The following is a 257,905-nucleotide window of genomic DNA, read 5'->3' on the forward strand; positions in this document are numbered from 1 at the left end:
CACTCACTCACACTACACACCCTGAACTCGCACAAACATTCCATTCACTCTGCACTCACTCAAGTTCTCTACCTACCCTCAACTCGAACAAATTAATCTCTCATTCTATACTCTATAGATAACCTCTCTGACACCCACGCAGGTACACTGCTTATCCTGTGCTCGCACAGATACACTGCTTACTCAAACTGTACTCCCACAGACCCCATCCCTGGGCGGTCCGTAATGATGTACATTTTTTCTTGCACATTTTTTCTTTATATTTTGAATTTCTCAGTAAGTCACGTTGAGCCGTTTTTAGGTCAAGCATGGGCAGCGCATGCACTGCTCTGCGAGCCATGCTGTATTGGAGTATGCACTTGAAGCCCCGCCCACTCTCCGTCCATATTTGTCATTGGCTTATATCATTGTCCTATATAAATGCTGGCTTCTGGTTCTTTAATAGGCCTGTTAGTCTCTCTAGTATTTGTCTTCATTTGTAACCTCCCATGAGGACTGGCCCTTTTTACTTCGTTTGTAACACAGTACATGTTCTTTAGTCTGTAAGCACTATATTCTTTAACAAGTTTCTCTTACTGCATGTGGGTCTCTTGTGCACAGTCGTGACCACCGGCTTGTTAACTCCTAGCAAACGGAGAGCTTTTCCGGGTCCATAGGAGACAGAAGGGGGCAACTCACCGATGCCTTCAAGCATTTGGAATGCAATAGGTCTCACATTTGTGAGAGTTTAAGCTATTGGCATTGTAAATAACAATGCCTTTTATTTATGTTTTAAAAACCAAAATCTAAATAAATGGCATTGTCATTTACAGTAGCTCAAACTCATGTAAATGCGAGTCCTATTGCATTGCAGATTGTTGTTAATTTTACGGAATGTGAGGTGACGCCTACCATTATCAAACCCTCCTTTAATGTGAGCACTCCAGTTAACTGTGGACCCATTTCCCTCAACATGTCTAAGGTTTTATTTTCTGGTTTATTTTGTAGTGTTATTGCGTACGCCCTGTTGCCTTTTAAGTACTTCGGAGCACCTCAGGTGAGTTAGATTCTGGGCTGTTACGTTCATAGAGGTAGCTATGGTCCACTGCAGGGGCCTCTGTCCGTTGTTCTTCAGGTGTTTCCCCCTGTTTTTGAAAGACTTGAGTTCAGTGTTCAGGTCTTATCTGAACCACTTGTCATGACTGTGCTTTCAAGCTTGAAATTCCCCAGCTTGGGGTCCTGAACTCGAAGCGATTTTCCCCCAAGTTTCCTCTTCAGGAAGTGACGTTGGGTGATGAATGTGCTTAAATTGGTTTTTAGAGACCAGCACTTATTTTTCCCTACTGAGACTTCGAATCAGAATAAAAGAGGGAACTAAAACCTAGGGGGGAGAAGGGAGTAATAAAAAGTCAGAAAACCATGACAAAGGATGAAAGCAGAAGCCTACATAAATGAGATAATGAGCAGGGAGTGTTGGGTAGGGGATTAAAGAGGCATGAGGTGGAATCTAGACTGAACAACCGTGGTACTCGACTGGCATATATTCAGTAGTGCAGGCCGTAGGTTTCTGAGCAAATCTTCGGGCCCGGCTCTTTTTGTTTTACAAATGGAGCACTGGGCGATGAGTGCAGTTATTCTGTAATGCATAACACGGGGATGTTTCTGGTGATGCCCTTTCACCATCAGTGCTTATTACTCATTCTTCAGAGCTTTGCATGTGCCCGTGGTCCCGCCCTCTGCCTACCCGTTAGGCAGTGTGGCATGTAATGTATCTTCATGCCACTATACATTAATTTCAGGGCACAAGTCCTAAAAAAAGAAGTGGGGCACGCTGACGTCACGACAGGATGTGACGTCACGACAGGTGGCTTGCACCATCAGACTCATTGCCTCCCCTCGCTCACCCCTTAGATGCGATTGCATCAGAGAAGCCAGAGCGTGAGCAGCGTTCTGAATGAGTTCCGATCTCGCCCCAGAGAGGCCAAAGAGTGAATGTGTGGCTCCATTTGCTCCAGTTATCGAGCTGCCAGTAAAATAAGTGGGGGGACGCCGTCCACCTGTGTGGTATCCCGACTCGAGCCCTGATGAATTTCATGAGAAGTTCTGGTTTAGGGTCTCACTAGGACTGAACATTGGCCTTTTAAATAGTATCGGTACTGTTCCACAGCGTTTTTGTTATGTTTGATATCCTGCGATATCCAAGAATTCAGATATTATTTTGCTACAGTGACAGGCGGATCTGACACTGTTCCCTATCGTCATATTTTCAAGTGCCATTTTTCCTGCTCTCAATTGCTGATTATGGGAATACACAGTACCCTTGGAATGTTTTTTAAATGAAGAAGTAGTGAATGTCGGAAACGGTATTCTCTCAGCTGTGATGGAAATAAATAAGTGAATACATGACTTTAAATGGGTCCAAGACATTCCCAAGGAAGCAACAGTAAAGGCCAGGCAAGGGTAAACAGTGCAGGACTTTTCTGTCTAGTTGACATAGCAAAGGTCACATCGGATATCTCTTGATCTTTGTCTCTTGCAAAGGTCTGTGTGCTTTAGAACTGGTTTGGTAGCAGAGTCTGTGCATGGGGCTCAAGTCAAGACCAGGCGAGAGGAACCCTCTGTGGTGCTTTCATGGGCAGCAGGATATTCAATGTAGGTGTACTGTGTGTTAGTAACACTTGTAACTCTTGTCTTTCAGCAACTTCACTCCAGTGTTCGGACAGGGAGTCTGGAAACCTGCCTTCGGCTGCTGTCCCTGGGTGCTCAGGCTAACTTCTTCCATCCGGTATTATAACATTTGTTATTAATATCCTTAATAATCGAGGTAACTGATTAATGAAAATTGTTAGTATGTTGCTCCCCTGGCTGACTCGTTTTGGAAGTGTGATTGGAATGAAATGTCTCCTTGACCATAGAAGACTTTGGGTGCCACCAAAAAGGTGGCTTTATAGTTGTAACCTCTGACATTGCATGCTCCAAGCTAGGGCGAGGATGATGTACATTCGAATTGTTCACCTCTTATTGGTACTGACCCAGCCGGATCCAGTCCTTAAACTGTTTGAGAAGGACACTGGTGTATCAATGCCACCAAACCAGGGCAGTGGATCAAGACTGAAATATACTGCATGCGTTGCAGAGATTTGCCTTGAACTTCTGGGCCACAGGTTTGAAACCTCAGCAGGCTAATTACACTTTCATTCTTTAAAAGTCTGTAAATGGTTGGTTGAGTTTGCAATAAGGGTGTCTATTGCTTCTGGGGCATATAATTAGTGTTGTGTTTGGGGAAATACTAAAATCATGATAAAATGCTTCACAGTACCCTCCTTCCCATTCACGTTCAGTGTTTAAAGGCGTCTGGTTGGGTGGTTTATTGCTTTTGTTTATGTTGCTCCGCCGCAAGATGCATACCATAGTTTTGTCGGTTACTCTTAACCTATTTTGTGTTGTTGTGACTTCCAGGAAAAAGGAACCACTCCTCTGCATGTGGCTGCCAAGGCAGGGCAGATACTCCAGGCCGAGCTGCTGGTTGTCTACGGAGCGGACCCAGGAGCTCCCGATGTCAATGGTAGGAGCCCCATCGACTATGCAAGGTGAGCACAGAATCTCACTGCCAGCAGAGCTGTAGAAAAGGTGTGGTGTGATTTAATGCGAGTCAGAAACATGGATCAGAAGTGGAGTCTGCCTACAGAGACCTTCTGTACTGATGGTTGAGGTGGCATCTGACTGTGTGAGGTTCCTATCTTGGTAATGAACTGTATCTCTGGTTTCCTGTATTTACTGTTAAGACACTCATCTGTGTCCTTTGCAAATCGATTCTCGGTGTCCAGTCTGACCGTCTATTTGTTTTGGTGTTTGTACAGCTCTCACTCATTCAGTAGGGTCTAGTCATCCACACATCCATTGCCCCGCAACCACTGGTTCATTATCACCCCCTCACTTATTCCCACCCATTCACGGGCAACATCACGATTTTTTCCCCAGTTTTGAAAGGCACCTGTTCCTAAAGCTAGCCCACAGAGTTAATACAACTGCAACCAAGGCAGTTTGCTCATCTAAGTTGGAGCTGTAGAGTAAATTGAGACCAATGGAACTGTATTTTCAAAAATATTTTGTAATTTGTTTGTTTCGAAATAACTAGATTAATGTACTGCCCAACAAGAAGTCAGAGGCCCTTTTCGTTGCGTTGGATATCGAAATGCCTGGTTTGGCCCAGTCTGGATATAATGTACAGCAGCAGCAGGTCTTTGGATGGCATTTACACTGCCAGTCCATGTGCTTCCTTATACTGAAAAGCCGTTTGCAAACTAGAACTCGACACGTACGGGGGGAAGCCTATGAGGTGGCCGTAGTGGAGACGTACTTGTACCTGTTGTGTTCCTGTGAGGAAGCTTGCAGTTCTGCCACAGGCTCTGTAACTGTTCTGTGTGTTAGCGATCCCAGCGCTGTTGCAGCTTATGCTACACATGTGGTGTGTGATAGGGAAGCTTGATCAAAAGTTTCCATTGCGCAAGAGCCAAAACGCTTTTAACTATCAAGTAGGGGAGCATATGGCGCGAGAGGAGCACAGTGTGCGAACGCTCTGTACTGGAGGGGAGCACATGCCTTACGCATACAGAACATTACAGTGCAAGCCGTACTTCAAGACGCACCCACACACAGCGAAGAGGTAGTACAGTGGCATCAACTATAAAAGCTTCCCTTGCACACTCTGAGCAGGTGTATTGCAGCCTTCAGCTGGGTAATGTACACTCCCACAGAGAACAGATATATTGGTGGTGAGTATGGAGCTAAGCACGCCAACCCGGCGGCTCTTCTTGTTAGGGCCGAGTCAAACTCGAAGCAGTGTTGAGCAGTGTTGAGCAGCAGTGTAGACCCAAGATGGAGGCTCTAAGGTGGAAGCAAGAGCCACGGGGTGCATCTAAGCTGCACGCCCCGGGGGCGCTGCAGTGTTGTGCCCAAACCTGGGAGGTACTGCATGTTAGAAGGGCTCCTGGAGGCGATACGTTCATGAGGCAGAAGCAGTCGCTGGGAATGTCTCAGTAGCTGTTTTTTCTTACTCGCAGTAAGATTTTTCTATTCTTCAGTAGCTGTTACACCATGTAACCTGGTCGGCTGATGGGTTGTCCAACCTGCAGCGAATGTCTGCACCTCTGCTTTATCTGAATGGCACGACCAGAAGCAGAGAAAGCTGAAATCTGCCTTGGCACAGTGAGGTATGGAGTCATGGTAGCACACTTTGATGGCGTTTGCCGAGAGTTCTTAATGTAATTCTTAGGCAAATGAAAATCTGAGTGTGAACACTGTTGGTGCAAATGTCTGCAGATGTACATTCTTCATTCCTTTAAATCTTGTGGCGGTCCTGAAAATACAGGGCTTCTATAGGCAGGGATTTGTAGTGTACTTCACAGGTGACTTCTTGTGTTGTGGCGGGCGGGAAGTTATCCAAGACAAGTGTACCTCATTTAGCTGTCAGCGGTATTGTGAAGCAGGGCCATATATGGGTGTTTATTTCTCCTTGGAACTCTCTCTACAGGAACCGTAGCATCAGTTCATATAGGACAGGGAAGGCAAAATCTTTATTTATCCCTCCGATCTCCTCCACTCAAATACATTGAGCCCCCTGGCACCCGCGACTCGAGGATTCCTCACAGACTCCGGGTACAATATTCCTCCCAGATTCTCCTGCTTGTCCACTCAGTCACTCAATGAATAATCTGTGTGCTTTTGCTCCTCTGCACATAAGGACTCACTGACATGCTCATCTTTCTGTAGGCAGCACTTTCGACTTCTAATCATGTGTTCTTTTTCTGCAGGCAAGCAGGGCACAACGAGCTAGCCGACCGGTTGGTGGAGGGTCAGTACGAGTTGACGGACAGACTGGCATTCTATCTGTGTGGGCGTAAACCAGGTGAGTGGCTCAAAAGCCATGGCTTCTTCCCTTAAAGTGTGTGATCCGGGGACAGTCACATGCTAACACTAAGCGTCATGCATGATAATTGCAGTGGGTGCACCTATGAGAGGACGCTATTAGCATATTAACTGAGAGCATTTCTTGCGCCTATCAAAAGAACTGCGTTTCATAGATACAATATCTACTCGCACTATCAACCCCCTCTCTCTCTCCCTTGTACACTCCTTATTAAAAGTACTTGAAGGCCCCCTTAGGACACCTTAAATGTAATCACTTGCAAATATGTTGGGGGTATAACCAGGTGTACTGTGGAGGTCAAATTAACATTGTTTAGGTATAAACATAAAATATCAGAACAGACTTGGACCCGCCATTTATTTTAGGAGTGTAGCTCTAACAGCCAAATATGAGGAAAATCGTAAGCACGCTTACAAATTCAGTAGATTCCAGCAATGTTTTAGGATTAGGTCACCTGTTGCACGTTAACTTTCTGAATATTGCAGGTTGTGCTCAAACAATATGAATAGCATTTGCTTCAACCACAATCCACTGAGAAGCGACTGCCTAGACGATATCTGCACTAAAAGAACAAAACTGAGGATTTTGAAAACTTATTTAGAAAATGTTGCTAACAAATTTGGAATGTATTTTAATGGACAGAACAAATTGACTGATCCCATCAGAAGTGAAACTTAAACTAGTGGTTTTACATTTTGGATCTATTTGTGAGATGCTCTCGGTGCTGACAATGTGCTCCATATGTGTACAATATTGTAACCTCTGTAATGAGGATATGTTTTATATCCGTTATTTCTTTTATGGACTTTATTGGTATTTTTGCGCACACTGTATTGTTGATAAAATTGGATGTTTGACTTTGATGCATTCTAGAGACTTCCTCAGAACATGATCCATATTGAGGTTTGTTCCCTAATCACAGAACATTTTTTGTCCCACTTATATTTGAACCTTTGAGAAGGGATGCTTGTTTCTTCTACAGTGCTACCTCGTCCCTTTTCTCAGAATTAGGATATCTCCCTCCTTTTTTAGACATCTTTTCCACTGTGCCTTCTACGCCACAGTTATACAGTGTAAAGCCTTTTGTTTTCCCTGTCCTATGATGATGAAGATGTGCTTTGTAAAATGATGATTTGGTGACATCTTTGGAAATAGCAGAAATTATTTCCACCTGACTAATTGGAGCATTTTCAAATAGCTCTTATCACCCTAGCTACTGCCTTCAATAAATCAAAGACCACCATGAAATCATTGGATCCCCCTGACTTCACTCTGAGCTTCTGTCCAGGACTGTCCATTCCCTCCTCTGTCCTCCCACCCATCCCCTTGTACTGCCATTACATCGTCTAACTGTCCGGCCAATGACTTTTGCAAATTCTTTAACATCACCTTTCTCAAGTTCAAATCTTTTAAAGTTACAATTTCCTGCTTCCAGAGACGTTTGATGTGCTATTAGACTCGCACAAGCTGCTGGACTCTTTTAGCGTCTCCACACCAGTCCGATATGTAGTGAACATTAGACTGACCCACCTACACCCCTTATTTAATGCTGCAAAGTCCATCATTACTTCTCTAGTCATGAGCAGTTGGGCTACTACTCCTGTCTTTATGCTATATAGAGTCAACAACTTAGCAATGTGCGTACTTTTCTTTCTCCACTGTGGTCACTCCACCTCCTTTCCCTGTTGGTGAGCTTGCTTCTAGGAGTAGGCGCCAGTGTAAACTCTCTGTGCTGTTCAAGGCTATCCATGTCTCCCCATCTAGTCAATGGTTTTTTCAGATGCTCTTCCACGTGTGCTCTTCGATGGCTTTACATCCATATTTTTACAGAACCGTAAACCCCTTCTGCACATTTAATGTGCTCTGCCCTCATCCTTGGAACTCGCGTCATCTCAGCCACAGGCCTAAACTCGTAACAGAATTCGAATCCACTCCGAGGGCCAACTCCTTGGTGTGGAGTCTGCAGGTGACGTAGGAGCTCTGCTCCATCTTCGGCTTCAGTTAAGTCTCCCTTTTCATTCCTTGCGAATGTACCATCGACCGAGCTGCTGCTTTAGTGTGCCTGTTCTCATCCCAACACACTCTCCCTGTGTATTATGTATACTTGCTACAACTCTTCAAATTAGCTAAACCGAATGCAAAAACATTTCTGCTTGAAAAGCACACGGTCTTTCACTGTATTGAATAATGTTAATAAATGAAAAGATAATGCAATATATGAGTCTATCTGGCTAAAACATGATCCTCCCTTTGCTTGTCTGTTGCAGATCACAAGAATGGACATTACATCATCCCACAGATGGCTGACAGGTGAGGCAGACTTCCCTGTCATCGGGCACTTCTCTCTGGTCTATTTTGTTCACTTTACAGATAGTGAGAACACATGCAGCTATGCTATGCTTGCTATCAGAGGCTTCCTGCCCCATGTTATGCTATCTGGTACTACCATAGTGTGAAGCTGTCACTAGTGTAGCATTGCAGCACTTTCAGGTATAAATGCGCTCAGAGAAGTCTGTGGTTGTAGTATAACCTATGTCGCAAGAATTGGGTGACATTCTTGATGGCCTGAAGTCGTCAGGTCGTGTTGCAGTCAGTGGAATATGGGTAATGTGTGTGCCTTGTCTTATAGAGGTTTCTGAAAGGCTGTAAAGCCATTTATTCTACATCTCTGATCGCAGGACAAGAGCATGGTCCGAGATCTTTCACATATGGTGGTCCAGTTGAAAGGGAGTAAAGAAGTGCAGTGTTATATCTATGTATGGAGTTACTCCAGAAGCACAACCCTAAGGAAATTACATACTCCTGAGCTCTGCAGGATAGCCCCACAAGATGGTGGTTCTTGCAGCACTTATAGGTGCCAAAACCACTAGTATAGAGCAAATATTATTATTGACTTTATAATTAGGATTCATTTTGTTTTGCTATATATATTTTCAGTACAGTAGAGCCGGGTTTTCGTATCATTGGTTATTGCAGCAGTTAGAACCTAAATATTCTCATTTCATTTCTCTATAAAAAAAATTGTAATAGAACATTGTGTTATAGGCATATGAGCTGCAGATCTCGCACTGTGGATTAGATCGCCACCTGGTGTTGGGCTCGGATGATTGCATGTTGTTGTCTTCTTGGAAGAAGTCTTTGTAGTCACGAATAGGTGACTCCTCCCTTGGACGATAGTGCGCATGGGCATCGACTCCATCCTTAGATTGTTTATTACCGCCACGGGGTTCGGATGTAACTTTTCCGCTCCGGTTCGAAATCTACTTTTCCAGTAGTTCTACGCGTAAAAACTTTACCAAACAACTTTCTATATCAGTAACTATCGACTCGACATCTTCCCATCGATTCCGGCGTCGACGTGGGCCGTTGGGCCTATCCACGCCGTGAGGCCCACAACACATGGAAAGGACGCTGTTCAAGAGATGCCCCGTGTGTGAAGCAAAATTTCCACACAGCGACCATCACGAGGTGTGTAATCTGTACTTATCGCCAGAACATGACGAGTCGAGCTGTACAGCTACGGCATCCTTTCGATCCAAGAAGACCATTCGAGATCGGAGGGCCCGTCGACACGATATGCAGAGATCGGCTGCCGAACCGGTGGATTTCTTCGACGAAGGTCCATGCGTCCCAGAGGAAGATTCCGATGATCTCCAAATTGTATCTGAGGCAGACGACTCCGATGACTCCGTACCTTCGGGTCAACATGTGAGTACTTCTGCCCCTGCCTCAGTACCTACACCTAAATCGAAGGCAAAGGTCAAAACTCCGCCTTCGGGCCCAGTCGCGACCGAAACACTGCTTCGAAAGCCCCGCCATCAAGCCCGGCTCCGAAGAGAATATTAAAGCCTTCCGGTAGCTTAGGACCGAGCAAACCGCAAGTGCCGATACCACCAGCTCCCTCGGCACCAAAACCGAAAGAAGTCCCGGTTCCGAAGCACACTCTGAAACCGTCGCCTCCTCAAGACAAGACTGCTCCGAAAATAATGAAGCCTGTTTCCGACGCTTCCAATCTGACCAAAACAACTTCCAACCCGAATTCTTCGGTGCCGAAACCCACAAAGCCTGGTTCAGATGCTTTAAAGCCCACAAAACAAGCCTCGACTCCAAAGACAATATCTTCAGTGCCAAAAACGATGCCAAAGGACCCTATACTAGCTCCTAAGGCTAAAGACAAGCTACAACCATGCCAGGAACCGAACCGAAAAAATTGGCTCTGAAAGTGGTTCCTCAAGAAGAGGAGCTTTTTCAGCCTGATCTTTTGCAAAAAAGGATCTACATTGATCCACAAACAGGACATGTCTCTACTATGCCACACAGGAAGAGGAAATTAGATACAGCACCTACACCTCCAGTGCCTGTCAAGAAGAAGTATTCTGCCTCATCACCAATGCACCCTTCTCCTCCTGTACCCTCTCCTTCACCTCCTCTTCCTTCAAACCTTTCACCTCAAAATTCTCCTCCTCATTCTTCACCTCCACATACACCACCTCAGAATGATGATGAGTATACCATAGGGGAGGGGGGAGCCCAGGATGAGCCTTTTCCCTACCCAAGTGATACACCAGACTGGGAGTACCCAAATCCACAGGATGTGCCAGATATCCCAGATCCACATCCGTACCCATCCAAACTATCTTCTCCAGAAGACAATATAGGTTTTGAACATTTACTCAATAGGGCTGCCATCTATCATAATGTCACAATGCACTCGGATGAGGCAGAAGATTTTTTGCTAGACACTTTTGAACATTCCCAAAAGTCAGTTCAAATGCTACCTATGATTAAAGGGGTCATCAAGCATGCCCCAGAAGTGTTTAAAGATCCTGTACGAGCTAGGATCATAAATCCAAGAATAGAGAAAAAGTACAGGCCTGCTCCTGGGGATCCCGCATACATTAAGGGACAGCTACCCTTAGACTCCATAGTCGTTTCAAATGCTAGAAAACGAGCAAACTCAGACATCAGGAGAAGCACCACCTCCTGAAAAGTAGTCCAAGATAATAGACGCTTCAGGCAAGAGAATAGCTGCCCAAACTAGCAATACATGGAGCATAGCTAACACACAAGCCCTGCTCGCAAGATACGACAGGGCTCACTATGATCAGTTAGAAACACTTTCACAACATCTACCTGACCAATATAAAGCACAGGCAAATGACCTTATACAGGAAGGGAAGCTAATCTCAAATGCCTCCATCAAGTGCGCACTAGATGTAGTAGACACAGCATCTAGAGCAATAAACACTAGTATCCTACTTAGACGACATGTATGGCTACGAATTTCAGGATTTAAGCAGGAAGTGCAAACATCTATCTTGAATCAGCCATTCAACCAACAACAATTGTTTTCCAGAGGTAGACACAGCACTTGAGAAAATGAAGAAAGACACTGATACAGCCAAATCTATGGGAGCTCTGCAGTCCACCCAAGCAAGAGGCTACTTTCGCCGCTCCTTTTACAGAGGAGGCTCCAAACAAGCTGGAGCAGATAATTCAGCTTCCTTTAAAACCAACACACAAACATCCTCCAATAGAGGATATTTTCAGAGGAGGCTATAGGGGCAACAACAACAACAAGGGAAGAGGTCGAGGAAATAACAATAATCGAACCTCCCCTAACACAAAACAGTGACTACCTTTTGCTTCCCCAAACAGCATTCCACTCCTGTAGGGGGCAGACTAACACAGTTCCTACCTGTCTGGAATTCCATCACAACAGACAAGTGGGTAAGACAAATTATCCAATATGGCTACTGCCTAGAACTTACAGCTACCCCTCCACATTTACCACCCAGACAGCGTCCAATGTCTACAGAACATCTAACGCTGCACCAACAAGAGGTTCTCTCATTGCTTCTAAAAAACGCAAAAGAAATAGTTCCATTACAACATCAAGGAACAGGGGTTTACTCGCTGTATTTCCTAATACCCAAGAAAGACAGGACATTGAGACCAATTCTCGACCTCAAGCCCCTCAATCTATATATACACTCAGATAATTTTCATATTATCACTTTACAACAAGCGCTCCCATTGTTGCAACAAGGCGATTTCCTTACTACACTAGATCTCAAGGACGCCTACTTCCACATTCCCATACATGCTTCTCACAGTAAGTATCTAAGGTTTGTGCTAGGACAACACTATCAGTTCAAAGTCCTTCCATTCAGAGTCACAACTGCACCAAGAGTGTTTACAAAGTGCCTAGCAGTAGTAGCAGCACATCTCAGAAGACAACACATCTATGCCTTCCTATGCCTAGACGATTGGCTCATAAAAGCCAATTCATTCTATCAGTGTGTCCAACACACATCTCAAACCATTCAAACATTGCACAACTTAGGGTTCACATTCAACTACACCGTCACATCTTCAGCCCTCTCATGTACATCAATACCTAGGGGCTACAAAAAACACAGCTACAGCTCTAGCTTATCCCAGTCCTGCCAGGATACAGAGCATTCAAGCCTTAGTCACAAAGTTTAAACACAACACTCTCTCTCAGCCAGAGTGTTCATGCAACTAATCGGCATGATGGCATCATGCATTTTTATTGTTCCATATGCAAGAGTGCAAATGCGCCCATTGCAAGAATGTCTAGCACATCAGTGGAACCAGGCTCGAGGACAACTTACAGACCTGGTGTTGGTAAACAGCTGCACATATCGCTCTCTGTAGTGGTGGAACACCAAAAACTTGTCCAGTACTTACAACAGACGCATCCCTAACAGGATGGGGAGCCCGTCTCCTACATCATACAACTCAAGGGAAATGGACCACTCAACAAAAAGTGCTCCACATCAATCACTTAGAGCTGCTAGCAATATTCCTAGCACTCAAGTCCTTCCAAGTAGATGTACAGAACAAAGCTGTCCTGATCCGGATGGACAACATGACAGCCATGTACTACTTTCAAAAACAGGAGGGGATACACTCTCTGCAACTGTCCCGGCTTGCACAGAACATTTGGAGATGGGCCGTTCCACAAAAAAATATATCTGCTAGTAGAACACCTTCCAGGAGTTCACAATCAGATAGCAAATCTGTTAAGTCGGCAGACACAACAGATTCACAAATGGGAACTACATCAGCAAGTTCCCCTACCATTCTCTCACAAGTGGGGTCATCCAAACATCGATCTGTTCAGCACACACGAAAACGCAAAATGCCCAACCTTCGCCGCCAGGTTTCCACACCTGTTGTCCAAAGGCAATGCGATATGGATAAACTGGTCAGGCAGATATGCGTATGCTTTTCTGCCACTCCCACTAATACCACTAGTAGTGCGCAAGCTAAGACCACAGTCTCTCAAAATGATCCTAGTAGCTCCCACATGGGCACGCCAACCAGGGTTCACAATGCTACTAGAACTCTTGATAGTTCCACACCAAAAGCTGTGTCTGTGAACCATGGAGACATCAGACATCCAGATCCAAATCAACTGAATCTAGCGATCTGACTCCTGAAGTCTTAGAGTTTGGTTACCTTAACCTACCACCAGACTGTATGAATATCATTTAAGAAGCCAGAAGACCTACTACTAGAGCTTGCTATGCAGCAAAATGGAAGAGGTTTGCCGTTTACTGCAACAATGTTCAAATGATCCACTGGATGCTTCTATCCAGAATATTATCTGCTACCTTGTACACTTACAAAAATGTAATCTAGCATATTCATCTATAGGGCTTCATCTTGCAGCCATTGCTGCGTACCTACAAAATAGACATCTGTCATTGTTTAGAGTACCTGCAATTAAAGCATTTATGGAAGGATTGAAATGAATCATTCCTCCTAGGCTACCACCCTCTCCAGTGTGGAACCTTGTTCTTACCAGGCTCATGGTACCCCCTTTTGAACCTCTACACAAATGTGAACTGCAATTCCTCACATGGAAAACAGCTTTCCTTATTGCTATTACCTCTCTCAGGAGAGTAAGTGCAATTCAAGCTACTATACAAGAACCATTTTTACAGCTGCACCGTAACACAGTGGTCCTAAGAACAAATCCAAAATTCCTTCCTAGTCATTACTTAATTTCATCTAAACCAATCAGTAGAGATGCCAGTGTTTTTTCAAAACCCAGACTCTGTAGCAGAAAGAGCTCTACATACCCTAAGTCAATGTAATAGAGAGCCCTTCTCTATTACATTGACCGGACCAAAACCTTTTGAAAACCAAAACAATTGTTTGTAGCTTTCTCACCACCACATAAAGGCAACCACATCTCTAAAGCTGGAATTGCTAGGTGGATTGTAAAATGCATATAAATATGCTATCAAAAGGCAAAACAGACATTAAAAGTTCCTCCTAGAGCGCACTCCACACGCAAACTAGGAGCCTTCATGGCTTTCTTAAGGCACATTCCCCTAGAAGACATCTGAAAGGCAGCAACATGGTCTACAACACATACCTTCACGAAACACTATTGAGTTGATGTGCAAGCCAAGCAGGAAGATGCTGTAGGCCAAGCTGTCCGCAAAACTCTTTCAAACTACTCTTTCAACAGATACAGGTGACCTCCGCTAGGGGAGACACTGCTGTACAATCGATGCACAGTGTGAGATCTGCAGCTCATATGCCTCAAACGAAAAATGCTACTTACCAGTATGCATCTTTTCTTGGCATATTGAGCTGCAGACTCTCACACGCCCACCCGCCTCCCCGGGACCTGTATCTGTTCCAGTTCCATCTTAATTAGATATTACACACATCGACATCCCTACTTTATTTCTTCTAACTCCATCATTTCCCATCATAGCGAAAAACAATTTAAGGATGGAGTCGATGCCCATACGCACTATCGTCCAAGGGAGGAGTCACCTAACTCGTGACTACAAAGACTTCTTCCAAGACGACAACAACATGCAATCATCCGAGCCCAACACCAGGTGGCGATCTAATGCACAGTGTGAGACTGCAGCTGTACATTACCAACAGATGCATACTGGTAAGTAGCATTTTCCTTTTCTACAATTAGGAACAAAAAAAGCAAAACAGATAGTATTTTTCGTCTTCATTTAGTTTAGAGGTTGTTGATCAAGATGGCAGTGTATTTCCATCATTATAATTGTTAAATGAAAATATGCAACCTTTCATTTTTACTAGTCAAAGATACAATGTGCATTAGGGATGGGATAAAAATGAAAGAAATGCATAGGAGCACCCTTCAGATAGATCTTGCCAAGTAATCTTGGCCAAATAAAATAGTTTTTCCTGTAAACATAACTTCCCTCACACTAAAATGATCAGTATACCTATCCCCCTCAGATGGGTATTGTGGCAGTAACTATGTGCCTGATCTGCCAGGCTTTGTGCCAGAAGTCAACAACGAACCAATGGCAAGTTCAGGCAGACAGAGAGGATCTTCTTTCCACGAGGGAGTCTACTTATTACAGCCTGACTTGCCCTGCTTTTCGTCATTGGATCCTGGTAGCAGGACTTACATCCCAGATGTCACCCACTTGTATTGGGGGATGTACAAGTCTTTTTTGGTGCATTTGAGGAATTTAGTAAGATATAGTTAATGTAATTTGTTGAATTTCGTATGTGGAGGGATGTCACTCTCCTCCCTCATTCTCAATGATTGTATCTGGCAATTGAAGCAGTTTCAGGCATTTTTCTGCGGATTTAAAGTTCTTCAGACTAAAACATTTCTCTCCTTTTTAAACTTGGTGTACGCTATACACGAGTGTGTTGGCATGCCTCTTGTAGCATTTTGATGAGGAATTCCTACATTTTTCCATATTTATGTTTAGAAGTTATTTATTTGTATAAACGTTAGTGACTACAGAGATATAATACAATTGACTTTATGGAAAATAGTTCTTAGAAAATAAATGATTTGTAATTTGAAAGACTTTTCATACTTTAAATTCTTGGTTGCATAATTTACTTGAAAACTCTTTTAAGGCTAAGCTAGTGTGTTGTTTTTTGGGACCATGCCTAACCGCTCTCTCTGCTCTCCCTAACTTTTCAAAATGCATTTGCTAGTTTGTCCACCTCTGTTCTGGATCCGGCTTACTGAGAACTTAATTTGATCTTCAGGCTGTGCTGACCAGGCAGCAAGGCTTGTGGAACTCTGCTGCTCCCAAAGTCAGATGTCATTCGTTTATTGTTTACTACGCTCAGCTGTTCTTGTTTCCCCACCAAATTATTCTAACATGAATTTGTAACCGAGTCCCTCCCTGGGTCCGTCTTTTTACGCATCCAAAGAAGTAACCAATCAGAGAATGGTTATGGAAGGATATTTAAAATCAGACTTTTTCAGCCTACGTGTTCCGTTTACCTTTTGACCTGGAAAGGGGGGAGGCGGGGAGGGAGGGGGGTCGTCATGTTCAATTCGTATTTGCTCTTCGCTTATTTTGTTAGCAGTGCAAATGCACCTTTGTCTGTGTCTATGAACTTGCTCCATGAAGAGCAACTGTCTGTTGCATTGCTTTCACCTTTGTGTGTGTTAATGTTCTTATAGGGTTGTGCCTCTTTGACTATGTCAGTTTTATTTTCATACTCCTGTTTTTAAAATTATTTTAAAGCCTGTGCATTATTTAGCATCCTCGTATGCTTGTGATTGTGCACTAGGTTGTGCACCAATGAACTTGCGTTACTCTCACTGTTTTGTGCTTGTGTTGTACTGTGAAGTTTGTTTCTAATGGGTATGGGTGTTTTTGTGATTGAATATGTGGTGCCTATGTGTGTTTGGTACCGCTAAGTTGTGAATCAAACGAACATTTGAATGTTCAAAATAGAAGACCAAATCTGAACATAGATAAGTACTTTAGTGATTCAGAAAGGTTCACGTGGGATCACTAAGCTTGGAAATATGCATAATGTTAAAATTATTTTCATCAGTGTATAACAGTGTGATGGTACACTGAAACTCCAGTACTGGCAGTGACAGATAAAGGTGGCAGCAGTGATGTATAATTAGCCTCCATAGTTACTTTAGCAGGGCCCACTGAAAGAACTCCATGAAAGTAGTGGCCAGGTAACGATTGGTGTAGTATGCTGGAGTAGTCGCTAAGATCACCGCTGATATCAGTAGGAGGCATTCATAGCCGCAAGGTATTACATGCACCGGAAATGCCCAGCAATGGCTGTCTGTGTGGTCTTCTAGTCTGAATTAGGTATATACGAAGGTTCCAGGGTCTCTCGAAGAAGCACAACAAAGTGGAACCCAGTTCTGGAGAAGCATCTCTCTTGAACCAGTTTCCACAATTTTTTTCTAAATGGGCAGTTGTTGAAACCACCCTGCCTAATGGTGTTTGTGTCAAAATGTCCCTTCTCATTCTGAACTGCACCCCCTCCCTCCCGATTCTCACACTCCTACTCTTCCTCCTTTCAAATTTGTTTTTTTTGCCTGTATGATTAAGATCTATTTCTCCAATTCTCAACCCCTCCTTTATAGCTCTTTTCTATTCTTATTTTAATCTGGTATGGCTGGTTAAGACAGTTGTCGGACTTTTGCAATCAAGAAAGTTTGAATAATAAATTGTAAATATACATACAGAGACTGACTTTGCAGACCTTTAAACTTACTGACCCACCCGATAGCCACTCCGTTTATGCAAACGCCTGGTGCAGAGCCGACCTCACACGCTGTGTGCACAGTTTATTGGAAATCCTTGCAGAGTGCAGGTTTTCAGCTAAATTGTTTGCAGGTTCCGCGAGGTCAATGTCTTTTAGGAACCTCACTAGGACATCAGCAGCATCCTCAGTACCTTTTGGTTTTGTTTCGTCTTTTTTTTGGTGTTGGAGATGTAAGGTGATTATGTTTAAGTGCTTTAGGATGTGCTCAGTACAAAACCCCATCCCATAGTAGGCTTTGCCTAATCCTCCCAAGGTGACCATTTTTCAAAAGTTGATAGATCAGGCTTTTGGTCAGCCCTCTGCAGCCATTGGTTTGCTCATCATTCACATTTTGCTTCCACCCACTGCAGCATACAACATGTGGCAAGAAATCCATCAACTTCAGCCAAAGGCTGTACTGCCCTTTGAGTAGTTGACATTTTGCTTGATCACCAGGTATGTCAAATCTTATGAGGCTGAGGTCAACAAACTAAAATAGGACCCTTCATAGGATGAGAGCCTCTTTCAAAGTTTAATAAAATGTCCTACAGAGAAAACACAGAAGATCCATTACCTTGTGCCATTTAATGGTAATAGCTGTTGGCTGCCTTTTACATTAACAAACTTAGCAGCTTTGCTTTAGAATTTATTAATAAATGCTGGAGCTCAAGCGGAAGTACCTCAGAAAGCATGGGACCTAGAGAAAAATGAATCCTTTAAGCATCCCCCCAACCCTTCTGACGGGCCTGCGATCACACGCACATCCACATAAAACTGTGTGCTTCATTGCCTGGCCTAATTGCCCACACCTTTAGTTGTCAGTTTTTTCTTTACTCATTTCATAGGTTCTCTTTTATTTGTTTACATTCACCTTTTTTATTTAAAAAAGAAATTCTGGCAACTCTCCAGACACCACGTTCACGGTTTTCATGAGTTTAAAAAAATATATATACATATATATTGCAATCACACAGCTGCCACATTTACATAGCAGCATTTTTTTACTTTTATTATTTTAATTTGTCGTGCATATGCTTTAAAAATGCAATCATTAAAACATTTTGTACCACAAAAACAGCTTAAAAAACAGCAACTTTTATAGCTTTGGAAATGCTTTTTTCATTTGTGGTAATGCAAAAACATTGCAGCCACCCAAATCCCGTTGCCTCCATACAGGGTCCCTCCATGTTCATTCACTCCTTTTCTGGCGTTTATCCAGTACATGGCGTAACCTAACTTGTAATTTTGTGCCATATACAAGAATAATTTTGTCCATGTATACGGGATACTGATACTCCTCGGTATCTCGTCCTCTTCCTCCTCCCTCGCTCTTTCGTTTACTCTCCATTTTTTATCACTTAAATAAGATGTCTTATTCACCCTTGCCCCCCAATGTCCACATTAAGCCATACCTTTTTTTCTTTTTCTGGTCTCCTCTTTATTCCCTTATGTCACCCGGTGTCCCCTTCGCTCTGGTAGAAGCAGATAGACGGCCACAGCAGCTTATTCTTTGTGAGCCAAGCAAGCTCCACGCCTGCATCTCTGGCCAGATGGCTGTCTCAGACCCGTCCTTGGTCTCTTGGGAATAGCAAACCAAAGTAGAGCCAGGCTCAGCAACACAGGTCCTGCCCTTTCCTTCCCTTTTAAATGACAAAACCTGATAAACACAGAACAGCTTTGTCCATGAAATCTAAAAGAGTGTTTTTTCTTTGCAACCAATGTACAATTCTGCATCTCATTGAAGACCTGCAAGCAATCTCTGTCAACATTTATTGGGTGTCCAAATCCTCTTTGTTTTGCTAAGCTTCTTCACTACAGTCATTGTTATTGCATAGGCTCCTAATCCTAGGGGCTTTGTACTGGACATTGTAGATTATTTTAAAGTTTTCATGTTGTATGGATTATTTTAAGTTGCACCATCGCACATTTATGAAATGTGAGTGTATTTGGATCCTTGCTTGCATTTTAATTCCTATAAAGCACTTAACTTACTATTTTGCACATTATATTGAGGGTTTATTGAATTTATAAAGCAGGATTATATTGTATGATCTTGAAGCTTTTTTGTTTGCAGTTTGAGTTCATTTCTCTAAGGGTCTTTTTTTTTTAGTTAAAAACTCTTTTTGGAATTTACACTGTGTTCAGAAAGGGTGGTGTGCTGATTTATGAGTTAATACGAAAAAATAGTAACTATAAGACAACAATGTGGCGTTTGGGTAATGTTCATCAAAGTTGTGCATGATTTTATCAGGTTTACATGTACTATTAGAAATATCTATGGTTTTAATGTTTGTGTCTTACTGGCATGGGATCAAGCATCAACTAAATAAATACAATCATTAAGTAGCTGACCCCCTCTTTACGCCAAACCGTTTGTGAAATCAGGGAAGGTAGTGATATTAACAGAAAAATATACTCCTAAATTCCCTTACAGTTAACGTTTACTTTTCTCTAAAAAGGGATTTTACATTTTCATGATGTCAAACTAATTTAACATGTCATACGTGTTTATTAAATGCAGTATGCTAATTTTATTAATATTCTATAAATCAATCAAGCTTTATTTGGCCATAAAAGCACAATAGATAGTACAAACAGGTTAAAAAAATAAGCCATGCAAGTAGTGTATTAACAGTAATCTGTACAATTGTGTTTCAGAAAACATATTTATCATTTGCACACCACCACGTAAAATCTTCTGATTTGTTTTTCATGCTATTAAAATATTTTTTTATTCTCACTGGGCTTTCACAACTACTGAAATCTATGTTGAAATGTTTGTACAGTTGACTTATTAGCTACTTTAATGCTTTTTAGGAAAAACAGCCTTAATTTCACACTTTGTACTGCCGGTCAGACTGTCCACGTTACAAAATCCTGAAACTCTGCAGTCAGAGAACGAATAGTAATTGCAAACTGATTTCTGATCTCTGTCTCTGAACACAAAGCAGCAAATGTGACAATATAAAAACAAGATTTTAAGGCATCTTTATTGCTACTTCACTTCCTGACGGAATGGAGCTCCTGTTCTTTGTCAACTTGCCAGAACGGGCGAGTGGACAAGTAGGTTTTTCGAGGCCGGGTATTTTATGACCATAGGCACAGTTCAAACAGTCCTCAATATTATCCCTATTGAGACTGGCTTTCTCCTTGGTCCAGATCAAAAGCCAGAGGCTTAGTGAAGCCAACCTAACATCATCCTTGGTGTAATTGAGCCCCAGCTCTTCATCTATAATAAAGTGGGAACTACATGGCGGTAACCCCAGGAGTTTCCTACAGAACCCATCGTTTTTGACCTGTGGGCAATTGATTACCTCATATAGGTGCACTATAGGTCTAAACGGGCAGACACTTACATTTATATATGTTCATCTTTACTGGTATAGGCTTAGAGGGTCCTGGAAGAAAGGCTGCCAGGAGGTGCTTAGTATGTGAAAGCAGTAACCGGAGGGTTATTGTGAAGCACAGGAAACGTTCATTACCCTAACAAAATGCAACTTTTGAACTAAAAATTTAAAATGAATTGTTCATCTGTCGTTATTTTGAATGTACCGTAAGGATTCGTGTAGGCTAATGTATGACTGTGCCAGACCCGATAAATCGCACTGTAACCAGTGAAGACCCGATAACAAACAGTGGCAGGGAGGATGAGCCGGAACGCCCTGCACGGAGTGGGTTTCCAGCCCGCTTTGCAGGCTATAGGCAGCGAGTGTCCATTAAGAAATGTGAAAACATCCCAGGACTTTGGCGGCAGCCTCAGTGAGCTTTGGTGGTTTTGTTTTTGAGGGGGTGGGGGCTCAGTCCCTGCCTTCTAATGGCTGCTGCTGCTTCAGTCTCAGAGCTCAACAAGCATTTGCAATGCAATAGTTCTCACATTTGCGATAGTTTGAGCTATTGACATTGTAAATGATAATGCCTTTTATTTGTGTTTTGAAAATCTGCAAGCGTGCGTAAACACACACTTTGTACTTCTAGTCGTTGCTTAAAAGCAGCAAGGTTGGCAGTAACTGTGCCCTTTTTAGGTCTCGCCTGGACATCGCATCCGAAGGATGCGTCCAGGCTGGAGACTTAAAGCTGTCTGACACGGGGGAATGAGGGACAAGAAACTGTGACGAGCTTATCCTTGGCTGGATTCAGCTCCGTGCACGCGCACCAACATTCACGCATGCGCACATCACAGCCACACGCATACACAGCACTCACGCATGCGCACATACACACGCATACACAGGCACACCCCGTCACCTACACGCATACACAGAGACCCCTCCACACACACCAGCCCCTCTCCTCTCGGCTCCACACACACGCACACGCATTTACACTTACACAGACACGCAGGCACCCAGACAGGCAACCCCTCCCCCCCCCCCGTCACACACACGCATACACACAGACTCCAGGACACATACACATACACATGCACGCTCACACACATACACAGTCCGCCGCCGCGCGCGCACAGATGCCCCCCCCCCAACAAGGCGACGCCCCACTCACCGGCATCCTCAGTGCAGCGGCTCCCACCGGCAGCAAGACTCTTCTTCCCTTCTTCGGCACCGGGGCGCAGGGTAGGCTCCTGCCTGCTCCGGTGCGCCAAACAATCGCGGCTCTTCCGTGGAAGGCGGGGTAGGCTCCCGCCCTCCTACTTCCGGTTGTCCCGCCCGGCCTGCCTGACTTCCTGGTCGCAGGCCGGCGCAAAACGCTGCATAAAAAATGCTTAGAACAGTGGTTCCCAAACTGTGCGCCGCGGCGCCCCGGTGCGCCGTCATGAGCAGCCAGGGGCGCCGCGCTCACGTTGGGAAAATTGACCTTATTGCAGCTGCAGCGCAAAAAACTTGCTGCCTGCATAATCCGGGAAAATTATTTGGCCCAAGAGCGCACGTACGTACGAGTCGTGCTTTCACAGGCGTAGTAGTCGCCATTACTGGCATATGCAGCTCGCCTCTGACCGTTTGAGGCACGTTATTGCTGCCCACCGTGGGATCCTCTTCGCAAGTAAGGTAAGGAACTGGCATGGGAGGGATTCCTGTTCAGTAGAACAGGAGAACAGGAGTACGGCAGTGATACACAAGCCAAGAAGCCAGACTGTAAAAAAGCGGGCTCCACGGAGCTTGTTAAAGCAGCCAGAGAGAAGGCTTTGCCTTGTCTTTTTATGTCTGATTTCTTTAACGAGCTCCGTGGACCCACCTTCTTACACTAAAACTAACGCAGGTGATACAGGTGTAAAACGGAAGTTGGGCAGAAGATCGGCATGGCATTTGATTATCATCAATTATTAATTAAATGACATGCCGATCTTCTGCCCAACCTCCGTTTTGCACCTGTATCACCTGCATTATTTTTAGTGTAAAAAGGTGGGCTCCACGGAGCTCGTTAAAGACTCAGAATGCGGGCATGATGTTCCCCCCAGATCCAAACAGCGTACAGATGAACATTTGGCTCCCCTCGGAAATGACATGGTAGAAGTAGTTTTGGCTGTCATGGTTGAGCAGCACATATTGGGAACATATTACTACGTGACAAACAGCACATTCAGGCCTAAAATTGGTATTTCCTTAGTATTCCCCCTCAGCGAAAAAGTTGCAAACCTTTGGTAATGTTTGGTGTAATGGATACGGTTTTCTTTCTGCAGACTCTTTTTGCGTTTCCTGACAGTCCTCAATTTAGGTTACTCTGCAAGATAATTTTAGGAACTAAAATAATTAGATGTTGCTTTGCCTTTTAAACACTCCAAATCCTAGATGGCTGGTGTCGAAAGAGGTAACATGAGACAGAGCTCTGGGAATGCATGTACAAAGTGTTCTGAGATCCCAAGTTTTTTGACGGATACATTTTAAAGGTAAAGGAGGTGCAGATTGGGAAAAGTGTCTCCTCAGCACCAGTGTTACCAAAAGGATGCAACTATGCTACTATGAATCAAATGCCATGCTGATCTTCTGCCCTACCTCCGTTTTTTACTTGAACTAGATTTTATATACTGACAATATCATGTAAAACACGGCTGTAAAATGTAGTTCAAGTAAAAAACAGGTTGGGCAGAAGATTGGCATGGCATTTGATTGGGATTGCTTGGTGCCTAACTGCGTATCGCCAGTGGTATGCCTGGAAACCAGTGGTTAATTTGTAAAATAAAAAGTGCTGGGGCTCTCCTCAGGAGGAAGCACTAACAGGAGAAATAAGAAGGTGCAAACTGCCTCCTGAACAAAGCCCTGGCACTTATCCTTCTGGAGAGGACTGGGCCTAATAGCTAGAGCTGATGATTTCGTAGCTGGGAAACCAGGTTCGAGTCTTAGCGTGGTTCAAAATCCTGTGATTATGGGGGAAATTGCCTGCCTTCCAAATGAATGGGTCCTTAATTGGTGCTAAAAGCACTGGTGCTGAGCACCTGAAAGCCCCTGCTCAAATTAAGCACTGCTGGAAACTTTCCACTGCCGCAGCTTTGCATGCCATCTACTTGGAATGTTGGTGAATATGAAATCAGCCTAAAAATACCTTCAGTCGGAGAAGTAAATCTCTGCCCATGTTTTTATGTTTTCTTTCATGAATGGGACTCCATGTTTTCTTTCCAGCAATAGCAGCCTCTCTACTTGCACTTGGTTTGTACGTAGCCGTAGTTTCAAAGCGTGTGTGCGCTATTAATCTTGCAATGTTTGTCACTTAACAAGATTTTATTAAAAAACTGTTATATTTTTATTTTGTTACAAATATGAGTATAATACCTTCAATTCTTCATTGCATCCCAATTAATTTACGGAAGACAACAAAGGTCGGGCTTACAAACCTCCCCCCAACCCGCCCACCGGTAAAAAAAAATGGTGGAACCCGCCCACCGGTAAAAAAAAATGGTGGGGAGCCACGGCCAACTGCCAATTAGGTCAAGGGAGCCACAGGTCAAAAAAGTTTGGGAACCACTGGCTTAGAACAAAGGCTGCTTCTCAGTTTCCGCGACCGCGCTCCGGTTACCGGCGTCTTGTGTTTTTTCTTTTTTAATTGCGACGCAGCCTGTATTATTATTATTATACATGAATCAAGATTCGTTTATTTATGCTAACCTTCTATAACTGAAGTTTTTGTAAGGCACAGATCCACTATTGAATTAATTCAATGTGTTCTCAAACGGGATGGCTAAGGAAAAGTGAAGTGAAGCTATGGGCCGTGGAGAGTGCGTGCAGAGTGAGTGCAGAGTGACAGTGAGTGCAGAGTGACAGTGAGTGCAGAGTGACAGTGAGTGCAGAGTGACAGTGAGTGCAGAGTGACAGTGAGTGCAGAGTGAGTGCAGAGTGACAGTGAGTGCAGAGTGACAGTGAGTGCAGAGTGACAGTGAGTGCAGAGTGCGTGCAGAGTGACAGTGAGTGCAGAGTGAGTGCAGAGTGACAGTGAGTGCAGAGTGACAGTGAGTGCGGAGTGACAGTGAGTGCAGAGTGCGTGCAGAAACAGTGAGTGCAGAGTGCGTGCAGAGTGACAGTGAGTGCAGAGTGACAGTGAGTGCGGAGTGACAGTGAGTGCGGAGTGACAGTGAGTGCGGAGTGACAGTGAGTGCGGAGTGACAGTGAGTGCGGAGTGACAGTGAGTGCGGAGTGACAGTGAGTGCGGAGTGACAGTGAGTGCGGAGTGACAGTGAGTGCAGAGTGACAGTGAGTGCAGAGTGACAGTGAGTGCAGAGTGACAGTGAGTGCAGAGTGCGTGCAGAGTGACAGTGAGTGCAGAGTGACAGTGAGTGCAGAGTGACAGTGAGTGCAGAGTGACTGAGTGCAGAGTGACAGTGAGTGCAGAGTGAGTGCAGAGTGACAGTGAGTGCAGAGTGACAGTGAGTGCAGAGTGCGTGCAGAGTGACAGTGAGTGCAGAGTGACAGTGAGTGCAGAGTGACAGTGAGGGCAGAGTGCGTGCAGAGTGACAGTGAGTGCAGAGTGACAGTGAGTGCAGAGTGACAGTGAGTGCAGAGTGACAGTGAGTGCAGAGTGACAGTGAGTGCAGAGTGAGTGCAGAGTGAGTGCAGAGTGACAGTGAGTGCAGAGTGACAGTGAGTGCAGAGTGACAGTGAGTGCAGAGTGACAGTGAGTGCAGAGTGACAGTGAGTGCAGAGTGACAGTGAGTGCAGAGTGACAGTGAGTGCAGAGTGACAGTGAGTGCAGAGTGACAGTGAGTGCAGAGTGCGTGCAGAGTGACAGTGAGTGCAGAGTGCGTGCAGAGTGACAGTGAGTGCAGAGTGCGTGCAGAGTGACAGTGAGTGCAGAGTGCGTGCAGAGTGACAGTGAGTGCAGAGTGAGTGCAGAGTGACAGTGAGTGCAGAGTGACAGTGAGTGCAGAGTGCGTGCAGAGTGACAGTGAGTGCAGAGTGACAGTGAGGGCAGAGTGACAGTGAGGGCAGAGTGCGTGCAGAGTGACAGTGAGTGCAGAGTGACAGTGAGGGCAGAGTGCGTGCAGAGTGACAGTGAGTGCAGAGTGACAGTGAGGGCAGAGTGCGTGCAGAGTGACAGTGAGTGCGGAGTGACAGTGAGTGCGGAGTGACAGTGAGTGCGGAGTGACAGTGAGTGCAGAGTGACAGTGAGTGCAGAGTGCGTGCAGAGTGCGTGCAGAGTGACAGTGAGTGCAGAGTGACAGTGAGTGCAGAGTGACAGTGAGTGCAGAGTGACAGTGAGTGCAGAGTGACAGTGAGTGCAGAGTGACAGTGAGTGCAGAGTGACAGTGAGTGCAGAGTGACAGTGAGTGCAGAGTGACAGTGAGTGCGGAGTGACAGTGAGTGCAGAGTGACAGTGAGTGCAGAGTGCGTGCAGAGTGCGTGCAGAGTGACAGTGAGTGCAGAGTGACAGTGAGTGCAGAGTGACAGTGAGTGCAGAGTGACAGTGAGTGCAGAGTGACAGTGAGTGCAGAGTGACAGTGAGTGCAGAGTGCGTGCAGAGTGACAGTGCGTGCAGAGTGACAGTGCGTGCAGAGTGACAGTGCGTGCAGAGTGACAGTGCGTGCAGAGTGACAGTGCGTGCAGAGTGACAGTGCGTGCAGAGTGACAGTGCGTGCAGAGTGACAGTGAGTGCAGAGTGAGTGCAGAGTGACAGTGAGTGCAGAGTGCGTGCAGAGTGACAGTGCGTGCAGAGTGACAGTGAGTGCAGAGTGCGTGCAGAGTGCGTGCAGAGTGACAGTGCGTGCAGAGTGACAGTGAGTGCAGAGTGAGTGCAGAGTGACAGTGAGTGCAGAGTGAGTGCAGAGTGCGTGCAGAGTGCGTGCAGAGTGACAGTGAGTGCAGAGTGACAGTGAGTGCAGAGTGACAGTGCGTGCAGAGTGACAGTGAGTGCAGAGTGACAGTGAGTGCAGAGTGACAGTGAGTGCAGAGTGACAGTGAGTGCAGAGTGACAGTGAGTGCAGAGTGAGTGCAGAGTGAGTGCAGAGTGACAGTGAGTGCAGAGTGACAGTGAGTGCAGAGTGAGTGCAGAGTGACAGTGAGTGCAGAGTGACAGTGAGTGCAGAGTGACAGTGAGTGCAGAGTGACAGTGAGTGCAGAGTGACAGTGAGTGCAGAGTGACAGTGAGTGCAGAGTGACAGTGAGTGCAGAGTGACAGTGAGTGCAGAGTGACAGTGAGTGCAGAGTGACAGTGAGTGCAGAGTGACAGTGAGTGCAGAGTGACAGTGAGTGCAGAGTGACAGTGAGTGCAGAGTGACAGTGAGTGCAGAGTGACAGTGAGTGCAGAGTGACAGTGAGTGCAGAGTGACAGTGAGTGCAGAGTGACAGTGAGTGCAGAGTGCGTGCAGAGTGACAGTGAGTGCAGAGTGAGTGCAGAGTGACAGTGAGTGCAGAGTGAGTGCAGAGTGACAGTGAGTGCAGAGTGACAGTGAGTGCAGAGTGACAGTGAGTGCAGAGTGACAGTGAGTGCAGAGTGACAGTGAGTGCAGAGTGACAGTGAGTGCAGAGTGACAGTGAGTGCAGAGTGCGTGCAGAGTGACAGTGAGTGCAGAGTGCGTGCAGAGTGACAGTGAGTGCAGAGTGCGTGCAGAGTGACAGTGAGTGCAGAGTGCGTGCAGAGTGACAGTGAGTGCAGAGTGCGTGCAGAGTGACAGTGAGTGCAGAGTGACAGTGAGTGCAGAGTGACAGTGAGTGCAGAGTGACAGTGAGTGCAGAGTGAGTGCAGAGTGAGTGCAGAGTGACAGTGAGTGCAGAGTGACAGTGAGTGCAGAGTGAGTGCAGAGTGAGTGCAGAGTGACAGTGAGTGCAGAGTGACAGTGAGTGCAGAGTGACAGTGAGTGCAGAGTGACAGTGAGTGCAGAGTGACAGTGAGTGCAGAGTGACAGTGAGTGCAGAGTGACAGTGAGTGCAGAGTGCGTGCAGAGTGACAGTGAGTGCAGAGTGCGTGCAGAGTGACAGTGAGTGCAGAGTGCGTGCAGAGTGACAGTGAGTGCAGAGTGACAGTGAGTGCAGAGTGACAGTGAGTGCAGAGTGACAGTGAGTGCACAGTGAGTGCAGAGTGACAGTGAGTGCAGAGTGACAGTGAGTGCAGAGTGACAGTGAGTGCAGAGTGACAGTGAGTGCAGAGTGAGTGCAGAGTGAGTGCAGAGTGAGTGCAGAGTGAGTGCAGAGTGAGTGCAGAGTGAGTGCAGAGTGAGTGCAGAGTGAGTGCAGAGTGAGTGCAGAGTGACAGTGAGTGCAGAGTGCGTGCAGAGTGACAGTGCGTGCAGAGTGACAGTGCGTGCAGAGTGACAGTGCGTGCAGAGTGACAGTGCGTGCAGAGTGACAGTGCGTGCAGAGTGACAGTGCGTGCAGAGTGACAGTGCGTGCAGAGTGACAGTGCGTGCAGAGTGACAGTGCGTGCAGAGTGACAGTGCGTGCAGAGTGACAGTGCGTGCAGAGTGACAGTGCGTGCAGAGTGACAGTGCGTGCAGAGTGACAGTGCGTGCAGAGTGACAGTGCGTGCAGAGTGACAGTGCGTGCAGAGTGACAGTGCGTGCAGAGTGACAGTGCGTGCAGAGTGACAGTGAGTGCAGAGTGACAGTGAGTGCAGAGTGACAGTGCGTGCAGAGTGACAGTGCGTGCAGAGTGACAGTGCGTGCAGAGTGACAGTGAGTGCAGAGTGCGTGCAGAGTGACAGTGAGTGCAGAGTGCGTGCAGAGTGACAGTGAGTGCAGGGTGACAGTGAGTGCAGAGTGACAGTGAGTGCAGAGTGACAGTGAGTGCAGAGTGACAGTGAGTGCAGAGTGACAGTGAGTGCAGAGTGACAGTGAGTGCAGAGTGACAGTGAGTGCAGAGTGACAGTGAGTGCAGAGTGACAGTGAGTGCAGAGTGACAGTGAGTGCAGAGTGACAGTGAGTGCAGAGTGACAGTGAGTGCAGAGTGCGTGCAGAGTGACAGTGAGTACAGTCACTCAGCACCACCACATTATCAGTCAGAACCACCACAGCATCACTCAGAACCACCACAGCACCACTCAGCACCACCACAGCATCACTCAGCACCACCACAGCACCACCATAGCACCACTCAGCACCACCACTGCATCACTCAGCATCACCACAGCCCCATTCAGCACCACCACAGCATCACTCAGCACCACCACAGCACAAATATGTTCTCTCAATGTTTCAAGCTTTATTACAAATGTCACAAAAATATGTTAATATTTCACTTCTGTTCTTGGATTTTGTTACAATAAAATACACTGAACATAATCTTCACAAAAGTTATTTACAAAAGTTTAAGCTATTGCCATTATAAATTACAATCACTTTTATTAAGTATTAAAAAAAATTAAAAGCCATTGTTATTTGTAATATCAATACATCTAAGTCACGTAAATACAAATGTTGCATTACAAATGCTATAGGTGTCACATTTGCGAAAGTTATAACTATTGGCATTGTAAATGACAAAGCTATTAATTTAGCTATTTTCAAAACCAACACATAAATGAACATTTGGTGAATTTCCATTAAAATATTTGACTTTTTTACTAAGATATTATTATACTGTTTTATGCAAACAAAATTTAGATACTGCATAAATAACTTTAATAAAACATATTTTATATGAAGCTTTTTATGTAAAAAAAAACTATAGCATAAAGCAAAAAACAATTGCCATTTACAATGCTAATAGCTCAAACTTAAATAATGCGAGACCTATTGCATTGCAAATGCTTGTTTACTGCCAGCCTTACTTCCCGTAAACAAGGACTAAAAGTACAAAATGTGTGTTTAAGCACCACGTGCAGGTTTTCAAAATACATAAATAAAAGGCATTGTCATTTACAATGCCAATAGCTCAAACTCTCGCAAATGCGAGACCTATTGCATTGCAAATACTTGTTTGTTTTAAGTTGGCAGGTCTACTGTGCCATTAGCTCACTCCAGTGTTTGATTGACGGAGAGAGGGGAAGAGTTGAGAGAGTGTGTGCCCTTAGTTTACTGCTGGATAGCTTCTGCTTTTATTGCGAGAGTGTCTATAGACCTGCCTGTGTTTGAGATCATGTTCTAATGCTTTCTAACACCTGCCTTTATCCTGTTCTTTCCTCACTGCTTACTCTTGGAGATAGAGTTCGCCAGAAGGGCTTGCCCCAGAGGTACTGTCTAATCATCTCTTGCATTGTGCCCCAGCTGTGCTTTGATTGTCGTCCGTGAATGAGCAGGAGTGCCCAACAATCACCAATTCACATTTCACTGGGGCTTGTATTACTCTATGGGATGGAAGAGGAAGCGCCCATTGTCGGGAACCCTTATGAGGGGGACAGTACCCGTCTCGAAAGTTGGGATTGGGAACACATTTGTGTGGAAATAATCACATTGCCAATCATTAAGAAAATGCTGTCAAACTTCGAAGACCACGAGGAGCGAGGTAGCACACAAGGCTGTCAGAGTAAAGTGGTTATGATAATCAAGGGGGGCGGGATATGTGCAGAGATTCCAGATGCCCTAACATTGCGAAGAGGTTTGAGCCATGAGACCCCCCGCATGGGTTTAAATCCCCACCCCTTTATATTCAGAATTGCAGCACTGGGGACACTTTTATTAGGATTTCTTCTTTTCCCCATTGTCAGTGATAAACTTAAGTTGATGTTTACCACAATTATGACCGATAACTGAACAGAATAAAACTAGAAGGGTATGCCCTTTCCTCTTTTATTGAAATTCTGCACCTGTAAGCAAGGGGACCCATTTATTTCTCACCAAGACCCCAGGCTTAGTTTGCTTTCCAGTTGGGCCTTGAGATAGGTGCACTCATTCTTATCCTTGTCTACATTGTGCTCAAAATACATATTCTGCTGCGCCAAATAGTGATTAATGATTTGTGGTGTTATTTTATTGCATTGTAGAGGTAGAACAGAAATTCTGAAACATTGTCTTTTTGCACAGCTTGGATCTATCAGAACTTGCAAAAGCTGCCAAAAAGAAGCTGCAAGCGGTAAGCACTGATGTTATTAGTCTTTCTTTTCTCGGACTGACTCATTTATTCAAAACAAGATTCCACTGTGCTTTGCCGGTCTGTCTCGTTTGGTCATAGGGATGCTGCAAAGTCAGGGTTGCTTCCTTCCATCATTCTTGACTTGAGAACACATTAACCAGATTATTTTATTTTCTTGCGGGTTAAGGACACCTTAGTTAGTTACTTGGATCATAATTAGTATGAGACACTCTTACTTGGTACTATATGGTCACAGCACATTTCATTCTTCTTTTGACTTTCACCCCAGACGCCCTTTCTAACTTCTGGAACAGTATAAGGGCCACTTATTTGGACAGAAGATACTTTGTTCCCAGTTGGAGGAACAAACCTGGATTCTAGTTTAACCAACTGTTTGTATATCCAGGGAGGTAGGCGGCTCTTATATGGACATACTACACAATGGTTTCTGTTGAGCAGGCGGTGTTTTTTTGGTCTCTGGTGGATAGCCCACACTATGCAATGGACAGCCCGCATTGTTAGGAAGCATGCCAAATGAAACTAATAGGACACAGCAATATTGGATCACAGAAAGACTCACCACCCTTTAATCCCAGTCCACGCTTTGTTCCCATTTGTACAGACCACTGTTTGTTCCCATTTGGGTCTCCGTCACTGTCTTTTCAGTTGCATGGCTTACACTTTGTACTCAATGAGCAAACAGCACTAAGTACCCACATGGACACACCACCCTGTGGTCTGTGTTTGACAGATCAAATGTTAACTGTGTTCTCCTTCCTCCTCTTGCAGCTGAGCAACCATCTATTTGAAGAGTTGGCAATGGATGTCTATGACGAAGTTGACCGGCGGGAAAATGATGCAGGTAAGAAGCAGGACTGTAACTTATAAAGAGTGAATTGGCCCTATAGAAGAATGAAGAAAGGTTGGCGACCGCCTTTGACAGCTAATCTTTAGTATTTAATAACACAGAAAGCCGTAATAGCTCATATTATCTGAGGGGAAACGCATTGCAAAATTAGTATTTGAAAACTATGTGCATAACAATTTTTTCTGATCTATTTAGAAAACTTATTTCTGCTGCATGAACGTGAACACCACTTTATCTTTTACCACAATATAGGAACTCTGAGATATAAAGTAATAAATTCAGATGAGAACTTTCCTCTTTAGGGAAGGTGGGGATTCAGTATGAGAAAACAAGATTCCAATCCATATTAGGAGTACATGTTTATGCCTGGCGGGAGATATATGGCCACAAGGGCATTCCCAAATCGTTATTTTGATTATTTATTGTGAAGTAGCCAGTTTCCACCTCTATCTCTGAAGCAAAAATTCTGATGGTAATAGTAATATTTTTTACTCTGGCTCACAATTTGACATTCACCTTATTGGCAATGAAGACCACATGTATGCCCTTATTAAGTCATTAGTAATGTATAGCTTTTTCCCACTGCTACCACATTTTTGTGCGGCAAGCAAGCCTGGAGTAGTAGATGTTCTATGAAAGTTGTTTTTGAATCGAGGCAAGAAAAGTTAAATATATTGTATTTTCATTGGATTTATATAGCACTTACTACCTGAAGTCTGCATCAAAGTGGTTTAAATTTACTGTACTCTTAATAATCATAAATTAAGGATTGCAGTGTATTCCAAACATTTTGCCAAATTTGATAGAGGAATGTCTCCTTAGTGGCACCTGTTCAAAATGGACTCTTTGGTTTATACATGCATAAGTGAACAAGGACTTCGACCGAAATCCGACAATATAAAACTCACATACATTAAAAAAGAAAAAAACATAACACAGTGTAAAGATACCAGTTACACAGCAAAGTTGAATACAAAGATGATTAAGAAAATAAATTATTAAAACATATAGTCTGTTTGAGGCAATAACTGTACTTCTTAAGTAGATACATTGTTGGCATTATCATAGTGCATAAAATTGTCGTCTTTGGGGGTAATAAATGATTCAGTGAGGGTCCTTCGATTCCAGTAATTGTTAAGTGGGGCCCACAGAAGTCAAAAGGTTAATAATAATAACCTTGAATTTGTAAAGCACACAGCTACCGCCGAAGTGGTTTCCCGGCACTGGGGACCCTCGGGAAGATTAAGCGAGCTATTGCCCAGAGTTACATGGTGCTGGGCTGACCTGGCGCCGGGGATCAAACCGTGAACCCTGTGGTCCGGAGTCAGGCACCTTGGCCGCTGCGCCACACCTCTTCCACAAAAGGTTAAGAACCATTGTTCTATAGGAAAAGATCTAGCAGGAACTTCTTTTGCTCTAAGATCTCACTAAAAAGGAGTCCTCTTAAAGTGTACTCCTGAGTGTGAATTAACGGGAAACCCCAACAAAGCACTGCTAGGAGCCCTAAAACATAAGCACTAATAAGACCAAACTAAATTTTCACAGCTTGAGCTGAGAATAGAGTTTATTAATTCCAACTGGCATAATGTCCTCACTTCAGTACGATTAAGTAAACTTCAGTGTGTTTATGGAATAGTTTCAAACGCATAAATCAATGTGGGAGCGATTATTCATTTGTAAATAGAAATCAAACATTTAAAATGTTGATGTCGAGCTACACTAAAAAAATGACCAGACCTTTTTTGAGCACTTGTCCCTTTAATCTCCCTTTACTCTTGTCTGAATGATATTGGGTTTATTACTGAGATGTGAACCAAATATTCTTCCAAGGTATGGATACGTCCTACACAGTTTTGAGTTTCTCCGCACCAGATATCCAAACATAGTTAGCAAACTGTATATGCCTCTCCCCTCTAAAATTCAATGCTTTACTTTTTACACTAATTTTTTTAATTCATAAGTATTTTCAATAATTGAACCACACAAAATGCAGACACATATATACAAATTATAAAATATTTAATGAATTCATAAACTCATCATCCATATTATATTCTGTTTGATGTGCTTGCACTACTCCCATTATGCAATTTGAGGATACAAACTTAATTTTTAGCATCTGATTTCAAAAGTCTTCACATTTACAGAATGGTTTAAAATGTTCAATTATACATGTTGCCTCTTTATTTAAAAAAACATTTGATTGATCTCCTAATTTTATTTCATTTTCTAAGCACTTGCTAAGCCAGGATTTTCCCAGTAACATGGCAATGCGAGTGCAGGAAGAACAGACATTTTGCCTGTAGTGGTGCTTACCACCAATCTAGGCAAAAAATCGGGTTCCATAGCTCCAGAGTACCTAGCTCCATATATATATTTAATTGTATTTACATTAGGAGAATTGTATCTAACATTTCTTACTTGCCTTCCAGGTTACTCAAGTCAAGCGATTTGCAGATCATTTAAGCTATAGGGCTATGTCAGATAATCATTACTGATTAGAAAATGTGTGAGGTAGTCTTGGTTCCAGTATTTCAGGCAATTATGGACCAAAATGGTCTTAAATTCAAGATACTAAATCCGTGTGTAAATTAGTTCACTCTGGTCTTTTTGCAATTCTTTTCGAATGCAGCTCAGCACCTAAAATCTTCTCTGCGCCATGCCCCTAATCTTTCCTGAGTCTCAGAATAGTGCAAATATTGACTGTGTATTAGGCTATTAAGTTCTGCAAACATGTATTCATCTATATTATCAATTGTCTTGATCTTTTGAAAATTATATTTGTTTTGTTGAGACGGGTGAGTTTTAAAAATCAATTTCATGAAAGATCCATATTCTTCTATAATATTACTCTTAAGAAATGTGTTTAACTGCATTAAATAGGTGGATTTGTAGAGCAGGTATATATGTCTAGGATTCTAACTTATTTGGCTAAGAGACTTCTCAATCAGAGCTTAACCATCTTTTACATTTTAACAGTCAATGTTTTCCAGAACAAGGGTTACGTTGCAGGAGAGAATATGATCACTCAATTCATTAACTGTGAATATCCAAGAGAAATTGTAAACCCTTATGAGAAGTAATGATGTAATTGATTATAGCCCTTGGAAGATATATTGATCATGCTTGCTGGAACGTAGTTTTCTAAACAACTGTTTACAACTAAGCAGCCCGATTCCCTTAGTTCTCCCAAAAGAGGTTTCTCTTGCTTGTCAGCTTTAACTTGCATCAGGAACTGTGCCTCTGGGATGTTCCAGGACTCTTCCCTTTCTTAAGCCCATTAGATTTCCAAGGCCTGATTAGAGTTTTGGCATTCAGATCTCCCATGATTAATATATAGCTGGTTTGTTCCCTTTCAATAACTTGTATGATGAACTCCTGTTGACTGCAAAAGATTCTCCAACGAGTAGCTTGTGAGCTACTGGTAGCTCTCCACCTACCTGTGAGTAGCTCTCCTGTGTGCCGCTCAGCCTATCAAATTAGAAGCTTTGATTTGGTTGATTTAATATTTGTATACCAAAATTGAAACGTGTATTTGATATGAACATTTGTATTTTTAGAACCCGTAATTCCCAAAATATAATTATAACTGATATTTAAATGACAAATCATATAACATTAGGAGACTTATTCCTAATATTTTACCTTGGTGTCATGGAGTATTGCAGCTGTGGCTGTTATGTATTACCCTTGTAGAGGCATTCCAAATGGGCTAAGCCTTTTTAACAGTACTGCTGGCAATCTTACACTGAGGTGATCATGATTGGGAATGCATAGGGTGGACACTAATGTAATCTTGTCTGATATGTACAACACTAATAATATAAGTAGCTCACAATGATTTTCATTGAAAGTAAGTAGCTCTTTATAGTGAGATGGTTGGAGAACCCTAATCTATATATTGTGGCCTTTGTAGTAAATATAGACTGACAAATAGCCAAGGTTGGTGTTAAAGATACAAATTAAGTTTGATATTTGTGATTTATTGCTTGGATTATTGAATATTGTATAAGACCACTTGTAGTCAGTAGACAATAATATCTCAATTGTACCTCAAGCATTACCTTTCCTTGCACTCTTTGCTGGGGGACTAATCGTATAATATTTATCCAGACGAATATCCGCAATAGCAGACTTTTCTCGAGCTAAACTTATTCCTGCATTAGTATTAATCAACAGTAACTTTGTGGGTGGGTCAGAGAGGAGCCCTGCTGCATTCAGGAGAATATTGCCAATTTTCTGTTAAAATTATTGAGGAGAATGGCGTTGAGGTAACTTATTTAACACTCCTGCCACCCACGACCAAGCCACTATAGTCATCCCTCAGGAGCATATTATGAACCTGAGGTTACTTTTGAAGGATTGAAACCTTGCTACAATTTGGGCCCAAGTTTACTGCAGTTGAAGCAAATAAACAAACAAACCATTTCCATAGTTTTTGCTCCTTTAATCCATCCATTCAGATATCTCTGTAATACAATCACAACAGTGGTGTTCCAGTTGGCTGGTAAATGTATGGTTAGGGCATTTTGACCCCCTATATGCTCCTCTCAGTGGATTAAGGTAACTACTTTAGCTGAGATTGAGAGTAGAATTTTTGTCAGGTAATGGGTATTGTTTGCATAAGCAGACATCAGTTTGCTTATTCTTTAGAATTAAAATGCTGAAAATTGGAATGGGACCCAACAGTAATTCATATATGCCCATTGCCCTCAACCCTTCCTACTGGTGATTAATAAAAAAAAAGAATAACACTCATCCGTGTCTAACGTCCAAGTTCAATCTTTGTATATTTTATATGTTGTGGCTGATATGAGAGGCAAAGATAGAGGCCAAGAAGGCACATTTTTAGAGGGAATCCATAAATAATATGCAATCCTATTGTAAATGTACATATCTGTTTCAGTAATAGATGTTTTGGTGAGTGCACGTCTACACTTAAATTGATGCAGTTATGATAAATGTAGTAGTGACGAGTAGAGCATACTGACAGAGCAGAGGATGTGATGCTGAAAGAGAGCAACTTTTTAGCTTCCACTATCCAACTCTGGAAACATGCTTTATATCTGGTGAATGCATTTGTTTTTGCTCTGAAGGAACACATCTTACTTGCAACTCAGTCTCAAAAATAAGAATTGTATTTCAGTTTTGAGGTAAAGCTGGGTAATGTTATAACAGATGAGGCTGTTGAAAGATCCACGTATGTTGTAAATTCACGATCAGTATTTAAATTAATTGAGGATAGAAGACTAATCTATATTCCATGCAGTCTCAAAATGCTGTATAGGAGTGTTCTTAGTGCTGCACAATAATTTATGGAGATTATAATGCTATATTATTCCTTCATATTCCTTATCAATCAATATCAATTATGTTTATTGTGGTATGGGTGTTTAAACTAGATGTGAAAATAAACGATGAACAAGTTAATTTTAGGTTGCCTGTTATTGAAAAAAAGGCAATGCTTTGCAACATGATTCCAACAGAGATTTACCCCGTGGCTCATCACCACCAATTTTCTTTAGTGGAGAACATTCCTATTTTTAGAGTTCATACTTTCTATGACTAACAGTATTGATTTTTCAGTCGATTCTTTGATTATCTCTGGTATCCAAAGCTTCCACTTTGAAGCATACAGTGTCTGAACTTGTATCTAAACTACCATGATAATACAAAAACCATACAGCCCTGCGTTAAGGTTGATAATTGTTCTTGCATAAACAGGTGTTTTCTGAGATTCTGCTGCAAGTCTTTGACATCTTGGGGAAGAAGGGTGTCTTCACAGTCCATTGATTGCATTTGTGTTTCAGTAGAGATCTGAGATTAATGTAAAGATTATGAAACTGTCTCGTGCTCAGTCTCTATTCACAAGTGGTGAAACTAGAAGTATCACCTTAGAAATAGAAAAAATTAAGAGTGAGGGTTTAGAAATTAGGAGTGGCGGAATTGCTGAAAGGTCAGATGAATTATTATGGAGAAGATATGTTGAAATAGCGTTATGAAGCAGCCTACTAAGAAATCATGACATTTCCTTTGGGGCCCCCTATTTTCCTCACACCCCTACACCCCTCCCTCCAAGAGAAGTAGACAGGTGGGAGCACAGTCATTCTAATGCATAGGCTCGTTCATGGTAGTAGACTTTACCTGAGGGAAATCATTGGAAAAAAATGTTGCATTTTATCTTCCTTTGCCTGAAATTTCATGCTAAAAAAAGAAGGTTTTGTGCTGTTTTAAGCTGTATATTAAAACAATGGACAATGCCAATAGGTCTGGCATAAGAATAAAAGTGCATTTTGTGTTATTAATTGGTTTAAGCCCTTAGTAATTCATCCTATATGCACTCCGTCACTCATCTTTGCACTAATGCATCCATTTACCTTCCCACAAACTCATTGTTGCATTCACAATCGGACAAAATCATACTAAAACATACACAAACTCAACGATATATGCAAGAAAAATTAAAATTATTCAAGTAGAAAAAAAGAAAAGATGTTGCATATGGTTGCTATAGCAAAACTAAACCTCGCATCAGGTTTCAGTCTTGCATTAATATTCTACATAGTCTATCTATTTTTTAAGGTTCCAGTATGGCCACCACTGTGAGATTCTTTTGGCCATCTAAGAATGGTAAAATAATGATATACTGTGGACAACAGCATTCCATAATGGTTGCCTGGTTTAGAGGAATTGGTCTTACAGGAAGTGGCGCCCTGCAGATTAAATGAGTGACAAGCAAGTGCCCCATTAACACTGCCTAAAGTATCCTCTTTAAAAACAAGCATTTGCAATGTAATAGATCTCGCATTTGCGAGAGTTTAAGCTATTGGCATTGTAAATGGCAATGCCTTTTATTTATCCGTTTTGATAATTAACACATACATAAAGGGCATTATCATTTACAACGCCAATAGCTGAAACTCTTGTAAATGCGAACCCTATTTGACTTCAAAGAAGCGGCTGCTATTGTCCTGGGCTGCTCGGAAAGTGAAAGCGTGCATGGCGTGCTTAATGTTGCAGGAAAGAATGTTGTACCTGCAGTAGGAGAAACTCATGAAAGAAAATAGTGCTTACAGATTAAATATGATATACCGTGTAACAGTAGTAAAAGGGCTTGTCCTCATGGGAGGTTACAAATGAAGATAAGGCAGTACTAAGGAGGAACTAACAAGCCTATTTATGCATCAGAAGCCAGCATTTACAAAAGGACTATGACACAAGCCTATAATACATATTAGGCGGAGAGTGGGCAGAGCGAATACAGCATGCCCAGCAGAGCAGTGCATGAGCATTTTTTCTATTTTTTTCCCTATTTTGCTCCCCACCCGTGCATTCTTTTTTTGCGATATTTGTGTTTTTTTGTGAGGTTCATTGTTTCCCACCCTGAGGAAGCCTCCCTTCTTCTTTTGGGGCGGTATTCTACGCCCTATTCGAGCTCGTTGCTTCGCCTAGAAATTATGGTATTCATCTTGCTTGAGATTCTGATTCAGCTCGTAGTTGATCTTTTATTTGCTCAATAAAGGTTTCTACCTCTCTGGGGTCTCTAATGTTGTGCATTTTATTTTTCCACATGATCCTTAATGCGGCGGGGAATTTCATCTGGACATTGGCTCCAAGAGATTTTAGTTCTTGCATATATTGTCCTAACTCCCATTGTCTGTCTTGGGTAGTCTTGGACATGTCTGAGCGAATCCTGAAGGACCAGTTGTCCTCTTTCAAAGTACCATGTTTTAAACCTTCACTTAGTAGTCTTTCTTTCAGTGTATATGTTTTAAAATTTATCAGGATCTTTCTCGGTGTCTTCCTGTCTTTGTTTTTCCTGAAAGGGTCACGATGTACCCTCTGTATGTCATCAGTAAGATTGACTTCCTTGACCCATAAGAAGTGTTTTTCAAAAAGAGAAACAATACATTTTTTGATGTCCGTACCCTCCAGGTTCTCCGGTACATTAAGGACCCTTAAATTATTCCTTCTCGCCTGGCGGCCGGATAGGAGTCCCCGGCTGTGAGCTCCGCGCTCGCCGCGCACAAGACAATGATCATGGACAGCTAGACGAACAGGAAAAAACGTAGTAGATCACTTCTCAAATACCTCTCTATAAGGGGATGGGTGCACGAGATCCTGAGACTTTTCATGCAGCATACGGCGGTCCCTGGGCAGCAGCATCGGACGCCAACAGAGGTTGCCGGAGCATAGTTGCAAGATTGTCCTTCCGCTTCCGGGGCATAAGCGGCAGCGACAGCCACAGCAACGGCAGTAACGCGGACGAGGCACTCTTCCCGGCCCTGAAACAAACACAGTCCCGGGTGAGGAGCAGAGGCAGAGGCACTGCTGAGCTGATACTGAACCGGATAAACTCGGCAAAATCGGAGACAAAGATCACACGCTGCAAAGAAGGAGACTACGAGATCGTAGAAGGGAGAAGGCTGCTCACCAGGGCTTGGGTGCAACAGGAATCCATGAGAAAGGTACAGGGGAGGGTCGGAGGTGAGGGAGTGACTGTACTTGATTTACTTGTGGGCTGTGGGGGAAATAGGGTCACAAAGAGCAACAGTGGAGAATCGTATGATTTGTACTAATTCATTTGCTGGCTGAGGTATTATCAACCGCAACAGGCAATGCAGTTTGCCATCTCATTCTCCTACTCACTGACCTTGTTAGCAGGAAGGAAAGGCCATACCTCACCTGGCTTCAGCTCAGGTACATAGAGCACCGCTCTGGCGAAGGGAATAAAAAAGCTCTTTACACTATGGAAATTACAATCCATCAAACTGCATTGCCTGTTGCGGTTGATAATACCTCAGCCAGCAAATGAATTAGTACAAATCATACGATTCTTGCACATGGTAATTAATATACTAATAGTGCCTTGTCTGTTTTTTCTTTTGTATGTATCTGGTGTCTCACATTGGACTTTTGCATTATGAAGCCAGGAAGATGGTAACAGATCACGTTTAAGGTGATATTACTTCTTTTTATCATTAGCAGTAGCATTAATGGTCCTGAAGAAGCAGCAGGAGACCACCTGGCTCCGTTTGTCTGCAGAAACATGTCGACCTAAGATACTTCCTAGTAGTTATTTGTTACACTACTACCTGCACTGTTTTTATTGACTTTGGGATTGAATGGGGTACAGAATAAATGTTTTTTCCCCTGTCACTACCCAATCTTAACATAATCTTGCTTTACTGTTCACTGATTCACTTTCACACCTTCTTTCTTTGCACTGCTATTCAGTCATCTACAGACATTCTTACCTTCCCTCACAATACGTGTGGTATAGAGTAGGCTTATAACATCTGTCAATCTATTGTAGACACTCGACCTTTTAAATATGAGGGTCCCCAGATGATGAAGGGCAGTCTCGTTAGTTGACTGATGGGAACTTGCATATTTGGATGAGTTTCCACAGTTAAGATTTTCTTTGATTCACACAGATACATGCTTTAGTTAGTTGGTTGACTTACTGCTATTTTTTGTTGGTGTTACGTAATTAGGGGTCATAGCAGTTTAGGTCGGTAAACCTTCCCCTAGGACCCTCAACCCCCAGTGTTTTTGTTGCTCTCCACTTCTTAGCCAGGCGCAAGGCGGGGGAAGGCCCAGCTGTTTCACATCCAGCTGTGTGTCCCGGCGACCCCGCCCAGCAGAGGAATACATAAGCAGGACTGGCTTTGGTGTTTTGGAATCCCGGGCAGCCACGGGAAAAACAGTGCATTCGTGGAAGGCCTTATCCCTTGCGAGGCACTACGCCGCTCGCCTGCCTGGCGTGAAATGTCAAAGTGGGCCACAGTGTGAGGATGCCGCCATATGGCGAGGCCCTGAAAGACAAGTGAGGAGCAATTTGCCAGTGGGGGCCCTCAGTAATATGGAGGAGACCGTAGAAACTGGGACAACGTACATTTGGCAGCATGCCAGAAAAGCGACACCGCTGACTCCTGCACTAAACAAAAATCTAATTGGCAAATCGCTCAACAGAGACTATAGGAGCAGGAAGCTGACTGTCTGCATCCTGATCGGCCCCCAGCAGCAGCGCGTTTCTCTTGTTTACTCTGGGCGCGTGAAGAACCTGTAACTAATATACAAACAAATGAAAGTGAAAGGCACGCCGTGAGCATGCACATTGGCGTGCCCTGCGGCTCGTGCCCAGTGGTGGCGCATGCGGGGTTCGTCTCTGTGCTTGAGGAGTGCTGCGCGGCTCGCGAGGTTGTGGGAGGGGGCCGCCAAAGCAACAAAAAAGCAGCCCCTGCATACCATGCTGCGCGCCCAAGGAGCCTGCCTGCCCGAGAAGAGCTACCGGAGACGACCAAGGCGGGGGAGTGACGACACTGCCGTGCCTGCGAGCGCCGAGCTGCTGCGACAAAGTGCACTGAAGCAAAGAGCCTCACCAGCCTGTGATAACTTTTTAGCCGCAGTGCAAGCTTAACTGTAACGTACAATTGCGTGCGGCTTGCAGGGAGGGGCGCCAGCTGAACATGTTAAACAATAAAAGTGAACGTTAATGAACGCACACATTTCTCGTGTGCTTGTTACTGAAGCTCTGGCGGAAGGACGGCACCACTTATTTCCTCTCATGAAAGTACATGGCGTAAATCTTGCAGATAGCAAGCGCCAGCTCAACATGATTAAGAATGAAACTGAAAGTTAATGAACGGCAGACTGCAACAGCTCACAGTCACAGTGGATGCTAGCGCCTGTTCACGCACGCGTCTACATTTCCAATCTGGCCTGCAGCCTGTGTGCCCCCATCTCTTGTCTCCCTTGAGAGGCAAGTGGACAACAATAGAGCTCGCTGGCGACAGCGATTTTGCGCTGCAGCGCCAGGCGAGATTTGAAAATTAAATAAAAAGAGGTTAAGTAAAGAAGTGAAAGTGAAACTACAAAAGTAGAAAATTGAAAACTGGTCGCTTGCGACTTCATCTATATTTCCCACATGCAATGTGCTCAAACTCTGAATCTAGCAGGTTTATGAGGAGTGATTTCAGCTGTTGCAGCGGTCTCACTGGACTATAAGTCAGTGCCTTATGACAATGTGCAGTACAGTACACAGCTTCCCAAAATGAAAATGAACCCTTTCAGAGTTTCACCTTATCCAGATCCGGTTTAGTGTGGCTTCATAGCAAGTGTTGTGTTACGCTCCTGTATCTGTGCAAAACAGCAGCTTTATATACATGTGAAGGACAACCCCCAGGCACCCCCCAACCTTCTAACAAGTCTGTCTCTATTTTCAAGCTATATGGAGCAGAAACTGAACCCTTTTAGGATATACAATAAATCTGCAAAAGTTGCCAAGGTTTATTGAAAGAGTTCCATAGCTGTATCAGATTTGTAATTCCGTTGAGATAGCTTTGCTGCTGCTACTGTCCATTAACAAGCAACACACAACCCACTAGGAGCTTCACCAGCTTCTAGACAACACCCAGTGAGGATTAAAAAAGAATCAAAGCACCGACACAGCACTTTTTGCACCACCGATAACATTCGAACCATCCTGGACCGAGGAGAAACAGCTGCCCTCATCCTGCTTGACCTCACTGCGCCCTTCAAGAGTCTCCCACAGCAACCTCATTAGAAGACTCCACAAGTTTGTCATACAAGGATCCACTCCTTCTTCACACGAAGAACCCAGAGGGGTCAGGCTGCCACCCTTCACACCAAAGACTGAGAACCTGGTATGTGGAGTCCCACAGGGTTTCTACCTCAGTCCCATCCTTTTCAACATATACATGCCACCGCTTGCCAACATCATACAATCACAATTCATCACGACATCTCCCATGCCAAAGACACCCAACTCATCCTCTCTCTGATGGACAAGACAGCCATCACCAGACCAACTGCATGACCATGGTAGCAGACTGATTGCGCTCCAGCTGCCTGAAGCTCAACTCTGACAAGACGGAAGTACTGGTCTTCAGCAACAAGACCTCCCTAAGGGACTCCACATTTTAACCGTCGGAGGTAGGATCAACACCCACAAACCACCATATAAAGGTGTTCAAATTGACCAATCCTTTGTTTCTGTTAGCACCCTGCCTGGCGCACAGAGGTGTTCATTGCTGGTGATCGTGGATAAGGTGGCCTCTGTAATCCTGCATTATGTTGTCACTATTACAGCTTTAATAATATTAATAGCTCAGGACAATTGTCATTAGTTATAAATAGCTGCTATTCCAGAAAGTGCTGGAGGCCTTTTGATCTAATGTGTAATCTTGGTAGAGAATCTCAAAAGAACGCCTTAATGTTTTTACGGAGCATGAAAATCCTTTCAACTTTGCAGCAGTCCTTGAATGTGGAGGATCATGGTCAGAAGTGCAGCATTGAGATTAGTACAGCATGTTATGTCCCTAGATTTTTGTAACATGCATGTCATAAGGTCTAATTCTTTGAAACCTAGCATAGTGAGTTATTTTCAGTTTAAGAAATTTTTATTTTTTTGTTTTGAGAACATACAAGATAATAATACAAGTCATACATGTCAGTCAAATAGATTAATACAGATGATATAGAATGACTATGAATATTAAATCAATTAGGAGGGAGGAGAGAAAGGAAACTAGAAAAGAAAGCTAGAAAAGAAGGATAGAAATGGGAAAAGAAGAGAAGAGAAAGGAAGAGAAACAGAGAAGAAGAGAAGAGGGTATAATAATTAGATGGAGGAATGAGAAGATAAAAAGTTAGATAGGGGAAGCCAGAGAAGATCAGATTTAATTTTCAAGGGTATAGAAGAGGAAGAGGTAGCAATGGCAATACGATGTTCATCACATATGAAATTCCACCAAGTGTGAACAGACAGTTTGGAGTTATCTTTCCAACAAGACAGAATAACTTTGAAAGCAAGAGCAATAAACAAGTCAAGTAATTTTGCACTTGATAAAGCATAGTGAGTTATGAACTGGCATTAAGAATCTGCATGCAAACTGCAAGCCTCAAATTTACATTCTTGCTGTTTTTGACTCAGTTTCTAAAAATGAGTCATGTGAATAGTAAGAAACACGGATTGTAAGTGGTAAATAAATGGTTATTGGTATAACTACTTATATAAACAGATATGCATATAACATTCTTACAAACCATACATATCACTTTAATATAAAGCTTGGAAAAGTTTACCCCCAAAAAAAGCATTGCAAATCCAATAGGTTTCCCCTAAGTGAGAGCTATTGACTTTTGTCAAGTTGTTTTAGCCACGTGTTCAGCAGTGCTGCTGTGCTTCACAGCTAAAAGGAAAGGGGAAAAAGCGCTATGACGCTGTCCAACGTTGGCTTTATCATAGCACCTTTTTCTTTTACTTTTAGCCATGGGACACAGCAGCCGCACTGCTGTACATCATGCAAAAAAATTATTGACAAAGCCAATAGCTTATGTATGTATGTATATGTATGTATAAACCGTTTTGTAACGCGCTCCGTTACTTGGGAGTATCCTGGCGCAAATTGACAGAGGCAGAGAAAAGAACAGCAAGAAAACAACTTAGGTTACACTCCTGAACAGATGGGTTTTCAGGTTTTTCTTGATTGAGCAACAGATTGCATGGAGCGCAGGTGAAGAGGGAGAGCACGAGTTCCAGGCACGAGCCGCGACCACAGCAATCGACTGACCGCCAAGTCTGGCTTGCTTAAAGCGGGGAAGAGACAATTTAAACAGAGTAGATGATCTGAGGGTTCGGGCGGGGGCATAGAGGGCAAATCTCTTTCTCAAATATGCAGGGCCTTGATCGTGGGTTGCTCTAAACGCAAGCACCAAGGATTTAAACAGGATGCGCTGTGATACGGGGAGCCAATGAAGAGTGCGCAAATCAGAGCGCACGCTCTTCCATCTTGGGACGCTGAATAAGAGACGGACAGCAGCATTCTGAATTATTTGCAGGCGTTTAACCAGGTAAGCCGGAATGCCATTAAACAGGGCATTCGCGTAGTCCAGCCTTGCCAGTATGAGAGCCCGAGCAACAGTCTCCTTGGCATCCCTAGGGAGCAATGGGAAGAATTTGCGAAGCATTCTCAACGTGGCAAAGCAGGTACCCGAGAGCTTCTTTATATGGTCCTCGAATCTTAGGTCCTCCCCAAACCAGATGCCAAGGTTTTTCGCGGGCCCCCCATCTCTTTGGGGCTGGGAATGTTCGGGGGCCACAGCGTATTCCTGAACAAGGGGGGGAAGGAACCATAAAAGAGCACCTCAGATTTGTCCTCATTGCATTTCAGCTGGGCCAAGGTTAACCAGCGAAAAACTGAGGACAAACACAAATGGACTGCTGAAGTATCCAGATTGTCGTCTGGCCAGGTGAACAGCAGCTGAGTGTCATCTGCATACCCTATAATCTTAGCCCCATACTGTTCCGCTAAATAAGCCAAGGGGGTGATGTAAATGTTGAACAGTAGGGGACTAAGATTAGATCCCTGAGGGACCCCCGTGAGGAGTGGTTTAGGCTCTGAGGCATGGGGCGGCATCCAGACCTGCTGTGTCCTATCCGATAGAAATGAGGACAACCAGGCCAGAACACCACCACCAATACCAATAGCAGACAGCCTGGCGAGGAGGAGCTCGTAAGGGACGGTATCGAACGCAGCAGAGAGGTCCAATAAAATCAGGACCGCTCTGCCGCCTCCGTCCAGACATTCCCGGATAGACTCCGTCATCTCCACCAGCGCAGTCTCAGTGCTATAGGTCGCCCTGAAACCAGATTGGGCTGGATGAAGAGCATTGGAGGTTTCAACAAAACTCTCCAGTTGCTGATGAACCACTTTCTCACAGATTTTAGCGAGTGCTGGCAAAAGGGATATGGGACGATAGTTCAGAGGGACCGTAGCTTCCAGTCCCGTTTTTTTCAGAAGCGGCAGAAGTTTGGCTCGTTTCCAACCAAGAGGAACCACACCTGAAGCCAGGGAAAGATTCACTATCTGAGTGGTCTCACTACAGACAATTTCTGCCACCTCCGAGAGCACCCGGGCTGGGCACGGGTCAGCGGGAGAGCCGGATTTCAGAGACTGAAGGAGAGGCAGTACATCACACTCAGCAACTTGCGCAAAGTTCGTAAGCTGTTGCCCAGAGCACGGGCATTGTGTGGAACAGGAGTCAGCCGCTGAACAGTCCACGGGCAGCGCCGAGAGTAGGTCCTGTTGAATCCTAGCTATTTTGCTGATGAAAAAGGTGGACAAATACTCGCACCATTGCCCAGAGGAAGGGAGAATAGCAGCATCAGCAACAGGGGATACAAAACTTTTGACAATAGAGAAAATCTCTCTGCTATTATTTTCTGCTTTGGCGATACGCCCTGCATAATAATTCCCTTTAGCTACCTTAATTGCGGCATAATAATCTTTTTGGGCTGTGCGCAGGACAGACTTGGCCTCAGAGCTATACCCACATCTCCACGCTTGTTCCAGTTTTTTGCAGCCTAGTTTCAGCTCCCTCAGCTCAGGGGAGAACCAGGGTTGGGAGGGAGAGCGTCGGAGTCTAGACACGGTAGTGTGTTTAGTGGATACAGTAGCCGCCTGCAGCACCCACTCATTAAACCCGCTGACCGCTTCATCCAAAACCACCGTGGGTTTCGGGCGGGCTCCAGATAGGGCCTTTCTGAACGCGGGCAGGTTGACCTTTTGGGTGTGGCTCGTGGGGGGTGCTCGACCAGTTTCCACCATCTCCCACGCGAACCTGACCAGGTCATGATCAGACCACGTTACTTTTTCTACACTCACAGTCTTAATGGGGAAGTTTGAGCAGACCAAGAAGGTGACCTCCCACATGCGTCGGAGAAGTCACCCATTGCTTGAGCTGTGCAAGGTCGAGAACTTCGCCAAGCCTTCGGGCTTCAGGTGAGTCAAGAGCGTCAGCATGAATATTTAGGTCGCCGACCAAAAGAAATTTTGGAAAACTTAAGGCCCGCAGCACTATATATTCCTCTAGAGAGTCAATAAAATGACTGGCCTGGCCCGGGGGCCTGTAAATCAAAGACCCTCCTAAGGTGAAATGAGGGGAAATTATAAGGGAAAAGTGGAGAACCTCGCCCCCGGCATCCGCAACAGGCAGCTCAGAGGCGAAGCGCCACCCCTCCTTAAAAATAACGGCTAGTCCACCCCCTCTGCCCAAAGGCCTATCAACCCTAGCAATCTTGAAACCTCTGGGGACGGCAAGTTCCACACTTGGGGCGGATGTGCTGGTCATCCACGTCTCCGTGATGAACAGCACCTCCAACTGGCCATCCACCAGTAGTTCAAAAAATCGGCGGCATGTCTCACCACGGATCTAGCATTAATCAGCCCAGCCCTAATGGTTGCAAAGCCGGTGTCACTGACTAAACGTGGGGGTAAGGATGGCTGGGGAAGAAAACCGCAACTGGGGCACTTCACCATAGCGCAGTCCAGACCCGCGCTCAAGCAAGTCCTTCTTCCGACGGGGAGAGCATGTCTCAGGAGGTCATGACGAGAATACCTGAGCTTCTCTGAGCTGGCCGGACCCGGAGGTAGTCGGGCAGAGTGGCTGGCCCTGGGCCCGTCCGGGGCACGGACGGGCACAGACGGGCCCTCCTTTGGCGCTCCTTCGGCGCGTCCGATGAGACATCGCTATTTGAGGCCCAAGCCCCTCCCCGAGCTGGACCGCTAACTCGAGACCAGCCGGGGACCGGGACTCACCAAAGATGGCGTCCGACCTGGCCCTCCACAGCAATCGGCACTGGTAAGCCGCGGTGGAACGGGGCACAGGGAGACCGGGAGGCAGCGCGCAGGGAGTATAAAAGGTACAGTTTAAAGTACAACACACAACACAATTATCGAATCAATTGGATGTAAAATGAAGTATTAAAAATTATCAGTGGATATGGATAGGCGAGACCTATTGGCTATGCCAGTGCTTGTATTCGTCTACTCTTCCTCCTATGGTATTGAAGCCCTTTACTTTGTTTCATAATAACGTTTATGGGCTGTCTGTGTAACTATGGTGCCCTCCAGTGGCTATTTTTGTAACCTGTACTAATTAATTTTTACATGTCCCTCAGAAAGTCTAACTAAAAGGAAAACTTAACAAAATATCCTGTCGGGCAGTGTGGTGCCCGTCAAAGGACGACCTGACTTGAATACGAGTTAACTACTAAATTAATGCCTGTTGTATTCTGAAAAGGCATTTGTTAATGTAAATTAAAAAAATAATAAATACACTGACAGTGTTCTGTCTCCCGAAATGAATGAGCCATTTTTTTTTTGGTAAAACAATTTTTATTAGGTGCAATAGAATCACAGTACGTATTTTCAGGACAACTTGCAGGCAAAAAGTGAAATATCACAAAATTATACATTTTTGGTACATGTAGTTCAATAGCATGCATCACACCCCTTCTTTGTTCAGAAGTCCTCGTGTTATGGATACACTCCTCTTTATAATTCTCTTTCCGAACCCCTGCCCTCTCTATAATGTGGTGGTTCGCATATTCCAGGCCCCCCAAATTTTGCCCCACTTCCGGGGACACCCACGATTAATGAATACTGTTCTTTCGGCTATCATGGCAGTGTCCATGTCTCTGCACCATGAAGTGAGTGTAGGCCCATCTACCGACCCCCGTTTTTGTGCAATGTTGCGCTTTGCGACCATAATTCCTAATGTGGCCCAGTCCTGTGCCTGGTGGGTCAAGTCATTGGGCTCCCATACATTCAATAGACATTTTCTAGGCTCTGGTGTCAGTGATAATCGTTCTCATTACCTTTGCCCAGTATTCCATAATTTTGGGAGATTGCCATATGGTGTGGAAAAATGTACCTTCATCCCCACAACGGTGCAAGCAGTAAGGGTGTGAGGCGTTGCCTATCTTGTGCATGGTGTTTCTGGTGTAGTATGATCGGTGTAGAATTTTTAGTTGCACCAGCCTTAGCCGCGAGGGTATACCCACCTCCCGTGGTGAGGCCAACGCCTTCTGCTATTCAGTGTCGTCAAAGTTGCCCACGTCATGAGACAATTTTTCCCTGAGAGATCCTGTGGGGTCCGGCAGGTTAACCAGTTTCCGGTAAGTAAATGAAGTCGCCTTCTTCTGCATGTATTCCGTCAATAATCTGTCCTCCAGAGGACATGCCTCCGGGACATATGTACCGGATGGTAACACCGATGTCAGTGCGTGCTTGATCAGTACGTATCTAAAAAATTCTGAAGGTGTCAGTGCATATTGCTGCTGAAGACTCTCAGATGTGACCACTTCTCCATTATTCCACACATCCCCTACCATGGATATACCTATCGTGTCCCACCGGTCAAAGCCCTTACTGTTCCTGAGCTTACCCAGCCGTTTTGTGTCCCAGAGAGGAGTTAATTTGGTTATGACCCCCTGCCATCCTAGTTTTGCTTGAGCTTTGTGCCATATGGCAACAGTGTGCTTTACAGGCCCAATTAAGTTGTTACTAGTGTCCGATTATACAGAGCAGACAGCATACCGTTTGTACCCAATGCTGATCTATCTGCCCTGAACGCGGGTTCTGTCTGGGGCGCATGTATCCATTGGTTAATCACCTTCAACTGCGCCGCCCAATAATATAACTATGTTCGGGAGTGCTATCCCACCGTCGTCCCACCCCCGGACCAGTTTGAACTGTGCTATATTACCCCATAGTAGGTTGGAGAACTGAGCTGCTATCGCTGTAAAATAGCTCGGTGGAACTGGGAACGGCGTGTTTCCCAGCAAATATAGGAATCGAGGGAGCGCCATCTTTTTAAAGAGTGCTGCTTTTCCCAGCAATGTTAATGGCAGGGTCACGCAGTGCGTGGTGTCTCGTTTGAGGCGATCTAAGGGGGGGTTGTAACATATATACCCAAATATTTAAATGCACCGTCCGAGAGCCGGAGCGGACAAGTCGATGGGAGTTCAGGTGGGGGACCGTGTAGTACGTACAGGACAGATTTAGAGCAGTTTATGGTGTATCTAGAGGCCCGGCCGAAGAGTTCTCAGACGTTTGAGAGAGTCCATATAGAGCGCCTAGGGGAGGTCATGTATAATAGAACATCATCCGCATAGCGGGAGATGCTGTCTTCCCACCCTGCGGTCCATTGGAGTCCCCGTATTGTTGGCTACCACCGAATCCACGCCTCTAGTGGCTCTAACACCAGGGCGAAAAGTAGCGGTGACAGAGGACAACCCTGGCACCTCCCACACGCCAGGGGGAAGTCATCGGAAATATGCCCATTAGCGGTAACGTGAGCCATCGGTTTAGTGTAAAGGAGACGGACCCAGGCACAAAATTTTGGCCCAAAGCCCAGATGCTGGAGCACAGCGAACAGAAAGCGCCATTCCACCATGTTGAATGCCATTCGCGCATCAAGAGACAATATGACATCCGGTTCCTGAATGTATGCAGCACTGGCCAACACACTGTGCAGGTGCCTCGGGTTGAGGGCCGTATTCCTGCCTGGCATGAAACCAGACTGGTCTGGATGTATTAGGGTCGCTAGTTGTGGTGTTAACCTGAACGCCAACAGTTTTGCAAGGATCTTAGCCTCTGCGTTAATCAGCGATATAGGGCGGTAAGAGGTGCATTCCTCCTCTGGTTTTCCTGGCTTCGGTATTGCCACTATTGTGGCCATTCTTTGGTCTGGGGGGCGTTCTCCCGTCTCGAGGCTGTCAGTAAAGATGCGTAATAAATGCGGTGTAGTGGTCCCTGTGGACTTTTTATAGAATTCAATGGATATCCCATTTGGTCCCACCGCTTTACCAGATTGCAGTGACCCAATCGCCACTTGTAATTCTTCCACTGAGCGATCTGCCTCGAGTGCAAGCGTCGCCTCCGGGGCGTGCTTGGGCTCATTGCCTCCTCCTGTGACATCTCAGAGGCTGACGTGTACACCCTCTGAAAATGCTGCGCTAGTGTGTTTACTATCGTCCGTGAGTCCGTTGTTTTCTCTTCCTCCCCTATCTGGATCTGCGCTATCCATCTGGCACCCCGCCTCTTTTTGTCATGCCACACCAGGAGTTTTCCGGCCTTGTCACCAGCCTCGTATACCCTGTGTTGCACGGCCGTAACTTGCTGTGTGGTCAGTTCTCAAAGGTATCATCTATGCTGTTGCTGTTTCAGACGTAAGTTCTGAGAGGTATCAGGGTTGGGGTTGTCATTGTGTTGGGTCCCCGCGTCACACAATTCTAGTTCCAAATTGTGTAATTCTTGCTTATGCCCCGTGATTGAAGCAATGTACGGTCCCCTCATGACAAATTTGAACGCCTCCCATAAGATGGTAGGGGAGCTAACTGACATGGAATTCTCTCGAAAGTAGTGGTCTGTCGCCTTCATGACGGCCTTTTTAATCTTGGGGACTTGCAAGTAGCCTGGGTATATTGGATAAATACGTTGTCTTGTCTTGTAAAAGTACGTGTATTGTAGCAACATTGGGGAATGGTCAGAGATACCCCTGGGTCTGATCTCTATATTTGTAATTTTGTTGAGAGTACTCGCCGAGGCTAAGAAGTAATCTATTCTGGTCAGGCTATAATGTACCAGAGTGGAATGTAAATTGTCGTGCCGTTGGGTGGTGTCGTCGCCACACATCAGTGAGCCCTAGCGCCTCCATAAAGTTCCTAAGGAAAGACACGCCTGAGTCCCCAGTCTTCGCAGGGCTTCGATCAATAGTCCCATCAATGATGGCGATAAAGTCCCCTCCAATAAATAGTTCCCCCGTCGGGAGGTCGAGCAAAAATTTACTGAGAGCGGTAGTGTTATGGCATGTAGAGCAGGGGGGATGTAGACTGAGACTATATTAATAGATCGTCCCTCCCATTGGCCTGCTATGGCTGCAAATCGCCCATGACCGTTGGTTTTAGTGTCGGTATTATCAGTGGGGACTGCTTTCTGACCAGAATGCCCACCCACCGAGATCCTGATGAGAATTCAGAGTGTGTTACCATCTGATATCCCCATCTGTCCATCGCTTTACATGTGGTGCCAGTGAGGTGTGTTTCCTGTAACAATACCACTGCTGGAGAGCTACGTTTAATACACTGCAGTACCAGGCCTATCTTAATTTTGTCTCCAAGTCCGTGGACATTCCACGTGAGCACGGAAAGGGGTGCTACTTGAGTCAATGGGTACAATGCTGGCTCAAGGGCCTGTGGGTTATGTGATGCCATAGCCGGTGGAGTGTGTATAAGAGAATGTGGAGTTATAGGTGCAATGCATGTGCTGTGTACCCATCATGAAGAAAACTGGTCCGAATATCGTACCTGAAGCTAGAACAGTAAAATAGATCAAAACAGTAAAAGATCTCTTCCCCTCCACCCTGCCTCCCTGCCAGATGGACTCAAAACTGCCCGCCACCCCAATCCAGCAGAGTGCTTATTCGCAAGTCCCATGAACGTTACTTGCATGTAAGGGGTAGGAAGTCCAAAGAAGATCACAGCCTTCCCCCATCCCAAAGGCAATCTTTACGTCTAGTTCTATTACGGTCTCTCAGCATTAGTGAGTCCAGTCGTGCGTTGCTGAATAGCATCCAACATAGTTCAGAACTGCCATACGGTATCTCACTCTTCGGTCTCCTCCTCCTGCTGCAGGTGTTCTCCCTCCACCTCCTGCACCCGGTCGCTATGGTCTTCCCCTGTCCTCTGATGTCGCTGGCATCTATCCGACCTTCTGGACCCCTCCACTCGCCTCCATCCCTCGAGCAAGTCATGTACCTCCTCAGGTATATCGAAAAACAACGTTTTTCCGTCTGCCACAATACGCAGCTTTGCTGGGAACAGCATCGAGTAGGGCAGTGCTCATGCTCTCAGTTCTTTTTTAACCTCCAGGAAGCTCCTGCGACACGCTGAGACATCCGCCGTGTAGTCCAGGAAGAAGGACACCGTTGTATTTTAGATCCGTATGGTGGGGCCACTTGTGCCGTCTGTAGTATTGCGTCCCTGTCCCGAAAGTTGAAGATGCGGGTGAGATCCGGTCGAGGAGGTCCCCCCGGATTGGGCTGTCCTTCCGGCACCCTGTGTGCACGTTCTACAGAGAAGAAAGCGGAGAGCCCTCTGGGCTGCAATCTGGTTTTTATAAGGTCCTCCACATACATGTCCATGGCGGGCCCCCTTCGCTTTCTGTATTACCTGTAATTCTGACGTTGTTGCGACGGGCACGTCCTTCCTGGTCATCCAGTTTTGTCGCCATGCGTTTGTTTTCTGCCTCTAGGTATGTCATTTTTTTAAGCAGAGTGGTAGTGTCTTTCGTCAATGATTTGGTTACTTGTGACCCTGGCGGTCATCTTTTGAAAGTCTGCCCGCAGGAATGTAATGTCTGCAGAGATCGATCCCACTGGCGATTGGACATTAGTTAGGGCTGGCATTATGTCTTCCAACGTCACTTTAGTAGCTCCTTCCGCTTCTGGGGCCTTGTCCGTGGGGTCCTTGCGTTGAAGCAACGGGGGAAAGTCTTTACCGTATCCAAATGTGTCCAGTTTACCCTGGGAGGTTGTACGTGGGCCCGTGCCCCCCATCTCTGATCGGGCGGCGCAACACCAACCAGGAATCATCTCCGCCTGCCACGAGGCCGTTCCGCCGTCTATCCCTCCGCACTGTGATCCATCTCGATGGGTATCGTTATTCGTGGGGGGGCGGCAGCAAGGTCCGATTCCACGTGTTATGATGTATTTGTGGGCACCACGTTCCCCGTTGTTCAGTGCAGTTCTGGTCCCTGGGGAGGGGGGGAGGGGAGGGGCGTTCTGCAGAGGTGCGCAAATTTTTCACCAGACGGGGCCCTTAGTGCGGTCCACAATGACTGATGGGGCCCAGACCCCGGCTACTGTCAGTATAGTGTAGGGATGCGGAGAGGCTGCAGACCCGAAGTTTCAGCAGGGCCTTTGGAGTGCAAGCAGATGTAGTGAAAGCCCCTCTCGTCCCCCAAGCAGGCCGCAGCACCACCTCTTCGCGCCCCTGTCTTAGTGGGTGTCCCCACACTTCTTGCTGCTGATGTTCAGGCGGGCCTCTACCCGCTCGATATCCAGGCCTTATTCGGGCCACAGTCTCAGTAGTGGCCCTTCAGGCACTCTCCACAGCGTTGGCAGCCCAGGGCGGGGTCTCGTGGTAGTGCCGGCCAGGGGCTCTCCAGGCACCTACCCTGCCGTTGGGCGCTCAGGGCAGAACCGCAGGAAGAGTCCGGGTGAGGCCCGGCCGCGTTTTCAGAATGGCCGCACTGCCGTCTGCACTCGCGTAGGTCTTCTGCCAGTCCCAGTCCTCATGTGGTGGTCTGCTATCCGTAGAGGGGGGGGCGGCGCCTTATCCTGGGTCCACCTCACAGGCAGGAGCAGATCATGATCAGCCCAGGTTGCCGCCAGCTCCCACGCATCCGCGGCTCGCAGGATCTACAGGCCGCCCTGCTCGTCGGGCGGGATGCACTGACCGCGGCTCTCTGTTGACGTATTTGTGTCACAGGTTAGTCCCCGGCGTGAGCCGTTGCTACAGGCCGCGTCCGTCTTCACACTCTCCACGGCGTTCAGGACATCGGAAAAACACCGGAGTCGGACCGGCGGATACCGCTCACTCTTTGCTGTTTACTGGTGCCGTTGGGGTAAGATTAACATACGGATTAATGGACGGATCTACAGGGGAGTCTGTTTCCTCCTCGGAGCCTCGCTAAGTTGCGGCCATCTTGCCCGACAGCAGGCCACACCCCCGAACCATTTGTTTTGTAACACACTTCATGGATCATACCATGCCGAAATCTGCAAACACATGACCAATGTGGGAGGAAACCAACCAATGAGGTGCACAGGCTACTATGCGCCATATAAAAAAAAAGTTGCCTCAATATCCTGTGATACTGGGAAAATAACTTAATCTCCCATCCCTAAAAGAAAAAGCACTGTGAACTTGTGTAGTGTAATGTGTACTAATTTGTAAAGCGCCCCTGTACCTTCCGGTCATGTCGTGGTCACGCTATATGAAAACGGCAAAAAAAAGAAGAAACAGTACCTCAATCACAGCACAAGCAGTGAACAGACACTATTTAAGTTTAATCAATCTGTAGTTGGTCCATACTCCACACAAAGAACAGAAAATGAGGCAGGAAATGCTGTGTCAGACGATGCCTAGTTAGAAGGCAGCAAGGAAGAGTGATATTGATGCCAACGAATGGTAAGTAATGGGTTGGCTAAAAGCCCCTTTTTAGAGTAAAAAAAAAAGAAATCTAGACAATGGGTTGCCAAGTCATAGCGCATGAGCACTGCCTATAGGCTCAACCTAAAAAGCAAAGCTCCAAATACTAGTTTATAAGCCCTTGTGAATTGACTAGCTGATTTTCTTTGTTTTACTCAGTGGCTTTGAAATCAAGGTGTTAGACTTTAGTCCAGATGAGACTGGCACAAACGAATTGCTGATGGACCTTTAAGCGAGGTGTTTGTTGTGCTCGGTGGGAACAGAAGATATATATATATCCTCATCCCCTGCAAATTGCTGCTTTGAACACACAGTATTAATTGACAGATGCTTAAGTCCGAGTTAGCTAAAAATGCCTTTTATTACTTAGCACTAAAGACCGACACTAAAAAATAAGGCACCTTGACGCACTTGGGCTAAGTTTGCGCTCTATAAATCCAATATTCATTAATTCATTCATCTATATGTATGTGCTCATTGGGCACAGCTCTTCTGCTGAAGCTTAATTTCTTTGCCTGTGGCATAGGATGAAGGTTTCCTGTCCTAGGACCCACCCTCTGGATCACTGTGCTGCCCTCTCTCAGACCAATCCCATTAGATACTGCTTCTATAAGTCTCTCAAAACCAGCCTACTCACTTCATACAGCCCGTCTACACCTTTTATGGGGACTTTGCCATTGCCACCCTCTATTGCCTCTTTGCAAGACATGTGGCTGCTTTACAAATAATTAACATCATCTCATCAACCATATCCCTTATTACACGCCCTCCCTTATTTTGGGGATCTCATAATGTTATCATTTTACTCCCAAACTTCTTGCACTACACTTGCTCCCCTTTCCAAAATTATTTTCAGTTGTGCTGCATTATGTTCAGGATACTTATCCTGGATGAACCTATATTTCCAGCTGAAAAATTGAATAATTGTGGATGATCCAGGAGATCAGGAGTTTGGAAACTGTACTACTTGGAGTACCTACATCCTACCTTTTGGGTACTTGAACTTTCTGCTTAAGCTTCTTCCTCAATCTCTCTGCAGATTTTGGAAATTCTAACTCATTGAAAATTGGTCGTAAACTTCTCTTCTATTTTGGCGAGCTCTTAAAACGACCCTCTGAAAGTTAAACTATTCTGCTCTGTGCTAATACTGTCTGCTTTCTAATATTTGTAAAGTTATTTTCTAAGTTACTGGCTTTGAATTGTGCACACGTTGTGCACGGCTTACAATGGTAGGCTGTGGAAGAGAGCTCTACGCTCCAGTGAGTCGTTAAAAAGAGAGGAGAACAGAAATGATGGTCCGTGATGCACTGATAAAAAAGAATCTCAGCCTTTGTATACATTCTACCTCATTGTAAACAATACTGAATCATATGTCAGGGTTCCTTGTCATGTTCATAGCTACTTTGCTCTCTGGCTAGCTTTGTGCTGTATTAAAGAGATACATATATACATACATACATACATGAATAGATGCATTGGAATTCTGAATCCCCTTCTTTCCCTAAAATGTTGCCTTAGTACAAACTCTAGCAGATCATAATGGGTAATGATATTCATTATGCGCATGTCATCAGCGGATCTAGTTTAAGGCCCTATGTATTGTATTTAAGGTAATTCATGGTCAGGGCCCATTGCAATTGTCTCAACTTTTCAAGCCCTACATCCCAGGTAGAACGCTTAGATCATCCTACGGTGGCAATCTAGCCATCCCCAAGTTTTATAGAGTAAAATGGGGAGGCAAAAGATTCACCTTTACCATTGTCAAACTCTGGAACTCTTTGCCCACGGCTCTCAAAAATGAACAGAACCTACTTCAGTGCAGGAAATTTCTTAAAACATGGCTTTATTAATGGTCCTTCTCCAACTAATACTGTGTAGTGTATTTAGTGCCTAGATACCTTTTGGGTCCTGTCGCGCTTTATAAATATATCATTTCATTTCATTATAAGTATTTTTTTATCAGACATGCCTAGGACAGATGCCAGCGATGCTTTGAAGTTGGTCCTTGGACATGGCACAGAATGCTCCATTGGTTCGTTGTGTTCACTACCTTGCTCTCCTCAGTCCCTGAAGGATTATTGCTGTGTATGGGCGTTGATTCACCAATGCATGGTGTAGCGACAGTGACTTCACAAACCCTTTCACCCTGAAGCCATGACAGTGTTCCTACCCTTAGTCCTTCCACAACTTCCTCTTTGATGCTTAGGAAGACCAGACGTCCCTGATGGTCCCTGTTTTCAGAACCCTGTCTCGGCGTTCTGATGCTTTTCTTAATTTTCAACACTTGTCCTAGTTTTTGGGACAATGGTCAAGTCATTCAGCTAAAAAGAATTGAAACAATGCTCTCCTATCAACAGAGCCTCTGAAGTGATATAAGTTCTTATCTGTTTTTTTCAGGCAGCACAGAAGGATATCTGCTGCATGCTCGTGGGGAGGAAGGTAGGGCCTTATGGTGGAGGTCCTGCCACAGCTAATGTTATTTCAAGTAGGGGGAGGTGTGTGTGTGTGTCTGTGTGTGTGTGTGTATATATATATATATATATATCTATCCCGGAAGCGATCTGGTGAAAAACCGGCAACGGAAAAGCGGAACCCCTGCTGATGCGGAGTATCTGCCTGGGAAGAGGTGACGGGCGTGGAGCTAGCTCTGAGGAGTGGTGCTCAGCGAGGAGGCGGCGACGCAACAGTCTGCTCAGAACCAGGCACGAAGTTACTGGCAAACAGAGCAGCAGGTGGGGAGGTGTGCACCCAAGGAGCCTACCTCTAAGGAGATTAGAAAGTGGGTAAGGCGTCCTGACGGGGACTTATTGTAACATTATTATTGCTTTTGAAAATGTCCGCCGCAGCGTTACGCAATCGAGAATCGGCTGCAGGGGAGATGTTTTCTGACTCTCCGACAACGCAGATTGCTGATAATAGAGGTGCCAACAAGTGGAGGAGAACCAAGTTTAAAGGGAAAATATCGTGCCTTGGAAAAGTTCATGCGTCAAGAGCAAGCAAAGTGGTGGGAGTCAAAGTCATTACAGCGGGACGTGGGCAGGATACCTAGGGGGTTATGTATAATGATTGCCCCAAGTTATGACACCCAAACCCCCAGATGATGGCTGAATGGGCTGAAACGAATCTTGACTCATCGCGAAGACTGGTCCAGATATTAGTAAAATACGCAGAAAGCGATCGTGGGGAACTGCAAGTAAAAATAGATGCTCTCGATGCAGAAATAAAGGCAATGGGTGATTCCCAACAGAAAAACAAACTACATGAGGACATGGTGATAAGGCTCAGTAAAGAAGAAGAAAAAATGAAGCAAAGAAAAGCTTTTAAATTTCGAAGAGGTTAGGATGACTATTCAAGCGGGCAAATCTTTACCTTTGCCCTCAAATTTGACGCATACAGATCTGCAGCGGCAAACAAAATCAAACGATTAGGAATCAGCAACACGAAGAGACCCCATCTGTGTCCGATTTAAGCTCCACAGTGGAGAGCGAGTCAGAGACAGAAGGGCGAGCAGAACGTGCCAAACAGTGTGCCATTAAAACTACTTTGGGGGGATAATTAGATTTTTTAGGAAGGAGCTGAAGAGTGACATTGCGTCCTAGAAATTGACTGGCAAAAATCGACGAACAGCGGCCAGACGGACGAGGCCGGGATGGGGGTGGGGGGGGAGGAGAGGGGGTAAGAAGAGCAAACCGAGAGCACATTGCAGATTCCACCTACACCTTCGAAGGCCAAAACAATAATTAATCTGGCAAACATTGACTTGACACTGGCCGAAGAGCAACTACTTTCTCTGGGGGGACGGTCATACTGCCCTGAGTCTAATTTTGACTATCCACAGACTCGGGCAGATATTTACAAATTTATCCGCAAATTGAAATTGAAAAAGTTTCATGAATTACGGTCTCAATCGTCAAAAGCAGAAATGGGTGTAGCTACCAGCAATGATTTAGATGTCCCAGACCTGTTGGTGGCGAATTTGGAGACATTAAGAGACTTGCATGAATTGGCACATGACGCGGCTGGGAATACAGGCATGTCTAACCTTAGTACAAAGAAAGAATTCCAAGGAACAGAACTAGATAAACAAGGCACGAAGGTCAAAAAAACAATAAAAAGATTCACTAATGTAAAAAGAATTCTTAACAATTTATTGAAAATACAAATGTTAAAAAAGTGGACATACAAGAACCACTGTAGCAAAATTTTAAAAAACAATAAAACTGTTTGACATTCAATATTGACCAGCATGATTGAAACATAAAGACAGAACACAGTGAGACATGAAGCTTGTACAGTACTAAATGTATATTCCAACTTTGTTTCCAACACCTATGTTGTGCACACCACAGAATAGCATATCAACAAAGGTGTATGAGTCATGAATTATACTGTTATGGTGCGTCGACGTGTTTCGGTGGGTTTCCACGTTTTTATCCACCTTTGTCAAGACAACATTTATCTGTCGTAGTGAGTGGGTCAATATGATTTGCCTTGAGATTCTCTTTTGAATGTGGTCCGATTTTCGTTATTAATCACACCGGAGCGTGTTTTAGTAAAGATTTGGGCTTTGTATATTCCCCTCTTTGGTTAAAAAAGTCATATGCAATAGGCCCCTGATACTGGAACTTGAAGGCGTTGACTTTAGCTGTTGTCTATTATTTAGGCATTGTGGTACGTTTTCATTTATTTATTAAAAGACCAGAGGCGCTTCAGTCGTGTCCTTGCGTCGTGAACTAATGTTTCACACTATGGCGCAGAGGGACTGCTTGCTTCCCTGGATCTAGGGTTTTTTTTCTAAAAAAGGTACCAGAGGCGCTTTCGTCATGTCCCTGTGGCGCTTGGGCGTATATCACTGCTGTTCCGTCAGGGACTGCCTGCCTCTCTGGTTCAGCAAGACCAGATATCTGCTCAAAACCGGATACGCCATTTAAGGTAAAATCAAAATTCACCCCCATTATGCCAAGAGACTTTTTAGATGTTTTTAATGAGCAAGTTGTGGCGCCGGTGAAAAAACTAAATTTGAGTATTAACCAAGACAAAAGGAAAATGACGAATCATGAAAGAAAATATAACCAACTGATAATGATACTGAAAAAGGAGAAGAATGTACTAATCAGAAATTCTGATAAAGGTGGGAGCATTGTTCTGTGGCCGTTAAAGGATTATCTGGAGGTGGCCTACTCTCAGCTTAATGATTTCAAATGTTATTGCAGAAGTTCCCCATTAAAATACAAGGTCGTTCAGAATCTCTTTTTTCTAAACTACTGGCATGGAAGAGTATGGGCCTATTGAACCTTGAGGAATATAAATACTTAAAGAAGGAGCACCCAACTACACCATCGATGTATTTTATTCCCAAGGTACGTAAAAACATTGTTAGGCCGCCAAGAAGACCCATAATAGCGGTATGCAAGAGAATATGTCATGCTACATTGACTTCTTTTTACAAGAGCATGTCCAAAATCTCAAGTCGTATGTACAGGATACTGGTGATTTTATTAGAAAAATTGTGGATATACAATGGCAAAAAGGGTGGTATTTAATAGCACTCGATGTATCCTCATTGTACACTTGCATAAGAAATCAAGATGGGCTTAAAGCTGTGGAACATTTTTTAGCAAATAGGCCACTTAAATATGCACGACATAACGAAATGCTGATCGACATGCTGGTATCTGAAAGAAACACGTGAGTGTTAGATTCCTTACCTTAGAATATCCCCAGGCGTCAGTCTGGATCCGGAAACTTTTGCGTAGCAGTACCCCTGCGCGTCGGTAGGCGTCGTCTGCAGGCGTCCCCGCGTCCGTCGTTGGCGTCGTGCGCCGTGATGACGTCGCTGGAGTATATAGACGCCGCCTCCGCGCGCTGACGTCAGTTCTTCTTTTTTCCGCGCCAGTGGACGCAGATCTGAAGAGCAGTACTCCGGTCTTTGACCAAGTTTTTTCGAGTTGTTATCACTTTGTGCCTGTTAGGATGCCTGGGTTCAAGCACTGTGATGACTGTGAGCGCACGATGTCGGTCACAGACCATCACCGCCTCTGTCTCCGGTGTCTGGGCCCCGACCACGACGTGGACTCCTGCGTCGACTGCCGGGCCCTCACCAGCAAAGCTAGACGGGAGCGGTCCCGCAAGCTACTGGTGCTCCGGGTGTCGGCCCCACGTCGGGACCGGGAGTGGTCCCGGTCCGGCCGGAGGTCGAGAGAGCGTTCGAGGGAGCGGTCGCGGGGCCGCGCCGAGCGTTCCGGAAGTCGACACCACTCGTCATCCTCGTCAGGTAAGAAACACAAGAAGTCGGGGCGTCGTCATCGTACCCCCGACGCTCGCGCGATGCGGCCGGGGGTTCGGGTGACCCCAACCCCGCGGCTCCGCGAGAGTCGCCGGCGCGGCCTGCCCCATACCCTCAGGTCCCTGGGCACGGTGCGACGCCTGAGGAGATAGAGGCGTTCCTCATGGCCATGAGGGCCCTGTCTCCTCCGGCGGGTTCCACGGCGCCTACGGGCCCAGTGAACCCGTCCGGGGGCCCTAGCGGTTCTGCTGACCCTACCTCGACGCCGTCGGATGCTCCGATTCCGGCGCCGCCGGCGGCGCCGATCCCGGCGCCGCTAGGGCCTTCGGGGTCGACGCCGGATGGACGCCCATCCAACCCGGCGCCGATTCCATCGGGGTTGCCCGCGGCTCCGCCTCCGCGCGACGCCGGTTCCTCGGTGCCGGCTTCGGGTGGCACTGGGGCTCCGGCTCCGGCTCCGGCTCCGGCTCCGGCTCCGGCGCCGGCTCCGGGCGGCGCCGTCCCCTTACCTTCACCGACGCCGGACGCGGGGCCGGACGGGCGTCGCTCGACGCCGGTCCCGGCGCCGATGGGGCCCATGAACCCCGAGGAGCCGGTCTACATCGTTGACTCCGAATACGGAGAAGATGAAGAGTTCGGTGAAGGTTGGGAGGGGTCCGAGGACCCTCTGTCACGCGAGTGCCAGTATGACCCGGACTGGACAGGTGACTTGGGGGATGCCAGTGGTCTGGACGACTCTCCTAACCCTGGTTTGATCTCTCCTCCTTCCGTGGCATCGGTGGAGGGAGCTGCATATTCTGTGGTGCTGATGAGGGCTGCCAAGGCCTTACACCTTGAGCTCCCCGTCGCGGCCGTGAGGCCTAACATCCTCACCGAGGTCTTCAAACCGCAGTCATGCCCACAGGAGCCACTGCTGCCGTTTAATGAAGCCTTGTCGGACGTTCTGTTGGGCACGTGGTCCAGGCACGCTTCAGGTGCGCCTGTCGATCGGAACGTGGCCAGGCGCCACCGTCCTTGTCCGGACGACCCCAAGTTCCTGTCTACCCACCCCACTCCTGAGAGTCTGGTGATCCAGGCCTCGACCTCCCAGTCCGCATTCCCGTCGGCCCCACCCGACCGGGAATCCAAGAGGTATGACCAATTTGGCAAGAAGGTCTTCTCGTCCATTAGTTTGGGCCTGCGGTCTTGCAACACCGCCTGCCTCTTGGGCCGCTACACCCACTCTGTGTGGGATACGGTCGCGGAACTGCTGCCAGAATGCCCCATGGAGGTGCGGGCAAAACTCGGTCAGGCTGTGGCTGAGGGCCGAGATGCAGCGAAATATTCAATACGGTGTGGTCTTGATACGACCGACTCGCTAGGCAGAGCTATGTCAACGACGGTGGCGATTCGTCGCCACGCCTGGCTGAGATCCGCCAATTTTTCGGCAGATGTCCAGAGTACATTGATGGACATGCCGTTTGATGGCTGTCACCTGTTCGGTGACAAGGCGGACCACGCGCTGGAACGCTTCAAGGACTCCAGGGTCACGGCCAAGTCCTTGGGTCTCTCGACCCAGCGTCAGCAACCGGGTTCGTTTCGCCCCTTTCGTGGCCAAGGAAGGGGCGCCCCCACACGTGCTGCCAGCCACGCGCCGCAACAATCCTTTCAACGCGGTGGCGGCCGTGGAAACCGCCGTGGTGGCGGTCGGGGACAACGGCGGGGTCAGACCACACCCTCCCCCGCAGCATCTACCCCAAAATCCTCCTAGTCCGTGCTTTCGGCCCCATGTGACGCCAGTGGGTGGCAGGGTTCGCCATCACCACGCTCACTGGCGCACGATAACTTCGGACAGGTGGGTGCTGCAAATTGTCCGAAGGGGCTACTCCCTCCCCTTCGAGACCTCTCCTCCAGCCATGCCACCGCAGAACCACCGTGTGTCGGGGGACCACTTGACACTTCTGCAGGAGGAAGTTACGGCCCTCTTGGCCAAGGGGGCCATCGAGCGCGTTCCTGGGCCAGAAGTAGGGCGTGGTTGTTATTCCCACTACTTTCTGGTGCCCAAGAAGGACAAGGGGGGCCTACGTCCTATCTTGGATCTAAGGAACGTCAACGGCTTCCTCCGGAAGGAGAAGTTCAAGATGTTGACGTTAGCTCAGGTCTTGGCTGCTCTAGACCCGCAAGACTGGATGGTAGCGTTGGACTTGCAGGACGCCTATTTTCACATCCCCGTCCTGCCGGCCCACCGGCGTTACCTGCGGTTCACGGTAGGCCTGGAGCACTTTCAGTTTATCGTGCTCCCTTTCGGCCTTACCAGCGCCCCACGGGTGTTCACAAAGGTGATGGCGGTGGTCGCAGCCCATCTGCGCAGGTTAGGGGTTTTAGTCTTCCCCTACCTAGACGACTGGTTGTTGAAGGCGGGCTCGCCCCAGACAGTCGTCCACCACCTTCAGATGACGGCAGACCTCTTGCACGACCTGGGGTTCTCCATCAATGTGCCGAAATCACACCTGTGTCCCTCTCAAAAGCTCCTTTTCATCGGAGCGGTTCTGGACTCGGCGCAGTTTCGGGTTTATCCTCCGGAACGGCGGGTTCGGGATATTCAGGCTTTGATTCCCATCTTTCAGCCGCTATCCCGAGTTTCAGTCAGGTTGACGCTGCGGCTGCTGGGACTGATGGCTTCCTGCATCCTTCTGGTGCATCACGCCCGGTGGCGGATGCGGGCTCTGCAGTGGGACCTGAAGTTTCAGTGGGCCCAGCATCAGGGCAACTTGTCCGACCACGTCTTGATCTCGGAGGGCACTGCGAGACAACTGCAGTGGTGGCTTACGGACCGCGATTGGGTCAGGGGCAAGTCCCTCTCCCTTCCCCAACCGGAGCACGTTGTCGTGACGGACGCGTCCCTCCAGGGCTGGGGTGGCCACTTGGGAGAGGCAGAGATCAGAGGCATCTGGTCTCCGGCGGAGTCCCGGCTCCATATCAACCTGTTGGAGCTGCGGGCGATTCGTCTGGCACTGAAGGCATTCCTCCCCTTTGTCAACGGGAGTGTAGTGCAGGTGTTCACCGACAACACCACCGCCATGTGGTACTGCAACAAACAGGGCGGAGTGGGGTCGTGGACCCTTTGCCAGGAGGCTCTGCGCCTCTGGCAATGGCTGGAACGTCAGGGCGTGACTCTGACGGTTCAACACCTGGCAGGTTCTCTGAACGCCAGGGCGGACGAACTCAGCCGTCGGTGCTCGATGGATCACGAATGGCGTCTGAACTCGGACGTGGCGCGAGGCATCTTTCTGCAATGGGGAGAGCCTTGGTTAGATCTATTCGCCACAGAAGAGAACGCGCAATGTCATCAGTTCTGCGCGTTGGAGTTTCCAAGACGGCACTCGCACGGCGACGCCTTTCGGCGCGAGTGGAGTTGCGGTCTGTTATACGCCTTTCCGCCTATACCACTTCTGCCCAGAGTGCTGAAGAAGATCAGGCGCGACCGGGCCCAAGTTATCCTTGTGGCTCCGGACTGGGCTCGAAGGTATTGGTATCCCGAGCTACTCAGCATGTCAGTCGGTCCCCCGATCCGCCTGCCCCTTCAGGAGGACCTTCTGTCGCAGCAGCAGGGGACGGTCCTCCACCCGAACCTGTCCAGTCTCCACCTCCATGCTTGGAGATTGAGCGGCGGCAGTTGACGCCATTTGACTTGCCTCCTGAAGTCTGTGATGTTGTTCTGGCAGCCAGGCTTCCCTCCACTAAGTCGGTATACGCCTGTCGGTGGAACAGATTTGTGGCATGGTGCACAGCAAAGGCTGTGGATCCTCTTTCTGCTCCTCTTTCGGACGTTCTTCTGTTTCTTCTTTCTCTTGCCCAGCAGGGCTCTGCTCTGGGCACTATCAAGGGCTACCTTTCTGCCCTTTCAGCCTTTTTGAGGCTTCCTGATCAGCCTTCTTTGTTTAAATCCCCGATTGTAACTCGATTCTTGAAAGGCATCACTCACATGTTTCCACCTGTTCCGTTTGTGATGCCTCAGTGGGATTTGAATCTGGTTCTGACCTTTCTAATGTGTGCTCCCTTTGAGCCCCTTCATTCTTGTCCTCTCCGTCTCCTGACCTTAAAGACTGCTTTCCTGGTTGCCATCACCTCTGCCAGGAGAGTGAGTGAGCTCCAGGCTCTTTCTGTCCAACCTCCTTTCCTGTCCATTCATCCTGATAAGGTGGTTCTGAGGACTAGACCTTCTTTCCTGCCCAAGGTTGTTTCGGCCTTTCACATCGGGCAGTCCATCACCCTCCCTTCCTTCTTCCCGCCTCCGCATCCTTCAAAGGATGAAGAGCGGCTCCATCGTCTGGACCCAAAACGTGCACTTTCATTTTACATGGATCGCACACGCCAGTTCCGGGTGGATGACCAACTGTTTGTTGGCTACGTGGGTGCGAAGAAGGGACGGGCGGTCTGTAAACGAACCATCTCTCGATGGGTCGTCCTCTGCATCAAAGCGTGCTACTCTTTGGCTCGGAAGGAGCCTCCTGTTGGGCTGAGGGCCCATTCCACTCGGGCCACGGCGGCTACCACTGCCCTGGGTCGGGGAGTCCCCTTGCAGGACATTTGCCAAGCGGCTACGTGGGCCTCGCTGCACACGTTTGCGAGGCACTACTGCCTGGACAGTCAAGTCCGGAGGGATGGCTTCTTTGGCCGTTCTGTCCTCCAGGACTTTCTGGTGTAGTATTGTATTGGTTCGCAGACCCACCACCGGGGTTGGTATTGCTGGGGTATGTATTCTAAGGTAAGGAATCTAACACTAGCGTGTTTCTTTCAGATGAACAAGTTACTTACCTTCGGTAACGATATATCTGTAAGAAACATTAGTTAGTGTTAGATTCCTTACCGAACCCACCCATCCTCCCCGTTCTGCGAACTGATACCTAGGGTTAAGGACATCCCTTTCAGGGCCCTAGTTTTTACATGGCACCAGTGTTGGTTCTCTCATGGCTCTGCGTCTCCTGGCGCGGAAAAGCTGTGTGCAAAGAACTGACGTCAGCGCGCGGAGGCGGCGTCTATATACTCCAGCGACGTCATCACGGCGCACGACGCCAACGACGGACGCGGAGCCGCAGGGGACGCCTGCAGACGACGCCTACCGACGCGCAGGGGTACTGCTACGCAAAAGTTTCCGGATCCAGACTGACGCCTGGGGATATTCTAAGGTAAGGAATCTAACACTAACTAATGTTTCTTACAGATATATCGTTACCGAAGGTAAGTAACTTGTTCATTCTGTCTGGAGAACAATTTGCTTATGTTCAAAAACCAAATGTTTCAACAAATACAGGGTGTTGCTATGGGGGTCAGCTTCTTCCCCAGCTATGCATGTTTGTTTATGGGCTGGTGGGAGGAGCTGGTCCTCAGGAGACAATTTGAACAGATATATAGGAATAACGTTGTATGTTGGCTCAGATTTATTGATTTGTTCATTATATGGCATGGAACGGAGTATGAAGCCCATAAATTTGTTGCACTTTTCAATAATAATGTCAATCTGCACTTCACTTCTAACATTAGTGACAAAGGTATAACCTTTTTAGATGTACAGATTAATATAGTCAATAACAAACTGACCACATCATTATATCGTAAAGACACGGCAGGCAACACTGTTACATGCGTCGACCGCACATCCTCCGCATTTGATACAAAGCATCCCATATGGGGAGATGCTTCGTATTCGCAGGATATGTAGTGAGGGACCGGATTTGAAAAAGAAACAGCTGGAAAATAAAGGGCGGTTCTTAGATAGATGATATAACAGCACAACTATTGAAACCGCCATAGCTAAATCCAGGAGACGTACCAGGTAAGATCTTTTGCAGGATAACAAAACGTCGCAGAAAGCATGTGCTGTTAAAGGTGGGCAATTTAAGGAGCCTACTAGACTCATCTTAACATATTCGAGACAAGAACAAAGGTTGAGAGCCATCATAAGACGCAATTGGCCAATAGTTTGTGATGATCCAGTAATTGGGGCCTTGCTCCCCAAACATCCGGCTATAACTTCTAGGAAAGCTGCATCAATGGCCAATGCATTAGTCAAGAGAAACCCGGAAGAGCAAGAACAGTTTGGGTGGCTAGTAGCAAGGAAGGGCTTCTTTAAATGCTCCAGCTGCAAAGCATGTCATTACGGCTCTAACAGAACTACATATACTGCTTTCAGTGACCAGGCTCTAGACATAAAACACTTGACATGCCGGACAGATTATGCTATTTATGTTTTGCAGTGTAGCTGTAAATTGTTATACATAGTTAGCACCAAATTATCTGTCCATAAGTGCATATTACAACACATAAGGGCTATCAACAACAATGACCCTAGTTATCCAGTAGCAAAGCATTTCAAGACACATCATGACAGTAGTCTGCAACATTTAAAATACTTTGTCATTGATGCTATCCCACCCCAAAGAAGAGATGGGGATTGTGAATTAAAATTGAGGCGCCTTGAGACAAGATATATTCTTGAGCTTGACACAAACCATCCTGGGGGTCTCAATACCAGTGAAGATTTATATACTTATCTGGAGTAGTTGTGTGTCAGACCAGTTAGTTGAAGGTATCAAACACACATGTATTGCTGCATTACACTGTCCAAGAGACCTTTTATTGAAACTGAAACTTTAAACAATATGACTTCTTCTTTTTTTTGACACTATTAGAGTTTATTGTTAAACTCAATATGTATTGTGTATTGCCTCATGGTGATCAAGATAATTTTAACAGGATATTTATAATAGATTGTTTTATGGTGCATTTTAGGAATTGAATTGTATTTATTGATGTATTGTGTATTTAATATTTATATACATATTTATATTGAATTTTAGTACAATAGTGGGAATCAATTACCTATGAAATGTAGCCTATAGATATGAAAACAATCCTAATTTTCCATTTTTTCTTGACCCTACCACCGTATGTGTAAAATAACCCTTCTTGTTTCCAAGATCGTATTGAATATGAAATTGGTTAGGAAAATGAGGTCCTGGACAAGTAAACCATGATATTACTTTGATTTATCTCTGCACAAGCACTTTATACTTTAGCACTTTAGGGGTTTAATTTAATTCTTATGTTTATGGTTAGGGCACGTTAGACCGTGCTCAATCGACGTTAGAGACATTGGTCAAATGCCGTTTTTTTGTATTTAAGCAATGAAATTTTTAGGATCACAACAAAATATGAGTAACCGTCATTAGGTGTTTACATGTACAAGAGGAAACAAAGCTATTTATAAGAGTGTGATCAACTTGATTTATATTATGCGCTTATGTGAGGATAGAGTATATGGAGTTTTATTTGGTCATAATGAAATTTATTCACATGAACAATAATATTTTAAAACTATCTTATCATGCATTTATGCAACCATTGTACAAGTTTTAACTATTTATAGTTTAAATTGTATTTTTTCTATGTCTACTAAACGTGATTGGACACTAGCACTTTAAAAAATCACAATAGTAATCCTGTCATGTGATCTAGGCAGAGGAGCTGCCGAAACGCTTCATGGCAGAGCTATTTTTCATGCAATAAACAAAAAATAGCACTTACTTTGGGTCCACTCTCGTTTTTTCTCCTGTGAATGAGCGCTTTGAAGAGCGAGGCTTCTTCATACATACATATATATGTGTGTGTGTATATGTATGTATATACTCACACACACACAGTGTACACACACATTTACAAGGCTATGCAAAAACCAGGACAGGACAGACACAAAAGAACAAAAAGCTTTAGTTCTACTTTTGTTTGACCTGTTCCTGTTTTTGCTTCTGTCAATCTGATCACCCTATTTAGGTATTAGGGGAAGTAGGTCTTTAAGTGCGCCGGGTCCTCAGCCCTGGCAGTTCTTAAAAGCAGGTACAGAGACCGGTCCCTATCAGGCTCTTCTTTTTTACTTTCAGGGTGGAGGAAAAATAAAGCTTAACTCTGCAATAGTACCATCCAATACTGCTTTTCATGTTAAATCAAAGAAACTAATCCTTCAGTTTTATATAGCACACGAGTTACACTACACAAGGACATATTCATGTTTTGAATCACAGGATATTGAGCCCTCGTGAGGCTCGAACCTGCTTCCTAAGCTCCAAAGTCGGCAGCTCTAACCTTACACTACAGCCTTGTCCACAAGTTTGGAAGCATTTTAAATGTTATATACAACGAAGTCATAGTTGTTGCTTATTTATCTTATGCAATTTACAACCATTGACCAAGCCAGTAGCCCTGGATTGTTGCAGGTGTAATGTTACTGGTTGTAATACATATCTGGATGAATGGACAGAAGCAGCAAAATACCAGTTGTGCGGCACACTATTCTAAGTACAGATTTTTATCTTAATTGTTTTAAGCCACACCCGTAATTACATTGACAACGCCCATATGAGACCCACCCCCCAGTTTTTTCATCCCACTTAAAGCCCTGAAGGGATGGTCAAGGAGGGGAAACTATAGAAAGTAAATAGAACTTCCACTGTGCTCCCTTCACAACTCCCTGTGATCTAGAGTAGCCAAGGCGGTGCGATTGGTGCCACCGGACCGGGCGCACACTTGGGGTGGGGGCGTAATTTTTACAAGTATATTATAATTTTAAAAGCACCTGCTGGCAAGTTCCTGGCCTCCAGACATTTTCAGGCATCAATTAAAATGTCAAGATAACTGGTGATTAATCATCTTCCTGGAAAGAGACCAGAGGTTGGTCTAGTGGAAGTTTTGATGCATCCTTAGGTAGCACAGAGGGTTAAAATGCCTGCTGCTTAGAACCGTGTACTATGCAGATAACAAAGTGCATATAATGTAAATGGATCCGTAGGTTACTGCTTCTGTAAGAGAGCTCTTTTTAGGTCGAGCAGACCTACTCTCAATGCGTGAGCATTGAGAGTGTCTGCTTCAGACCTTTTGTGGCCCGTATTTAGGAATGAGGACAGCTACCAGACGCGCGCTTTGACGAGGTCAGATTTCACCTCGGGAGCGAGCGTCTGGTAGCTGCGCATGCGCGAATCAAATCCCTTGCTCACACACACACACAGGCAGCCCCCACCCCTCTGCATGCACGCACACACACACACACAGGCGCGCGCATGCACACGCAGGCATACGACACACATACAGGCACACATACAGGCACACTATCCCCTACCTCGCATTCTCTCTCAATCACACAGTCACGCATGCGCACACACATTCCCACACGCGCGCACACACTCCCCCTCCCCCACCCCTCCCAGGCATACACACAGGCACGCACGCACTTCACTTCAGCCCTGGGCCCCACTCACCGACTGCGCTCTTCCGGCGGGCTCCTCTCGCGCTCCGCGCCTCACGGCGCGTCTCGTCTCCTCTTCACAATCGGGGCTCCCTCAGGTCCGAGGAGCCCCGCAACAGGCGCCACACTCCTCCTTCTCCCCGGCCCCCTCCTGGGGACCCGGGCTGATTCGGACAGGCAGGGCGCTCCATGCGCCGGCAGCTCTCGGACCTCGGGAGGCTGGACTTCCGGTCGGCCGCGACCGGATTGGCCGGCCGGCCAAGAGCTTCCGGATCGCCGCGGGACTTGTTCTACAGTTGCCAGGAGCACACTGTTCATTTGGCAATAGCCGAGATTTTACAACACGTCTGATTGAACGCATCTGCTCTTATAGCGCATGCTCTTAACCCCGTAACCTCTTGGCACTCGAATATTTGTTGGATGAGGCACCTCGGGTCACAAGGAGCCGAAACGAACTGTGCAGGATCACAATGTTTAGTCGAGCTCGGAAGCTGGGACCCGAATTTTGCCACTGGCTCTCATCTCCTCCTGACTTTATAACCCGGCTCCACAAAGGTGCTCTGAGTTATCGAAAGACGAGCCTGCTCCTGTGTTTGACCTCCCCGCTGCAGGGTAAGGACCAGCCCAGCCCCACGTCAGTCCTCAGCTTAGCCCCCACGTCAGTCCTCAGGTGTGCTCCCAAGCGAGTTCAGCTGAGCTCAAAAGTACAGTAACCATGTTTGCACTGATCTCTGCTCTCCACCCAACCGATGACGATTTCCTAAGATCAACAACACATCACATTTTTTTTGATGCAGAAAAGTAGCCACAAAGAGCCTGCACACAGTTAAGCAATCCCTCTCTGACGCGGTCATCTGCTAAGCCTTACGTCTGGCTCACCCAGACACAAAGACCTGCACACGCGAGCACAGTGTGAGCTACCTCAGTGGGGGGCAGGGTGGTCTCATTGAAGCAACAGGGATTGACGCTAAGCACTACATGCCCCAGGCCCCTCCTTACACTGACCCGACACAATGCCACCTGCCCCCCACGACTCCAGCCGCAGAGAAATCCCAGACCCGTGCGGACGTCTGCAGTGAAGTCATGCATACCTCAGCCATTAACTATACAAATGATTATAAAATAACAGCACACATAGCATTTACACCCCACATTTAATCTGGTTCTAAGCGCTACAAATTGTGGTAAATATAGAAAGTTCGGACGAAAGATAACACACGTTTGCATGGAAACACACACATGGCAAAGTGTCAAAGCATCAAAGCACAGATGAGTTCACAGGTCTTTTGGTCCCACAACCAACCACTCCATGTCCTTGCAAGACCACATCTATGTCTGAATTACACGTGTATGGTCGCAAGAAGGGCTGGTACATGTTGGAGAACATGAGACTGGTCCGTAGCTTGTATTCTGGGGTGTTGGAGGATGTGAGGCAGCCAGGAGCAGATTGGGACCTGAAGGGAAGGTAGAGGGTCAGGGGCAGATTCTGCAGAGAAGCACAGTGTGGGTGCAGCTAAATAAGAACTTTGTGCATGAAAATCCCAACCCTGACCTGCATCAGGCTTGACGGACATCCTTACTCTCAAAGTGCATGTGTGGACATTCTGCCAGTGTGGAGGACTCTCTGTAATGATGCATTCAGAACTAGGAGAGGGTTTGTGGGTGTTCCTGTCTCAGTCCAGCTACAGAGATCAACAACCGCAAACCCATACACTGAACATAATCTTCACAAAAGTTATTTACAAAAGTTTAAGGTATTGCCATTAAAAATTACAATAACTTTTATTTAAGTATTGATTATAAAAAAATAAATAAAAGCCATTGTTATTTGTAATATCAATACATCTAAGTCACGTAAATACAAAACATGTTGCATTACAAATGCTATAGGTGTCACATTTGCAAAAGATATAACTATTGGAATTGTAAATGACAAAGCTATTAATTTTGCTATTTTCAAAACCAACACATAAATAAAAAATGTGTCATTTACAATACCAATAGCTCAAACTTTCCTAATGCGAGACCTATTGCATTGCAAATGCTTGTTTGTAACTTGTTGTTTATAAGTCAAAATCCTCATATAGAGCATTGAGCTATTAACTGTCATTACAGAGCTGCATGCAAACTGCAAGGTATATGGTAGAGCTGTATGTTTTTTGCCCAGTCTTTCATTATCCTAATCTTTTGAAAAGGGTTCATTTTGGGTAAAAAACAATTCTTATTATTAAAGAGAACCCTTAACGATGTTGTGTTTAAAATTCTGAATTTGTGCTTTTCCAGAACAAGGACTCTTAAACTGTATTGCCTACGAGTATCGATGACATGTCACTCCTGCACATTGTAGTCCATTTCCTATACACTGATTTACACGTGTGTGTGTGTGTGAGTGAGTGTGATATAAAGTGCTGTGACATCTTACACTGGTATGAGCAGGGCTATAAAACTAAATTAATCTGAGACAGTGGTTATGGACACTTGACGGGCACTCTTAAAGGGTACTAGTGAGGGAATCCTTGGCAGAAGTGCTCTTTGGGGGGCGGCAACAGGCATTGCCGCACAGGGAGCCACCATTGTTAAAGCTGGGCCTGTCAGGGCTGAAGGACTGCTTGCCCCCTGTGTAAGGGAGATCTACATGACGAGATTAGCAGCTCCCATTTGTTCGGGAAAGGTCAGTATTTAGACCTATTCACGCAAACGTCCAGTGTTTGCACTCTTGTTGGTACCTTCATTCAAAGGGGCCAGGCACTCCCACCCGGACTCTTTCCCACGCGGACTCGTCTCCCCCGCTCCCCTCCCACGCGCAGATCTCTCACTCCCACGCGCAGACCCGCTGATGCCTGCCCAGGTCCTGGGCTTGGTCCTGCCCGTGGAGGGGGTTAGGTAAGTGAAGGGTGGTGCCGTTCGAAGGCCCGAGGGATTCAGCAGGTGTTTCGGCCGCTGGCGGGAAAGGTTTCTCCGCTTGGAGCTGGCCGTATGACGCACGTCTAACGCTGCTGTGAGGGGAGCGGGCCCGTGGACGGACGGCTGTCAGAGCCGCCTGGATTCCCCGTGCCACAGGTGACCTGGAGACTTGTGCCGGGCGGCTGTTCCATCACTGGTTAGTCGTAGTCTACGTTACTTACTAGGTGCGCCTGCGCATTCCACTTGTATGCGCCGAGCACAGCGTGCTGTGGTTGTTTGCGTTTTACATGAAGTGCTAGTCTGCATACTACTTGGCTATGTGCTGAGATGCTCAGTGCAGTTAGTACATCCACGACCTATAACGTATATAGCCGTGGGTGTACTAACTGCACTGTGCATCCTGCTTTTTGCAGTTCTACACACTGGATATAATGTATACTAACTTTCTCCATTCGTTTATTACATGTGTTCTATGTAATCTGCATAACACGCTGCAGGTCGTTAATACATAGTTCCCGGATGTGAGGTGCGTTACTGCTGTCTACATCTGTTACCTTCTTGTTAATCGGCTGGCCTACGCGAGGCGCTTAATGCATTATGGTAGTGTATGTATGTATTGGCATTTATATAGCGCACTACTTACCCGTAGGGTCCCAAGGCGCTTCGACCGCTGCGAAACCCTTCCTGGCTTCCCTGAGAGATGGTCCCTTAATGGGTATCTCCAGGGTGAGACCAGGCATCCCCGGCGGTCTGGTGGGGCCGTTAGTGAAGATGAGGCAAGCTAATGCCCAGAGTTGCCGAGTGTGATCGCTGATCAGAGTGGGCACCGAGGCGAGAGAATTATCGAGTCCGCTGACCCTGGTCCAGAAACCTGCCGCGCCGGGAATCGAACCCTGGTCCCGGGCCGTCCTCTGCTCTCGGGTCTGCCGCCTCTAACCAGTGAGCCACACTACTTCACAGTGTAATATGTGCATAGCTTGTTCCGTACGTACATATCCATTTCTATACACGGATGGGCATCGGGCAGGGTTTATGTCATAGTTCTATGCTAACAAACACTGGACTTATTACACATGTAGTTAATGCTAACTCTTGTTGTGCGGTTAATGCGTGCTCCATGCAGTTCATATATCCGTGGTGATTTACTATCTTATTACACCATAGCTGTATGCCCACTTGCAGTTCTTAATGTCATGGGAATGCGAGTGCCTACTCTGAACATTTATTATATCAAAGTTTTATGATTACATTATCTATGCGGTTACTACACCAATTGTCGTATGCTAACCACATGAATGCAAGTCATTTTGCTGGCATGACTCGTGTAGTCCTTACATCCAGGCTTGCATGTAGACCTGCTTTAAGCATGTCTGACTTCCGTAGTTCTGTGCTGGTGTGTTTGATGCAGTTATTATATACATGGTTGTTACATGTTCCGTGGTGGTGCATTCATGGTGATTTGCTAACATTTTCTGTGAATTTAGTGCGTAGTAGTTATGTGCTTAATTACATAGTGCCGTTTTTACACCGGTGGTAATTTGCTGGAAAGTTCTGTACATTTATCCGTGCTAATCAAATGGAGACCTCCTCGGCACAGTTATTTTGCCCATGTTTCTGTACGTACACGATTCGTACACTTATGCTTTTTTTTGCTGACTTTGCACCCTGTTCTTGCCTTCTGGCTCCTCTGGATCTGGTTAAGAAAATCCAAACAAGACCTTGTAAGGAATTTTCCTGACATCGCTTTCCATGTTGTGCTCGAGGCATGCCAGGAAGCTTAAACTACACGATGGGAACATGACTGCTGAAAAGCTGTCTGCTGGGTCTGGGCAGAGTCACTGTCTTGGGCAAGGAGGGAGTTCTGGAAGGGTGTTCATTCTTCTTGGTGATCTCTCACAGCTGTCTATATGAAATTAATCAGTTGTCCATATTTTTGCTTTGTCTCGCCTGTTTCAGCTTAGCTTGATTGTCGCTTTATTAAGCCCTCTTGTCCAGCAGACCCGTTCCTACTCAAGTTGATGGTTGGCTGTGGTTTTGTCTGCTGTAAAGAGATCTGTCTGCTGTAGCCTGTGTGGATGCTCAATTTGGATGAACCTACACAGTACTACTGATATTGGCTCTTGGGAGCATAATGCTCTGTGTAAAAGGCTGACATCAGCATCGGGGCCAGTTGACAAGTGAGCTGTGCCTGTGCGACTACAACTGCGGTGGGAAAGGTTGCACTTATGTTGTAGTGTTTTGCAGGGTTTATGGGAAAAGTGGCCAGCCCCCAAGTGCTTACCAGGCCATCAGTTGGATTGTTCCAACTTCTGAAATGCATGGATTTGGAGAAGAGTTTTGGAAAAAGGTGTCATTTAATAGTGTTAAGTAATGGTGTTGGTGTGAGGCCTGGAGTCCGTGTTCCAGACTTGACGTGGGGTTAAGCGAGGAGTAGGAGGATGGGCTCGCAGGCTGCACATACACAACAGGAAGAGGTGAGGCCTTGAGTCTTCTTTTTTGAAAGTGAAAATATGTTGTTATTTTGAATTCTTGATGGTTGTTAATGGTCCTTATTTTCCCTAGGTGTCTCTCCCATAACTTGCACGTTTGTTCTGAGGTGCGGCTGCTTCTTGTGCTGTTCTTTGAGGCAGTATTAGGAGCGGGCCATTCTTGATCTGAGGCTACTTCTTTGTTTCTAAAATGATGAGTTTAGATTGAGCAAAAGTTGGACCAATCCTGTGAATCGCCCAGTCTGCAGTGAAGAGAATTATGAAGTAAGTTCTTCCTGCTACTATCCAGTGTTGCGCTGTTAGAGTGGGGCTTTGTAGTTGCGCCAATTTAGGACTTACAACTCTCAAACCAGCAAAATTAAGCCTTGTTGGGAGATACCCCCTCTCCAAGGACATACTGATCAGTTAGAGTAGGCTGGGGAAGTCAGTAAGCCGTAACCCGGTGTTAAGAAGTAGGACATCATAGAAATAAGTACATTTTGAGATGCTTGGGAAAAATTTGGGTAAGACTGACAAAAACTGAGATCTTTCAGTACCTCCAGATAAGACATGTGCTGACTACACCATCCCTGAGGTCACACTTCCCGAAAACGCGAGCTCTCTATAAGATAGAATTGTATCTAAACCCCTACCGAAAAAGCAACATCGCATATATAAAAAAAATATATAACCAGTAACTCCCCAGATCCTCTAGTAAAACAGAAGGAAAGATGGGGAAAACACTTGTGCAACTGAGGCTCCTCCTCAAAAGTTATTACACCGAGATACACATTCAGGCAGCGTTTCTTAAGCTTTTGAAATCTGTGGACCCCCACTGAAGCAATACTGCAAGCCGGGGTCCTCCACCTGAGCAACTTCTATAATTTGAACCTCCAAGTAATACACAAAATACATAAACCCGTATGTAACAAACCGATATACACGTTATGAAATATTTAGTTTAACTCACAAACAAAAAATGTGAAAATATTTTTTTATTTTAATGGTAAGGTTTGAGGTTTTTTAATTATAATTTTATGTCTAAAAGACAAAGCAATATTGCTAAACACTCATGTCACGTAGGCATTTTTGTTTCTGACCCACGCTATTGTTTTTTATGCATATACCAGTGCTGCTTCAATTGATGCCCCCAATCGTCCTACTACATTCCATTTGCTATGTTTGTGCTGCTCTAATGACTCAAAATTAAGACATTAAAATAATCCTTGGCTTCCAATTTCAGATTCCTTAACCTTTATAGAGCGCTTTAAAAGTTTTGATTTCATTTGTACTCTATTAATCTGCTAACTCTATTTAATTTCCTAAAATATATGGACCCCTGAGTAAGTGTCGCAGACCCATAGAGGTCTGTGGGCCACAGGTTAAGAAACACTGCATTTGGGAATTCAGCCGACCCACCTCTGACATGTGCCTGAGAAGCTGCAACCACAATGGGTGAATCTGATCGACTACTAGCCGCAGATTCCTTAACGTAGAATTATCCCCAGGCGTGAGACTGGAACCAGAATTTTTTTTGCCACAGCATCCCTGCGCGCCGGAGGGACGGCATTACGCGACTCCACCCAGGCGTTGTCCGCGTACATGACGTCAGCGAGGTCACATAAGTCCCACCCCGGCGCGCCTACGTCAGTTTTTTCCTTTTTCCGTGTGCAACGCTGATCCGGTTCGTGCTCCGGGCCGGGTTATGCCTTTCCCATTTGCTTTTGCGTGTGTTTGTGGGAACAGTGTGCGGATGCCCTCGGGCTTTAAGATGTGCTCATCTTGTGGACGCCTGATGTCAATGGACCCTCACCTCGTTTGCATGTTGTGCTTGGGAGAAGATCACGGCTCCACTGATTGTGAGGCGTGCCAATAGTTGAAGTTGCGTCGGAAGCGCCGGATGAAACTTCTCTCGGATCGCATGTCCAGGTTGGCTTTGTCACCTTGATCGGCTTCTGCGGAAGGGTTTCGAAGCCACAGTCGTCCTCATCCCTCTCTAAAGCCGCAAGAGCATCGTTCACCTGTCGGTAAGTGTCGCAGTTTGTACCCGAGGGCTGGTTTCCAGCCTGTCGGGGGCGTGGGCCCCGCGTATCGTCGCCCTATCCACCGTTTCCCGGTGAGGGGCAGTTGAGAGCCCAGATGGACATATGCGGCGGGTTTGCAGGCCTTGCTGGCTTCTCCCCCTCCTCCTTCCCCTCCTGGGACGTCAGCGGATCCCTTGCAGTGTGTGGGGCCCTCAGTAGCGTCGCCAGCGGCTCCGGTGCCGACTGGCTCGGATCCAGGCTCGGAGGATTCGGACCACGGCGCCTCTGCTTCTCCGCAAACTCCTGCGGGAGTCCCTGTGGTGTCGCCGGGCCTCTGGTCGCATCAGGCCAAATTCACTTGGGACACGCCATCACCTTTTTGATTACATATGTGTGTATAATGCTACGGTAATTGTGTATAAACTGTTAATATATATTTACATAAATAACTAATACATTCTCATTGTGTATATACAGCTACCTCATTGCTATTGTGCGTTATCTTTATCAGAATTAGTTCCAATTTATCCACAGGAGCCATTGTTTCTTGTAAAAATCCTCTAGGTTGGGGTCATCTAGCTGTGCCTCTGCCCTTTGCTCCTTTGAGGGGTTGTCACACTCTGTGATGGGGTTGTCTTGGAGGTTTGTCGTTCCGTGTTCGTCTTGGACAGGTTCCCCTTCATTGTTCTTGGTTGGGGTTGTAGTCCTGCTACATGTTGTCATGACATTTTTACATGTGTTCCTTGTCTCTGGGGGGTGTTGCTGTTGCAAAAATGTTTCCGGATCCAGACTCACGCCTGGGGATAATTCTATGTTAAGGAATCTGCGGCCAGATACATTATTACCGAAGGTAAGTAACTCGTACTTCACTCATATAGTTTGATGCTGTCCTTGACTCAAGCAATACTGGGAGCAGGTGCCAGCATGTCTAAAATAGAGTTCACGACTCGTGGAGCTCCTAAAAGCAAAACTATTCATACTCAATCTGAAACAATGAAGCACCACCTCTTCAATATTCAAAATGATTGTGTGAGCTAGGCCTGGCAGTGGCCATGCAAAATGGATCTAGTCATTGGGTGCGAAGACGCTCCGTACTCTCAGGCAGTGGAAGGAAGACATGGACTGGTGCATGGGAGCATAAGAGTATGTGGGCCAAGTTTGTCCCAAAACGTCTGGAAAGGTGTTGTGGCCCTGGAAATTATTTAGAAGATGCGAATGATTCCCTCAGAAGATTGACTTATGATGAGCTACACTTAACCATCATGGCATATTACCAGCCTTGGTATTCCGTGCGCCGACGTTTCATTGCACCGACTGCGAGTTTCTGAGCAGAGATTCTGCCATTCTTTCTTTTACCAACTAAGCCCAGTATGATCAGTTGAATATTACCTCTTTCTCTTTCCCCTGCCTCGCTAAAAGAATGTCTCAGTGGTCCCTATGTCCATAGCCCTGTTTCATGCGGTTTCCTTGTTTTTAAGGTACAGGTGGGACCCTCTACACCTCATTTCCGTTCGCATGTGAATTTGTTGTCTGCTTGTTTTGTTTGATCTGAATAGTGTGCTGTGAAACACAATAGGAAATCATTCCTGCTCCTAAATGTACATACTCACTGATACCTTTTATTAAATACTTATGCTCTTCAGTGTTGCTCTTTACCAACAAGACCGCATGATGTAACCTGAATACCCATCACTTACTTATGCAAGACCTCAGTTTACACCTCCATCCCTTGGATTCTGTAGCTCTTTCACTGCTGCCTCTGTGGCATCCACTTTCCTCCAAGCCTTTCATTTCTTGGTGGAGTAGATCAGGACTCACCAGGGACAGAGAGTACCGGGTGGGCTGTAGAAAAGGCTCAACTTAAGATCAAAATGTCACTGTTCTCAGTCAATGGTACAGGCATTTATGGACGGGGGTGATGCAGCCAACTCTGCCTCACCCAGAATAAACTAGGTATTCAAGATGGACCGTCAAGATTAGCATTATCGGCTCTAGGCCAAAGCAGCACCGTCCTTTTGTGTACCTGAATGGCGCAAGTCTTCGATAGTAAGTTGAAGGCCCTCACCCGTTAGTGAGTCTCAGTGGTAGGTCAGTGTGCTGGTTCCCTATCCACCACACGCTGGAGCAGAGTGATTTCTCCAAGTGCAAAAAATTATTTTTGGCCTTAATGAGAGAGCCTGCTAGACTGGTCCATTTTAACTCCAGCTTGGTGTACTGAAGGCGGTAATTCCCACCTCTCTGGAAGATAACTATGTTGTTTTGCTAGGACTGTGCAGACTGCTCCAGATCAACCATGAATGTGTTAATGAGGGTAGGAGCATATTCATACCAAATAGTATGTGTGTGTATGCACGAGAGCAGCCCAAAATGTCATTTCTAGGCTGATCTGACCATTCATGCTATTTTGATCTCAATTGCCAGTGCACAGCAGACGTGGCAGTTGAATGCTAACTAGATGATTCCGCTTACCCAGCAGCTCACCTGCCATGGGCATCTCCGATGAGTCCGTGGTTTGGTTACCTTGAAATAACTTGTGTAAAACCCAGTGGAGCCATCAGATTTAATAATAACTGGACTGACCCAGACGCTGGTGCAGCCTCGGACCAAATCTAAATATAGCATCTCCTGTTGTATCCTGCTGGTTGACTGCTATTGAAGCCACATAAACCAGCTGGGAAGGCATGCCATGCAGTCAGGTGCCAGTATACACCTTTTGTATATGTAGGCACAAACTCGAGAAAGTTTTGTTGAAATTCCTGATCAACCTTTTCAGCTCCTTCTGTTGGAAATATTAGAGCTTGTGGAGGACTGAACAGTGCCCGAAGTATAATGATCGATGTTTTCTTCCATCAAATCTAGAAAGGGTCCTGCTCATTCAGTCGGCTTATTCTCTTTGCAAAACAAGCATTAGAAAAACCAATAGGTCTTGCCTATGCTTGGGCTATTGACTTTGCCAATGTCTTTTAGCCATGATGTAGAGCAGCGTGACTCACATTTATTTAAAATATATATATATATGAATCAGCCAGAGCTAGCTGTGTCATAGTGCCTTTTTTATGATGGATTTGAGCAGGCACCATGGACAATTGGAAGCAGGGTGGTAGGCTGCGGGCACTATGGACAACGGGAGAAATGGGACAAGCAACACTGACAGCAGGAGAGTGAAAAAGTTTACACACAGCTAACGCAGGGCACGTCCTATCGCTTTTTTTTCTTATGGGGAGTTGGGAAGGAAGAAGCAGCACTGACAATAGGAAGGAAGAGATCTACACAGAAAAAAGGGATTGGGGATGCAGCAACATGGACAACGGGGGATGGTAGGGAAGAAGCAAGACAGACAAGGGTGGTCAGAAGAAGCAACATGATAACAGTGGGTCGGAGGGAAGAAGCAACATGGACAACAGGGGGTCAAAGAGAAAGCAACATGGACAACCAGGGGGTGGGAGGGAAGAAACAACATGGACAACGGGGGATGGTAGGGAAGAATCAACATGGACAACGGGGGATGGTAGGGAAGAAGCAACATGGACAACGGGGGATGGTAGGGAAGAAGCAACATGGACAACGGGGGATGGTAGGGAAGAATCAACATGGACAACGGGGGATGGTAGGGAAGAAGCAAGACAGACAAGGGTGGTCAGAAGAAGCAACATGATAACAGTGGGTCGGAGGGAAGAAGCAACATGGACAACAGGGGGTCAAAGAGAAAGCAACATGGACAACCAGGGGGTGGGAGGGAAGAAACAACATGGACAACGGGGGATGGTAGGGAAGAATCAACATGGACAACGGGGGACGGTAGGGAAGAAGCAACATGGACAACGGGGGATGGTAGGGAAGAATCAACATGGACAACGGGGGATGGTAGGGAAGAAGCAAGACAGACAAGGGTGGTCAGAAGAAGCAACATGATAACAGTGGGTCGGAGGGAAGAAGCAACATGGACAACAGGGGGTCAAAGAGAAAGCAACATGGACAACCAGGGGGTGGTAGGGAAGAATCAACATGGACAACGGGGGATGGTAGGGAAGAAGCAAGACAGACGAGGGTGTTCAGAAGAAGCAACATGGTAACAGTGGGTCGGAGAGAAGAAGCAACATGGACAACAGGGGGTCAGAGAGATAGCAACATGGACAACAGGGGGTGGGAGGGAAGAATCAACATGGACAATGGAGGTGAGATGCAAAAAGCAATACGAACAACGTGCAGGAGGGAAGAAGTAATGCTGACTGAGGTGGGTGGGACAGAAGAAGCAATATAGACGAGGAAGAAAAAAGAAAAATAGTACCTGATTCCCAGCAAGAACAGCAGGAGGACTCTAATCAAAATGAAGCAATCAGTACTTGGTCCTTGCTCCACACGAAAGAAAAGGTAGTGAAACTGGCATGCACTGGCCAATTAGGAGGCAGCAAATAAGAGCGATAAGCAAGCCAATAAAACAATCTCTCAAGCAACAGCACGTGTGCACTGTCTTAGGCAAGGCCTAAAAAAGTACTCCTCGGTACAGGATTAGTATGCATTCATTATGCCTAAACTTCTTAATGTGTTCCGCACTGGGACCACTTTTTGTGCCTTCTGCCTACGCAGTCATTCTATTACTGGTCGAGCAGTAGAACAGCGGTCGGTCCCATGTCGGGGCCCTGGTGGAGCTAACTTTTACCATTGGTATGACAGTGTAGTTCTTTTGGAATCTGTGTACCTTTTCTATGCGAATCAGAGATGTTCAGTCACTGGTAGTGTTTGTTTAATTCGTTTGAGTTTGTTCAACATATTGCTTAAAAATGAGGTTTGTTTGGCAGGGAGGGTTGCAGTGTTCTAGTGTACGGCTGCGCGTGAGGAACGACTTCTCTGTTTATTTCCTTTCACTGGGGTGAATGGTTGTCCATTTCAGGGCCTGAACGTGACTGGAGTTCTTCGACACTTATGTAGATTTGATGCAGTGAGTTTTAATATAAATTCTTAGGTTAGAATCATCCCAACCCATATCATTTTCATCTTTTCTTGTGGACGAACAGGTTTGTACGTCGTCGGTGTGATTGTGCATCATTGGTAGTAGAGGAGTTAGGTCTTTGCTTCTTTCCTTAATTTGAGTTGCTCTTTGGTATGTATTGTGTTTGCAGAGAAGTTCCATCATTTTGCAGATGGTGCAGAGACGTTGTTCTTGCAATAGCCAACTTCTTTTTAGGGGCGATGATCACCCTTATACTAGTCTAGAATTGTGTATTCTGAATGTTTTGGGGATTTAGCTAGGATGAAAAGAGCTGTTCTATTTAGGCTAACTTGAATTGAAAGGCTGTAAGTATTGTGTGGAAACTCAATTGCACATGGCTCAGAATTGGAGGGGAATGCAAGCGCTCTTCTAATGTGACTGTCTATAAATAGCTGTGTAGAACCCCCTTCTCGGGATGCTACCAACGTCCCAGTCCCCGGTTTACACTGTGGCAGAGCGCTGTGAAGTGGTCCCAAGGCGCCTAGCGCTCCACATAATATGGCCATCTGAAAGCAGTCTAGATTAAAGATTCCGTCTCGTCGTCTGCCAGCTTCCCCGCCTTGGTTTTCTTCCGAGTTGGCCAGGGAGAGCCTGGACCGCCCCTCCGGGCTCTGGAGCTCGTTCAGGGTTCCTCCCTCGCTCATTCCATTCCAGCCGCTAACCCTGCCAGACGCCAGTGCCGAGAGCCGAGCGGGGCTCTGCGGGGAGGGCGGGAGCAGCTCCTAGGGCCGGCCAGCATTGCCTTTCCTGCTCCGCGCCAGTAAAGCCCTCTCTGGAGGGGCTGCTGGCGGGTCCCTGCAGCAACGTCTTCAGCCGAACTCCCCCTGTGGGAAGGTTCTGGGGCGCAGTGCACGGGACGCCTGCCCAAGTGTCTGTGAGAGATCGGGGCCAAATCTCGGAGCAGCTATAGGACAAACCGGTCATTGCTTGAGCCTCGAAATGTTCTCCCCGTCGTAACTGGACATCTGGGCTTACTTTGGGACCAGGAAAGGAGTCGAATTGTCAGGTAGGATGGGCTGACTCGCGCCGGTCCGCGCCTGGCCGCCGTGCCCCCTTCCCCCTAAGCAAGTCACGCTGTTTAAAGGTGGTTGCTCTGTTAACTCCTTTTTGAGCTGAGAAAGGTGAAACAATTCCTGTCGCTGAAAGTTCGATTCCGACTGTGTGTCTGACCTCAGCACTGCACAGGACATCCACGCTGGGTTTCAGCGCGTCTTATACCTATTCTTTCTGCACACAAGTCCAGCTCCATTGCAGTACCCTGGCGCTCTTTGCTATTTTCTGAGGAATTGTCTTCTCACTTTCCCATCATCAGGGATACTCGGTTAAAAGCGTCCAATCCCGTCTCTCCTCACGCTCTTCATCCGTCTGTCACCCTCCTCTTCCTCCTTCAGGCTTTCCACAGAGGGTGTGAGGTCACGGAAAGCGAGACGAGTTAAGTACTAACACAAGCAAATTGTAAGTTACAATATAATTTGCCTGTGTTCCTGCTTGTGTCTGTTTTGCTCAGCCGTTTTTTGTTGTCAGTGCGCTTTTGCCACGCAGTTGTGAAATCATGACTAATTTTCGGCATCTTGGGGGAGGCATGTTCTTAAAACCCGCGAGCAGCAGCAGAGGGGCGGAGACGGGCTTGCGGCCGTCGGGCGAAGGCGAGGGTTTATTTAGACTAGTCTGGCTGGCAGCGGTTGGTTAACCCCTCGGGGCATCGTAACCTCGCCTGCCTTTTATCCTGAAACTGTAAGCGGCATTTTGAGGCGACACACACATTCTTCTGATGTCATTGTGGCCAAACTGCGAAAAAGGACGACCGCGTGTGTTCTGATTTCACCTGCGTGATTTGTGGCATGTGCCGGGCCTTTTTGACGAGGACGCGCGTATAAGCATGTAAAGTTGGTGCTCCCGCTCCACACTGTCCTTCAGACCTGTGTTTTGAGGAAGGCCAGCCAGCATCTGTGTGTGGATATAATAAAGGCGCGTGTGTCCGTGACAGACTGGAACCAGCTGTTGCGTGTTCAAGTTGCATTACCCATGCAGATGCTGAAGGAAAGCGCGTCTGTGCGTTACATTTACTTCTAGGGAAGGCTGAGTAATGTTACATGCAGATGTTTCTGGCCGGTGTGAGTGAGGCATGTGTTTTTGGAATGGCACGTAAAGGGGAGTGCTCGGAGTGTCTCTGGGGGTGGAGTGACGGAGGGGAAGCGCGAGTGGGTGATTTAAAGTACAGACCCATTGGAAGCACCGTCATAGCACCCTCTGGTGACGAGGTCTTAGACTCCTGTGCTGCATTTATTGCAATAGCCACAGTTCACTTTTCTTCATCTCAGGGCAGCCCAGGGCTTCAATTGGGCCGGGTTCTGATGGGTCTCAGACCCGGAAGTAATTAGAAACGCGTATTGAAACGGGTCCCTATATTGGGCCCTGTATTCATGTCCTGACCTTAACTTTCTAGGCAAAAGCACTAATCGATTGACTGTAAACAACCGTAAAGTAATTCATGTCAGCAGTACAACCCCTGTTTATACTTCATGTGGTTATGTCTAATTGTAAAGCACACTGCCATCCGGCTGGGTATTCCGGCGCTATTGCCGGTGCAAAACTAGACTTTGTTGAAATGGCGTACCGATGTGTGCACCATTTTATGACACACGTTTTTCCAATTAATACACGCCGATGTCATGCTAGCCTTCAGTAGAGTTTCTTATCATTACACGCCTTTTCCAAGTACACGCTGATGTCAGGCTAGCTTTTTGTAGATTTTCGGCTTACAACATGCCGCGCCAACATGGGATGAACATCCCTTTCCCGCTCCAATAGGCAGTAAGAAAGAGCAAGAATAGATACACATTTGGTAATGTGACTACATGTAGCGCCCAGTGTTCCATTAGAATTACAAGGGGATACGATTTTAATTAATTTTTTCCACTCTCGCACCCTTTCCGTTTGTTTAGACTGCAATCCGGTTGACTATTTAGCAACCCACCACGAAAGATCTGCTGACACTGTAAAGTTACCATACTACCAAGATTGAGGACACCTTGACCAAATTTAAAAGTTATTAGTCCTTAGCATCGTTGCCCATCCTAGTAAGTTTCCCCACTTATTTATAATTTTACTTACAGGACAGTAATTGTCCCGTCATGATACATGATTACATTTCATTGCAGATATTTTAGGAGCATCTTCGCTGCCCACCCCGGACGGCCATTCACAGCCGTTTCTATAGTGGGTACCATTTTCGCATACCTACTACCTGATTCACCATGATACTAGGCACACCGAACGCAATTCATTATTTTTTTATGTGCTCCACACTAACTGTTGTCCTGATGAAGACTCCACAATGAGGAACTAATAACCCTTCACGTCTCGGGGTTGAAACGTAGACTACCATACACCCTCAAACCATAGGAACAGAAGATATTGATTTATCGTGACCTGTGTGTTATGATTATAGGGAACTATGGACCTAATTTAGGCTGTAAAGGTTCAACTGTATATAACAAGAGAATGTGTTCATGTCACATCACCTTAACCCAGTCCCCCACCTACTTTATAACTCCCATTCCCCCTAATACCTTCCTTTCTCTTTTCACTGAGAGCACTGTAAATATCACAAAAAATGTATCAAAAGTAGTTCCATGGATCTGTATTAATGCTTTGATTAACAAGAGTATTGAACGAATGTTCCATTTTGGATAATAAATTGATGTTCTAAAAGTGATATATGGATCAATATGGATGCTCTGAATCACAAGATCAATGTGTAACCTTTTTCTACATTTTGTAATTAAATATGTTGACTTGAACTTAAAACAATCTTCCTTTGGTGAATCATTGATGTAAATATGCCATAGGGACTACCTTGACCCTTCTCCAACCGTACTGACCACTCGGTGGAGTCTCCTAAAGATATGTTCTTTCCGAAGATCATGACTTTTGTCTTGTAAGTGTTAAGTTTGAACCATTTGGTTTTCATGCTGTCTGATCTTTCAGTCATACAGGTGGCAAGATTGGTCAGTGGGTGTAGGTCTTCTCCGAGAGGAAAAGTGTAAGATGGGTATTGTTGGCGTACAATAGGCCTTTAATGTCTTGGTTGTGGCTGATGCTTACTAGTGGGATCCTGTAGATGTTAAAAGGGGTCAGGCTCAATGAGTATCATCTGTGGGACAGCACATATGAGGTTGCTTGCATCTAAAGAGTATGGGGTCATCCTGACTGGCAGTGTCCTACTAGTAAGGAAGGAGTATACCCAGCAGAGAGCGGGTCCTTGAATTCCAATTCCAAGCAAGCAACGGATGAGGTGGATTACCATGTTGAATGCCACAGAGTGGTCTAGGGCAATGACAGCAGCTGTTTCTCCTCTATCCACATCATACGGATATTGACTTTGGCAACAATGAGTGCTGTCTCCATGCTGTGGCCGGGTGCAAAGATGGAATGAGTGATATCAAGGAGTTGATGGTTGGTAAGATGGTTGGTGAGGTGCATGTTAAGTTTTTCCAGAACTTTAGCCTGGTACTTTAACTGGGAGGTCTGTTTGTAGTTGGCAAGTGTCATTGGATCTGCAAAAGGCATCTTCAGGAGGGGGAGAACTGTGGTGTATTTCCATGTCTGTAAAGGTGCTAGAAGAGATGGAGACATTTAGAATCGGGGTGAGCGCATGCTTATTGGTTATAGTCCTTTGCTGAAGATATGGGGGAGGGGAGGAACAGGTCAAAGGGGGCTCCAGAGAGTATGTTCTACCTGGTGGAGTAGGTTTTGTCATTGGAGACAGTGGGCCTAGTGGTCAGAGTGGTTACCTTCGCCAAGATAAAGATTTGTGTATCTAAGACTGTTGGCTCTGGTAAGGGTCGAAGTTGTATATGGTGGTGTCGTGCTGCACAATAACTGAGAGCTTGTCGCAGAGGTCCAGAGAAGGGGTGATGCTGTTGGAGTCGGCCGCTGAGGAGGAAAAATCTTTCACAATGGTGAAGAACATTTTGCTGCTGTTGGTGCTGGCATTAGTGCAGTGTGGGAACTGTGCAGAATTGTTCTATGGATTTGCCTGTGGTAACAGCTCAGTGCAAATTTGAAGGTGTTCCTGTCTGCATTGTATTTGCTCATTCTCCATTGGTGTTCCAGTTGCTTTCAGTGGTACTTCGCTAACCTGAGTTCCTCAGTGTACCTGCTGACTTGTGGTCTGGATCTTGTGTTTTTGTTGGGCTTGAGGGGAACTAATGTGAGTGTAGACATGGATCCAATTGTTGAGGTTGGTGATGGAGTTGGATAGGCTGCTGTTGTGTTCAGTCTGGTGTTCTAATGAGTATGGTTGTCTAGTATTCCTCTGGGATGTTCCAATTTCAGTGGGCTAGAATGGCAGTAGCAGTTCTGAATCGGTGCAGAACTGGAATGGTGAATGTGATGAGGGTGTGATCGGTTCAGGTGATGGGCATGGGTTTGTTGACTGAGATGTTGTTGAAAGTGGTTCAAATTGGATCCAGGAGATGACTGGTGGAGTGTGTGGGTCTTCTCACATGTCTGGTGAGGCGGAGTTTACCTAGGTCTTCGAGGAGTGGGGCCATGTTTGGGTCAGCATGGTCTTATAGGTGGGCGTTCCTCTCTCCGAGGAGGCTGAAGGAGTTTGAGCTTTGTTTTATGTCTTCTTGCATTTTCTAAGATTGTTTGCTTTTTCCAGATGTTGCGTTTCTCTAGATTGTTTTTGTAAGCGATGTATGAGTTTTGTGTAATGCATATTGTGAACGGAGGCATCTCTGGGTGTCTGAGTAAGTTTGCATTGTGATATTCCTAGTTTTTTGCCCTGAGCTGCACTATCAGGGCAGCACTTTCTGCTGTTCAAAATGGCTACTTTTCAACCATTCCTATAAAAATCAGAAATTGACCTGCCACAATTGAGAACATTGGAGTTGAGGCAAAAGATAGTGCGAGTTGCTCACAGTGCTGGTCAGTGGGTCATAACGGTCATAAAAGTGTGCGAAGGAAATGCAGAGCTCTCAAAATCTGAACAGCACCAAAGGAAGCGAGAATGCAGTACTTACAGATCAGTGGGTGAGTTGTGTGTGGGAATGTTGGATTGGAGGAGACAACATAAAGTACGTGCTGAAGGATAAAGTGAGAAGACTGCGCTGACAAGAAAAGAGAGGAGTATGAAATATGCAGATTAGTGATCATCTATTTACACAGTACTTAATCTGATCCATTAATTTGGTTCATGGAAGCAGTTCGAACTTCTCCGAGCACTTTCCCCTTAGTCCATCTCGACTCAGTCCCCTAGCTTACCTCGAAGATGTGAAGTACATCAAGAGAGGTTGGAGATGTGGAGATGGTTTGTGTTTAAAGGCAGATACTGTGGAAGTGGCCGACGACCAAATGCATTCTTCCGTCAAACTCTCTGAATCCCCAGTTCTCACAGGAAGGTGCATAGAAATCGGTGAATTTGTCTCTTTTGTCCTTGTTGTGCCCATGTCTCAGTTTTGGCTCATTTTGAACCTATTGGGTGGGCATTGACTGCCATGCATTAACCTTGGTTTCCTCTCTTGCTTCAGTCTGGTTGACCACGCAGAACCATAGCACGCTGGTGACGGAACGGAGCGCTGTGCCCTTCCTGCCCGTAAATCCAGAGTACTCCGCTACGCGCAATCAGGTAAGACAGTGTCATATCAGTTGGCACTCTCTGCCATGCTGTCCCAGATTGTAACTACTCTTTTGCATTGCTGTGCCTTATCTGTTATATATATCCTAGTGTGATAGCTTGCACAATATATTGTAGTCTCAACTACAATGTTTCAATATGTTCCTACATTGTGTAGGGTGTATTTTATTTCACGAGCAGCGTTACATTAGTGTTGTATGTTATATTATGGTATATATCACATTGTCCCGTTATCACATAACAACTGGGCACTGCCATTGCCTTTCAAACCTTGGTATAGTCTAAAGTCGCCTGCTTCAAACTCCTGCGTATTTTTTTACCTTTGTGTCCTTCAAACACCCTTCTTCTTTTTATTTTATTTGTTATTTAGCCAGCATTTTGTCTACCATTCTTTGAAGCGATTAACTTAAATCCTTTGTACTGCTGGTTTTTGCTTCTACATGCTTTAGAAATCTTTAGTGTGCATGTACACACCCCTTCAGAGATTGCGCTCAGGTTTCCGTCGCCTCATCAGTTTATCCTGATCTCATTCAGTCTGCCTGATTCAAAGCACTACAAACCCAGTGGATCACCATAGCGCTGTCCTGGATTCACTGTGGTGAATTATTAATAAAGAATAGTTGGCCAGGTCAGTACTAACGGGCAAATTATGAGCCTTACATGAAAACCAGCGTAGTGATACCCTACCCAGAATTACTAGTACTGCAGAGTGCCATGATGACTGGCTGTATAGTACTGCACCCTTAAGGGTTTGGACCCTTGGAATGAGAATTAGCTGCCGAAATCCGTGTTTGCACCACAAATTCTACAAGTTTAATCCATGCCAGAGAATTTTCCTTGATTACATTCCATTACCTTCCCACTGGCGATATTTGTTTGGGGAAAATCCTGACGTTTTTTCTTACAATTTGTAATCTTGATTCAACGGCGTACTGAGGTGTGAGGTGCAGTGGCGTAGCTAGAGCTTCTGGCACCCGGGGCTATGGCTCAGATTGCCGCCCATGGCAGGCAGCGGGGGTGGGGGGATGCTGGGTAAAAAGATCGGCAAGCACTTGAAAGAGGTCCAAGAGACATGTGGTTTAACCGCTAATAGTTACCTCGATCATGCAAGTTAGATGCACATACATGACACGGGCCAAGGCTACACAGTTGAATACATCGGCAGTACAAAGACATACAATTGATGGACGGACTGCAGAACAAAAGAAAACATTCACCCCCACTCCATGGATCTGAGTTAAATCCATCATTCTTTTGCTCACCATGACACCAGAGGTTCAGACTTGGTCATATGCAAATCAAGACTGATTTACTCTTACTTTCTGCCATAACTTACCTCCCACTGTTGTGGTGTTGGTTGCGGACGGAGGGGACCGCAACACTTTCTCTGCCTTACGCCGCTTGAGTGCTGTTCCTGCCATCGGACTCCATCCGGACTGCATTTCCCGGTGTTCCCTGTGTTGCGCATCTTGCCAGCGTCACCAGGAAAGCGCCAGGAGGCGGTTTACAACCGCATAAGGGCTCCCACAGCGCGGGCAGGCCCGTCCGCGCTCGTCAGCGGCGGGTAGAGGCTGGGCTGGGCCATCCCTCTAACACCTCTATTGGAACCCAAGTACGCAGTTGCAATTGACTTTGGACATAAGGGGGGCTCTTCTCCCACTTGACAGGGATTGACTTGTTAACGGATTGAGTTGTTATTAATGCTAGCTACTTATCTCGCAAATTGACAAATTCTATTTGAGGTTATGAGCAAAGCACTACGTAGGGGGGGGGGGGGCAGGGTCAGGTGTGGTGGGGACCCTAGATGCCTTTCTCTTACGGGCAGAATCTGTGTTAATACACGAAATTGAGCTAACAGAACGGAGGCTGTCATTAGATCCATCATATCCATTTGTAGGGCACGTTCCAGTGCCAGAGTCTCCAGCTTGTATAGCCATGAGCCCCAGCTCGTATAGCCATGAGCCCACAAACCTCGCCTGGGACGGTAGCTAGCTCACAGTTGGGTACCTCCCATTCTTGTCAAGTGGTAAACACCCCCTGTCGGACCCCCCCTCTCTCCTTCCAACATGCGCACCAGGCAGCAAAAGTTACAAGCTCCCAAAGGAAATGATCAAACAAAGAAAAGGAAAGCGCGCAGTGCCCCTAAAGCTAGCCGTTACGTTTCAAAGCAGGCAAAGAGTAGGAATATAGTTTCTGGGGAGAGAGGGTCCAAAATTCCATCCATTGACACTGATAACACAAAGGGGGGCGAGATTAGCTCTGTTCCACCTGCTCCGTCGAACGGACACCCTGACCCCTTGAGGGCCCAAGAGGAACTCTTATAACCACTGGAAGAAAAACTTTTAACCCTGATCAATCCCGTTATGTCCAAATTAGAAGCAATTGACCAGAGGCTGAGCTACACTGAGAAGCACTTATCTAAAGACCGACTCGATATTCCCGGAAATAGTCAAACTGAAAATTCAGCCATCAGAGAGACAAGAACCTCACCTAGATCACCACGAGCTAATAGGGCTCGTCCTTCATCTTCCACGGTAATCCCCCCCAAACCTTTCTACATTGCATGCACAGACTGGAAGGGAGAGGCCAAAGGGCCCAGTAGGGAGACTAGAGGGATTGGGAGTGGCCTCGCCGGCAGCTATTTCCCTGCACCTTCACCCGAGGCGTCTCCACACACCATCATACTAGCAAATGTTCAGAAACTCCAACCTAGAGAAGAGGAACATTGGTCCTCACTTAAGAATAAGACCCTCCACTTTTTGAATACTAAGACAGGGCTTGGGAACCATCTCTTTGCAGAGTTCAAGATGGTGAGAAGTGTTGCATGGGTAGGACATTCTGACAAAGGTCTGGATGGTGATTGTGTAGTCTTAAGCTTTAGGTCCCCAAACATGGTTCACTGTATCTTGGATAGGGCAGCCCCCTTTAGGGATAGCATAGAGGCTATTAGTATTCTCCTGTTGGGTTACTTTTATCAACCTGGTATGTATCCCAGGGTTCCAAGGGAGAGGACAATCTCGAACTCGTCAGGGCCTAACAAGCGTGCAGCCCTGACCTCCAATAGATTTAAGGTGCTTAGCACGTTGGAGGAAAACGACTGACTACATTTAAAAACTGATTCTAATATCTATGGGGATAGGGCACCCAAGGGATCAAGAGATATTACAAACATAACGACTAACCGTAGTCAAGGGGTCCCAATACCAATATTAACCAATGCATCTGAGGGCCCAAATAACCGGGAGGATCAAACAGGGGTGCACCGTGCAAGTAAGGTCACAAAGCACATCGTGTGGTCAGTGCTGGGCAAAATTGCTTCCAACTTAACTCCTAGTGTTAATCGGTTTTATCATAACAGCAATCCTATCCCTTGTCCTTGGTTTCATGGAATATTGCCGGGCTAAAAAGTAAACTAACGTCCTTAGACTGGCTCTCCTTTATTGACAATAATGATGTCATAATGTTTCAGGAATCGTGGTTAGTGCAGCCGGAGTTTAGACAAGGCTATCTAAACTTTTTTAAGCCTGCTATTCCCAGCCAGCGGGGCAGACCAATGGGGGGCCTAATTACTTGGATAAGACAGGATGACCGGTACAAAGTCAAACAGATGGATTCAGAGAGCAGCGACATTTTAATAATCAAAGTCCAAACCCCGGAACTTAAGAACGTCTTTCTTTTTAATATCTATGCAAGAGAGAAGCCTAGGGATAAAGCTTCAGATATTGTTGCCCTGTTAGATTCCTATCTTGATTACTGCAATGAATTGGGAAATATTCTAGTAGCGGGAGACTTCAATTGCTGTTTCGAACCTCTTGGCAGCATTGATGTAGATCTTGCCCTTGAGGAAGACCTTTCTTGGGATATCCCACAACTATCCCTACCTCCCATTAAAAAGTGGACGGAAGCTGCATTACAACTCAAAGTATTCTGTCTAGAACAAGGGTTAAGGGCAGCGAATGGGAGGACGAAATCTGATAAGTAGGGCGCTCCCACATTCAATAGTGAACTGAGAAGTAGTCGCATAAGACTGTATACTTTTTAGTAAAGAAAATTGGTCTTTTGTCAAGGATATGGTTGTTATGGAAAGGGTGGAAAGCGATCACAATCACCTGGTATTGTCTCTTCACTTGCTAGGAAGTTACTCCCCAGAAGTCAGTTCAGTAGGTACGGAAAAACACCTTAGCAACGACATGAGGAGAGTAAAATGGTCGAACTGCCTCAATAAAGAGGATCATTTAGCGGTTATGAGCGAGATCGTCTCCGAGGCTACAGTTGACCTCCAAAACTGTGTTTCTCACCAGGAAATGGAGTCTAAAGTTATCTCCATCCATATCAAACTTTTTGATAAGCTGAAGGGCTTTTTTACAACTAAACTACAATATCCCAAGAATAGGGCCAAACCACGGGTTGAAACATGGTATGGGAAATCCTGGCCTCCGAGTCCTTAATAGAATTGAAACTTACTAGCACCGATGGCTAGGAAAAATTTCATTCTATTGCAGGACCGGAGGCTTCGGATTATGTCGGTTCAAAGCTTGTCGACAACCAAACTAGCCACCTCCAGCACTGGTTTGAAATAAAACTGTTTAAAAGTGGAATCTGACGACCAATCGGCCGCTCGCATCAGATCTTCCAATCGCGCCCCAAGGGCGAATGCTTTAGAAGCCATAGCGCCTCGCGCTGAATGAGCACCAAACTGCTTAGTGTCAATCCTCGCCTCCTGCATTACCCAACGCACCCAGCGGACGATAGTCGGGGAAGAAACAGCCTTCTACGGCTTACGTAGAGCAATGAGAAGCTGTCTTTCGCCCGGAGGGCGGGTATCTTCAGTGGCATCTTTGTAAGATCGGAGGCACTGTACAACGCACAGTTTAGGGGAGTCCGGGAAGGCCGGATACGAGATGACTCTCGTGTTGGAGTTAGTCCGCCTACTGAGCATGAAACATACCCCATCAGGAGAAAAAACTCTGACCGAGATATCCAATGCTCGTACATCTGAGGCTCTCCTGCAGGAAACGAGGCATAACAGCATGGCCAATTTAGCCGTTAGCTCCTTGCGAGTCAAAACCCTATTCGGTTGCCATGACCGAAACAAAGTCAGAACCCTGTTCACATCCCAAAGGGCAGAGTAGCGAAGCTCTGGGGGTAGCGAAAGCCGAATCCCCCTCTGCAGCCCACACACCAGGCGATGCTCTCCCACCGGGGAACCTTGCAAAAGTGCATGAGCCGCTGAGATTGATGACCGATGGACATGTTCGAGGCATGTGGGCTGCTGACATTCATATCTGTGCATAGATCGCCGCCTAGTGTTGGGTCCGGATGATTGCACATTGTTGTCCTGGAAGAGTCTTCGAAGTATCACGAGATAGGTGGCTCCTCCCCGGACTACAGTGCGCATGGGCATCCTCTCCATCCTCAGATTGTTTTTTTCCGCCATTGGGTTCGGATGTACTTTCTTAACTCAAGTTCGGAATCGATATAAAACACTTTGTCACAAGGCCAAAAGGCCTTCGGGGCGTCGGTATTGTCTTTGCGTTCGGTGCCACGTACTTGTTCCAGTTCTTCGAGCTGGACGTCGAAAGCCGCTTGCCTTTTTCGACACCAAAGGCCCCATCAACGATCGACGATGGAACGGAGCCCGTTCAAACGATGCCCCGTTTGCAACTCTAAATACCCTCACATCGATGTGCACCCGGTGTGCAATAAATGCCTATCCCCGGACCATGACGAGACCAGCTGCATGGCCTGTTCTCAGTTCAGGTCGAAGAAAACACTTCGGCTTCGACGCGCCGCGAGACAGTCAGCGCAGAAAACGGCGCCCGACCCGGAGAACATCTTCGAGGCTGAAGACGACGAGGGCGTCGATGAAGAGGATCCTGAACAACAGTCGGATCCTCCGTCGAAGCAGAACTCTAACTATGATGAGGACGAAGAAGAAGACTACGTCCATGATTAAGACGTCGTCGAGGTAGGAGACGATGCACAGGCCATGAGCAAGGCCCAACCGCAGTCGCGGGGGCCGATAACGACACTGTACTTTCAAAGGCTCAGGTCGAGGCATCGCCAGAAGGCCTTAGCCAAGATCTTCAACCACATTCTATAGCCCTGCGTCCAGGCCCGGCTAAGAATATTTCGAAGGAGCCATCGGTCGATCAACCACAATCAGCGGTGAAATCGAAACCGACAGACGCTAAATCGAAACTGCCAAGGACAGTCCTCGGATCGACGACTTCGGATTCATCGGATCCAATCAAATTGAAGAGTGTCATCGACCCTTCGGGGTCACAAGGGGGTGTCGGCCCGAAGATCGGGGTGCCGAAGCCTGTAACTAAGGTCAAGCACGTCGCACTGACGACGTCGACGTCAAAAGATGGCGACACTAACAAGGGACTCAAGGCTCAGAAAACTCTCGATCCGAAGCTTCCAGCCTCCAAGCCACTGGTGGTCAAGGCCTTCGAGTCGAAGACCAAAATCGGCCCGAAAGAGCATGTCAAGTCGAAGCAGAAGAGCGGGCCTGCTGCGCACCAAGAGCTCGAGTCGACGCCAGGCCACAAACAAACTAGTGATAAGACGAAGTCGGTCGGATCGAAGACGGCGCCACCCTCGAAGAAGGTCAGTCCGTCTCCAATGCTTACGCCACCAATAAAGTACGGACTGCCCCCGACCGCATGACCTAAGGCGTTCGAGCCACAACAAAGCACCGACACAGCCAAAAAGGTATCGGTAGTCTCAAGAAATCAGCCCATAGAAGAGGACATTGTGTTCCAAGCGCCCTCCTATGATAATCAGTCGAAACTATTCATCGACTCGGATTTTGGCAGACTCACTATTTATAAAAGAAAGATCATTCCAGAAAATCCTATGGAGTCATACAAGATCCCACTCAAAAAGTAGAGGGACTCTGCCACCTCACCTGTTCTTTTTGAGCCTATAGAGTCCTATGGACAGGAATACACCTATTCTCCCACACGTACCAATGAGGATGTGGGGGAAGGATACAATGAGGAAGAATTTAATTATCCTATTGATACAGATCAAGAGGAGTCTCAACCCTGGACTGACCCTGTTGACCCTGGTGAGCCACACGCCTGACACTCAGTCCTATACAGTCAAAACCTCGCCTACTGAAGATACAGCTGCGTTTAACGCATTGATTGAAAGGGCAGCCAATAACCATGATGTAGAAATGCACGCTGACCCGGTAGAGGAAGACTTTTTGTTTGACACTTTCTCAACTTCAGAAAGATCAGTGAAGACAATGCCTATGCTAAAGGGTGTCCTTAAACACGCTGTTGACATTTTCAAAGAAACCACAAGGGCAAGGGTTGTGAACCCAAGAATTGAAAGGAAATACCGGCCTGCGCCTGTAGACCCTACCTATATCAAGGGCCAGCTCCCATTGGACTCCTTAGTAGTGGCTAATGCTCATAAGATAGCGAACTCTCAAACAAGTGGTGATGCTCCTCCTCCGGACAAAAAATCCAAAATCTTGGAAGCTTCTGGCAAACGAGTAGCGGCTCAAGCGGCAAATATTTGGAGAATCTCAAATACACAGGCCCTATTAGCCAGATATGATAGGGCTCATTACGACACGTTAGAGCAGCTACTACAACTGATGCTTATAAGGAGGGAGCAGAAATGCTAATACAGGAGGGGAAGCTGATTTCAAATGCATCCATTAAAGGTGCGCTAGATGCAGCAGACACAGCAGCTAGGGCCATCAACACAAGTGTGATGCTCAGAAGGCATGCCTGGCTACGCATCTCTGGTTTCAAGCAAGAGATCCAAACAACTTTACTCAATCAGCCGGTTAACCCTGACTTTCTATTTGGTCCTGTTGTTGACACGACCCTAGAAAAAATTAGGAAAGACACCGACAGCCAAATCCATGGGAGCTCTGCAGTCACAACAGTTCAGGGGAGGTTCCTTTCGTCGCTCCGGTAACAGGGGCGCCTCTAGAGGTCAAGCATCCCAGCAAGCCCAATACAACAAAGGAGGCACACAGACCACCTATAACAAAAACAATAGGGGGGGATACCGTGGCAACAGCACCAAAGGCAGAGGACGAGGAAATAATAATGCCAGATCCTCCGCCACCAATAAACAGTGACGTCTTGTCACTGCCCCCAGACCATATAACACCGGTCGGGGGAAGACTTCAGCAGTTCCTGCCAGTCTGGGAAGGCATTACCACAGACAGGTGGGTAAGACAACTTATCCAATACGGCTATTGTCTAGAACTAACCTCCACCCCACCCAAAATACCCCCAAGGCACCGTCCTATGTCCGCAGAGCACATGCACTTACGGCAGCAAGAAGTCATCTGCATGCTGCAAAAAGGGGCCATAGAACTTGTGCCTTTAAAACAGGGTACAGGGGTGTGCTTGCTGTACTTCTTAATCCCAAAGAAGGACGGGTCTCTCAGGCCCATACTAGACCTCAGACCCCTGAACCAATACATCTTGTCAGAACATTTTCACATGCTCACTTTGCAGCAAGTTCTACCATTGCTCAGTCAGGGAGATTTCCTAGCAACCCTAGACCTGAAGGACGCATATTTCCACATCCCAATTCACCCAGGACACAGGAAATATCTCCATAAACAACCAGCATTTCCAGTTCAAGGTCCTGCCTTTCGGGGTCACTACAGCCCCCAGAGTGTTTACCAAGTGCTTGGCGACAGTAGCTGCGCACCTTCGGAGACAACACATCCATGTCTATCCTTATCTGGACGATTGGCTTATCCAAGCAAAGTCAGCCCAGCAATGTGCCAGCCACGTGTCCCGCACAATTCACCTCCTACACAGTCTAGGATTTTCACTGAATTACCCGACGTCTCATCTTCAACCCGCTCATGTACAACAGTACCTAGGAGCGACAATAAACACTCTGGCAGCAACAGCACAGCCAAACTCAGCAAGCATCATCAGCATGCAATTGCTGATTCAGGAATTTAGACCCCAACACTCCCTCCCAGCGCAAGTATTTATGCAGCTGATAGGCATGATGGCCTCCTGCATCTTCATAGTCCCTCACGCAAGGCTACACATGCGTCCGCTTCAGGGGTGCTTGGCACGACAGTGGAACCAGGCTCAAGGACAGCTAAAAGACCTAGTGTTGGTGACCGGTCGTGCATACAACTCTATTTATTGGTGGAACATACAAAACCTTTGCAGGGGACGACCGTTCCAAGAGCCTGTACCACAGATAGTGCTGACGACGGACGCATCTCTCCAGGGCTGGGGAGCGCATGTCCTCCATTATACAGTGCAGGCACTATGGACGACGCAGCAGCAGAAGATGCACATCAACCTGCTGGAACTGATGGCAATCTTCATGGCGATGAAGGTGTTCAAATTGCATTTGTGCAACAAGGTTGTGCTGATCCGGACGGACAACATGACTGCCATGTATTACATCCAAAAGCAGGGAGGGACACACTCTCCACAATTGTAACACCTAGCCCAGAGCATGTGGAAGCGGGCCATTCAAAGAAACATATTCCTCATGGCGGAACACCTCCCAGGCAAGGACAACCAGATGGCGGACCTGCTCAGCAGGCACAGCCATCAGATGCACGAGTGGGAGATGCATCCCTCGGTGCTACAACCGGATTTCCAGCAGTGGGGTCATCCAGAGATAGACCTATTCGCCACAAAGGAAAACGCAAAAAGCCAAACCTTCGCCGCCAGGTTCCCACACCCGCAGTCTCAGGGCAACGCGATATGGATGAACTGGTCAGGCAGGTTTGCGTACGCTTTTCCTCCAGCACCGCTCATACCGCTGGTGGCGCGCAAACTGCGGCAGCACTCAATGACACTCATCCTAGTTGCTCCAACATGGGCAAGGCAGGCATGGTACACCACGTTCCTAGAACTTTCAGTGGTGCCTCACCAACGACTGCGACTCACCCAGTCTCCTCACTCAGAGCCATGGAGACATTTAGCACCCAGATCCGCAACAGTTGAGCCTTGCAATATGGCTCCTGAGGTCATATTTTGGCTACCTGAACCTGCCCCCTGACTGTATGAATATTATCAAGGAGGCAAGAAGACTTACAACCAGGGCATGCTATGCGGCAAAATGGAAGCGATTTGTCATTTATTGTTCCAATAATTACATAAATCCGCTAGATGCATCAACGCAAAACATTGTTATTTGTTGCATCTACACAGATGCAATCTGGCATATAGTTCCATCAGGATACATTTAGCTGCAATGGCAGCTTATCTTCAAAACAGACAGCACCTTTCCCTTTTCAGAGTGCCAGCCATTAAAGATTTTATGGAGGGACTCAAAAGAGTAATTCCTCCCAGACACCCGCTTTTACCTGTCTGGAATCTAAACATAGTTCTCACCAGACTGATGGGACCACCTTTTGAACCTCTTCACTCTTGTGAGATACAATTTCTGACATGGAAAGTGGCCTTTCTGGTAGCGATCACATCGCTAAGAAGAGTTAGTGAGCTTCAAGCCCTAACTATTCAAGAGCCTTTCATACAGATTCATGCTAATAGGGTAGTGCTACGTACCAACCCTAAATTTATGCCTAAGGTGGTGTCACAGTTCCACATTAACCAAACAATAGAACTGCCAGTATTCTTCCCAAATCCAGATTCAGTGGCAGACCGAGCACTGCACACACTAGATGTTAAAAGAGCTCCCCTGTATTACATAGACAGGACAAAAGATTTCAGGAAAACTAAGCAACTGTTTGTTGCCTTCTCTCCACAGCACAAAGGCAACCCCATTTCCAAATCGGGTATAGCCAGATGGATTGTTAAGTGCATACAGATCTGTTATCAAAAGGCTAAACGCACATTAACAGTTCCCCCAAGAGCGCATTCCACACGCAAGTTAGGGGCATCCATGGCTTTCCTAGGTAACATTCCTCTAGAGGATATATGTAGAGCAGCCATATGGACCACCATACATACATTTACCAAACACTACTGCATGGATGTACACTCCAAACAGCAAGCTGCTGTAGGACAGGCTGTTCTCAGAACTCTTTTTCAGACTGATGCAGCTGGCACGGGCAACCACCGCTAAGGAGGAAACTGCTATTTATTCTATGCACAGATATGAATTCAGCAGCCCACATGCCTCGAACGGAATATGCTACTTACCAGTATGCATCTGTTCTTGGCATGTAGGGCTGCTGACATTCATATTGCCCGCCTTCCTCCCCGTGCCTGTCGCAGCTGTAGCACTCAGAATTATTCTCAGGCATGGTCATCACTTACTGTATCATACTCCATCTCTGCCACAATGGCGAAAAACAATCTGAGGATGGAGAGGATGCCAAAGTGTTTTATATCGATTCCGAACTTGAGTTAAGAAAGTACATCCGAACCCAATGGCGGAAAAAAACAATCTGAGGATGGAGAGGATGCCCATGCGCACTGTAGTCCAGGGGAGGAGCCACCAATCTTGTGATACTTCGAAGACTCTTCCAGGACAACAATGTGCAATCATCCGGACCCAACACTAGGCGGCGATCTATGCACAGATATGAATGTCAGCAGCCCTACATGCCAAGAACAGATGCATACTGGTAAGTAGCATATTCCTTATAGACCGATAAGCTAGGCCATCTTCTGCCAGGCCTGCCAGAAAGTAAAGCACATGGACTACATCTGCCCCCACGGGATCCACACCCTGTTGCACACACCAACGGTGCCATCGCTGCCAGGCCAACCAATATCTCTTGGTCGTGCCCGCGGCCCACGCTCTGTCGAGCAAGTACTCAGCCTTTCCCGAATGTCCCGGGAGCGCCCAGCGATGCCGGAGATCCTCCATGCCATCAAGCGGAGAGACCCTTCTTGGACTAACCAGTGGGGAACCTTGTCCGGGTTGAGCAGAATGTGTGCATGATAGGGGGAGTAGGATCGGAGAATCCCAGGAAAGTTCCAGAAGAACTGGAAACCAAACTTGAGACCTCCACCACGGCTTGACCTCACCACCTCCGTCAACTGGCGGCACAGCAGAGCTGACACCCGTGTAATCATTGAGAACGGAGGAAACGCGCACCCCTGCTCGCCCGACCAATCCTGCAGGAATGCATCTGTCGCTTCCGCAAGCGGATCCGGGTGCCAGCTGAAGAACCTTGGAAGCTGGTGATCCAGGCGGGACGTGAACAGATCTATTGTGAAGGGACCCCACATCTCTGACAGCAACGAGAACACCTGAGGGTCCAGCTTCCACACGCTGGCGTCCAGGAGATGTCGGGAGTGCCAATCGGCCACCTCGTTCTGCCGACCCCGCAGATACTCTGCCGTGACCGATACCTGATGATCCAGGCAAAAGTGCCAGAAGTCCCGCGCAAGATCTGCCAACATCTTGGATCTGGTACCTCCCAGATGATTTATGTACCTGACCGCCGACACATTGTCCATCCGCAGAAGGACTCAGGACTGCACTCGGTCCTTCGTTCAGCACTGGACTGCAAAGGATCATGCCAGCAACTCCAAACAGTTGATGTGAAACGACTGTTCGAGCGTGGACCAGGCTCCACCTGTGGAAAACTCTCCGCACCTGGCCCCCCAGCCGGCCCGACTGGCATCCGACTCTATGACTATGTCTGGTGCTGAGCCGAAAATCGCACGGCAATTCCAAGCCTCCATGTGCGTCAGCCACCACTGCATTTCGCCTCTCACCTCCTCCGACAACGGGATCAGCTGAGAGTAAGTCAAGCCCTTCCTGAGATGGGAGGCTTTCAGCCGTTGCATGGCCCGATAATGCAAAGGCCCTGAAAAAATGGCCTGGATGGACGAGGACAGGATACCGACTAGCCTGGCCAATTGACGTAAGGACGTCTGTTGCTTCGCCAAAGTTTGGCGCAACTCGTGCCAAATCTACTCCATCTTCCTGGCCGGAAGGCTGAGGGTCGAAGCCACCGAGTCTATGGTGAACCCCAAAAAGATTTCCCTCTGACCAGGAACTTAAAGGGATTTTTTTCTCGTTGATAACAAATCCCAGCCCTTGAAGGAGGTCGACCGCCACCTGAAGCTGGGAGGAAAGACGCCTCGGGCATTGGTCCATGAACAGCATATCGTCTAGGTAGACAATCATACGCAGCCCCTGAGCTCGCAGCGCCTCCACCGCGGGGCGAAGCACTTTTTTGAAACACCACGGAGCCGAGGAGAGCCGAAAGAAGTGTGGTGAATTCGTACACCTGACTGTCCCACCTGAACTGGAGGAAACGCCGTTGAGGAGGAAAAACCGGAACCGTAAGATAGGCGTCTTTTAAGTGGAGCCTGACCATCCAATCGGACGGGCGCAAGACCTCCCTCAGGAGGTGGATCCCCTCCATCTTGAAATGCCGGTACACTAGCCATTCGTTGAACTCCTTCAAGTTGATGACCGGCCGACGGCCCCTGTCGACCAAAAAGAGGTTGCTGAGGAAACCGTCGGGGTGTTCGACAGCGCAACAAATCGCCCCTTTTACAGGAGGGCGGAAACCTCTTCGCGCACCAACTCTGCATCGGGCTGTGAGAACACAATAGGCCGAGGACGCTGGAGCTGACGGGGACGACCATGGAACTCCAGCTGGAAGCCCTGGACCATCTGCAGCACCCAAGCGTCGCTCGTGAGGGAAGCCCATGCCTGATAAAACAGCGCCAAGCGCCCCACTACCCGCAAATTCGCTGACGGCAGCATACTCACCTCTCTGACCTCCACGGCCATGGAACCGTTGACCTCTTGTGGGATAGAAGTTTCTGTAGCTGCCATTGTCCTGCAGCTGACCGCGACCGGAGCCTTGCCCCCTGTCGGAGCTACCGCCTCGACCGAACAAGCGGCCCCTGCCACGTCCGGTCTTGTCAAAAACCCGCGGGGCAAAGACCTTTTTAATGTTCTATTGTGCCCTGTCTAAGGAAGTAAAGGTGGCCACGAATTTTCCCAATTCTTTTATAAACGGGTCACCGAATAGACCGCCCTGCGCCTCCGCGCCAGCCTCAGAAGAAGCGAGGTCACCCAGCTTCGGGTCAATCTTAATGAGCAGGGACCTCCTCCTCTCAGTTGAGAGGGCACAGTTAGCATTCCTGTTAAACACAATGGCCCGCTGGGCCCAATTGGAAAGAACCTGGAGAAATAAGGGCCCCCGAAGCCTTGGCCTCCTCGGCCATATCCAGTATCTTGGTAATGGGCCCCACAGCATCCAACAGCTTCTCCTGGCACGTACGCCAGGACCTATCTATACCCTTCCGAGGGTGCTTAACAAACTTACCCAGGAACGTGGCCATCTTGGGGTCAATGTCGGGGGTCATGGCCACCTTGCCCTCCAAGGATGGCCGAGGGCACTCTGCGCGAAGCCAACTAAGGGCGTCTTTGTCTAACGGCTTGAGCAGTCGGTTCGCCACGTATTGGGCCACCTTGTCCCCAGGAACCCACTCAGAAGACCGAGGATGGACGATATTGTCCGGGTCCAGCATGTCCGAAGGACCTGCCGAAGAGGAGGCCTGGGATGGAAGCCACGAACGGGAAGAGCAAGCCTCCTCGTCCTTATCTGGTGAATCCTCGTCATCTTGCGGGTCCGGGGACACCGTCCGAGGAGTTGGCGGGGGAACATCCGCTGGGACCACAGGGGCAGAAAGGGAACCCTCTTGCGCCATAAAGGCACTCTTAATCCTCGCAAAAGCCTCAGGGTCAACCCCGTCAGCACAAGGCTTCTTCGGTGGAGGGGGGGAAGGGGAAGGTGCGGGCCCCGGAACCGGGACCGGCGCGGGAATAAGGGACGCCAACTTGGCGTACGCCTCGTCCAGCCTGGCTGTAAGGTGTTGTTCTAAAGGGGCCATAGCCTGGTCCACAGCCCTATAAATTGAGTCATCAATCACCTGGTAGAAGTCCTCATCCCAGGTGGTATAACTCCGAGAATCCTCCTCTGCGTATTGGTCCCGCCCGCCCTGCATAGTGAGGTAAATTAGGCTCCGCAGGAGAAATGCGAGAGCACCAGCACAACTGGACCCTCCCGGGTACTAATTTAGCGCTGGGAGGAAGCCCAGAGAGATATGGCGGCGCCAGGCGCACAATTTAAGGACGCTGCAGCCCACTTAGTCACTGGGCACCACCCGGCAACAAGCACCACAACAGTGCCAATTGTGACCCCGCAGGGTGTATACAAAATGCACTAAAGACCCCCAAGCGGGCGTTCACACACAATCAGGGAGATTTGCTACCCCGCAGGGTGTAAGCCAGATGGTAGGGGGCACCACGGACAGACTGCGCCAATGCGCGCAAAAACGCTCCCAAAAGGCACTAAAACACCCTTAAAAAACACTCCTTACCCGCGCCAGCGCAGAATGACAGTGTGCACCCCCTAGTGGTGAGAGGACGCCCCCGCACTTCAAAATGGGCAAAATCGCGTGAGGATCGCGTAAACGCGTCCCGCGATTAAGAAAGGGACTCTGAAACAAAAAAGTCAAGGCAGCGCTTCACCAAAGGCACAAACACTGCTCCCACAAGCCCCCAATTGAGGAGAGAGTAGAAAAAAAACACTTAACTTGCTGCTGAGCAGCGAAGGAAGAGGAAGTGGCTGCAAAGCATGATGGGAGCCACCAGGAGTGCAGAGACTGACAAAGGACTAGCTCATTTTGTTCTTTCCCTAATGTTCATGGGAAACGTAGTTTGTGTTATCTTTCTTGCTGCTGTGAAATTAATAAAGAGCGAAGGAAAAAGGCATAAATCGAAGCCTCCGGTCCTACCATAGAATTGGTCTTTTGTCAAGGATATGGTTGTTATGGAAAGGGTGGAAAGCGATCATAAACCCCTGGTATTGTCTCTTCACTTGCTAGAAAGTTACTCCCCAGAAGTCAGTTCAGTAGGTACGGAAATACACCTTAGCAACGACATGAGAGTAAAATGGTCGAACTGCCTCAATAAAGAGGATCATTTAGCTGTTATGAGCGAGATTGTCTCAGAGGCTACAGTTGACCTCCAAAACTGTGTTACTCACCAGCAAATGGAGTCTAAAGTTATCTCCATCCATATCAAACTTTTTAATAAGCTGAAGGGATTTTTTTACAACTAAACTACAAAATCCCAAGAATAGGGCCAAACCACGGGTTGAAACATGGTATGGGAAATCCTGTAGGAACGCATATAAGGCATTAGCCAGGGCGATAAGAACCAAAAACAGGGATAAGATCAAAAAGGCAAAAAGAGAATGGGATGAGCAGCCATGGATTGAGCTGTAACATGCCAGCAAAGACAGGAACAGGCTGAATTTTGGAATCTGGTCAAACGGGGGAAGGGGAAGCCCAGTGAACCACCATCTAATCATGTAGCACCCGAGTTGTGGGTAACTCATTTCACGACCCAGTTTGCTTCCCCAGTTCAAGACTCTGAGCTGTCCCTTGGTCTCCCTAACATCCCTTTAGACATTTCACCCTTAGACTTCACCATGCTGGAGGTTGAAAGAGCATTAAACACGGTCCGATGGGTAGAGCGCCCGGGTTGGACTGTGTACCAGCCGACCTGTTTTTACACGATAAGGAAGTATGAGTGACTTATATTCAGTTCCTGGCTAATGCCATTGCAAAAGGTTCCTCTATACCCGACTCATGGAAGGGTGCTGAGATCATCCCAATTTTTAAAAAGGGGGATCGTTCAGACCCCGGAAAATATAGGCCCTTCAGTCTAATTGATTGTATCAAGAAGCCTGGATCGATGAGTTTGATATTTTGTCTCCTTTACAGGCTGGGTTCCGCTCACATACGAGCACCATCAATCAGGTTTTTAATAATAATAAACCATTTTTAAAGTGCCTGGCTACACAAAAGACAGTGTGTCCCCGCGCTAAATACTGCTAAATCGCCAGAGGCAGAAGAGGGGATGGTCAAAAAAGGGGAAGCCAGCAAAAGGTTACACAGAGGGAAAAAGGAGCGTCTTGAGTTTTGCACGGAACCTAGTCTCAGAAGGCTCCATACGAAGGTCGAGCGGAAGTTCATTCCAACAACTGGAGGCCAGGTATCTAAATGAGCAACCTCCCATCCTCGCTCTGGTGATTCTAGGGAGTTTAAACAACATTGCACCAGAGGATCTCAGGTTTCTCATGGGGCGATGCATGGTGAGAAGATTTTTTAAGTAGTCTGGGCCTTTGCCCTGGGCAATTCGGTGCGCAAAGCAGAGGGCTTTAAATTTAATTCGCTCCTTGACAGGGAGCCAGTGGAGTTTAGCCAGAGCGTTCTTCCCAGATGCTCTGCGAGGGAGATTGAGCACGAGGCGAGCAGCAGCGTTCTGCACGCACAGCAGTTGGTGGAGGCCTTTTTTGCTCAGTCCTAGAAGTAGAGCATTCCCATAATCAAGATGGGGGATCACCAAAGCGTGGACAATAGTCTTTCTGGCATCAATTGGAAGGAGATCTAGAACCTTACGCAGGACTTTCAGAATGCTGAAGCACCTGGCTGTCACTTTACTGACATGAGATTTGTACGAAAGATCTGAGTCCAGCATTATGCCCAGATTGCGTACCGAATCCACAGGACGAGGTGGGCTTCCCAGTTCCGTTGGCCACCACATGTGTGACCATGCAGAAACTGATTTCCCTACCACCAGCAATTCTGTTTTTGCGCCATTAAGGCGCAGACAGTTGCTGTTCATCCAAGATGCCACTGATAGCAGACAGTTGGAAAAATTAGTGGCATCTTCTCTGTGGTCGGGCGTAAGCTTGAACATCAGTTGGGTGTCGTAAGCATAGCTTACAATGCCCACCCCAAATACTTCCACTAGGCGAGCCAGGGGTTCCATATAGATATTAAACAGGGTGGGACTCCAACTCGATCCCTGGGGAACCCCATGGCTTGCCTTTCTAAGGGAAGATTTGAAGGGTGGACAGTGCATCTGAAAGCTCCTATCAGCCAGAAAAGATTTTATCCAGGCCTGTCCCGCCACTCCCATGTCAGAGAGCCGAGACAGCAGCGTTGTGTGCAGCACGGTGTCAAAAGCTGCACTGAGATCTAATAACACCAACGCTGCTGTCTCTCCATCATCCACTATTTGTCTCAGACATTCAGTGGAATAGAGTAAGGCTGACTCCGTAGAGTAGCCAGCTCCAAAACCCGATTGAGTGGGGTGAAGGAGAGAATGCTCCTCAAAGTATCTCATCAGCTGCCTATTGACCACCTTTTCCTCAACATTCGCACAAAAAGGAAGAAGGGAAATAGGGCGAAGATTTTGGATTTTTATATTTGTTTTAATTTACTGGCGTGTAGTAATCCTTAGAGGCGGCACACTTTATGCTGCATTCGTAGACCTTAAGTCGGCATTCGACTTAGTGCCGCGTGCCAAGATGTGGAGTGTTTTTGCCGAACAGAGCATACCCCTTGATTTATTGGGTTTTCTAATTAAACTCCAGGATGCGACCTTTGCACAAGTACGCTGGGGACCACAAGGGAGAGTAACTGAGAGGTTTTCTATCGCTAGAGGGGTTTGTCAAGGGTGTGTACTTGCACCAACACTTTTTTCCCTGTACATCAATAGGGTGATTCAGTATTTTACGTCTCATCCACTTGACGGGAGGAAGATCCCTCTGCTAATGTTTGCAGATGACACCTTGTTGATTTCCAAAATGTAACAAGGTCTCCAGAAGGCTATTGGGAGATTCTAGGTGTTCTGCAAGGATCATGGGCTTATGATTAATGTGAACAAGACAAAGTTCATGGTCTTACATAAGCATAAGTCCGTAAGCGGGAGGGTGCTCATGAACAAAGTCATGCTAGAGCAGACCCAGGTCTTTTTCTACCTCTGCATAACATTAGGCTCTAAATTGGACTGGAAACCTCACACAAATCAGTTGGCTGTTAAACACGCACAATTAGCGGGTGCACTAATAAAGTAACAGGGCATCTCACTCACAAAACCGATTACCCCCGTGCTTAAAATTTACAATACGAAAATTAGTGCGGTCCTGTATGGGGCCGAACTCTGGGGGTTTTAGTAACCTGGCAGCACTCACGAGCTCCCAAAACAAGTTTGTGAGGGGAATTACTAGCCTCCCTCCATCTATACCACTATTGCCCCTCTATTATGATTTGGGATGCCAACGCATTGAGAATGTGGCACGTTATAGACCTGTGGCCGACTGGAGGAGTCTGTGGGTCACCCCTGAGCTGTGTCAGTATGCTCAGGCTTTTCTTGAGGTTAGAGATGCCGACAGTGCATGCAAAATTTCATGGATGAATGAGGCTAAGGCAACCTATAACGCAATGGGATTAAATTCTTTGTGGTAGAATCAAGTAGCTAATATTTTCCCGCCTAGGAAGGCCTTTAAGTAGCTATACTAGAACATGGTCTCCCTGAAACGTTTTAGGATTTTAATCAGTTCCTCATTAACAAGAGATTTCCTGGAGATCAAACATGACCACGCTTATGAAGGGTACTGGGATTTTATTACGCTTTCCTGCGATAGGAAGAGGTACCACCAATTTAGGGTGGGTACCCTCCCAGTCAATTCATTTACCGGCAAATGGTGCGCCAAGGCTAGCACCCGATGCCTTTTGTCTGTTAGAGCCAGAAAGCATAGCACACATTTTGTTCATTTGCCCAGTGTACAAACATCCGAGGCACACCTGGTTGAAGCCCATTTGCCTGTTGAAGGGCATCAAAACCGGCAAAGAGGCGCTAAGGATACTAAAAACAGATTGCACAGAACCCATAGCCATTGCTGTTGCTAAATTTTTACACTGGATGAAGGCAATCCGTACACATAAGCTATGCCTGTTGTTGTTTTTTTTTTTACTAGTATAAATATTAATCTAGCCATATCAATTCTGTGATACATATTGCAGTATGGGGTGGGATTTTCTATGTTTTTTAAGTTTTAGTCTGCTTTTAGACTAAATTATTGTGTACATGGATGGAGTAACCTGTTGATTGATTTTTTTGCTGCATTAGACCTGTCTTATGAGAATGAAATGTCCAAATTCATCTATTTTAATGTATTGTCTTTTATGATATGTGAATCGAAATAAAGACTCTTTTGATTGATTGATTTTCGTATGGCTGGGTTCAAACTGGAATGGCATAGGGAGCAGATAATAATATATAAGTACAGAGGTATCAAGGTTGACTTGTTTGCAACCTCTAGCATATTTAACCAAAAATATGACCAGAGCACAATATGCGGTGGCAATGTGTTGGTCTGAATAGATGTTATTACACCTTTAACGTATACCTCCTTGGGTGGAGATCGCAGCACATAAAACAGAGAAATGGTAGAGGTAGAGGTCTCCACACATAGGTTTGTGTTTTGTAGTATGAGAGTAGTACTACTGTACTGATTCTAAAGGTTCTACTAAATGCAGTTTCCGAATTGTGCTTAAACAGTCTCTGATGTCTTGCCAATTTGCCGCTACGGAGAGAGGCCATATTGGGTTTAGCTGATTTCTCCTTTTATGGTTGCAGTGCTCGCAATCACTAATGGTGTGGGTGATTTATAGCTAAAGTGGAATTCAACGACAGGTAAAAAATCCTAATGAACATGATTGTCAGTTCCATTGAGAAGGAGTCATGCAGCGGCAAAACCTACATGAATTCAGGATGATCCATGAGTATCTCGTCTCTGCAGGTCATTGGAAATCCTTGGATTGAACTTTCATCTGATTGGCTAGTATATCCCCCTAAAGGGCAAATAATAAATAGTTTCATTCCAGTTCTTCTCCATGTTGAGTTTTTTTTCAAAAGTTTTTATTGGTAGTTTTAAAATAAACAAAAGTAAAAAGATGTTAAATACATACATTGAGTGCATAGAAGCCATAAGTAAATGGTTGAGGTACATGGAATTAAAATGGTGGCCATCATATTGGCAATAGTATGGGAGCAAATATACACAAACAAACAATCAGGAACGTAACTTAAGATAGCAAAATATAATGAAGAAAATCATAAAAATGAATATACATTACATGTCAGTGGGAACAGTAGTATCAGTGGATTGGTCCCCAGGCTAGTGGAATTTCTGTCGAGAGTTTATTTAATCGGTTAGGTAGAAAGAGGAGCATGGGCAGGACTAGGGTGAAGGAAAGGCGACCAGAGTCCGGGGTGGGTGTTGGTGATTCAAGGTGGTTTGTGGGCCCTAAAATAGTTGTCAAGAGCGTCCCACAATAGTCTCCGAGGTGGTCGCCATGGTGAGTGTTGAAGTGATATATTGTCAGCACCTCTAAGGTTGATTACCCAATTTAACCAGCAGGCAAAGGAAGATTTATGGGTGTCTTTCCAGTTACTGAGAACAACTTTCACAGCAGCAATGAGGAGTATATCTAATAAAGCTCTATCATTGTTGTTAAGGGACGTGGCTTTGAGGAAACCAAAGACTAGGTAGGACAGTTCCCTGGGGTGTGGGGGAGAAAGAGAAGATCTTTTTGAGACTCTCGAAGACTTTATCCCAGTAGGGGATCACGCACTCACAATGGAGTATGAGGTGTTCAAGATCACCGTCAACACTTTTGCAGTTCCAACAGGATGCATCATCTCTGATGTTATGAGCGAAAAGACATGCTGGTGTCCAGAAGGCTTTATGGAGCAGCCAGAATTTTCTCTGGGAAAGAGATGGGCTGTATTTGTGTCGCATGGTGGATTCGCAGGTTTTGACTCAGTCTATGTCGAATATAGGGAAAGAGGAGTGTGATTCCCAGAATTGTTTGATTTGTTTATTAAGATTGGAGTGTTGTGGGCGTATGAGCATATAAATCCAGGACACCTGGTGGCCTATTCTGTTTCATCTAGAGAAGTAGGACGGGAGAGAGAGAGGGAGGGTTAGCAGAGAATTATGCTTTAGTGATCGCCGCCTTTACCTTCAGGAAGTTGTAAAATTCAATTGGGGCAAGGTTATATTTGGATTGGAGTTCCGTGAAGGAGAGGGGGTATGAATCTTTGTATAGTTGGTGAGGGAAAAAAATACCCTTTTCAATCCATATATCATTATGTAATGGTTTGCCCTTGTACAACACGGAATGGTTATGCCAGATCGATTCCCACCAAGAGTGTCTAATACTGGCATCTAAGAGTTTATCTACTTTTAACATGGCGGTTTTTGTGTTGTGGAAAATGGATTTCGAGTAAGAGGTTGCGTTCATATTAGCCGATCAAACAGCAGCTGGGGCAATCTTTACGAAAAGGGCTTTTTCTATTTCTAGCCAAACGGTGCTGTAGTTGGCAGGAGGCGTCAGCCAGTAAGAGCCCTGCTTGGCGAGAAAAGCAGTTTGGTACAATTTAAAGTCCGCTAAGTTGACCCCTCCAAGAGATTTGTCCAGATGGAGTTTCTTTATGCTAATTCTTGCTCTTTTACCTTTCCATAGAAATTTGGTGAGTAAGGCATCTAGTTTGTGGTGAAAGTCTGGGGATAAAGTAAGGGGCAACATCGTGATGAGGTAATTCACAAGAGGGGAGATCATCATTTTGATGGTCTCGATTCTTCCCCACCAAGTTATGAACCGATGAGACCATCCATCAAGTTGCGATTTAATTTTCGCTAAGGTGGTTTTTTCGTTGCGCTGGAGGGTTTCAAGAAGGGTAGTACCAAATTCAATTCTGAGATATTTAATTAGACCGGTCTGCCAGGACAGGCCAGAGTTTCGGAGCATGTCTCTGGTACCGTTTATGTTCAAGGGCTTAACCTCAGATTTATCTTGCTTTAATTTGTAGCCGGAGTGGAGGGAATAATTATCAATGGTGGCCATGAGAGCCTCGATGGAGGATTCAGGGTGTTCTGTACACACCAGGATGTCATCCGCTTATGCGGCCAATTTTATTTGTGATGCACCAAACTCCACGCCCATGATATCGTCATTTCGTTTTATATCCGCGATAAGGTGTTTGAGAGCCAGGAGGGCCAGGAGAAATAAAGCTGGTGAAAGAGGGCTGCCCTGTCTGGTTCCTTGTTCTAAGCAAAATGGATCTGACAGGGAGCCATTTATGACGATCCTGGCGGACGGGGAGGAGTAAAGCGCCATTACCATATCAATATAAGACTTCCCCAGGATAAAAGATTGCATACACTGTTTTAAAAAGGGCTACGACACCCTATCGAATGCTTTTTCCGCGTCCAAGGTGATGGCAACAGAGGAAGAGGCTGTTATTTTAGCTTTTTCCAGAACATGACAAAGTAATCGCGTGTTATCATTGGACATGCGGTGTTTAAGAAATACCACTTGGGAGTTGCTAATTAGCTTAGGGAGGATTGCATTGAGTCTGTTGGCTAGGGTTTTTGCATATATCTCAGTCTAAATTTATGAGTGAGGGCGTGAGTTTTTTGTTAAAAGAGGGTCTTTACCCTCTTTCGGGATGACAATTATGGTGGCCTCACTCATTGATTTGGAGACACCACCTGTTACGGAAAAGGACTGGAACAGTTTTAGTAGGACAGGGTTGAGAATACTTTCAAACTCTTTATAGAAGCTGGCCGAGAAGCGATCAGGCCCCAGAGCTTTATTGCACTTAAGGGATTTCATGGAGGAAGAGATTTCCTTGTCTGTGAAGGGGGATCCTAATTTGGAGTTGTCATCGTCAGAAAGTCTAGGGAGGTATAGTGAACTTAGGAAATTGGTGCGTGCCTCCGGGTCCAAAGTCATCTTTTTCTTGTAAAGTCTTCGTAAAAGGACTGGAAAGTGTCTAGGATTTTGTTTTGTTTGGTATGCATGTTGCTGGCGGTGTCCTTTATTGAAGCTATGTTGAACTGTTTTTGTTTATGTTTGAGGTAAGACGCAAGCAATTTCCCTGCTTTGTTACCCTCGCATAGTTTCAGAGCTTGGAACTTATTTATCCATACTCCAGCGTGATTGCTCATAATTGCATTATATTCGTATTTCTTTTTAGTGAGTAGGTCTAAGGTGGAAATGTTGTTTAAATCGGCCGAATGTGAGATTTCCAGTGCTTTGATGTCCCTCTCCAGTGTTTCTAGTTCTGCATTCAATTTTTTGTTTGTGCCCGGATGCCTGTAATGACGCCCCTAATTGTGGCTTTAAGTGCATCCCACACCACAGAGATGTCCGAACCTGGTATATCATTCAATGTGATGTAATCACAAATGGCGTTCTCTGTGCGTTTTTTGTTTTCTGGGTTTGAGTGGATGTCATCACTAAAACGCTAGCGTTTTGGGGGTAGGATAGATCGTGAACCTGCTAGTTTAGTATTGATGCAGGAATGGTCTGATACCAGCTTGGAAGCTATGTCCGTTTCTTCTATAAGGTGTGTAAAAGGGCTGGAGATTAATATGTAATTAATTCTGGAGTAAGATTTATGGGGGGCCGAATAGAATGTGTAATCTCTCCTGTCAGGGTGTTGTAGGCGCCAGGAGTCGTGTAAGTTGAACTTGGAACAGAGACGGTTGAGTATATCATGGGATCGTGAGGGGTGATATACGCATTTGGATTGGTGATCTAGAAGGGGGTCTAGAGGAAGATTGAAGTCCCCACCAATTATCAAAAGCTCATCATGGGGAATACCCTCAATGGCTGATGAGACGGATTCCCAGAACTCCGGATCATCAGAATTCGGACCGTATATGTTTACCACGTGGTTATGATCTTCATCTCTCAATAGGTGTGTAACCAACAGTCTGCCATCGTTGTCTGGAGTGTGTGAGAGTATGGAAATGTTAGATTTTTTTTAAACTAGGGTGATCACCCCCTTCTTTTTGTGGACGACTGGGGAACAAAGGTGTACGAGATCCAATGATGTTTAATGAATTCAGTGTCTTCTTTTGACAGTTTTGTCTCTTGAAGTAGGATGATGTCCCCCTTGGATTTTGCTAAATAATCAAAGACTTTCCTATGTTCTACTGGCTGATTAAGACCCTTGACGTTTAAGGAAACTATATTAAGGCTCTCTGCCAATGATTTGGCCTGAGTCACCTAAAGGGAGGATTTTGCAGGGAAAGTGGCCAGCTTATGAGTGCTGCTGTGTAAACGCTGAGATCAATGTAGAACGCAGACGACGTCTGTGCTACATGACTGTGGGCCATTACCTGGAAGGACCGGCCCATGATAAAGAGTCTGTGGTGAACGTAATAGAGACAGCATAATGAATAAGACACGTACGACACTACTGAGATCTGGGCAGCAACAAGCAAAAGAGAAAATAGAAACAATAAAAACAATAAGGAAACCACCAAATTTTCATTGCCCTTGCCCCCCCCACCCCCCATCCCTACCATCCCTCTCTTCCGACCCCCTCGCCCAAAGAATTCTAACTCAGGAGCTGCGACTGCAGTACCGTCTAAAGGCAGCACAGAAAAATACTTAAGGATAATGTCCCAACAGGAGAATCTTACTTACTAGTTGATCTCATTTCAAATGCGTTCTAACTTATGGTGAAACATGTGTGACTCTAGCATAGTGCTAAGCTGTAAGCGCAATTTAAGCACATTTTAGACCACGGAATACAATACAAAAGAGTGGTCATATAGGTGGTCTACGACCGTAATTGAACATGTTGAGCCAGCCAACTATCTAGAACTACAGAACCTTGATATAACTAGCAAACTGCCCCTATAGGGGGCCCATCACAGCCTGGCGTAAACAACTTTACAACGCAGCATGACGCGTAACTAATTTACAACCTATGGTCAACATGCGGCATGTGGCCACCTAGACTATGTGGTAAAAAAGGGGGTGGTAATGGACGGAGCATCTGAACCAATCAAACACTCACACCCAGTCAAAAGATCTGGGTTTAATCCATCATCGTTCTTTAGCCCTCTCTGCCACCCCAGTTCAGACATGGCTATATGCAAATCAGTCTGACCCTGTGCCTCATGGGAACAGTCCAGCCCGAACTGCCAAGCCGTGCCTTCCCTGGACCGGAAACAAGCTTCCGAGGACCGGTTTCTGGCATTCCAGCCGTCTTCAGCCCGGCTTGCTTGAATCCAGTGGCAAAGTGAGCAAGGGACTCACGTCTGAGCATACCCTGCCACACTTATGGCGGCCAAAGGCGGGACAAAAGGGGGTGGTAATGGACGGAGCATCTGAACCAATCAAACACTCACACCCAGTCAAAAGATCTGGGTTTAATCCATCACCGTTCTTTAGCCCACTCTGCCACCCCAGTTCAGACATGGCTATATGCAAATCAGTCTGACCCTGTGCCTCATGGGAACAGTCCAGCCCGAACTGCCAAGCCATGCCTTCCCTGGACCGGAAACAAGCTTCCGAGGACCGGTTTCTGGCATTCCAGCCGTCTTCAGCCTGACTTGCTTGATATAAAAGAGTGGTCATATAGGTGGTCTACGACCGTAATTGAACATGTTGAGCGAGCCAACTATCTAGAACTACAGAACCTTGATATAACTAGCAAACAGCCCCTATAGGGCGCCCATCACAGCCTGGCGTAAACAACTTTACAACGCAGCATGACGCGTAACTAATTTACAACCTATGGTCAACATGCGGCATGTGGCCACCTATACTATGTGGCAACTTCTTGTAGGAACTGGTAACATCTTGTGGCTAAAGAATAATATAATAGGCAATCTGACCCTCAAACCGGAGAAGTATTTGAAGTATTAAAAAACTGAGATACCAGTGTAACCCAAAGGTTCAGCGAAAAAACATCCGATCCGCAGATCAGTACAACCGTTCAGATCAGCAGTTCAGCGGGTAGTGGAGTCATGAGTGTCCGTTTTTCGCTTGTTGGAAGAGCCGCTAGATACGTCCATGGTCTGTGGAGGTGGTTCTTCTATGTGGTGTGCAAGATCTTGAGGGCTCGAGAAGATGTGTGTTCTGCCATTCTCTGTGATTTTAAACTTTAACGGGCCAGCGAAGGAGAACTGAATGTCTTTTGCTTTCAATTTATCTCTTAAAGACAGGAAGCCTTTCCTCGTTTCGACAGTCTCTTTGGAGTAGTCTTGGGTGAAGACTATCCGATGACCTTCCCAGGTGATGTGGTGATTTTTCCTGGCGAATTGCAGGATGGCCTCAGCGTGTTGGTAGCGGAGCGTTTTACAGATCAAAGGGCGAGAGCCTTTTTTTCCCGGTGTGATGAATGTTGGAATTCTGTGTGCCCTGTCTAGTTCGAGGCCGTGATGGAATTTAATCACTGTGACCGTTGGTATCCATGCTTCAAGGAATGCCACACAGGATTCCGCATCTTTTTCTGCGTTTTCCGGAACACCAAAGATGCGAACATTACCTCTTCTGTTGCGATCTTCTAATTCAGCATTCTGACGTTTAAGATCATTCGTGGTGCTCTGGAGGTGATATTATTCTTGCTGATTGGGAGGTTTTGTCTTCTACATCGCTGATACGTTGTTCAGCTTCGTCAATGCTTTTGTGTATAGAACTGATGTCCGCTCTGATTGCTGTGAGCTCCAGTTGCAGGGAATCAGTATTGCTTTTCGTTGATTTAGCGAAGTCGTGGACTTCCGCCAGCTTTTTAAGAATCACGTCCACCGTGCTAGTCAGGTCTGATTTGACTTTAATAGGAGATTCTGACAATGTTGGTTCAGGTCTTACTTTCTTATTGTGAGATTTACTGTCTTTGTCCGCCATCTTCAGTGGGACTGGCAGGTTCTTACAGGGTGAGATAAGAGCAGAAGGGAACAAACCTGCCCCGAAGGGAATTAATGAGAAGCCCTCGTTTACACGCTCCCGCATTCGGATCCCTTTGTTTTGCTGTTGGATTGATGCTTTGGTTATCTTATCTGGACAGTAGGAGCCTCTGTGTACTAGGACGTCTGCTGATGAAGATGGGAACACTGTGGCTGGTAGGTAGAGGGCGTAAGTGTTGGTTGTCCACTTGGTACCTACTGTGCTCTCATTATAACCATGCAGGGGGTTACTGAAGATTAGTAGAGTGTTGGCGGCAAGACACGGTGTAAAGGCGGAAGGAGGTTCAATATACTGCCAGTAAGTTCATGCAAAGGTTTTGGAAGATGCCGGTTAAGATCTCTCTCTAAGATTCCCTTGCAGGGTTGAGCTACTCAGAGCCGATACAAAAGGGCGTCAGTGGCTGGAAGCAATGGCAAGAAACCCTGTCATTAGGCAAACATGTGGTCTAAGTAGGATTCCAGTAGAACTAGAGGGTTTGCGCGCCACCTTTACGCCATAATTCAGTCAATACGAAGGATGCGCAATAGGGGCGTGAAGAGAGGACTCCCCCCCCCACCCCCCCACTACTCAGCATTCAGGCTGTATATGTTTGGCAAACCCTTGGGAGACATTGCTGCAGACCCATATTTGAATCTGGTGGGTTGTTGTTTTCAGTTGAACATCCCACAGAACGTCCTACAGATTTCAGTTAGATCGTGCTGACCGTGTGTTAGCTGTTTAGTGGCTCCTCGTGGTCAACTCTTTAAGGCAGATTCTGAGGCACTCCTCGTCGCTCTCGCCTCTCAAAACACGCCGATTCATAACTAACGCTTCCACCGTTTTGAAGTCAGGCTGGCCGTGGTGGAGTCGGAGCTTGCTGGGGCATGTTGAGACGCTGGGATGCAGGCGAGGGGGAGAAGCAAAGCGCTGCACATAAGTCTCTGCCTGTGATTCATGCAGAGGACTCACCCCGCGGTTGAGAGGCACGGGGAGAGCTCGCGGCGTCACTTACAGCATGTCCGCCGCCATTTCAGGGTCAGGCAAGCCGATCACGGAGGAGCAAGCCGATCACAGAGAAGCAAGGTGAACTTTAATTTAATGTTCCACAGCAGATAGGCACACACCCTCGAAACGTTGGGTTTTGCATAACAAAGAGGAACCGTCTGACCAGTTTAGGAAGTTGGGACCAACGCATTCAGACCGATGTAATTCAGTGCCGGGAGTCGGCGCCATTTTAGGAGACCACCGTCTGCTCTGCAGCGATCTGCTTTCGGTGTCAAAATCACCTATTTCGAGGCATCCGAGGCACGGGATACAGGCATCGGGTTGCGCTGCAGGCCAAGCGGATTCGAAGCCCGAGGTCCAAGGTTGAAGGGAGTTGATTTATCTCCTGAAAATAGAATAAGTCGCTTTCCTGCGTGTCGAGCGACGGATTCAGGCAGCCATTGTCACCACAATCCAAGCCATGCCCCCCCTATGTTGAGGTGTTTTAATGCTCCGTTAAGAGACTATCGGCCACATGCATCAAAGTCCGGTTTTGCGATTCCTTTTTGCGATTTTTAGGGAATCGTAAATAAGGAATCGCAAAATGGGATGCATGATTTAAATCACATAATATTTGCGATTCGGTAAAAATCGCAATTATTACCGAATCGCAAATATTATGCGAATTCTAATTTGCGATTTCGCAATTCCCATTGATTCCTATGGGCCAAAAGGCCCATAGGAATCAATGGGAAGGCATTGACATTTTGCGAATTTCAATTAGCTATTCGCAAAATGTTAATGCATTTCATGGGTGCAGGGGGGGTCCAAAGGACCCCCCCCCTGCACCCCTGAAATGTATTTTGAAGTGCATGTTTCACACACACATGTCCTAAGGACATGTGTGTCTGTAACATGACATTGTTTTAAAATGCAAATTTGATACATTTTCGCAAATTACCACGAGGTTCACCGTTGTGGTAATTTGCACCCCCTAATTGCGAATTCGCAATTTTAAAAGTAATCATGCATTGCTTTTAAGGAATCGCAAATTTGCGATTCCTTAAAAGCAATCGCATTTTTGGAATTCGCTAAAAATAGCGATTTTTCCAAAAATCTTTGATGCATCCCAAAAACCTATTTAGGAATCGCAAACGGCCGAATTTACCGATTCGCATCGTTTGCACTTCCTAAATAGGTTGATGCATGTGGCCGTATGTTCAAGGATGGCTGGGCGTGTCTTTTAGCGTTAACATTTCTCCCGACAATAAAGATGTTCTAGTGGGGCCTATTCATTTTTGAAAGAAGGTGGCAAAAAATCTGATTCCATATCTCAAGTTTGTTTCATTAGCCAAATGTGGACTTGGTGGGTCAAAATGGGTAAGTCGAACAAAGTTCTAAAGGAAGCTTTGTAGATGGTACAAGTGAGCACAGAGCTGCCATCTAAAAGCCTCCCCCCTGTGAGCCTGGTTCCTGTACATCAGCAGGAGGGGATTACTGCACTCTACTTCCAGGGTGGGTTCCAATGCTGGCCCTGAAACACCTTACCTGGTGATTTCAGGTCATGACCCTTTATTACTAATCGTGGAATGGGGTAGACTCCTTACTTGTTTGCTATAGTACCAAGGTACGCCTTTAACGTGTCAAAGACATTTCCTTACATGCTAATTCGATTTTGAAAAGGCTTGTTGACAAAAAGTAGTACTCTGAATCACAGAATCAAGGGCACACCTGTAGGCAACCTGGACAAGTGCAGGCAAATCTCATTCATACTTTACTATACAGAGGTTTCTACTATTGATCACATGATCATTTTCCTCACACATAATTACGAGCATGAGAATGCAAGGGTGACCTTAACGGGTATCAAAAACGGAAACATGTTTTGGCAGAGCAAGCTATTCACCTATTTCACGTCTCAAATGCCAAACGCAGTTTCTCCCTATATTAATTAATTAATTGTGGGTTTGTAATGCGCTAGAATCGACTCCCGAAGGAGTAACTCTGCGCAGTAGACCGCAGGGGGAACCCGTCCTGGCTTTCCCTGTGAGATGGTCCCTACTGGGTATCTCCAAGGTGAAACCAGGCATCCCCGGTGTATGTGGGGGGCCGTTGTGGAGATGAGGCAAGCTAATGCCCAGAGTTGCCGAGTGTGATCCCTGGTTAGAGTAGGCACCGAGGTGAGAATTATCGAGTCTGCTGACCCTGGTCCACGACCCTGCCGCGTCAGGAATTGAACCCTGGTCCGGGGCCGTCCTCTGCTCCCGGGTCTGCCGCCTCTAACCAGTGAGCCACACCACTCCACTCCCTCTTGCCCTATATTATTTAAAGAACTAAAGTCGCTTCACTGTTGATGATCTGTTCACTTCCGGTTCAACTCCACTTCTACAGTATTCTAAAGTACCATAGGCAAAATGCCAGCCGTCATAATAATTACTATGATCCCAGTTTGGTAACAAGTAAAATGGGAAAATGCCCTTGTTTCCAGTGAAGGTATAAATCCGTCTGTAAGGAAACTCGTGCTCATGTAAAGTGTTCTGATACATTCCTGCCAAGTACCACGCCATGATCATGGCACAGCTCGCAGCTTGCTACGTCAGCTCGTACCCGCCGCAGACACTGCTGTAGAGCTTATTTTACTCCCGCCCGTTCCTGATTCAGCCCGAGCCGACTGACTCCAGAGTGGGGGGAGACCTGAGACCGTGACCCGGGAACTCACAAGAGTCTAATCACCATCTGTGGCGGCCCTGGGTCAGGCGGCAATTGGAATCCCGATTTGCAGTGTCTTGTGGCCTTGCGTGAGCTCAGCCTGCCTGCCGCAGCCAGCCTTTGCGGAACAGAGCTGCTGCCTGCGACCACCTGCAGCCTACGCCACACACTCACTCGGGACTGACTCAGGATTTATCTGCGGACGGGGCCGAGGTCCAAGTAAGTCCAGAGAGAGAGCCTTAAATTATATACATTGAATCCCTTATCTTGATTGCTTCATTTTCCTGGGGTGAAAGTGTCACTCGATAGTTGTTAAATGTCACTCATAATAATCCTGAAATTATGAAAACGTCACCAATCTGAAACCAGCTGGCTATGCTGATACTGATAGTTTGCGCTTTTTAAAAATACTACTACAAAAAAAAAAGATACGAGGCATTGCAGACTAGGATGTAAATCAGGAAGAGAGCGAAGACAGTTAAAATAACACCAGCAACTCAAGTGCGTTTAAAGTTTTTCACAAAAACGAATCTGCTTGTTGTTGCTGCGAATATTGAGCTTACCTCTCCTGTATACTCCATAGTGGTGGCAGGGCCCCTAGCCCCCTACCGTAGGGGTTCTGTAAATCGCCCAGCACTCCCCTGCCGAGACTCCCTCCACTTTGTCAAAAGAGCGCGTGGTGGTGGCGCGCGTCACTGCTGCATTTTAGCAGCACAGCGCAGGGGCTGGATAAAAATTATGCCCAAGGCCATCATTATTAAAAATGTCAGACTTGGGTCTAATTAAAAGATGATGAAATATATTAAACCTGAACCTTGTCAGCAGAAATTTTTCATGAGAAGTGTGAAGGAGCATGTTAGGTAAGGTTCCATGGTATCACAAGATTTTAGCATGACATATTTCCTAACATTAGGTTTCATGAGCTCAACCTCTTCTCTATGGGCCATTCTGTCCATATAATAAGCCCGCTTAATTGCTGCCACATCACCCTTTAAGATTATTTATTTATTTATTTATTTGGTGTATTTGTAGAGCGCTAACCTGTCACCCAGAGGGCATCCTGGCGCTTTGATCAGGAACCATAACTTTAACCGCTCCGCCTTTATGGAAATAGGTGGGTTTTTAGCGCTTTCCTAAAAGGTAAGTAGTCCTTGTGGCTTCTCAGAGAGAGTGGCAGGGAGTTCCAAAGTTTGGCCGCTGCGACACTAAAGGAGCGGCCACCCATCCTCACTCTGTGAAACCTCTCGGGACTACAAGAAGATGCGCCGTAGAAGAGCGGAGGGGTCGCGATGCAGAGTACCAAGCAAACATCTTTTGCAGAGGGACGGGGCCTAGTTGGTGAATTGCTTTAAACACAAGGCATGCAGCTTTGTATTGTACCCGCAGATGAATCGGGAGCCAGTGGAGGTCTCTTAAGGCAAGAGTGGAGGAACTAGACCTAGGGCGGGAAAGAGCCAGCTTGGCGGCCATGTTTTGCACCCGCTGAAGCTTACCGGTCAGATTTTTTGGGGCCTCCAAAAGAAGCCCATTACAGTAGTCGAGGCGACTTAGTATGGTCCCACGAACTACTTCCGGCCTTGCCTGAGCGGGGAGAAAGGGCAAAACCTTGCGCAACAGCATCATACACGTAGCAGTGGTTTTGTTGACGTGTATGTCAAGCTGTAGGTTAGGGCCAAAAATCACCCCCAGATTGCGGGCTGATTCCGCCGCCAGTACTGGCTCAAGAAAGGTACTAGGCCAAAAGTTGTCTGGGAGTGCCCGCGGAATCCTATCAGTAGAACAGTGGAGTACCTCCGTCTTGGAGCTATTGAATTGTAAAGAATTAGCTCATAGCCAGTCTGCTGTGGCTGCCATGCAGCGATAAAAAGTGTCCAGCGAGACCGCATTATTCCCTTCCAATGAAAAGACCAGCTGGGTATCATCGGCATAATTAAATGCCGAGATACCAAAGGATTTTATTAGCTGGACTAAGGGGCGGAGGTACAAATTAAAGAGTATAGGGCTGATGGCCGAGCCCTGTGGAACCCTCTGTCCTACACTCCTTGGTTCAGAGGTGAATGGTGGAAGTGAAACCAGCTGTTGCCTGCCGTCAAGATAAGATGTCAGCCAATCTCTTGCCCCTTCAGTGACCCCGCACTCCTCGAGTCTCCTGACAAGGGTCCGGTGGCAGACCGTGTCGAACGCGGCCGACATGTCGAGCAGCACTAAAAAGGCTGCCCGACCACTGTCGACACGCAAACGAAGATTGTCCAGCACGGTCACCAACGCGTACTCCGTCCCGTGACCGGGGCGGAAGCCAAACTGGTCCTCATCGAACCAGCCGATGTTTTCCAGGAAACCTGAGAGTGAGCGGGTCACCCATTTTTCCAGAATCTTGATAGGAAAAGGGAGCAAGGATATGGGCCTGTAGTTGGAAAGACAGGCAGGATCCAGAGTAGGTTTTTTAAGCAGAGGTGACACTACTGCTAATTTCCAACATTCTGGCACCGACGACGACTCCAAGGATTGGAGGCAGATCGAAAACAAAGGCAGGAAAAGGTCTGCCTGAAAGACCTTCCAAAATTTAGGGGGCAGCGGGTCAAGCGGGGACCCCGAGGACACCGTTTGTGCCACCTTACAGAATTCCTCGAAAGAGGGGACAGGAAAAGACCTTAGTTGGGGTCGACTGGGGGGGTAACCGGAGCTCCCAAACAGAGGTCAGGGACCTTGGTCTGGGGTCGACTGGATGGACTGACCGGAGCTCTCAGACAGAGGTCATCACCACCCGTCTGGGGTCGACTGGGCAGACCCACCGGAGCTCCCACAGCCGGTCGGCTGGGGTCGACTGGATGAGCTACCCGGAGCTCCCAGACTCAAGGCGACAGTCCGGGGTCGACTGGGCAAATCAACCGGAGTTCCCAGCTCCGACACACTTGGAGGAGGCGACCGGGGTCGACTGGAGGGCGTGGTCGGAGCTCCCAGACCAGTGCTAACGGCAACTGGCTGGGGTCGACTGAACGAGCCAACCGGTGCTCCCGGGCCGGGGGAGGTGGGTAGAGGGTGCGTTAGGCCCGCTAAGATCTTAGCAGTCTTCTCCTCAAAAGCGGTAGCAAGGGAGTCACAAAGTGCCTGCGACGCCCGCACCGTATTAGCCGCACAAGCCGGGTGGGACAGATCCCTGACAATTTTAAACAGGGCTTGGGATTTATTAGACGCCTGAGTCAGGGAGGCTTCTAAGAAGGTCGCTTTGGCCCTCTTGATCTGTGCCTTATATTCACGCAAGGCGAGCCTGTACGAGTGTTTGGCCGGGGCAGAGTACTGCTTCCTCCACTCTCTCTCGGCACGTTTACAGCTCAGCTTCAATTGTCGTAGTTCTTCCGTGTACTCACTCGGGTTTTCAAATAGATTCAAAAATCCAAGCTTCAGAAAGTGAGACCTCAAATATTTTAACCAGGGCACACGCATTGCATTTTCCTGAGATACAAGGTCTTTCACTATCAAATGGGTTAATGGAATATCTTCATTTAGCCATTATTTTACCCAACATGTCAGTGGTCTTAGCCCAACAATATCAGATAGGTACTGACTGCCCAGCTCTTCATGTACCGCCAGGTTTGATGTACTGGCTGGGACACAGGGCAAACGCTTTAAGAAATTATTTTCAGTAACCTGTAGCTATTCACCACTTACATAGCCCCATATCTCACTGCCATAGACTGCGGTGGCTATCGATTTAGCATTATAAAGTTTCATCATGGCAGTATTTGTTTTTGTTCCCAGTTTGCTGGCAAAATTAAAGATAGAGGCATTTCCCCTTGTCATTTCCCCTTTCTTTTTTGCCACATGTGGGGCCCAGCTGAGCTTTGAGTCAAATAAAACACTGAGATATGAGAATGTATGAGTGATGGGAATCAGGACATCATCTAGTTTAAAAATGAACTTCTTTTTTGATTGACGGCCAACATGCATTATATAGGATTTGTAATTGTTGACCAAAAGGTCCCTATTAATCATAAAGTTATTAAAAGCATTCAAAAGTGCCTGGAGACTCTTTTCCGTTCTCGAAATTAAAACCGCATCATCTGCGTATAAAAGAACAGGAATACCCTGCCTGCCTACTCTAGGACAGTCTGATTTTACCTCCTGTAGTGCAGCATCTAAGTCATTAATATAGAAATTAAAAAGAAATGGGGCCAGGATACAGCCCTGCCGCACACCCTTTTTAATATTAAAATTACCCGTAGTTTCCCCACTGGTTGAAAACCTAACATTAGCTCTGGTATCACTGTGCAAGTCCATCAGAAAATCCACAACCCCGCTATCTGCACCTTTCTCCCTCATGGTCTGCCACAGCCTTCCCCTGTTGACACAGTCGAAGGCTGATGACAGATCCATGAAGGCAAGGTGGACGGCTCCCTTCTGTACAACAGTATATCTACTCAATATGAGAAACAGGTTGAGACACTGTGTTATAGTGAAACGACCTTCACAGAAACCATATTGGGAATTTGACAGAATGTTATTATCAGCTGTCCAACTTGTTAAACGCTGCAGTAAAATTCTCCCTATAATCTTGACCATAGAGTCTATTAATGATATTGGGCGATAGCAAGGAGGGCTGCCCTTGTCACCTTTCTTGAAGTCAGGGAAAATTGTTGACACTCCCCAGGACACGGGGCAACCCAGCATAGCGGCAGCATTAAATACAGCTACCAGAATGGGTGCCCAAAAGCCTGGATCTGATTTATAGAGATCTGGTGGTATTCCGTCAGGTCCGGGGGCCTTCTTTGCTGTAAGACCTTCTATGGCATCCAGTACCTCGCGTTTATCAAATTTAATATTACCACCCCTAACCTAGGGAACGGCATCAACTATAACCGGGTCAGCTGAATAATACAGTTTTTTAAAGTGAAGTTCCCACTCCTCCTTGGTTATACAACAGTCTAGTCCATCACCCGGTTCTTCTGTCAGGAACGGTTTTTTAACTAGAGCCCAGAATTTGGAACTACAGTTTAAGGTGGAGGGATCAAGTATTTCGTCCCAGGCCTCTCTTCTCAAAGACTCCTTGCGCAATACAATGACAGCCTTATATTCCTTTCTGCACAGTTTTACATCCTCCCGAATCCTCGGGGTGGCTGACAGGGCAGACCTAAGTTTGCGTGCAGCTATAGTACAGTCATGACTAAACCATCTAGGACCCACCTTCCCCACGTTCTTGTTGGGGACTGACAGTAAATTTGACACCTTCTCCGATACGTTTTGATAAGCGACTAGGACCTGCCTAGGATCCCCCCCTCAAGAGTACAATTTTTGATATCCTCTGCGCAACTATCAGTAATATTTTTATAGAGAGTATCCGGGGAGACCATTGACCATTTAAGTCGCCTCCTCCCATCTGATGTACCCAGCCTACCTACGCTGCTACTCTGGGGTACCTTTTTCACCCAGAATCCTTTTAAACAGATTATTAGAGGATTGTGATCACTAAACTCACTTAGCACAATGCTAAACGAATCTAAGAAAGTCTGCATCGTTAGATAAACTAACATATGGTCTATAAAGGTGCCCCTACCGTGCCCTTTGAAAGTAGGAATATCAAAACATTTTAATGGGTCCCTAAGTGACATAGCCAATGAGAGGTCATAGTTGTTCAACAAGTCATTGCAAAGTTCACCCTCCACAGTATGTTCCATGTGTAGACCTCCCATCCGTTCACAGTGCAACTCTGTTAGGCATTTATTCAGTGGGTCACCACAAGGGTGCACATTAAAATCCCCCATGATCATAAGATTATGACCAAGATCTTCCGAAAATGTTGAAACAAAAGAGTTTAAAACAGAGATTTGATTAGTGCCAGTACTATCATTAATGGCATTATAAAGATTCACTAAGCCAGCCCGACAGTTTTCTCCATATAAAACTAGGCCCATCACTCCTGTATGCTGTGAATCAATTCTACGCATTTTACATGATAATAAAATGGAAACAAAAATTACTAGTCCCCCATTTGGCCTGCCCCTCGTTGATGGTAAGGCTGGCACATAGAAGGCCTTGTACCCTTCCAGGTGAAGATCACACTCCACCGACCAGGTTTCTCTTAAGCAGATGATTTTAAATTGCTTTATGTAGTGAACCCAATTTTCATCAGTCATTTTGGCAGCCAGGCCTGCAATATTCCATGAAACAACATAACCTCCAGAAGCTATAATCTGTGGGTTCTCTATGTGTGTAGGTTCACCTGAAGTCCCAGTACCCTGAGACGCAGGTACCTCCTGTCAATCACACATCTCTAGTCCAGACAGGACTTCATACCTGTTCTGTGTATTAACGTTAGACCCATGCTGGTAGCGACCAACACTATTGATCCTGTTATAAGTTTCATTCATATTACCAGAGCCACAGGGATTAGTGATGTTATATATGAATTGTGCATCCATAGCTGGCGTCTGTGGTTCAAACGCCCGCCTCGTTAACCTTTGTTGGGGTGTGGGTTTGCATAGATGTGCATAAAAGTAGCCTTATGGGCGCACACAAATGCTGTTCTCATTATAAACTAGTGAGGAAGCTCTCAAAAGAACAGTTGCCACATGCTGAGGATGCTTACAATTTACCACAATACAGTCCCCACTTCCCATCTTTTTGGAAGGTCCTACCCAATTCACCCTCCTTACTGCCATTATCTGTTCTGAATAAGAGGTGGGAAAACCACAATTTTTATTAAGCCATGCCACGGTCTTATTTTTCAATGAAGCATGAGATTCATCATATGGTGAGGCGGGATGAGTCCCACAAGGTGGAACATTGGTAAGTACTGCCACAAACGGAGCACAGTCAGGTGGTAAATTCAAAAAACGATTATGCCTGGGTGGTCTAAGTGGTGGGCCACTTCGTGGGGCTGTAATGGGTTGAGTCTGCAGAGCTGCTACCACTCGGGCGGATGATGTACTTAATGCCTCCTTTCCAGTGGTAGCTACTACAGCAATGCTCCCGGTATTCTGGTAATCTTTAACTTTCCCCACATCCCGCCCTTTTCCACCCTCCTTAACGCTACCATTAATTGGTGCAGTCAGATGTGTAGATATCAGGCCGCCCAGCCTAGCCACTTCCGTGACCAGGAACTCAATCTGGCTGGTTAGTGGTTTAATTAGCTCCTCTATCTTCATTGTAAGTTTTGCTTCTAGGTTCTTAAAGAGAGAAGCAAACTGATCAGACTTCAGATTAGGGCCATTATCATTATTTCCTGTAAACACAAAGGGGTTTATGGCAGGGCTATGTGCTTCTTTCCCGTTCTTTTCTTTAGTATTAGCATTGTGTTCCCCCCCCCCACCCGTTTCTGATGTGCTATTCTACAAGTTCGCATTGGCCTAATAGCAGGTGGAACTTCACTAATGTCACCTATTTCCTCACTTGGCAGGACATGTTGATCTGGGTGAACCTCCACACTCACTGTAATAGGCATCAGTGGTTCTACTATGGTAACACCACTTGTATTAGCCCCTGCATCAGTAGTCCTCCTGGTGGGGGACAATTCAGGCAACTCCACTACCACAGTGCCCTTTCCTAGAGAGGCACGTCTTTCATTATTTATTTGGTTAACTTTCTTGACCAGGTAGTTATCAATAGTGCCAGGACCTTGTACTGGTTTATCGCTTTTTGATTTAGACATCCTAATTAACTATAGTATAGGATATAAGCGCAGATAAAATCGCTACTTATTCATAAAAAAGAAAGAAAAATAATAAAAATTACAATAAGAAATAAAGTCTCACGTGAGTCAAACACAGTATAGATCCAAATGAAATGATATAGGGTTCCTGGCCCAGTCCAGTCTCCTCAGGCCTCTGAGGGCCACAGAGGGCCCGCCCTTTGCCCGGGCATCGCCCGGCGTCCCGCCCGCGAGGCAGGTGCTCGATCGTCTTTATGCGCCTCCTGGCGCTCCAATTACGTCGCTGTGACTGCGCCGCCGCAGAGGCTGCCGGGATTTGCAGTCCCGGGGCGGCAGCGCTGATGGCGGTAGTGTGGCTGTGGGTCTTTGCGCTCCGGCGCTCCTGTCCCGCTCAGCGTGACTCTCGGCGCTGGACTCGGCAACCAGAGTGTCCCCCAGCAATCCAGGTAAGCATCCAGTTAATGAAAAATTGACTAGTTAACGCTTGAAAAGATTCTGAAACTGAGTACCACATGGCACTTTTTTGTAATTTTTGATCTAGAAATATTTTGCTTGTGTGTTCTGTGAAATGCCTCTTGCACACTTCTCTATTCAGTGTTCATGGTCTGTTGTACGCTCACTTTTTTTTCTGTTTGCATGTACGTTGGCACTCTTTCTCTGCCTTTGTGTCCATTGTCTAGCTCTCTCACTCATGGCGTCTCATTGAACTTGCGCACACTATTTTACATCATAGTTCTTGTCTTGTACACTCTTCCTTATCACTTCCTCGCCCTCTGTGACAGATGGTAGGTCACCTGTCTCCTCTCCTTTTCATTTCTTCGGCAGGGTCGACAGAAGCTAGCCAGGTTTAATGCCCGTGAATTCGCCACACTCATAATCGACATCCTGAGTGAAGCCAAGAGGCGGCAGCAAGGGAAGAGCCCCATCAGCCCTGCAGGTAAGGGACCACTTGGATGCACTGGACAAGGGGTCACTCAGGGTGAAGCCTCCAGAAAGAGCACCAGAACAGGGGGCTCAGGGAGATAGGAACAGAGTTAAGGACAATTACTAGTCTGTTGCAGATGGAGACTGAAGCTGAAGAAAAAAGGTTAAAGAATAAAGATAATAAAGTAATGTAAAATAAATGTGAAAGAAAAGAAATTAGAGTAAAGATACAGTAGCTACACCATCTACCCATGGGTCACAGGAACGGGTACACAAGAGACACAAGGGAAACCAGGGGCCATTGATGCAGTTGCAGCAGTAAGGAAGCTTGGGGATGGCAGGGGGGAGGGGTTATTGATACAGGTGCACCACTAGGTGGACCATGGGTCATTCCTACAGTTACATTTTCAGCGCTAGGAGAAGCCAGAGCCGCAAAACATGTTGAGAACCTGCACTGTGGAATTGGAGGGCCATTGATGAAGGCACAGCAGTCCTAGGCTCCAAGGCATTGGGAAGCTTCGCATATGTGCATTCCTGCTTACAAATGCGTTGCTCTTGTGCATCTCCGTGCAAAATGTTTTCGATGGTGTACATCATCAGCTTGGTGGATTTCGACTAGCTTTTATCCTTATACCTTCAGTTGAGTAACTCTAGTTTTACGTTAAGATGCTATTTGTGCTGTCCTTTGCACCATTATAAGCACAAGGTGTTAGCAAAGCTTTAAATGGGGACAGAAAAAACATAAAAGATGAACCAGGTGAGAGGAAAGGAAGGGGGGCACTTTCAGAGAATAAATGAAGTCGTCTTGTGGATGAAGTGGCCTTCTCCAAACGCTAGTATCTTGCTTCATTGATGCCCTGATATTGGAAAGCTCTGGCGCCTACATTCTTTACCAGCAGCTTCCTGGCTTATAAATGCACAGATTGTGTATACACTACCCTGGATATGCCCTGCTGGTATACCGCCTGCCACATAAAGGGAACGCTGGTGTGCAATCTAACCTCTTGAAGTTCTGCTGCATAGATCTGCCACCAGTGTATACTATTCTGCGTCCTGCCGCATAAATGCTCTCCCGGTGTATCTTCTCTACTGCTGGTAAATGTTACACCTTGTAGATGAGACTTTGGTATAGATATTTGCTGACCTGTAGGCAATCTAATAGTGTAAATCCTACCTTATTTATGCTCTGCTGGTCTTTATCTTGCCATTGCTATTGAGTATGTAAATCCTTCCCTATACCTATAAATGTCCTGTACGTATTTCTCCCCTAATGGTGCTCCCTTCAATTTCTTTGCCATAAGTACAGGCTGGCAGTGTTTTATCTGTCCTGTGGTCATTCTGTGATGCAATTCTGCCATTTAAATGCGCTACTGATATGCATCATGCTCTATAAACCTTGTGTGATTAATGCATACATACATACTTTGCTAATATGTATTATATTCTAGAATTCTCTGTAATGTAATTCTGCATGTATACATCCTGCCCTTTATAGATGCTTTGCTGGTTTACTCTCCTCACCAAGAATAGCCTGACTTTATACATCATACTGTATAGATGCTTTACAGTTCTATCGTCTGCCTTATAGATGTGCTGCTATGGATTCTCCAGTGGGATGCATTTTGTCATGTAGATGCTATGCAGTTCAATCTTGCCATATAGATAATCTAATGGGATACAGATTGGCCCATAGATGTACTGCTGGTATATTGCCTTTTCCTAAAGTTACCTTCAGAATTCGCTACCTTACCTTGTTTGTGTTTATCCATTCCAGATAATATTGACTACTCCTTGAGGAACCCTAGCGACACAGATGATCAGCATGATTACGACAGTGTAGCTTCGGACGAGGACACTGACCAGGAGCCGCTGAGAAACTCCAACTCTGGCCGAAATAACCGCGCCAGGGTGAGCGGGCAGTACACCTTTGCTCAGGCCTGTGTGCTCCATATCTACTTAATTTCACAGACCCATATTCCTTCTCTCCCCTCCCACTCAACTGTCCTAGGTTTGAAAATCTATCTTTCTGGCTATTACTCGGAACTGCATCCTGCCCTCTTGAATGTCCCACTCACTTTAATGTGTTATTTGCTCCTCTGACCCACTCCATTTATCTGTTTCTTTCAATCTTCTCTTGTTTTCTCTTGTTTGCTCTATTTTTCTATTCTTTTTATTTGTACAGCACTTAATATCATCATGTCTTGATATTACACAGGACTGCAAGCCAATAAAATAACTTGATATGCCCCAGAATATTATAACTGTAAATGCATGGGCTACACTTACGGACTAAACACCTACCTCTCCCCTAAACACAACCAGTCACCCATTAAGAACAAAAAATTGCAAATGCTTGCTCATCAATTCAGTGTCCACATCAAAAAGAATAAACGTTGCGAATATGCAACTAAGCTGGCTATTCATATCTGAAACATGCAGACAGTGCAGCCCCTATCGTTCACAAATCCCTTCCAACAGGCTATAAGATTATCATGAAAAAAACGCACCAATTAAACGTCAGGAGGAGTCCCTATCGTGCACAAGGAATCTCTGCACATGTTGTACCTATAAGACTATTCTGCATCGGAATGTGACGCCATCCTTGTCAAACACTACTCATCTTTTAACAGTTCCATGTCATTCTTGCTAATCTATTGCCCCTCATCTCACAACACCTAATTCGCAACAAATGTCTGTGACTGGACTGTGTTGCCAGCCTCTGTCTAAACTACCCGAACCTCTTTGTCCTGGGCAAATTTAACGCATAGCTCAGGAAACCATATCCACCATCAACAGAATCATTATTGCCTGGCCCCATAGCTTCCGAATGGTTAGAAGTCATTTGTTACAGAACACTCCATGCAGGATACATGCTTAAAGTATTTTTTGACCATGCTGGCAATATAACCACATCCTATCCTCACCCCTAGCGTGGAGTAACCATATTGGCATCCTTTTCAACATCATGATCCCCAAACATCACAATTACAATAGGCGACTTCAAACAAGAATGTTAGAACATGCTTGGAAAAGTCTGACACTGGCCACAAAGGGAACCGCAATATAACCTCAACACTGATTTATGAATCATTTAGCTGCATGGCCAATGCAATAAAAAAAATTAATGAATGGCAGGCAACAGCCTTTGTCACCTTCATGCCATTGAAAGAAACAGTCAGAGACTACTTGCACAAGGTTGGCTAAAGGGTTCTCTTTACAACTCATTAAACTCAAAGCCACCAACCGAGTCCTCAAAATAAAAATAGAGGGAAACAAATACCAGGACAGTAGAAGCCTACACACTCATCGGAGCCTCATTTACAGAGCAATCCTTATAAATGAAAAAAGAAATACTCCTCTTGCCTTGTATTATGTCGCACAAAGGAGGTCATCAGAATTCTCTCTGAACTTAAAAGCCTTACAGCTAGCTCCTGTGAACAGTTTCCCTCATTAATGCATTATGAGGCTTTGTCAACTCAATTCATAGAAACGGCAAAGCTTTATGCACTCTCCTCAATTGAAAGGTACCAGCATTTAACACACGCCACACACATGCAGTGCATACCAAACTAATGAAAGAACTACTCGTATTACTTTCTCCCAGCTCTCTGAAAAGTTCTGTAAAGAACTAATATAATATAGCTAAACATTTGTATCACCAGCTGACCCATGGCCCCAGCTATTTTCACAGGGAAATCTTATCAGCCCTATTGCAGAAGTAGCACAAATTATTACCAATACCTTACTATACGTACAATAACCTCTGAGCACACTCAAAACAGTCTCTCTATGTACTACAAACAAGTATCCGGCAAGTGTCTCTCTTTTCTTGAGGAGTGAGATTGGGCTTTCAATCTCACAGGTCAATTCCAATAATCAAAAAGTTCCAAAGTGTTTTCGGTTAGTGTTGTTTATTTCTTTGTTTTTCTTCGTGTCTCCCCAGATGTCCAAAGTAAATTACAACAGCCAACACGTGTTTCGTCGTGTATAGTGTAATACCTCGACTTCTTCAGGCTGTAATCAAATGAACATTATCCATAATCACTATACGTACTTTGTCTGGCTAGTCATGAGAGTTGGAAAGGTACCAGCCACCTGTCAGTAGAGTAATAGCCCGTCAAGTGAAGTAGAATATAAGGAGAAAGGAAAATTAGTAATGCCACTCCAGTTAGGTTATTCACCCTGATTATGTGTCCAAGATCATGTCCCATAACCAAGAGGAGAATCATGATTAGATATATACAGTAGTTCACCTTTAAATTATCCAGTCATTTCAGGCATCAAATGAATACTCCAAACGTAAATAAAATTGCCAGTCTGTAAAGTAGAAGCCTGAGAATTAATTATCTATTTATGCAAAAGCTAATCCAACACACTAAAATAAATTAACCAATAATCCTCGTTAGGTTCCATGCAGAGATTATCACCACCAAAGTTATCAATACCACCACCTATGTCTATTGTTGTAACGAACGGTACAATTACCTGTACTGTTTTCCAAATCTAAAGTCAACAACAGCAGTTCCTGTTCCGTTTTCAAATCCTCAATCTGCATCCACAAAAATTAAATATAGTAGGTCATACTGAATAAATCCTGCTGTTTATGAAAATACTCAATTGACGCTAAACGCCGCATATCACTTACCCAGTCTTTTTTTGCCCGGGTTAATATAAGTTAATCATCCAGAGCTTCTCTTATCTGTTCGTCACACTACAAAAGCAAGTAGTACATATTACTTCCTACTAAATTATACATTAATCCTTCAATCTTTTTTCCGTGGGTAAGTAAACACCACTCACTATCATTTTAAATATAATTAAATATCTCACCAATACGTAGATTATAGTCTTATCTCTAAATCTCTTCTCTGTTCACTGTCATAAGTACACGTTCTAAAGGCAAAGAAGGATTACTTCACATGCTGCCCATTTTTTGTCATACAAAAGATTATGAAAACACGTTCGTGTAAACTCACCAACATTCTCAAATTGTAAGTCTCGGCTCGGGGTCGATATTATCTCAAAGTAGTAAGTAAATAGCTGCGGTAAACAAAATTGAACAAAGGGCATAATGTTCATATCTTACTTCTGAATGCACACGTATATTCCATGCATCCTCATAACACTCACCTAACTTCTTATCGTTATCTGTATCTCGACCACCTATAGGAGTGTATAAACTGCATTTCAGTATACACATATCTAAAGTATTTATCCAAAATGAAATGGCTTAACCCAGGAGTTATTTCTTACCTGTAGTAAGCCCTTCATCAAAAGCGTGCTGTCCCCTTCCGCGTCTCGCTGTTCTGGCGTCTCGCATCAGCGCCATCTTAGACTGCCTCTTTACAAAGATTTCCGCGGGCGCCATCTTGTAACGTGTTTACGTCTATTGAAATTCCAATCCCTGTTATTGTTTCTAGGTCTCTAATATACGCGCCAAATTAAGACCCACATAAATGCAGGCTAGATGTATATATTATGCACATCTATGTTTTTTACTGATGTAAACAAACCGGTCCCGTATCATATTAGACTGCCTCTTTTTGTGGGCGCCATCTTGTAGCGTATTTACGTCTCTTTAAATTCAGAGTCCCTATTGTTGTCTCTTGGTCTGTAATGTCCGCACCATATTTAAACCTGCAAATATGCAGGTTAAATGTATATATTAAACTAATACAATATACTCTGTAGTCCTCATCTATCCACAAAAGTAGGACAGCAACAGCCCAAATATATATTATTAATAGTATCTATTCCCGTCGCCGTTAGGTATAAGTAAATGTACTACTCCAGTCATAGTTCAATATATCAGGTTACATAGGTTAGGTGCAGTAGAGAGATAGAAAGTGCCAATGTTAGTCAGTACACCAGAGGCAAAGGTCAGAAGTGCAATATCTCCTACCTTACTATAAACTTAATCACAGTAAATGGGATGTACAGATCAATTCAAATTTGGTCATGGTAATCACTCAACACGTTTGAATAACCTTACTATACGCATCATGTTAAAAAAGCTGAAATGCTCTTCTATCAAACCACTTCTAAAGAAACCTGGCATGGCTGCAAATAACACTGCAGTAATCAGGCGTGCATTTACTCCAAACAAAAACATTCCTTCAGATACCTCCTTTTCTAGAGGTAGAGTCTATCATAGTGTCTAAGATGGATGAACTAAGAACACGTGGATGCTAATAAACCTGCCAATTTGATCCTATTACACCTTTCGCCTCTTGACACAATCCAGCATGAATGTCAGACGTTACAATGCAGGTCTTTTCTTGCTCTTGCAGGCATTACAACGCATTGACCTTTACAACGTTCTGTAATATCACGCTGAGCTTTACAATGTGCGTGCTATTATCATGCATTGTAAAGTTTGATATATATATATATATATATATATATATATATATATATATATATATATATATATATATATATATAATTACCTTCTGGTGGTCACTAGTAGATAGTTATAGTTAGGAACTAGTTTCCATAGGAAGTGTTTTTTGACTTGCCTATATCTTTGGCACAGGTTGACGAATCTTCACAAATGTTTACCAAAAAAAGTGTGCTGGTTGGTCTTTTATTGTGCATGGAAAGTTTTGGAGTGTTCCGTCAAGCAAGCAGAAAAAAAGGAGGGGGGGGGTCAGAAAAAGTGCATTTCCCTTGTTACATCCCATATGGACTTTAGACATGACTACACCCGAACCGCTGAAAGGAATTACACCAAATTTGGCAGAAAACTAGATCTTGGTCCAGAAAGCGTGCTTTTTATGATTTGGTGTAAATCCGTTCACTAGTTTCTGATATATTAAAATCCAAATGTGTATATCTAGCACAGTGAAGCCTTTGCGAATATATACAATCTCGTCAGAGATCTGATTGGCTGCCAACACTTCAACCAGGACTTCAACCAGGAACCAAGATTGGCAGCCATCTTGGGACTCTGCCTCCGTCAAGTCCCACAAAGAACTTAAAAATAAAGAAAAGGGGGCAGAGTAGGAACACCCTGACCCTCTAGCCTTGGTACTCGGGCGTATTTGAATAAAAATAATGGGGCCTATTCAAGTTTTAATTTGAGATGGGTTTGTGTCCCCTTCCCAAGGCTCCTAAGAGCCCCAGGGACCACCACCTCCCGGGCCTTTATTAACAAGCATTTACAAACCAATGGTCTCGCCTTTGCAAAAGTTAGAACTATTAGCATTGTAAATGACAACTTTTTTATGTATGTGTTGGTTTTGAAAACAGATAAATAAATTGCACTCTCGCAAATGCCACACAGAAACACACAGACCCACATACACAGAGCCCCACACACACACACAGACCCCCCCCCACACACACAGCCCCCCACACTCACACACACAGCCCCCCCACACACACACAGAGCCCCCAACACACATACACACAGAGCCCCCCCAACACACAGAGCCCCCCAACACACACACAGAGCCCCCCCAACACACACAGAGCCCCCCCCCACACACAGCCCCCCCACACAGAGCCCCCCCACACAGAGCCCCCCCACACAGAGCCCCCCACACACAGTCCCCCCACACACAGTCCCCCCACACACAGAGCCCCCCCACACAGAGCCCCCCCCACACACAGAGCCCCCCCACACAGAGTCCCCCCCACACAGAGCCCCCCCCACACACAGAGCCCCCCCCACACACAGAGCCCCCCCCACACACAGAGCCCCCCCCACACACAGAGCCCCCCCCACACACACAGAGCCCCCCCACACACACAGAGCACCCCCACACACACAGAGCCCCCCCACACACACAGAGCCCCCCCACACACACACAGCGCCCCACACACACACAGCGCCCCACACACACACAGCGCCCCACACACACACACACACAGTGCCCCACACACACACACAGCGCCCCACATACAGATTCCCCCCCACACAGATTCCCCCCCCACACAGAGCCCCACCCACACAGAGCCCCACCCACACAGAGCCCAACCCAGCCCCCCCCACACACACACACAGCCCCACCCACCCACACAGCCCCCCCCCCACACACACAGCCCCACACACACACAGCCCCACACACACAGCCACACAGAGCCCCACACACCCCCACACACCCAGCCACACAGAGCCCCACACACCCAGGCACACAGAGCCCCACACACACAGCGCCCCACACACACAGCCACACAGAGCCCCACACACACAGCCACACAGAGCCTCACACACACAGCCACACAGAGCCCCACACACACACAGCCACACAGAGCCCCACACACACACAGCCACACAGAGCCACACACACAGCGCCCCACACACACAGCCACACAGCGCCCCACACACACAGCCACACAGAGCCCCACACACACAGCCACACAGAGCCTCACACACACAGCCACACAGAGCCCCACACACACACAGCCACACAGAGCCCCACACACACACAGCCACACAGAGCCACACACACACAGCCACACACACACAGCCACACAGAGCCACACAGAGCCACACACACAGCCACACACAGCCACACACACAGCCACACACAGCCACACACACAGCTACACACACACACAGCTACACACACAGCCACACACAGCTACGCACACACAAACACACACAGCCACACACACACACACAGAGCCACACACACACAGAGCCACACACACACACACAGCCACACACACACAGAGCCACTCACACAGTTACACACACACACAGTTACACACACACACAGTTACACACACACAGTTACACACACACACAGTTACACACACACACACAGTTACACACACACACACACACAGTTACACACACACAGTTACACACACACACACAGTTACACACACACACACACAGTTACACACACACACACACAGTTCCACACACACACACACAGTTACACACACACACACACACAGTTACACACACACACAGTTCCACACACAAAGAGCCACACACACAAAGAGCCACACACACACAGAGCCATACACACACAGAGCCACACACACACAGAGCCATACACACACAAATCGGTTGAAGCATGCAGAGGAGAGACCGATACTGAAGGGCAAATGAAAATCCTGCGTTAACCTTGCTGGTATTTAACAGCAATGCTTTAAATCTAGAGTTGTCAACTGACGTACCATTGACCTTTTGTTAGATGGGTTACTACACTAGAAGCCGTGGGGAAGGGGGACTGCTGTGGAGCCGTTCTTTAGGCGCAATTTTAAATCCCCATCTGGCAAAATTAGAGCGGTCTGGAAAGTGCCAAAACCCGTTCAACAGCTGTCCAAAGTCCCACTCAAAGGTAAGCCTGGTCAAAACGGTTAAAGTACTTCCGCTATTTAATTAGCATTTCCGAACCATAACAAGGTAGGAGAAAAAAATATTTTCTAAGGATACCTTTTTAAAAAAAAAACATATCTGACACTGCCTGGAGCTCGCTGCTGGCACACACGTCCTCCTCCTCCCAACCCCCATCTTCCAGCCCCACTGCTGGACTCTCCCAGCTTGGGACTCTGCTTACATGGAATTCGTTTGTGGGGGGATGGCTAGAAATTACGAATGCTCAGCTTGTTGGGTTTAAAAGCCCTGGGCGGGGAAGGGAGGGGAGGGATGGTCTGGAAGCAATCTGAAAAGATAGCAAGGGGGTTGGGGGCGGAGTCATTGGGGGTTAAATCAACCCGGTGGTCTGTTCTGGAAGGACGGAGAGCTCCGGTGGCAAAAGAAAAGCCAGTTCATGCATGTGATGTGTGGGCTACACAAGCGGCAATGTTTGGGATTATAAATCGGCAACATGGGAGCGAATTTAGCCAGACTGACCGCTTGTCAATCTGGTATCAGTGTTCTGTGTATAAACCCTACAAACCCAGAGGAAGCACGGTAGTGGGCAGCTATCGCAGGCTACTCTAATCAATGCGATCCAAACGATAAAGGTATCCATTTACAGGACAATGCCCAACACATGAACAGCCGTATATGCAGAGGATCACACAGCAAGACATGATTGGTAGCTAGGATCCCTTTCAGGGGGTGCATTTCCGAGGTTGCTAATCTGCGAGGGTCCGTCTGCAGACAGCCACGCCCAGTGCAATGCGTACGTGTTTCACCGCCGGTCTTGGTGCAGATTCTGGGGCGCCCGAGTTTGCGTCACTTAGAGGACCCGGGATGAACCTCTGAGCATAAAGGACTAGATGCCAAAGCAGGTTAATGCATAAGGGGACTACGGATTCCCCGGGGTGACACACCCGCATGGAGGGATAGACCAGAATCTATGTGATGTAGGGTTGGGTTCGGGCGGGATCGGCTAGCTTCCTTGGAGAACTCTCTCCACACAGAGTTGTAGTACAGGAGCTCTGTGCGGTTCAGACGAGGGGATGGGGTGGGCGAAGTCAGCTCTTTTCTGGGATGCAACCGCATCATGTGGCCAGCAGTGCATCCCTCTGAAGTCTTCCTCCTCCCCCCAATCATGCTAACACCTCTAAGCGCAACTCAGCACAGGAGCTGTGCGAGGCATGGATCTCATTGCTTTAAGGGTTAAATCTTACAGCTTGGACTAGAGACTTGTCACCTCTATATAGAGGGCTTACATAAGGCAAGATCCAGCACTTCACTGTGCGTTACAATAGGGATTAAAAGACGGAAGTTGTCTCTTCATTTTAAAAACCCACTCTAACGCAAAGGGGTGGAAATATCTTGAGAAGCGAAAACGGTTAAACAAGGCTGTAACACTCAGTCCTAAAACACCTGCAACAGGGGGAAAACTGAAGACGGAAAGAAAACCGAAGTAAGCGCAGACGCCCGGTAAGATTTTTGTGGTGAAGGAACAACACATGGAACAAGCAGGGGGTGGACATGGTGCAAACAATTATTAAGTTAGAACCGAAGGTGGGAAACTCGGACAGGTCGAGGCTACACATTTAAATACCCGGAATGCTGCTCTTTTTGGATACAAGCCATTTCAGAACAAGAACGGTGTCTTCTTTAAACATCCACGAACTCGGGAATAGCAAAGGCACTCAAACTCGGGGAGGGGTGGGGTGGAGAGTATAGTACATTAGAGGAGAATAGGGGTTTAAAAAGGCGCTTAATTAGATCCATTAGTTGGGTAAAAAACCTCGAACCAAACATGGCTCAGCGTTCTAATGCAGTAACTACACCCCACAAAAGTAAAAGAAGAAATACATGGAAAACAAAACTGTATTAAAAATAAGTCCTTGGGGTACATGTCAAAACAATTACAAGAACATCCGCTTACAATACACGGGTACAAATGCTTTAAAATGCTAACAAATTCAGGACCATGTTGTGAAGTTATAACAAGGCAGACGGGGGAGAAGGGGCGATTGCTTTTGCAGTCTGTGTGATTCTCGCTAAAAGTATGTAGGCGGGGAGTATAACCTAGACGTCAGCACGCACGAGGAGGGGGAAACAGAGTTGTCGCAAGGAGGGAGCGTTGTTGCCCGACTTGCTGCTGTCATAAAAGGTTCCTTATCTTCTTTATGGAGCCATCTAGACCCATAAAAAAGATAAGAAACCTTTTACGCCAGCAGTAAGTGAAGGAGCCCCGTCTGAAAAGGACCTGGCTTAGCAAGAAAGGAGAACATCACTAGGACCTCTTCTCCAATGGCTGGCCACCGCTTAGGAGGCCAATCAATGCAGAAGAGGGGTGGGGCTTAACCCTTGTTAGTGAAGTACACTCTAAAACATAAAATCTCACAAGCGCGACTGCGCATGTGCGCAGTACGCCACGCGAGACCTAAAAATATTAGAACGTGCTGCACTGACCCCCCCGGGGGCTAAGAAATCATTTGACGGGGGATGGAGGATGCGGCCCGCCTTACTGGGTCGTATTAGGCCCCTTGGACCACCACCTCCCTGGGGCTGGCCCTAAGGATCAAAGGAGGGAGGACACCAGGCCTGCCCCTCCTGCAGCCACTAATGGCCCTGTGGACCCGCACCCCCTAGGGCCGACTCCTGCTGTTGCCAGAGGTGCCGACCCTCTGGAGTTAGCAGTTTGCTTTTACTAGGCGGGAGCTGGGACCGCTCTCACCAAGTGAGAGCATACAGTAACTCCGCTCCTAGTAGTTGGAAGCAAAAATAATGCTCCCACCTGCTAGAAGCAGAGTTTTCATCTGTTTAAACAGATGGAAGGATTGCTCCTGCACGGAGAGAGCAGCATTTTTGACTGCTTCCTGCATGCAGGAGCAATGTTGGTTTGCACTGGAGGTGGGGAGCTGGCAGAAACGACAGGGGCTTTGGGGACCCCCTCACGGTTCCAGCATTGCTCACTGGGTGGCCTGGGCGAGCAACAGGGGCACCCAGCCTTACGTTGCTGAGAAATGGGGTACCAAAGGCAAAAAACAGCCAAGGGATGGGGTCCTCTGGGCCAAAATGTAAATGTCTGCAAAACTGTACTCCTAAATCTAAAATCACCCATACCCCTATTAACTCTACTCACCCCAAATCCTAAAATCACTCTTACGTCCCTTTATCTCTAGCCAGCCTATAATTCTAAAATCACCTTTACCTCTAACCACCTTCCTTCAAACTAAAATCATATTTAGTACCATTACCTCTACCCAAACCTCAACCTCTTTTTAAAAAGAAAAAAAAGAAAATCTTATTTAAAAAAAAATTACTTACCTGCCGATTAAAGTACAGATTGATAAATGATGCAGAGTAAAGGTAAAAATCGAATCGTTATTTACCCACGTGGTAAAGATTGCGGTATAAAGGCCATGCGAGGTAAAGACTGCTGGGCAACCGTTGCGCATCTTTAGCACTAATCACCACACTGGAGAATGTAAAAATCCAAGGAAAAGCCATATATTGGATCATTTCTTTCCTATCGAGCTCGAACCACATCATCTCGCTCTCACTTTTAACATTCATGCCTTACCTCTTTGATCCCGACATCACCCAGGGCTCAGCCATCTATCCCCACCTTCTTAACGTCTACCACAGCCGTCTGTCTGGACTGATTCAAACCTTATGTTATAGCTATGCAAATATGGATATCAAAAGGAGACTAGCTCTAGAATGGGTTAATCTGACATTAATATGATAGATTACTATTAATTACATAGCGACTCAGTATTGTCTTGCCAAGTGGCAGTGGCACCTGTTGGGTGTCTTTAGAAAGCCCTCACCCACCAACCTAGTTGGTGGCATGCTTCATCATCGGGCCCACCCAGTGACACCTAGCGTGTCCCGGGTGTGCTTCGACGCCTGATTACAGCGGAGCAGGTATGTCACTGTGTGTGCGGTGTAGGGTGTTAAGGTATGTGAAATTAAAACGGCTTGGCGGATGGTCCCTGGGGTGAGGATACTTTATTAAAAGGGCCTCCGTCAGCGGTTAAAAATAAGGCTGTGGGACGTTAGAGGCGGGTTACGACCTCCTACGTCCTTAAGTTGTCAACATGTTTCAGCCAGTGCCTTATAGTAATCTGGCTTTCTTCAGGACAATAAAATATGTGTAGGTTAAAATAGGGGTTGTGTAGTGTAGTCTATGTGTCTACACGCCCTAAAGTGTATCTAACTGTGAGAGGGGGGATTCCCTTCTCAAGATCACGCTTTCAATGCTTGTTTTTAGCTCCAAGGTTATTGAAGTGGCAGGGTGAGGCCAGGATTTCTGGCCAGCACCAGCGTGGGACCTGTTGTGCCTCCTTCGCAGAACCGGTTCTGCGAAGGAGGCACAACAAGCATTGAAAGCGTGATCTTGAGAAGGGAATCCCCCCTCTCACAGTTAGATACACTTTAGGGCGTGTAGACACATAGACTACACTACACAACCCCTATTTTAACCTACACATATTTTATTGTCCTGAAGAAAGCCAGATTAGTATAAGGCACTGGCTGAAACATGTTGACAACTTAAGGACGTAGGAGGTCGTAACCCGCCTCTAACGTCCCACAGCCTTATTTTTAACCGCTGACGGAGGCCCTTTTAATAAAGTATCCTCACCCCAGGGACCATCCGCCAAGCCGTTTTAATTTCACATACCTTAACACCCTACACCGCACACACAGTGACATACCTGCTCCGCTGTAATCAGGCGTCGAAGCACACCCGGGACACGCTAGGTGTCACTCAGTGGGCCCGATGATGAAGCATGCCACCAACTAGGTTGGTGGGTGAGGGCTTTCTAAAGACACCCAACAGGTGCCACTGCCACTTGGCAAGACAATACTGAGTCGCTATGTAATTAATAGTAATCTATCATATTAATGTCAGATTAACCCATTCTAGAGCTAGTCTCCTTTTGATATCCATACATATAAACCGGGGATCTGGACTAGCTTTCTGGTCCTCTCTCTCCCTCTTGATCCTCGCAATAGCTATGCAAATGACACCCAGATTATTCTCCAATTAAAAAACCTCAAGAAAGCCACAATACCTAACAGGCACTATGCAAAATCACAGTGAAAGTGTGAATTACTGCCAGCCACTGAAACCCAGAAATAAATTAAATCTGCCCTGCAGACCTAGGACAAGCATCCACACAAACTAGCACTACAACAATTCTTGGAATCATCTAAGATACAGAACTTACCCTGGAGCCACAAATAGATGCTGAAATATAAACATCCCCAACAAACCTGCTCAGATTCTTAAGTCCGGTTTTCCCCCCCTTCCTAGACTTCTCAAACTCCAAAAACAGCTAATGTCCGGATGCCTGGGAATCTCTTCTAAACAAATTATAGCGATCAAATTAAAGGCTGGACTACTTCTACACCTGCACTCTGGGATCACATCACCCCGGCCCTCGTGACCTTACACGGACTTCCAAGGTCTTGCTCGATCACATTCAAAGTACTCTGCATTATACACCGCGCGCTGTATTCAATAGAACTATTTCAGATCTGCCACCCTATAAGACCACTTAAATCCAACACAGTCCTGCAGCTGAAAGTACCATGCTTCAACAAAACTGGGCTTGGAGGGCATTCTTTCTAAGTCCTTGCCAGCAAGTTTTGGAACTCCTTGCCCACCAAGATAAGGAAATTAGAAAACCTTGTTGCTTTTTGGAAGTCTGTAAGACCTGGATCTTCAAATTTTTCTTCAACCTAAAAAACACTAAAGAAACTTTAGGAGAGCCCATTCATCATAAAGGAATAAACCACAATGCACAACAGTAAATACTTATTACAACGAAGAACTCAACTAATTTTCAGATAAATGAAGCAGAATGAAATGTAATCTCACTTAACTACCCTTTAGATATGAGCACACATACGAGCAGTTTTTGTGTGTGCTGTGTCACTAAACGCAGCCTTAGAGCACCTTACTAAGGAGGCTTCCACGGTCTCTGGTAGTGTTAAAAGTGTGCATCCTTTGTTGTCAAACACTGCAGAGAGTCAGGGTAGGGGTAAAACATTCATCATGAGTGAACTGGAATGACGGAAAAGTCTTGGTAAAAAATCTTGGACATCTGGCCAATGTATGCAACTCTGTCCATGTGTGTTGCCAGGGGAGATTGACCTGAGGTTTGACTAACTGGGTCGTCAATGGATTGTTTGAGGTCCTTGGGACCAGGAGGCTAGCAGTGAGTGGTTGTCCACCAATTAGCCTTCCCATCCAGGGTGGGATGTAGGTTTTCTACACACAGCTACTGACCAGAATTATAACTCCACACCAGTAGTTCACTTTGCCACACTCTCCCGTGCACAGGCGGTCCAGCCACATCCTGTACTTCTCTCTCCCTTTCTTTGTGCCCTCGGGGCTCAGTCTGGATAAAAAAAATAGGCTTGTGTTATGTACAGGGATATTTTTACCCTGGATCCGTGATTTTCCCATCTGACATCCGTCTACCCATGCATTAACTCTTAACAGTGTGTGTTAGAAAATAATGCTCACAATAGGGAAAGAGCCAAGACACACCTTAATCGCTTCCTTTGTATATCTTTCATTGTACATTGCTGCTGGGTGAGATCAGTTCCTTTGGACAGGGGCTGTGGTGAGGGCGCTTGTGGGTGAGGTGATTGTTCTTTTTGTCTGGCTGGAATGGCAAAGTGCTCGGAGTCATTTATACAAAGAGTTGCCCATGTCAAGAAGTGTTATTTCTTATTTCTCTTGGCATGTAGTATTGCTGCTAGAACTGCTTTTGGTGCAAAACACACAATAGTGATGGTAGATGCTTGAATTGACCTCATCAGACACTCGTAATTATTGTGGGATGCATTCCAGTTCATCATGTCTTTGCTTGCTGTGCCACAGGTAGACCAGACATTAGCAAAACACCCTTGCTCCTGCTGCAAGCAACGTGGCTCGGACTGCTAGGCCACGCAGACACACGCCTGCATCTCGCTGAGGAGGCAAAAGAAGACTGAAACTGGTCTGGTGTTCCTTGTCTTCTCATTAAGAGGTGTGGCCCAAAATGCCTGGCTGGAGCATCCTTTTTAAGTTCAGGCAAAGTCTGGAATGCATATGGGCGGTCCTCATTTGTGACCTCACTGAAAACCAACAAATGATAGAATGGAATGCAACCAAGTGTAATTGCCAGTGGATAAGCTTAATTGAAGCCCTTCGCCCATCGCTCATTGTATTGTTTTGTCTAAGGGACTTACTATTCTATAAGGGAAATGAATACCCACCTCACATCTAAGGAGAAGGCTTGATTCCAATCCCTGCACTGAGCAGTCTGACTTTTTTTTTTATGTTGTGATAGCAAAAATCACAATATAATGCACTGTACGTCCATGCATTACTGATTGTTGAGCAAAGATTACAAAGTGTGACTAAGCTGCTCTATGAGCCATGATTGGTTTCGGTTGCATCTCATACAGGCCCAACATGTCGACTGGATGGAATGTTGGGCTTGAGCTTGACCCGGCTGGTTAGAATGTGCAGCCTGGCTCCACCATCTTTGTCCAGCGAAGAACTGCCGAGCGGGTTGGGTGGAAAAAAGAACGTACCTTCTAACAGAAGTTCATGCTCATTCCTTGGGTATGGTATGTCCCTCGTTTAGTGACCTCCTGCTTTCTCACCCCTTCTTCCTCCCACCATCCCTGTCTTTTTCTTTCCTCTCTGATAGAGCATGGACTCATCAGACCTTTCAGACAGTCCGATCACCCTGCAGGAGTACTTGGAGGTGAAAAAGGCCCTGGCCACCTCTGACGCCAAGGTGCAGCAGCTGATGAAAGTCAACAACAACCTGAGTGAGGAGCTCCGCCGTTTGCAGCGGGAGGTCAGTGTCTCTCCTCCCCCTCCCCACCGTCTGCCGAGGGAGGTCAGTCTTTCTGCTCACCGTAAGATGTAGGAGCTATGTGCTGTCTGTCGTTCTTGTCTGTCTCTCCTTCCTGTGTCTCCCTCTGTCTCTTCACCTCCACGCCAACTTTTGCTGCTGCGCGAGACCCCATGCAGCAATCTGTGCTCTTAACCCTACTGAACCTGAATGAGCTCCGGCTCTGCTGCCTGTGCAACTGATCACTTTCCTCTCTGGTCTTCTGCTATTCATGTGCTATGCCACGATTTACACATCAACCTGTGAGCAGCAGGATATGACTGGCTCCTCTTTTTACTTGCTATGAGTTGTTCTGTAGGGTTGGGTTAGAGATCCACATGTTGTGCATGATCCTGGCTACTATAGGTTGGATTCAGCAAGGTTACAAGTTTCCCCCCCAAAAACACAGTGAGCATTGACTTGTGGGCATGACCAGGCACGTGTGTGTGCTGGCCAGAAACACTGCCCTCCCCTCTGATCCGACGGCATTTCCAGATAAATTTGTTGAGTTCCAATTTTGCTTCTGCAATTTACACCTCGGAAAAGACTATTTACTCGGAACATTGAATTGAGTGAGATGATTAGGTGTTGGAAATGGTCTAAAAGTAACTTCCGGGATGTGGACAGCTGGCACTGCTGCACTTTATTGGCAGTTCGTCGTTTCCACGGTTCAGAGTGAATTCTCAGTAGAGTAGTGGCCAAACGACAGTGATCCCTATGGAAGTGATGAGGACTCAATTTGATGTATCCACGCTCTGCTCTCAGTTCCTGATGAACATTCCTATCCGCTTGTAACACTTTTAATTTAAAACTGTCAGAAAAGTAGGAGACACAATGTTGCAGCAAAACGTTTAATTTGAAGACAGGCATAACTGTTTTTGGGTAGAACCTTTTGTATATTGTAAATCTATTTATATAGCGCTTAGTACCCCTGATGTGGCATTAAATCCCTTATCAGCGAGTAGCATGCTACTCCAGAACCCAAAAGTATTAGTGGTGTATAGGTATAGGGAAATATGAATTAATTTGATATGTTACAGCTGCTCCATCAACGCTGAAAACTGCAATGTCATAACTGGCCGGGGCAGATGCAAGCCTTCTCTTCCTTACCACAAATGATCCACCCTGCATGTATCTGATGAACAGGGTGTCACTGTTGCAGTATGCAAGGGTGCATGATACTCTGATGTAAATGATGTTTGGGAAGATAAAAAGCAGCTACCCCATATAAGGCAGGCTGCATCTGTGAGGACTTTCCCACTGGCAGGCATAATCATGTAAAAAGGTCCTATACTAGAGGCTCAGACAATGGCGATTTAACATATGTTGCTAGGCAGGGGGCTTTCTTTATGCAGAGACCAGAACCTGCCACACATGCAGCTTCATCATGTTAGCCTATACCGTGCAGTTTTACTAGGCCAGCTAAAGTAACAACCCCCTCAGTCATTGATGTTGCCAGAGCCAGAATAAAAATATACAGGGCAGCTTGGGACATCGCGAAACAGATCCATTCATTGTCAATCTGCAGGATTTATGTGCATTTTTGCAGAAAGTAGATTGATCAGATGCTGAAATCAACAAGTTAGCAGCACCTGTGTTATAGATTCACATGCTTTGCATTCTCCTGCCATCTGGTTTTGAGTTCCAAGGAACTGGAAGCAGCAGCTATTGTCCCAGATCAGACTGTTTCAAAAATATCATAAGAGGATGTTCGAGGCATATGAGCTGCAGATTCTACACTTTGCATTAGATCGCCACCTGGTGTTGGGCTCGGATGATTGCATGTTGTTGTCATCTTGGAAGAAGTCCTTGTAGTCACGAGATAGGTGACTCCTCCCTTGAACGATAGTGCGCATGGGCATCGGCTCCATCCTTAGATTGTTTTTTTCACCACTGGGTTCGGATGCAACTTTTCCGCTCCAGTTCGAAAATCTACTTTTCAAAGACTTTGACGCGCAAAAACTTCTAAAACAAACTTTAACTTCAATATACATAGACTCAACCTCATCACTTCGATTCCGGTCGTCGGCGCAGGCCGTTGGGCCTACCCGCGTGGTGAGGCCTACAACTCATGGAAAGGACACCATTCAAGAAATGCCCCGTGTGTGGAGCAGAGTTTCCACACAGTGACCATCACGAGGTGTGTAACCTGTATTTAATACCTGAACACAACGAGTCCAGCTGCACAGCTTGTGCGTCCTTTTGATCCAAGAAGACCATTCGAGATCGGAGGACCCGTCAACGCGACATGCAGAGATCAGCTCCGGAACCGGTGGATATCTTCAAAGAAGGTCCATGTGTCCCTGAGGAAGATTCCGATGATCTCCAGATCGTATCTTGGGCAGACGACTCAGATGGCTCCATACCATAAGGTCAACGCGTAAGTACGACTGCCCCTACCCTAGCACCAACCCGTAAACCAAAGGCTAAGGTCAAAACTCCGCCTTCGGGGCCCGACCGAGACATTGCTTTGAAAGCCCCACCATCGAGCCCGGCTCCGAAGAAAATATTAAAGCCTTCCGGTAGCTCCATACAGAGCAAACCGCACGTGCCAATACTACGAGCTCCCTCTGTTCCGAAACCGAAAGAATTCCCGGTTCCGAAAAAGACTTGGAAACCGTCGACTTCTACACAAAAGACTGCACCGAAACCAATGAAGCCTGCTTTGACCCCAAAATCTTCGGTGCCCAAACCCACAAAGCCTGATTCCGATGCCTTCAAACCTTCGAACCAGGGCTCGGCTCCGAAAACAATACCTTCAGTGCCGAAAAGTACGCCAAATGACTATACAACAACTCCTAAGGCTAAAGACAAGCTAAAACTAGGCCCGGAACCGAAAAAAAGGCGCCGAAAGCAATTTCTCAAGGAGAAGAGCTTTTTACACCTGATCCTTTGCAAAAAAAGTTATACATAGATCCAGAAACAGGACATGTTTCCACCACACCACACAGGAAGAGGACGTTGGATACAGCACCTACACCTCCAGTGCTGGTCAAGAAGAAGGACTCTGCCACATCTCCTATGCACCCTTCTTCTCCTGTATCTCCTTCTCCTGCTCTCCCTTTAAACATTTCACCTTAAAATTCTCCTCCTCATTCTCCACAACATACACCTCCTCAGGATGCTGATGATGATCAGTTTAGCTTGGGGGGGGGGGGGGGGGGGGGGGAGGAGCGAAAGACCCAGATGACCCTTTCCCCTACCCAACAGGTTCACCAGACTGGGAATATCCAAACCCACAGGATATACCAGATATTCCTGACCCACATATATATCCATCTAAATCTTCTCCTCCAGAAGACAATATTAGGGTTGGACACTTAATTAATAGGGCTGCCATCTATCACAAGGTAACCATGCATTCAGATGAGGCAGAAGAAGATTTTTTACTAGCCACTTTTGAACAATCACAAAAATCTGTGCAAATACTGCCAATGATTAAAGGATTCATTAAACATGCACCAGAAGTGTTTAAAGATCCTGTAAGAGCTAGAATCATAAACCCAAGGATAGAGAAAAGGTACAGAGCAGCTTCTGCGGATCCGGCTTACATTAAAGGACAGCTACCCTTAGACTCCCTGGTAGTTTCAAACGCTAGGAAAAGAGCAAATTCCCAAACATCAGGCGAAGCACCACCTCCTGATTAAGAATCAAAGATCATAGATGCTTCAGGGAAAAGAATAGCTGCCCAAGCTAGCAATGCATGGCGCATTGCTAATACACAAACCCTCCTCTCAAGATACAACAGGGCTCCCTATGATCAGCTAGAGAAGCTCTTACAACATCTACCTGAACAATATAAAGCACAAGCAGATGACCTCATACAAGAGGGTACGCTTATATCGAATGCATCCATTAAATGTGCACTAGATGTAGCAGACACTGCATCCAGGGCAATAAACACCAGTATCCTCCTTAGACGTCACGCGTGGCTACGCATTTCAAGATTTAAGCAAGAGGTACAAACTACCATCTTAAATCAACCATTCAACCAACAACAATTATTTTTTCCAGAAGTAGACACAGCTCTTGAAAAAATGAAAAAAGACACTGACACAGCCAAGTCTATGGGAGCTCTGCAGTCTACACAAGCGAGCGACTCCTTTCGTCGCTCCTTCTACAGAGGAGGCTCCAAACAAGCTGGAGCAGACAATTCAGCTTCCTTTAAGACAAATACACAAGCATCCTCTAATAAAGGATACTTTAGAGGGGCTACAGAGGTAATAACAATAAGGGAAGAGGTTGAGGTAACAACAACAACAACAATCGATCCTCTTCCACCACTAAACAATGACTTCATTCAGCTCCCCCAACAGCATACCACTCCTGTAGGGGGGAGATTAACACAGTTCCTACCTGTCTGAAATTCCATCACAGCAGACAAGTGGGTAAGACCGATTATCCAGTATGGTTACTGCCTAGAGCTTACAGCTACCCGTCCAAATATACCTCCCCGACAGCGTCCAATGTCCACAGAACATCTAACACTGCCCCAACAAGAAGTTCTCTCATTGCTGCAAAAAGATGCAATAGAGCTAGTTCCATTGCAACATCAAAGAACAGGGGTCTACTCACTCTACTTCCTAATACCCAAAAAGGGTGGGACACTAAGACCAATTCTAGATTTAAGGCCTCTCAATCTGTATATGCACGCAATCTAGGATTCTTCCTCGACTCCTCCCTCTCCATGTCTAAGCAGGTCAACACCGTCTCCTCCTCCTGATACAACACCCTCTACATGCTCCGCAGGATCTACAAGTGGATACCGACCGAAAAAAGAAGAATGGTGACACAGGCCCTCGTCAGCAGCAGACTGGACTACGGAAACGCACTCTACGCAGGAATCCCAGCCAAACACCTACGACGACTGCAACGAATCCAAAACGCATCCGCTGGGGGATCAACATCCCCCACTGCAGCCACATCACCCCTCACCTGAGAAACCTACACTGGCTCCTCATCGACAAGAGGATCACCTTCAAGCTCCTCACCCACGCACACAAAGCACTCCACAACACCGGACCAGCCTACCTGAACAGCAGACTCCCCCCCACCCGCCAGCTCCGCTCCGCCAGCCTCACCCTCGCCGCTGTCCCCCGCATCCAACGAACGACCTCCAACGGAAGATCCTTCTCCTACCTCGTTGCCAAGACCTGGAACATCCTCCCTACTCACATACGGCAGATCCAAGACCTACTCCCCTTCAGAAGACTCCTCAAGACCTGGCTCTTTGAGCTGTAGCAGCACACCCCCCTCCCCCCATCCCCCCTCCCTTCAGCGCCTTGGGACCCTCACGGGTAAGTAGCGCGCTCTACAAGTACTTTGATTGATTGATATATACACTCCGACCATTTTCACATGGTCACTTTACAACAAGTGCTCCCATTATTGCAACAAGGCGATTTCCTCACTACACTAGCCCTCAAAGACGCCTACTTTCACATTCCTATACATCCTTCTCACAGGAAGTATCTCAGGTTTGTGATAGAAGGACAACCCTATCAATTCAAAGTTATTCCATTCGGGGTCACAACTGCACCAAGAGTGTTCACAAACTGCCTAGCAGTAGTAGCAGCACATCTCAGACATCCATGTCTTTCCATACTTAGACGATTGGTTCATAAAAGCCAAGTCATTCAACCAGTGTGTGTTCAACACACCTCTCACACAATTCAAACACTGCACAACTTGGGGTTTACAATAAACCACACCAAGTCACATCTACAGCCCTCTCATGTACATCAATACATAGAGGCTACCATAAACACCAATACAGCTCTAGCTTATCCCAGTCCAGCCAGGATACAGAGTATTCAAACCTTAGTCACAAGGTTTCAAAACCAACACTCTCTCCCAGCCAGAGTGTTCATGCAATTAATAGGCATGATGGCATCTTGCATTTTTATTGTACCATATGCAAGACTGCAAATGTGCCCATTGCAGGAATATCTAGCACATTAGTGGAATCAGGCACAAGGACAACTGACAGACCTGGTGTTGGTGGACAGCCGCACACATCGCTCTCTGCAGTGGTGGAACACCAAAAACTTGTCCAGAGGGCTGCCGTTCCTAGAGCCTGTTCCACAAGCAGTACTGACAACAGACGCATCCCTCACAGGATGGGGAGCACATCTGCTCCACCACACAATTCAGGGAAGATTGACCGCTCAACAAAAGGTGCTTCACGTCAATCATCTAGAGTTGCTGGCGATTTTCCTGGCACTGAAGTCCTTCCAAGTGCACATACAGAACAAAGCTGTCTTAATCCGGACGGACAACATGACAGCCATGTACTACATACAAAAAAAAGGAGGCACACATTCCCTGCAACTATCCCTGCTCGCACAAAACATTTGTAGATGGGGCATTCCACAAAAAATATATCTGCTTGCAGAACACCTTCCAGGAGTTCACAATCAGATAGCCGATCTGTTAAGTCGACAGACACAACAGATTCACGAATGAGAACTACATCTGCAAGTTCTTCAGCCATTCTTTCACAAGTCGGGTCATCCAGACCTAGACCTGTTTGCCACACATGAAAACGCACAATGCCCAACCTTCGCCGCCAGGTTTCCACACCCGTTGTCCAAGGGCAATGCGATATGGATGAACTGGTCAGGCAGATTTGCGTACGCTTTTTCGCCAACCCCACTAATACCACTAGTGGTACGCAAGTACAAACCACAGTCTCTCAAAATGATCCTGGTAGCTCCCACATGGGCACGCCAACCGTGGTTCCCCACACTGCTAGAACTCTCCCTAGTTTCACACCAAAAACTGTCTCCGACACCATCCATGCTAACGCAGAACCATGGAGACATCAGGCATCCAGGTGCAAGTCAACTGAATCTGGTGATCTGGCTCCTGAAGTCTTAGAGTTTGGTTACCTTAACCTGCCACCAGACTGTATGGATATCATTAAAGTAGCCAGAAGACCTACTACTAGAGCTTGCTAAGCTGCTAAATGGAAAAAGATTTGCCATTTACTGCAATAATAATCAAATTGATCCTTTAGATGCTTCCATCCAAAATATTATCTGTTTCCTTCTCCATTTACAAAGATGTAATCTGGCATATTCATCTATACGTTTACATCTTGCAGCCATTGCCACATATCTACAAAACAGACAACATACGTCGTTGTTTAGAGTACCAGCAATAAAAGCTTTTATGGAAGGATTAAAAAGAAGTATTCCTCCTAGGTTACCACCCTCTCCAGAGTGGAACCTAAACATTGTTCTTACCAGGCTCATGGGACCCCCTTTTGAACCGTTAGATAAATGTGAACTACAATTTCTCACATGGAAAACTGCTTTCCTCGTTGCTATTACCTCTTAGAAGAGTTGGTGAGATTCAAGCTTTCACTATACAAGAACCTTTCTTACAATTACACCGTAACAAGGTGGTTCTAAGGACTAATCCTAAATTCCTTCCTAAAGTAATTACTCCTTTTCATCTAAACCAATCTGTTGAGTTACCAGTGTTTTTTCAAAACCCAGACTCTGTAGCAGAGAGAGCTTTACACACACTAGATGTCAAAAGAGCTCTTCTCTTTTACATCGATAGGACCCAGTCCTTTTTGCAAAAAAAGCAACTATTTGTAGTTTTCTAATACAGACACAAGAAACCACCGTTCCTTGCGGAAGCACCGTTTCACAGATGTGCGTAAAGACGGCTGCACCCGACCGTCCTAAGCGTTCTGCTTTACTTGGAGTCAATACTATACCAGGATACCCTTTCCTACAACCCGTACCTGCCGGGTCGGAAATATCACCGGCATATCGAACCCATGATTATTTGACCATTGAAAGCCCTGAAGAGTCACGGGTATAGCACCCGCATGACGAAACACGCGTCTGCTGGTTATTTGCTTTGATGTCACCCTTCCTATCAGGAAGGCTAAATATATTTCATTTTGAAAAACAACGCTTCAGATCTGTCTACCTTGTTTCATTGAATGCGGTTACTTGTTTACCATGAGTATCATGACCATATTTTAAACTTTACGTGTGCACGGGACTTTTTGTTCTAATCATTGAGTGAGCCCCTGTAACTCCCTACAGAGGTTTTAGGGTCTCCTCTGACCTGTAGCACCGTCATGTAGTAAATACTTTTCATCAATCACTTACCACTACCAGCCCAGGCTCCAATCTTCCTGCACACTCAGAAACCCTAAACAGAACCCTCAGTATTTGTAGCTTTCTCTCCACCACATAAAGGCAATCTCATTTCTAAATCAGGAATTGCAAGGTGGATTGTTAAATGTATACAAATATGCTATCACAAAGCAAAACGCACATTAACAGTTCCTCCTAGAGCACACTGCACACGCAAATTAGGAGCCTCTATGGATTTCTTGGGGAACATTCCCCTAGAAGACATCTGCAAGGCAGCAACTTGGTCTGCAACACACACCTTCACTAAACACTATTGTGTTGATGTGCAAGCCAAGCAGCAAGCTGCAGTGGGCCAAGCTGTCCTTAAAACTCTCTTTCAAACTACTGCAACAGACACAGGTGACCACCGCTATGGGAGACACTGCTGCACAATCGATGCAAAGTGTAGAATCTGCTGCTCATATGCCTCGAACGGAAAATGCTACTTACCAGTATGCATCTGTTCTTGGCATGTAGAGCTGCAGATTTCTACACGCCCTCCAGCCTCCCCGAGACCTGTATCTGTTCCAGTTTTATCCTAATTAGATATACACGCATGGACATCCTTTCTTTCTACTGACTCCATCATTTCCCATCATGGCGAAAAACAATCTAAGGATGGAGCCGATGCCCATACGCACTATCGTCCAAGGGAGGAGTCACCTATCTCGTGACTACAAAGACTTCTTCCAAGATGACAACAACATGCAATCATCCGAGCCCAACACCAGGTGGCGATCTAATGCAAAGTGTAGAAATATGCAGCTCTACATGCCAAGAACAGATGCATACTGGTAAGTAGCATTTTCCTTTCCACAGACGTTATGTTTGAACATTCCTGATTGGGATTCAGGCCTATCTGGTTCTCCAGTCAGTGATGTCATGCACAGAATCAGATAGGAATACAGGCTGACACATTTGTAGGATCACTGTAATAAGGTGTGATGCGACTCACTTAAATGTGTTCCTCAGCAGAAAAGAGACTAGTCCGACCTCCTCTCTTAGTGGTGGTGGGTGTTGTTTGGAGTTGGACAGGATTTGTCCTCCCGTTGGTTCTTGCAAAGACTGCATTCTCAGCAGGAGCATGTTTATTGGCGTGGCCTGTGACCCATCAAGAAATGTTGACAGGACCAAGGCGACATTGAAGATGGGGGTCCTGCTTCTTTGAACTCGCCCTGTATTTCACTCCAACAGAGTACCTTACTACAAGTAAATGACTACTGGTCACAGTAAAGAGATGTGTGCAGTTTTAGAGTTCCTGGCCCATTAAACAAATCAGCTCATTGGGGAATAAAGAAGAGACCTGTAACTAATTTCAAGTGGCGTCAAGTGGCGCTAAAGAGCCAAACTGAATGCAGTGTCGGAATAGTGTGCTAATTACAAAGAAAGGCTGAACATAGATACTTCTGCTGGGCATGGGCTGTTCGATCTATCGCTTATGTTACAGGGCCTCCTCCCTTCCCCAGTGAATGGGCATTACATGCATCACAAGGAGATGATGGACGGAGCACTGAAACGTTTCAGACATTCATCCCCAGTCACTGATCTGGGTTGAATCCATCATCGTTATTTAGCTTACTTCGCCATCCCAGTTCACACACCTATATGCAAATCAATCTTGACCCTGTGCCTCAGGGGTACAGCCCAGCCCAAACTGCCAAGCCAGGTCTTCCGTGGACCGGAAACAAGCATCCTAGTTTGGTTTCGGGGTAACACCCCATATCAGCCAGGCTAGCTTGAATCCATTGGCAAAGTGAGCAAGGGACCCACGTCTGGGCATACCCTGCCAACTTAGGGCTAACAAAGCAAACCCAAGGAGATGATGGATGGAGCGCTGAAACTTTTCAGACACTCACCCCCAGTCAGATCTGGGTTGAATCCATCATCGTTCTTCAGCTCACTTCACCACCCCAGTTCAGACACAGCCATATGCAAATCAGTCTTGACCCTGTTCCTTATGGGAACTATGATGGAATCAACCCAGATCTGTGACTGGACGTGAGTGTCTGAAAAGTTTCAGCGCTCCGCCCATCATCTCCTTGTGATTACACGGATCACACCAGCATCGACATGGAATATAACGTTGCTTTGTTATGCCTCTTTTCTTGGGGTGCATTAAAAGCAGACAGGCTGGAAGTGTCTCATTCTGCAGTGCAATCTGCTGCTCTTGCTGCTGTATTTTTGTATGACCGGAGCCTGTCTTTTGCAGTGCAAAGACCACTGGCATGATTGTCGCTGCATATCTGCCCCTCTGTGTGAAGTGATGGGTCACGGTCTCCGGGCTTGCATACTCTTCCTTCTGAGTAGTGTTGCAAGATTTTTGGGAAATGCTGAGAGACTGACCCCTGTTCCCGTCTGATTGGTCGTGTGCTTCCTGTTTAAGGGGCGCCTCCTTTCCTCCCAAGGTGGCCGCTTGTGTTGCAGCTGTGCAGATCCTTGACCTGCTTGCAGCAAGCTACACACAGACTTTACTTGGAGGCCCAGCAGAGCGTGCCCTGCAAGAAGTATTTGAGAAAACTCCCTCGTGTGAAATAAATGGCTCCAGACCAGGGAAAGAATGGTGGTTTTGCTGTGGTTGTTGGTAGAAAAGCCATTCATGATATCCGTTATAACCGGCTGCTTGACTGACCGAGATTCGCCGGCCAGACGGACGTAGGTTTAGAGGCTCCTTCAGATCGTGTTGAAGGCTACTAATTGATCACGCAGGTCCTACCAAAGCAGCCCGGGGACAACTATCTACAACGGCTGTGGGGCGGAGAACAACACAGGAACTCTTCCTGGTTCCAGATCCTGACCCCACAGGTTGTATCTATCTAACCCCGCAGCCCACAATGGCCTCCTTTTTTAGTTTGAGCACTTCCTTTGGTCCTGATGAATTGCCTTGATGGCATGAAACATGTCGACCAGATCACTTGTTGAGGGTTGAACGGGCTTCCCACACATTGGTTGGCTGTAATCCCATACCCCTCTTAGTTTTAATAAAGTAGGTAGCTACAGGAATAAAATACCCAGAGTAGACTACACTAACTTTTTTTAGAATCACCACATGTCACGCTCACTACTTCACGATTAGGGCCCCTCACACCCACTCAAACTTCGGCTTTGGAATAAAAGATCTCCGACAAAGTGCAGCACTAAGTGCCGCCCGTCAGGCATTGCAGTGCCGGCTTGACGCAGGAGCAGGAAGCCGATGATGACACGAAGCGACCGGTTGGGACTGCGACAGTAGTCATAGAACCAACCTGTTGTGTGAGGTTTCCCTAAATTCCGAAAAGAGACAATCGCTCCTGACTTCCAGATACAACCTCCCTTTCAGAGAGAGGAAGCTAGTCCACTCCCCCTAACATAGTTATCACCCCCAGGGGAACTTTGTGCAATCAGTTGGGTAATAATCCGTTATTGCAGCTCACGTAATGAAGGGTGTATACACGTTGTGACTAGACGAACCATTCGCAGGCTTCCAAAGATGCAGTGCACTATTAGGCCGACACCTTTTAGTTCTTTCCAAGCTTATTACCAAATGTTATATCAACCAAACAAATGATCACCTGGTGTCCCTTCGCAGGCCCCATTCAAAAATGTTGTACACGCTGGATGTCAGCAGGGCATTAAGATAGAACGTCGACTGGCATTAAAATCACTTTTGAATTGTTTGTGAGCTGCAGCGGTAGCTAGAAGAAAAACACTTGCAAAGGACCATTTCACGCAGAATCCACATTATCACTTCCCTGCGCAGTGCATATGAATCTACAACCCATACATGATGCAAAGAAAGATTCCCAGCCTGCAATCTCCAGAACCTTTGCATTTAAAGTGATGCTATATACTCATGCAAGACTCACCTTTCTTCTTCTTGAGGGATGAGGTAATGAATTAAGCTTTTTCCCCATACTTCTTGGCACGACAATTAGAAAATGTTATTGAACAAGGTGTGGTCAGCTAACACAAGAAGTGGGTTACAGATTTCCTTGAGTAGGTTTGTTTGTGAAACTTTCTAACCTGTTCCGTGTCCAACCACTAAATGGCAGGAGTGTGCAAAGCATTAAAACATGTTGCTCTTACTTCCGATTTAGTATCACAGAATTAGTGTTACAAAGTTAATATTACGGGTAGGTAACATTTCCTTTCCACTGCCATGCTCTGTACAATATGGTTTGAGAAAGCTCTGGCGGTTCTAAGTGTCTTCTCAGGCATTCGCCTTCGATGGGTCTGTTTGTGACCTTCTCAGTGAAGGATGCAGCGTGGAATGGACATGTTTGGTGGTGCAGCCAAGAGCTTGAGTTTGTAGGGATTTGCTGAAGTCCGCCATATTGCTTTGTCATTTGGTTGTACCTTGAATACAGAGGCCTATCCATCATTATGCATGATTAATAGTGGCACGAGGTTTCCTGCTCGGATGACTGGATTCACCAGTGATTGGTTAATGCTTTCTGATTTTGCAGTCCAGACATGGGTAGGTCCTGGCTGCAGCTTGTCAACCCAGGGCTGAAATATGAACCCCCACCCACCCCCGTCCCCGTCCCTCCTGCAGCTCGGTGGCCCTGCTCTTGCCAAGCTGCACCGTCCTCCCTGCATGAGTCTATCTCTCCTGCCTTTACAGATCCACAAACTGCAGACGGAAAACCATCAGATCAGACAGCAGACGGCTCCCGCGCACCCAGCGCCGGCCAGCAATGAGCGCCAGGACCACAACCTCCCTGCTCCGCACCGGCGGGACCGGCATGCGTTCTCCATGTACGAGCCGAGCTCGGCACTCAAGCCCTTCGGACAGCCAGTGGACGAGATTGTCAACAGATTGCAGCCCTTCCACTCCAGTGTGAGTTGTTGTTTTAGGCTCGCAGGCGTTTCCGGCCTGTGGGTAGTCGCAGCAGAGAGGGGGACTTTGGGATCCTGCCCCCTAGACATCTGTAACTTCTCAAACATGAGCCATGCGCGCCTTCAGGCAGTCAGGGGCAGGTGTTGGGCAGGATAGTAGCTATGAAATGACCTCCAGGCTGTATTCAAGGGGTCTTTGTGGGAGTTGTCTCATTCCATCCATCAGCTGGAAGTGATGTTGTGCTCAGTTTCCAGGCTAGATTAGAGCGTAGTTTTTGGGGTCCTTTTGGCATGCCAGTTGGTGGGGTAGAATGTGGAATCGTTTAGCGATGCCTAGTTTTTTGAAGGGCCTGCCATGCGCATGTGTGTGGGGAGGGAAAGGGATAGTTTTAGGGGTACCATTGGAGCTCCACTCCAGAGGAGCTGCGGCATAGGCACTTGTGGTATGGAGGCCATTTTTGCAGACTTAATCAATTTCACAAGTTAGTTAATAAGGGTGGGAGTACAAAGGAGAGGTGGTATCCGTGAAAGGCTCCCTAGATATTGTCGCCAAGGATGTGGGCACTAGCACCTAATAATGCTTATGGAAAGTCCAGTGGCAGGACTGTGCATGCCACAGCCATTTCTGTCATGCAAATTTCGATACCGGAAATGCCCTCAAAAGGTAATTGGTGACCGATATTGAGATATATCTGCTTCCCAAGTTGGAGGATCCCTCCCTTCCTTGAATACGTAAAACACCTTGCCTCATCACCCCCGCCTCTGATTCAAGCTGATCAGAACATTCTAATACTGTTAGTTTTAACCTCAGAAATCATTATTTTCTGGTATCAGTACTAGCACACTGACGTGTAAAACCACAAATATATACTTTTGTTTAGTTTTGTGATGCGCTGCATAAAAATATTACGAGTTCCAGAATGCATGGCTTTCTCCAGGATCTAATGCGCTGATGTTCTGGTGACTGGAAGAGAAGGCTGAGCTCATAGAGTGGGCGAATGCCATTCATCTTACCAGCCTACAGTTGTAGAATCCTACGTTTAGGTTTGTCCCCCCCCCCGCACACCCCTACCCAATGTTACTCCACCCTGAATCTGTGGCGTCCTCACCTTGTTTGTCCTGGATGGGCTTTCTGTGACTGTACAGTGCTTTGTGTCGTAGATGCAGCATGCACAGTTGTATTAATATGTACTTAAGAATGTGGACTTACAGTCTTTATGCATTGATGACATAGAGGTCTTGTGTAGTTCACGCTGAAATCACTGCACATGCTCAAATGTCAGCGGCGACAACTCATGAACACCTGCTAAATACATTACCCCTTCACACACCATCTATTCCCCAATCTGTTAATCCGTGTCTCATTTACAGGCTCTTTAAAGCATGCAAGACTCTCATGCAAGGATATAGAAATTACCATGGAAACTGCCTCCGTTACCATACTTGGGTACTGACCGCAGCTCTACAGGAGTATTGAGCAATATCCCAGGTCTGCCACAAGCCTGGACAGACTTACAGCAATCAGCGCCCACCTCTGAGCTCACAAGGCTCGAAGTAGCCTAGGGCGGCGAGAGAGGTGGAACTCTCATGTCATTGGTCATTCCACTAACGAGTTTAGGTTTGTGGAGGCCATTTGGAAGAGGCAGATCATTACCCACACAGGCAGATACTCTAAACATGGTTTTCACTGCTTTGATGTCAAAATAGTGAATAATTTCCAGTAACAGATGTAAACGTTATATAGAATTATTGCTGATGACCTGAGAGCTGTAGGGATGTTTCTCACCTGTGGGTTCTGAGTGATATCAAATAGACCACGGGAGTGAAGCTCAAGTTGTCTATGATGTCATTCAGAACCATGAGATGAAAAACATCCCTTTATCTCAGATACCCATCTATAATATTATGTAATGCATGGTCCCCCAAAACTGCCCCCCCCTGCTTATACCTGCCAGGCTTAGGCAAAGAAGTAATGAGAGACTTTACCTAGTATGCCCCCTCCTCCCTGTCCCAAATATGAAAACAAATATTTACCAGCCATTCTTAACCAACACCTTCCACCTTCCTTGCCTTCCTTCCCCCTCCCGCAGCTGCTCTTTCTGCTTTCAGTCACCGTAGACAAGCTGCACTGTGCTGACAGGCTCAGAGAGCACTGCCAGCCTGGCCTGGAAGGCCTTTGACCTAGCAACAGAGGGTAACCAGTGTTGTTCTCAACTAGCGCTATATCATAACATAGCCATAACATAGCAGTGAATTACCAGATCTAGAGTCTGGTGTAAACGACCGACGCTTCCTATGGAAGGCATGATAACGTAATAGAATTATAGAGGGGGAACAGTGAGTTATGGGGATATCTTTCACTGCAGGAATCTGAGTGACATGATATAGACAACGAGAGCGAAGTTTGAATTGTCTGTGATGCCACTCAGAACCCCGAGGTGAAAAACACCCACCAAATTCACTTCTAATCATCTATAATTTTATGTTATGTATGCCCCTTCCCCCCCACTAAAACAGTCTAACCCTGCTTTCAACTATAAGCAGGGGCAAGAGGATTCATGAAAGAGCCATACATAACATGGCCCCTCTTCACTGTCCCAAATTTAAAATAAAATACCTGACGTTCTGTCACCCACCCCCTGCTTTCTGGGCTTTTTCCTTGCCTCTCCTTTGGAAGCTGTGCTCCCTGCATTCCAGCGCTGCTCTGAGAGGCTCTCCCAGAGCCCAGCCAGAGCAGCCTCTTAACGTAGCACAGAGTTATGAGATCTGTGACCCACCGTCATTAGGCCACAGCAGAGAATTGTTACATTTAGAATATAACATTCACACTATTGGCTGTCAGCGAGAGCCATACATAACGTGGAATTATAGATGGGTAGCTATCCGTAACGGAGTCGTTTTTCAATAATCGATTCTTAGTGACAACATGAACACGGAGAGCAAAGCTAGAGTTGTCTATGCTCTCACGGGGAACCATGAGGCGGGTAAACCCCATTACAGGTGGCCGTTTGTGGACACTTCTATGCTGTGTATGACCCCATGACAAAAGCCCCACCATCCCCAGAAGATTCTCTTGTTGATTAGTTATGCAGGGGGAGAGGAGTCTTTCTTCACCCACTGTATTTAGGGTCTACCCGCATAGTTCCATATCACAATTATTTTTAAATGAAAAGTGCTTGCATCGTATCATTTCCCGCTCACTTTCACTAGTACAGGACTGCATTCTCCAGGGAGACCTGGCTGAAAATAGCTTTGAGATGCTTTGCGCATGAACAGAAATCCAGTATTAGCCACGGACTGGGAAGCCAGCAGTCGGTGATGGCTAGTCACCCACTTTCCTCTGCCTCGCTGTGGTGTGCAGAAACATGAGCAGTGGGGGTGTTGATGGAGCTTTGAACGATCATGCACCATTCCCCGCGTTGCTTTTGGTCTCTGGAGAGTGGGTTCTTGCAGGTCACCATTCACCTTTTACCTTCTTAACATGGGTCTCCGGTGATGAGGCAAAGTAGGGAGAAGGCCACAAAAGCGACTGCTCCCCCCTGACCTCGTCACTGTGAAAAACGTTTCTTTTTCAGCTTCTTTAAAGTAATACCAGTGAATAAAAGTGCTTTGAGCACAGTTTTCAAGCTAATGACTTTCTTCCGAAGGCTAAGATGGCAACAATACTGACCGTGGCCATCCCAAACATGCTCAGTTCTGACACCTGTGCCGGCTCGGTTGTAAACAATTTGAGCCTGCCGTGAAACACACGGTAAATGTGCTCTCATGTGACTGGTTAAAGCTGCAAAAACTTTGCAGACTCACTACCCATGACCAGTAAAAGTTTAAAAAAAAAGATAAATCACTAAAACGTTTCCTTTCTTAAATATTTTTTTTATTTTTTGTACACAAGTACTCATACACAATCCTGACATATAAATGTGATGACCTTGATGGCAGGGATTCCCCCAGGTATATCTAGTGTTCCTATCTTTGGTCTATAGTTGTAATCTTGTGAAGCAAGGCAGATTTAAAGTTACCAGAAGCAGGGCTATGCAGGAACACTGACTCGCTTCCTCTTTGGGTAGTCCTGTTCCCGCCAAAGGTCACACCCACCTTGCAAATCATGAGACCTTGCACTCTCCAGAGATATGCCTCATATGTACTTAATCTGTCTGCTTTTGTGTTGATTTCTTCCCATTTATTTACATAGTCCTTGATTCTCTTCTCTCGTGTTTTTAGATACGAAAAGGTGTTTCTGCTTCCTCTGTCCCATTCCCACCATCCTCATCACAGCTCTCCTGCTATCAGGACGGGGGCAGGCACATGGTTAAGTACCACTTGATTTGTCTATGTTGAAGTTGAGTGGTTGGGGAGCATGCCCGGGTGAGAATGAAAACAAAAATTGATGAGACAACTCGGTATCCCTGGGAACCTGGGTTCAAAGTACTCAAGAAACAATGGTACCCTTGGGAGACACTAGCTAGCCTAAGCTTCTAATGCAAAACAAGATATATTACTCCTCTATATGTGATTAAACAGTGTTTTTAATTACTGTAAAATCATGTCCAACAATACATATGTAATAGGTGCTTTAGTATTCAGAGCAGTGAGTGATCAGTGACAACAGTGAGTTTCCTTCAACATTGCTGAGTATTGTAACGCTCTCAACAAAGAAGGACTCGGAATTAGAATATATTTTGGGTATTACATTATTTATCAGTGAAGAAGTTAATAAGTCATTGTTTCGACTAAATATAAAAATCACCCAATGGAAATGAAGTACAGTAGTGTTCCTGTATCGACATTAGTTATTCACCAGGGGTTAGGAAGTGAGTGTCTCCCTTTTTTTCTTAGATTACTGTTCTGCTATTTAATATCCCCAGATTTGTTGTTCAGATATAGAGGTCTTCCTCATGATTTTTCAGTGTTAGGTTAGGCTTTTCCGAGTATGCATGGGCATTTATACTTCACTGTGCCTGCATTGAGATAATTGATTCGCCTTGATTTCTTCATTCCCGTAGGTTGCTTCCTCTATTTTATACTGATGAAGACCCAGCTTTAAGTTATTTAATGGGTTGAAACATCAACCTATTAGCTTGTTGATTGTTAAATAACATAGAAACCAAAACGTACTGACATTCTGAGTCCTTTTGTATTGAGATTATTAAACTGCTCAGTCAGCAAAGTTGATGTATTATTCTTTGCAACTCGCACCACAGCACTTGTATCACTGATCACTCTCAATGTGCCGCCTATGTTCTGTTTATTTGACATGGTTTTGAAGTAATTAAGCCCTCTGTTTAACCACATACAAATGAGTAATATATCTTGTTTTGGCAGAGAAGCGTATGCTAACAAGTTTCTACCAAGGGAACCATGGGTTCTTGTTTACAGGTAACAGCAGATGTGAATTTAGCGATGGGGGTAGTTAGCTAAACCCCTCCCTTGATTTTGCTTTCAAAGTCAATGTCTCCAAGTTGAGTATGGTTTTGTATCCATGTAAAAAGGACCATGAACATCCTTTATGGGTCAGGGTGTACTCAGATTGTGTGCTCTGCCCTGAAACAACAGGGACTCAGTGAGTAGGACTAGCAACTCTGGACCAGACGGTGTGATTCCAGCCTCATTGGCGGTGCACTGTGTACTAGCCAGCCTAGAAAGGGTCGGCGTCATTGACTGGCACCAGAGAGTTTTTTTTATTTTAATTCAAAATCCTTCCAGCCCAGCCCCCAGGAAGTCATCACTGCCGCCTGGGCAGGCCTTCCTGGAAGAGCCTTGTCGACACGTGCTGCCATCAAGATGTTAATAATTTGGCACAATCCTGCCAACTCGGGCCCCATTGCAGTGCCAAACAAGTATGCAGCAACCAGGGAGGTGCTGTCTGAGAGAGAGTGTGAGACAAGATAGACACCAAACGGAAGCGAGTACCTTGCTTCTGTTGTGCAGCATTCAGTGCCTTGCTTCTGTTGTGCAGCATTTTTGGGAAGTTTGCGATTTTAGCCACTAGCTTTTACCAATCCCAGGACAACCATTGGTGATTGTCCCATTTGGTACTGGAAGTGCGATGCATGGATTTCCGTTATGCTGAGATCTGGTAAAGATCTTCAACAAGAAGTCTCACATTGTGGAGGTGCTCAGCTCAGCCCGATAAGAGACCAGGGGCCTTTTTATCACCTTCACTTGGCAGTCCAGATCCCAGGTCCTTCAGATGTCTGTTAGCCAAGAGGAGATCGCAAATCGTTTATCTGGATTCATGGGACAATATATGCCACAGTAATAGTATGTCTATTGACTACAAAGTAGGAAATATTGTTTCTGATCTTAACAGAAGAATGCACAAGTCAATAAGTTGCAGATAACAAATTTGAGTCTACTGGGACAGGGTGTTTAAGGAAGTAATCCTCTTATATTGTTGGAGCACTGACTCCAAATAAAAGGTATTGGAAAGCTGTTGAGGGGTAGAATAATTTGAAATGCTTGTGCTTAGGTTTGGAAATAGTACCCATTGATTCGGGGCAAGAAGAGGAGACACAGGTTGATTAGATATATATCTTTCCTTTAGTCTATTGAGTTGCTTTGCTCACTATTTTTCTAATGGTCTATTTACCTGTTTAGACAACCAAGATGGAGCGCCATGGCAGCGGCACCGACAGTGATTACGACAACACCCAGACAAGCGAGTCTATAATAAGGTGAGGCGATGCTGGTGAGCCCAATCTGATCTGATCTGATGTGCTGTGTTAGCCTCTTTGGCAGTCCAGGTGCTGATGCAGAAACTCAGTAATAAAAAGATAGCTTTGTAACATGGTGTTCGAGGCATGTGGGCTGCTGAATTCATATCTCAGCATTAGATCGCCGCCTAGTGTTGGGTCCGGATGATTGCACCTTGCTGTCTTGGAAGAGTCTTTGAAGTATCACGAGATAGGTGACTCCTCCCCTGGACTACAGTGCGCATGGGCATCTTCTCCATCTTCAGATTGTTTTTTTTCCGCCATTGGGTTCGAATGCACTTCGAAAGCTCCAGCTTCGGTACCAAAGTTTTCCCTACTTTCTAGGCCTAAACCCTCTACATTCGTCGGTATTGTCTTCCGCTCGGTTTCCCTCAACTCAACAACACTTTCACTTCTCTCCGGTCGTCGACGCGGGCCGTTGGGCCTTTTCGACGCCACGTGGGCCTCCTGCTGATGGAAAGGACCCCGTTTAAAAGATGCCCACAGTGTGGATCCTAATTTCCATACAGTGATAAGCATAGAGTATGCAACAGGTGCCTATCTCCTGAGCACAATGAAGAAAACTGTCCAGCTAGTGCTTGTTCCGGTCAAAGAAGACTATCCGGAACCGAATAGCTGCTCGACAAGAGATGCGGTACAAAAGGGGGTGGTGATGGACGGAGCATCTGAATCAATCAAACACTCACACCCAGTCAAAAGATCTGGGTTTAATCCATCACCGTCTTTAGCCCACTCTGCCACCCCAGTTCAGGCATGGCTATATGCAAATCAGTCTGACTCTGTGCCTCATGGGAACAGTCCAGCCCGAACTGCCAAGCCATGTCTTCCCTGGACCGGAAACAAGCTTCCGAGGACCAGTTTCAGGCATTCCAGCCGTCTTCAGCCCGGCTTGCTTGAATCCAGTTGCAAAGTGAGCAAGGGACTCACGTCTGAGCATACCCTGCCACGCTTATGGCGGCCAAAAGCGGTACAAAAGGGGGTGGTGATGGACGGAGCATCTGAATCAATCAAACACTCACACCCAGTTAAAAGATCTGGGTTTAATCCATCACCGTTCTTTAGCCCACTCTGCCACCTGCTTTTGTACCGCTTTTGGCCGCCATAAGTGTGGCAGGGTATGCTCAGACGTGAGTCCCTTGCTCACTTTGTCCATCACCACCCCCATTTGTACCGAAAAGAGATGCAGCGCCAGGCACCAGATCTGGAAAACATATTCGAAGACGAACATGAACTTCCAGCGGCGGAGGGCTCCGACAACCTGGAGATTATCACCGTAGAGGACCAGTCGAACTCCGATGACCAGATCACACTGGGGCAAACCGTGCGTACCAAAGCCCCTACCCCGCCTCCACGAAGTCTCCGGTCAAAGCATCGGCTAAAAGTCTTAGCCGCGACAGAAACACCGCGTCAGAAGCCCCGCCTTCCGCTCGGCTCCGAAGACCACACCCAAGCCCTCCGGTTCCTCGGGACCTGGCAAAATATCGAGACCGAAAGAAGTCCTCGAGCACAAAAAAGCCGTCGACCCAAAACCGGCAACAGAGCCGAGAAAGGTTGTCGATCCGAAAAAGGGCGTCGAGCCCAAGAAAGTCGTCGAGCCCTAGAAGGTTGTCGTACTGAAGGAGGCCACCGTGCCGAAGGAGACCGCCGTCCCGAAAGAGGCCGCCGTCCCGAAGGAGGCCGCCGAGCCGAAGGAGGCCGCCGAGCCGAAGGAGGCCGCCGAGCCGAAGGAGGCCGCCGAGCCGAAGAAGGCCGCCGAGCCGAAGAAGGCCGCCGAGCCGAAGAAGGCCGCCGAGCCGAAGAAGGCCGCCGAGCCGAAGAAGGCCGCCGAGCCGAAGAAGGCCGCCGAGCCGAAGAAAGCCTGTCGAGCCAAAGAAGGTCGTCGAGCCAAAGAAGGTCGTCGAGCCCAAAACGGCTGTAGAGCCGAAAAAGGTCGTCTATCCTAAACAGGCAGTCGAGCCGAAGAAGTCTGCCCCTCATGCAGACGTCCAGCCGAAAAAGACACTCGACCGAAACAAATCCCTCAAGCCGAAAAAAGCTCCACACAAGCAGGCAACCGAGCCAAAATCCTCGGCGCCGAAGCCACGGACAGTGGAGGAAGAACTTTTTCATCCAGATCCAGTGTGCCCCGAACAACACAGACTGTATATTGACCCTGATACAGGACATATATTGGTCTAAAAGACACGCAAGAGAAGACTGGACACTGAAGCCCCTTCTCCTGTTCCTCCTAAGAAAAAGGTCTTTGGCACACCCCCTTCAAGACCTTACACTCCTCCTCCTTTCACTCTTAACATGCCTTTTGTTCCATATTCTCCTTCACCTACACATTATGATGAGGAAGAAGACATGGGGGAGATCCTCAGGATGATTTTACACAACCGGACGATCCAGGAAACCAGGATGACACATGGGGTGACCATAATTATACTGATGACATATGATACACAACCCATACCTGATCCCTCTCCATACCCCACAAAGCCATCTCCTACTGACGACACTGTCGCTTTTAACCAACTAGTGGACAGAGCAGCTCAGTTTCATGGGGTTCACATGCACACTGACCCTATAGGGGAGGATTTTCTATTTAACACCTTCCCAACATCAGAGAAGAGTTTACGTATACTCCCTGTGCTAAAAGGAGTACCAAAGCACGCACCAGACATCTTTAAAGACCAAGCCAGGGCGCGTGTCCTCAATCCAAGAATTGAAAAAAGTATAAACCGGCCCCTACAGACCCATCGTAACATCAGGACTCAGCTACCACTAGATTCCCTAGTAGTATCTAATGCTAGGAAGAGGGCAAATTCACAGACAACAGGTGATGCTCCCCCCTCCTGACAAGGAGTCTAAAATCTTAGAAGCCTCAGGGAAAAGAGTGGCCTCTCAGGCAGCGAGTACCTGGAGGATTGCCAATACCCTAGCTCTCCTAGCACGCTATGACAGAGCACACTACGACGAACTGGAAGGATTATTACAACACCTACCAGAACCCCATAAATCTAAAGCAAATGATCTAATACAGGAAGGGAAATTCATCACTAAGGCATCCATAAAATGCGCCCTTGATGTAGCTGACACAGCCGCTAGGTCTGTCAACACTAGTGTATTTTTACGCCAGCATGCCTGGCTCCGCATTTCAGGATTCAAAAATGAAGTGCAGTCTACCATACTCAATCAGCCTATAAACCAGGATTTCTTATTTGGCCTTGCGGTGGATACCATCTTGGAAAAGATGAAAAAAGATATTGACACCGCTAAGTCCATAGGGGCACTTCAATTTCAGCAGTCTAGAAGCTCCTTTCATCGCTCCTCCTTTCAAAACCCGGGTAGAGGCAACACATCTCAAACTTCATCATCATTCAAGAACTCTACACAAGGCACCTTTAATAGAGGCTCCAATAGAGGAGGTTATAGAGGGAACAATAACAAAGGCAGAGGCTGTGGTAATACCAACACCGAGCCTCCACCGCCACCAAACAGTGACTTCTTAACACTCCCTCTAGACCACTTAACACCAGTCGGAGGCAGAGTAACACAATTCCTCCCAGTCTGGAACGCTATCACTACAGACAGGTGGGTGAGACAAATTATCCAGTATGGTTACTGCCTGGAACTCATTTCTACTCCACCCAACATACCACCCAAACACTGTCCACTGTCAAAGAAACATATCACGCTGTTACAACAGGAGGTGCTATCCATGCTCGAAAAGGGTGCCATAGAGCCAGTCCCATTGCAACATCAAGGCACAGGGGTATACTCTCTATACTTCCTCATCCCCAAGAAAGACGGCTCCCTCAGACCAATATTAGACCTCAGAACTTTGAACCAATACATACTCTCAGATCATTTCCATATGATCACTCTACAACAGGTACTCCCACTTCTCCAGCAAGGCGACTTCTTCGCCACATTAGACCTCAAGGATGCATACTTTCACATTCCTATACATCCAGCTCACATGAAATACCTCAGGTTCATAATAGAGGGTCAGCACTATCAGTTCAAAGTTCTTCCCTTCGGAGTAACTACAGCACCAAGGGTTTTTACAAAATGCCTAGCAGTAGTAGCAGCACACCTCAGGAGGCAACACATCCATGTGTTTCCCTACCTCGACGATTGTGTGTAGGAGTTGGCTTTTATGAGCCAGTGTGGCAACCATACCTCACAGACAATCCAGCTACTGCACAGTCTAGATTTTTCAATAAATTACCCAAGAATCACTTCTGCAACCCTCCCACATACACCAATATCTGGGAGCAACAATAGACACCTCCACAGCAAAGGCATATCCAAATCCAGCCAGGATAGCCAGCATTCAATCTCTTATTCAAAAATTTCTACCACAACACTCTCTGCCAGCACGAGTGTTAATGCAGCTTATAGGCATGATGGCCTCCTGCATATTCATCTTCCCTCATGCTCGACTTCAAATGCGACCCTTACAGGAATGTCTAGCACGCCAGTAGAACCAAGCTCAAGGACAATTAAAAGACCTAGTGTTGGTAGACAGGCGCACTTACCGCTCTCTGCAGTGGTGGAACCCATAAAACCTTTCCAAGGGGCGACTGTTCCAAGAGCCGGTTCCACAGGTAGTACTAACAGCGGACGCAACACTGACAGGTTGGGGAGCCCATCTCCTTCAATATACAGTCCCAGGTCTCTGGACAGTCAAACAAAAGACACTACATATAGACACTTAGAGTTACTGGCAATTTTCCTAGCAATGAAAGTCTTTCAGAAATACTTGCACAACAAGACTGTCCTAATTTGAACGGACAACATGACAGTCATGTACTGCATCCAAAAACGGGGGGGAGGGGGCGGGGGGGGGGCACTCTCTGCAACTATCTCACCTAGCACGGAGCATTTGGAAATGGGCAATCCCACAAAACATCCATCTCCTGGCAGAACACCTCCCTGGAATAGACAACCAGATAGCAGACCTACTAAGCCGACACAGCCAGGAACTACACGAATGGGAGATTCATCCTCAAGTTCTCCAAAAGTGGGGACATCCAGACATAGATCTGTTTGCCACAAACGAAAACTCAAAATGCCCGTCCTTCGCCGCCAGGTTCCCACACCCGTCGTCACAAGGCAATGCGATATGGATGAACTGGTCAGGGAGATTTGCGTACGCTTTTCCACCAACCCCACTGATCCCATTAGTGGCACGCAAACTAAGACAACAATCACTCACGAAGATCCTGGTTGCTCCCACATGGGCAAGACAACCATGGTACACAACGCTCCTAGAACTCTCAGTAGTTCCACACCAAAGACTGTGCCGCTCACCACAACTGCTAACACAGAACCATGGAGAAATCAGACACCCAGATCCCAATCAGATGAACCTAGCGATCTGGCTCCTGAGGTCTTAGAGTTCAGATATCTTAACTTGCCTCCAGACTGCATGAACATTATCAAAGAAGCAAGGCGTCCCACTACCAGAGCATTCTATGCAGCTAAATGGAAACAATTTGTAATTTATTGTAATAATAACCAAATCAATCCATTGGATGCCTCTATCCAGAATTGAATATGTTACTTGCTACATCTTCAGAGATGTAACCTAGCATACTCATCCATATGGCTACACCTTGCAGCTATAGCAGCATATCTTCAAAACAGACAACATATGTCCCTTTTCAGAATCCCACCCATCAAAGCTTTTATGGAGGGACTCAAAAGAGTTACCCCTCCAAGGCATCCATCTTCTCCAGTCTGGAACTTAAACTTAGTACTTACCAGACTCATGGGACCACCCTTCGGACCACTTCATTCATGTGAACAACAATTCTTAACATGGAAGGTGGCATTCTTAATTGGTATTACCTCCCTCAGGCGAGTGAGTGAGCTACAGGCACTAACCATTCATGCAAATACACCACAATAAAGTAGTGCTTCGTACAAACCCTAAATGTATGCCCAAAGTCATATCCACTTTCCACATCAATCAGTCCATAGAATTGCCAGTTTTCTTTCAAAACCCGCAATCTGTGGCTGAAAGAGCTCTACACACACTTGACGTTAAAAGAGCTCTATCATATTACGTTGACAGAACAAAATCATTCAGAAAGACAAAGCAACTATTTGTAGCTTTTTCACCACAACAAAAAGGCAATCCCATTTCTAAGTCAGAAATAGCCAGATGGATAGTTAAATGCATTCAAATATGCTATCAAAAGGCAAAGCACACTTTAACAGTTCCCCCAAAAGCACACTCCACCTGTAAAATGGGGGCATCCGTGGCTTTCCTAGGAAATATTCCCTTAGAAGACATATGTAGGGCAGCTACATGGTCTACCATACACACTTTCACTAAACACTACTGTGTTGACGTGCAAGCTAAGCAACATGCTGCTGTGGGCCAGGCTGTCCTTAAAACTCTTTTTCAAACCACTGCAGCTGCTACAGGCGACCACTGCTAGAGGAGAAACTGCTATACAGTCTATACTAAGATATGAATTCAGCAGCCCACATGCCTCGAACGGAAAATTTTACTTACCAATATGCATCTGTTCTTGGCATGTAGGGCTGCTGACATTCATATACCCACCCTCCTCCCAGGTGCCTGTCACAGCTGCATGGTTCTTTCTTACATACATTTACATGGTCATCTCTTACTTTCCTATACTCCATCTTGCCACAATTGCGAAAAACAATCTGAAGATGGAGAAGATGGCCATGCGCACTGTAGTCCAGGGGAGGAGTCACCTATCTCGTGATACTTCGAAGACTCTTCCAAGACAACAAGGTGCGATCATCCGGACCCAACACTAGGTGGTGATCTAATGCTAAGATATGAATGTCAGCAGCCCTACATGCCAAGAACAGATGCATACTGGTAAGTAGCATTTTCCGTCTCTTGTAGATACACACTCTTTGACCATGCCATGTAGGAGTATACTAATCAGGGGACTTTTATGACCTATTTCAAGCAGCCACCCCAGTGTGGTACAAGCAAGTAACTTTTCAGTCTGCAACTCCAGTATGTTTAACAAACAGTAAAAGGAAGAACTGGACAAAACAGAAAAAAGTAGTGGAAAGAAGTGAGCAAGAGGAAGGCCCAGTCAATTAGGCTCGGTCCTGCCGGGCAACACTGTGAAGATATACTTTTTGTTTTGGCGCTGCGTGTTGTGTGAGATAGGAGCCACCACACTAAGGTTCATAAAGCTGAAGTAATTTCTTTTTGTTGTTAGTCTGTTGAATTTATCTAAAACATACATTGATTGATTAGATGACGTTCCTGTGCACCAGAATGTTATTAAATCATTGTTGCTGTCTTTTCTCCCCTGTGCTCCTTCTGTAACTTCTCTCCCGTCCTTCTCTGGGCTGGCAGTATGGATGGCAGGCGATTCATGGACATGAGTAGAGACGAGGATTTCCACCATGAAATCGATGACCTGGACCTAGAACTAGACCCAGGACTTCCGAGCACAGAGGACGTGATCCTGAAGACTGAACAAGTCACCAAGAACATCCAGGAGCTTCTCCGGGCGGCGCAGGAGTTTAAGCACGACAGGTGAGAGATGGCACCTAAAGAAGGCCACTCTACAGCTCCCCAGGTGGCAAGTGTGGTGTTACATACTGACCACAAACCACTTGTTGATTTGTTCAGCACTAAGGGCGTGGGAAGCGCGATGCCTAGAGCTGCCAAATGGCAGGACCGATTTCCAGAATATCATTATTGTGTGAAATACATGCAAAAGTAATGTAGTTGGGGATTTTTCAACAATCACATAGGCATATTATGTTAAAATACATTGTACAACAAGCAGGGCACACTAGAGGGGCAACATGTACATTGGAAAGGGATACGAATGTGGGTTGTGAGAGAAAACACTACATTTTGTATAATAACCTACATTTTGTAAGTCTTCCAAAGCAGAGAGGGAGAGAGTTTGTCGTTTTTGTCTGTGTTTATCTAAAAAGTTCTTGGTGAAATCTGACAGATGCCTACACATACCCAACTGAAAGCACATCTACCCAACTATTTGCTAGAAAATAAATGTGTTAAAGGGGTGTAACACCTCCCTCCCCCCTTACCCCCCCCCCCCCCCCCCCCCCCCCCCACCAAAGCTACGCTCCTGATTATTGAGCAAGTGTGTAGAGATTCACTGGTACGGGATAACGTTTTATCTCCAGTAACAAATTGGTTGATGGTTGGGGGCCCACGCTAAAGATGTTGGTAAATAATTTACTAATTACAACAAAAGGTATCCAGGAGTCACAACCATGTTTCTCTCTTAGACAAACCGCTACACGACAGAAAATAAATTGTGAGTTGAACACAGTTGTATATAAACACCATTTAAACACACATACATGCAACATGCAAACAGGGTAGGAATTTTTCCCATCAGTTGTCTCTCTGTACCACCACTGTTACATCATTTGGGTTCTCCTTACCCAGGAGTTAGTGTACAAACAGTCACACTAGTTGGAAGATAGACTGTGTGAGTAAGGAGACTGACGTTAGTTATTTCACTGAGTGGTGTCAGTATGGTGTCGGTGTGATGTTTACAACTGAAAAAAAGCAGTGAAAGTAAGTGAAGTGAGTAAAATTAGGTGGAACTGAGTAGAATAGATATTTTTTATGTTTTCTCTCAGACCCCTAAGCTTAAAAACAAGTGAAAGGTGAAAAAAAGTAGATTTAACATAATATCTACTCAGCAAGTGGTCGACATGTTTCTGCATATATATGGAGTTGATCCTATGCATTCATCAGGACCTAGTTGTTGCTACTACAGAGTGCATTCTGTGACGAATATGTTTATTTTTCTCTTTTTCTTTCCTTACCTGCATGACTATTTTAGATTGTGGTGGAGAATCTACACCTGACAAACAGGTGATATAATTCCTTTTATTCCCTTTTCTTCATGTTAATGTACAGCAGTAGCAACAACTAGGTCCTGATGAATGCATAGGATCAACTCCATATATATGCAGAAACATGTCGACCACTTGCTGAGTTGATATTATGTTAAATCTACTTTTTTTCACCTTTCACTTGTTTTTTTCAGTTGTGAACATCACACCGACACCATACTGACACCACTCAGTGAAATAACTAACGTCAGTCTCCTTACTCACACAGTCTCTATCTTCCAACTAGTGTGACTGTTTGTACACTAACTCCTGGGTAAGGAGAACCCAAATAATGTAACAGTGGTGGTACAGAGAGACAACTGATGGGAAAAATTCCTACCCTGTTTGCATGTTGCATGTATGTGTGTTTAAATGGTGTTTATATACAACTGTGCTCAACTCACAATTTATTTTCTGTCGTGTAGCGGTTTGTCTAAGAGAGAAACATGGTTGTGACTCCTGGATACCTTTTGTTGTAATTAGTTCTGTAATTAGGGGCATGTATCCAGTACAGAGTCATTAAAGTAGCCCTTACACACTATTTAGATGAGGGTCTGTTTCAGGTAAATAATTTACACCTTACTTGCATATTGCGTCAGAATTAATTTGTGTGTAAAATCTAGTGCTTTGGGTTGATCAATTGTTACTACCTATTGACTTGAGGCAATAAGTGTTGTGTATGGCTCATGAAGGGCACTTGGGTATCCATGCTCTGAAGTGAAGAATAAGGGAAGATTTTTTGTGGCCTAGAATTGACAAGTCTGTTGAATGTCTATGTGGTCCAAGTTGGAGTTCGATACTGCTGGTCCACTCAAGGTCCACACATGTCGACAGGTGGATCCTTTCACATAGGTGGTAGTATGGCGGTCGTTGTGAGAAGACCTGAGTCAGCGTGAGTATCGACTTCCAAGATCAACGCCCTAAAAAGAAACAGAAACTCATCAGAATGGCTGAAAGTTTATTCCAGAAGTACAAGTACCGCCATCAGTACCCTCACCCACGGCGAGCTGTTGGTTCCCAACTGTAACAACACACTGCATTTCACGTTCCATAGACTCGTGAGATGCAGCAGTCCCAACCCAAGGTTGTGTGCTTATCCGAGAGTCCACAAAGCCATGAAACTGTATAAGCCGCCAGTTTCCCTTGTGCTTACCTGAGAGGTAGAAAAGGGCTGAACAAGAGGCTCACTATAAGATGCAACCTTAAGATAGCATCATTATCATCTGACTGGTACCTTAGGGTTCGCTGGCCGGTGTAGATACCTGAAGTAATGCCTCAGTCATGACCTGGAGGAGTGCATCATGCTCTCCTAGGGGAGAGAAATAGGCTTACCAGTTAGAGAGCAAAAGGCTCACGTAAGGCATAAAAGCATGCTTGCCTCTGAGTGGGGACAGAAGACCCAGCCTTACATTGCACAAGCAGCACGTCACGTATGCAGGACTGTACGCTTACTAGCTGCACCTGTGTGCAAAATTATGGACCCTTTGCTTCCTCTTTGGAGAGTGATACAACCCCGGTTTCCATGGAGACTTGTGCTACAAGTTGTTGGGTTTCCTCTTTGTCCAATGATGACACTTAGCATAACATAGTTGGATGCTTCCTTATGTCCATTTCTACCAGTGCACACAAACAGTTGTGATTAGTGTGCCCGAATGTGACTCCCAGAATGTTATTGTCTGGCACAGTTGTTACATGCACCTCTCATCCACCTAGTTTCATCCATGCATGCTATAAGCCCTGCTATCAAAGTATGACCATCAGCCAGCAATAAGGTGAGGGTCTTTAGTCAAAATAGTCTGCCAGATTCTGCGAGCGGATACAATCGAGAAGACTTGTTTTTGTGGAGTATTTGCAAATATGCTGGTGGATCTGCCTTATTCAGCCCCTGCTACCACACTGTTCAGGCTTAGTCTCTGTAAAAGTTCCCATAGGTAACCCGGATGCGATTCCCTGAGACTACCGATACTTAGAGGACTGGACTTGAATAGGAAATTGCAGATGGCAGTGTGTGCAAGTACTATGCACACTAAATGTTTTTGGAAAGGATGGTTTCCTATTCTAACCCCACTCCTGAAATATTTAATGGAAGTGTGTTATTTGAGCGCCCCTGGTGCACCCAGCCATATCACGCGTTGCAGTTGGATTTTACAGAAACTACTCATTTGAACATGTCTGACATTGTCTAATGGCACCACATAATACTCCATTTATCATACTTCAGGGATTTAAATGTATGATCTACAGATTGCCCACAAATATCTGGGATGATGCATTCAACCATTGAACTATCTTGCCTATTCTGGATACTTCTAGAAAGTGTAGTCCATGCATAAGATCTTTTGTTCTGAGAAGTTCTTAACTGGATAACAGAGAGTAGGTGTCTATATAAGACTCCTCCTCATTTTCTATTTTTAAAAATTATTTAAATCCTTAACCATTCTTCGCGTCTCATCTCACCACATGGGTTTAAACTATAACCTGGGCCGTGGTCGGATCGATCCACTGGAATTGCCAGCCAGATTGGTTCATTATGTGACCAAATAATCCGTTTCAGAACACAATTTCTTCGTATATCCAAATTCCACTTGGCTTGTTTTCAAATGCGTCTCAGAGCATCAAACTCCTTGATCAGGGAAATGCACAATGTATTCATTTAATTGATTCTGTGCTGCAATTGAAAGCAAACTTTTATTTCATTATTATTTTTCTATTGAAACAAAATAATCTTTACGGAAATCAACTTGTGCCATTTGTAATTAGTTGTCAACAGCTTCACTTTTTAAAATGAAAAGCACTGCAATAAAATTGGAATGGTAGGTATTTTTTTGCCATTTAGCATGCTAAGTAAAAATAATGTAAAGAACTCCATGCAGTCTTTTACTTTGAGTTCGGTACGAAGTGTGGCTAATTTTACAATTTATTACCCTGTGCTTCTGTAAAAATTTCAATTGGAAGTTTTTATCTTTGCTTCATCTTCTCTGTGTGTGCAAAGAAGTTAATTATGCATGCCATGAGCAGCCAAAGAACACGGCCACAACCTAGAGAGGCTCAGAGTTCCCGATCCAGGGCCCAGTCTATCCGGCTAATTATCCACCACCCATTCTGCCCGTAAGAGTACGGAGAAGCGGCGGAAAGTGCCCGGTATCATATGATACTAGTTTTGTTGCTGAGCGACGTTTCCTGAGACAGCGGCGGAGTGCGGCGACCTGGGGCCTACACGCAGATGGCAGCCGGGAGCTAAAGTTTGAGGAGTGGCGGTGGCCTGCAGGTCGGATCGGGGAGGAGCGGAAGTTACGGTTAGTGGAGCGCTCCCCCCCCCCCCCCCCCTCCCTCCGAGATATTGTGCGTGGCGGCGCCAGATTGCACAGCCCTGAGGCAGGTTGCAGGGTTTGGTGATATCCCCGCAGCGTGGCCACACTATAGTCCCTGTGACTGCCGGGGCGAGGGCAGACAAGAATCCCCTGCCGACATTTTAGGAATGCGCGCTGCCGCTCGCTGTGGAGCGGCCTCATATTCACCGAGGTCCGTTCCGAGGCACACTGTGCTTCGTTGGAGGGCTGCCTCTCACTCGCAAACTATACTGATTTAATTATCTCGGGCTGCCTTGACGCTGCTGTGAACATCTGCCCCCGGGGGCTGCCCTGCCAACACGTGTCTTTCTGGGAAGGAAGGTCCTATGCTCTGTCTGCCCAAGGGACATGAGCTACAGTGCAACATTCATACTTGAGACCTGATATCTACACAGCAACTACCCCACCTATACTCAGAGTGCGCACAGCGCTCATATCCTGCGCGGTGGTAGGGAACGGCGGGGGACCTAACCCTTCTGCTTTGACATCCAGCAGAGGCAGGCGCTTGGTGGCATATGGGTCCTGAAAGTTTGTACAACCCTGAGGCGTCTGGACTAACCGGCTTGCCGTGGCGGCATAGTGGTCTGAACAGCAGACTGCAACAATCAACGGCCCGGATCCACGTGGTTCCATCACTTCTGCGGCCGCTATGAGCAACAGAAACGTGAAAGGGACTAATCAGGCGAAGCTGGATAAATTTGCATTAACAAAGTCGCAAGGAGATGCGCAGGACAAAGACGTCCCATCATCGGCTGGAGCGACTGGTGGAGTCACGCAGGAGGTGACCCTACAAGACGACATGACCACCCTGAATAAGGTGGACTCACGCATTGGGACTCTCGCAGTTGCTCTTGCCCTGATCCACGCCGACTTTAATAAAATGGCCACCAAGGTGTCAGAACTTGAGACTACGACGGCGGCCCTATCATCGGACACTTCCACCCTTAAAAAAATAGCACAGCAGCTGGCGGCAGACAACAAACTTCTGGCAGCCCGCCTCGAGGATCAGGAGGGGCTATCGAGGCAGAACAACATCTGCGTTATTGGCGTGCCATAGACAACAGGGGATCCAGCCCTAGATCTCTTTATGGAGGATTTAATCACAACTCCCCTCCAACCGCTGGGTCTGTCCAACTTCTTCTCAGTTGAGCGAGCGCATCGGGTACCAGGTGGCAGACCGAAACCAGCGACCAGTCCTGACTCATATATTTAACTTCAGGGACAGAGATGCCATCTTGTAGTCAGCCCGAAAGCCCCTCCGAACCGAATAGACAATGCCGCCATCAGGATTTTTCCGGACTATACCGCAGCAATCCCGAAACAGCGCAGATCATTTCTTGACGTGATGAAGGCTCTCCGGGAGCGTGAAATAAAGTACTCCATGCTGTTTCCCGCCAAATTTAGAGTGGAAGCTGAGGGGAAGGCGTGGTTCTTCTCCACACCTGAAAAAGTGCAAGACTGGCCGGATGGCGAAAGGCCCTACGACCAGGCCGTACTGGAAACCGCGATGCACGACGCAACGACCAACAGGCGGACATGGAACAAGAGTGAGCGCAGTCCTCGAAAGAGTGCAAGAGGTTGGATGATGAATGGATCTGCGATGACGTGAAAGCGTCAAGACCTCGCTTCCTCAGGACTCTTTCCTTTCTGGTATTGTACTGTTTCATGCAAAGATGTAAAAATGCGGGCACTTAACATTGCTCCTGTTCAGGTACTTTTAGATATAAAATGTGGGTGTGGCCTGCCAAGAATGGCACTTGTGAAGGTTTTCTTCCTCTGGTTCTAATTGATGTAACTCGAAAGGGACGCTGGGTCTCTGCAGTTCTCGGAGTAGAGGGCTCTGGGGGGTGGGGGCGGAGGTTGTTTTCTCTTTCCCCCTTCGTTGAAGAACTGGGAAAGGGTATTAAGCACTCTGCTTTGTTGGGGTGGCGGGTAGTTGTAAATCCGTCGAGCAGGGAGGCAGGGAGGAGGGTGGGAGGGGAAGGGTGGTTGAGTTGTTTCTTGTTTCGCTGTTTTTATGAACAGGGCAATGATCATCAAAATGTATTCCTGTTACAGGTTTGGTTTTTTTTTTTTTACATACTGCATTGGTTTTTTTTTTTCAACCCTACACTACTTATGGCAGTAGGGACAATGTCAACACTCAGTAACTGGCTCTGGTGACCCACCGACGTCCCAGGTGACTCCCTTGACTTACCTGGAATGTACATGGTCTGGGCGATAAGATAGGGTTGGTGTTGCAGGGTCTGAGGCGAAAAGAGTCAGTGGTGGCCTTATTGCAGGAGACTCACCTGGTGGGTTTGGCGTGTAGAGCTATGGATCGCTGGGGATACAAAATGGTGGTACATTCAGAGTTTACCTTCAGGCTCCAGGGGCGTGGGTATATTGGTGCGTAAACAGTTCCCACTGATTGTACAACACAATTGGACGGATGACATGGGGCGGTTTGCAGCCATATCATGTCAGTGGGAAGGGAAGCGTTTTAATATTGTATTGGTGTACATTCCCCCCACCCTCCAGGCTGTGGCCTTCCCGGCGCTTAGCACATTTCTATTGCTACTACCGGAGGGAGATCTGCTTTTAGGAGGCAATTTTAGCACAGTATTAGATGGCAATAGGGACCGTAACACGCCACCCCTCCACCCCCAGGACAGATGTAGCAGGCGTTTCCCATATGAAAGGATTTATTGACGCCCTGGGTCTCACGGATGCATGGAGGTACAGACATCCCAACACGCGACACTACACCTTCCATTCCGGGGTGCACAGCAGCCTCTCCCGTATAGACTACTTCTTACTCTCCGCTGACAGCCTGCCCCATTTGACAGACACTGAGATTCGTTCCCCTGGCATTTCAGACCACTCTCTTGTCTCTCTGACCTACGAGATGCACAGTAAGGCGAGAAAGTGAATCTTCCCCATCTCTCCACGTTACTTACAAGTCCCCAAGACACGTAAAAACATTGCTACAGTCCTAAAACATTACTTTCAAGACAATGTGTCCTCGGTACAATCCCCTAGTATTTTGTGGGAGGCGTATAAAACTGTGTTAAGGGGGCAGGCTATCGCCTCCATAACAGGCCATAAACGTGCAGCACGGGGCGAGTTAGATGCCTTGGAAACTGACCTGGCTGTCATGCGGAGAATCCTTCCCCAGCAACTGCGCAAGCCTTACGCCTTAAACAATGTGCGCTTGAAGAACACCAACGTGAACTGGTTAAACTGCAGTTGCAAGCTACCCGGCACACGGTATACGAAGTTGGGGACAAGGCAGGCAAACTTCTTGCATGGCTAGACAGGAAGGAAAGAGCACAGAGAACGATAGCGCAGCTGGGTACTCCGTCTGGTGAAATAGTGAGCACCCCGGAGGACATAGTGGACACATTGGCCGGGTATTTTGAACAGGTATATACTTCCTGTTCACAAATGACAACAGAAGAGGCTCAGACCTACATCAAAGATATTAAAATGCTTGCTCTGTCAGTTGAAGCGGCTCTCTCACTGGAAGCCGTCTTCACGAATGAGGAACTACAGACTGCCATTGATTCCCTGCAGTCAGGAAAGGCTGTAGGACCCAATGGAATACCCATTGAGCTTTATAAACGAACATCTGATCTAACTGCCCCATTTCTCCTAAAAATGTTCTCCGACACTTTGAAAGCAGGGGAGCTGCCACGCGCTCAACGAATGGCCACCATAGTGACGGTACCAAAGCCTGGTAAACCCCCGGACGATTGTTCCTCATCCCGGCGAATAACTGAAGCTAAGATTCTTGGTAAACTGATTGCCATACGCCTGACCCCGCACCTTGAGACCCTGATTCACCCTGACCAGTCCGGTTTCATGCCCAATAGGACCACTGCACTGAACCTTAAGAGTACAGGCAGTGCTGGCGCGCATGCCCTGTCTTCAAGAACCTGCAATTATCCTCTCCCTTGATGCTCGGATGGCATTCGACATGGTGGAATGGCCTTATTTATTTGCGGTCCTCCGACATCTAGGCTTCGGCCCCAAATTTTGTGCATGGGTGCACTTGTTATACTCACGCCCTCTGGCACACGTGGTGGCAAATGGGCATATCTCCAGCGACTTTACACTGGGGCGAGGTACGCGCCAGGGCTGTCCGCTGTCTCCATTGCTGTTCTCGCTGGCACTGGAGCCATTGGCAGCTTGGATTCAATGGAACCCTATGATTCGGGGACTATTTTGGACAGCGACCTGGGAAGACCGCATCTCCTTGTATGCGGATGATGTGCTCTTATACCGGACTTCCCCCAGACGCTCTATTTTAGTACTTTTGAACATTTGTGAAATCTTCGGTCGGGCATCGGGGTATACCATCAACTGATCCAAATCGGTTTTATTCATCCTGAGGGGCCCGCCCCCACTGCTGCCGGTGGACTGCCCACTAAAAATCACAGGGACTCTTTTAAAAATTTGGGCAGTTAGGCGACACCCAGGTCGGAGGAATTTCTCCTTAAAAATCTGGTACCCTCTTGAGCGGTTTCGGTGCTTGTGGAACACTGGCATGGCCTGCCATTGACCCTCCTGGGCAAGGCAGCCCTTTTTAAAATGACACTCCCATGGTTCTTATATGTATTAGAGAATGCCCTTTTTCCCGTTCCACTGAAACATTTTAAGAAGATAGAGGCGGTTGTCTCTGGACTGCTCTGGGGAAGCAAACCGGCGAGCATAGCAATGGGAAAGCTGATTCGGGGCTGGTAAGACGGCGGAATAGCCCTTCCGATATTCAGTTATATTATTGGGCAGCCCAATTGAAAATAATTAACCAATGGTTACACGCGCCTCAGACGGAACCAACGTTCCAGGCAGACAGACAGGAGCTGGGAGAAGCAGGAATTCACTCCGCACTATATGACAAGGGCAGATCTTCCTCCCTCGTAGGACCGATGGCGCACACAATAGGTATATGGTACACTGCGCAGGTTTGTCTTACATGCAAATATACTATTACTCAAATGACTCCACTCTGGTCGGCGCGACGGCTGTGAACACTTCGTAACAGCAAGGGATTCCGGGTATGGGACCTGATAGGTATCTCCACGGTGGGGGATTTATGAAAGAAGGGTGCAATAGTGCCATTTGAACAACTTAGGACCCAATATGAGTTAGAGCCCACCGAGAGGTTTCAGTACATACAGATCAGTCATGCACTAAGCTGGTTCCCCCGCCTGGCACCGAGTTACCGGAGGCCACCCCTCTGGAAGACAGACTCCTTACTGAGCACATGCCCAAAAGGGCAACCTCATTCACTTATTGTAAACTAATTAATAACATGCCAGACCCGACACTGACATTTAAGCGCAGATGGTCCATTGACTTGGGTGAGATAGAAGATGCGGATTGGCAGACGGCGCTGTCATCCCCACGGGAAGTAGCCGTATCTTCGAGTCTCCGATTGGTGCAGCTAAATATACTATAGTGTGAGGGCCTCACATTATTTTTGCCTGAGAGATTGCGGGGAGGTGAGAACCTTTTTTCACACTATATGGCAATGCCCCCAGATTGCAGTATACTGGGCCAAAGTTATGCGAACATTGTTACTGGTGGTGGAGGTGTCGGTAGTACCGGAACCGAAGTGTTGTCTACTGAACTTATGGGAGCCGAAGGATCTTTCTCACTCTGCTCAGGACTGGGTTATGCTGGGTGCAATGTTTGCCAAACGTGATACTGCCGGAAACTGGGGGTCCCAGGAGGTACCAACGCTTAGTGACTGTTGCAAGGATTTGGATGCATCTATGATGGCAGAAAGAGTGGTATACACACACCGTGGATGCCCCCCGAAAATAGGAAAAAATATGGGGTGCCTGGAACAAATTCAGAGGCTATCTGTGTGAACCACCCGTGCAGGACGGGGATAATGAGTCAGAGTGAGGGGTGGGAAGGTTCCCGAAAAATGCCAACATGGATAATTATGATACATCCGGTTTTATCGCTGTGTGTGGTGTCATTGACTTCTGTTATAATCCATAATGCTCATTGTAAATGCCAGTTGATTGTAATATGCCCTGCTTATGTTTTAAATAAAAACAAATTTAAAAAACATTATGCATGCCATGAAACACCGAGGTGCTCTAGCCAGTGTGGTAATAAAAAGATTTAAATATGTTTCTCTTTCCTAGTTTTGTACCATGCTCGGAAAAAATCCACACAGCGGTTACAGAGATGGCATCTCTCTTTCCAAAGGTAAGTCCTACATCTTGGCATCCCACTATCGCAAATTCGTCTTTCTAGAACGTGGCTCTAATGAGTTCCGATTTTTGTGCATATACACTCCTGCTCAGCTTTAGACCTGAAAAACAGTGTGCAATCATCCCAGTTGGCATCACTAGGGACGGTTTCCAGCATTGAAAGAACATAGGATTTAATTGTATTTACCTTTATTGTATAAACAGCTATTTATCCACTATCATAGTTATCATTCTGTATAACATGAAAAGAATGCAGTAAGTTAAAGTTTGTACTTTTAATTCAAACAGTGCTTACATAATGTTTGGGGTCAAAATGAATTGCTGTGCATATTTGCGATGCTGATCTTGTAGTCGCAAAAGTGGCCTTTCATGTCTTTGAATTTCCTGTAGCACAGCAAGGGTGGACTTGTACTTGGAAGTTGCATGTTTTGGTCCCACCACTGCATGGCTAAGAATTTCCACCGGGGGATCCAGAGAACAGGAAAAATACTGAGACTATCAATCCTTATTGTAGCTCTCGAGATGGGAGCCCGTGAGAGCCCAGAACAGCGTCTGCACTGTGCAAGGTTTTCAGTGGCATATTTCTGTGCCCCTATTTTTGTCCGATTCCTTTTCTGTCGTTTTTGCACTTTTCTTTTCTCCTTTTGCCACTCTTGCCTCTGCAATCCCCTCCATCCAGCCCGGCCCACCTCCAGTGACACTTTCCTCACAGCTGTCCATCCTCCCTCCCCCCTCCACTACTTAATAGCGGCCACTGCATGGACCCTGGTTCTCGTACCTTCCACCAATCCGAAGCCAGCACCCTCTTCACCCTCAGCATAGGACGCAATGACCATGTGTCACTGAAGGATACCCAAGGACTCTACTCCTGCCGACACTGCAGCTACACCCTCGCCCACCTCCACACTCCAGCTCCTCTTGCCGCCCATCTGACCAACAGCGCACCCTACTGGCTCATCTGCATCCTCCTCAACACACGCCCCTCCACAAACGCCTGACTGAAACCTGGACTAACCCCAGCACTTGCCCAGACGTAGTCACCGCCATACCCAACAGCTCCAAAATCCCCTGCAAGGACTGTACCCACCAACCAGGAGGAGGAATCGCCATCGTCCCCAAGAACAACTTCCCCCTGACCACCCACTTGGACGACCCAATGACAACCATGGAACACCTTTACTTCCAAGTCCAGATCAATCCCAACACCACCCTTGCTGCACCTTCGTCTTCAGGCCTCATGGCCCATGCCTGCCATTTACCGATGCAGCGTCTACTTCTTTGCACCCCAGGCTCACGCATCCACTAATTACATCAACTTTCACATGGACAACCTCCGTGACCAGAACATCGCATCCCTTCTGGAGAACCTCGCCAACAATGGACTCAAGCAGCTAGTCACTGATCCGATCCACACAGCGGGAGACACCGCCCCCTGGTCGTAGCTGGAACAAGGTCACGGAAGAACATCTCATTGCCCCTCTCAGCACCACCACACAAAATACCTATTTGTGTGTGCCTGAGGACTGTAGTGAGAATACTTTCGGCAGACGAGGGGAATGTTTATTGTTAAAAACACATTCCCAAGCACAAGGGATGCCAGACTACGATGGATTTCTTTTACAGCAAATAAGTGGCAGCCGATATGGGCACAATTGAAGGGAGGATGAAACACTTACCATCCACTTGTCGACAATACCAGCAAGTATTGGTGTTCTCCTGCACTTATAATTCAATAGCAAGACTACATAATGTGTTGATATTTGACTGACATTATCTACATTATATTAATGATGCCAGAGGATGCTATGAAATATTTGACATGACAAGATTGTGGTTGAAAGTGGTAGCTAGGTCTAGACTGGATCTGGACGTCAAATAAACCTGCTGAATTTGTACTGATTTAATTTTGCTGACACCTTTATACATGTAGCAGTACCTGCAAGTTGTCAGGAGGCGTTCTGATTTTAGTTCTCTTCTAGGCCCAAAACAAAGCCTTGATTTAAAGAGTCATCTGCCCTCCTTTTGTTCATGTATCATCCTGGCTTGAAGCCATCTGAAGCCTAACTCCTAGATGCCACTAAAATGGAAGGAAATAAAGGTGCACAACTTGTTCCCACTTCACAAGTGCTTAAAAGAAACTATTGGAGGCAGGTTTTTAACTTTGTTCAACTACTTGTGCCTGCACTGTAAGGACGGAGGAGTAATTATGCAATTATTTATTTAAATGGCACTTAATAATTTGTTTATTTAATTCTTTTATGGTGCTACTCATCACAGTGTAGTGGGTCATGCACTTCACGTCACACTCACAGGCACAATAAATCATGTGTGCGCAAACAATGTGGAGGAAATGTTACATAAGAGAATGAGTTTGGGTTAGGTATAACATATCTGTACTTGTTTACATTATAAATTAAAAATTAATGGCGAGGGAAACAAATTCAGGATATAAAACGTAACAGTTATTGTTGTCTGTACTAACAGTGCTTTAATAATTCCAATGGGGAACTCTTCTTTGCAGTATTAGAATAACAGATTGAGGAAAAAATCAATAAGGATCTAAACCCATGACCTATAGTTTGCATGCAGCTCCTTGATGCTGATTAATCACTGTGCCGTATTAGAAGGCTTGCAACGTCTCAACTGGAAGTAACAAAGTGACCTCAGTATCAAAAGCAGAAGCCCACTTACCTCTCTAAACAAAATACCAATGTGTGATCTGTATATAATACGATGTGCAAACACATTAACCCTCTATTCTACTTTGAGTCAAAACTTTGACTGGGCAAAACACAGAACTCTCCCAGAACTGTTAACCACTATATATATCTTCTCGCTATTATAATCCCTTCCAAATTGCTGTGCATACAATGATCTCTGAAGACAGTTTCTGATGGATACATCTGCCTGTGGATTCCTCACCTTATGAATAGCCCCTGCGCCAGCATTCCGCAGAAACTTTTTCCTAGCTCTCCACGCCGACTAGGTAGTCACAATGCCATGGCCCGCACGCGGCTCCGCATGACGTCACTGGAGCCATAAGAGGACCAAGTCGGCGTGATGATGTCAGTTTCCTTTTTTCCGTGCTGTCAAAGCTAACGGTTTTTCTGGGACTCTCCATACTTTCGTCTCAATACTTTGTATTTTGGCGTGTATATTTCTGTGTTTTTGACATGTCTGCTCTGAGGAAGTCAGGCTTTAAGCCCTGTAAGGAGTGCAGGGTTCATATGTCGATCACTGACTCCCACGAGGACTGTCGGTGGTGTTAGTCGTCAGATCACGACGTCGAGGGCTGTACATGCTGTAGAAAAATGAACCCGAAGGCCCTGAAGGACAGGAAGCCAAATTGTATATGGCTAAGGTGAGAAAAGAAAAAAGGGGTCGTAAACGTTCGAAGTCAAGATCATCGACTTCTCATGACTCCAAAAGGAAGCATAAGAAGAAGAATGGATCTCTGTGCTGTTCGTCGAAGACTGTGGTTTCGAGATTGCCTTCTCCAGCACCTCTACGTCGAGAAAAGGACTTAGTTTCTCCTTCTCCTTCAGTGACTCCGGTTCATTCCCCATCTTACACGGGAACTCTGGCGCAGTCACCGATGCCGAGATTTTCTCCGACTTCGGAAGGTTTGTCGAATCCGGCTGATGGTGAGGTTCCATCGGCTCCTGTGGTTTCGCCTGTGGCCCCGGCGGCTCCGTCTCCACAATTTCCGGCACTGGGTTCGGATCCATTGCATTTTTTTAATGCAATATATGGTGTGTTTGCTAGGGCCTCGTACCCTTCAGGTGCACCTTCGGGTCCCATGGGTCCTTTGGCATTTAATTTAGGTGTCCCTCACCAGTATCCTCAGGTTCCCTTTGTGCCTTTCGTGTCGCCGTCCTGGCTGTTTCCGGCTCCGAGGATGTCGACGCCGTATGTGCAATCCCGGCTACATCGCGTGAACCTTCTCGGATTCGATCGGCGACGGTTGCTCCTGCAGATCCTCCTTCAACACCACTCCGGAAGACATCAACGCCGCAACGGAAGATGCGCTTAAGAAGAGAAGCGCAGAGGTTGATAGAGGAGGAGCAGTACCAGGCTGAAGAGATGGAGGAAGGTGAAATTTATGATACAGAGGATATGTTTGAGGGCTTGTGTGAGGCAAGTGGACTTGATACCTCCCCGGAGTGGGACTTTGCTTCACTGAAAGCTTCCCCCTCTAAAGAAGTTGCTCCCTACCATACAGTGATTAGGAAGGCCGTGGAGCTCTTGGATCTCCAACTTACCTTGGCGGAGTATAAACCTAATTTGTTATACAGCAGTGCTCTCGCAACCACAAGATAGTGTAACACAAATAAGTACAATAAACAGATATCAACAATACAATAGAAGCAGATTCTTTGGTGTGTTTCTTATCCCAGCAGGGCGAAGATTTATTGTGTCCAGACGTAAGAAATATCACAATATGCCGACACGTGTTTCGTCGTGTGCCGTAGAGTCAACACGACTCTTCAGGGCTTAGGACTCAACTCCTGGGTGTGGGTTGAGAAAAGTCTGGAATTGTGGTGATGTATCACGTAGGTAAACTCGAGAGAGACACTGGGATTATTTATATCCAAAATTGTTGATAGGTAGTAGTAAAGTATCCAGTGGAGTTATGAGCAAGACGAGTGATCTCCACTCTTTTGAAACCCTTAGGGCGTGTTAATAACTTCAGGGTTAGAACACTGAAAAACGATGTGTATCAGGTGTTGACCGGGAGGGGATCCATCAGTTAGGAAACTTCGGAAAACTGGTACGTTTTCTCGAATGGCGGTGCGCCGTGGTTAGGAATCCCTCCTCCGTTGTTTCCCGGTGGCCGTCCGCTCTCGACAGACGGCCACCGGGAAACAACGGAGGAGGGATTCCTAACCACGGCGCACCGCCATTCGAGAAAACGTACCCGTTTTCCGAAGTTTCCTAACTGATGGATCCCCTCCCGGTCAACACCTGATACACATCGTTTTTCAGTGTTCTAACCCTGAAGTTATTAACACGCCCTAAGGGTTTCAAAAGAGTGGAGATCACTCGTCTTGCTCATAACTCCACTGGATACTTTACTACTACCTATCAACAATTTTGGATATAAATAATCCCAGTGTCTCTCTCGAGTTTACCTACGTGATACATCACCACAATTCCAGACTTTTCTCAACCCACACCCAGGAGTTGAGTCCTAAGCCCTGAAGAGTCGTGTTGACTCTACGGCACACGACGAAACACGTGTCGGCATATTGTGATATTTCTTACGTCTGGACACAATAAATCTTCGCCCTGCTGGGATAAGAAACACACCAAAGAATCTGCTTCTATTGTATTGTTGATATCTGTTTATTGTACTTATTTGTGTTACACTATCTTGTGGTTGCGAGAGCACTGCTGTATAATGATCAAATAGTCTCTGACTTCTTAGACGGTTAAGGGTGTTTTTCCGCCTGCTCTTAACGCACCACATAGCCACCCATTTCATACTATACACAGTAACGTTAGATTTGAGGCAGTGCGCCCCAGATATCTGAACTCCTAAAAAAAAACCCTAGCAGCTCACTTTATAAACCTAATTTGCTCACAGAGGTGCTTCATTCTCCATCCTCTGTGGTTGAGCCACTCTTGCCATTCAGTGATGCCTTAACTGAGCCAATCCTTGATGTGTGGGGCAACCCTCTGCAGTTTCAAGGTCGGTGTCCAGAAGGTATAGGCCTGCTTCAGAGGATCCTGTGTTCCTTTCGTCTCATCCTTCGCCTGAGAGTTTGGTGGTGTAGCAGCTTCTTGTTCCAAGTAGTCCACAGGTGCTTTTCCCCAGGTACCAGCTGAAGGATTCCAAGAAGTTGGAACAATCTGTAAAAAAGGTCTTCTCATCCACTAGTATGGCTTTGAAGTCCACTAATGCTACCTGTTTGTTGGGTAGCTACATTCATGCCCTTATGGATTCTGTTAAACAACTTCTTCCAAAATTGTCTGAGGAAGATCGGGGAAATTTCAGTGAGGGGCTGGCAGACTCACAGGCTGCGGCTCGCCAAATCATCCAGTCTGGCCTGGACACAGCGGATTCGGTTGCCAGGGTGATGGGTTCATCCATTGCAATGAGAAGGCATGCGTGGTTAAGGTCTTCTGGGTTTTCTGCTGCCCTTCTCGATCTACCTTTTGATGGGTCTAGACATTTAGGAGAGAAAGCTGATTCTGCTCTGCAAAGATTCAAAGACAGTAAGACCACAGCGAAATCCTTAGTTCTGCAGACTCAGGCAAAGGGTTATGGCTATAGAAGATACTGTGGCTTCGGGAAGTCTTCCTTTCGTGGTTTCCGACTGCAATAGCAACAAAACCCTTATACAAGTCCTATACGGGCAGTGCTTACTTTGTAAAATATTAAGTGCAGGTGCTCAATTTTTGGGGGAGGCCACACCCACTTCCATCAGCTCCACCCACTTCCTCCGGTGCCTACACCCACTTGCTCTATTGTCTCCACCCACATCCTCAACTGCCCTTGCTGACTCGCAAGTACCAGAAAACTAGCACATGGTGGCAAAGGTTCATTTAGTGGATCCTGGCGAGACGCAATATGGGTGCCTCAATGTGAGATGGTGACCGAAGTGATGCCGGATCAGACTGGACAAATGAAGCAGCTTTGTTAAAAACCCTCAAACCAGCCCTGCTCACTTTCTCATCCTATTGAACTATCTCCACATATCCATTATCGTTTATCCTTTTCTTCTCTGTTGCACCTCTCTCAGGTCACTGTAGCTCTACCATCCACCTGCCTCCTCTTTCTTTCTTGAAGCCTTGCAAGCAATTGAGATTTGCGTGTTGATTTGTTGAACGCTGCTTGCGCTTGCAATTATAGACCGCATGCCGCCCGCAAACCAAACCTTAAAGTGAGCTTCCCAGTCTGAGTGCAAACTTTCCAATCAGAACGCTCCTTATTTTAATCCCACAGCAATAGTTCTGTTATAAAACCTTGCAGTTGCCGGCTGGTGACTTCTCTGGACTTGATACAAATTTAATCTTTGTAGCATGTCTGCAAAAATGAGCTACAAAACTCTTTGGGGCCTATTCACAGAACTAATCTGAGCCAAAATCCTAAACTTACTACCTTTGGTATTCACAGAAGGCAGTTAGTAGTAGTAAAGTTAGGACTACTAACGTTACTACTACTAAACTGAGAAAAAATCCTAAACTTACTACTTTTGGTATTCACAGAAGGCAGTTAGCAGGAGTAAAGTTAGGACTACTATCTGTTCGAGGCATGTGGGCTGCTGAATTCATATCTGTGCATAGATCGCCGCCTAGTGTTGGGTCCGGATGATTGCACATTGTTGTCCTGGAAGAGTCTTCAAAGTATCACGAGATAGGTGGCTCCTCCCCCGGACTACAGTGCGCATGGGCATCCTCTCCATCCTTTTTTCCGCCATTGGGTTCGAATGTACTTTTCTTTACTCAAGTTCGGAAACTTTCTAAAGGCCAAAAGGCCTTCGGGATCGTCTGTATTGCTTCGATCGGTGCCGAGTTCTTGTTCCAGTTTTCTTGAGCAGGACGTCGAAGAGAGCCGTGTGGCCTTTTCGACACCGGAGGCCTGATCGTCGATGGAACGGAGCCCGTTCAAACGATGCCCCCTATGTAACTCTAAGTACCCGCACATCGATGTACACCTGGTGTGCAACAAGTGCTTTTCACCGGAGCATGATGAGAACAACTGTCTAGATTGTGCTCGATTCAGGTCGCAGAAAACGCTTAGACTCCGACCCGCAGCGAGGCAAACTATGTCGAAGCCGGCACCCGACCCAGTGAATATCTTCGACGAAGACGACGATGAGGTCGTCGAGACAGAGGATCCAGAACAGCAGTCGGATCCCGGTTCGGAGCATGACTCCAACTATTATGAAGAAGACTAAGACAACGTCGAATATGAAAACGTCGTCGAGGTAAGGGACGACGTATCCCCCATCGGAGCCGTTGATGACGACTCGAGCGATGAACCAGGCCCACCAGTGGGTACGGGGCCGGAAACAGACACTCAGACTTTCGAAGGCTCAGGTCGAGGCATCGCCAAAAGGCCTTAGCTGAGATCATGAAGAACATTCTATAGCCCCGCGTCAAGGCCCGGCTAAGAATACATCACATGAGCCATCGGTTCCATTACTCAAAATTAAACCGAAAGCCGTTGAGTCAATAACGAAACCGAAAGTGCTGCAAACAGTCTTCGGGTCGAAAAGCTAGAAACCATCGGAGTCGACGAAAAAGTCAGGTGTCGACGACCCTGTGGGGTCAAAAGTAAAGAGTGTCGAACGGAAGATCGGTGCGCTGAAGTCAGCCACTAAAACCAAGCACGTCGACGGACAGCGACACAAACAAGGGACTCGAGTCTCGGAAGTCTCTCGATCCGAAGCATCAGGTCGACAGGCCACAGCTTGTTAAAGGCCTCGAGTCGAGAGTCAGGACCGCCTCGAAGGACCACGTTGAGTCGAGGCAGAAGACCGCGCCTCTGACGCCACAAGCACCGAAGTCGACGCAGGGCCAAAAATTTATTGGTGAAAAGGCAAAGTCGGTCGGGCCTACATCGACGCCGGCACCGAAGAAGGTCAGTCTGTCTAAAGACACTATGCCACCGATAAAATTTGGACTACCACCGACTGCACCACCCAAGGCGCTCGATCCAAAACAAGGCGTCCGAGCACCCAAACAGGTATCATTGGGGAAAAAGGAGTCATCCTCTAGAAGAGGACGTTATGTACCAAGGCCCTCATATGATGACCAGTCGAAATTACATATCGACTCCGAATCTGGTAGACTTACTATTTATCAAAGGAAAATCAGGTCGGAAAATCCTTTGGAATCATACAAAATTCCACTCAAAAAGAAAAGGGAGTCTGCAACATCACCTGTCCTTTTTGAGACTGTGAGGTACCATGGCCAGGACACTTCGCCATATTCACCCACACACACTACTGAGGATATGGGGTATGATGATGATGAACAATATCATTACCCTGCGGACACTGATCAGGATGACCAAACTCAAGCCTGGACAGAACCTGCTGACCAGGGGGAAATCACAGACTATTCCTGATACTCCCTCTTATCCTGTAAAAACTTCACCAAAGGAAGATACAGCTGCGTTCAATGCTTTGATTGAAAGGGCAGCACTAAATCATGATGTGGACATGCATGCTGACCGGGTTGAAGAGGACTTCCTGTTTGACACTTTCTCCACTTCAGAGAAATCTGTTAAAACTTTGCCAATGCTGAAGGGTGTCCTTAAACACGCAGGGGACATTTTCAAGGAAGCCACTAGAGCAAGGGTTATTAACCCCAGAATTGAAAGGAAATACAGACCGGCGCCTGTGGACCCTACATATATTAAGGGACAGCTGCCGTTAGACTCTTTGGTGGTCTGAAATGCTCGTAAGCGCGCCAACTCACAAACTACGGGTGATGCTCCTCCTCCAGACAAAGAATCTAAAGTACTAGAAGCTTCTGGGAAAAGGGTGGCTGCTCAAGCAGCTAATATCTGGAGGATTACTAATACACAGGCCCCATTAGCCAGATATGATAGGGCACATTATGACACTCTAGAGCAACTTCTACAACATTTGCCGGAGGCCTACAAGGAGGGAGCAGAGATGCTAATCCAAGAGGGTGAACTCATATCCAACGCATCTATTAAGTGTGCGCTGGACGCAGCAGACACTGCAGCCAGGGCCATCAACACAAGCGTCATGCTCAGGAGACATGCTTGGTTGCGCATCTCTGGATTCAAACCTGAGATTCAAACGACCGCCTATGCGATCGTCTAGCCCGCCAACCAAGATGGCGCCTAGTCACTGGCCCGCTTTCCCAACCACTCACCCAAGATGGCGGCTAGCGCCGCGATGTAAGCCTCCCAGGTAGCCCTACTCACTAAATCCCACAAATGCGGGTGCGTTTTCCAAAAATTAACGTGCAGGTAAGCCTCTCTAATTCACCCCCCAAATACAGGCGCGACTGCGCAAATTACAGCACTAGCCCGAAACAGGAGCAAAAGCCAAGCTATGGCGATTAGAATTAGATTAAAAGAGCTGGCAGAAGCAGTCACACGCGTGCAGGTTCTAAGAGAACCTGCACGCGTTGTACGTGGGCTACGTTGGACGCATGAAGGGCAAGGCGGTGCACAAGCGCACTTTATCCAGGTGGATCATCTTGTGCATCAAGATTTGCTACACTCTGGCTGGTAAGGAGCCTCCTGAAGGCATTAGAGCTCATTCCACAAGGGCTAAATCTACTTCTGCCTTGTCCTGGGGTGTTCCTGTGTTGGACATCTGTAATGGCCGCAACTTGGGCCTTCCTCCACACTTTTGCGAAGCATTACTGCTTAGATACTGGGAAGATTTTTGGTATAGAAAGGTGGACACCCTCCTCTGGGGGTTGGACTGCTGTGGGATTCTATTAATAAGGTGAGGAATCCACAGGCAGATGTATCCATCAGTAGAACAAGTTACTTACCTTCGGTACCGCTTTTTCTGGTGGATACAGTATCTGCCTATAGATTCCTCACTGACCCACCCGGCTCCCCGTTGTCCTCCCTTTTATACCTTAAAAGAGGTATTGGTTAATATGGTTATTTCATATTGTCATTTTGTATTGCCTTTGTGTAGATTTATAGGAACTGCTTGCGTTCTTTTGTTTTCATATTTTACTTTGCACTGGGTGTATTTGTGTGAATACTTTGTACTATCTGTGCATTGTCTCTATGGTCGGTCCGCCCGTTCGCCTCAGAGGCATGGAAAAAATGGGTGGAACTGACATCATCACGCCGACGAGGTCCTCTTATGGCTCCAGTGACTTCCTGCAGAGCCGCATGCGTAGCCATGGCATTGTGACGACCTCGTCGGCGTGGAGAGCTAGGAAAAAGTTACTGCGGAATGCTGTCGCAGGGGACATTCATAAGGTGAGGAATCCACAAGCAGATACTTTATCCACCAGAAAAAGCGTTAACGAAGGTAAGTAACTTGTTCATCTTAACCATATCAGATATTTTAAATGTAGCTCCTTTGTGGCAAGTTATGTAAGTTAGAAGACATTTAATGTTGTGTCCTTGTTGCAATTTCTTTGCAGCAGATTCTTTTTTTTTAAATAAGTGTGCAAGTTGACTTTCAGACTTTTCAGTTTTTCAAGCTCTGCCCCTCATGACTCATCTCACTTTCCTCTGCACAGCTTGAACCCTAATGTATAGGTTCCTATAGTAAATGTTTTCCAGTTCTAGCACTGGATTCTATGCAAATATTTGATTTTACTGTGCCTTCCTTTTCTCCAGTATAACATATGAAATCACCTTAAAATACATGAGTTCAGTATGTATGGTGCACAAAATCCTCTTATGTGTTAGTTTAATAGACTGTAATGTTGATCCGTGTATAATAAGAGTCTAGGCTATTTACTGGATGCAGAAGAAAACTGACTGGCATCTTGATTCGTTGTCCGAGAGAGAGGCCTGAATGGGTCTTAAGTTCTTTAAAAACAAACATTGGCATAGCTAATCGGTCTCGCCTTTGGGAGCTTATAAGTGTTTAGCCATGCAACACTTGATGTTGTTGCACCAAGGATATTGTGCTGGATAACTAAACACGTATAAGCTCCCAAAGGCGAGACCTATTGGCTATGCCAATGCTTGTTTTAATACTTGTTCCCAGCCACATCCAATCTTACTCTGTGCTCCTGCTCCTAGGTTTATAGCCTAGATTTTGAGCGTTTTTGCCTCCCCATGCTCTATGAAGCCTCCAGTGAGAAGGGCGCAGACGGTGTCAGGAATAACTTCACGCGCGCGCTGCAGACAGTGTGATAAGCATCCTCCAGTCAGGGTGACACTGCAGGGTCATGACCCCCTCCATCTTTGCATAACTCATCTGTGCGGAAGTGCACGTCGCGTTGAGAATGCCTACTCTGCTGAACACCCCCTTTTCTGTGGCACTGCAGACGGGTTCATATACATCCTTCCACATGTCCTAGTGCACACAGCTCCACAGATAGCCTTATCAGTATATCATCAGTGCGCACACAACCTCGGTTGCCAGCTGTCTCGTACATGAGAGGTAGCTCACGCAACAGCATCATAAATCTTCCATGTCAGTGGGTCGGTGCACACAACAGCACAACATTGATCCTCCCAGCTGAAATCACCCAACCACAAACCTTGCCCCATTTCTCAGGCAGTGTCTGGGCCGGGGTACGCAGGTTAATGAAAGCTGGGGTCTGATATGGCATTTCCACATCTTAAGATGGTTCAGTTTGTGATGCGCGCACCACAAACCACATCACTACAAACAAACACCGAAGTGAGCCCGTCCCTCCTGTGCACTCCTGCCTCCACCTGGCGCACGCCTCCTGCCTGGGCCCTAGCTTTACCCGCGCAGCCTCAATGCTATGGCTCCCCGGCGACCACAGAGCTCAGTGTCTATAGCCCCGTTCTTGGCTCCCTCCTAGCTTCTGCTTTTGAGATTGGCGGTGGCCACTGCTTCTCGGTTTCCACAGGGTGGGCTAACCGAACTGTGTCATCTCAGACTTCTGCTGCAGAGATGCACAGGGCTCTCCCCGTGCCACGCAGGCGAGGTAGGACATGGTGAGGCTGAAGAGTCTGGATGGCTGGCCAAGCACAGAGACTCTAACGAGTATGGAGACATCGGGGTCATTACTGACAAGTCTGTGGGTCTATGAGGTAAGTGACACCTCCACAGCCCTACCGACCTCCGGTGCCACGGCCTGTTGCAAATTATCCAGCTCTTCCTGCAGTTAAAACCACCTCTGATGCACACGGATGCAGAGGCACGCTGTGGGAGCCAGGCACAATGCCACTGCATCAGTGTCCTGCAGTCCTTCAACAGCGTCATCAGTGACAACAGGCCCTCCTCACCCCCAAGAAAGAATAATGGGGTTTGTATTTGCTGAGAAATCTGCAGGGCTCGTCCCCTCACAGCCAATGCTGCCTCTTCCTCCCCATGCACACGATGTGTCCTGCAGGCTGAGGACTGCTTCACTTCTTCCTTGACAGGACAAGGAATTCAAGGAAAGCAGCGTTCCGCGAGTGGTGCGTGCGAGAGCGAGCACCAGGCCATATATTTTGAATTTTTCAGCCCGTGTCTGGGCACGATAATTCAAAACATATGGCGCCATGCAGGTAATCGCAAGCAAGAAGCCACACATGCACAAGCATGTGTGATGAGCTTTTTGAAGCACTTACAATAAGTCTCGCAGCAGCGCATGCGCGCTGCTAGGCGAGACCTAAAAACTATCACTTTTAATAAAAATCTCTCAGTGAAGTCATGTAATCTGATATACTAAGCTAAAACTTTAGAGAAATACCTTCTTTAATTTTGAAAAGGCTTAATCACATTTATACCTGTGTTTGTTGCATAATTAACATTTACCTCTAACATTTTCAAAGCTCGGATCTCACAGTGAAGTGAAACCATAAACTTGTCTTTGCGCTACTTATTAATGTATTGGCTCATGCACTTCTTATTGTAAATTAAAGGCAAAGCCACCTTTCTTTTCTCTGAGTGCCCATTCGCCCCCTGCATCTTCCTCATCTTCATGCTAATGGCACTGTTTGCTGCCATCACATCTCAGGGCATTTCGGCCTCCCTTCCCAGCTGGGTTCCTGAATCTTTGTTGATGTGCAGCAGATTTAACAACTGATTTAATGCCTTTCACACGTGGGCCTTTCTGAAAGACGTGCATTTATTTAGACACAAAATGCTCTTGAAGGGTTTGAGTTGCCTGCGCACACCATAAAAGACACTGGGCACTTAAAGGAAGCAGGGTGCACAAGCAAGTGCTCACCCCGGAGGGAACATGGGTTATTTCAAGCACAGCCCCTTGTAGAGGAAGGAGCTATTGAGCAATATTTGGCTTTGACAACTACGCCTAATGTTTCTCAGGAAGATTGGGATTTTTTGGGTGCTGATATCTCTGTTGAGGATATTCAAGTGGCTTTACAAAATTTACTCTCAGGGAAGTCTGTAGGGACCAATCAAACCCCTTTGGCGTATTATTAATCCCAAATCTGCTTGAGCTGTTGCTTCAAATACAAAAGGGCCACAAACCCCAGTTTAAAAAAACCACCAACATCATAGAATTTTTGAAGAAAGGTAAAGCTTCTTCTGACCTAGGTTCATATCGACCAATTACCTTCATAAATAATGATATGTATATTAAGCTGTATTCCAAGATTCTAGACCTGCAGTTGAGTAGCATTATTGCCAAGCTGGTCTCCCCGAATCAACACAGCTTCATCTTTGGGAGGGACAGTACTGATCATGTCTGGTGGGATCATGTCTCTTTGGTACAGCTGATGTTGCAAGCGAGCCAATGGCAGTGGCCCTGTTGGATGCTTAAAAAACATTCAACAGGTCACTTTGCATTATCTATGGAAACCTATGGGTTGCCTTTGACTAGGGAGGAGGTATATTACGGAGGTGCAGACAATTTATCACAATCCTGTGGTCCGGCTTCAAACGATGAATGGGCAATCTGGTACAAACCAGATTTTGAGGGGTACAAGACAGGGGGTGTACTTGCTCTCTCCTGCTTTTTGCATTGTACATTATCCCCTTTGTTTGCAGGTTAGAGGCCAATATTGCTGTGCCATCTATCAGACGGTTTGGCTGGGAGAAAAAAATCTTACCCTATGCGGATGATATCACAGTAGTGACTACAACTCCGTATGCAGCAATACTGATGGAGAAAGAGAAAGCTGCTAAATTTGGTGAATTTTCAGGTTATACTTTGAGCTCAAAAAGATGCAGATTGTAGTGAATAGGCGAGTAACTCTACAAGACTCGCCGGTAGAGGAACAAGCAATTTACCTTGGTATTACTATTAGTGCTCACATGAATCAGCTAGTTGTGAGTAATCTGGCACCAATAATGGTGAAGGTAAAACCGGTTCTGCTGAGGTGAAATAACTTACATCTATCTATTGCTGGTAGATTTAATATTTTAAATGTGTTTTTTTTTTTACCGAAGGTGCTGTATCTTTTTCGCGCTATCTTGCTAGAATTTGAAAAAGTATTGTTCAAAGCTTTAGAACTCCTGCTCTCCAGATGTATCTGGGCGTATGCTAAAACAAGGAGGGCTATTCGATGTTTCAGAGAGAGGGGAGGGTGGGCACTTCCAAATTTGAAACTCTACCATAATGCTGCTGCTTTTCATTATGAGATCTCTTTTTGGAAGGGATGCAGAGGGGCGGGTGCTAGTACAACATGTATCTATTCGGTAGGAGAACGTTAGGGGGGTCCATGCAAGCCATGCCTTATTGGAGTCCCCCAGGTGTCTAGTTTTCAGCAATGTGTGGGTTTGGTAGTTTCTCGATATGGCTGCCGAGCCCAGGGCCAAAAACCCAGGTGACCCCCTTGCAAAACCAGGTTATTTTGTGATAGGTAATTTTGATGTTGCCTCAATATGTTTTGGGCCCTTGCCTCGCAGGTACTTGCCCCACCCACGCAAGTGAAGTACCACTTTTATCTGGAGACCTGGGGGGGAATGCTGGATGGTAGGAAAATTGTGTTTTTTTCTGATATTAGAATATTATGACACAGTAATGCAAGACAAATGCATGACTATAGTCACATTTTGAGGTTTGCAAGGCATTCTGAGTCAAAAAATAAAATTGGGATCCATGAGAGGCACACCAGCCAGCACTCCCCATGTTTTTTGGTTTACAGAAATATCTAAAGTTTGAAAATTTTCCATAGTCAGACTACACCTTAGCACTGAAAGACAGATGAGACAAATATAATAATAATAATGCCTATCCATCTGTTCCTCAAGTACACACACATACTGGTTGGATTTGACACAAGGGTGAGTGAAAGGTTCAAAATGTATATTCTATTAACAAGAGATTTCACAAATAGGAAATGCACTGTTCATATTTAAAAGGTTAAAAACCTGAACCAATGATTTAGAGCTTGTGTGCTGTAAAGCCACGGCAAGGGACCAACCTCTTTACAGGCTATTCACACACCTTTCATACGTGACACACAAGACCATTCACACTACCAGCCGCGGGCCCAGCACATTACCACATTCATTTCAACCGACCGCGTCATTCAAGGTTCCATCTCTTTCATTGTACGCCCACACGACTGACACCACAATCACACCGGCTGGTGGTTGACCTAGTGTGTGCAGTGGCGTTTGACTAGCAGCCAAATGCCAGCCCACACAAACAGTCAGCCAAGCACCAACCCACCTACACTGCCAGCCTACGCATACCGCCACCCAAGTGCCAGCCCGTGCACACTATCAGCCACGCCCCAGCCCACGCACACCGCCAGCCAAGAGCCAGTCCAAGCACACTCATCAATTTTTTTTTAAGAAGTAAGAAAACACAAACCAATTGGAACTAGATACAAAACTATAACTACAAACAAAACAGCGGTAACTAAAGACATCATTCTGATGCCGACCGTGAAACTGAACAACTACATAAAACCATAGAGAACAGGCAGCACACTATTAGACTCACGGTTGCTCCCAAAAACTCTTTTAAGTGTGATACATTCTAAAACAAGTGGGCACACACAGCCCAGGATTAGAAGGACAATCAGCACAGTGCATACAACTCTCCTTCTGCAAACCTCTGCGCAAACAGACTTGACATCTCTTACAGGGATTGGTGTTTTTGGGGGATGGGAGGACTTAAATCAGGAAAGTGGCGATCTTTCAATCCAGCCACTCCCTCCACCATTCCAATACTAGGGACACTTGCCTGTTCCACTACAGCAAGGCTGCCTATCACAGACTCCTGAAACTGAACAAAAGTCATCTTTGACGCAGGAAAACACTCCTTGAACACAACAAAAGCATTAAAAGTGGCTAAATTGAAGAGATGGATGGGCAACGTCTTATACCAAATGTAAGCCTTACGAACAGCAGTGTAAGGTTTCAACATCTGATCTACTCTATCAACACCACCCATGTGCTTATTGTAGACTACAGTGCACAGACGTTTGCGCACTTCAGCAACCTGACCCCAAACAGCCACAAGGGAAGTACTGTCATCATGGATGGTAGTCAGCATGTACACATCCCTCCTATCCACAAATTTCACAGCTAGCCGTTCCTCACTACGCAAGGCACTGCACTGTCCCCTCTGAAGGTTTTTGCAAACAAGCTATTTTGGGTAACCTTTACGGTTAGAGTGTATTGTGTCACAAGCAAAAGTGTCCACTTTGAACAATTCCTTAAACAATTGCACAGCAGTGTAAAAGTTATCAAGGTACTAATGGTGACCTTCGGTGACCTTTGTGACAGTTTAACAAAGGTCTCCATTAGTACCTTGATAACTTTTAAACTGCTGTGCAATTGTTTAAGGAATTGTTCAAAGTGGACACTTTTGCTTGTGACACAATACACTCTAACCGTAAAGGTTACCCAAAATAGCTTGTTTGCGAAAACCTTCAGAGGGGACAGTGCAGTGCACACAATTTTCTCTGAAACTCCAAAAGTGAATGGACAACCAAGTGGGTCAATAGTGGAATCCCTACCAGTGTACACCTGGAAATTATATTCATATCATGTCCTACTCTCAGACAACATATACATTTTAATTCCATAACATGCCCTCTTGCTAGGAATGTACTGCCTAAAAACCAAACGGCCCTTGAACAGGACCAAAGACTCTATTTCTTTCCCTGGAGTATATATCTCTGAAAATCGATCTACAAAGTGATCAAGAACAGGCCGAATCTTAAAAAGACGGTCACAGTCAGGATGATCTTGTGGCAACGACAAAGCATTATCAACAAAATGCAGCATCCGAAGCAAAAGTAGCTTCAGATCACAACTCATAATTGCAGGAAATATGGCCATTGCCATCAAGGGAATGGTAGACCAATATGAAGCCAGGGACGGCTTCCATTATCTAGCCCATCAAAAAAGTCAAACCCAAAAACTTCTTCATCACATCCAGATTTGTGAGAGTCCACCTGGTAGCTCTAGAGTGGGGCCTAAGTCTGGCACTGTTGTCCCTCAAATACTGTTCCGCATACAAATAATTCTGCTCAACAATCTCAACCAAAAATACATCATCCAGAAACAACTGAAAAAACCTGTATAGGCAAAATATTTTCACAATCCACTCTACACCCTGCATCACCCCTAAAGGCAGAGGACACCGACTGCACAATGTTTGGAACAACCCAGAGTACAGCACTTCCAGTAGGAACCCTTGCAGCCCCAGGCTGCAATCCCGGTGTCTCTTGATGCACGATCGACTCATCAGTGCCCTCCTCTAGAAACAGGCACTTCATCCACACTAAGAGTAGCTTCATCCGCACGGAGAGTAGCTTCATCGTCGGATGATTCCTCATGGACAGAAAACTCACTGCCAGGATCTTGCACTCTCTCCTCTCACTCAAAAAAACTGCCAGTCTCATAATCCTGCTCAGAGTAAGATTCAAAAAGCATACCAACCACCTGCTGAGCAGTAATTCTACGACTAGCCATAATCCTTACTAATAAAGGTAACTTGTCAAACGAGTCAACAAACACTTTGTGATAAACAAAATGTGGCTTTATCACTAAGACCTATATACTCCAAAACTATACCACTCACTTGCCAGAAGCAGCTGGACTCACCACCACCTACTCTGCACAGACACGGCAAGGATCAACAATATCCCACTAAAAAAAACAGAGAATTACACATAAGACCATGCAAAACACATTGCAAAGAATTTCAGGCTCAATACACTAACTAAATATGTATTTATTTATTTATTTATTTATTTATTTATGAAATTTATTAAGCGCAGTCAAATGCCCGAGGGCGTCTCGGCGCTGTGAATATGCTGCCATTATGACACCACTTAAAAAAAATACATTCATGCATGACAATAATGCTCATTTAGAGTAAACACAACTAAAATGTCTTTCTTACCAAATAAATGCAACTGCGCAAAACTGCAGAACAACCACTGCAGAGACCGCAAACAAGAATCAAAAGCTTTGCACTTGAATAAAATGGAGAAATAAAACATTACAATCACATATAACAATAATGCACTAGTCCACCCACAATCCGCCAGCCAAGCTAAGCGGTAGGTGGACCCTAAGAGCATAAGGTTGATCTGCCTTCAAGGGGGGCAGAAACCGCCAAAATATTCACCCCCGTAAAAGTGGGGCAGCCCTTGCCCAAGAGTCCACTCCCCAACACCAACATTAAAAAAAACCTGGTGTCTAGTGGCTTCTATCCACCTTGGGGCAGATGCCCAAACATATGGCTGATCTGCCCCCAAAAAGGGCAGAAATTACCACTATTATCTGCCCCATAAAGGGGAGCGACCCTTGCCCAAGGGGCCACTCCCCAGCTACATTTTAAAAAAAACCTGGTGTCTAGTGCCTTCTGTCCACCTTGGGAACAGATGGGCCCAGAAACATATGGCCGTCAGAAACGGCCACAAGAATCACCCCATAAAGGGGAGCGACCCTTGCCCAAGGGGGCGCTCCCCAACATCCAAAAACAAAAAATCCGAAATCCCTTGTGGCCCATTGGGCAACACACATTTTTTTTTTTAAATCAGCCGATCTGCCCCCCAGGAGGGCAGAAACGGCCAAAATAAGGCTTCCCAACGGGCCGCTCCCCAACATCCTTTAAAAAAAAAAAAAAAACAGAAATCCCTAGTGGCCTAGTGAGCCACACAAAATATAATAAAAATCAGCCGATATTCTCCCCAGGGAAGCAGAAATGGCCAAAATAATGGTCGTCAAAGGGGAGCAACCCTTGCCCAAGGGGCCGTTCCCCGCAAACATATGTGGACACAATTAATTTTTTTAATGGTCCGATCTTCCCCCCAGGGGGGCAGAACTGGCAAAATAATGCTTCTCAAAGGGGAGTAACCCTTGCCAAAGGGGCTGCTCCCGACAAAAATATCCCTGGTGGTCTAGTGGGGCAGAATGTTAAAAAAAAAATGATGGTCTTATCTGCCCACCAGGGGGACTGAAACGGCTACAATAATACTCTCCAAAGGGGAGCGACCCTTGCCCAAGGGCCCCTCCCCACAAATAAATCCCTGGTGATCTAGTGGGCACCTCTATAAAAATAAAATGGCCAGATCAGGCCCCCCCACCACCCACAGGGGGGGTAGACCCAGCCTAAACATTGCCCCCAAAGGGAAGCGACCCCTGCCTAAGGGGCTGCTCCCTGCAAACAGTAAATCACCATTATAATAAAAAATATATAACAATCCTCAGTGTCTAGTGGGCATTCCTGCTGCACGATCGCGCGATCATGCAGCAGGGATGCTCAAAAGAGGCATCGGCGGAAAGGAAAACCTTTTCTTTCCCTGATGCCTCTTTTGTTAAAATCCCACCCTCCTCGAGGAGTAACTCTCCTCCTTTGCTTCCAGCGTGTCCGGTATCATGTACGGACATCAGCGTGCAAGGCGTGCGGACGTCATCAGATGACGTTGATTGGGGGGCCAAGGAAGGGCTTCCCCTGCCTTCCCCGGTGGGGTAACATTAAGGGCAGCCCACAAGGTGAAAGTCCGCGCTTCCCCCGTGGGTGGGTGCTGGGATGGCCGGGAGCCATCCGATGCACGCGCCCACCGTGACGTCTCCCGGCCGTCCGATGCACTGAAAGGTATCCCAAATAGCCGAAGTAGTACTCTTATTTAAATCTGCACAAGCACTGGTACTGGTCTGCCGTCCACCTGCTGTACTGTTAGATTTTAAGGTATGGTAATCATTTCCACCAGGAGACAGGTAAAAATTGTAATACCAGTTGGGGACATTATTATAGTTTTTGTGGGTTAACACTTTTGTTATTACACTTATTACTGGCTTAATCTTATTTATATGCTGTGTGACCCTTACTGCTAGCCAGGAGTTAGCTAAAGGAAAACACTTATGATTGGACTGAGTGCGGTACCCCGCATTAATGAATGCAGTACTTTTGTGTTGCTTTTTTTGTATTATTTATTATCTACTAATGGATTGATTGGAGATACTTATTTTTGATTATTTGTGACCTTTTTCTCTTCCCCTATTCCCTTCTCTGATGATGTATGTTTGGAAATATTTTTTTAAAGTATAAAAAAAAAGGAAAAAAGGGCACAATACGGAAACATAGTGCAGTTTATACTGTGCTTAGTGCCCTAATAAATTATTGTCTAGGGATGTAACACATGGGTCTGCAGTACAGCTTTTCTCATGTACTTAAACCTTGGACTAGGGACTTTGTGAAATGTACCTGTAGGTAATTAAGAGCAGATGGGCATGTGGTCCACTCCTCCCCTCTCTTTGGATTCATTGTTTACACCCACAGAATGCTTTAGCAAACCTTTTGGCCCACACTATATAATACATGCAGACTTTAACTAGTGTGATCTGTTTCTGCTTCGTTATACAGAACTATAGCTGCCAAGTGTCACTCTGATGTAAAACTCTTGACCGACACATGAAATAAAATTCAAAAGACATTGCCTGTGTCTGCTTGTGAAACCAACACAACGCAAAAAATATTATTGGGTTGGAGTGATCAAGTTTAGAATTATGGATGATCAAGATTATATTATGCCGAAACTGTTATAAGTATAGATTTTATGGAGACATTTCAGATATATTTCAGGAGAGAAGAAGGTTTGGTAACTTTCTGAAGTAGATTCTGCTGTGCTTTGTATTCTACTCAAAAAGTTTATTTCTGTTAAATTATATTTTCTCTTCCTTACCTAAACACCCACCCCATCACTCTAAACAAATCTTTTTTTGCTCCAGAAACCTGCTCTCGAGACGGTGCGTAGTTCCCTGCGACTCCTGAACGCCAGCGCTTATCGCCTGCAGAGTGAGTGCCGGAAAACTGTACCACCGGAGCCTGGGGCGCCTGTGGACTACCAGCTCCTGACGCAGCAGGTCATCCAGTGTGCTTACGACATAGCCAAGGCAGCCAAGCAGTTGGTCACCATCACGACCCGAGAGAAAAAGCAGTGACTCGCTCTGCGCTCCCGACACACTCCCCGCCCTCCGCCTCCCTTCCACACCGGCCACCATCTTTCCAGCCAAATCGTTTATCCAGTTATGCCCAACTGTGGGCCAGGAGGAACACAAAATGCCCTTCCTGTGTAATAAAATGAATGCCAAGGATTTACGTTTCTGGCAGTGGGCGCCTCGAACTCCTGCACTCTGACTGCAAGAGGAGTCCCACTGCTGAAAAACTGTCGACTTTGATGCCAAACTGTTTTATATAGGTCCTATTTCGGAGGATGGGGGAAGGGCGCGTTTTGATTGATCATCCGCAAATATAGCCACCTTGCCAAACAAGTCATGTATCCGAGGATCCTCTGGAACAAAATCCATAAGGATCAAGCCGGTGGTCGGCCATGGACTTAAGTGTCCTTAAAAATCCACCACGTCATGTGATACTCAGCCGGAGTGCTCTAGCAAGAACAATTACAGTACCGGTGCCAACCTACTAGTGTCAACACGTAGCCTTGTGGGACCTGGCTCTGGCCCATCCCCTCCTATTTGATTAAAGAGGGCATGCCGCATTGTTCCTCCTCCACCTGCTCCCTCATCCTGCCATCTGGAGCGTATTTGAACTCCTGGTGTCAGAACGCACATGCGCAGTCTGATCCAGTATGTCTCTCTTCCTCTGTCTCATGTAAAGTTTCCTCGGTTTGCTCCGCTGGGGGGCTGTGGTGCTGCCATAACGCATGCTGGGGGCCCATGATGGGGCTTGCGGGAAATGCAAGTTGATTATTATTCAATGCCTTATGAAAGGATGAAATCCGCTCTTCATCTCCAAGGATAAGTGACTCATCTCCCACTATGTTCATGCCCACATGTCCAGGAATCAAGGGGTCCTATCCCAGGGGTTTCTCTGACAGCACACTGTCCATCCCGTGGTCCTATTCCTGTGTCTTTCTCTCCTCACCCTTCACACTTTCACAACGTCCTCTGGTTATTCTGCAACTAAATATTGGTGCATACGTTCCCCAACTCTTAATGCCCCATGAGCTACAAAGGAACAGCTAAAACCTTGTTGCAATGCCCAGGTGATTCAGTCATCTTAGCTGTGCACTGTACTTGTATTGCGTACATGGCTGTGCACTAGTGTATGCCTATATGATGGCATTCCCAGCCACAACCCTGGTTTATGCCCTGTAGCCTCATTCATTCACGGGAGTCTAGATACATCTCCCAAAGTCCTTGTCATAAGTTTCAGGGTTTTGTGGTATCCTTTTTCATCTAGGGTTCTTTAGGCTTTTGGTTGAAGGGAACCTGACACTTGACCTTACTACTTCTGTGGGATAGAGGGTTGGTTAGGGGAAAGGACTCATAAATAATGACGACATTAAGGACATCTTTCCATTCCATTTCCTCATCCCAGGTCCTGTTCATACTTCACAAATCCAGTTGGTCTTCTTACATTTCCCCCACACTTTTTATTTTATTTTCTTAATGTGAACTTCTGTATCTGGACTTGGGCAGCCTTACACTGGAATTCAAATATATAAAATATATATATGTATGTACATTTTTGTGAGCTTTAATGTATTGGATCTCTGAACACTGCAACTGCCTTGGTTTGTGCAGAAGAGTTGGACTTGCTTGAAGCTTCGGCACGATTGTAAGACATGTTTTTTATGTTTGCACTGGAGCTCTTGGGGTTGTGTGGTGGCACTGACCGCGATGAGATCCAGAAAGCAATGCCAGTCACTCGTGTGCCACGTGATACTAACAATTGGCACTAGGATGGAGTGAATAGCACAAAAAAGTCAAATAATAAGAGACATTAAACCATTATAACTAAATGCAAATCGAAGTGTACTTCTAATGTTTTGCTAATTTGTAGAAATTTCAAGGGAAAATACAGAAACTCAAGCATACTGTCGACCTGTTTAAGAATAAGTATGTTTAATATGAGTACTCCATACTAAACTAGTAGTTTAGGTCAAAAAGCCTAAGAATGGAAGTTTATTTTTTCCCCAGATTGTTCTTCCTCGTTGTGACTGTACAATTTGATTGAGCAGCTTGAAAGGGTTCACATTTGCATACTTGCTATGGTCAATACATTTTCCCATGTCTAGCTCAGTGAGTTAACATAGAATGTCTATAGAGCCAGACATGTCCTAAAAGATGGCTCAGTGATTTATGATTAGCTGACTTCAGCAGTAATCTGAAGATCACAAGTTTGAATTCCTGGCATGACGGACTCAACCTTCCATCTTTCCGAGGTCAGTGAAGTGTGTACTATTGAATTGTGCAATAGTATCCTCGTTTTATTTAGAGGGCATAGCAACAACAGAAAGGAGACCTGAAATGCTGACGAAAAAAAAATTATGAGAAGGTTAAGTCCACTTTAAAGTCCTAAATTCTTGACACAACGCCACAAGAAAGAAGTTAAACAGGACCTCAATGGAAAGAAGTAAAATAGGAACAAGAACTACATTCTGCCTGCCATGCAAATCCAAAATGGCAGCCTCATTAGCAGCGGAGACCTGTACTGTCCTAATGGTCTGCTTTTGCTGGAATCAGATTTTTTTTTTATTATCCTGTAACTATTGGCTTGTAGCTTCACATCTTCCCCCTGCCTTCTTGGATATAAGCACATGATTTCGTTGAGTTTCTCATTTCATATATTAATTTACAGTGCACCTGTACACACTTGCTATCCTATTTTGCTGCACTCTATGTACCTCAATCATCTGTTGGGGACGTGAGAGACTATATTTGGTGGACTCTCTGTCCTAACACATTGAGTTTCATGTAGAAGTAACCAGTATTCGTAGCATGTGGTGGCCATAGATACATATGCTTAGCATTAACCTGCCATCTAGTGTTGGGTTCGGGCAATTACATGTTGACTTTCTTCTAAGAAGTCTTCGAGTCACGAGGTATAGTGACTCCTCCTCTGGTGTGTATTGCAAATGTTACTCTTCTTTGTTAGATTGTTTTTTCCCTGCCATCGTTCGGATGTCTTTATCTCCGCTCCGGGACCAAAGCTTCAGGCCCCACTGAGGCCTTCATAGGCTCTCGATTTTGTTTCTCCTGACAAACAAATATCCGATCCAGAAGAAAGCAACTGGTGCTATTGATCACTTCACGGCGCCCGACTGGGCCCACCATTCTGAGGCTTCCTAGTCTCCATTCTACAGGACAGCATCCGTGAGGGATAGAAAAAACACCCTTCAGCTTTTGTCCTAATTGCCACGCAAAAATATTCCAGGCACAAAGTCTGAAACCTATGTTTGTCATTGGGGCACAAAGGGACCTCCTGTGAGGCATGTTTGGCGTGCAAACTAAGAGAGCATCATTGGGCCCAGGCGAGCAACTAGAGCCAAATTTCGGGGTGGGGGGGGGGGGGGGGGAGGGGGGACTGACAAATATTTCTGGGGGTGGGGGGGCTAATTCTTCAAAACATAGACAGAGTGACTGAAAGAAGGGGTTAAAACACAACGAAAGCCGAATTTACAAGTAAATGGTCTTTTAAAAACCTGTTAAGTACTCGTGTGCGGCTGCAATTAGATCGTTGTCAGCCCCCGAATCTGTCTCTGGCCTGGCTGACACACACGACGGGGGAGGTGGGGGGGGGGGCTGAAGCCCCGTGAGCCGAATGGGTGTTGCGCGCCTGGTTGGGCCCACACAAACATGCAGCGACTCGCAGAAGATACTCTGGGTAGCTTCCGGGACCTGTCACCAAACCCCAGTCAAGAACCGGAAGACTCAGCGGCACACTCATACAGGGGCACGTGAGTAGTAGTACCTTGGAAAAAGTTGCCTAAATCCCCACTAAACCACCGACGCTGACTTGCGGAGCCCCACTGCTTTCAGGCCATGGAGGTCTCCATCAACAGGCACACAAACAAAAGTCCACTACGCCTGGAAAGCCATCGACTAGTGGCAAAACATTTAAATAGTTTACATTTGTTTCAGCGCCTACTTCGAAACAAGCTTCTTCGGTGAACCGAATTCGAGCAAGGAGTTGGAGCTGAAAAAATATACCTCGGATCAGAAAACATTCAGAGTCAAAACCTGGATCGGCCACAAATGCTTGTGTTGAAGTCAACACATAAGCCTTTGGCACCAGATATTACAATACAAAAGACGACAACCAGTAAATCAGGCTCTTTGACGCCCTCCATGTCCTAAGCGTCAAAATCTAGAAAAAATACTATAGAGCTACAACATCAAAAAATAGAGCCCAATCTTGAACGCTTGCAAAGCTAGCTGGATAAAAGACAAAAGACTCTCGTCGTAAACCCTCCTATTTGGAATGTTGGGCACAAAAACACCACCACCTGCTTCCCTCACACTTCAGAAGAGGAAAAAGTATTTTCAAGAGGACATTGCTGGGCCTCAACAAACCCATCAACTAAAGAAAAAGAACCGAGACAGAAGCTCAAGTTCAATTTCTTTCCCTCCTCCTCCTCTTCCTATACCATCATCTCCTGTTCCAACTTCACCTACTACACCTGTGCAGTCACCCTCACCCGAACACTTGCCTGCAGGAGAATAAATTACCTACACCAAATTAATCACCTTAAAATGACCATCAACATGAAGGATATAATATCCCTTACTTCAAAGATCCACAGGGAAATCCCAATACATTCCCTGACCCATGGGATATTTATGATGCCGATCCACTGGACGATACCGACCCAAGTATCTATCCATCCATCCAAACCCTTACCACCAGTTGATACATCAGCTTATCACAACAGCATCAATATCGCTGCTACATACCACAAAGAAAGCCTACACACTATTCCACAGGAAGGCGATTTCCTGGTAGAATTTCTAAATAGATCACACATCACGAGCTATGTTTAAAGCATAGGGCATGTTTAATCAACCTGTTAAATCTAGAGTAATCACCCCTCGTACTGAAAAAAAGTATAAAGCATGTCCACTGGACCCTGAGTATACTAAGGGCCACATTAGAGCAGACTCACTAGTGGTGCACACTGCCAGAAAATGAGCAAATTCCCAAGGCACAGGAGATGCATCTCCTATAGACCAGGATAGTAGAAATACGATGCTGCAGGTAAACGAGTAGCAGCACAAGCAGCCAACCGCATGCATAACACAAATTCTGTAGGATTGTCTCCTGATCTAATCGGGACCCATGGGATGTAGTGCAGAACTACTGCAATACCTCCCTAACCAATACCAAGAAAGTGCAACACAATCAGTTGAAGAGGGCAAAGCAATATCTAATGCCACAATACAATTTGCCGAAGGCTCTGCAGACACCAGTGCACACAAGGTTAATACTAGTATCCTCATTAGGCACTATGCATGGCTCAGAGTATCTGGGTTCCAGGCATACAGCAGCATCTGCTTAATTTATCGATTGAAGGCCAACATTTATTTGGCCCACAAGTGGATGAAATGCTAGAAAAGCTACAAAAAAAGACACACACAGCTAAAGAACGGAGGCCCTACAAACATAAAAACAGTGGTTCCTTTCTTTAGGGGTCAATACAGAGATACAAACACTCAAACAATGACAATAAGCAACTGTGTTCCTATCAAAGCCAATTTAATAGGGGATCTTTCTATAGAACAATCCGAGGTAGAGGCAGTGTAACAACTACCAAAACCCCTGCCCCTCCCAAACAGTGACCACCTACACCTCCCCCAACCACATATAACACCAGTCAGGGGAAGGTTACACAACTTGTATCAACAATCGCAACATATCACCACAGACCAATGAGTGTTATTCATAATTAAAGATGGATATTGTTTTGAACTCAAACACCACCCACAATTCCACCCAAACCACAAAAAAATGGCAAAAGAACATCTTGCACTTTTACAGGAAGAAGTTATTTCTCTCATTCAAAAAGGGGCAATAGAAATAGTACCCTTACAACATCAAGGACACATAGTGTACTCCCTTTATTTTCTCATTCCCAAAAAGGACAAAACATTAAGGCTGATCCCAGATCTCAGGGCACTAAACAGTTACATCTCCTCAGAGCACTTTCACATGGTTACACTACAAGAAGCAATACCACTTTTACATCAAGGAGATTTTATGACGGCAATAGACCTCAAAGATGCATACTTCCATATCCCCATTCATCCAGCACACCGTTCTTCACATTTTCAGCTAAACGGCCAACACTATCAATCAATTCAAAGTGCTACCCTTCGGGGTCGCTATAAGGCCAAGAATGGTCACAAAGAGTCTTGCAATAGTGGAGGCTCATCTCAGAAGGGACAGAATCCATGTTTTCCCCTATCTAAACGATTGGTTAATCAAAAGCCCAACCTACCATCAGTGCCTTCAACACACTCAGCGGGTAATCCACCTTCTACCCAGACTGGGGTTTACCCTAAACATACAAAAGTCTCACTTGCAACCCTGGCTAATTCATCCTATCCTAGGTGCAGCTCTCTATTCAGTTACAGCCGAAACGTATCCCAGTGCAGAAAGAATAACAAAGTTCATGCAAACATTGCCTTTTTTCAACCACAAGTCAACTCCACAGTAAAAATACCAATTTTTTTTTAGGCATGATGGCTTCCTGTATAGCCATAGTACCACATGCTTGTCTACAAATGCAGCCCCTTTAACGCACTCTACAGTCTCAAGTGGATGGTCATCTACAAGATCTGGTGTTGTTAGGGACATCAACTCATCACTCTCTGCAGTGGTGGAACAGCAACAACTAGTAGCAGAGTTGGCCTGTCAAAGCCCCAATGGGGCAAATCATCATTACTACAGATGCATCCCTGCAGGGACAAGGGGGGGCGCATATATCCAGATCTCACCATTCGTGGTCTATGGACAGTAGCTCAGACACATTTTCGTATCAACCATCTAAAACTACTAGCAAATCAGCTAGCCCTCAAAGCCTTTCGCAATGACTTGCACCACAAGACCCTGCTAATACCAACAGAAAACGTGACTGCAATGCACTATATTCAAAAATTGGGGGTGGGGAGCGGACACACACTCCTTAAACCTATCTCTCCTCTCAGAGAGAATCTGGCACTGGTCAATCTACCTCAAAATCCACCTCCTAGCAGAATACATACCTGGGTTGGACAACAACTTCGCAAATATGCTCAGCTGAACACATCAATAGGTGCACTAGTGGGAGATCAATCAACCACTACTCCATTCTTACTTCACGAGGTGAGGGACACCAGAAATAGACTTGTTTGCCACCCACGTCCAAGCCAAATGCCAAATCTTCACATCCAGGTTTCACCACCCACTATCCAAGGGCAATGCCCTATGGATGAATTGGTCATGGGGTATTTGCTTTTTCTTTTCCTCATCTCCCACTCATTCCATACGTAGTTCAGAAGTTAACATAAACTTCTCTAACACTAATCCTAATATTCCCAACACAGTCACTGCAGCCATGGTTCACAGCACTATTGTAACTATCTCTAGTGCCACACGAGAAACTGCCTCTTTGGCCACACCTACTAATTCAAGATCAAGGGAAAGTCACACAATCCAACCCAAACAGCTCAATCTAGCGACGTGGCTTTTGAAATCTTAGAATTTGGGCATTTAAAGATACCACAGGAATGCATGGATATCCTGAAACAAGCTTTCAGGCCTACAACTATAGCATGCTATACAGCTAAATAGAAATTATTTAGAAATTTCTGTACAAATAAACAAATACAGCCTTTATCACCTACAGTACTAGATATTATAGGCTATCTTTTCCATCTGCAGCAAGCAGTACTTGCTTAAACATCCATTAGGCTACACTTAGAAGCAGGTCTTGCTTACACATCCATTAGGCTACACTTAGCAGCACTTGTGGACTCCATGCAAAACAGACAACATATGTCTGTATTCAAAATACCAGTCATTAAAGCATTCATGGAAGGGCTTAAAAGAATTATCCCACCTTCCGTTCTACCAACCCCATCTTGGAACCTAAATATTGTCCTTACCAGGCTTATGGCACCGCCATTTGAACTACTCCATTCATGGCAAGTTCAATTCTTACATTGGAAAGTTTCATTTCTAGTAGCAATCATATCTCATAGAAGAATAAATGAATTGCAAGCACTCACTCTGCAGGAACCGTTCTTTAAAATGTATGCAAACAAATTAGTTCTAAGAACTAACCCAAAATGTCTACCCGAAGTGGTATCAACTTTTCATATAAGACAAACCATAGAGTTACAAATGTTCTTTCCAAACCCAGACACAGTAGTAGAAAGGGCCCTGCATACATTCAATGTTAAAAGGGCTGTCATGTTCTATATTGGTTGAACGGCTATGGCGCCTCTCCAAAGATCACTAGATAAAGAAAAATTCAGGACGGCCCTTGCAACATACCATAAAAATCTAAAACTTACGCGGAAATCACACATTACACTACAACTTGAAAAAGCTGATAACTCCCTGCGCACCCTATTTCGGGTTATAAATTCATTTACCATCCCAGGGGCTTGCAACACAGAGGAAGCCTCTTCACAAACTTTGTTCGACAACATAGCAAACCATCTTAAACAAAAATTTAAAAAAATATCAAAAGATCACCTCAAATTCCTATCCTCAGTCAGGCCCAAGCTTACACCCTCCCCCAATCACACCAGATGCCCTAACCCATGAAACCTTCCCAGCTCTAACCACAACTGAAGTAGAAACACTACTAAGAGTCGTCAAATCAGGGTCTCCACTTGACCCAATACCTGCCAAAACCTCCTCTACTATCCTGGACACTAGCAGCTCCCACCTGCTCAGATCCTTGGAGGAAGGTAGCCTCCCCTGGAGTGGAAAGCGGCTCAGATTTTCCCCATTAGGAAAAATCCTAAAGCCACCCTCGAAGATGTCTCTATCGGCCCATCTCTTTGCTTCCCTTTTACAGCAAACTCCTAGAGAAGCACATAAATAAGCATTTGTCAGAGTTTGTTGAATCTTCAAATCGCCTTGATCACTCAGTCAGGATTTCGACCTAAGCACAGCACTGGTGGAAGTAACTGATAACATCCGAAAGCTAGCGGACAGGGGTAGGGTGGTACTTTTGGTGCTGCTTGACCTGTCTGCAGCATTCATTACCATATCCCACCAGATCCTGCTCAAGCGGATTGAGGATGTAGGCATTCAAGGAAAGTCCTTTAAGCGGTTCATTCCGATCTCTTACGTCGACGACACGCAACTGCTCCTCTCCTTTGATAAAACCGACATCAACATCCAATCCTCTTTTTTGAAGGGTATGAAAGGCATCGCGCATTGGATGTGAGAGAACCTCCTTCAGCTCAATATTGAAAAATCAGAAATCATGCTGTTCGGTGAAGCAACTGTGAGATGGTCCCCCAGCTGGTGGCCTGAGGAACTGGGATCAGCCCCCCCTCCGAAACAGGTAGTGAACAATTTGGGAGTGAAACTAGACCAAAAAACCCGCATTACAGGAGCATGTGAACAGCACAGCCAGGGCATGCTACCATACACTTGGCCTCCTCCGTGGGGTCTTCCCTCTCCTGGCAATATCTGTACGTAAGATTGTAGTTCAGGCCCTAATCCTTAGCCGCCTGGACTATAGCAATGCCCTGCTGATCTCTGCTAAGGAATCCTCCCTTAGCAAACTGCAAGTGGTCCAAAACACTGCGGCGCGACTAGTGTCCAATGCCCCCCAGAATGGCATCTACCCCACTACTTCATAAACTACCCTGTCTTCCAGTGAAAAAGAGGATACAATTTAAAGTCTGCTGTATGGTATTCAAATCCCTATGCAACATGGGATCCAGCTATCTGACTAAAAAGCTGGTCAGATATATACCTTCCAGACCCTGCGGTCGGGTCACCAGGGACTCCTCCATACTCCGTGCTTCACACTAGCCCGCTTGGGCGGTAAAGCATTCTCCCACCTTGCCCTGCGATACTGGAAGCAACTCCCGATATACCTACGCCAATGTACCAACTTCCTGGCTTTCAGAAAGTTGCTGAAAACAGCACTGTTCTAAACTATCTCCCAGGGTCGGTCACTTGCAGTCACAGCGGGGAGATACCCCTGTGGCGGTGATTCGGGTGCTATAGAAATCACTAAAATAAATAAAATCATTTGGGAGAGCACACCAGCTCTGTTTTGCTTTAAGCAAACCACATCAATGGGAACCAAAATCCAAAGCATGGATTACTAGATGGATAGTCCTGTACATTCAGACATGCTATCAAAAATCCTGAAGGGTGCTTACAGTACCACCATAGGCTCATTCTACACCACACGTAAACAAGGAGACACTATGGCTTTTCTATGAAATATTCCTATAGAGGAAAATTGTAGAGCAGCTGCTTGAAAAAACCTAAATACATTTACTAAACACTATTGTGTTGATGTACTCTCCAATCAGCAAGCAAGAGAGGGTCAAGCTGTACTTAAAACATTATTTTAAACCAGTAATTCAACCAGTCGCGAGCCACAGCAATGGGAACACATCTTTACATTCGATGCTAAGCATATGTATCTACGGCAAACACATGCTACAAAAGCAGTATGTTACTTACCCTGAAAGCATCTATTTGTAGCGTGAAATGCCGTAGATTCATGGGCACCAACCCGTCTCTCCAGAAGCTTTTGGTTTTATTACTTCAAAGCATTTAAAACATACTTTACACACTCAAATGTGTATGCATGTTCTCTTTATTCTGTCACTTTATTGCTTATTTCTTTCCAGCGCTTACCCGATGAGCTAAAAACAATCTAACAAAGGAGCCGAGGACCATGCGTATTACACACCGGAGGAGGTGTCAGTGTACCTCGTGACTTAAAGACTTCTTTGTAGAAAAAACAGCTTGTAATTTTCCGAGCCCAACTCTAGATGGCAGGAAAATACTAAGCATATGAATCTATGGCACAAGACACTACAAATGCTTACAGGGTAACTAACATACTCCTATCTCCAGACCAAAGAGAGTCTACAGATGAAGGAATTAATCCAGAAACACGTGTCTAGAGTTACATGACACAAGCTGCACCAACAAGGGTGAAAAATCAACGACTACTACTGAGGTAAGTGTCATCATGCACTGCATTTACCACTATACATTGGGGCAAATTGAGTGCTGGGATGTGTGGCAGTGTGCTCCCACACTCCTTTTGTTTGACAAGGCTCCCTTGAGCTACTAAGCTGATGATCTTGTTTTGATGCACCAGTGCCCAGTGAGTGGTACAGAGACCTGAGAAGACTTAGGGCAGCGTTTTCAGCATTCCCAAAATGACTTGTTGCTCTCCAGAGGTACATAGCACAAGCTGCACCAACGAGGGTAGAAAATTAAAGACTACTACTGAAGTAAGTGTAAATGATGACCCGGAACAAGAGGCAAATGAGGAATGTTTAGATCAGAGTGTCCACCAAATTGATGCCACACAAAGTTCGAGCGATACTTTAAAGAATATCATATGTTAAGCTAACAAAAAGACAAAGAAAACGGGCCAGAAAGGGTAGGGTGCAGCGTAATGAGAAACCACCTGTAAATGAAGAAATTTTCATTAATCAAACAATGACAAAGAAAGAGAATCACTCGTTGGATTAAAACCCCTCGAATTTCTCAATTATGGTTATAGAGCAACCAAATCAATCAGGAGTGGTTAACGAATGTAATGCGCAGCACGAATCCTTGAACTCTCCAATTTTTACAAAGCAAGAGAACAAACAAGAGAGAACGAGCCAAGACTAACAAGAAAATAAAACTGACCAGCAACCATGTAAAGAACCGACCCTTGTAAAAGAGGATTCAAAGCCACCAAGCCAAACAGAAATCGAAGAATGGGTAGGAAGAAGACAGTGGGTGCACGAAAATCCAACACCTAAGGATAGAGGAGCGAAGAGCGACAATAAGGCCCAAACCTCTCCCAGGCATGAGGAAAGACAAACTACTGAAAGTTATGAAGGAGGTAAAACCCCCTCGCATCAAAAAGAAAAAACACACAATGTAGAGCTTAGCGCAAGGATCCCAATAAAAATAAGGATAAATGAAAAAGGGAGAACATTTAAGTTGCCACATAAAGAACATCACTTGGAGCCTATACAATTATCAAAGCACACAAAGAGTGACAAACTTGAAGAATTCAAAATAGAAAGAAACAATTTGGACACAGTAAGGAGCAATTTCTCCCTTGAACAACGGAGCAGAGCGATTGATGCGAATGAAGGAATAGCAAAAAATAATCGAGGGCAAAAAGGAAAAGAAGACAATCTAGTTGCTCCAATACAAGGAGAACCCCCCGAAAAACTGACATTTGTACCAGAATATTGTACAAATGGCGGACAGGATATCTTGAACCAAGGGAATCTGATGCGGCTCTTTAAAGAAATTCCATAATTAGAAGGAATATCATCAGAAGACCTTCTATCCGTAGAGTTTAAAACCAATGTAAACTCCCCCGACGTCGAGGAGTCTCTGACCACCTGGTCCTCAAAAGCCTTAGTAGATAGGATATTATGCCATGAGCCTAACCTTCGACGCATGGGGCATTGTGCTGAGATGCCACAAACGTCAAAAATATTCATTTCCCCTTCTAAAAAACACCAAAAACCAAAAAAAAGAAAATGAAGTTGGGAATAACCAGAAGTCATGTTTAAAGAGCGCGTGCCTTGTAACCCCCAAAAAGCATCTGGAGTGAAGAGATTGGCAGGCTTAGAAGAGCAAGATACCAAGTTGGATAAAAGCGCCTATTGGTCCTGGGTTCCAAAGGCTTTAAGCAATAAGTGTTCCTAACGTGCAAGTAGGGTTAAACGAGGAAACAAAATCCCAGTATCAAATAACCAGTTGCAATTGGCAGAAAAACGGAACTATTCAAAGAATTGGGGATGAGCCCAGCCTGGAGAACTCTTATAAAAATCTGTATTTGCTCATGGAATGTTCATGGTTTTAATAATATGGGGCGAGACCACGAAACGGCAAACTTTCTTGAACAACATGAATTAATATTACTCCAAGAAACTTGAAACCTGAGCCCAGTATCTATCCCCGGTTATAGAGAGCTTCATACTTTAGCAGAAAGATTCTCAACTTTTGGGCACCCGAGAGGAGGTCCAACAACGTACATAGCACAAAAGTATGAATGGCAAGTGGAAGAAATAGACATTGGAGTAAATTGGCTGCAAGCCACAAAACTCACAGGGAAACCCGACTCAAATTTACCTAATACCAATTTATTAGTACTCAACGTATACGTTCACCCGGATAAAAAACTGAAGAAGGAAAAAATCATAACACTAATGACCCTGATTCAAGCGCTACAAAACTCTACTCCTTGATCATCTCCGGTGATTTTAATAGTAATTTAGTAAAGGATAATGAAATAATCCAATAACTGGCAATTCTGGGCCTGACAATTTTGAATGGGAACGCAAACGGGGCTAGACCTGCGGATGTAACATTTTCAAGTGGCAAAAGGCAATCAACAATAGACTTAATGATAATTAGCAGCAATCTGGTTCCAAAAGTAGTCGCATTTGAGGTCGATCAACGCATAGAAAGTGACCATTTTCCATTAATCACATTTGCGTCGATAAAACCCAAAAAATGAACACCTTGATTCGACATACCTAAAAGTTTAACTTACGGAAATTGAAATGGGTTGGAAAGAATATAAAACCAATATTGGATACATTTAAAGAACACTTGCTCTCAATAAAATCCCAATACAAAGAAGATCTCATAAAGACTTGGGAACATCTATGCCACGTTTTAACTCGCAATTTCCCTGTCACTAACTCTAGCAAAGGAAGAATGGATACCGGGAAGAAGCCATGGTTTAATCTTAGCCTACGAGAGGAAAAAAGAAAGATTTTACGTGAAGTTCGAAGGCAAGCCATGGCAGCGAAAAAGGGAATGAAATTAGATACGGTGTAACTAAGGGTCCTACAAAAAATTTATAAGATGATGCTGAGAAAAGCGAAAAAACTATACCAAGAAGGTATTTGGTCAAAACTATTACTGGCCAGCAAAAACCCAAATAGTCGGACATTTTGGGGTATTATTAATAACTTGACAAAGGGCAACCAACTAAGACAAGAGGCAGGAATTGGAGAAGACAACTGGGTTCAGCATGTGCAAAATATGTTTAATTGCAAGGAGCATGACCAAAAAAGGCACATCAAAAAAGAGTGCGAAATATGCGCCAATAACTTGGAGTTTGCAAAAACATTATGAAAAAAAGAAGAAAATCTGCATGAAGATATTAGTATGCTATTGCAGGGTAAAGAGATCTTGTCTGAAGGGGAACACTTGTAACGATCCAGTTACCTTGACAGAACCTAATTATTCAAAAGAAATATCAAAACATACTGTACCAGTTTCAGACATCCTGATAAACATTAAACAGCTGAAGGGAATAATAAAACGCCTAAAAACAGAGGGTGCGGCAGGCCCAAACAGGCTTCCTAATGCTCTTTTCAAACATTCACCTGATTTTTGGGCAGAGTACCTAACACCGCTTTTTAATCAGATTTACAGCCAAAATAAAATGCCCAAGTCCTGGAAAGGGATTATCATCCATCCCATTTTCAAGCAGGGTGACTATAATAAACCGGTAAATTACAGGCTGATATCGCTTATCGACGTAGAGGCGAAATTATACGGATCATGCTTACTTATGCACCTTCAAGATTGGATGGATGAAACAAACATAATTCCCATGTTCCAAACGGGTTTCAGGCCAGGGACAGGAACATTAACAAATCTGACAACTTTGGCACTTCTAATGGAAAAAGCAGAAAAAAAGAAGACCAGACTGTTTGCATGCTTTATAGATCTGAAAGCAGCTTTCGACGGTGAATCGAAACCAACTATGGGATAAAATTAAGATCATGGGGGCTGCCGAGGAAACTACTGGAGGCAATAATAGGGCTGTACAGTGAAACCTGGGCGAGAGTAAGACTGGGTGATGGTCGCAGCATCACTGCCGAAATCAGTACGCAACAGGGCTAAAAACAAGGCTGCGTCCTGGCCCTTAGTTTGTTTAACGATATCTGCCATATATAGGTTAAACACATGCATGTAGGGGAAGGTCATCCACCGAACCTGGCAAATAGTCCAATTCCTTTTTTTTTTCTTACAATATGCCGATGATATTGTGGTGCTGAGCCAAACACCCATATGTCTTCAAAGAATGATCAATAACCTTGTTACTTATCTAGAGCATGAAAGCTTGGAACTGAACAAGGAGAAGACTAAGGTGGTACGTTTAGTAGACCCCAAAAAATCCAATTTTAAATGGTATGCAAAAGGATCACCAATAAAAGAGGAAGCATCCTATAAATATTTAGGTCTAAAGTTGGGCTAGGACCGATCCACAAAGAACATAAATTGGACCTAAAGGCGAAAACACATTCCTTGATCTATGCATACAGGTTACTATATAAAAAATTGGATTGCCCAAATTATACGCATCTTCTAAAGGTGATGGCATCGCAAACTCTACCCACTCTGTCATACGCTCTGGTTACCTGGTGTGGCAAGGAGGCCGGGTTGTTAAACAATCTCCAAACAAAGGTGTACAAAGCGTTTTTTAACCTCCCAAAATCAGCCTCGCCGGCACAGGTTTGAATGGAATTTGGGTTGCGGAACCAGAAGTTTCGGGGCATGAGTGGCTTTGTGAAACTGCCATAAAATACGCCTGTCAGCACAAGGTTCACTAGATAGCCTGTGTTGGAAAGAAATTGAAAATCAAACCACTTTAAGTGGTTGGGGGAGCTTATTCGATCAAATCTTTGATGGAGTTAGAAATCCAATCGTTATGGGATACCATGCTAGATAGAGCCGGCTTTGATAAAATAACAAATAATGCTGCCAAATGGAAGTCCTTTTTGGAAGACAAATCCGCAATCGCCAAACGCCGACATGGGTGGACGGTGATTAATTCATACTCCTTTACAAAACCCCAGGCATACTTAGAAAGTCACTTTAGCATGATGCTAAAGAAGAGATATATAAAATATTGGCTGGGCCTACACCTTTCAAAAGACTTACAACCATCTTGGAAAGGTTTTTATACGGATCTTCATTGTCGCCTATGCGGTTACCATAAAGAATCACTAACCCACCTGTTATGCGTGTGCCCGGCACTCATGGATTTAAGGAGACCGCTTTTAAAGGACATTTTTAATAAATTGAACATTCGTACATGTAGGCAAGCCGTAATTCGATGGCTGGAGGGATCGTCACCCATGCTGGCTTGTAGGGGGGTCAAATATATGAGAAAAGTACAATCTCTCCTACGACAAGCTGAACTTGGGGAAAGAAGTAAAGTCGGAAACGGTAACCTCAATGCTTGACAGATTGTTAACCAGGCTGGAAAACATGTTAATAACAGGGCTAAAATGAAAGACTTAATTGAGATGGCCAGCTTAAAAGTTTTTAAGGACCATTCCGCTCATCTACTTAACGTTGTATAAACCAAACTTCGCCAATGAATTCCATGATTATAAGCACACGGTAATGGACAAGGCAGCTAGATGATGATTTTATGTAATGTGTATTATAAATTGTTTGAATTTTTTTAAGGATCATTTTCTATTGTGAATTGTAATGATTTTAAATAATCAAAAACAATAAAATGTTTGACTTGACTTGAAGTGTTATCATGCACTCCATTTACCATAATGCATTGGGGCAGATTGAGGGATGGGATGTGAGGCAGTGTGCTCCCACTCTCCTTTTACTAGATGGCGAGAGACGGAAGGATGCATGTGCTTCTAGAATACTACAAGCTACAAACTATAAGTTACAAGGTTAGTAAAATTCTTTGTTTGTAGATCACATGCTGTGCACAGCCTATTAAGCTGTGCTCTCCTCCAAGACAGTGGCTAGCAGCCAGAGGAAGGAAAAGTTTGAAATAAAGTAAAGACCCTGTTGACTGGCATGAATGCCCAGACGATAATGTCTGGTGAACATTTGTGGTGTATACCATATAGCAGCATTAGATATATATCTGCTAGTGGTATGTTGCCTAGCAAAGCCATAGTAGCTCTGTTTTTCCTTGTAGAATGAGCTGTAGATACAGAATACAGTTAGTTTTGCATTAGCAAGGCATACTTGGATGCATTTAACTAACCATCTTCAAAGACCTAGATCGGAGATAGATTTTTCATAGTGAAGCTTAGTGAATGCAACACAGTTAATTTGGCTTGCGAACAGCTTTTGTCTTATCAATGTAGTACATTAATAACTCCTATGTGTGAGATGCTCTTTCTGCCACAATCTCAGGCTGTGAAACAATAATTTGTAAATAGTTTGATTAACAAGCAATGAGGAGACCATTTTTGTTGGGGAGCAAGGATTGTCCTCAAGAAAACCCCATCGTGAACCTGGATGAAAGGCTTCTTCGTTGTTATAATCCACATTTGTAAAGCACGAACAATCACCCGTAAGGGTCTCTAGGCGCTAGGAGCCGTATGGAAGATTAAGCAAGCTATTGCCCAGAGTCACGTGGTGCTGGGCTATTCTGCTGCCGGAGCCGGGGATCGAACCGTGAGCCCCCGGATTCTGGAGTCAGTCACCCTGGCTGCTGCGCCACACCTCTTCCCTTGTTAACATTTGCAGTTCACTTACCCTGTGCAGGAAAGCAATTGCTACTAGCAATGCTGCTTCTCAAGAAAAAATTGCATTTCATAACGTCAGTGGTGTGAAAGGAGGATGCCGTAAGTCTAGTGAGGACAGCTTTAAGGTCAAGCACTGGGGCTGGTGGTGTCCTAGGCAGGAAAGCTCTTTTAAGATCTTCCATGAAATCCTTAACGACTGGTATTTAATATAGGGATGCATGGACCCTGTTCTGTGTATTGCTGCTAATGTCTCAAGGGCGTGTATTCTGGCCCTGCCTTCTGAATGAAGAACAAATAACAAAGCATGTCTGGTACCGAGGCTTTAAGAAGTAGTGTCTGCTGGTTTATGCAGTAGTGAACAAAACATTTCCGCTTTGGTGCATAGCAAGCTTGCTTAGTTGGCGTGCATGCCTCGCGCAGTATCAGCATACACTCTTCTGTAAGTTTAAGTATCCAAACTCCTAGGACCTTAGCTGCCAAATTGCTTTGTTCATCTCTGTGACATTTTAATGTCTCAGCTAACCCTGATGCCGGGTTAAGAGACCTGATCCGCTATTTGTCACATGGGAGGACTGGACATTTCCAGAAGCACTGAGGAGCAGGGCTTTCTTGCTCACCATGGTGCAACAAGAACAAGAGTAATAGACGTCAGCCTGAGCTGCCTCACTACATAAGGGACCGGAAGTAATGGAGTGGAAGACATGCACAAGTAAATACATCTGACTAGTTCATAGTGCATTGGCCCTGAACTGTGACTGCCTGGAGCTGAAGTTTGGACATTTTGCCTTTTTTACAGTGGCAAACAAATTTACCAATGGCATCCCCCATTGCTAAAAGTACTGTTAAAGTACATGGGGAATTCATCTCCCGCTCATGTTTTTGTTAAGGCATCCACAAAGTATTTTTCCTTCCCTAGCATTTACTACAATAGGAGCTGGGTTTGAAGGGGAGCAAATAATTTTGTTTTGTCCCCGTTATATCTGGGGGTCTCTAGTTGGCAATGGTATTCACCTTTGTCCAAATAGGGACCCTTACTTCTAAGTCAGGATAAGGGGATTACATTCCTTAATAACCCCTGCTCACCCCCTTGGTAGCTTGGCACGAGCAGACAGGCTTATCTCAGAGGCAGTGTGTTAAGCATTTGTGAATATACACATGAATACAGTGAGAACACTACAGATGGGCACAACACAGGTTTTATAAAAATAATTATTCTTTATATAACCTTAACACAAGACCACAAACATCAAAAATCCAGAATACTATACTAAAAGTTGACTCAAAGATGATTAAATTTGCTTAGTTTAAGTTGATGGTAAATGTGACAAAGTTCTCAACAAAATACCTGGATGCATAACGCAAAGTAAACAAAAGGCTTGCAAAAGGGAAGATGCGTCGGTTCCGTGATCCGGGGGAGCGGTTGCGTCCTGCCTCAATGCTTGCGCAGAGTAGGGGACTCGTCGTGAGCCTTTCCGGTGAAGGTGATGCGTAGATTCTCGGCCTGCGGGCCCGTTGCGGTGCACAAGATGGCGCCTTGATGCAATGCGATGATCCGGTTGCGATGCGAGAAGATGGCGCCCTCGACGCGATGCGATGACGTCCTGGCAGCCTTGCGACGACTCTGTACTTTGGAGCCGCGACAGGCCTTGTGACACGCTTCTCCGGTGATGCGATGGACTCTCACAATGGTGTCACGCTTCTCCAGTGATGCAACAGCAGGCAGCTTCGATGAACACACGCTTGCTTCCAGGTAGATGCAGCGAAGGCTCGCTTCTCCAAAGATGTGCCGATTTCAGCTGCGGCGGCGACACGCTTCTTCTCGATGCGTCACGCTTCCAGCTCCCAGCGACACGCAAATGTCTGTAGATAGAATTCCCAGCAAGGAAATTCACAGAGGGAGCTGGAGGTGAAGTCTTTTGTCCCTGAGACTTCAGCAAGAGGCAAGCACAGTTGAAGCCCTTGGAGAATATTCTGAAGATGATGAAAGTCCTTAAAAGTTCTTTCTCCTTTCCCTTGGCAATGAAGCAAACACTGCAGACCAACCCAGCAAACAGCACACTGGCAGAGGGGCAGTCCAAAATCCTGCAGCTTCTTTGGTTCTTCTCCTTGGCAGAAAGGTTTCTTGTTCCAGAAGTGATCTAATTTCTTGGGATCAGTGTCGCAATATTTATACCCCAAAATCCTTTGTTCTCTGAAGACAGAGAGGCCGCTGCCTAGTCTGAACCAGTTCCTGAGCACTTTGTTTACATGACTCTCTTCTTCCTTTCACTGTGCAGGGCAGAGACATCAGCCGCCTCACAGGAGGTGGAGCCAGCACAGGGGAGGGAAGATACAGCTCTGGAGCACTCTGTTGACATGATTCCTCCTCTCCTTTCACAGTGCAGGGCAGAGACATCAGACAAGTCACAGGGGGTGGAGCCAGCATTGTAGAGGGAAGGCCCAGCTCTATTCAGGTCCCAGATGCAACTCCTCCCTCCCATCTAGATGCAGATCTCTCTATTCACCATTGGGCTGCCCCAGCCTTTCTCCTGGAACCCCCCAGCCCTGTCACTCACAAACCCAGACTAGGAATACACAACCCAGCGGAGGCAGGCCTGGATAGTTAGGCAAGAAAATACCTACTTTCTAAAAGTGGTATTTTCAAACACAGGATATTAAAACCAACATTACTAAAAGATGTATTTTATTATTCTGAGTTCAGGCATACTAAATTTGAATTTCTACCATGTACCCTGAGTCAGTTAGGATTATAAGAATGTAATAATCTAACTGCTCATTCTGGCTTATGGAGAACAGGTAGCCTTCAATAGTGAAAAACGAAAATGGCTGTAATTCACTATTAGGACATGCTACACACATCAGGGCATGTTCTACCTTATACTTACAATGCACCCTGCTCTTGGGCCTACCATCGGGGTGTCTAATATGATGCAAAGGGAAGGTTTAGGGACTGGCAAGTGGGTGCACTTGGCCAAGTCGAAATGGCAGTGCTAGACTGCACATAGGCCTGGCAATGGCAGGCCTGAGACACACTTTACAAGCTGCTTCTGTGGGTGGCACAGCCAGTGCTGCAGGCCCTGGGCACACATGGTGCACTGTACTAGGGGCTGACAGGTAAATCAAATAAACCAATAATGGAATCCAATTAGTATATCAATTTAACATAAGGAGCACTTGCACTGTGGCACTGATTAGCAGTGGCACAGTGCCCAAAGCATAAAACCATTTACAACAAGGGGTGGTGAGGGACAGAGTCTCTGAAATAAACAGAATACTCTCACCCAGTCAAGAGATCAGGGCTAGATCCAACACCGTTTTTTAGCTCACTGCACCATCCCAGTTTCAGAACCTGGCTGTATGCAAATTAGTCTGTTCCTGTCCCAGTGCATGATGGGAACAGGGCAAACCAAACTACAAAAGCCAATTCTTACACTGGGAAGGAAACAAGCTACCGGGGACCGGTTTCTGGCATTTCAGCCTCTTCGGCCCGGCTTGCTTGAATCCTGATGGTGCAATGAGCAAGGGACTCACATCTGAGTATACCCTTCCACGCTTAGGGTGGACAAAAATATTTACAACACCACCCCCTTTTGTAAATCGATTTTGGCCACTATAGGTGTGGCAGGGTATACTCAGACATGAGTCCCTTTCTCACTGCTCCATCAGGATTCAAGCAAGCCGGGCCGAAGAGGCTGAAATGCCAGAAACCGGTCCCCGGTAGCTTGTCTCCTTTCTGGTAAAGAATTGGCTTGGTAGTTTAGTCTGCCCTGTTCCCATGATGCACTGGGCCAGGGACAGACTGATTTGCATATAGCCAGGTTCTGAGCTGGGATGGGGCAGTGAGATAAATAACGGTGATGGATCAAGCCCTGATCTTTGGACTGGGTAAGAGTGGTCTGCTCAATTCAGACACTCTGTTCATCACCACCCCCTTTTGTAAATCGATTTTGGCCACTATAGGTGTGGCAGGGTATACTCAGACATGAGTCCCTTTCTCACTGCTCCATCAGGATTCAAGCAAGCCGGGCCGAAGAGGCTGAAATGCCAGAAACCGGTCCCCGGTAGCTTGTCTCCTTTCTGGTAAAGAATTGGCTTGGTAGTTTAGTCTGCCCTGTTCCCATGATGCACTGGGCCAGGGACAGACTGATTTGCATATAGCCAGGTTCTGAGCTGGGATGGGGCAGTGAGATAAATAACGGTGATGGATCAAGCCCTGATCTTTGGACTGGGTAAGAGTGGTCTGCTCAATTCAGACACTCTGTTCATCACCACCCCCTTTTGTAAATCGATTTTGGCCACTATAGGTGTGGCAGGGTATACTCAGACATGAGTCCCTTTCTCACTGCTCCATCAGGATTCAAGCAAGCCGGGCCGAAGAGGCTGAAATGCCAGAAACCGGTCCCCGGTAGCTTGTCTCCTTTCTGGTAAAGAATTGGCTTGGTAGTTTAGTCTGCCCTGTTCCCATGATGCACTGGGCCAGGGACAGACTGATTTGCATATAGCCAGGTTCTGAGCTGGGATGGGGCAGTGAGATAAATAACGGTGATGGATCAAGCCCTGATCTTTGGACTGGGTAAGAGTGGTCTGCTCAATTCAGACACTCTGTTCATCACCACCCCCTTTTGTAAATCGATTTTGGCCACTATAGGTGTGGCAGGGTATACTCAGACATGAGTCCCTTTCTCACTGCTCCATCAGGATTCAAGCAAGCCAGGCCGAAGAGGCTGAAATGCCAGAAACCGGTCCCCGGTAGCTTGTCTCCTTTCTGGTAAAGAATTGGCTTGGTAGTTTAGTCTGCCCTGTTCCCATGATGCACTGGGCCAGGGACAGACTGATTTGCATATAGCCAGGTTCTGAGCTGGGATGGGGCAGTGAGATAAATAACGGTGATGGATCAAGCCCTGATCTTTGGACTGGGTAAGAGTGGTCTGCTCAATTCAGACACTCTGTTCATCACCACCCCCTTTTGTAAATCGATTTTGGCCACTATAGGTGTGGCAGGGTATACTCAGACATGAGTCCCTTTCTCACTGCTCCATCAGGATTCAAGCAAGCCGGGCCGAAGAGGCTGAAATGCCAGAAACCGGTCCCCGGTAGCTTGTCTCCTTTCTGGTAAAGAATTGGCTTGGTAGTTTAGTCTGCCCTGTTCCCATGATGCACTGGGCCAGGGACAGACTGATTTGCATATAGCCAGGTTCTGAGCTGGGATGGGGCAGTGAGATAAATAACGGTGATGGATCAAGCCCTGATCTTTGGACTGGGTAAGAGTGGTCTGCTCAATTCAGACACTCTGTTCATCACCACCCCCTTTTGTAAATCGATTTTGGCCACTATAGGTGTGGCAGGGTATACTCAGACATGAGTCCCTTTCTCACTGCTCCATCAGGATTCAAGCAAGCCGGGCCGAAGAGGCTGAAATGCCAGAAACCGGTCCCCGGTAGCTTGTCTCCTTTCTGGTAAAGAATTGGCTTGGTAGTTTAGTCTGCCCTGTTCCCATGATGCACTGGGCCAGGGACAGACTGATTTGCATATAGCCAGGTTCTGAGCTGGGATGGGGCAGTGAGATAAATAACGGTGATGGATCAAGCCCTGATCTTTGGACTGGGTAAGAGTGGTCTGCTCAATTCAGACACTCTGTTCATCACCACCCCCTTTTGTAAATCGATTTTGGCCACTATAGGTGTGGCAGGGTATACTCAGACATGAGTCCCTTTCTCACTGCTCCATCAGGATTCAAGCAAGCCGGGCCGAAGAGGCTGAAATGCCAGAAACCGGTCCCCGGTAGCTTGTCTCCTTTCTGGTAAAGAATTGGCTTGGTAGTTTAGTCTGCCCTGTTCCCATGATGCACTGGGCCAGGGACAGACTGATTTGCATATAGCCAGGTTCTGAGCTGGGATGGGGCAGTGAGATAAATAACGGTGATGGATCAAGCCCTGATCTTTGGACTGGGTAAGAGTGGTCTGCTCAATTCAGACACTCTGTTCATCACCACCCCCTTTTGTAAATCGATTTTGGCCACTATAGGTGTGGCAGGGTATACTCAGACATGAGTCCCTTTCTCACTGCTCCATCAGGATTCAAGCAAGCCGGGCCGAAGAGGCTGAAATGCCAGAAACCGGTCCCCGGTAGCTTGTCTCCTTTCTGGTAAAGAATTGGCTTGGTAGTTTAGTCTGCCCTGTTCCCATGATGCACTGGGCCAGGGACAGACTGATTTGCATATAGCCAGGTTCTGAGCTGGGATGGGGCAGTGAGATAAATAACGGTGATGGATCAAGCCCTGATCTTTGGACTGGGTAAGAGTGGTCTGCTCAATTCAGACACTCTGTTCATCACCACCCCCTTTTGTAAATCAAAGCATAAAACCAGCAAAAACATATCGAAACAGGAGACTCACGCCAATGATGTCAGGTCTAACACGTGTCCCCTCCAGCTGAAATGTGGGGAGAACTACCCTTCCCCTTGGGAGTTCTCTTCACTAAGGCGGACAAATCTGGACAGACCATCAGCGTTGGCGTGTTCTGTACCAGGGCGGTGTTCCACCGTAAAGTCCATACCCTATAGGGAAATGGACCACTTCAACAACTTTGGGTTCTCACCCCTCATCAGCATCAGCCATCTGAGGGGCCTGTGGTCGGTCTGAACCCGGAAGTGAGTCCCAAACAAGTATGGTCTCAACTTCTTCAGTGTCCACACCACAGCAAATGCATTACGCACAATTGCACTCCACCTCTGTTCCTGTGGAAGTAACCTCCTGATGAAGGCTATAGGTTGGCCTAGGCCCTCTTCATTAATCTGTGATAGAACAGCCACGCACCATGCTCTGAAGCGTCTGTCTGTACAATGAATTCTTTTGGGAAGTTGGGCGCCTGAAGCATGGGTGCTGTGCACATGGCAGCCTCAGGGCTTCAAAAGCCTTTTGGCAGGTGTCAGTCCAGTTCACTTTCTTGGGCTGCTTCCTGGAAGTCAGCTCAGTCAAGGGTGCAGCAATATTGCCATACCCCTTGACAAACCTCCTGTAGTACCCCATGAGTCCTAAAAAGGCTCTCACCTGTGTCTGAGTCTTTGGGGGTTCCCATGCCAGGATGGTATCAATCTTGGATTGTAGGGGCACCACCTGGCTTCTTCCTACCTGGTTACCCAAGTACACTACGGAACCCTGCCCGATCTGGCACTTACTCGCCTTGATTTGTGAGGCCTGCCTTGCTCAGTGCCCAGTGGAGAAGTGTGGCTCACCGGTTAGAGGAGGCAATCCTTGATGCAGAGGTCAGACCAGGGTTCAATCCCCGACGCGGCAGGGCCTTGAGCTCAAAATGTCCACGGACTCGATAATTCTCTCCTCGGTGCCTACTCGAATCATCGGTTCACACTCTGCAACTCTGGGCAATAGCTTGCTTAATCTCCACTACGGCCCCACCGCGATGGGATGCCTGGTCTTCACCTTGGGGATGCCCAGTAGGGGTAATCTCGCAGGGAAAGGCCAGGACGGGTTCCCAAAGCAAGCGCCTTGAGACCTTACGGTGAAAGGCGCTATATAAGAACGTATGATTTACGATTTTATTTGCCATCAACTCTTCCCAGAGGTGCTGTAGATGTTCTTCCCAACTGGCGCCGAACACTGCAGTAACATCCAGATAGGTGGCACTGAAATCCTCCAGCCCAGCCAACACCTGGTTGACCAACCTCTGAAGGTGGCAGGTGCATTCTTCATCCCAAAGGGCATAACCCGGAACTGGTAGTGCCCATCTGGTGTGAAGAATGCTGATCTCTCCATAGCCCCACTAGTCAAGGCGATCTGCCAGTACCCAGACGTCAAATCAAATGTGCTGAGGTACCGGGCAGCCCCTAACCGATCAATGAGCTCATGTGGTCTGGGGTCGGGGTGTGCATCAGTCCTGGTGACTGAATTGAGCCCTCTCTAGTCCACACAGAACCAGAGTTCAGGTGTGGCAACCGACGAGGCAGCCTTTGGGACCAAGACCACTGGGCTGGCCCAAGGACTGTTTGAGGACTCAATGACCCATAAAGCAAACATCTTGGAGCTTTCCTCCTTCATTTAAGCCCTAACCTTGTCAGTCAATCTGTAAGCCTTGTGGTTCACAGGAGGACTGTCTCCAGTGTCCACATCATGGATGCACCACTCTGTGACACCAGGAACCAAGGAAAATAGATCAGAGAATTGCCACAACAGCTGGCGATAATCTTGCTGCTGATCAGGGGTCAGTGTGGCATAGAGGCTGACACCATCCACTGACCCATCTTGCTCTGTTGCAGACAGGAGGTCAGGGAGAGGCTCGGTCTCCTTCTCCTTTTCATCATCTGTCACTAGGAGCATGCCCACTTTGGACCTTTCTAAGGGGGACTTCGGGCAGTTAACATGAAGGACTTTAAAGGGTTCCTTGGAGACCGCAAGTTCACCAGATAGGTGACATCACTCTTGTGCTCCACCACCTCATATGGACCGGTCCACCTGTCCTGGAGCGCACAAGGCTCCACAGGGGCCTTGACCCAAACTTTCTGTCCAGGCTGAAGCTCAATCAGAGTGGCATTCTGATCGTACCACCACTTCATTTCCTCCTGGCTAGCTTCCAGATTCGCCTGAGCTAGATCTCTGAAACGCCGAGTCTGGTTCCTGAAGGCCAGCATGTAGCTATATACATCCTTGGGAGGATTCCTGGGAGATTGGTCCCAGCCTTCCTTGACCAAACTCAAAGGTCCTCTTACCGGGTGACCATACAAAAGCTCAAAGGGGCTGAACCCTAGAGACTTTTATGGCAAACCACACGGTAGGCAAACAGAAGGCAGTGCAAGAGGACGTCCCACTTACGTCTCATTGGTTTCTCAAGACCCATGATCATGCCTTTAAGGGTCCGGTTGAATCTATCAACCAGCCCGTTACCTTGGGGGTGGTATGGAGAGGTGAACTTGTAGGTAACACCACACTCCTTCCACAGAGACTTCATGTCATTAGAAATGAAGTTTGCACCACGGTCAGACACCACCTCTCTGAGGAACCCCACACGAGAGAGAAGATCCCCATCAGTGCACGTCCCACCACGGGGGCGTCACTGTCCTGAGCGGAATGGCTTCCGGGTAGCATGGTCCATCAAGACCAGGATAAACCTGTTGCCCATGGCTGTCTTGGGGTCCAGGGCCACCACAATGCCAGTGCCCACTCTTTCAAAGGGGGTACTGTCTACAGGGAAAGGTTGGAGAGGAGCCTTGTGACTCCTTCCACTTTTCCCACTTGCCTGGCAAGTTTGACAGGTCCTACAATGAGTATCTGAACTCTTCCACATCTGGGGCCAATAAAAGTGGGAGACAAGCCTTTAGAAGGTCTTGTTCTGCGCCAGATGACCCGCTAAAGTGACATCATGAGCCAAACCCAGTAGGAAGGCTCTGAAGCACTGTGGTACCACCAGCACACGGGCTGACCCAGGCTCAGCAACCTTAGGCTCGCTTTACAGGAGACCATTCTCCCAGTAGATCCAATGTGACCCAGACTGATCACCTGCTGCCTGGTTTGTGGCCCGTTGCCTCAAACCCACATGAGAATGGCCCTTCTGCTGCTCTTTTCAAAATTCCTCCCTGGAGGGACCCCCTTCTTGCTGCCAATGGGTCAGCTCAGGTAGGTTCCCTAGTTCAGAAACTTGCTCACCAGTGGGTTCTAGGGCATCCCCCTCAAGGTCTACCTCCTCCTGGACCGTGTGAACAATGGGTGCTGGTTTCCCGCGCCCCTACCTCTTCTCTTTAAGGCAGGTCCATGGGCCATACTTTCAGGCTCTAGGGTCTCTTTAACACCCTTAGCTGCCATAGACCGAGTGGTCACACGTGCCCACTCAGGCAGACCCAACATCTCTAAATGCGCCTTCCTCTCCACCTTAGCGCAAGGGGAGCTTTCTAAACAGACAATTAACAGGCATAGATGGCCTCACAGCTACTAGAAGAGTACCAAACACCCCCCCACTCGAAGGGAACTTGAGCCACTTTGCAATGGCTCTCTGTGTTGTCAGCTGCAACAACTGGGAAGAATGCATGGGGGACCATCTGCTCTTCAGACACCAAGTGACACTTGACAGCTGTCACACTTGCTCCTGTGTCTCTCAGAGCCTCCACTCTATGGCCACTGCCTATATTTTTTAGTGTTATCAGGCAGCTGAGTTCCAGGGACCATCTCAAAGTCTCCTAATGAGACAAGGGACATTTCTGTGGGACCCCACCCACCTTGGGCACCCATCTCCTCCCCACCCAGGACTACACTGGCCATCTGACGTGGTGGAACATACTGACCCTTTTGGGGACACTGGGGATCATACCAACGGTGTCCCACCTGCTTACACTGAAAGCAGGTAACAGGCCCCTATGAACAGGTTTACCTGTTGGGGGTCCCAACTTCTTCTCAGGGGGAGGCTGGAAACCCTTAACCTGGTTCCCTTGGGGATTACTTTGGGGACCTTTTTGGAACTCCCTCTGTTTACTCTTGCCCCCCCCCACTCTTCTGCTGGGGACCCTGCCCACCTTTGGCAGAGTCCCCCACAAGACCCTTGTGAACCCTGGTACTGACCCAGCGGTCCGCCTCCTCAGCAAGCTTTCTGGAGTTAGTCAACTTGCTATTAATAAGGTGCTGGCGTAGCTCTGGATAACAACTAGCAGAAAAGTGCTCCCTAGCAATCAAATCATAGAGCGCTTGAAAATTATCAACATTGCTACCCCTCACCCAACCATCCATAGCTCTGCAAAAGAAAGACACATTCTACCCAAGTGGTTCCCTCCAGTTTCTTACAATTCCTGAACCTCTGTCTATAGAGCTCTGGAGTTAACCCATACCTTGTCATCAGTGCTTGTTTCATGTGGTGATAAGACATCCTATGCTCACTGGGTCAATCTAAGAAAGTATCCCTCCCCTCAGTCAGAAAGCGGCCCACAACCCCGCTCCCCAGTCCTTCCCAGGGACCCGGTTGGCCAACATTGCTATCTCATAGGCTGCAAACCACTGACTAATATCTTCACCTTTGTGGAAATCTTTTATGGCATCCTTGGGAATATGTACCCTGCCTTCTGAAGGCACAGATGGTGCGCTGCCACCAGAGGGATTGATTTGTAAGCCCTTGGCCTCTAACTCCCTCAACATCCTCTCATGCTCCATTCTCATTCTCTCTCTTTCCAAAGACAACCTGTTATTCTCTGTTTCCTCTGACTCTCCATCTTAAGCTTAGCCATCTCCAGCTTGTGTTACCTACATTATTATTATTAAGACAGTCTTGTATAGCGCGTGGTTACCCTGGAGCTTCCCAGCGCTTGGCAAACAGAATAATGCTTAAGTGAGTAGGAGGAACAGCGGTTAACAAAAGAGAAAAGTTTTCAGATGTTTACGAAAACGCAAAAGGCATGGCTCAGAGCGCAAACTTAAAGGAAGTGAGTTCCAAAGGGTTGCGACCTTTACGGAGAATTTCCTCCCTGCTGAACGGGCCTTTTTAACCCTAGGGATCTTGAGTAGATGTTTTTGGTCTGAGTGGAGTGTTCTACTTGCCTTGTAGGGGGGTAACCAGCTTTTGTAGGGCGGGGGGGCCTTTACCTAGCAAGATTTTATGTGCAAGGCAGAGAGATTTAAATTTCACATTTTCACAATTTCACAATTTTACATCTCTCCATCTTCCAACTCTCTGGGGGACATGTCTTTGGAAGAGATGCTGCTGCCAGGCGGGTACGGCACCCCTCCCCTGGCTGGTAATACTGGCCTATCAATTTGCACATATGCATCCCCAACTGGCTCCACCACACAATCAGGGACATTTCTGGCTTCTACCAAGGCCCTCAGCGCCTTTGGTAGTCTTCCTTTTTAGAAATGCAACTTTCAATTTCCTGCAGAGATACTTGAGCTGTTTCGCAGTTTAGGTTTCCAACCTTTTCCTCAAAATCAACCATGCAATAGTAGCAGGATAACGTGCCAAATGACCGCCTAAAAATTAAAGTGGCCCCGAAAAAAGATGCGATGCCCCAAATCGCAATACAAAAATCAGTGACAACCAGCAACAGGCCTGCAATCCCCACGCGTCATGCGGGAAAATGCACTATAAAAGCAACAAGAAAAAACACACCAAAACCAAAGCAAACTGCGTAGCACCATGGATGCACCCGGACAGAGTGCAGAGGACAACCCAAACTCCACAAGCCCCACCGAGGACCAGCCAGGAACCCTGTATACGGGGAAGGGCAAGGAGAAGGGGAAGACTGGGTTCAGTCCGCAGGAAGACCAGATCATTGTCACGGTGGTGATAGAACACTATCAACAACTGTTCATCACCTCCACTGCATCATTGGCAACACAAATGGAAACATGGCAGTCCATTGTCAACAATGTCAATGCAGTCGGAGTGTTGAGGACGCCAATGGAGGAGGTCAAGAGGCGCTGGCATGATGTGCAAAGCCAGACCAAACAAAAGCTCGCCACCAACAGGAAGGCAGCAAAGGCAACTGGAGGGAGTAGTCCTGCGCCACAGGAGCTGGATGAGCTGGAGGAAATGGTGGCCACAGTCATCAGTGTGCAGACGGTGCAAGGAGTTGGGGGTCTGGACACCGCTCGATATGACCTGACCCAACAGCAACAGGGTGAGTAACCACCAGGGCCCGGGTGGTCGGAGGGAGATGGGCACAATGGCACACATGCACAATCATGTGTAGCACACTGCACACGCACAATGATAGTGTAACATGTCCCTGATACCCTTGGCACACTGCAGCACACATAGAAACACCAAGTAGACCCCCGTTCACAATGTGCACAAATGGGCCCCCTCCATATCATCAATGCCACAACCTACACATGCACATGTACAGATTCTAGAAAAGCAGCGGATCTGTGAGCGACACTGACAATGCAAGTGACACTGCATGAACGATAGCATGGCTGCAGTCAAAATGCATGAGATGGTTCACAAGACGACATTGAGGTGGGCCAGTGTGGATCACATCCGTAAAGGAGCAGGTCCCACTCTGACACATCCACGTGCACCTACAACCCATGACGTCAATAACACATCTGCAGACAAACAATTCACAAGAGCACAAAATCTGTCCAAGAGCACAAATGACCCAAGTCGCAAACATCTCGGCACCCAAAAAGCGCACAAGTCAAAGGCACATCGCCTCAAAGGGATAAGGGGCCACTAAATCAGAACTGCAGGGGCGACTCTCCCACAATGCAGCACACACACACACGTAGCAATCGCAGCACATCAACATTGACTCCAATGTGGTACAAAGTACAACACTTACACCACAGGACAGAGGACACAACTGACTCCACGTGTGCGTAGAAACTGGCCAACCACATCTGGCATTGCATGACACTGTGAGATGATAATGTACGAGTACAACCACAGATCCGTCATGTAGTCGAAATGTCCACTGTTTCCCATTAAATAGCCAGCTTCACCAAAAGTCACAATGTACATTGTCATGCAGTCTGTATGTAAACATCTACAAAGCGTTAACATACATGGGACACTGTTAACCTGCATCTCCCCTTTACATTGCAGAGAGACAATCAACACCTCCTGCAGAGCAGACCACACATCTCTTCAGTGATGATGAAGAGGACACCCTGCACATTTGCCCCACCATCCTCCAACGGCTAGTGGACAGTCTCTGCACCCCACCCCTAGGAGCAGGGCAGCCCAGCTGCCTCGAGGTGACCCCACCCCCTGCACAGACCACACAGCAGGAAGCAAACACCACCACAGCTGTCTCCCAGGACCCCCACGACCAACACATGGAATTCCAACGCCGTGTGTTGGGTTGCCAGGAGGAGATGGCTGATCACTGTGAGCGGGGTTCGACCTCGTGGCAGCCAAACTCAATGCCATACGCGTGTGTGTGAGACCCATTGGAAACCACTTACAGTCCCTAACGGACACCCACTGTCCGCACCATGCTCTCAGACAACCCTTGGCTGACATTGTCAGATACAAGAACTGTCTAGTCAGGCAGGCTCCAGCGATGACCGCACAGAGTTGGCACAGATGCACAGTACAATGGAGAGCATGGAACCAATGCAGGCTGGAAGTATGGCTGCCATGGCTGAACACCTGCGAGATGTAGCTGGGATCTTCCATGCCTTGCAGTTCCTCATCTGGCCATTGCTGCCACTGAGCATGTCCCAGTTAACTACTGCGAGAACTTCAACACACACATCTCCGACCCCTGATGTGTCAGTGGCACACAGTGATGCAGCCATAACACCACCACACACTTGACACACCGGAAACAGAAGACGTATCAGAGGAGTAAGATGTGGATGGTAATGACTGTGTGAGGAAGGAGGTAGTAGCATCCATCCCCACCATATGGCCTGCCCCTGCCTGGGTCAGCCCTATGCATCATGCCCTGGGACAACACCTCCCACTGTCCCCTGAAACACTCCGCGACATTCACCTGGACCCCAACATGGACTGCCATATCAGCTCTGGTTACCAATGACGCAGCAATTCAGCTGCGGACTGAACTCTTCCACTTCAGATTAACTTTACATTCTCCCAAGGACTTAAGTTGGCCCATCACTGGGCAACCATGTAATGTGGGCTTGGCATGGCCATGTACTGCTCCAGCTCTGGCATTCCCCAGAATGTGAATAAAGCATTCAAAATCACACATATGTGTCATGTCTATGTTCACTCAAGTATAAAAGGATGGATGAATGTAGGGACATTGACTGTACTAACAGGCACACCCTGGTAAATGACATCAATGCACATGTTTGACCCAGATCCACATGGCCAATTAGATGACTGTGAAGGTGTGAGCTAGCTGTGGCCTCATTGCACATGAACAACAATCTCGCAACCCCCCATCGTAGCACACGTCCATGTATTCAATAGGGCTGTGTGTAGAAATGACAAAATCGGTAGCAGGCCAGAAGTGGTGTGCCCATCACATGTGACAACAGAACGTCTCTTCACATACCTACTCACACACATCTGTGTGGAGACAGTCTGTTTTTATGGATAACATTGCTCTACATGGCCATAAGTTGGACACCATACTCACATTGCTAAAGACCCGTAAGAGCACAGGTCTGACAGCCACTATCCGAAACACAATGTCTGGCTCACAGAGGTGGAGCTGTCATAAGGGACCCATCCCCATTGTACAGGAGTTGGTCAGTTCCTCCCTGTGTACGGACAATACAAATTAAGGCACAAGATTTGTCATTCTAATCAACACTCATCACAGTTGAACACAAGTGAAGTTGCGTAGACTTTATTAGGATGTGCGTGTCAGTACAGGCAAGGCAAGGGGCATAACATGCAGAGAAAAGCTTAAGACACTTATAGGCAACATAGGAAAATGTCGAGATGCAATAAATGAGGAGGCAAAAACAAACAAATCATTACGTACGGCAACGCGCTCAGCCCACCTTGCCTTGCTGGACGAGTCATGTGATGTTTGGCGTCTGCTCATTGACCCGTGTCAGGGGACACGACTCACAGCTAATGGGATCTGCATAGTGCTGTACCAACGGACTGCGCCAACTGTTTGCTCTGCTGAGAGTGAGCAGGTGAAAGGGTCCTACTAGGTCACATGTCATACTATATGGCCATGTGTGTACTCCTTCCCCCGCAGTATGTCCGAATTGAGAACATTGCCAAACTACGCTGTGCAGCTACGCCCATGGGACTGCATCACCTTGCACAGGTGTGTCTACACACGCGTAGTTCCATGCACATGCATTCTGAGTCCAGGCGAAGGCAGACATGTCTACTGTTGTGGTGGGATATGTGACCATTCCCCAAGATGCAACAAGGTGTGGGGACCTGTTCTGTGTGTGACAATCAGATGTGGCTGCAGGAACGAAGTTACTCGTCCATGAATGCAAGCACAGCTTCATTGGCAATCTGTTCCAAGAGTACATCATTGTCTAGTTCAAGGAGCATGAGGGAGAGCCAATCCATTAACTGGTCCGGGCAGCAGTGCTCTGTCCATGCCGTTTCACCAATCTGCAACACAGACCAATAGGGGAGCGCCTCAATGTGGTCACTGCATACGAGGAGTTGTGCAATCTCCCATACACAACTGCCAGCACATACGCCAAAGATCAAGGCATCCCATGCAGGAGTATCCTGGTGACACTCCTGTTCGTGGGCCTACAGGGGGCGCACAGACAAGTCATAATCCAATTCAGCTACTGTTGCGTTGGATAGGCAGACCTCCATGGGTCACTCCACTAGAGTGTGCATGATCGACAGTGGAACCAGGGCTACACGAAGGCAAGACAGAAACTTGGACGGAAACTGATTCGCAACACTGTCATTGGCAGTGATCCCAACAGATACAGCATTTGTGCACGGTACAGTTCCACGTGCAGGGGTTGTGCATGTGCCCGGGATTGCCTGCCATTGCGTTTGTTGGTCTCGTAGCACAGACACTCCTCAGACCGACGGCAGTTTGGTGGATGATATGTCACAGCTCTAGGCAATGAGTCGTATGTGTGTGCAAAGTTTGGACGTATGGGTTGTTTTTTTACCAATGTGTCAAGGACATCCCTTGCAGGTGTAGTTTGAGCAGAGACAAGTGTGTGTGGAGTGTGGACATGTTGATCTTTCATTAGCGCAGTTCGTGGTGTGGGAGTCGTCGGAGTCTGGTATGGTATGGTATCTCACACAGGGGGTGCCAGCCACATTCATGACAAAGGTCGGAGGTTCGGTTGTCCTTCCGCCTTTTGCATTGAGACAGAGGAGCTTTCATACCTAATTTTAGTCTGACTACTTCTTGCATTTCTTAAATGTGATGTATGTATGTATGTATGTATGTATAAACTATTTTGTAGCGCGCTCCGTTACTTGAGAGTATCCTGGCGCGAGGGGAAAGGCGGGAAACAGAACCACAGAGAAAACAACTTATATTAAAGTCTTGAATAAGTATGTTTTTAAATTTTTCTTAAATAACGCCACAGTTTGGGAGGAACGCAGATAAAGAGGTAGAGCGTTCCACGCCCTGGCCACAATCACAGAGATTGACTGGCCACCAAGTCTGGCACGGTTGAAACGGGGAAGGGACAGTTTCAGCTGCGTGGATGATCTAAGAGAGAGTGTTCGCACATAACAAATAAATCTCTTTCTCAGATAGACGGGGCCTTGGTCGTGAATGGCTCTGAACGCCAGCACCAGAGATTTAAACAGGATGCGCTGCGCAACCGGGAGCCAATGAATGGTGCTCATCTCAGCACGTACGCTCTTCCATCTGGGGATGTTAAAAATCAGACGGACGGCCGCGTACTGGATGATTTGCAGGCACTTCACCAGGTAGGCCGGAATACCGCTGAACAAAGCATTTGCGTAGTCCAGCCTTGCCAGTATAAGAGCTCGGGCAACCGTCTCCTTAGCCTGTGGCCTTTGCGCTGACATTGATGCCAAGTCTGAGATTTGGTGTGCACAAATTGCGAAACACACGCAGCAATTAGCATGTATGAATGACCCAAGGGTCCGATTTGCCTTGCGCTCCTTGTTCAGTCTCTCTCTTTCTTTCTCTCCCTGTCCTTTGATAAGTGCCTGACACCTTCTCATCTTGGATATTGTCTTGCAGGCTGTGACTTACAGATTCTCCCAGGATGCTCAGTCATGACTTTTCTAAATAGTTGTTTGTAGACAAATTTGATTGTGATATTTTGTTTGCACTTTCCATGGTGAATAAATGATTTTGATTTTCTGTACTCACATGATTGTTGATTGTTGTATAAGAGAATCAGGCGAATGCTTTAGTTCAGGATTTCGTGACGTTGATGTGCAATATTTTGGTCCGGGGGAGGTGGCCGGGGTAGGGTGTGGGGGTGGGGGTTGTTCCTGGGGGGAGTGGTGGTGGGTGTTGTGGCCTTCTTGGGTGTTTGCGCTGCATGATCAGTGGACCATGGCATCTGTTGTTCTTCAGGTGTGACTGTGGGCTGGGCTCCCTATTCTGGTGCAGGTTGTAGTCCGACTTTACACCAGGTCAGAGCAGGTGTTAATTTCATGCTGCTAACGCGCCGTATTGCCTGTTTTGTGATCTTATTGCAGATCTGGCTGGTCGTTCAGAATGTTGTGACATGGTGTTGTCGTTGCTTTTTCCACAGGAATGCCTACTCTGCATCTCATTAGCGATAGTTGCCAGGGTCATCTGTGGTGATGTTTGTTGCGGCTGCTATCGCAGCTAACCTGGTGATGTGGGCTGTTAGCACCAGCTTGTGAATGGGGAGATACATTTATCGTGCCTTTGGCTGCGATAAAGTGCTGATAACTCGGCGATAGATCCTTGAGAATATGCCCCTAAATCTTCCAATATGGCTCATGGTCTCGGCAGTCCTGCTGCTGGCAAGTAACGCTTGTATGACACAAACTATTTGCATTGACCCAGAAATGAGGATTGTACCAGTGGGTTTTGAAGAGACAGACCTTAGTGTCTCTTTCTATATGGCTAGGACTGTGGAAATGCATTTCCATAGGAGAACAAAGCAAACAGAAGGAGATGATGGACGGAGCACTGAAACTTTTCAGGTACTCCATCACAGATCAGGGTTGAATCCATCATTGTTCTTTAGCTCACTTCGCCACCCCAATTCAGACCGAGCCATATGCAAATCAGACTTGACCCTGTTCCTCATGGGAACAGTCCAGCCCGAACTGCCAAGTCAGGTCTTCCCTGGACCGGAAGCAAGCATCCTGGGACCGGATTCGGGGTCACACCCCTCATAAGCCAGGCTAACTTGAATCCAGTGGCAAAGTGAGCAAGTGACCCACGCCTGGGCATACCCTACCAACTTATGGCGAACAAAGCAAACCTAAGGAAATGATGGACAGAGCGCTGAAACTTTTCAGACACTGAACCCCCATCACAAATCTGGGTTGAATCCATCATCGTTCTTTAGCTCACTCCGCCACCCCAGTTCAGACCCAGCCATATGCAAATCAGACTTGACCCTGTTCCTCATGGGAACAGTCCATCCAGAACTGACAAGCCAGGTCTTCCCAGGACCGGAAACAAGTATCCTGAGAACGGTTTCAAGGTAACACTCCTCATCAGCCAAGCTAGCTTGAATCCAGTGGCAAAGTGAGCAAGGGACTGTGCTCTCCATGCCACTGGAGTCAAACTAGCCTGGCTGATAAAGGGTGATGCCCTGAAACCGAACCCAGGATTCTTGTTTCTAGCCCAGGGAGGACCTAGCCTGGGAGTTTGGGCTAGACTGTTCCAATGGGGAACAGTGTTAAAAGACTGATTTGCTTATGGCTGGGTCCGAACTGGAATGGCATGGGGAGAAACAAAACAATTAATTTAGGCCCAGATCTCTGTACTGGGGTGAATGTTTGACATTGTGCAGCATTCTGTCCATCAATTGTTATTTTTGCATTGGCCATGGGAGACAACATGGCATCTGGGAAGACTGGTCTCCAATCTGTCAAAACCCACACCTCATCCTGATTCTTTGCATATCCTGACCTAACCGATTTCTCTTTATTGGGCTCTGGGGCTCCCTCCTGAAGAGTCTCTAGTTCTTCCCAGCTGTCAGCAGTGTTTAATAAGACTCAAGTGCTCTGTACCTGGCCATCTAATCTGCGTAGCAATTTCTAGCAGTCAAAAAATCTCATCCTCTCCAAATGCTGCTCATTTCATAACAGTCTTCTCTATAGGCAGTTGTAATCCATTTAACAGATCTATAACATAGTTTCCATTTCTAATAGGGGAACCAGAAGAGGTTATGAAGCTCCTGGGACCATGCCTGTCTGAAATCATGTACCACACCAAAACCATACTGACAAACTGTTGGAGGTGCAGCACGCTGTAGTAAGAGCTATCAGTAGAGCCAATGGTGGCAACATTACATTGCAGAAATGAGAAGCTTCCACAACACCTTTTGAGGGGCACACAGTATAAGTTGTTTTCAGAATTCCATGTCCATCTCTCAAGCAAGAGCCGTCCATGAACAAGGTAAATGAGGCTCTTCCAATGGGACATTCGAATGCCAAGTCTTGGCTCGGTACACAATTCTGTAATATCTAGACTGCTAGGATCATCCCTATCATCATCATCTGCATTATTTGTTAGATGGGGCAAAAGTGCCACTACGGAAACATCCACAGCCAAAATCACCTGCCCATATTAGTTAAACTGCTGTTTGTAGTATGTTGTGTTTGAGTGCGGGTCAGCTAAAATCTTGACTGAGTGTGGAACTATTTCAATAAGTGAGTATCCCATAAGAATGCCTTCCCACTGTTGAATATTGACATCCCCTGCAGCCACTGCATTTAGGCAACCAGGCAGCTCCATGGTTACTGTATCAAGTGTGGCAGAAAAATAGAAGTGTGGCCATTTGGAATTACCATAGGTCGGTGTCAACAAAGACACCATGTACCCTTCACGTTCATGACAATAGAGTACAAAATCCTTCTAATCGGGCATTCTTCGAGCCTGGGTGCGGCAGAGTTTCTCTCACAGCTCTAAGAAGACACTCTTGCATTAGATGTCATAGGGTAGTATATCAGACACTTCAGTATGTGCGAGTCTCTGTCGAGGCTTTTTCTCAAGAGAAAAGTTCAAAATCCACTGATGAGGGCAGCTCACCACTCATAGAAAGATCTGACTGCTCTCCGAGTCGCTGGGTGGATTTATTCTCAGTATTATAGAGGAGATTTACTAGTGCCTTTCTCAATATGAGGTCACAGATACAGAAACTCCCTCTGACAGTACTTCTGTTTTATTAGGGGACAACTTGTGTCCCTTCTCTGCCAAATGATTCAGCAAGCCAATGGTGTCGTGTCGCCGCCAACACAAGATGCAGGCAAGCAAAAGTCATCGATATATTGTAACAGAAACGAGTTCCAAGGTCTCTAGAATTGCCTTCAGTATCTGGTTAAAGATTAAGGGATCCTCTGTATCCCCTTGTTGGACTCTGCATAATGCCAAAATTTTATATAAATATTGGAAAGCGAAAAGAAACTGCCTATCCTCATGTAGAGAAATAGAAAAACCACACTCTGTCGCAGGAGATTTGAAAAAGTATCACAGCAGGATCTGGGTACCACAGGACAACATGGAACTACAATTTGGTTTACCTTCCTTAAATAATGAACTAGCCTCCATTTTGTTTTTTTGTTTTTTTGGTTTCTGCAAACCCATAACAGGTGAATTGCAGGTACTCCCTAATATTTCCTTCAGGATGCATTGCTCTAGCATGGATTTAGTCACAGGTGTAATACCAGCCACTGCCTCAGAGGTTGTACTGGGGTGTTCGGGAATACTCTGTATTAGGTTTTATGGTAATTTTCATGGGTTCAACATCTTTGATCAGACCAATATATTTGTATGTAAAATCCCAGACTACCTCTTTCACTGCATCTAAGTCTGGAGGTAAATCTTGTGGTAGGACTAAGAACAACCCAAATGTCGACTCTTGGGTTTTCAATTTGTAGTGTACATCCTGTGTGTCTTCAGCTCAACACCATCCGCTGTGCAATAGATCACACAGTTCATTTTGAAGTGAAAATCTTTGCCCAACAAATTGACGTGCTTCAATTCACATACTGGATGGTCCTCTCCAAGAGGCCCTATTTTCACAGAGACTTTAGCTAAAACTGTGTCATGTTCTGTCCGTTGGAAATGCCTACAGCTTGAACTTGTGTTCTTGAGAGAGGTAGGTTTGGTACCTCTACCGGTAGAGCAAGTAGCTGTACTATTGTATTGATCAAGAATGATGTAGCTGGCTGTTTTACCTCTCCATCTGTCCCACTCTGGTCTATTTCTAGAGCTGTGCCAAACACACAGTCCTCCTACTCTCTCAGGCACCGTCATTGTGATTGATCAGAGTACAGTCAGATGGGACTGTCAAAAACCAGGGAACTGAATTTTGTCAGTACTCATGAAAGGGTTCTGATGAATCTTTAGGTTGCGATTTGAACCATACATTGGGTTGGTTATATTTTTGCTGTATTATGGGAGCTTGCGGCATGTTGGCATTATACTGTCTTTAAATTTGCATATTCATGTTTGGCATTTCAACATCATTTTGCATTCGATTTGGATTCAGCCTACATTCCCGTCTTCCCTTATATACAAGTATTACAATGTTTATGTCCAGCTCTGAATTCTGATCAACAGCCACCCTGTGCCTTCTGCCTTGCAGGATACAATTTCCATTCTGTATCATCTGACAACCACCTTGGCACCCTAATACCTGTTTAGACTGCGCCAACATGTATTTTTCATTAATCTTTGTCTGTTTTGCCTCCAAGTCATCACTGCAGTACTTTGCCTAACATAAAATCTCGTCCAAGGACTTTGACTGCTAACAGTCAACACATTCGGGGGTGTGGCCAACAACATGGCTAGGTAGAAGCGTTCTTCGCGAGCTCCGCTGGCCCCGACCAAATCCTGGCATTTATCCTGACCCTCGATACCTGAAAATCACACATACACTGACCGGAAGAGGCATGGAGTGCAGATAGCACGGACAGCCGGCGTTCTACACCATAAACGGAACGTTTCCTGCACCCACTGTGGCGTGACGCAGCTCAAAATGGCAACCTCCCGGAGCGGCCCGCAAAGACCAGCTGGGCTCGTTGTCCACCTGCACTGAGAGCTGAGGTTGGGCTGCACAGCAGGAGCAGGAGTGGAGTCGTCGGCTCCTTGGTGGTGGATGGTTCTCCCCCCCCACCCCGCTGATAGCGAGACTAGAAGTCGTGGGTACGGTCCTGATGCAAATGGTGGCCCTCAATAGTGAAGATGGAATGGGTGGCTGAGCGTCCTTCGCCAGTGGTGGTGGTAGTTTTGATCCCTGCCTGCGGACGCTGTAGCCGGCTGTGGCCTCGAATGAATGCCAGATCCTGATACAGTGGAGCACTGCGGGCGGAGTAGGCGGACTGATCCGGTCTCGCCTGCAGTGGTGTTGCTCCATACCATCAGACACCGCAGCTGGTTGTGGCCCTGTACGACCGCTGGCCCCTGGTGCAGCAGAGCTTTGAGGGCAGAGGGGGTGGACTGCGAGTCTGTCTCCGGCAGTGGTGTTTCGCCCCACCTTCCAACACCGCAGCTTACTGTGGCTCTGAGGGAACGCTGGCTCCTGGTGAAGCAGTCTGAGGAGGCGAGCGGGCCCCCCCACGCCTCCTCCTGCATGGAGGGGGAAGCAGTGAGGACAGCAAGCATCAGCCTGTCCGAGGCAAAAACGGCCTGGAAGACGTCTTTTGAAGCAATAATGGTGAGCTTGAGCGATCGTGCCCGGGAGATCGGAGTTTAAGTTCAATGCTGCAGCATTGACCCAAAATGCCCACAGGATCCGGCTAACGGAGACTGCTCCCCCCACAAGGATCTTACTAGCGCTTTTATGGGGTATTGTGGGGGATGCTGAGAGAGCAGATTAGGTCCAGTGGCCCAGGTGAATGCTTCTAGAGGTGGATCTCTGCGAGGAGGGGATTTCTGCACTGTGCCCCATATTGTAGAGTCTTCAAAAGGCATCAGGCGCATGGGACCTTGACCCTGCAGTGATTCTATAGGGACACCGGAAAGGGGACACAGTGCCACAAAGACTTGAACAGCACAGTTCCTGTCTGGTGCGTCCCTGGGAATGACCTACCGGTAGGCCTGAGCCCGGAACTGGCATCTCCTCCCCTTCGGGAGTCTCTCTAGCCACGAAGCGGACATCGCAGTAGGAGGCGGAGAGGTGGTTGGAAACGTGGGCCCCGGTGCCCCCATGGGTGCTCAGACACGCAGAAGGGGATGTGGTTATTACTGCATTGGTCTGTGTGACCCTGTGGACGCTACCTAAGCTGCACTATGAGCCCTGATATTCAACAGGGTGTGAGTTCCCAGTAGATCACCAACGGTGCTCAAGGGGCCACGACTGAGAAAGACAGTCCCTGGTTATAATTTAGCAAACAACTCTACAAGATGGCAAGAGACAAGGAGCCTAAATCGTTGCAGCAGGGAAAACTGGACCGGTTTGCCAAGGTGCTCCCTGCGCCGGCGGGGGTGGAGGGTGGTTATGCTCCCCCTCCGGATAACACGGCCATACCGCAGGCGATTCATGCATCTAGTGACAGCCTGGAGGGGAAGATGGCAGAGATACGCTCGGAGGTCACATTAATACGCCATGATGTACGAAAAGTTTCTGAGAGAGTCACTGAGGCAGAACACAGTATTCCGGAACTTGAAGATACTTCCCATTCCACGCGGAAAGAAGTGACAGGACTCTTAGCTTCAATTAAAGAGTCGATTGATGATGCTGAAAATAGCGCCAGTAGGAACAACCTTAGATTTATTGGTTTTCCAGAAGAAGCGGAACAAACCGATGCAGGAAATTTTCTCCTAACATTTCTAAAAGAAGTCCTTCCAGAGACGAAATTCTCGTCCTGTTTGTCGTAGAGCGAGCACATTGGATGCCAAACGTCCACCCCCCACCGGGGGTTCCCCCTCAGCTCTTGATAGATCCCTATCTTGAATGTTCAAGGAACGAGCTAATACTTCAAGAATTGAGGAAGAAAGAGGAGATTAAATATGAAAATTCGAGAGTGATGGTATTCACGGACTATTACCCTGATGTACCAAAACAGCAACAAGCTTTTGACCCTGTCAAGGCGGATCTTGGGGCACTTGGGATTAAATATATAATATTGTTTCCAGCTAAACTTAAAGTCATCTTTCAGGATCCTACACTGTTTTTCCAGACCCCGGACGACGAATGGTCCTGGGTTGAGGAACAGCCCTTGCTACGACGCAGATCGCCCCAAATACCCAGGCTGTATATCGAAAAGAGGATGGGTTCCAGCCAAGAAAGACCTAAAGAAAAGCGTCGGAGATGAGTGCTGAAAGTCCGGAGTGCAGCGGGGGGCACACTGGGGAGGTCTTTGAGGCCCAGAGAAAACAAGTCACAAATGTCGGAATCGGATGATGACATCGTCCAGGATCGCATGGTACAGACCCTTCGGAGGTCGAGTGAGAATGTCAACATGGATATATCCGAAAGGGAAGAGTCGGCAGATGGGGATAGTTAACATCCACTGCTCAAGGGCATACAGCGACTGGAAGCGTCAGACCGATCCTGCCTGCGCCACAACTGCAGCCGCTCAGGAATGGCGAAGAGGAGTGCGAGGCAGGGGCCGGACGGCCGCCATAAGACCATAAGATATTCCCCGGGTCTGGCAGACATTGCACAACTTTGGCTTGCTGAAGGGAAGTTCAATTTGTGTTATTATTATATCATTGTGTAGTTAATTAAATTGGGAGGATACATACCTCTTGGTGGATTACCCGTGCCAGAGTTGTCATGTTGACGAGTTGGGGGGTGGTGTGGGCACCTGAAAAGCATAGGGTGGGGGGCTTGTTGGCCACTGTCACGAGTTGCGACTTATGCTCACTACAAAGGGGGGGGGCTGTTTCTTTCAGTTTGACCACGTAAATAGAGAGATTGAGATGAGAATAAGAGATGTGGGCACTGCTCTGAGGGAGGGCGAGACTTGTGAGGACTTACTGTCTGGCCATGGCTGAGGGCAGAAATACAGTAATGACATCGAATATCAATGGGTTAGGAGACAAAATTAAACAAGGGCTAGTATCCAAATATCTTAAAAGACTTAAACCTAATATAATATTATTGCAGGAGACACATCTGATGGGCTCACATTGTCGCCTTCCTGGGAAGAAAGCAATATATTACCCTGGCACATGCAGGTTTCACCAAGGGTTTGAGGGGAGTAGCAATTCTCATACAAAAGGAGGGCAATTTTTTTAGTTACGCAACAATGGATGGATCCAGATGGGACATATGTTGCCGTCCAGGGTATTTGGAATCGTAAGATGTTACTCCTTATTAGTGCTTACGCTCCCCCCACGATTACAACAAAGTACACTCGATAAACTGACGGGGCTTCTACTGCATTCTGGACCCACCACATAAATTATAGCTGGGGACTTTAATGATGTGCTTGACCCCTCCTTAGATCGCACTTAATTGTTGCTGTGAATGCATCGACATACACCATTGGCAACATTTCGGGATGTCCTTGGGCTGACTGACATATGGCACCGATATCACCCAACTACACATGCATATTCTTATTTCTCGGGGGCTCACAGGGTGTTTGAGACTTGACTATCTCTTTGTTCCAGCTGGGGAGATTGGGCATGTGAACAGGGTTGACTAGTTAGCTAAAGACAATCCGGACCATTCACCACTCCTATTAATGCTGGCGGGGAGGGATGGCACCCAGACAGCGAACTGGAGACTGAGCTCATGGGCCCTGAAAGACAAAAGAGTGGCTAAGGCGCTCATGGTGGATTAGGAGCTCTATTTTAAGGAAAATGTTGGATCAGTGCAGTCGGCAGTTACTTTATGGGAAGCATTTAAAACGATGCTCAGAGATAGGGCACAAAATATAATCGCACATAAAAGGAGACAAGAAATTCAAGAGATAGAAGCCCTAGAACATAAGCTGTTGAGTCTTAAAGGAGAGGGAACCTCCACATTAAATAGTCACACCCCTCGCCAAATTGAACTAACCAAGAGGGAGTACCAAGCGCTAGTAACGCATGAGGTACAGGCCCAGCAATTAGCAGTCCAACACCAGCTATATGAGACGGGAGATAGGGCGGGGAAACTACTCGCACGACTGGGCAGGAAGGAATTAGAGTTGCGATGGGTAATGAACATACAATGACGAGGCCATACACACCCCACACCCAAGGACATATCGGGGGCCTTTACCCATTGTTACACGGAGCTATATGCAGTTAGACCATAAACATGTGAGGCACACATGTTCCATTACCTAGAACCAATTGAGCTTTCCTCACTTTCTCAAGAGGAAAAGGACAGGTTAGAGGAAGACCTAACTCTTGACAAGCTGGCAGAGGCCATTGCCTGCCAAAAGTCTGGGAAAACCTTGGGCCCAAATTGACTCCCGAGCAAATTTTTAAAATTAGTAGTTTGCTCGCTTCACATTTGTTAAACATGTTCAATATGTCAAAAGAGCAGGGAGTCCTCCCAAAAGATCTCCGACTGGCTACTGTAATAGTCATCCATAAGGCAGGGAAGCCCCCGGAAGACTGTGGGTTCTATCGACCCACATCACTGCTCAATATTAAAACAACATTTTTAGCTACTATTCTTGCACTGTGCCTCTTGACAGTTTTTGGCCCCCTGATACATAGAGACCAATCCAGGTTCATGCTGAAACGAGCAACGCACTTTAACTTAAGGCGCCTGGCTAATTGGGTGGATAAGGTTCAAAGTCGAGATAGCCCCCATTTGCTCCTTTCATTAGACGCTGAGAAGGCGTTAGACACCATACATTGGCCCTTTATGAGATGCATGTTGGAAAAGTTTGGATTTGGTCCAATATTTCGGAACAGGTTAGCACTTTTATATAATGCCCCCAAGGCTGCTGTCCGGGTAAATGGAGTTACCTAACCGACCTGGCAGAGTCAAAGAGGCACTAGACAAGGTTGCCCCCTGTCTCCTCTCTTGTTTGCCCTCATATTGGAGCCCTTGGCTTGTGTTGTACGTGCTTTCCTGGGTTGGGTGGTTGCATTGACGAGTCCCGATTTTTAAAGGAAGAACGCATATTTCTATATGCAGATGATATTTTGTTATATGTTACGGACCCAACCGAGACACTCCCAAAAATTCTGAATGTTTTTGAGGAATATGGCCGGCATGCGGGATGCAGGATTAACTGGAGTAAATCCACCCTGTACCTGCTGGGAGGGGTGGTGGATCCCCCTACCTTGGGCTCTAGATCACGACCGAGGTAGCAACCAGTCTAGATCGTAATATTAGGCGAGTCCTTTTAAATTTTCAAGAAGATGTTAAGAGGTGGAGGAAGCTCCCTCTAACAATCAGCGAGAGAACCGCTATGTATAAGATGATCCCACTTCAACAGCTGCGCTATGTCTTGCATAATACTTACTGTAAAATTTCGGAGGCCTAGTTTACAACTTTCAATAGCGAACTACGCCAGCTTCTTTGGGGTGGGGCCCATCCATGAATTGCACTGCAAACACTGCAGCGGAACCCGTATAATGGGGGTTTGGCCTTACCGGACATTAGAGCATACTACAGAGTGGCCCATCTCATTGTAATTAATGAATGGAACCGCGCTGCTGGGGAACACCCCACCTATATGCTGCAAAGACGGCAATTCCAGAAACGTACGTAATTGCACTATATATATGGACGTAAAGGTAGCAGTTGGCTCCTACCAGCTACCCAAAGAGTGCTGGAGGCCTGGAAAGGTGCCAAGAAGCAAATGAGATGGGACATGAAACCAACCAGGGAAGCCCCTTTATGGGAAGGACAGGATTAGTTGAACATGGGAAGCTGAGAGGCTTTAAGCAGTGGGATCTAATTAGGATCTCTAAAATAGAGGCCGTCTTAGAAAAAGGCGCATTAGCTCCATTCACGACACTCCATGCTACCCAACAGCTCCATGCCACCCAATACTATGCTTATCTCAGACTGAAACATGCCTGGCAAGCCGAGGGACTAGACACGTAGGCACTGCCGGAATATGCCCCATTGGAAGGCAGGCTCCTACAGGTATAGATTCCTGATCAAGCCATCTGGTTGACCTATAAAACACTAATTAACAGCATGCCTGATAAACTGGGCCCGCTTAGAGCTAAATGTGAACTTACCACTGGTCCAATGGAAGATATAGATTGGGAAGCAGCCCTTATGCATCAGTGTGAAGTGGCGATTAAGTTAAGATTGCATCTTATTCAATACAAAATCCTCCACAGAACTTACTTCGACAGTGCGAGGGTCCATACCATGGGGAGAGCTGAAAACCCGGACTGTCTTTGATGCCACACAGAATGCGGTTCATTCATACACACCCTATGGGAGGGCAACAGAATACAAACATACTGGAGTAAAGTAGTGAAGGAACTAAACAACATATTGGGAGCACAACTGGAGCTGGAAGTTCGATTTCTTCTACTGGGAATCCCCCCACAGACGTGGATCTGCCACCTCACAAACTTATGTCCGCTAACTCGAGGCTGGTGGTTGCCAAAAGGTACATAGCTCGTTACTGGGGGGCCCACCAATTCCCCACACTCCAGGAATGGAGGACATGTTTAGATCTCTATATGGTTGCAGAACGAGTGACGTACAAAGCTAGGGGTTGTTCCCAAAAATTCCGAAAGGTATGGGCACCATGGATAACATATTATGGTTTGGAAATGGGGGAAGCAGGGGAGGGATTGGAAGAACTACCAGGAGAACCGGGGACAGAGCCTTGAAAGTTGCGTTACCTGACCCATCGTCGATAACTGTAGATCATTTTGATGCAACGCTCAACCCATGTTCATCTCTAAATCTAGAGTCTAACCTCTTGCTCTCACTTGAAGGGAGTGTTGCTAGATTTTTTGTTCTATACAGAATTTCACTGCTCACCACTCAATTTGTATTGTGTATTCATGATTTCTCTGACAGTATGTTTATATTGCAAACAATAAATAAAAACATTTGTTGAATATGGGAGCTAATTTGCAGGCCCAAACCAAGAACTAGTGTGACAAGAAATCACTAAGAATTTCTTTTTCTGGATTTTTGACATAGCTATGCTCCCTAAAAACTTATATTAGCCGTTCATAATTAGCTCTTTGAACTCTTGTGCAGTTCTGGTTATCGTAAATCATTCAACCTGCTTCTGGTGGACCTTTGTTTTCAAAAAGTGAATCACATGATTATACGTTTCCATGACAATTGGGAAAGGCGCATGAGTCAGAGCATTTCTTGGTGGTTCAGCATTTGACTAAGCCACAACAGCCTTATGTTCCGCCCACAAATCATTATGAACCACAATGACATAGAAGTTATCTAGGTCATCCCAATCCGCTTTGGAAATCTTCACAATCCTCTCCACTTGAATACACCACAGTTCAGGATTCTCCCTCAATTTTGGGAACTGATTTGTAATGTAAATGTCAGAACACCTCGCCGGAACTGTGACCGAGATCAGCGTACTCGCTACAGATCTCGTGGCATACTTCGCCTGGATTTACACAAACAGCGTAAGCGCTACAGATTTCAAAGGACTACTCTGTCCTTGTGGGGTTTAATCTCACACGCACTGGCGTTTGAAAATGTATTGCTTTCTTATCAAGGACTGTGACAATGTGAATGGTCAAAGAGTGACGAATGACTCATTTGGATTTAAACACTTGGATTGGAATGACCTAGCCTGGCCGGAAATATAACCGGGAACTATGCATTTAATCTTTGATTGGGTAACTATACAGCCCTGAAGAAGTTGAGGGTCATTACCCATACGATGAAACACGTGTTGGCTCGACCCTGTGCTGTTCTCTGGAATAAAGTATAAGAACACTTACCAAAAGACCAGACTCTCTTTGATTTTCTACATTGATGAACTTTCAAATCACACGAATGCGTGTGCACAGGATTTGGCTTTATGGTACCAAGGTACCCAGGGCATAGGTACATCAGGGGTCTCCCATGGGCTGTAGCATGTATTGTGCCACTTAAACTCTGCTTCCACCTCTCACGACAGATAAGTTTCCTTATATCTGAGGTTACTGCACTTAAAACCTATAAGTCACCCGTATGGCAGGTTCTTCAGCCCTGATTACAAGTGTGAGGGTGCTCCTGCATAAACAGGACACCCCTACAAACCCCAGAGTTAATACTCCAAGCTTTGTAAGTGCAGTTAGCCACTTTTAGACATATAGTGGACATCAGTCATTACGAGATGTCTAACTATATAGTTGCTGCACCGAACACGGACATGTTTGGCATCAAACATGTTGGAAATCATACCCCATCACCCATTCCAGTGTTGGAAGTATGATCCCATGTATTGGGTAGCTCCTTGGAGAACCCCCTACACTCCCGGTAACAGCCTTTCAGGGTCTGCAAGCAAGCTAGTGATGCTGCTAACCACACACAATTCTACCCTCGTGCTGCTGAGCCAGGCTTGAGCAGGGGAAAGTAGGACAATAGGTTTCCTGTCACAAGGAGGTGTGACCACCTCCCAGACAAGACTTAGCGTATTGGTCTTAGGTGGATGCTCTTGCCAGTGCCACCAGACTGCTTTGAAGGGCACATTTGGTGCCCTCCTTGCATACTCCAGTTTGAACCAGTCCAGTTTGAACCGCTCTGGAGCAAAACTGGACAAAGTACATGGGAGTATCCTCCCCTCTATTCAGCCCCTCCTCTGGAAGAGACTCCCCTCCCCCCCCGAGTTGTTCCAACCCTTTCCTTAGGGTACTTAGGGCTTACCTGTGGGTGGGTCCTTAGATGCGTCATGGAGCAAGACTCAACCCTGAAACTACATCGCTCTTCAATTGTCTGAACACTTAGACTTCGTTGGACTTCCACTGGAATCAAGACTGCATCAAGGAAGACTCCTCCTGCTCCTGGTCTCGCTCTTCATCTTCGTCATCTGAGCTTCATCCAGGTTCTTCAACGGACCTGAGGGCATCAAGTACACCCGAAGAAACCTCCCCTGCATCTTTAGGCACTGCAACAAAGCTGGCCGGTTTGCTGCTCCTGTTGTCTTACGGACTCCTCAAGGCTCAGAAACACAGGTGGTGGTTCTGCAACTCCCTTGAGGCCAGACCTGTAATCTATGCAGTTTTGAGGCGAAATCAATCGTCGGAACTGCTGGGCCCGAACCCCTGTGCACTGCGCCGACTTGCTATTGCCAAGGCTTGTTAGCTCTGCACTCCGGAGATCTTCGGGCTACAAGAAGCTCCAGCCTCCAGCACCACTTTCCTCCAAGATCAGCGTTCTCACTCCATCCTCTGCACCGATTGCCTCCATCTTTGGTGAGCTGCTCGAAGTCCTCTTGCGACTCCTGTGCCTTTGGCCTGTGGATCCTCCTGAGGGTCTTCTCTTACTTCAGTGGATTCTCCTGCTTGCTAGGGCCTGCTGTTGGTGAGTCCCTGGGACCTTGCTGGTCCCAACATTGCTCCTTTCACATCTTCCAGGCCAGTTGCAGCTACCAAGGCTTGTTAGTGCTACCGCTGGACACCGATCACCTAGCCACCGACATTCGATGTCTCATGCACGGCTGCTGGTCTTCCTCAGCATCGCCTGGTCACCACAGCCACAGCGACAATGTCACTGTTGACTCTTCAGAACCTTCCTACATCGGTGTGCATTGTGTCTTCGTGACTCCTGTTCACCTCCGAGTGGCATAGACACTGTCCCCTCTGCTTGCAGGTTCTCCACTTCAATAATCCACCGGACTCCTTCACGGTCTTCTCCAGAAGCATCTTCTTCATAATCATACTTTGTTGTCTACGGCAGGTTGCAGCGTCACTTCATCCCTATGCACATGGCTTCCCTGGTAGAAGTAACCTGGTTCCTGGGGCATCCACGGGTGGGGTGGCTCTCCGAACTTCTGTCTTCCAAAGGGTCCCTTTCGGTACCTGTGGGAAGGGTCCTCTTTCTTCAAAACTGCAATGTGACTTCCCCATTGACTCCTATTGGACACGCTGCTGTGTTTCTACTCTGCACACAGCCTCCGTGGGGTTCCTGGGTACCTACCTTGGGTGTTTCCTTGTGTCCCCGGCTCCTCTGGGTCTTCTGGTCCAAGTACCGTCCTCCGCTGCTGTTCGCATTCCACTTTCTTAGTATATGGTTTGGTCTCCCCCTGGAGACCACTGTATTCTGTGGTACTTACCTGAATGCTTTTGAAGTATTCTTTGTATTGTGTTGATATCTCCGGGTAGGAGATATAACAATGTGATAGTGATATTGTGTTGTAATAAGGAAAATGCTACTTACCAGTATGCATCTGTTCATGGCATGCAGGGCTGCAGATTCACACACTAGTGCATAGATCGTCATCTGGTGGTGGGCCCGA

At 46.4% G+C, this 257,905-nt stretch overlaps 1 protein-coding gene across 1 annotated transcript; it reads left to right on the forward strand.

Annotated features, from left to right (window-relative positions):
* Positions 1–2,677: 2,677 nt before the first annotated feature.
* On the forward strand, positions 2,678–209,338 carry GIT1 (GIT ArfGAP 1; the record flags this gene model as incomplete). The annotated part of the gene is made up of 17 exons (XM_086951454.1): positions 2,678–2,764; positions 3,439–3,569; positions 5,793–5,887; positions 8,176–8,218; positions 29,996–30,022; positions 30,813–30,861; positions 31,651–31,723; positions 90,303–90,400; positions 130,094–130,205; positions 131,967–132,100; positions 147,221–147,373; positions 160,169–160,384; positions 164,605–164,691; positions 166,981–167,057; positions 174,445–174,627; positions 185,467–185,530; positions 207,297–209,338. Coding segments are annotated over 17 exons (1,842 nt in total), but the record flags the coding sequence as incomplete, so codon positions are not given.
* Between the last annotated feature and the right edge of the window lie 48,567 nt (positions 209,339–257,905).

This window comes from Lissotriton vulgaris, unplaced genomic scaffold (assembly GCF_964263255.1).
Source record: "Lissotriton vulgaris unplaced genomic scaffold, aLisVul1.2 SCAFFOLD_2288, whole genome shotgun sequence".
Taxonomy (NCBI): Eukaryota; Metazoa; Chordata; class Amphibia; order Caudata; family Salamandridae; genus Lissotriton; species Lissotriton vulgaris.